Below are 288,358 nucleotides of genomic sequence, written 5' to 3'. Positions count from 1 at the left end.
GAAAAAGTCAGCTGGAGCCCACACACGATCGGATTTTCCGACAACACGATCCGATCGCACATTTTCCGCCGGAAAGTCCGACCGTGTGTACGGGGCATAATAGTTGTCCTGTGGACAGATTCTCCTACCTGAGCTGTAGATACTCTCCATTTTCAGATGATGGATTGAACAGTGCTCGGTGAGAGGTTCAAAGCTTGGGATATTTATTTATAACCTAACCCCACTTTAACCACTTGCTTACTGGGCACTTAAACCCCCCTCCTACCCAGACCAATTTTCAGCTTTCACCGCTGACGCACTTTGGATGACAATTGCGCGGTCATACAACACTGTACCCAAATGAAATTTTTATCATTTTTTTTCACACAAAATAGAGCTTTCTTTTGGTGGTATTTAATCACAGCTGGGATTTTTATTTTTTGCTAAACAAACAAAAAAAGATGGAAAATTTTGAAAAAAATAAAAATCATGTTTCATAGTTTGTTATAAAATTTTGCAAACAGGTAATTTTTCAACTTCATTGATATGCACTGATGAGGCGGCACTGGTGGGCACTGATAGGCTGCACTGGTGGACACAGTTAAGGCGGCACTGATGGGGACAGATAAGGCGCTACCGATGGCCACAGATAAGGCGGCACTTATGGCCACTGATAACATGGCACTGATGGGCCCTGATGGGTGGCACTGATAGGTGGTACTGTGGGCACTGATGGGCGGCGCTGGTGGGCCCTGGTAGGCGGCAAGGTTGTCTACTGTTAGGTGGCACAGGTGGGCACTGAGGAGCTGGCAGCAGCTCTCCATGATCGGGACTGATGTCCCTCTCACAGCCGCCGGTGATTGGCTTTTTTTTTCTCCTCACGCTATCAGCGTGAGGAGAAAAAATAGCCGATTACAGGCTCTGTTTACATTACATGATCAGCTGTCATTGGCTGACAGCTGATCACGTGGTAAGAGGTCGGGATCGACCAGACTCGCTGATCACAGAGCGCACCACGCGCGCCCTGCAGGAGGCGCGCAGGCCGCTCGGGCACGGGAGGACGTCAATAGACGTCCTCCCGGCAAAGCTGTAGCCATCATTCGGCTATAGCGCGGAGCTGAAGTAGTTAAAACTTCTCCGCAACTTGTCTCATGATGCTGTTTGTTCACTAAGGTTCTCTAACAAACCTCTGAGGGCTTCACAGAACCAGATGTATTTATATAAAGATTAGAATACACACAGGTGGATTGTATTTACTAATTAGGTGACTTCTGAAAGCAATTGGTTCCACTAGATTTTAGTTAGGGGTATCAGAGTAAAAGGGGGCTGAATACAAATGCACACCACACTTTTCAAATATTTGTAAAAAAAAAATTGAAAACCATTTTCCTTCCACTTCACAATTATGTGCCACTTTGTGTTGGTCTATCAAATAAAATCCCTATAAAATACATTTACGTTTTTGGTTGTAACATGATAAAATGTGGAAAATGTCAAGGGGTATGAATACTTATTTAAGGCACTCTATATGGAGCACTAGATAGCATTGCAGAAGCAAATCGGCTTGAGTTGTTTAGCATGTTTAGTCCTGAAATTAAATACATGTTCAAATTTGGTTTGCATGGATTGCGTTTGTTTGTTTGAAGGGCCAGTTCACTTATGCCCTGTACACACGGTCGGATATTGATCAGACATTCCGACAACAAAATCCATGGATTTTTTCCGACGGATGTTGGCTCAAACTTGTCTTGTATACACACGGTCGCACAAAGTTGTCGGAAAATCCGATCGTTCTGAACATGGTGACGTAAAACACGTACGTCGGGACTATAAACGGGGCAGTAGCCAATAGCTTTCATCTCTTAATTTATTCTGAGCATGAGTGGCACTTTGTGCGTCGGATTTGTGTACACACGATCGGAATTTCCGACAACGGATTTTGTTGTCGGAAAATTTTATAGCAAGCTCTCAAACTTTGTGTGTCGGAAATTCCTATGGAAAATGTGTGATGGAGCCCACACACGATCGGAATTTCCGACAACAAGGTCCTATCACACATTTTCTGTCGGAAAATCTGACCGTGTGTACGGGGCATTAGTGATATTTTGTTGTAGATAGACCAGGAGAATCAGCCCCGAGCTCTTTATATGTCTTACATACTCCAACAGTGAGATCTCCCTTTAATAATTCCCATCTCTGTTCCTGTCCACCTGGGAGTTTTGGGTGTTCCTACCCACCTTAGTGCGTTCCAGCTCCCCCTGTTACATTCTCCATAATATAAAATATTAGGTAAGAGCCCTTTATGATGGGCACAGCAGGTATGAAGACCTGAGAGTGCAGAAATCTCACCGATAGGGTCCCCGGGAGAGTGAAGAAGCTGAAAGTTAGTCATTTGTCAGTAGTTGTAATACAGAAGCCCAGAATGCAATATACAGAAACTGCAATGGATGCCAACTTCTTACTGGCAGAATCTAACAATCCAGCATTTATCAGGGTGGGTCACACTACTACTTGAATCTCTAATTAAGCCTTATGATCCTCAGGGTGGATAAAGTCTCATCAACTCTGTTGAAACCAAAGGGTACAATGGGCCATGACCTTTGGATGCTCAACACCTAAAAATCCAGAGTGGGTGGCAGCGGTGAGCAAAATCCTGTATTCACTTGGCAAACAATGATGTTTTTCTGATGCTTCATGGTATCCCAGGCAGTGTGACGCATTATTTACACTAACAGCTGTTGACAAGTTGCTTTACGTTATTGTTTTCAATGTCTAATGCCTCGTACACACGGTCGGATTTTCCAACTGAAAAAGTGCGATCGGATTGTGTTGTCGGAAATTCCGATCGTGTGTGGGCTCCATCGGACTTTTTCAGTCGGAATTTCCGACACACAAAGTTTGAGAGTAGGCTATAACATTTTCCGACAACAAAAGCCGATTGGTTAAATTCCGATCGTGTGTACACAAATCCGGCGCACAAAGTGCCATTCATGCTCATGTGAAAGGTAACAATGGGTATTACTGCTCTCTGTATCCCCAGAGGGGAGCTAAAACAGACTCCTGGTCCTAAAGTGGTTGTAAACCTTTTGTTTTTTTTTATTAAAAAAACAAACAAACAAGTCTATACTTACCTGCTCTGTGCAATTGTTTTGCACAGAGCAGTGCCCGATCCTCCTCTTCTGGGGTCCTCTGCTGGTGCTCCAGGCCCCTCCTCTTTGGAGGTTGCCCCCATGGAAAGGAGCTTGATCCTGAGTCCTACTGCTGTGTCTATTGACACGCCTCCCACTCCCGTGATCAAGCTGCCCAATAAGGAGAGACAGCAGTGGGAGCCGCTGCTGTCGTGCACATTGCGGGATTGGATCAGGCTCAGGTAAGAAAAAAGGGGGGGTTGGGGGAGGAGCTAAAGCACAGGTGATTTTTAACCTTAATGCATAGAATGCATTAAGGTGAAAAACCTTACAGTGTTACTAAACCCAAGACCCTGCATTCACTATATCTGGTCTCCTACAGTACACAGAACATGGAAATGCAATAGTTTTACTAAATATAAATTGCAAAATACCTTTTCTCATCAGCAGTTAGAACAGTCTTGTGATTTGTATCAGTGTCTGCTTTAAGGGGTTGTAAAGGCTCGTTTTTTTTGGTGTTTTTTTTAACAAACATGTTATACTTACCCCGGATTTGCACAGAGCGGCCCCGATCCTCCCCTTCTGGGGTCCCCTCACGGCACTCCTGGCTCTTCCTCTTCTCGAGTGCCCCCACGGAGAGCCACTTTCCATCCGGTTATGCTCCCGAGTCCTGCTGCTGCATCCATTGACACAGACAGCAGGACTTGGTCCCGCCCCCTGTGTCACTGGATTTGATTGACAGCAGCGGGAGCCAATGGCTCCTGCTGCTTTTAATCTATCCAATGAGGACCCGAGACAGCGGCTAGAGCTGCTGTGCTCCTCCCTGTCGCTGGAAAGATCGGGTTCAGGCTGTTGCACTACAAGGTTTTTTACCTTAATACATTAAGGTAAAAAACCTTGAGGGTATACAACCCCTTTAAATGTTGCTAGAGGAGTTTTCATTCTCCCCTGACCCTCTGTCTGGACAGTGCTGATTGGCCCTGTGCTGATCACATGCACTCTCCCAAGAAAAAAAAAAACCTAGCAATACACACCAAACTGAGCATGTGCAGCCTGTCCCTAATGCTCTGTTCTATCAGGAAATGGTCTGGAGTCAGTAGAAGAAGAAGAGGTGGATCAAAGAATACAGGATCACATTTACATAATGCAGAGGATTAACCCCTTAGGTTCCACAGTGAGTATAACAAGCATACTTTACTGCATATACAGACTTATTTTATTGTTGTGGGTTTTGTTATGGCGCGTGCACACGACCGGACTTTCCGTCAGAATAGACTCCGACGGTCTTTCAGACGGAGTTCCGCTGAAACGGACTTGCCTACACACGATCACACCAAAGTCCCATCATCCCATCATTTAGAACGCAATGACATATGACGGGACTAGAAAAAGGAAGTTCAATAGCCAGTAGCCAATAGCTGCCCTTGCGTCGTTTTTGGTCCATCTGAATAGCAAACAGATGAACGGTTTTCTCGATAGGAACTGATTCCATCGGAAAGACTTGAAACATGTTCTATTTCTAGGTCCATCAGAATTTTAGAAAGAAAAAGTCCAATGAAGCCCACACACGATCGGAATGTCCGACGGAATGATTTGCGCGCCCGTCGCTTACTCCATGACTGTGCCCGAGGGCTCGGTGTGCGCTGGGGGCCTGCGATCATGTCACGGAGCAGCAGAAAGGGAGATGCCTATGTAAACAATTCATTTCCCTGTTCTGCCTAGCAACATGACAGATCTAATGCTCCCTGTCATCAGGAGCAGTGATCTCTATTATGTTCTAGTGATGCATCCCCCCCCCCCAGTTAGAATCCCTCCCTAGGACACACTTAACCCCTTGATGTCATTGTGTCATTTACACAGTAATCAGTCCATTTTTATAGCACCGATCGCTGTATAAATGACAATGGTCCCAAAATAGTGTCAAAAGTGTCCGATGTGCCCGCCATAATGTCGCAGTCACGATAAAATTAAAAAAAATAATCACAGATCGCCGCCATTACTAATAAAAAAAAATAATAATAAAAATGCCATACATCCATCCCCTATTTTGTAGACGCCATAACTTTTGCGCAAACCAATCAAAATACGCTTATTGCGATTTTTTTTACCAAAAATATGTAGAACAATACATATCGGTCTAAACTGAGAAATACATTTTTTTATATATTTTTTGGGGATATTTATTATAGCAAAAAGTAAAAAATATTGCTATTTTTTTCACAATTGTCGCTCTTTACAGCACTACACTGTACAGCACCCTCCTCCTTGGCTCTGATATTTCATGTACACAGGCTTGGAGGGAGGAGTTGGAGATCGAAGCTAGAAGAGTGGTAGCCATTACTGGGAGAAGTGGTCTTCCGTATTCCCTTTGGTGTTGGACCATCAAGGCTTGGAATGTAGTTGCAAGGCTATTACCACAGTGCTTCCCCCTTTGTTGCTTAGGACTACTCACACCCCCTGCTCAAGGATGCTGGACCATGGGACATCTCCCCTTTAGGCACAGGTCTGTTCTTTTCATTTTTTTTTTGATTACTGCCATTGGCTATAGCTGGCAACAGTATTCATTGTATGATTATGGCGAAGAAAACTCCTGCTATCTGAATACAATAGCGCAGTGGGAGGGTTTCCCCCATCAACACTGAATGTGTTGATGGGGGGAATCAAGCGATTTTCTTTCCTTTAACCCACGGTTGCAAACATTTTCCATCATCAGTGGGAGTAGTAGTCATCATATATATAGTATCTCACAGAAGTGAGTACACCCCTCACATTTTTAAAAATATTTTATTATAGCTTTTCATGGGACAACACTGAAGAAATGACACTTTGCTACAAAGTAAAGTAGTGAGTGTACAGCTTGTATAACAGTGTAAATTTTCGGACCCCGCAAGATAACTCAACACTCAGCCATTAATGTCTAAACTGCTGGCAACAAAAGTGAGTACACCCCTAAGTGAAAATGTCCACATTGGGAGCAAAGTGTCAATATTTTGTGTGGCCACCATTATTTTCCAGCACTGCCTTACCCTCTTGGGCATGGAGTTCACCAGAGCTTCACAGGTTGTCACTGGAGTCCTCTTCCACTCCTCCATAAAGACATCACGGATCTCTTTTGCCGGCACTCAACTCCCTCCCCATCAGCAGAGCAGAGCAGGGAAGTGTCAGTGAGACACTATTGCATTCCAATTTCAGAATTCCCCACGCCGCACCTGCACTGAGGGGGAGGCACTGTGCCCTCACACATTGTAAAAGATGGAAAACATTGTTTGTTTCTCTAACTTTGCTGTAGCTGTGATCATCAGCTTTTGTGATGGGGAAGAGATTGGGTGCAGTTCTGCTGGGGGGGGCGGTCTCTGTTTCCAGGAGGAGGAGGAGGACTGTCATTAGCCACTGCTAAAACCAATCACAGTCCTGCTAGCCCCGTCCACCATCTGGAGGAAGATGACTTGCTTGGTTGCCACTACCAATCACAGAAAGAAGAGATTTCACTGTGATTGAGAAAACCACAATCAGGTGACAGTTTGTAAAATTACTGTTGAGCTTCTGGGAACTTTGTTGAAATGATTCCTGAACCTTTGCGTCACTTACTACTGAACCCCGGCACACCGTGTCCCTTTAAGCCACAGCCAGTATTCAACACAATGAAAATCACACCCAACTTTTCCTGTGGTGCAGAGCGCTGCACTTTTTCTCAGCTGCGGGGTCCCAACTTATGATCCTGCACACAGGCCCACTGCTTTCAGAAAATGCCCCTGACCTGAGCTCATGATTGCGCATCCATTCCATATGCTTGTATGTGACATCACATACATCACATACATCCCATACATCACATACATCCCATACATCCCATACATCACATACATCCCATACATCACATACAAGCAAGTGGGCTGAATGCGAGAGGTGGATCAGCAGGATGAGTGTGCCAGGACAGGTTGATGTGTCTCATCTCGGCTTCCTTTCACCACTCTGCATATCACACATATCAAAGATGAGAAGAGGGTACAGCAGTGGTGCAGATGAGCAGGAGGGTACAGCGGTGGGGAAAATGAGCAGGAGGGGTTCCGAGGTGGGACAGATGAGCAGGGAGGTACAGTGGTGGAAGAGATGTGAAGGGGATTCAGCAGTGGGACAGAAGAGCAGGGGGTTCAGTGGCGGGGCAGGAGAGCAGGGGGTACAGAGGTGGGACAGATGTGCAGGAGGTACATTTGTGGGGCAGATGAGAAAGCGGGTTACAGTGGTGGGGCAGATGAGCAGATGGGTTCAGTGTTAGGACAGATAAGGTGATTCAGTAGTGAGACAGAAGAGCATGGGGATACGGCAGTGGAGCAGATGTGCAGGGAGGTACAGTGGTCGGGCAGATGAGAAAAGGGGGTACATTGATGGGGCAGATGAGCAGGGGGGTTGCAGTGGTGGGACAGAAGAGCAAGGGGGTACAGTAGTGGGGCAGAGGAGCAGGGGGGTACAGAGGTGGGGCAGATGTGCAGAGAAAAAAAGGAGGCACATCAGTGGAACACATGAGCAGGGGGTTACAGTGGTGGGACAGATGGTCAGGAGGTACAGTGGTGGGGCAGATTAGAAAGGGGGTTACACTGGTGGGGCAGATGAGCAGATAAATTCAGTGTTAGGACAGATGAGAAGATGGTTCAGCGGTGAGACAGAAGAGCATGTGGGTATGGCGGTGAAGAAGATGTGCAGGGAGGTACAGTGGTGGGGCAGATCAGAAAGGGGAAACATTGGTGGGGCAGATATGCAGGGGGTTACAGTGGTGGGGCAGATGTGCATGGGGGTTACAGTGGTGGGGCAGATGTGCAGGGGGTTACAGTGGTGGGGTAGATGAAAAGGGGGGTACATTGGTGGGGCAGATGAGCAGGGTGCTACAGTGGTGGGGCAGATGTACAGGGGATTACAGTGGTGGGGCAGATGTGCAGGGGGTTACAGTGGGTGGGGCAGATGTAAAAGGGGGTACATAGGTGGGGCAGATGAGCAGGGTGGTACAGTGGTGGGGCAGATGTACAGGGGATTACAGTGGTGGGGCAGATGAGCAGGGTGGTACAGTGGTGGGGCAGATGTACAGGGGGTTACAGTGGTGGGGCAGATGAGCAGGGGGTTACAGTGGTGGGGCAGATGAGCAGGGGGTTACAGTGGTGGGGCAGATGAGCAGGGGGTTACAGTGGTGAAACAGGGGGACAGTGATCAGAGGTGTGAAGGTGCAGAAATTGGGGCTGATGTGAGGCGTGAGAGTGCAGGATGTTAATTTCTCACTACTAAAGTAGTTTACAGCATTTACTTTATAAAAAATCCTTTTTGTGATTGAGAGTGTGAAGTTAACATTTTTTTGTTATAAAATCAGCATGGTCAATTTCTTTGAAAACATTTTTTGGGCACACTGTGCTCAAAAGGTTGCTTACCCCTGGCCTAGGCAATCTTCATGTAGAGCAACAATTCTTTTTTTATAGATCCTCAGAGAGTTCTTTGCCATGAGGTGCCATGTTGAACTTCCAGTGACCAGTATGAGAGAGTGAGAGCGATAACACCATATTTAAACACACCTGGTCCTATTCACACCTGAGACCTTGTAACACTAACGAGTCACATGACACTGGGGAGAGAAAATGGCTAATTGGGCCCAATTTGGACATTTTCACTTAGGGGTGTACTCACTTTTGTGACATATACTGTAAGCTTACTTACACATTATCACAATATTTTAAGTTTGGACTAGGAAAACAGTGATCCTAATGGACAGTTGTTACTAAGGGTACAATAGGGTGCCGAAAATACAATCTTCAGCCTCATAAAAGGCCTCTTTCACACGGGCAGCCCTTTCCTCAACCTGCCACCTAAAAGATAGCATGGTGCTGCTCAGGGTTGTACACAAGTCATGGCAAAAATTCTATCCCCCCCCCCTCCACATTTGGTGGGCAGTACCTTCACCAAACAACCAATTCCAGTGAATCGAGCCGCAACCTCAAGCCAAGCAACAGAGGGCATATTTTTTTAAATCAAGAAGCAGCAAAATCACCTGCCTGGCAACTGCTGCTCTACCTTCCTCTGTGGATCACTTTGCAGAGGGGTTGTAAGGACTTCCGTCCTTGTAAATGGGACCTGAAATCTTGTACAAACCTATAAATTCCAGCGCTCTACAGAAACACGTCATGAAACTGGTGACTGACGGAAGCTTTGTGACAGACACAACAGCTACTACCAGAATTTGCATGCATTTGTATTGATAACAGACGCCAAAGTGACAATGTCAGTCAGCACTTTGGTTCATTCTCCTTTCACCGTATTAACTCGGTAAATGTTTGCTGATTTTCATCTGTTTACATCTTAGAGCTGTGCCTTCCTATAAAGTGCTAATGCCGCGTACACACGGTCGGACTTTTCGTCTACAAAAGTCCAACGGACGCTGACGGACTAAAGCTGGCTGGTAATCCGATCGTGTGTGGGCTTCTCCGGACTTTCAACGGACTTTTTTAGCCTCAAATCCGACGGACTTTAGATTTGAAGCATGCTTCAAATCTTTACGTCGTAACTACGACGGACCCCGAAGTCCGCTCGTCTGTTTTCTAGTCCGACGGACAAAAAAACGACGCATGCTCATAAGCAAAAACTAAACGGAAGCACTCGGTCTAGTAAAACTAGTGTTCGTATTGTAGGTAGCACATTCATCACGCTGCAAAATCTGTGATCGTTGAATGCAGCGCATTTTATTTCTTCTTTACGAAGGCTCTAAAGAACGAAGGTGTTTTGCTGTTCCTAATCAGAGTTCTCCCAAACTGATTTCTGGATTCTTTTTCTCTTTGATCTCATGAATGATATAGTATGCATTTTAAAAACAATGTTTCCATACTAATAATACTTTTTCCCCTTTTTTTTTTTTAGGTTTGTAAAGTTAACACAAAGAACCCATTATTATTTTTTTTTTTTATAGTGATTATTTTTTAGTTTTTAGATAAAGTTAACCCAAAGCACCGTTTTTGGTTACGTAAATTTTTGGATTTTCAAGACTTACCACTTGAACATTATTAACATTAGTAATGTATTTTTGGTGTGTTTTTTTTCAAACTCAATGAGATTGTTGTCCCTTGTTAATTTAACATTGTGTGTAAAATCAATGATTTCAAAGAAAAAACATAAAGTATTTTGCTAAACTCAAAAAATGATCCATTTATTCATGGTCAAAATAAAATAAAGAGGAAGTCAACGCTGGAAAAAGTCGGTGTACCAGAAAATTGGGATCTTGCGGAGTCCATATAAGAGGGAGCACAATCTGGTCCAAGAATCCCAGAGATCAACAGCACCAGCAGATGATCTAGATGTCCCCAGACTGTGGTCCTACAACAGCCTGCGTCTTCTGTCAGACCAGACTGAACCCAGGTCATCATTTTCTTCTCTTCCCTGCAGCCTTTCCTCCACGCTGCCCTGCAGCCTTCCCTGTAGCCTTCTTTTGAGGCTTTGGCTCTGGTGTTTCAGTTGTGGCAGGAGGAGGAGGAGGAGGAGGAGGAGGAGGAGGAGGGGGGCTGCCTCATGTAGTTGGGTGTTTTGTGTTAGCGTGCCCTGCAGCCCCTTATGGATTGTTTCCCCAAATAGGCGCTCACAAATGAGGCGCTGCTCCCTATTCATCTGAAGAAGCCTGCTGGCTAAGTAGCAGCCATAGGATTCTTCCGCTTCGGGGGGGCTCCTTAAAAAACGGGTGGCCTCTTGCATGAGGCGCAGGGATGCGTCCTGTGTGACCATCCACTTCCTGGCCCTTTTTTTGGGAAGGTGGAGGGGAGGCACTTGGGATTCGGTCAGGCTCCTACTGGGCCCAGCCACCTCACTTGGCCCAGCCACCTCACTTGGCCCAGCCACCTCACTGGGAGCAGCCACCTCACTGGGAGCAGCCACCTCCTGCCTGACACTGGGCCCAGCCTCCTCCAGGATGATGGTGAATCCGGCCTCCTCCAGGCTGTCCATGGGCCTGGTCTCCTCCTGCCTGCCACTTTCCCCACATTCCTCCTGGATGGACTCATCCTGTGTATAAAAAAAGGACAATAGTTTGAGTATATTTTTTGGGGTTCATCAATGACACACAGTTTGCTTCTCATGAATAGCAAATTCAATGTGAATACTTCTCTTTAATAAAAGAGTCTAATCAGACACCCTAATTATTTCAAGCAGGTGCCAAACATATTTAGCCACTACTGTCAATTGATATGTATACACAATTTTGAGTGCCAAATTATTTTACACAATTATAACATCCAGTTAACATCATTAATATTAGTACAGTAAATATTTGTTAAAATAATTTACCTGACTCCAGATGGTCATATCTGGTTCATCCAGGATGGAAGACCCAGCTTGCTCCTCATCAGCCTCTGCTGGGGTGGAGGGAAGGGTGGAGGGAAGGGTTGAAAGTGATGGCCTGGCTTCATTCTGGTCATCCAGAAAACGTAGTTGATTATAGTACCACAGCCTGGGTACATAAACATCATCTGCTGATGCTCCTGATCTCCTTGATTCCTGGATCTTCTTATGCTCCCTCTTATACATGTTCCTCAAGCCCCCAATTTTCTTGAGCAATGTCTCCATTGTTGCTTCCGGGATGGTCGCCTGGACAAAGGCCAGAAGTCTCTCCAGCGTTGACTTCCTCACATGCTTAGCATAATACTGAGGGTGTTTCACCTCCCACAAATTCCTCATCTCTCGATATTTGGAAATAAAAGATGTAAGGAACTCTGGATCCTTAAATAGGGGATTCATTATATCTGGAAAAGATGAAGTCACAAGACAAAAAACACTTTTATTATAGGTTTCGGCTAACCCCTCATCAATCTATCAAGCCATATAGGCCGCTTGCTACAAAGTCATGACCATAAAACCCAAAAAAAAATCTTTAAAATTACCTTCGTTTTGTAACGTCCTGGTCCACTATCACCTACGCACAGAACGTACGTACGACACGTGCGCAAGGGCCCTCTTCATACACTACGCATGTGTGAAACTCCGCCTGCGTCGCCCGCCCCTGACGTTCGAAATTAACTCATATTCTCCGCCCCCTAATTCGACGCACAGAACGTACGTACGACACGTGCGCAAGGGCCCTCTTTATACACTACGCATGTGTGAAACTCCGCCTGCGTCGCCCGCCCCTGACGTTCGAAATTAACTCATATTCTCCGCCCCCTAATTCGACGCACAGAACGTACGTACGACACGTGCGCAAGGCCCCTCTTTATACACTACGCATGTGTGAAACTCCGCCTGCGTCGCCCGCCCCTGACGTTCGATTTTAACTCATGTTCTCCGTCCATTTTTTGTTACGGCGCGTAGTGGAGTTAAAGAATGGCGGAGACACCTGAAATGTTGACGACCTCAGGTAGTGGAGACAGCCCGGAGGCTGGAACGTCAGCGAAATCTATGAGGCCTAGATTTAAGGCCTCTAATATGAGTTTTAAAGAGATGGTGGAGATGGTGGCCATTCTTCACAAAGACGACTATGATGGCAATTATGGGCCGTACGCACGGCCAAATTTGCGCAAGGCCAAAATAATGGCGAAGGTCGTGGACACTTTGCAGGCATCTTTTGGGGTCCAGCGCTCCAAAGATCAACTGCGAAAAAGATGGTCTGACCTGAAACTCAGGGAGCCGGATCAATACCGACGTATCCGGAAAGTTCTTAAAAAAAGTAAGTACTTGTCGTGTTTTTCTCTTGTGTTTATTACCTTGTATACTGATCCATGTGCTTTTCCTTCCTCTCCGATTTTTTTGTTCATCGTTTTAAACGATCTTTTAATAAACCTCGTTACATATCTATAGATATATCTCTCTATCTCTCTATCTCTCTATCTCTCTATCTCTCTATCTCTATATCTATATATATATATATATCTATATCTCTATATATATATATACACACATATATATATATATATATACATATATATATATATATATATATATATACATATATACATATATATTTTATACATATATATATACATATATACATATATATACATATATATACATATATATACATATATATAACTATAGAGAGAGAGAGAGATATATATATATATATATATATAGATATAGATATAGAGATATAGAGAGAGAGAGAGAGAGAGAGAGAGAGAGAAATATATAGAGAGAGAGAAATATAGAGATAGGTAGATAGATAGATATAGAAATGTAAAACATTCTTTTTGAAGATTTGAAGTTATCTTAATTTTTTGGCTTTACATTTAGTTAGATATTTAGAGATTTTGTTCCAGATATAGAGAGAGATCAAAAGATTATTAACTATATTTTGAGATATTGATATCTATCTATCCGATATGTCTTTCTAATTTTAAATATTGAGGTAAAATAGGAACTCTACACAAACCACTTCATTACAAATGTTGGAAAATTACTATGTACTAAAATATCTGTGTGCTAATTAGATTAATAATTTTTTGTTTCACATAGGGGAAAAATCACTCAGCCAACAACCAGAAGACAGTCCACCCCAAGCAAAACATGATTGGGAAATAAGCCCAAGTCCCATTGAGGATGTGGAGGAAGGAGAGGTGGGCGACATGGGCACCCCACCAGGTGAGTGTCTGACACACCAGCTTACGTTAATCTATGCATGGCTGCCTTTTGTTTAATGTAATTTGTCTACTCTATTTTAGGGGATCTGGTTGTGCTTCATTCAAGCAATAGTGCCACCCCCGAGGATGTGGAGGAATTAGGCTACATGGGCACCCCACCAGGTCAGTGTCTGAGACAACAGCTTGATTTATGGTAAGGTAAACTATGTATGTGTGCATATTTCTCAAGACATTTTTTGGTTTCATTCCACTTTAGGTACAAGAAGTGACTATTTCACCTCTGAAAGTGCCCAACGGCTAATTGGTCAAATAATGGCCTGGAATAAGGACATCGATGAAATGCGGAATCGGCTGGATCGTATGCAGCAGGAAATGAAGGACATGATTGATGTTTTGGGTCGAATCTAAATGCCCTTTTTTAAACCCCAAAACATCAATCATGTCCTTCATTTCCTGTTTTGCTGACCCCATTCTGGGCCTTCTCTTTTTTTTTTTTGGCAGAACATAAATGGCTGTTTAACCTAATGTAAAAAAGGAGGGCTGTTTCTCGTAAATACCTCAAAAATCCACAAAAAAATAAAACTTGATTTTCAAAAAAACACAAAAAAAAAAAAAAACTGGATTTTAAAAAACCAAAAAAATTAAAAAACTTGATTTTAAAAAACCAAAAAAATTAAAAAACTTGATTTTAAAAAACCAAAAAAATTAAAAAACTTGATTTTAAAAAACCAAAAAAATTAAAAAACTTGATTTTAAAAAACCAAAAAAATTAAAAAACTTGATTTTAAAAAACCAAAAAAATTAAAAAACTTGATTTTAAAAAACCAAAAAAATTAAAAAACTTGATTTTAAAAAAGCCAAAAAAATTAAAAAACTTGATTTTAAAAAAGCCAAAAAATTAAAAAAACTTGATTTTAAAAAAACAAAAAAATTAAAAAACTTGATTTTAAAAAACCAAAAAAATTAAAAAACTTGATGTTAAAAAAACAAAAAAAATAATATACAAACTTTATTAAAAAAAAATAATAAAAACAAAAATAACTTGATAAAAAAAAAAACATAAACAAAAAAATTGCTTTAAAAAAACAAAAAAACAAAACAAAACTTGATTTTCCCAAAACAAAAAAATAAGCCTGTTTGTGAAAATCAAAAAGCCAAAAATATTTTTTTGTGGATTAGGTATAAATATTTAGATATAATTATATTTTGCTACATTATTAAAAGATATCATTCTATTTTTGTCTATGAACATTTTATACTAAATGCAGAACTGAATGCATAACAACCATTAATAAAAACATCTCCTTATAGGAATTAAATAAATGTGTGGTTTGTTATTTCAAGGCTCAGTATCATTTTAGTTATAATTGTAAAAAAGTTGTTTACAGTGGCAATGGAGCTTATTTAGACATTTAAAATTACAATACAGTTGGCACTACAACTGCTCTACCATAACCTAGGAGACAGCCCAAAAGAAAGGCAAGCAATAAATATAATGCAAGATTTCATCAATAATTTTTTTATTGTCAAAAATTATATATCCTGGCCCATTGCAATGGCCCCCCTACCCATAAAATAATTAACATATTGCTGTCTAACTTGACGGGCACTTTGGGGGGCCAAGCCAGTACGGACAGTATCCAGGCCTGTAAGGTTGGCTTCTATTTGTCCGGCCTCAGGCCCAACTGTGCCTATATAATTTGGAGAATGCTTATTTAAAAAGTTGTGCAGAATGCAGCACGATAAAATGATAAAATTAAGTTTGTATTCCGCCAAATTAATGGCTGTTTGAAACAGGCGGAACCGGCTGGCCAGAATTCCAAACGCATTCTCAACCACTCTTCTAGCTCTGGCCAGCCGGTAATTAAAAACCCTCCTCTCCGGGGTGAGGGTTCTTTGGGGGAATGGCCTCATGAGGTGCTTGCTGAGAGCAAAGGCTTCATCGGCAATGAAGACAAAGGGGAGTCCTTCCACGTTATCCTCATCAGGTGGCAATCCCAGGCCACCACTCTGGAGACGCTGGCAGAACTCCGTCTGGGCAAATACTCCTCCATCCGACATCCGGCCATTCTTCCCCACGTCCACATATAAAAAATCATAGTGTGCCGACACCACCGCCATTAAAACAATACTGTGGAACCCCTTATAATTAAAATAATATGACCCCGAATGGGGTGGTGGCACAATGTGGACATGTTTGCCATCTATAGCCCCTCCACAATTGGGAAAGTCCCAACGGCTGGCAAAATGGGATGCCACAGTCTGCCATTCCTGTGGCGTTGAAGGAAACTGGGAAATCAAACAAGAAAACCAAAATCAATTAATTTGGAAGCTAACATTGCAAGAAAATTAGACAATTAAAAACATTATTCCCCAGCATCAGTATAACATTCAATAATTTAATTGTTCTGGAATAACTAATATGGAAAGGCACACTTATCAGATTGCTCACCCCCTCTGATGGAACATTGATTACATTTTAGGGGGTTGTGAAATCCCTAAAAAAGATTACTTTTAGGACACGCAGGAATTTAGGGACTAAAAAGGCTACAAGACTGCAGTTGTCGCACTCTGCAGGTGCAGTTGCTAACCAGCTTACAGTAAATGAGGTAATGTAAAAAGGCATTCATGTTGCAAGGAGTACACAATCACAGGCAAGGGCAATTAATGAAAACACTTTGAGGCTTGCATATGATTTGATGATGGAAATCAGCAGAGCTTCTGCTCATTTACTAAAGCACTGGAACAAATGCACTTGTAGAGTGCACATGCATTTTGCAAAGTGCAACATATATTTGCTTTAGACAAATCAACACCACAGAACATTCCAGCAAATTTTAACGAGGGTGGGGGTGGGGGGGTTGTGAAATCTAGATAATTGCTCATTAGCAGCACACTATTTGGAGTGAGTTTAGGTGGGGGGGGGGGGTGGGGGGGTTGGGAAATCTAGATAATTGCTCATTAGCAGCACACTATTTGGAGTGAGTTTAGGTGGGGGGTGGGGGGGTTGTGAAATCTAGATAATTGCTCATTAGCAGCACACTAAATACACTCAAACAAAATACATTCCAAATGAGTAGACTAGGTGGATATGTTCCCATCACTTCATGCTGGGAAGGTTATTGAAGGAAAATATACATGCATGACAAAAAATAACAGGAAAAAATTCCAGCATGTGTGAGGATAAAAAGGGGACATTCACACTATATTGCAATGATGGTAAGTAGTGTTTGAAGCAAGAAATACATCACATTATCAAAGATTACATAAAAGAACATGTGATGCTAATAAAAGAAAAATATCTTACCTTAATATAGTCCTTCTGCAGGACCTGTATGATGGCAGAACAGGTCTCTGGGATAATGCTCCCCAGAGCCTGGGGGGAGATGCCTGTCGAGAACTTAAGGTCCTGCAGGCTTCTCCCTGTGGCCAAATACCGCAAGGTAGCGACCAGCCTCTGCTCCGGAGTGATGGCTTGCCTCATGCAGGTATCCTGCCTGCTGATATAGGGGGTCAGCAAAGCCAACAAACGGTGAAATACGGGGTCCGTCATCCGGAGAAAGTTCCTGAAATCCTCAGGATTATTCTCACGGATCTCACGGAGCAAAGGCATGTGACAGAACTGGTCACGCTGAAGCAACCAATTCTTGGTCCATGAACTCCTCCTCGCCCTGTTCATGGACTGGACTTGGGCTGCAGAATAAACTACAGCACCAAGCACATACAATGCACGAGCTCTACGACGAGTACGTACAGGTAACATGGCTTCAAAACGGTCGGCTGGTCAGAACGCACTAAACAGAACGCACTGAAGAACAGCAAGGCCTGTGAAGAACGACCTGAAAATCAGGAACGAGCGGGCAATAAAACAAAGATTTCTCAATGCCAACTGACCAAACGCACTGAAAAGCAGATACAAACCTCACAAGCACAGACTGAACAACAGTTAAAACGAACTGAAAAATACGAGTCTCACAAGCGCGAATCGTCTCTCACCAAACTTCTACTAACACGAGATAAACACGAGATTAGCAGAAGGAGCCCAAAGGGTGTCGTACGGGCTATTGAACTTCCGTTTTATAGTCTCGTCGGACTTGGTGTACGTCACCGCGTACTAGGCTGTCGTACTTTTGTGTGGTCGTGTGTGTGTAAGTCCGTTCGTAAGAAAGTCTGCCGCAAGTCCGCTGAAGGTACGTCGGAAGTATGTCGGACAGGCTGTCGGACTTTTGTAGACGAAAAGTCCGACCGTGTGTACGCGGCATTAGAGTTCTTTAGAAACCAAATACAGCTTCCACTGACAAAAACACTTGCGTGCAACACTCCGGGACCGAATGCCTGTGGCCTTAAAGGAGTCTTCTGTTTTCTAGAGTATTAAAGGAGAACTAGAAAAGCTACAATTTCTGGGGAAATTGTGAAAAGTGTTTTTGCCTCGACAACTGGAGTGGGCGGAGTAACTGGGTGGAGTGGCTTGAGTAACTGTGAAAAGTGTTAAAAAGCTTAATATTTTAAAAAGTATAAATAGAAGTGAAACAGTTCAAGTCCCATCATTAGCTGAAAGAGCTGAACATTTTTTTCAAAAATGATTTTGTTTTTGTTTTCAAAAATGATTTTTTTTTTTCAAAAATTTTTTTTTTTTTTTCAAAAATGATTTTTTTTTTTTTTCAAAAATGATTTTTTTTTTTTTCAAAAATGATTTTTTTTTTCAAAAATGATTTTTTTTTTTTTCAAAAATGAATTTTTTTTTTCAAAAAATGATTTTTTTTTTTTCAAAAATGAAATTTTTTTTTCAAAATTGATTTTTTTTTTTTCAAAAATAATTTTTTTTTTCATGGGGCGGTCATAATGTTTTGGCTGATCATGGGGTGGTCATAATGTTTTGGCTGATCATGGGGTTGTCAGCTTTTGTCACCTCCCACTCTAGTTTTGAACATTTCACCATTCATTCCTATGGGACCAATTTTGCTGCAAAAACGATGATTTTTCGTGAACTATTTGGCGAAACGTTCCACAAAGTAATAGCACACCAATTAAATGACATTGAGGCCGGATTCACACTGGTATTTTTCAGCTTTTCACAAAGTTCCACAAGGTAATAGCACACCAATTAAATGACATTGAACATTTCGCCATTCATTCCTATGGGACTAATTTTGCCGCAAAAACAACGATATTTCATGAACCATTTGGTGAAACGTTCCACACACCAATCGGGAACAATCCGCACGTTTCGGTATATTACTTGTCTATATAGTGTAAAAACTGTGGGAGGAGTTAGGGTGGTAAATTTGGATATAATAATATATATGTGAGATAACAATAAGTGGTATTGCTATGCAAGAACACTTAATTAAAGTGGTTGTAAACCCGTACATATGCTCAGTGAAGTGACTGGCCTTAGGTGATACACAGAGATAAAACAAATCCTCCTACAAAAGTTGTATCATTTTATCAGCGGGCATCTCTACATCAAAAGTCCAGAACTGATAAAGCTTGTCTGAGCTGTCAGAAAAAAAGGGGGGGGAGAACTGAAATTACACACTGTAGAGCTCAGTGAGGAGAGCTGATTGGAGGGAAGGGCACACACCTTCCTTTACACAGCATACAGGAACAGAGCTGAGGCTCTCAGTCAGCTGGAGATTCCACCTGTCACCTTTTTTCTCTTGGTGTCAGGAAAAATTATCAGAAGTGATTCATGTGGATAGCAAAAGGAATGAAGCAGCAGACAAACACTTACTGCTCTTAATTGACACAAGTACATATTTCATGTCTGAGGTTTACAACCACTTTAAAGTCAATAAAAGTTACCAGTCATCCTAAAGAGAAACTAGAATTATTTTATGTCAGTTTATTTTATCTTTAAAGTGATTGTAAAGGATATTTTTTTGTTTTTTAAATAATATATCATACTTACCTCCACTGTGCAGTTCGTTTTGCACAGAGTGGCCCCGAACATCCTCCTCTGGGGTCCCCCGGCGGCTCTCGCGGCTCCTCCCCATATCAGATAACCCCCTGGGAGAAGTGCTCTCCCGAGGGGGTTACCTTGCGGACGCGATCCCGAGTCCAGCTATTGCGTCCACGGACACTAATGCCAGACTTGGCCCCGCCCCCCCGGCGCAGCACCCCAGTGTGAAAGCACTTGGGCTTTCACACTGGGACTGCAGATGAGGCATTTTTCAGGTGCTATTTTTAGCGCTAAAGCGCCTGAAAAACGCCTGTAGTGTGAAAGGGGTCTAAGTGTCTATACTGTTAAAAATCCAATAATTCACTGTCTCACCCTGCTCTGCACATGCTCAGTTGCTCTCTATTTTTAGGCACTGCTGAATTTATAGAGGCCGATCTGCTGACAGCCTTAAGCACTTCAGCCCCGGAAGATTTTACCCCCTTAATGACCAGAGCATTTTTTTGTGATTCAGCACTGCATCGCTTTAACTGATAATTGCACAGTTGTGCGACGTTGTACCCAAACAAAATTGACGTCCTTTTTTTCCCCACAAAGAGAGCGACAATTTTGAAAAAATAAAAATAAAAAACAATATTTTTTACTTTTTGCTATAATAAATATCCCCCAAAAATATATAAAAAAACCTAATTTCTTTTTCAGTTTACGCCGATATGTATTCTTCTACATTTTTTTTCTTTCCCACAAAAATATCACAATAAGTGTATATTGATTGGTTTGCGCAAAAGTTATCTACAAAATAGGGGATAGATTTATGGCATTTTTATTTATTTATTTATTTTATTAGTAATGGCAGTGATATTTTTATCGCGACTGCGACATTGCGGTGGACAGATCAGACACTATTTTGGGGCCACTGACATTTATACAGCGATCAGAGCTAAAAATAGCCACTGATTACTGTATAAATGACACTGGCAGGGAAGGGGTTAAACACTAGGGGGCGATCAAGGGGTTAAATGCGTTCCCTCGGTGTGTTCTAACTGTAGGGGGGGTGGGCTACCTAGGACATGACAGAGATCACTGCTCCCGATGACAAGGAGCAGTAGATCCCTGTCATATCACTAGGCAGAACAGTGAAATGCCTTGTTTACATAGGCATCTCCCCGTTCTGCCTCTCCTTGTCATAATCACGGGCCACTAGCCAGGGATTACAAAGGGACGTACATCGGCGCGCGGCAGTTGGGAAGCGGTTAAAGAGGAACTGCAGTCTGCTCACATAATTTGTAATAAAAAAACATCTTTGCCATTCTGAAGCTTCCCTCCAACCACTTTACATATTATTTTGTATATACTGCATACCTCCCAACTTTTGAACTTCAGAATGAGGGACACTTGAGGAAGGAAGTAACCTTGCAAAGCGCGCCACGGCAAATGTGGGCGTGGTCAAACTCTTGACAGTGGGAGGGGCTTAAGGGGCGTCATTAACCACTTAAGGACCGAGCCTCTTTTTTAGATGTGTTGTTTACAAGTTCAAAACAGTTTTTTTTGCTAGAAAATTACCTAAAACCCCCAAACATTATACTTTTTTTTTTCTAACACCCTAGAGAATAAAATGGCGGTCATTGCAATACTTTCTGTCACACCGTATTTGCGCATCGGTCTTACAAGCGCACTTTTTTTGGGAAAAATACACTTTTTTGAATTAAAAAATAAGACAACAGTAAAGTTAGCCCAATTTTTTTTTTTATTGTGAAAGATAAGGTTACGCCGAGTAAATTGATACCCAACATAACACGATTCAAAATTGCGCCAGCTCGTGGAATGGCGACACACTTTTACCCTTAAAAATCTCCATAGGCGACGTTTAAAAAAATTCTACAAGTTCGATGTTTTGAGTTACAGAGGAGGTCTAGAGCTAGAATTATTGCTCTCGCTCTCCCGATTGCAGCGATACCTCACATGTGTGGCTTGAACACCGTTTTCATATGCGTTCACTTCTGCACGCGAGCTCAGCGGGACGGGGCGCGTTTTAAAAAAAATGTTTTCCTATTTATTTTACCTTTTATTTTTTATTTTTACACTGTTTTAAAAAAAAAATGGTGTCACTTTTATTCCTATTACAAGCAATGTAAACATCCCTTGTAATAGAAAAAAAGCACGACAGGTCCTCTTAAATATGAGATCTGGGGTCAAAAAGACCTCAGATCTCATATTTAGACTAAAATGCAATAAAGAAAAAAAAAGTTGCCTTTAAAAAAAAATGTAAAAAGAAAATGGCCCTTTAAGAGCTATGGGCAGAAGTGACGTTTTGACGTCGCTTCAACCCTGCAATGGTATGGAGACGGGTGGGGGACATCTTACCCTCACTCATCTTCATGCCTAGCTAGTGAAAGCACCCGATCACCTCCTCCGCTGCCAACGGCTTCGGTAAGTGGCGAAGGGCACCGGAGTGCGGTGGGAGGGGGGGCCCTCTCCCGCCGCTGATAAAAGTGATCTCACGGCGAATCCGCCGCAGAGACCACTTTTATCTTCAAGCTGACCGCCGGCCAAACAAGAGGATACTGGGGTTATTGCAGCTAGCTGCTGCCATAACAACGATATCCTCCTTCAAAGTCAGGACGTATATCGGCGTGCGGCGGTCCGGAAGTGGTTAAACAAAACTCGGGCGTCCTTGTCCCTATAAAATATGCTTTTATTACTGTTCCACAAGCAGGAATCCCATGGATACATACAAACCCCAGCACATTCCTAAAAAAAAAAAAATAAATACATAAAAGGGTGCAGGGTTCTGAGGTGAGCTATATACAGGGTGCTGGTGTCAGTGCTCTCTATCTCAGTGCTGGTGTCAGTGAGGGAGAACACACAGAGAAGCCAATCAGCAGGCAGTGCCAGCGCAGGATGTGGAGCGCCTAGTCCACCATGGCTGAGGATCAGCACTGGACTGGGACCTCCCAACCCCGCAGTGGAGCCCTGTGTAAGGGTAAGGGCAGGGTGGAGGGCAGAGTCTGGGGCTGTCAATCACAGGTGGGGAAACTGGGGACACTGGCAGAGGACTGAGCTGTCCTAACAGTTTGTGGCACTGATAATCAGGAGGGAGTGGAGGGGATGGGATAGGGGGTGGATATAAAAGGCCAATGGCTGTGGCTGAGGGATGCTGGAGGAACAGGGATGGGGGGCCTGGCTTTCTCTCATGCTGGTGGTAGCTGGCTGCAGAAAGGGGGTTGTGGCATAGCAGCTGTGCCTCTCCATGCAGCTGGAGCCCCTGATTCCTCCGCCCTAATTGACAGTCCCAGAGAGGGGCCACCCGGACACCTCTTCTTTCCTACTTCCCCCTTCCATTGGCTCCTTTCAGCCCTGGTGAGGCCTCCCCCTGGCGGGACAATCCTCTTTCCCTCCTTGCCACTGCTTACCAGACGCCAGATGCCTCCTCCGGGTGTGCAGGGATCTGTCTGCGGAGCACTCCAGTGGGGGGGGGGGCGATCTGCAGCGGGAATAATTAATTGTATTACCATTTTACTCCGGCTGCTGGAATGAGTCTCCTCCCCTTCTCCTCCATCTCCCGGACAACACAGTACTGGTCCCGCCTCCTCCCCAAGACACAGCCACAGCCCCGTCCTCTCTCTCCACTGCCTGGCCATGGAGCTCGCAGGCAGCATTACCCTTCTGCAGGCCGGAGCGCAGCGCCATTGTTGTCAGCAGAGGCGGTTCTTCAATTAGGCAAATTAGGCGGTCGCGAGGCCCCTGTGAGTGCGAGGCCTTAGGCGACCGCCTAATTTGCCTAATTAGAGAGCCGCCTCTGATCCTGACATTCCAGGAATGTAACTGTTTTTTTAAACTGTTAAATCAATGGCTTTGGTTCCACTTTATTATTTTGTTTTACATTTTATTCAATAATTTGTAAAATTACATTCAGAAAGCCCATAATCTGGGACTCCCTGATCCCATATATCACAACAAGTAGAACAGGAATAAGACATTCCTTTCTTTCCTTGTCAAATTTGTTTATTGAATTTTAACAATTAGCATACATACTGTAAGCACATATGGTGGCAGCAAAAAAAAAGATCACATATATGGTAATATTGAGTTGTAGTTCCAAAATAAACTAGTTTAACTAAAACTATTTTAGCATCTAACTACAAAAAAGATTACATCATACATTGTATAAAAAAAGGATAAAACCAACTTAGACCAGGTTAATATATAATATATAAGATATTCCTTTCTAATATTTCTAAGAACTAAGAATCAATATGAGTACGTCTTACCACCTGTTAAACAAGAGCATCTATACTTAGGTAACCATTATTTCTCCTGGGCAAAAACCTACCCGAAAAAAAAAAAGAAATAAAAAAAAAATTTTGAAGCGGATATCTATCTCTTTCTCAGACAATCTGTCTGGGGAGCTCCTCACTGGCCAAAAAAAATATCTGTCCATGCCACCACTTTAAGTCAGAGCCAAACTGTAAAGTTATTTATAGGAAGGATCCCAGGGCTTTAGAGCCCAAAAACTCAATCCAAGGAGACCGCACAGTCATGTTCTTGGGATAACATTCTTGTATACTTGCCGTTAATTCCTCCGTTCTCCTTAAATGATTCAATTCAACTATCCACTTTTTAATAGTAGAAACAGCATTGATATTCCAGTGTCTAGATACAAGTATTCGCGCTGCGGAGAGGAGAAAACTAAGCAGTCCCTTTTTAGTCCCTCTTGGATAAACAGACAATACGGTTATTTCCAGAGATTTCTATTACCATATACCTAGTGGCCACAGGTGCCGCCGCCCCCCCCATACATGCATCCGGCCCCCTAATCTACATGCGGGGTGCCGGAAGCATGGATTCCAATGGGGTTTTTTTTTTTTTTTTTTAATAGGATTCAAAAAACAGGGTGGGTTCGGGGCACAGAGCACAGGTATATTTCTATGTCCTGCAGTTTGCTTACATGGCAGAAATAGTACAGTCCCCACTGTAGATGCAAGCGCTGTGGTTCTCATAGACCTCAGTGCTATGGTTGTGTTGCCACCCTCTCTCCATCCTCTTGTCTTTTTCTAAATGAAATTGTACAAGACAGGGAGGATGAGTTCGCTATAAAAGCGGAACTAAAGTTCCAGCTCAAATCCAAAAAGATCACTAATCACTTAATGGGGGCATCCCTAACAATGTTCTTACATTACCTGCACTGGGCGTTTCATCCATGATAAGATGAAGGGGTGCCAGGGGTGTCATGTTTTCCATTACAGCATTGCAACTGATCAAGTGGTTATAGTAGGTAGACCCTCCACAGAGCACACACACAGCAAGTGCACTGCAATCCCCTGCAGTTCAGGAGAAACTAAGAATATGCAATAAAGTTTACTTACAGTACAAGTTAAAGAGACTCTGACGCCAGGCCATTCATTTCACCCAAAATGTTACCATAAGATTATATGTGCATGTAATGTATCTGATGCATGTTATTTACCTGTAAAAAAGCCTCCCTTGTGTAGACATCCAAGAGCCAAGTGACTGCTGCTGGTCATGACCATCTTAGATGTGATGTCAGTAGTCAGAGCAGATTTAGAGCCATCACTCCCCCCTTTGCTCTTTCTCCTAAAGCTACATGAAAAGGACATGTAGCAAGGTCAGGGGCAGAGGAGCTGGGTCAGCACATACAGTAGTTAGACACTACCATAAAAGAAGAGTGTTATGACATACAAAGGGGGAGGAGGGGGGGAGCTGTGCTAGGGAATGGACTCTTCCTTGAGTAGTCAAATTTTCTAGCAAGTTCAAAGTAGGGCTGCCAACTTTTATTCGGGAAAAAAAAAAGGGACAATGGGTGGAGCAGGGGCAGGGTAGGGGGTGGGGTTAATAGGGGCACACCTAGAATGCAGCGCTGTAAGATATTTAATGGGCTGAAGGACACTGACATCTGCACTGGATGATGATCTCACACTCTTCGGTGTTGCAGGGGGAGCCCCCCTTTACAACAGAAAAAGTATAGGAATGCAAAATATAAATTCCCATCCTTTTTTTTTTAATAAATATACATTTTTGTGCTATGTATGTCTGTTGATACCTTTCAATAGACATGCAAAACAGGTACTAGGCATCAGTCCAGCACATACAGTGCTAGGTGTGTGTCATTCAGTGTGGGTCTTCTCCATTTACCCATGTTGCTGCTGTTTTCTCTGGTCTGTCCCAGTCCTGTAATTTCTGTGATTGCTCCTGAACTCCTTTCCCAATACTGCTCACCTCCAGTACTGCCAATCCCCTGAAGTGAAATTTACTGACAAGACGCCCAAAATTTACTAACAGCACCATTTTTTTATTGGGAAAAAACAGGAAATTTACTGACAGGGACACTTTTTTTTACTGACATTTCAAAATAGTACCGAAATTGTCCGTTTTAAGTGCAAAACAGTGTAAATATCAATATTTAAGCTACAAACATATCACTAGTGCAACTAGCAATTTGTTTAAGTTATAACAAAAGTCAAAAAACATATTACTTAATTTACATGAAGGTCAGATTAATATAACTCACCACCAGAGCCCACCTTACATTAGAGTCTACAGCGTTCCCCTTTACATGAGTTCCTACTTACATCAGGGTCCGCAGAATTACTCCTTGCACCGTATGGGGGAACCCTGCAGTCTATGACATAAAAGGGAACTCTGAGGACCCTGATTGAAGGGGGGACGCCAGGAACTTTGATGTGGGTGGGAAGCTGGTGACCACAGACCACCTTCCACAGAGTGAATACACTAAGGTAAGGGGGGTTACTGATATAACAAGGAACCTTTACATTGGTGCCCCCCCCCAACCCTTACCTTACTGTATTCACTCCTCCCTTACATCAGTGACTCCCCCCCTCCCTCAGACTGGCCTTGCGGCACTGTCACTAACCTCCTCTCAGGTAGACGGTGCAGGGCTCAGTCAGAAAGTCCTCTCCGGGTTCCAGCTTGGCGGCTCTGGTTTCCGTCTATAGTTTCCTCTCCACAGTCCACACACTCATTTTGTGACCCCAGTACTGGTGGCTGCAGACATGATACAAGACAAGAGATGGTTAGAGATTGTGGACATGACACAGGAGATGGTTAGAGGCTGCAAACATGATACAGTGGATAGTTAGAGGCGGCGAACAAGAGAGGGAGAATAGAGCCAGGTGGAGGCGGGGGACACAGCCAGGTGGATCAAGGAGAGTGGAGGACAGAGCCAGGTGGACAGAAGAGGGATGGAATGGAGCCGGGTTGAGGGGAGGGCATGGAGCCAGGTGGAGGGGAGGACGGAGCCAGGTGGACAGAAGAGGGGGCAATGGGATTGGAGCCAGGTGGAGAGGAGAATGGAGCCAGGTGGACGGAGGTGAGGGGGGTAACAGAGTCCTCAGCCTTACTCAACAGATGGATTCTAGACATGATCGTCCACTGAGATTTCCCCTATAGTACACAGCGTGGCACAGTAGTGCGCTCGTTCCTGTCCTGAGTCCATTTTTGGCTCCCCCGGCCCCTCTGTAACTTTTAAAATGGTGCCAAGCAGCGTCATTACGTCACTGCTGGAGGTGAATGGTTGACATGGAAGATAGAACACTTAATCAGTTGTGTCACCTGTCTGGCTGTGCAGTGCAGAACATGAAAGTTAATAACAAGACTGGCTGCAGAGAATTACAGATCCTTTGTATGTGTATTCCAGCTACATTTTTAAGTTTTTTTCCTGAAGTTCTGGTTCATAGACTGCTATAAGAAGGTTGAATTCTGGCCAACGTGTAGTCTTTACATCATCACCCCCTGTTGAAGCATTAGTCACATACAATTGCTGCAGTGCGTGATTTTGGGCAGGTAATTGCACAGGTTTATGAGAGGATCACAGATGGACCTCACAAGGTTGCTATAAAAAATCTGCTGGAAGTCTGTGACCAATTATATGTGGATTCAGATCATGAGGTTTGCATGGTGCAAATCATGCCAAAATTCACATGCACTTTCCATATGTAATGTTCACTTTGTTTCAGGTACAATGTAGGCATAAATTCAAATGAGTAATTTGGTTATTATACTGCTTTGACTTACATAATCAAATTTAAAGGAGATGATGATCTCTAAATGAATGTCATTGTCATAATTTATGACACCCAGCAGCCTGGTATAAATATCACCTGGAGTGTGGCACTAGAGGCAGGTCAGTGACACAAAGACAACACTTGTTACATTGCTGGAGAACAAATGATTTTTATAGATTCTTGCTCCCTGCGGTCTCCACCCGCCTTTTACTGATAGAGACCATTTTTGTTCCTTTACCACACCCTGCGGACCTCAGCATACAACTTATCTCCAGCCGCTGATAACATTCAGCCACCAGAGCTGGACTGACACTCAGCAGAAACCACAGCGCTGGCGTGTCCCACAAAATGACTTGTTTCTGGCAGTGACTGACCAATGTATGTGCGTATAAGAGGATCTGACCACACACCGGGGGCCAGAAGATCCTCAGGGAGCTGAAAGCAGGTGCGCTAATGTTTTGTAACTGGGATATGGAGCTTAAAGGGTCACTCCACGTAAATGTGATGTTTGGGTTACATGTGGAGTCTGCTGGACTGAGCCATCTTCTGAGTTCTTATATCTGTGGGTGACTGCAGCAAGGGAAGCTCGTCAGTACAGTTCCTGAGGGCAGAAACACACTTTTGGAATTCAGTTGCAACACACTTGCAGAAGCACACTACAGTGCCATTCATTTTTAATGGCACCCCAGTGCACAGAGGAACATACATTGCAGGGCACCACAACGCATATTAACACACTGCCATGTGTTGTAGTGTACTGCATCAGAAAAAAATGCTACATGTTCATTTTGGGATGTTTTTTGTACAATGCCAGCCCATTTAATCTGAATGGGCTACTAAAATGCAATGCACCTTAGCATGTGACCTTATGCACATTAATACAACACTCAAGAGCGCACTTACCTAAGGATCTTTCCACTCCTCCTGATTAAGAATGGGCTCGGGCGTGTTCGCACACTTCACGTGCAGAGCCCGCCAGGAAGTCGGAACGGCACTGCGCTAATCACAGGCAGTGAGACATTTTCCTGATGTGCGGCTGCAGAGATCAGGAAATGTCTCACTGCCTGTGATTAGCGCAGTGCCGCGCTGAATTTCTGGCGGGCTCTGCACGTGGAGTGTGCGAACACGCCGGAGCCCATCCTTACTCCTGATGCACTGTACACAATGCTGAGCAAGTTAGGACAGAAAGAGTGAGATTGCAATGGCTCGAGCGGTGCACAGACCTGGATAGTCAAGGGTACAGATCAAGGCAAATTAGGTGGTTTAAACAATGATGTACCAGGTTTGGGTGGAATGACCCTTTAGGGCTGAATTACAATTTACGATCAGGTGCATTGCGGTAATACATGTGTCCTGCACTGCGCATCAATGCATGCTGTGTGTTAGCACATTGTGGGCGCCATTCAAAATGGCACCCCAACGCAGGCAACACTGCTCCCACACACATTCGTTGCAGTGCACCAAGGTGCATGGTAATGTGATGTACTACAATACGTTGTGGTGTGCTGCTTTGGAAAATATGCCACATGTCCATTTTTTGGCCCATTCAAGTAGAATGGGCTGCCTTATTGCAATGACACAATGGAGCGTAAATGCAACCTACAGGAATGGACACGTGTGAATGGGCCCCCAAGGTTTTCTTTACACGGCCTTGGATGGAGGATGACATCTGGCACTGCAGTGCATTTTGCTGGTGTTCTTTGTGGCCTTCAAAGGCACTCAGATTAGGGAAGTTATATAGAGCGGTATGAGATATATATATATATATATATATATATATATATATATATATATATATATATATATATATATTCAAAAGCATCGATACAGCGGTAGCCATGTTGGAAGGGATTTCCTTTCTTGCATGCATGTTTCTCTAATCTATTCTTGATAAATGAAATCTATTGGTGCAGATGGAGTCTTCCTCCAGTGTTTCCATTGCTTCTAATTATTGTTGAGTGAAAGCCAAGGCTGTAGATAACAATAAAAAATATGTCCCCGCTATGTAACCTTATCCCCTTAAAGTTTCATCTGGTGAGCAATATATATATATATATGACTGAGTAGTAGATTTAGCAGTATTGTTTGAAAATGATGATATTTGCTTACATTTACCTTCACACTATAGGCGTGATTACCTAAACAGCTCCACCCGGCACTGTGGTTTGTGTATTACTGTTCACTGTGGATATGTGAGCATATTCCTGCAACGCAGTTCAGCCTGAATCCGGCCCTTGTATCGATTGATACTTTAGCAATGTAGTAAAGCATGCACCTTACCCTGAAATTCACACATATGTGTTTTTTTGGTGCAGAAAATGCACTGCAGTTCATTTAACATGGTCTCCTATGGGACACATTCACATCTATGCTTTTTTTCAGCCGCTGTGTTTTTGGAAAGGGGCAGGGACTTTTTTAAACAGTTCTTTTTTGATTTTATAGACTTCAATGGAGAAGCTGCACAAAAGCATTTAGTGCATTTTGCGCTTTTTAATCTGCCCAACAACAAATTGGCCAAAAAATAAAAAGCATACAAAATGCAAAACGCTGTAAAATTGCATACACAAAACACACAGCAAAAATGGATCAAAAGCAAACTGCATAGGTGTGAACCAAGCCTAAGGCATCCCATTTATTCTGAATGGATTACCAACACACCTTAATGTTTTAACTGGTTGCCGACCAGTCGCCGCAGTTTTACTGCAGCAGAATGGCAGGGCTGGGTGAAACAACGTTACCTTACGTCGCTTCGCCTTTTGGCCTCTAGGGGGGCGCGCGCGCCCACAGCGTGTGCCCGGCGGACGCGATGACCGCCGGGCACCCGCGATCGCTCGTGACAGAGTGAGAACCGGGATCTGTGTGTGTAAACACACAGATCCCGGTTCTCTCAGGAGAGAGAAGACAGATCGTGTGTTCAAACTATGTATGAACCCCAATCTCTCTCTCTCCTTCTAGTCCCATTGCCCCTACAGTTATAACAGCGAGGGAACACAGTTAACCTCTTCATCGCCCCCTAGTGTTAACCCCTTCACTGCCAGTGACATTTATATAGTAAGCAGTGCATTTTTTATAGCACTGTATGCTGTATAATTGTCAATGGTCCCAAAAATGTGTCAAAAGTGTCCAATTTGTCTGCCACAATATCGCAGTCCCGATTAAAAAATAGAAATAAAATATTTTGCAGATCGCCACCATTACTAGTAAAAAAAAATAAATAAAAATGCTATAAATCTATCCCCTATTTTTTTTAGACGCTATAACTTATGCGTAAACCAATCAATATACGCTTATTGGCAATTTTTTTTTACCAAAAATATGTAGAAGAATACATGTCGGCCTAAACTGAGGAAAAAAATCTTTTTTTTTTTTTTTTTAAAAATGTCGGATATTTATTATAGCAAAAAGTAAAAGATAGTGTTGTTTTCAAAATTGTCGCTCTTCTTTTGTTTATAGCGCAAAAAATAAAAACCGCAGATGTGATCAAATACCACCAAAAGAGAGCTCTATTTGAGGAAAAAAAAGGACGTAAATTTAGTTTTGGTACAGCGCCGCACGACCGCGCAATTGTCAGTTAACTGACACAGTGCCGTACCGCAAAAAATGGCCTGGTCATTGAGCAGCCAAATCTTCTGGGGTTGAAGTGGTTAAAAACCGCACATGCAGTGTACCACAATGTATGTGTATGACTAATATTGACTAAGACTGGGTTCACACTAGCTGTGGCCGCGGCTCACAGCAGGGGGGTCTGGTGCTGTCCTGTACACCATTTCAGGTGCGCATCACGTCCAAATTTTCAGGACAGCCACTATCGAGAGATAGTCTCCTCCTCCTCCTGTAGGAAACACTGCGCCAGCCCATAAAACTCTCACTTCCCCTGCCAGACCTCAGTTAATAGTGTTTCCTCCGGAGGGGAGACACTGTGCAGAGAACCAGGCTGATACAGTCAGGGAGATTGTGGCCTCTCTCAAAACATCCCCAGGGGAGCAGGGGCTTTCAGCATGGGATGGCGGTACATACCCGCAAACAGCAGCCACCCCTTCCTTGTCAAGCGTGGCATCAGGCTGTGGGGGCCCCCTATCGCGTCCACAGGGCCGCAGCAAGGAGGACACTCCGCTCTCCCTGTACGCTGTACAGGCCGCATTTTTTTTGTTTGGAACGAACGGGCCGGACGACTTCTGGGTCGCGGTGCTGATAGGGGGCCGGGCTCAAGCTGGAGTGAGTCGGTTTACACGTGCAGACAGTGTGAGACTCTACACAGGCAACCACCTGCAGTCATGTCTGAGGCAGATGCTGCAGCTCATACGGAGGTTATCTCCAGCCTTCCGAAGGTAAGAGTTCCCTGGGGAGGGGTCCTCTCTACCTAGGATTGTCCCCCCCATGTACGGTTCCTTACTTAGAGGGGGGACAGACCCCCTGGGTGGTCAGGGGGTGGGGGTGACTCGGATCCCTACATGTGGGTCGGGTACACCCCCAGGGTTGTTTCCGTTAAAAAAAATCGCTGAATGTAATATGTTTTCTGTATGTAATTTCAGAAATCCACAGAAAAGACAAAGTCCACTCATGTCTCTAAAAAGAAATGTGCCTCTTGTAGGGACAGTTTAAAGGGAAGCTTGGACCAAGGTTCTGTGTAAAGAATGCATAGACTCCTTGGTAAAGGAAAGGGACTCTGAACAGCAGTCCGGCTTGGCAGCCTCTGTAAAAGAGCTGTCATCCACTTTTTCATCCTTTAAAATGCTTTTTGAGAAATTTCAGCTTCCCCCTAATCCCATTCAACAGGACACAACCCCGCCTCATGCTCAGGGCTCTGCTCCTGCCAGATCCACTAATATGGCTACGGCAGAAGAGGTTTCAGGCCCTTCCGGGGTGGAGCTTAGGCAACCAGACAGTGGCACTTCTGACTCCCATGAAGAATCAGAGGGAGAGGAACAGGACGGGGAGTCCAGGAAAATCTCCAGGGATAAATTGTCCCTAGAGGAGGTGGAAGACCTCCTAGGAGCAATATATACGACCCTCGGTATACACGAGGATAAAAAACCCCTCTCACTCCATGACCTTATGTACAAGGGCTTAGGAGATCGAAAGAGAAAAGTTTTCCCAGTACACGAGGTTCTGGTGGAGACGATTAAAAAAGAGTGGCAGGATCCGGAAAGAAAGCCCTTTTTCTCTAGTTCCCTTAAGAGAAGATTTCCGTTTTCAGAGGATCCAGCGTCCATTTGGAATAAAAATCCCAAAGTGGATGCGGCCTTCTCCCAGGTCTCTAGGCACACAGACCTGGCATTTGAGGATATGGGGGCCTTATCAGACGTCATGGACAAAAGGATAGACGCACTACTAATAAAGACGTGGGACTCGACAGTCGGTAATTTAAAGCCAGAAATGGCTGTTACTGTGGTAGCTCGCAATTTAGAACACTGGCTTTTCCAGATTCAGGAGCATATTGAAGCTGGCACGGCTAAAGAGACTATCCTAGCGTCTTTCCCCACAATTCTGCGAGGAATTGCATACATAGCAGATGCCTCGGCAGAGTCAGTCTGTATGTCAGCCAGATCAGCGGCCCTGGCTAACTCGGCCAGGAGGGCCCTCTGGCTGAAAACGTGGCCGGGCGACGCCGCCTCTAAGGTCAAGTTATATGGGATACCCCTGACAGGTGACTTACTCTTTGGTCCTGGGTTAGATACAGTCTTAGACCGGAAAACAGACAAAAAGAAGTCCTTCCCACTCAAACGAAAGACCCCAACACAGAAAAAGAGGGGGTTTCGTCTGCAAAAGTGCAGGGAAGCCCCTAAAGGGGGAACAGAAGAAAACCTGGGGCCAAAGAGGCAAGGGCAGAGGAGGGACGATTTTTCGCCCTCCTGAAAAAGCCCAGAAAGATCAGTGACTCTCTAAAAACGGTGGGAGGAAGACTGGGGGCCTTCCTTCCACAGTGGGAGATCATCTCCCCCAATCGGTTCATCCTAGGGATCATAAGAAGGGGGTATCTCCTGGAATTCACAAGGCCCCCCTCACAAAGGTTCCTTGTCACGCAGCTTTCCAGCTGCACGACAAAAACCAAGGCCTTGTTAGACGCTCTGAAGGAGTTAGAACTACAAAATGTAGTTTGCAGAGTACCAAAGGGGGAGGAAGGAGAGGGGGTTTATTCCCATGTATTTATGGTAAAAAAAACCCTCAGGAAAATTCAGATTGATTCTGAATTTAAAGCCCTTGAACAGGTCAATTTGCTACAAAAGATTCCGCATGGAGTCAATTTTTACGGTCAGGGCTCTGTTACCGCAGAATTGTTTCATGGTGTCTCTGGACCTCAGAGACGCGTATTTGCACGTCCCTATTGCCGAAACCTCTCAGAGGTTTCTCCGTTTAGCAATAAACCTGGGCGATGCAATACTGCACCTACAATTCCAGGCCCTGCCTTTCGGGCTATCCTCCTCGCCCCGAATATTTACCAAAATCCTGGCAGAGGCCATGGCCTTCCTGCGACTGACAGGGTGTGTCAGTTATAGCCTGTCTGGACGACGTGCTCTTATTTGCAGTATCCCCAGAAAAATTGCTCAGGGATCTTGACCTGACAAAAAAGGTACTGACAGGATTAGGATGGCTCCTGAACTTAGACAAGTCCAGTCTCATTCCTTCACAGCGCATTATGTACTTAGGATACCTGCTAGACTCGACACTCTTGAAAGTTTTTCTTCCAAGAGAAAAAATTCTAAAACTGGACAGAGCAGTTTTATCTCTCCAGTGCAACCTTCGGGTGTCCAAAAGGTCCTTAATGTCAACGCTAGGTCTGCTGACCTCTACTCTCCCAGCAGTGCAGTGGGCAAGATTACACTTTCGTCCCCTGCAGTCATACGTACTAAGGGTATGGGACCACAGTCAGAAGGATCTAGAAACCTTAGTACAGGCTCCCCATCGATTAAAGAGATTTGGTGGTGGAGGAAGGAAGCGAACTTGTCGCAGGGACGTCTGTGGCTTATCCCAGTTTCACAGATAGTAACCACGGACGCAAGCGGCAAAGTCTGGGGGGCGCATCTGGGATCCCTTCTAGCGCAGGGCATATGGAGGGGAGACGAACTAAAAAGATCGTCCAATTGGAAGGAGCTGAGGGCGGTCGGCCTGGCCCTCAGGTTTTTCAAAAAAGAGCTTCAGGGCCACCATATACAGGTACGGCCAGACAACTCTTCTACCATAGCCTATATAAACAAACAGGGAGGCACCAGAAGCGGAACTCTCCTGGCCTTAGCAACAGACATCCTAAATTGGGCCAAGACCAACACTCTCTCACTCTCAGCGGTTTTTCTGAGAGGAGAAAGGAAAGTTATAGTGGACTTTCTCAGCCGGAGGAGGCTGTGAGAGGGAGATTGGGCCCTCAACCAGGAGGTTTTTAATCTCATATCCGAGAAATGGGGACCCCCCGGAAGTGGATCTTTTCGCTTCAAGAGACAATGCGAAAACCCCCTGTTTTTTCTCCCTAAACGCAGGAGAAGGGGCCCTGGGGGTGGACGCATTAACACAGAATTGGCATTTCAAGACATGCTATGCCTTCCCCCCTCCGGTGTTATTACCGGCAGTTCTGAGGAAGTTCCAACTAGAGAACACCTCCCTCATTCTAGTAGCTCCACATTGGCCGAAAAGGGCATGGTTTTCAATTCTCAGTCAGCTAGCAGTGGAACCGCCCCTATTCCTTCCACCTCAGGAGGATCTTCTCTCACAAGGTCCAATCCTCTGTCCACAGGTACACCAGTGGAAATTAGCGGCCTGGCTACTGAGGAGAGTATATTAAAATCTAAGGGATTTTCTCAGAAATTAATCTCCACCCTCCTCAACAGTAGAAAAAAGGAGACGCGTCAGATTTATAAAAAGGTCTGGCTCCTTTTCAACAAGTGGTGCACTGAAAACTCCTTCTCGGTGCAGAGCCCCATAGCTGTTTTGGAGTTCCTATAGTGTGGAGCAGACAAAGGGTTATCCGTATGTACCCTTAAAAGCCAGGTGTCAGCACTTAGTGCTTATTTGGAGAAATCTTTGGCCTCCAATCCATGGGTGGTCAGGTTCTTTAGGGCACTGTCCAGAGACCTATCCACCCTTTCCCGGGTGGGATCTATCTTTAGTGTTGCAGAGCCTAACGGGAATTCCCTTTGAGCCCTTGGACAAATGTTTGTTAAAAGAGTTAACCTTAAAAACAGCATTTTTAGTGGCAGTAACAACTGCCAGGAGAGTCAGTGAAATTGAGGCGTTATCAATTAGACCTCGTTTTTGCGTTATTTTGCCAGATAGGATAGTCCTTAAGACTGATCCAGCATTTTTGCCTAAAGTGGCGTCAGGCTTTCACAGAAGCCAGGGAATAGTCCTACCTTCATTTTGTCCCAACCCCTCAGGAGAAAGGGAACTGAAATTTCATTTTCTAGATGTAAGGAGGTATAGTATAGTATAGTATAGTATAGTATAGTATAGTATAGTATAGTATAGTATAGTATAGTAGGTGAGGTTGAAAAAAGACACAAGTCCATCAAGTCCAACCTATGTGTGTGATTATGTGTCAGTATTGCATTGTATATCCCTGTATGTTGTGGTCATTCAGGTGCTTATCTAATAGTTTCTTGAAGCTATCAATGCTCCCCGCTGAGACCACCGCCTGTGGAAGGGAATTCCACATCCTTGCCGCTCTTACAGTAAAGAACCCTCTACGTAGTTTAAGATTAAACCTCTTTTCTTCTAATTTTAATGAGTGGCCACGAGTCTTGGTAAACTCTCTTCTGCGAAAAAGTTTTATCCCTATTGAGGGGTCACCAGTCCAGTATTTGTAAATTGAAATCATATCCCCTCTCAAGCGTCTCTTCTCCAGAGAGAATAAGTTCAGTGCTCGCAACCTTTCCTCATAACTAAGATCCTCCAGACCCTTTATTAGCTTTGTTGCCCTTCTTTGAACTCGCTCCATTTCCAGTACATCCTTCCTGAGGACTGGTGCCCAGAACTGGACCGCATACTCTAGGTGCGGCCGGACCAGAGTCTTGTAGAGCGGGAGAATGATCGTTTTATCTCTGGAGTTGATCCCCCTTTTAATGCATGCCAATATTCTGTTTGCTTTGTTAGCAGCAGCTTGGCATTGCCTGCCATTGCTGAGCCTATCATCCACTAGGACCCCCAGGTCCTTTTCCATCCTAGATTCCCCCAGAGGTTCTCCCCCCAGCGTATAGAATGCATTCATATTTTTGCCACCCAAATGCATTATTTTACATTTTTCTACATTGAACCTCATTTGCCATGTAGTCGCCCACCCCATTAATTTGTTCAGGTCTTTTTGCAAGGTTTCCACGTCCTGCGGAGAAGTTATTGCCCTGCTTAGCTTAGTATCATCTGCAAATACAGAGATTGAACTGTTTATCCCATCCTCCAGATCGTTTATGAACAAATTAAATAGGATTGGTCCCAGCACAGAACCCTGGGGCACCCCACTACCCACCCCTGACCATTCTGAGTACTCCCCATTTATCACCACCCTCTGAACTCGCCCTTGTAGCCAGTTTTCAATCCATGTACTCACCCTATGGTCCATGCCAACAGACCTTATTTTGTACAGTAAACGTTTATGGGGAACTGTGTCAAATGCTTTTGCAAAATCCAGATACACCACGTCTACAGGCCTTCCTTTATCTAGATGGCAACTCACCTCCTCATAGAAGGTTAATAGATTGGTTTGGCAAGAACGATTCTTCATGAATCCATGCTGATTACTGCTAATGATATCGTACGTATTACTAAAATCCTGTATATAGTCCCTTATCATCCCCTCCAAGAGTTTACATACTATCGATGTTAGGCTAACTGGTCTGTAATTCCCAGGGATGTATTTTGGGCCCTTTTTAAATATAGGTGCTACATTGGCTTTTCTCCAATCAGCTGGTACCATTCCAGTCAGTAGACTATCTGTAAAAATTAGGAACAACGGTCTGGCAATCACTTGACTGAGTTCTCTAAGTACCCTCGGATGCAAGCCATCTGGTCCCGGTGATTTATTAATGTTAAGTTTCTCAAGTCTAATTTTAATTCCGTCCTCTGTTAACCATGTAGGTGCTTCCTGTGTTGTGTCATGAGGATAAACACTGCAGTTTTGGTTACTGAAGCCCCCCGATTCACTCGTGAAGACTGAGGAGAAGAATAAATTCAATACCTTCGCCATCTCCCCATCCTTTGTAACCAGATGTCCTTCCTCATTCTTTATGGGGCCAATATGGTCTGTCCTCCCTTTTTTACTGTTTACATACTTAAAGAATTTCTTGGGATTTTTTTTGCTCTCCTCCGCTATGTGTCTTTCATGTTCTATCTTAGCTGTCCTAATTGCACGCTTACATTTCTTATTGCATTCTTTATAAAGTCTGAATGCTGAGGATGATCCCTCAACCTTGTATTTTTTGAAGGCCTTCTCCTTTGCTTTTATATGCATTTTTACATTGGAGTTAAGCCATCCAGGACTTTTGTTCGCTCTTTTAAATTTATTACCCAATGGGATACATTGGCTAATGCCCTTATTTAATATGCTCTTAAAGCAAACCCATCTCTCCTCCGTATTCTTTGTTTCTAATATTTTATCCCAGTTTATGCCTTTTAGCAAGGTTTGTAGTTTAGGGAAGTTGGCTCTTTTGAAATTCAGTGTCTTTGTATTCCCTTTATGTTTCCTATTTGTGTGATTTATACTGAAACTAATTGACCTGTGATCACTGTTACCTAAATTGCCCCGCATTTCCACATCCGTGATCAGGTCTGTATTGTTGGTAATCAGTAGATCCAGTAATGTTTTATTTCTAGTTGGTGCGTCTACCATCTGACCCATAAAATTGTCCTGCAAGACATTAAGGAACTGGCGAGCCTTAAATGAATGTGCGGTTCCCTCCGCCCAGTCTATGTCTGGATAATTAAAATCCCCCATTATGATAATGATGATACAATACCTAGAGATGACTAAAACAATAAGAAAGTCTGATTCTCTATTTATTTTGTTTTCCGGGTCCAGAAAAGGACTCAGAGCGTCTCAACGCACAATTGCCAGATGGCTTAGATTAGCTATTGGGCAGGCATATTCTTTAGCAGGGAAAGAGATTCCTATGGGCATAAAGGCACACTCTACCAGAGCCGTGGCAACTTCCCAGGCAGAGAAGGCTGGAGCAACGCCAGAGCAAATATGCAAGGCAGCGACGTGGTCCAGCTACTCCACTTTCTTTAAACATTACAGAGTGGACCTGGTGGCGGCAGGTGAGCAGGCTTTTGGGCGAAAAGTTCTGCAAGCTGTAGTCCCACCCTAATTGGTAAGTGCTGGATTATCCTCTCAACAGTGGCTGTCCTGAATGACGTAAAGGGAAAATTAAAGTTACGTACCGGTAACGTCTTTTCCTGTAGTCTTTCAGGACAGCCCTAGTTACCCACCCTAGGCTTGGGGGGGTCTTATTAAAGACCAGAGCACAATATGATAATGATATTGAATGGTATATTATTAATGTGTTCTTGTGTCTCCCCAGCTGACCGGAGGTGATCTTGTAAAAACTGAGGTCTGGCAGGGGAAGTCAGAGTTTTATGGGCTGGCGCAGTGTTTCCTACAGGAAGAGGAGGAGACTATCTCTCAATAGTGGCTGTCCTAAAAGACTACAGGAAAAGACGTTACCGGTACGTAACTTTAATTTTTGACTGAATTCGCACCTAAAACGGAGCCAAAGACGCAGAGGCCCCTTTTCCAGTGCGCTCTGTGGCCGTCCCGGAGCTGTGTGAACCAAGCCGGTCACACTCTCCGGTCATGCGAATTGGATGCGGGGAAACATTGGAAATATGCACCACACGGGGTGACTAGGGTGTGCCCAGGCACACCTGGCACACCCTGTGCACACGCCTATGGTGTGAACCCAGCCTGAAGGCCACCCCACCACCCTCTAATACTTACCTGAGCCCCATCTCCCTCCAGCGATGTCCACGAGTTCCTCGGCTGTCCGGGACTCTCCTGATCGGCTGAGACACAGCAGTGGTGCCATTGGCTCCCGCTGCTGTCAATCAAAGTCAGTTAGCCAATCGAGAGAGAGGGTGCGGGGGTGAACCAGGGCTCCGTGTCTGAACTGACACAAGGAGCTGTGACTCAGCTTGGGTGCCCCCATAGCAAGCTGCTTGCTGTGGGGGCACTCGACAGGAAGGAGAGGCCAGGAGCACAGAAGAGGGACCCAATAAGAGGAGGATCTGGGCTGCTCTGTGCAAAACCATGTTTGTTATGTAGCAATAACTCACGGTGAAGCTGCTGATTTAAATCGGCTGTTTCCGTCACCTTTTTACCTGTAGATTCACCAATACCAGACTTAGAGTCCACGTTGAACTTATCATCTGACAATATAGGCACCAGTCACTTTAGTACTTTTCCAATGCTTTAATGGGAGATAACTGGAAGAAGTAGCAGGAAAGAGGAAGAAGAAGAGTTGCAGGGAAGTTCAAATACCTTTTCTCGGTGTAGCACTAAGGAATTGAAATCTCAGGGATGAATGTATCTTCAGTTCAGGATTAAATCTTTGCCCGCCTGGATAGGTCTCTCTCACTAACCTAGCAGCCGGTGCGCAGCACGAACAGAAAGTCTCTGCCACAGACTTGAGTAGAACAAAACTGTACGATCCTCTGCCACAGAATGTAGTAGTTTTCAATGAACAGCAACACAGTACCAGAACCTTTAAGCCGACGCGGCAGTACTATGTGGTATTTTAACTTAAGATGCGTCCTCCAATTCACCAGGCCCCTCTCCAGACCAGCGCTCCGCATGATCCTTCCAAGACGGGTCCTCCCCTGGATTCTTCTCAATTGTCCAGCTTCTTCCCGCAGGACAGACAGCACAGGACCATCTCCATTGTTTGCCGTTGACCATCACCGAGTGGAACTGCACCCAACACAACCAAGGTTGGAACAGAAGCTAATTTAGCCATAGATTAAATCTGAACTATGTACAGAAAAGATGACCCACTAAATTTACATATAAGCGGTAGATTAAAAATCTACCAGCGCTACAGTTATTTTTAGAGAAAAAAAAAAAAAGAAAAGAAGAAGACTTCACAATCACTTTAAGAGCAGAAAACTCAAGAATAATATCCGGCTGCTTTCAGGGGACTCCTCAAAACAAATAATCCCGAAAGCCGAGGTAACCACACAAAAATAACAAATTACGGTATGAATAATTAACACGTCAATAAATGACAAACTTCTATTTAGGCTTTGGCCCTATGGGTCCAGGCAGGAGAAGGTTAGAGGAATGACCCTTTGTCAGACCTCTCCCCTCCGTACCTCAACACCACAGCCTCAAAGAACCAATCAAACACAATATCTGATTCAGTGCGCTGAATTAACCCTTTGGTCGCTATATGAGCCGGTATAGGACTTGAGTCCTGGTTGTGGATAGCGCCCTTATGTCTTTAGTTAGCTTTGTGTTGGTGCACTTGATGTCCCTTTGGCAAAGTGAACAAGGTGTATTCAGGGATTTTTTTTACTGGTAGGCAGGGGTGATGCAAATTGTGTTGGCAGTATCCAGGTAAGCAAGCCAGATACTATTACTGCCTATCAGAGTGTAAGGGTATTACAGATTCTCCTAATTAGGTGAGGCAGAGAAACAACACCGGTGCCTGTATGCATTGTTCTGGTTTAGGGAAGATTGGGTAAGTCACCGACCTTGGAGCTGTGGCAGGAACACTCACACCGACTCAGGACTGCAGCACCCTTCCTCAGTGTCCAGTCTTCCCCTCACCTCTCTCCCTGCTCTCAGGCAGCCTCTAGGTGTAAGATTCCTCCTCTTGTCTCTGTGGGCTGCTGGGGTGTGTAGTTTTCCCCCTAGAGATTACTGTGGGGCCGCTTGTGCAGGGGACTACATGTACCAGAGTTCCTTGCTGATCCTACAGTACTGTCTCCTCATAGGTTCCCTCCCCCTGCCAATGGGGAAGCAGGGAAGAGAGCAGAGTGGGCGGCCAAGACTGTGAATGTCTCTCTTACAGCACAGTGAGAGGAGGAGAGGGAGGGGAAATTCCCCACAGCTGCAGACAGGCTGTGTCAGCCTGCCTGTGTCTGCACGTGCCTCGGGCGGCAGCCCACTACATATGGTATGTGTGCTGTTTTGTGCTGCAGTGGGTCATGTGCTGCATGCTACTGCACAATGAATAGCACATATAGCATATCATAGAATAGCATAGAACAGATGTTTTGCCATGCATTATGGAAATACATGTTAATGTGATATTAAACAGAGAAGTGTTTATTCACATGATTCATATATACTGTTTAATGCCACTGCATTTGAGATTGGGGCATAGGCATGCGCACAGGGTGTGCTGGGTGTGCCTGGGCACACCCTAACTAATCACCCCCTGCGTGTTAGTGTAGCTGCATGCTGGCTGTCTCCCGAAATCTGCTGTGAAATGCTGCAAAAGAGTGTATAGTGCGCTGCCTGCTAAACAGTATCACATTGAGCAGCAAGACTTGTAAGAGCTGCTCAGTGCGTGAAACTGTCATGTAATGTAACTGCTTGCAGAGACCAGCTGTCAAATCTTGACGGTGATGTCGGGGGTGGGCGGGACCGAACAGCTATCAAACACCGTGTGTGGCTCTGCCCCTTTCTTAAGCAGCCCAATCATTGGCTGGTGTTTGATAGCTGTTCGGTCCCGCCCACCCCCGACATCACCGCAGAGTTTTGACAGCTGGTTTCTGCAAGCAGTTACATTACATGACAGTTTCACGCACTTAGCGGCTCTTACAAGCCTTGCCGACTGCTCAATGTGAAGCTCCCCCTCTCTTCTATCAGTGCCAATCAATGCCATCCATCAGTGCTGCCAATTAGTGCTGTCACTCAGTGCCACTAAATACTGCCAATCAGTGCCCATCAGTGCTGCCAATCAGTGCTCATCAGTGCTGCCAATCAGTGCCACTAAATGCCGCCTATCAGTGCCATTAGTACTGCCTATCAGTGCTGCAAATTAGTGCCATCTATCAGTGGCAATCAGTGCCACCAAGCAGTGCCTATCAGTAGCCATCAGTGCTCATTAGTGCTGCCAATCAGGGCACTTATCAGTGCTGTCAATCAGTGCTGCCTATCAGTGCCCATCAGTGCACTGAGTGCAAGGATGGGGAGATTAACTCAGCAGACAGGCACATTGTCCACGGGGGGGGGGGGTCACAACTGAAATTCGTCCATGTTTATTAATGCCACATGCCCACCTTTAGTATAATGGGTAATCACCACACTACTATTTACAATAAACTACTGGAGGTAAAATAAAAAAGTGTCAGTAAGATGCTTGCCACAAAACACTGTTATGTGTTCCCACACCAGGAAAAATAAAAAATAAAAGTGTAGCGCTAACTTACGAATCAATAACTTAACGATAATAGTGGAACCCTCTAATGTATGGAAATCTCACTAAATTTCAATATTACCACAATACCGGTCTTTGTGATATGGAACGTCACATATAATACACATCAAACTGAAAAAAAGACATAAAAAATGAAAACTTAGCAGGGATGGTGGAAACCCCTCCTATAGATATTTGCCATGCAGATTAACTTCAAGTGCAATAATTCCAGCGATTTGTGATTTCACATGTAATACACATCAAAATGAGAATAAGACTTAGATTGTTTTAGATTGTTAGATCGTTTTAAAACTTAGCAGGGATGGTTGAAACTCCTCTACAGATAATTGCAATACAAATTAACTTCAAGTGCAACAACTTTTTAGTTTGGAGGTTCACACCATTATAGCGCTTTGGAATTTAAATGTTTTAAGATTGTTACACTTAATTATATATGTTTTAGTTACTATTATAATGTAAATTTTTGCACTTGAAGTTAATTTTCCACCACCCTGGCTAAGTCCATGTCTTTATGGACCTTGCTTTCTTCACTGGTGTGCAGTCATGTTGGAACAGGAAGAGGCTGTTCCCACAAAGTTGGGAGCATGAAATTGTCCGAAATGTCTTGGTATGCTGATGCCTTAAGAGTTCCCTTCACTGGAACTAAAGGGCCAAGCTCAACCCCTGAAAAACAACCCCACACCATAATCCCCCCTCCACCAAATGATTTGGACTAGTGCACAAAAGCAAGGTCCATAAAGACATGGATGAGCGAGTTTGGGGTGGAGGAACTTGACTGGTCTTCACATTAGAGTGGAGACTGTGAGTCAGGCCTTCTTGTCCAACATCAGTGTCTGACCTTACAAATGCGCTTGTGGAAGAATGGTCAAACATTACCATAGACACACTCCTAAACCTTGTGGACAGCCTTCCCAGAAGAGTTGAAGCTGTTATAGCTGCAAAGGGTGGGCCAACTCAATAGTGAACCCTATGGACTAAGACTGGGATGCCATTAAAGTTCATGTGTGTGTAAAGGCAGGTGTCCCAATACTTTTGGTAATATAGTGTATATATAAATATATACAGTATCTCACAAAAGTGAGTACACCCCTCACATTTTTTGTAAATATTTTACTATATCTTTTCATGTGACAACACTGAAGAAATGACACTTTGCTACAATGTAAAGTAGAGAGTGTACAGCTTGTATAACAGTGTAAATTTGCTGTCCCCTCAAAATAACTCAACACACAGCCATTAATGTCTAAACTGCTGGCAACAAAAGTGAGTACACCCCTAAGTGAAAATGTCCAAATTGGGCCCAATTAGCCATTTTCCCTCCACGGTGTTATGTGACTCGTTAACGTTACAAGGTCTCAGGTGTGAATTGTGAGCAGGTGTGTTAAATTTGGTGTTATCGCTCTCATTCTCTCATACTGGTCACTGGAAGTTCAACATGGCACCTCATGCCAAAGAACTCTCTTAGGATCTGAAAAAAAGAATTGTTGCTCTACATAAAGGTGGCCTAGGCCAGTGATGGCGAACCTTGGCACCCCAGATGTTTTGGAACTACATTTCCCATGATGCTCAAGTACACGGCAGAGTGCATGAGCATCATGGGAAATGTAGTTCCAAAACATCTGGGGTGCCAAGGTTTGCCATCACTGGCCTAGGCTATAAGAAGATTGCCAAGACCCATGGTCTGCATGGCTGTTGTCCCAGAAGGAAGTCTCTTCTAAAGATGATACACAAGAAAGCCCACAAACAGTTTGCTGAAGACAAGCAGAATAAGGACGTGGATTACTGGAACCATGTCCTGTGGTCTGATGAGACCAAGATAAACTTATTTGGTTCAGATGGTGTCAGGCAGGGGCGTTGCTAGGTCTACAAAAGATCTGGGGCTAAAGTCCATAGCAGTGAAATAAAGAAAGGGTGTGTGTGTATTATCATTACATCAGGGTCCCCAGAGAGCCCCCCTCATTACATCAGGGTCCCCAGAGCCTTCTTACTTACATCAGGGTCCCTGGAAAGCCTTCCCTTACATCAGGGTCCCCAGAGAGCCTCCCCTTACCTCAGGGTCCCCAGGGAGCCTCCCCTTACATCAGGGCCCCTAGGGAGCCCCCCCCCCCCGCCCTTATCTCAGAGTCCCCAGAGAGAGGACGGGCAGTGAGAGATGATGCAAACTCTCTACTGCCCGCAGCTGCATTGTGACGGCAGAACATCTGTGATGCAGGGCGGGCTGTGAGGGATGATGTTATCTCTCTGCTCTCTCGCCCACCTGCCGTTTAGCCAGCTCTCCCGTGCAGCCGAACGCTCTCTGCTCTCCTGTGCAGCCCATTCTGCCTGCCAGCTTTCCCGTTCTGTCTGCTGGCTCTGTCATGTGGCCCAGCTGCAGAGAGGTTGGGGACCCCTGCAGAGACTCGGGGCTATAAGCCCCAGATTCGGCGCTATAGCCCCAGTAGCCACCCCCTAGCAACGCCACTGGTGTCAAGCGTCTGGTGTCATCATGGAGGAGTGGAAGAGGACTCCAGTGGCAACCTGTGAAGTTCTGGTGAACTCCATGCCCAAGAGGGTTAAGGCAGTGCTGGAAAATAATGGTGGCCACACAAAATATTGACACTCACTTTGGGCCCAATTTGGACATTTTCACTTAGGGGTGTATTTACTTTTGTTGTCAGCGGTTTAGACATTAATGGCTGTGTGTTGAGTTATTTTGAGGGGCAAATTTACACTGTTATACAAGCTGTACACTCAAAATTTTACATTGTAGCAAAGTGTCATTACTTCATTGTTGTCACATGGAAAGATATAATAAAATATTTAGAAAAATGTGAGGGGTGTACTCACTTGTGTGAGATACTAATAAATGAGATATATATATATATATATATATATATATATATATATATATATATTATACATACATACACGCATGTGTGTTTGAGCTTTGGGGTGCACACCCTGATGCAATAGGCTGTGCACACCTATGGATTGGGGTGATTTAACTCAAGCAGTAGGTGCATTTGCAATGAGTTGCGCCAATCCAAAACTGTAATCTAGGGCAGTGACGGCGAACCTTGGCACCCCAGATGTTTTGGAACTACATTTCCCATGATGCTCATGCACTCTGCAGGGTAGTGGAGCATCATGGGAAATGTAGTTCCAAAACATCTGGGGTGCCAAGGTTCGCCATCACTGATCTAGGGTGTGGCAGCCCACGGAAAGTTCATACAGTATCTGTACATCAGTTGCCCATGCAGGGGTACACAATGTGCACAAACGAAAATACAAAGCCACCTGGCTCACTTGTTGGCAGCACTGCTGCCCTTCTTACCAGTCCATTTGTGTTGTCCAGTGCTCCTAGCCTTCAGTCACAGCATCCTATTGCATGTCCCACCTCTGGCCTACAGATTGGGGTTCTCCTGACACCCCCTGATAGGTGTCGAAAGCCAAAAGCACAGCTTTCTCCACTCAGAAATGGTAATTCTGAACCTCGCATTAACCCTAAATGCCAAACCTGTGTCACTTTTTCCTATATTCTTACAGTGACAGGGCCTCTTTTTGTCACAGTACCTTATTCTTGTTGCACACTGCTGTGTGGTCACATGATCTTCCCCTGTTCTTTGGCATCTGCAGGGAAAGATCCCTGGGTGGGCCTTCTATCTTTGCTGATGTATGCTCTCTACAGTGTGAGGCTGTGTCTGGCCAGCCTGATTGGTGCTGTGCTGGTCACATGACAAAAAAAAAAATGTTTCAGAACAGCAATTCAAATCAAGTTATAAAAATCAAATAACTGTTTCACAGCGCCCTATAAATCTTTATTGAACATCAGATGTGTACTTTTTGTATATTAATATGGTGTAGGTGGAGCCAGAGATGACTGACACTAGCTTTCGCTTTGTTCAGAGAGTATCTACATCCAAGGATCTTTTTTACATTACAGGTATTGGCAATTAAACTTGATATATTTAATACAGATTTATATTAAAACTAAGATTTTTGTGAGTTTCTTAGTGAATGTAGTTGATCAGCATACTATATCCCTCCCCCATAGTGTTTACCTCCTTCAGATCCGTGCTATAGCCGAATGGCTACACTGCGGACCTACTTTGCCGGGAGGCCGTCAATAGATGTCCTCCCGATTGCACGCTTCCTGCGCGCCGTCATCACTGAGTTAATGAGACTCGGCTGATCACAGATCGGAGTAAGGGGTCGATCCCGGCTCCTTATCACGTGATCAGCTGTCAGCCAATGACAACTGATCACATGATGTAAACAGAAGATCGGTAATCGTTTTTTTTCTCCTCACGCCGATCACCGGCTTCTGTGCAAGGGACATCGGTCCCGAAGAGGAATCGGCGAAGCCACCTCATCTGTGCCAACCAGTACTACCTGCCAGTGCCCACAGTGCCACAAATCATTGCCCACCAGTACCACCTATCAATGCCCACGAGTGCCACCTATCAATGCCCACCGGTGGTGCCAATCAGTGCCACCTAGCAGTGCTGCCCATCACTGCCTGCCATCAATGCCCTTCAGTGCCACCTCATCAGTGGTCATCATCACTAATCACTATTAGTGTCCATCAGTGCCCATCAATGCAGCCTATCGGTGCCCATCAGTGCAGCCTCATTAGCGTACATTAATGAAGGAGAAAAATTACCTGTTTGCAAAATTTATTAACAAAATATAAAACGGTTTTGTATTTTTTTTTTTTTTTAATTGGGTCTTTTTTAATTTTTTTAACAAAAAATAAAAAAAAAACAGATCTAATACCACAAAAAGAAAGCTCTATTTGTGGGGAAAAAATGATAAAAATTTCATTTGGGTACAGTGTTGTATGACCGCGCAATTGTCGTTCAAAGAGTGAAAGCGCTAAAAGTTGAAAATTGGTCTGGGCAGGAGGGGGGTTTAGGTGCCCAGTAAGCAAGTGGTTAACAATACAAAGACAGGAGGAGGGAGGGGAGTGTCATTTACCACTGTGTACTGTATATGCCCAAATGTATGACTCTATAGTCGCATGGGCTGCTCAGATAAGAAAAAGGAGGAAATTAAGAACTTAGATGGGAACTAAAATATGAGCATGCTCAGTAGAGGACACCAGCTGGCGTACACAACCTCAGCCTGCAGTGAGGACACAGAGAAGATGAGAGGGACAGCTGGAGGTAGGATAACCAGGTACACAAAACAAACACTTTAGTGCAGGGCTCAAAATTTCAAGTCCTGAGCCACTAGCCAGGCCTTAAGAGTTACTCGCCATTAATTGCCCCATCCACCTACTACCCTGACCTGCCCCTAATTCTAAACACGCTCTCCTAAATTATCCCATGAAATTACACTGTTAAATGTTTTATGCAGAATTAAGTTACAAAAATAAATATTAACAACAACTTTAACAATATAAACATAAATCATATAAGTACCAATCAGTGCAGCTTCATCAGTGCCGCCTCATAAGTGCCCATCAGTGCAGCATATCAGTGCTGCCTTATCAGTGCAGCCTCATCAGTGGCCATCAGTGCAGCTTACCAGTGGCCATCAGTGCGGCCTCATCAGTGGCCATCAGTGCTGTCTCATCAGTGCAGCTCCATCAGCACAGCTTATTAGTGCCGCCTCATCAATGGCCCTGAGTACGGCTTCATCAGTGCAGCCTATTAGTGCTCATCAGTGCAGCCTTATCAGTGCCCATCAATGCAGCAGGGAGGAATTGGGAGGAGAGCTGGCAAGATCACACAGAGTGGGGATCTCTCGCTGTGACACAGCTTGTATATGAAACATCAGCCGCTGTCAAACAAAGTCCCGCCTCCTGGACCGGCATTGGACCAGTGCACTGTCTATCATAGGAGCTGGTCAAGGAGGCAGGACATTGTTTGACAGCGGCTGGCGTTTCACCTCCAAGCTGTGTCACAGCAGGAGATCCCCGCTCTGTGTGAACAGGTCTTCAATTCTCCTGACAGTTTCCTGGCTGATCGCTTCTGGCAAAAGCAGTGCAGCCTTTTTTTTACAAGGCATCAGAGTGGCCCAGGGGGCAGGGGGACCCCCCTCTGGGCTGCTCTGTTGGCCACACTATTTCCATCAGAAGCGATCAGCCAGGAAACTGTCATCCCAGTCCGCCCCTGTTCCACACTCGCCCGCCACTAATTTCCACTTGCCAAGTGGGAGCAGGTGAGTGGAAATTTTGAGGGATGCTATAGTGGCTTTGTGAGTACAGGCAGTCCCCAAGTTACATACATTTGAATTACATATGACTCATACAAACGGAGGGAGACAACAGGAAGTGAAAGGAAATCTACCACTAGGAAGGGAATTTCACTCCTGTAAGAGCTATCATGGGAAAAAGGTGTCTCCACTGAAGCTTTATCACCAATCCTTGTTTCCACGACAACCCAAAATTTTCAAAATCCAATTGTCACAGGGACAGAAAGTGAAATCTTCTGAAGAGGGGCACAGACAGCAAAGCAAACATTACAGGGGTGCTAACCCTTCCCTATGCTATCCAAAAAAAATATATATATCATTTTTTGTCTGGAGTTACACTTAAAAAATGTACCTGTTCCAACTTACATACAAACTCAACTTAAAAGGGTTAGTTCACCTTTATAAAAAAATCTGCAGGTGAGGGATGTTTATAGATGAAAACAAACTGTGCAGCTCTGACTAAAGATGAATAATACCCTTGCTCTAGGTGTAGTAAGGGTACATACCTTATGAGGCCTGACTGGAATACTCCCAGGACGTTGCTAAGTGAGGCCTAGTAGTCACTGCTCACCTCCACCATCACAGAAGTGAGCGCTTTCCCTGATTCAAACCCCCTACATACTCTTTCCCCTGACGCTGTAGCTCTGAGCTCAGCATTTGAGAGCTCACTCCTGTGATGGTGGAGGTGAGCAGTGATGACTAGGCCTCACAGAGCAAAATCCTGGGAGTTTTCCAGTCAGGCTTCATAAGGGCTTCAAATGGCCTACACCTATAGCAAGGATATTCTTCATCTTTAGTCAGAGCTGCACAGTTTGTTTTAATCTACAAACATCCCTTATCTGCATAGGAAGTTTTTTTTGTAAAGGTGAACTATCCTTTTTAAGCTGAATTTGTATGTAAGTTGGAACAAGTGTACCTCCAGCCTACACCTACAGCAAGGGCATTATTCAACTTTAGTCAGAGATGCAGTTTGTTGTTTATCTACAGATGGCCCTTATATGCTTAGGCAGTTTTGTGCTAAAGGTGAACTATCCCTTTAACCTGTTGCTGGCTGCCCCACGTAAATTTACTGGGGGGGCGGCGGCTCTGCCCAGAATCACGTACAGGCACTTCTGGGTCTGGGGTGCGCACCGCCGGCGACCTGCTTCTGCTATGATTGGATGCAGCAGGAGCCAATCAGCGGGTCCAGCGGACGCGATGTCCGCCGGGACCCACCGATCGTTCGAGGCACAGGCAGAACGGCGATCTTCCTATGTAAAAAAGGGAGGGACAAGGGAGGGCAGTGATCTTGTGAAACACGTATCTCTGCCTCCTCACAGTACAAGCATCCCTACACAGTTAGAAAGCACTCCCTAGGAACATTTAACCCTTTGATTGCCCCTGATGTTAACGCCTTCCCTCCCATTGTCATTAGTACAGTGACTGCATATTTTTTAGCACTGATCACTGTATTAGTGTCACTGGTCCCCAAAAAGTGTCAGGTAGGGTTCCGATTTGTCTGCCGCAATATCGCAGTCCCGCTATAATTTGCTGATCACCGCCATTACTAGTAAAAAAAAAAAAAAATGAATAAAAATTCCATAAATCTATCCCATAGTTTGTAGACGCTATAACTTTTGCGCAATACAATCAATATACGCTTATTGGGATTTTTTTTTTTTCCAAAAACATGTAGCAGATTACATATTGGCCTAAACTAATAAAGAAATTCGATTTTTTACATTTTTTTATTGGATATGTTTTATAGCAGAAAGTAAAAAATATATAGTTTTTTTTTTTTTTTTTTTTAAATTGTCGGTTTTTTTGTTTATAGTGAAAAAAAAACGCAGAAGTGATCAAATACCACCAAAAGAAATCTCTATTTGTAGGAATAAAAGGACACACATTTTATTTGGGTACAGCATCGCATGACTGTGTAATTGACAGTCACAAAAAATGGCCTGGTCATGAAGGGGGGTAAACCTTTCGGAGCTGAAGTGGTTAAAAAAGAGCTCCAGGGTCCCCCCGCCAAAAAAAGTTAAAAGTCAGTATCTACAAATACTGTAGCTGTTGACTTTTAATATAAGGACACTTACCTGTCCAGGGATCCCGCAATTTCCTCACCTGAACTGATTCTTCAATCGGCTTCGGGTGCAGGTGCCAGAATAGCAATTAAGGGAAAGAGGAAGTGAAGCCTTGCGGCTTCACAGCTGGTTTCCTACTGCGCATGCGCGAGCTGCACTGTGCTTTGTGAATGGTCCTGTAGTCTGCTGGGACCTGTGATGTGTCCCCAGAGACTGTGGGGGATAGAGGGGGGCGCAAAGTTCTGGATCAGATCGCTGTGGTGATCTAAGACGGAAGTGGGAGCGGGTACCTGTCTAAATCAGGTGCCCACTCCACCCTCTGCCCCAAAAAGTACCAAACGTGGCAGTGGAGGGTGCAAACAACCACCTTTTTTTTACTAGTAATGGTGGTTAAGAACAAACGTACAGAACCCGAGGACTGCCTGTATGCACACACTCTGTTATATGGCATAGGCAGTCCCTGAGTTACGAATGGGTTAGGGACTGCCTGTTTGTTCTTAAGTCGGATTTGTTTCGTAAGTTGGAAGCGCATGCGCAGAACGGCAGAGACGTCGTTTTCCAATGTGCCCGCCGCCTCCCATTTGTAAGTAGGAGTCGTTCACAAGTCGGAGGTTCGTAACTCGGGGACCCCCTCTGAATAGAAATTTTCATAGTCTGGGTCTAATGACACTTAAAAGCGTATCTATGGTCAAAGTGTAAAATCGTATATTAATTTCCACATTATAGTTCAATCATTTTCAGCCTACTGCTATTAATCTGAACAATCCTAACGTTTTAAAAACTTACTTTGTGAAGATCCCCACACATTTACTTCCTTGAATTCTGTGACATGTAGTCACGATGTCCTGTGAGTAGCACTGCTGTGTCACACATTTCACAGAGCCTGCCTTCTGACCTACAGAGGTGCTGAGAGGAGGGGCTTCAGGAGGCGGAGTCAGTACAGGAAGTGCTGCTCGAAAGTAGACAGCAGAGGAGAAGCTGCAAAGGATGCAGGGAATGCAGGAAGTTGTGGAAAGAGATGACCAGCAGACAGGCAGAACTCATAACATGAAAGGGGATTGTTCAAGTAAGCTTATATTGGATTGTCAAATATAACTATTGTTTGTATTGATTATTGCTGATGTTATAAAATGAAAGTGTATGTTGTGATTAGAGAACTCTGTTAAATAAGATTGTTGTGTTTTTTTTTCTGGAGCTGGATTGACTTGGAGGTAGGCAGATGTAAAGAGGTGTTTACTTTACCATGTAACTATACACCTGTTAGTTTAACTTCTATAGTTGGGAAGATACTGGAGAGTTTAATAAAAGACCACATAGATGAGTTCTTGCTGGAAAAAATTATTTTAACCATTTAAGCCCCGGACCATTTGGCTGGCCAAAGACCAGAGCACTTTTTACGATTTGACACTGTGCCGCTTTAACTGACAATTGCGCGGTCGTGCGACGTGGCTCCCAAGCAAAATTGACATCCATTTTTTCCCACAAATAGAGCTTTCTTTTGGTGGTATTTGATCACCTCTCCAGTTTTTATTTTTTGCGCTATAAACAAAAAAAGAACGACAATTTTGAAAAAAACTCATTATTTTTTACTTTTTGCTATAATAAATATCCCCCAAAAAAATATAAAAAAACATTTTTTTTCCCTCAGTTTAGGCCTATACGCATTCTTCTACATATTTTTGGTAAACAAAAATCGCAATAAGCGTTTATTGATTGGTTTGCACAAAAGTTATAGCGTCTACAAAATAGGGTATAGTTTTATGGTATTTTTATTAATAATTTTTTTTTTTACTAGTAATGGCGGCAAGCTGCGATTTTTATTTATTATTTATTTTTTTATTTTTTCTTGCGACATTATGGCGGACACATAGGACAATTTTGACACATTTTTGGGACCATTGTCATTTTTACAGCGATCAGTGCTATAAAATTGCACTGATTACTGTAAAAATGACACTGGCAGTGAAGGGGTTAACCACTAGCTGGCTAGGAAGGGGATAAGTGTTTCCTAGGGAGTGATTCTAACTGTGGGGGGGGTTGTGTGGCTATGAGTGACACGTCACTGATCACCGCTCTCGATCACAGGGAGCTATGATCAGTGACAGTGTCACTAGGCAAAACGGGGAGATGCTTTTTTACATTAGGATCTTCCCGTTCTTCCTCTCCGTGAGACGACCGCAGGTATCCCCGCAGACATCGAGTCCGCGGCACCCGCGATCCTACTCACGGAGCCTGCGGCGGGCGCCACCACTGGCGCGCACACGATGGCACAGCGGCAAATTCAAAGGGACGTACAGGTACGCCCATTTGTGCAGCCGTGCCATTCTGTCGACGTAAATGTACAGGCGGCGGTCGGCAAGCTGTTAAGCAACAGACAGCATGGATTCAGGAAAGACAGAAGTTGTCAAACAAACCTGATTTATTTTTATGAGGAGGTAAGTAAAACCTTGGGCAGAGGAGTGGTGGTGGACGTGGTATACTTGGATTTTGCAAAAAACACAGTTCCCCACACACAACTAATGTGTAATGTAGAGTCTACAGGCTTGGAAAGATCAGTTTGTAAATGGATAGAAAACTGACTAAAAGACCAAATTCAGAGAGTAGTGGTTAATGATTCTTACTCTGCATGGTCTAAGGTTATCAGTGGTGTACCCCAAGGTCTCCAACTTACAAGCCGACCTCAATGCACTGTTTAACCACTTGCCGCCCGCCATATAGCAATATGACGTTGCCAAAGTACTTTCAGTATCCTGACCTGGCGTCATATGACGTCCAGCAGGATATCAAGCCGCTGCGTGCCCCTCGTTGTTGCGGTGTGTCAGTATGACACATCGCAACACTGATCTAGGTAAAGAGTCTCTGACGGAGACTCTTTACCATATGATCAGCTGTGTCCAATCACGGCTGATCACCGTGTAAACAGGAAGAGCCGTTGATCAGCTTTTCCTCACTCGCGTCTGTCAGACGCGAGTAGAGGAGAGCCGATTGGCTGCTCCTCTGACGGGGGGGTCTGTGCTGATCGATTATCAGCGCAGACCCCCCCAGGATGCCCACACTGGACCACCAGGGATGTCACCACCAGGTATGCCACCCTAGACCACCAGGGATGCCAATCAGTGCCCACAATTGATGCCAATCAGTGCCCACAATGGGCATCACTGATTGGTAGGCATTATTGTTTGGCAATGATTGGCATCCATCTGTACCATCAGTAAGTGTGCATCAGTGTCTCTATCAGTGCCCATCCATGCTGCCTATCAGTGCCCATCCGTGCCGCCTATCAGTGCCCATCTGTGTCGCCTATCAGTGCTGCATATCAGCGCCACCTATCAGTGCCGCATATTAGTGCCCATCAGTGCCCGTCAGTGCAGCCCCATCAGTGAAAGAGAAAACTTACTTATTTACAAAGTTCTGTAACAGAAACAAAAAAAAAACATTTTTTTTCAAAATTTTCAGTCTTTTTTTTTATTTGTTTAGCAGAAAATAAAAATCCCAGAGGTGATCAAATACCACCAAAAGAAAGCTCTATTTGTGGGAACAAAATGATAAAAATGTAGTTTGGGTACAGTGTTGGATGACCACGCAATTGTCATTCAAAAAGCGACAGCGCTGAAAGCTGAAAATTGGTCTGGGTAGGAAAGTAATAAAATAAATAAAATAAGTGCCCTGTATTGAAGTGGTTAATTGGGCGACTATGTGGCAAATGAGGTTTATAGTTGATAAATGTAAAGTTATGCACTTGGGGGCTAGGAATATGCATGCGTCATACATACTAGGGGGAGTACAACTGGGGGAATGCATAGTGGAGAAGGATCTGGGGGTTTTGGTAGATCATACGCTTAATAATAACGTGCAATGCCAAGCAATAGTTTCCAAAGCGAGCAAAGTCCTTTCTTGTATTAAGAGAGGTATGGACTCCAGAGGGAGATATATTATTTTGCCCCTGTTCAAATCATTAGTAAGACCTTCCCTGGAATATGCAGTTTAGTTTTGGGCACCAGGTCATAAAAAGGATATCGAGGAACTGGAGAAAGTGCAGAGAAGGGCAACCAAACTGATAAGAGGCATGGAGGAGCTCAGCTATGAGGGAAGATTAGAGGAACTGAATTTACTCTCTTTTGAGAAGAGGAGATAAAGGGGGGGTTTGAGCAACATGTATAAATACATAAGTTGCCCATATAGTGAACTTGGTGTTGAGTTATTCACTTTAAGGTCATCACAGAGGACAAGGGGGCACTCTTTACGTCTAGAGGAAAAAAGATTTCATCTCCAAATATTGAAAGGTTTCTTCACAGTAAGAGCTGTGAAAATGTGGAATAGACTCCCTCCAGAGGTGGTTCTGGCTAGCTCAGTAGATTGCTTCTTTTCTAAATGTACATAATATAACTGTTTACTAACATTTATAGATAAAGTTGATCCAGGGAAACTCTGATTGCCTCTCGAGGGATCAGGAAGGAATTTTTTCCCCTGCTGAAGCAAATTGGATCATGGCAAAATTGGGTAGGGAATCCGCACAACGGAAATAGATAAAAAGCAAAAATGTTGGACTGCTGCCCTCACACATGCAATCTCCACCGGAGTGGAGTGAGCGAAAGAGTAAGTATCAAATAGGGAGTGAGTGTGGCGCCGTCCTAAATTACTGTTATCAAAGAAAGAAAAACCTCCTATGTGATTAACTGTGAACCGAAGAAAATATTAAAGTGACGTGCTGTATTTCATAAAAATAAAAATATAAATAGAATAAACAAGATTAAATATATAACACGTGACATGAAGCTGTGTTGATCATTACATAAAAATTATTGTCTTATAATCACACATAAATAATATACTGAGTGGTAATTAAACAGTCTTTTTCAACGGTGTGATTTGTGATCACTCATTAGTAATATGCTGGTTAAACCAGACGTGATGTGTGCTCAGTGCACCATAGGTGAAGATCAAACAGTCTCTATAAATTTCCCTGGTATTTCCCTTTAAACCAAGGCAGGCATATTCCACTTGTGTCTGCTATTGTATTATGGTGACCGAGTGCTTTGTGTCTCGCGCTGTGATCGTGCAGACACTCACCAGCTTTTTTAGCCCCTGCAGGGGTAACATGCAGTCATAGTGTATGCCACTGTGTGGCAATTCTTGGCAGGATCAGGATCGGGATACCGTTTGAACATGAAGGAGAGAGGAGAATTCCATAGTGTAAAACCATTAACACTTTTATTTATGTTAGATGACAAGCGGTACTCACATTTTAATGGTTTCAAACAAGCAGTAAAATGTCCGAGAAACGTCAGATACGAGGAGATGGTGCAAGGCGTCAGATTAGGCCACGGATCATGCTTTGCTGGGGTTTTTCCCACATGGCCCTTCTATCAGGTACACCTGCAAAACTGACAATAGGACCTGATTGGTAAGCCCATATGAGAGGGGCCTAAGCGCTATCCAACTAGTTCTATAGTCATATGTAGCGCCAGCATTTTTGCCTGCTAATATAATGCAACGTTAATCTATGAGCAGTATTATAATTTAGTATTTGACACCATCTAGTGGACAAAATGTGGAATGGACTTAATTTTTATTTTTCTATTTCAAGAATGTGAGAAATGTTACAGGAAGTGACTGTTTGTTTACATTTTACAATGACCTACCTACCCAGAATGCTGGGTGACCTACCCATGAACACTTAGCACTGAAATGCATCCTGGGTAGGCTATAAAAAGGCCCCGCGTGGCTATCTTAGGTCTCTTCTGGACACGTGACCTGCCTGTGAGGACCTGTGCGGAGGTGTTCCACAGAGCACGGCTTACACCTACTGCGGAGCGGCACGACCAGTGACTTCGCTTTGTACCAGTGGGCTGGAAGGATGGTGTAGCAGCACTGGGAAGGATCCAGAGATACCCGTCGGAGCCACCGGAAGGTCCCGGTAAATCTTGCCGAGCAGAGCGGTATAACAGCGCCGGATGGGAAGGAGCAAGACTGAGTGCGCCGGAGCTGTTCTAATACACAGACCTGGTTTGGTGAGAGGGCTGCTGCCCAAAGTTTTCGTAACGCACTTTTATACACCTGAATCTGTAACACAGTGTGCTGGGACCTGTAGTACCACACAGGAGATCTTAAGGAACTAAAGACTGAGTTCAGGCAGGCCTCAAGCCTACCCTTTTCCATACTACTAGCACTGTGTTACATAAAGTTAATCACATCGGAGACAGTTGTAGGTTACTATACTACAAGGATAATTCTCAACCTCCACTTTACCTAACCCTGGTTTATTTCGCCGTTGGATTACAATTTATACTTCATAAATAGCTAGCACAAGACAGAAGAAGGAAAAGACTTCATCTCTCATTGCAAGGCCTTGCACTCTCCAGTTTATCAAAGGGACTGTATTATAAAGCAGGGGGAGCTCCCTGGGAATTGCATTTGTGCTTTATTTACTAACATTATTATATTATTATTATTATACAGTATTTATATAGCGCCAGAAGATCTTATCTATTGTATAAGTATAACCCGTCGTGTTACCACCGAGAACAGACACACATGTATGTCAAACAGTTTTGTTCCGTTCTCTCTTTATTGTGGAAGCTGCCTTGTATATATGTAGAGCTATAGAGGAAGTTCATTTTTACTTACCTTAGCTTCCCTAAAAGGAAATATTCAACACACACACACACACACTCTTCTATAGAGATGGGCCAAAAACCCCCTGGGTCAATTCCCGCCAGAACTCTTGAACATCGCAAAAGTTCGGACCCGAACCACGAACCCCATTTAAGTCTATGGGATCCGAACTTGAAAAATCAAAAGTCCCCATTTTAAAGGCTTATATTCAAGTTATTGGCCATAGAAAAGGGTATGGGGGTCTGGTCTGGGTACTGCCCTCGGTGACGTGTACCAATGCAAAAAAAACTTTTAAAAAATATAATTTTTAAAGGAGCAATGATTTTAATGATGCTTAAAGTGAAACAATAAAAAATGAAAAGTTCTTTTAAACATAGTGCCCTTAGTCTGCCTGTAAAGTGCCGCATCTGTATCATGTATAGAACCTGCTGCAGCAAAACTGACATTTATAAAGAAAGAAAAATACATTTAAATTGATTTTCCCTGCAAGCTTTATTTAATAAACAATGGCTTGGGGAGCCAGTCTGTATGATGAGGCCACATTTTAGTGCACTCGGAACAAGATTAGAGATTTTTTGGATAAGTTTTGGTGTCTCTTTGGCAGACTTTGGATGGAAATAACAAAATTTTGCACCACAGTGAGGAAGCCTCATGTAAAGAAGCCAAATTATAGTACACTGAGGCCAAGAGTAACATTTTTATTTTAGATAAAGTCTGGTGTCTCTTTGGCAGACTTTGGATAGAAGTAACAAGCACAGAAAAATTGAGCTTTGGGTGTTGGTGGTGCCTTCACACTGTAACCCTATAGAGCAGTGGTTCTCAACTCTTGTCCTCAGGACCCCCTAACAGGCCTGGTTTGCAAGATAACTGAAATATATCACAGGTGATATATAATTTGCTGCTCAGTGATTGCAGTAGTCTAGTCTGCATCTCCCCAAGGTAATACTTAAAATCTGGTCTGTTAGTGGGTCCTGAAGACTGGAGTTGAGAACCACTGCTATAGAGGTACACTTGATGAAAGCAAAAATTGGCCTTGCTGTAAAAAACTGCGGCTGGGGGAACATAACTGCCAATTTGTTGTTTATCAGCATTCTCCCCTCTCTGTAGGCTCATGTTGCTCCCTTCCTATACCTCAGAACCAACATCAGAATCAAGTAATGTCTGTGCATCCTCAAGAAGCAAGTGGCTGACGCTGTGTTCAAATAACTAAGCTGATTCCTCCATGCATGATGCTGGGGCTAGAATAGCTGTGGACAAGGAGGCACACAAGCCACTCTGGCAGCTGTGGTGGACTGTGCACTAGTGTCAGCTTGGTTCATAGAGGATGAGGATAGTTTAGTAAGCCAGTCCACCACCTCCTTTGCATGCTGTGGCTGGATAGCACAGGCAACATCACTAAACAGAGACAAATGTGCCCTGCCTGAGGACCACATCCAGCTTTGCCTGTGGACACAGATGCTGCTGGCCCCCTCATAGTGGCATAAGAACGTCTGCGTCTCCTTGTTGGCCTCCCAGACATGATGGGGGGCTTATTACCCAAATTTAATAGAAACTGGGAAATGTGTGATTGGATGCACTTTATTAAATGAAAAGTGGTGTTTGGTGCTCTTTAAATTGAGGACCGATGCTGACAGAAATGTAAAATCTCTAAAAAATAAAATAAAAAAGGGAACGCCAGCATCACAGTCACCAAAAAAAAAAAAAAAATGTTATGTAATGCTGTGTTAAACACTGCACTGACACACTACACTATAATTACACACTATACTCACACTATACTAACACTCTACACTCAGAGTCACAATAAGTGAACACACTAACTTGCTAGTAGCATACTGAGCCCTGCTCTCCATTCCAACATCACTGCAAAAGGTTCCTATGGGAAGGAACCTTTATAATATGGGGTGGGACCAGTGGCAGCTGGTGCTTTATTTTTTTTGGGGGGGGAGGGGTCGGAAAACAAGACATGACCCCCCCTCTCATTCAGTTAGTCGGTCGAACAAACCCCCATCCCCCTGTCGCTTGATCGGCGGACAAACCCCCCCCTCCCGTTGCTCGCCCATCTCAGCCCACCAGCCCCGCACTTACCCCATCCAGGTTGTGGGCAGCTTCCCCCTGCGTCTCCTCCTCAGCGCCTCTCCCCACTGCTTCTGCTCCTAGCCAATATGGTCGCTTCTCCTCTCTGCCAATCAGGTCTCAGGACACGCTTCCTGATTGGCCAGGAGGGGAGGCAGGAAAACAATAGCGATTATTAATTTGCTTTTGTCACACAAGTGGCTGTGCGCCCCGAGCCCACCCTTTTTGAAGCCAATTAGAGCCTCAAGCTCTAATCACGTGCTTCAAAAAAAAAAAAGCCCTATTGAAATCCATCCATACGGGGCCCTGCATGTAGATTAGGGGTGGTGCCCCTGCACCCCTAATGGAATGGCCACCACTGGGTGGGACTATGAGCAATGAGCCCTGATTGACAAAGTCATCATCACTTTGTCCAAAAGTCTCTGACAGTGTTCTCTGCCCTAAATGGCAAAGCCTTGCACCTGACCAGCGGGCCCTTGAATACATTGTGAATCGCACAGTGTTGTGGGACGCTCAATAAAAAGCCTTCAACCTTTACACCTTTACAATGGCTTTAAACAAACATTATATAAGAAAGATGCTGATATGGGGCTAAAGAAAAACAAAAAGAAAAAAAATCAAAAGTACAAGAAACACTGGTAGTAAGGCTTTGTTGAATCAGGCACTGACACTTGTCCTGCGGGCAGGCTCCATTTGGTATTGCACCTGCATCTGCTCTGAGCGGTGTTTGGGCAGCCTATACGGGTGAAAAATATTATCATATAAAGGGCGACAACCATAAAAATTTATTTAGCAGCCATCCCTTTAAGTGTGTAAAACCACTAAATAAATTTAAAAATATAAAGTTAGGCGCTACTATTATACTTGTGCTTACAAACTTAAAAAATGTGAAAAATGACTTTTTGTGATATTTAGGCCTCTTTCACACGAGCCGTTCCGATCAAGTCTGCCTGTCAGTTTTTCAAGCAGACCTGATTGGACCTTGCAGTCTTCCCTATGAAGTGGCGGATGTCGGCGGACACGTGTCTGCTGACATCCGCTGCTATCCCATCCAATCCTGCCTGCAAAATCCAGACAGAGGTTTGTCCTATTTTCCATCTGGCGGATCAGGACCTGTCATCCGCCTGCTCAGCGGGGATCAGCAAAGAGATCCTCCCCTCCCCCGCTGGGCAAGTGGAATCTGTTCCACGGAGGCACCCGTGTGAGAGGGGCCTATGATTATTCTGTGCCAAAAGCAGCACCAGCACAAACAGCCTGTGTTATCAGCGTTCTGCCCCGCCATTCTCCAAAGGGATCCGCCATGCGTTCCATCTATTCCGGACGTGACCTCACTGACAGCCCGGAAGTAACAGCAGCAACCCGACCTCAATGCATTTCACCAATAGGCGTAATCAGGAAGCCCCCACATTTTTTAAGTTTGTAAGCACAAGTATAATAGTAGTAGTTATATTTTTAAGCTTATACAGGTAGATGCAAACGCAGCGACTGCACGGACACAGCCACATGTAACTGCAACAACCCCACACCATAATCTCCCCTCCACCAAATGATTTGGACCAGTGCACAAAGCAAGGTCCATAAAGACATGGATGAGCAAGTTTGGAGTGGAGGAACTTAACTGGCCTGCACAGAGTCCTGACCTCAACCTTATAGTGCCTGACCTCACCAATGCGCTTCTTGAAGAATGGTCAAACATTCCCATAGACACACTCCTAAACCTTGTTAACAGCCTTCCCAGAAGAGTCGAAGCTGTTTTAGCTGCTGTCAAGATGATGTATATATACAGTATCTCACAAAAGTGAGTACACCCCTAAGTGAAAATGTTCAAATTGGGCCCAAAGTGTCAATATTTTGTGTGGCCGCCATTATTTTCCAGCACTGCCTTAACCACTTGTTGCCCGCCAGCCGTCATATGACGGCGGGACGGTGCAGCTGTTGTTCTGGGCCGCCGTCATATGACGGCGCAGCCTTCCAGGCAGCCCAGGGGGCGCCGCATCGTTAGGGTCCCGGTGCGCGTGCCCGGCGGGCGCTATGTCCGCCGGGCACCCGCGATTGCCCGGTAACCGAGCAGGACCGTGGATCTGTGTGTGTAAACACACAGATCCACGTCCTGTCAGATGGGAGGAGACCGATGGGGTGTTCCTTGTACAGAGGAACACCGATCGGTCTCCTCCCCTTGAGAATCCCCTCCCCCCACAGTTAGAATCACTCCCTAGCAACACATTAACCCCTACAGCGCCCCCTCCTGGTTAACCCCTTAATTGCCAGTCACATTTATACAGTAATTAATGCATTTTTAAAGCACGGATCGCTGTATAAATGTGAATGGTCCCAAAAATGTGTCAAAATTGTCCGATGTGTCCGTCGCAATATCGCAGTCATGATAAAAATCGCAGATCGCCGCCATTACTAGTAAAAAAAAATAATAAAAATGCTATAAATCTATCCCCTTATTTTGTAGACGCTATAACTTTTGCGCAAAACCAATAAATATATGCTTAATGCGATATTTTTTACCAAAAATATGTAGAAGAATACATATCGGCCTAAACTGAGGAAAAAATTTGTTTAAAAAAAAAAAATTGGATACTTATTATAGCAAAAAGTAAAAAATATTGTGTTTTTTTCAAACTTGCCACTCTTGTTTTGTTTATAGCACAAATAAAAACCGCAGGGGTGATCAAATACCACCAAAAGAAAGCTCTATTAGTGGGGAAAAAATGATAACAATTTCATTTGGGTACAGTGTTGTATGACCGCGCAATTGTTATTCAAAGTGCGACAGCGCTGAAAGCTGAAAATTGGCTTGGGCAGGAAGGGGGTGAAAATGCCCGGTATGGAAGTGGTTAAAGTAGCACAGTGCTGAATATAAAAAAAATCTCCCTGTCATGGAGGGGCTAAAAAAACTGACATTTTATGTAATCTTATTGCAAGGTTTCAAGGCTCAAATCATAAGGTCTTAAGGTTTTTTGTTTTTGTTTTTTTTAAGTGTACTTGCATAGCAAGACTACTTACTGTTATCTCATATATACCGTATATTATTATTATTATTATAGCCAAATTTACCACCCTAACTCCTCCCACAGCTTTTACACTATATGGACCGTAATATACCAAAACGTGCGGATTGTTCCTGATTGGTGTGCTATTACTTTGTGGAAAGTTTTGCTGAATGGTTCACGAAATATCGTCGTTTTTGCGGCGAAATTGGTCCCATAGGAATGAATGGCGAAATGTTTAAAACTAGAGTGGGAGGTGACAAAAGCTGCCAAAACATTATGACCACCCCATGAAAAAAATATATATATATATATTTTTTTTTTTTTAAATCATTTTTGAAAAAATAAATAATTTTTGGAAAAAAAATAAAAATAAAAATAAAAAATAAATAAATTATTTTTGAAAAAATAAACATTTTTGAAAAAAAATAAAATTATTTTTGAAAAAAAAATCATTTTTGAAAAAAAAAAAAAATCATTTTTGAAAAAAAAAATCATTTTTGAAAAAAATGTTCAGCTCTTTCAGCTAATGATGGGACTTCAACTGTTTTACTACTATTTATACTTAAAATATTAAGCTTTTTAACACTTGAAAAAAAAAATAATTTTTGAAAAAAAAAAATAATTTTTGCAAAAATAAATAATTTTTGAAAAAAAAATAATTTTTGAAATAAAAAAAAAATAATTTTTGAAAAAATAAAATAATTTTTGAAAAAAAAAACATTTTTGAAAAAAAATAAAATTATTTTTGAAAAAAAAATAATTTTTGAAAAAAAAAATAATTTTTGAAAAAAAAATAATTTTTGAAAAAAAAATAATTTTTGAAAAAAATGTTCAGCTCTTTCAGCTAATGATGGGACTTCAACTGTTTTACTACTATTTATATTTAAAATATTAAGCTTTTTAACACTTGAAAAAAAAATAATTTTTGAAAAAAAAAAGATTTTTGAAAAAAAAAAGATTTAAAAAAAAAAAAAAAGATTTTTGAAAAAAAAAAAATTTTTGGAAAAAAATCATTTTTGAAAAAAAGAATCATTTTTGAAAAAAAAAAAAATCTTTTGAAAAAAAAATCATTTTTGAAAAAATGTTCAGCTCTTTCAACTAATGATGGGACTTCAACTGTTTTACTACTATTTATACTTTTTAAAATATTAAGCTTTTTAACACTTTTCACAGTTACTCCAGCCACTCCAACCACACAACAGTTACTCAAGCCACACTCCAGTTGCAGAGGCAAGAACACTTCACATTTTCCCCAGAAATTGTAGCTTTTCTAGTTTTTTTTTGTTGTGTGACTTCAAATGTTTTTGATAATAGTCACATGTTCAGCCATGTGACTTCCAATGTTTTTGAAATTAGTCACATGTTTAGCCATGTGACTTCAGATGTTTTTGAAAAAAAAATAACTGTCACTTTGATCATGTGACTTCAATCCTCAAATCTCATTGGACACTGGAACAGTGACCCTATGACATCAGAGCTCAGAGGCTAAAAATAACGGCTGCTCAGTGTGTGGAGCTCACTCAAGCTGTGACAGTTGTAGAGGAAGCATTGCTTTTTTCTGCTCCTTGTTTTGCTTGAGTTTCTGAGATTTTCCACAATGGGAAATTGCTTCACGCATTACCTGCGCGAAAATAATGATGATGACTTTTACCATCAGTCATCTCCAAAATCATCAGGGTGTCATAGCCCTGCCAGTCCCACCTTGGCTAAGGCTGGGACTAATAACAGCAGCACCTCCAACCTGATGGAGGTTTCTGCAATATCTTCAGGGCATTCAAGCCCTGCACATCCAGCTGAGACTGGAACCAATGACACCGATATGAACATCAGTGTCATTTCAGGGTCTGGTAGCCCTTCCTGCCTCACCTCGGCTGAGGTGACTGCAGCCACCAATTCTATGTCTGGAGATGAGGATCACTACCAGTCATCTCTAGAACCCTCAGGGTGTCATAGCCCTGCCAGTCCCACCTTGGCTAAGGCTGGGACTAATAACATCAGCACCTCCAACCTGATGGAGGTTTCTGCAATACCTTCAGGGCATTCAAGCCCTGCACATCCAGCTAAGACTGGAACCAATGACACCAATATGAACATCAGTGTCGTTTCAGGGTCTGGTAGCCCTTCCTGCCCCACCTCGGCTGAGGTGACTGCAGCCACCAATTCCATGTCTGGAGATGAGGATCACTACCAGTCATCTCTAGAACCCTCAGGGTGTCATAGCCCTGCCAGTTCCACCTTGGCTAAGGTTGGGACCCACATCAGCACCTCCAACATCATGGAGGTCGATTCGCAACATTCAGCACATTGCAGCACTGCATGTCCAGATGAAGATGGAACTCCCAACAACCTGGGCACAGAGTGTGTCATTTCAGGGCCTTGCAGCCCTTCCCATCCTGCCTCGGCTGAGGCTGGAACACATGACACTGCCCTAAGCATGGTGAGTGTCTTTCCAGGACCTTCAGGATGTTTCAACTCAGAGACTGAAACCACCGGATATGACTCCATCGCACCAATCGAAGACATGACAATAACTCTGTCAAGCTTCACATTGCACCATGTGCTCGGAGAAGGAGGCTTTGGAAGGGTAAGTGCTCATTTACTCCCATTACTTAAATTACTAGCCCCACCCACAAAACACCCTTTCAACACCGAGGACCCCACTAATTGTTATCTTCTCTCTCATTCAGGTTGTTCTGGCTACCCACCGAAAGAGCCAGCAGAAGGTGGCCATCAAGTCAGTCATTAAGACTAGAAATACCTACGACCTCGATATAGAACGCTACGTCATGGAGAAGTCAGAAGGGTGCCCCTTTCTAATTCAGCTATATGCCGCCTTCCAAACACCCTTCACCGCCTGTTTTGTGATGGAATATGTCTGCGGAGGAAATTTAAGTGGCTTCATCAGGTACTTTGCCCCAGGCGACAGTGAGGACATCCAGTACGTTTCATTACTAAGTTTGAAATAGAAAAGAAAGCAAGCCTTATAAGATATTTAAGTCCAATTAAATCCTTTGTATTTATTACTGTAATGCAGTCAGGTTGTATATAGAGTAATATATATATATACGCTCTTCTTTCTATTTTATTTTTACATTCTCAGTGCTGCAGCAATGGTTTAAATACCTTATGCTGGCAGCACCCTGGAAAGCCTGACCACTGCTCTCACACACAGCTTTTCCTATAGCGGGCAATGATTGCACATGTGAAAGGAGATGGAGACAGAACATAGTTGCCTAGTAATAAGTCGCATTGTACATGTTCATTGAGACACAAGCATAGGGGCAGTGTTGGAGGTGCCTATTCTTTAAAATGGGGCAGATTGGATCCTATAGGCGGGATCGCCCAGTAGGCTTTTTTGGGATCTTGGTAAAAACTGCACCAGGAATTGCACCTGTCTCAGGTGGCACTGTTAATCACACTGGACCAGCCCCTTCCTGCCCCTGCCTCCCTCTGCCCATGGGTTCTGCTTCTATCTGAATTGAATTTCTTTTAAATGTAATTTTATTTCAATCTAACTTTGTTTTTCTCTTTTACAGATTCATTGTAGCGGAAATAGCTTGTGGACTGGAGTTCCTTCACAGTAATGGCATCCTCCATAGGTAACTAATTCTATTCAATTGTAGACCATATACCTGTGTTAAATGTGTGCAGAGGTGAGATTGAGGAGAGGCACATATATACACGGGTACCTAATGTCTTCCCACTTTTCCAACCAACTGATATAAGAAGCTAATGGAAAACTTCTGCCACTAGCAGCCACCTATAATTGAAATATCAGTTGGCGGTAAAGTGATCCTCAAAATCTGTTTTAGATGACCCGTGCCAGAAAATGACACTTACAGTCTTTCTCTTTGCAGGGACCTCAAGCCTGATAATATTCTAATGGATGAAGAAGGACATGTCCGCGTTGCCGATTACGGACTGGCAGTGGGCGGTCTGTGGGACGATAAAAGGACAACCGGTGTGGCTGGAACCAGAGGATTCATGGCTCCAGAGGTTTGTATATTTCTCCATACTCATAACTTATCCATTCAGTATATCAGAATTCATCAAATACCACTCTGATATTTCTTTACACCCATTCCTTTTATTATTGTTCAAAGTCCTGAGAAGCCAGCGGAGTGCCATATACCTTTGTAACACACTCCACTCTGCTTTATAAAGATTTATGTTTGTAAAGCAGCAGTATGGCCATTTAAAGGACACACCACAGCTTTATAAATACGTCTCTTAGAATAGGTGTTTGATGAATATACATTATAAAAGATATTATATATAAAAGACTAAGTTGGGGGGAAGGGGGCTTGTGCTTCCTATAAGATAATGGGGTCAGCCTATTCGGCCCCTTTAAAAATTAACTCAGCTTTGTGGGCTTCTTTGATATATTCTGGTTTTCTGTACTGTCCAATGTACTTATTGATGTTCTTTCTTTGGATTGGCAGGTTGTCAACAATGACTTTTACCAGTTTGAACCTGACTGGTTTTCACTAGGAGTCATTACCTACATCTTGGCCACAAACCATATGCCATTTAGGAGAACGACCTTTGATGAATACAGGAGGGAGGTGAACTTCAGCTATCCCTATTACCCCCCTGACATGGACCCGGACCTGGCGGACTTCATAGAAGGAGTAAGTAGGAGAAGACCTTTTTTAACTCTAAATAGCAACAGAAACGGATTCCGGCTACTACTGCTACTGCTCTAGGAGTATAGTGTAGGTTTGCTGACAAGTCTGGTCATTGACTGTTGGGTAGTTTGGCTTCTTTGTCCCCCAGTAAAGATTCAGTTATACAATCATGGAAACACTTTATCATGGGACTGAGGGGGCAGAAGATGCCACATGGGGTAAATCACTGATATGCACATTTCATAATTCTATCCAATCAGAAACACATTTATTTTTGCATCCAGCACCTGCACTAGCCTATATGTGTGTGTCTTCACACGTTAAGATGCTCTATTGGGTTGAAAATAACCACCCAGCAGGAGACGCACAGTAGTCAGAGTTCTAATCTATACAGAGCCAAGTGATGTAACTTTTATTACTCATGTATACAAGTCCTCATTGATAACTGTTCATTATTTTATAGCTGCTCTGCAAATATCCGGAGGAGAGACTGGGGATCAGTGAAGACATCCGATCCCACATCTTCATGGAATCCATCGACTGGGAAGAACTAGAGGAAGGGAAAGCATCGCCCCCTTTCAATGTGGAATGGGTAAGTACCCAAATCCTAATGGGACGATATTACTATATATCTGATAGATTGGAGCAATGCTGTGTCCTTACAGATAATGTAGGGAACACAAACGTAATCCAGCCTGCAGGAAAACCTTACAGACTAACCAGTCAATTGTTCCATTTTCCATGAGAGGAGAAGATAAGAACATAACTTTCTATGCACCAGACACAATGGTGCACAGTTGGGAGTGAGTGGAAGTGAGATGGTACAACGGTACATGATACAATCTCTATGAGGTCTATGAGATGTGACGTCGCCCATCACCATGTGGAGGAAGTGATGGCCATAGACACATAGGGGTTAATTTACTAAAACTGGAGGAGTGCAAAATCTGGTGCAGCTCTGCATAAAAACGAATCATCTTCCAGGTTTTATTGTCAAAGCTTAATTGAACAAGCTAAAGTTAGTAGCTGATTGGCTACCATGCACAACTGCACCAGATTTTAAATCAACCCCATAGTCTGCTTCTAGATTTATGTCCTATCTGTTCTCTCACTACATGGAACTGAGGAAGAAGAGATCTGCTCTAGTCTGTATTGGGAGAGCTGATAATTATTAAACAATAAGTCCAGAGATCATTAAACATTGAATATGACGCATTGTGTTTTCTTTTTACAGCCCATGAACATGAAAACGGACGACCAACTTTCTCCATCAGCTATAATGCCAAAACTATCAAAGAATCCAGAAGAAGAGATATACTTACCCAAGTTCACATACATCAACAGCATGTGGGCACGCATGTAAATCTGCATTAGACAATGACATCGTCCTGCGAAGATTCAGAAAGAACAATTCTACGCATTTTTGACAAGTTCTAGCCTGCTGCTTCCTTCTCCTGTAGTCTACCGTGAGCATGAGCTGTGACCCTAGGGGCCGCGACCTGGAGCCAGACTGCAGCGCACACCATCCTCACCACTAGAGGCTCTGGTGAACACCTGCTGGCTCTTAGACTCCGCGCCCTGGGGAATCTATGCTCTAGCTCCCACTGGAATCTATGTTAGTGATCCAGTAGACTCCCTGAACCTCCCTGGGTACTATCCGCAGCACTCAGTCCTAGGGTCCACTATCTTAGCGGTGCACTTCCGACTCCTATGAAGTGCATCTGTCACCTGGTCTCAGGTGACCTGACACACAGACCTTTTACCACCATTGTTTACACTAAAGATGTTTGATCCAGGGAGCAATCCGATCGCCTTCGGGGGGTCAGGAAGGAATTTTTTCCCTGTTGGAGCAAATTATATCATGCTTCATAAGGGTTTTTCGCCTTCCTCTGGATCAACAGGTGAGTTCCATACTGTACATTCAGCTGTACTCACCTCCCAGTCTGATGAACTGTTAGTGCCCACGAAGCCTGTGTAGTGGTCCGGGGATTTGAAATCCTTGCTCTTCTCCGTCTATCTGCAGCACTCGATGTTCTGTGCTGGCGATGACCAGTCAGAATGTCACTGATCTATCCTGCAAGTGCCATAGAGAGTAGAAGAGCGGGGATTTCAAAGCTACTACACAGGCCATGTGCCCATTGACAAAATCGCCTTTGGGGGTCAGGAAGGAATTTATTTCCCTGTTGGAGCAAATTATATCATGCTTCATAAGAGTTTTTCGCCTTCCTCTGGATCAACAGGTGAGTTCCATACTGTACCATCAGCTGTACTCACCTCCCAGGGTGATGAACTGTTAGTGCCCACGAAGCCTGTGTAGTGGTCCGGGGATTTGAAATCCTTGCTCTTCTCCGTCTTCTATCTGCAGCACTCGATGTTCTGTGCTGGCGATGACCAGTCAGAATGTCATTGATCTATCCTGCAAGTGCTGTAGAGAGTAGAAGAGTGGGGATTTCAAAGCTGCTACACAGGCCATGTGCCCACTGACAGCTCACCACAGAATAAACCGATTTGGGGGTCAGGAAGGATTTAGTTTGCCCCATTGGAACAAATTACACCATGCTGCACAAGAGTTTTTTTTGGAAGAGGCGGCTCTCTAATTAGGTAAACTAGCCAGCTGTGCGAGGCCCCTGTGACTGCGAGGCCTGAGGCTACCACCTATTTCGCCTAATTAGAGAGCCGCCTCTGCCGCTAAGCTTTGCTCTGTGTGTATAGGAAACAAAAAAAAAACAAAACTGGCCAGAGAGGGATTACTTTGACGCAGTTGGCCAGCTTAAACATGTATTGCGATATATGTGAACCAAAAATCCCTTTTTATGCAACATTTATTTGAAATGGAAAGGGTGTATAGCAATGTGCAGAACACTGATTTATAGATTTTCTCCCAACACAGCACACCACAACGCAAAGTTGCTTGTTTTGGTGCACTGCACATTCTGTTGTGCAGATTTGGAAAAAATTCTGGAACAAGATGGATCAAGCAGAAGAGGGAAGAAGGTGATCTTTATTTATATTGGTCACATTGTTTACTAGGAGCAATGCCATTTTATTCAGATTTAATGTGAGCCTCTCATTAAAAATATATCCTTTAGCCCCCGTTCACACTGAGGGCGGGTTAGATATTGTGCGAGTTCAGCTGAACTTGCACGATTTCAAACCCGTATTTCAGTTCGAGTTCGGGGGCGATTTGAAAGACATCTTTGGGGGTTCATGCATGGATGTCTATTGAAACAGCCCCCGAAGTTGACAAAAGTAGTGCAGGAACTACTGTTAGGAATCGGTGTGGCGCTGCAAAGTCAGCGTCGCAATAGGCTCCGATTTGGCATGCGATTTGATATATCAAATCAGCCCAGTGTGAACAGGGGCTTAGTACAGTTTCAAGCAATTGAAGATAATTAACAACTTCAATACAGGGCACTCCCCCCCCCCTTCCTGCCCAGGACAATTTTCAGCTTTCAGCCCTGTTACATTTTAAATGACAATTGCGTTATCATGCAACACTGTACCCAAAAAAAAAAAAAAAGAAAATTGGTATCATTTTTTTTCCCCATAAATAGAGCTTTCTTTTGGTGGTATTTGATCACCACTGGGGTGTTTATTTTTTGCTAAACAAATAAAAAAAAGACCGGAAAAAAAAAATGTTTTCTTTGTTTCTTTTTTATTACATAGTTACATAGTAGGTGAGGTTGAAAAAAGACACAAGTCCATCAAGTCCAACCTATGTGTATGATTATATGTCAGTATTACATTGTATAGCCCTGTATGTTGTGGTCATTCAGGTGCTTATCTAATAGTTTTCTAAATATCGATGCCCCGCACTGAAACCACCGCCTGTGGAAGGGAATTCAACATCCTGGCCACTCTTACAGTAAAGAACCCTCTAACAAGTTTAAGGTTAAACCTCTTTTCTTCTAATGTTAGTGAATGGCCGCACGTCATTTTAAGTTCCGTTGCGCTGAAAAGTTTTATTCCTATTGTGAGGTCACCAGTGCGGTATTTGTACATTAAAATCATATCCCCTTCTCAAGTGTCTCTTCTCCAGAGAGAATAAGTTCAGTGTTCATAATCATTCCTCATAACTAAAACAAAATATGTGAACCTCTGCGCTACTAAAAAAATGTGTGCTGTGTGTAGTGCTGCAAAATCTAGTGGTGTACACAAATCAACCAATGAAAAAGAGACAGTAAAGTGATTTCGCGCACAATGAAGATAGAAATCCAAGTGATATTAAATTGTCAAAAAGATCATTAAATATATGAAGTGAGCAATGATAAACATCAAAAATATTAATAAATATCCAAAAAAGGTTGTAGTGAATCACCAGGTACTAAATAAGGTCAATCAGTAACTTAGTCCAATAGCATAGGGCTGGATATTCATGAATCTTCTCAAAGAATACAGTAGGTGATGAAGACAGCAATAGGTGACGTCTGTGTGGTAATGTGCTCACCGTGCCCTTACCTCTATAGGCATAGGTAAATGCCTTATTGCTCCAACTGGTGGACGGTGATGGGGACCAATGAGTCCTCAGGTGAGTAGATGTCAATCATAAGGCTGGGTCAGGCTCATCTCCGGATCCAGATGAATATATGCAAAGAAAAGAAAAAGGACAGCCTCCAATGGTGTAGTAAAATAAATCCCGTTTTTAATAGTAAAACCGCTGTACAGGGCATGGGATGCAGACAGTACAGCACAAAGCGGCGCTCCGCCGCTACCTATTACAAAGCTTCCGGTCCGCAACAACAACAACCAGGTCAGAGTAAGAACTTCCGGTTGCATAAGCTAGCGTGGGGTCCTACGCGTTACGTCACGACCCCTCGTGACTTCCTCAGGGAATTCCTCAGGGAGACTGTCTCCAGTCCCAGTACATCCTTCCCGAGTACTGGTGCCCAGAACTGGACAGCATACTCTTGTAGAGTGGGAGAATTATCGCTTTATCCCTGGAGTTTATCCCCTTCTTAATGCATGCCAATATTCTATTTGTTTTGTTAGCAGAAGCTTGGCATTGCTGAGCCTATCATCTACTAGGACCCCTGGGTACTTTTCCACCCTCGTGGGCGCACCCTAGTGGCTTATCCTGCTGGACGTCATATGACGTCCAGTCAGGAAAATGAAACAACTTTGCAGCCGTCATATTGCTATATGGCGGGCAGGAAGTGGTTAAGAGGGACACCTCAAAGGGCTTGAGAAAAAAAATGAGGTGTGCGAAGTGTGCTGTCAAGAGGGCATGGAGGTACATCATTGATGTCAGTGAGAATAAAATAAACCCCATTATTCGTGTCCGTGGGATAAACTAACTCCTGTCACTGGTGTTAGTATAAGAAAATAAGTCCTATCATTGGTGTCAATGAGAATAAAATAGGTGACATTGGTGTCAGTGATATTAAAATATATTCAATAATTGATGTCAGTGGGATAAAGTACATTCCATCATTGCAGAATTATAAATACCACCATTAGGGTCAGTTGAAAAAAATGAGTACCACCATTGGTGTCAGTGGGATAAGTCCCATTGTTGTGTCACTGGGAATAAAACAAGTCCCATCATTGGAGAGAGAGCAGAGGGGGGACAAGAGTGGAAAGTGATAAACAGAGGGGGAAGAGAACTGAAGAGATTGGGGGGAGGGGAGAGGAGGCCCCCAGAAGAAGACAAACTATGACTGGGGTAGGAATGGAAAGATGAGCCCACACCTAACCTCTAATGCCATGACTTTTGGGGTGGGGCCCGCTGATCCAACTGGTCATCCAACTGGTCAAAGACAAAATCCCTGTGCACTAGTCATAGATACATTCCTTTGCTGGTGTCAGGCTCTCCTCTTCCTACATGATATGGATATAGAGCTGTGGTGGGTAACTGGGTCTCTTGGCTTTTCTCCTAGGCTAACTTTTTATCCAATGTGACAGCTCGGGAAGAGGAAGGAGGCGGAGCAGCTGCAGTAGCACCTCCTCTGTGCTTGAACATGGGCAAGAAAACCAGGCAGATGCCCAATGGATGTAGGTGCTTAACCACTTAAGGACCGCCTCGTTTTGGATTTTAGGTGTTTACATGTTTAAAACAGGTTTTTCTGCTAGAAAATTACTTAGAACCCCCAAACATTATATATGGTTTTTCTTCTAACACCCTAGAGAATAAAATGGCGGTCATTGCAATACTTTTTTTTGCACCGTATTTGCGCAGTGGTCTTAAAAGCGCACTTTTTTTGGAAAAAATTTACTTTTTTGAATAAAAAAATAAGATAACAGTAAAGTTATCCCAATTTTTTTTTATATTGTGAAATATAATGTTACACCAAGTAAATTGATACCCAACATGTCATGCTTGAAAATTGCGCCCACTCGTGGAATGGCGTCAAACTTTTACCCTCAAAAATCTCAATAGGCGACGTTTAAAAAATTCTACAGGTTGCATATTTTGCGGTACAGAGGAGGTCTAGGGCTAGAATTATTGCTCTCGCTCTACCGGTCACGGCGATACCTCACATGTGTGGTTTGACCACCGTTTTCATATGCGGGCGCTACTCGCGTATGCGTTCATTTCTGCGCGCAAGCTCGTCGGGACAGGGGGGTTTTAAAATTTTTTTTTTAATTTTTATTATTTATTTTACAATATTTTATTTATTTTTACACTGTTTTTAAAAAAAAAAATGGTGTCACTTTTATTCCTATTACAAGGGATGTAAACATCCCTTGTAATAGAAAAAAGCATGGCAGGACCTCTTAAATATGAGATCTGGGGTCAAAAAGACCTCAGATCTCATATTTACACTAAAATGCAATTAAAAAAAAAAAAAAAAAAAAGTCATTTAGAAAAATGACATTTGAAAAAATGTGCCTTTAAGAGGCGTGGACGGAAGTGACGTTTTGACGTCGCTTCCGCCCAGCAGTGTCATGGAGACGAGTGAGCGCCATCTTAGCCTCACTCGTCTCCAGACACACCACAGGATAGGACGCGATCGCCTCCGCCGCTACCGACGGCTCCGGTAAGCGGCGGAGGGCACTGGATCACGGCGGGAGGGGGGGCCCCTCTCCCGCCACCAATAAAAGTGATCTCGCGGCGAATCCGCCGCAGGGACCACTTTTATCTGAAAGCCGGCTGCTGCCATAACAACCATATCCCCGTTCAAAGTTTGGACGTACATCGTCGTGCGGCAGTCTTGAAGTGGTTTTTAAAGTGGTTGTGAAGGCAGAAGGTTTTTTATCTTAATGCATTAAGAAAAAAGCCTTCTGTGTGCAGCAGCCCCACTAATACTTACCTGAGGTCCCTCTCTGTTCAGTGTCCGAGACTCTCTCTCCTGATTGTCTGAGGCACAGCAGTGGCGCCATTGGCTGCTGCTGCTGCTGTCAGTCAAACTCAGCTAGCCAATCAGGGAAGAGAGGGGATGGGGCCGGGTCAGGGCTCTGTCTGAAGGGACACGGGGAGCTGTGACTCAACTCGGGTGCCCCCACAACAAGCAGCTCAACAGAAGGGAGGGGCCAGGAGCAGCAACGAGGAGGGACCCAAAAAGAGGGGGGATCCGGGATGCTCTGTGCAAAGTAAAAAACACACACAAGACTAGTGTGAAACTCAGCGCTAGAACCCAAGAACTGCAAAGTGGTGAATAATAAAGCCTATGAATGGGCTTTTTATTTGTCCTTCAAGCGCACCGCTCCAGTGTGAAAGCCCTCGGGGCTTTCACATTGGAGTGAATTGAGCGGCTCTTTCAGGGCGCTTTTTTTTAGCACTTTAGCACCTGCAAAGCACCTCAGTGTGAGCGTAGCCTAATGGTAAATAAGTTATAAAGAGTGAGTAACGCTCAGAAAGTTTGTGTAATGTTGGCTGCTGGCGATGGCGAGGCTACTTCAGGTGCGGGCTGGGGACCCGGTAACTGTGAAAAGAAGAGGGCTGGAAAGGAATAGGAGAGAAGCGCCAAGCCAATCTTAGTTTAGCATAATTTTATTGAATGGTTAAAAAAAGATAACAGTGTGAAGTGGGGTATAAATTGCACTCACATAGTGCTCTGTAGGTGAAGGCTTGCCAGGTGCAGCGGTGGAAAAAGCCGCCGGTGGATCCTGTGTTTAGCCACGAGCGTCGGGTGTCAGCTGTGTCTGCAGCCTCGAGTGGACTCGGGAAGACGCCGGCTTCATCTCTCGGCATGGAGGGTTTCCAAAGCTGTCAACCATGAAGCCGCCCACTGTAGTCTTTCCCCAATCAGAACTTGTTTCGAAGGCAAGGCTTTCCTCTGAAACGCATTGTTTGGCCAAAGACTGCAGTGGGCGGCACCAAGGTTGACAGCTCTGGAAAACCTCCATGCTGAGTTGAAGCCGGCGTCTTGCCGAGTCCTCTCGAGGCTGCAGACACAGCTGACACCCGACGCTCGTGGCTAAACACAGGTTCCACCGGAGGCTTCTTACACTGCTGCACCTAGCAAGCCTTCACCTACAGAGCACTATGTGAGTGCAATTTATACCCCACTTCACACTGTTATCTTTTTTTTAACCATTCATTAAAATGATGCTGCACTAAGATCAGCTTGGCGCTTCTCTCCCATTCCTTTCCAGCCCTCTGCTCTGTGCAAATCCACTGCAACAGAGCACGAGAGTATAACATGTTTATTATATTTACAAGAAAAAAAACGAGACTTTACAATCACTTTAACCACTTGCCGACCAGCCATCGCAGTTATACTGTGGCAGGGCGGCTCTATTGCGCAAATCGCCATACCGGTATGGTTTGTCAAAAAATAGATACAGCGGGCACGTGCAGCGCCGGAGCCGATGCGCGTGGTCGGCGGCCGTGATGTCCGCTGGCCACCCGCGATCGCTCCACAGAGAGTCAGAACAGGGATCTGTCAACTTAAACAAGGTAGATCCCTGTTCTGTCAGGGGAGTACAGTGTGATTGTCTGTTCCTAGTGATTAGGAACAGTGATCTCTCTGTACTCCCAGTCAGTCCACTCCCCCCACTAGGACATACTTAACCCTTTGACCGCCTCCCTGTGTTAACCCCTTCCCTGCCAGTGTCATTTATACAGTAATCAGCATTTTGATATCACTGATCGCTGTATAAATGTCACTGGTCCCATAAAATGTCAAAAGTGTCCGGTCTGTTCACCGCAATATCGCAGTACTAAAAATTACATATTGGCCTAAACTGATGAAGAATTTTTTTTTTACATTTTTTTTTTTTATTTATTATAGCATTTTTTCAAAAATTGTTACTCTTTTTTTGTTTATAGGGCAAAAAATAAAAACCGCAGAGGTGATCAAATACCACCAAAAGAAAGCTCTATTTGTGGGAAAAAAAGGACATTGATTTTGTTTGGGTACAACATCGAATGACCACGCAATTGTCAGTTAAAGCGACGCAGTGCCGTATCACAAAAAATGGCCTGGTCATTAAGGGGGTAAATCCTTCCGGGGGCTGAAGTGGTTACACAAATTTTGAAGATGGTATAGGACACCCAAGCCCCACCCCCCTGAATGGAACACAAGTGTGGGACATCACTGCACTCGTAGTCCATTGATCACTTCCTCCAGCCCTTTAATTTAATGTACATAAATCTGTATAGATCTGCAGCTGGAGGAATAGTCTGTAGGAGCCTGAGCATTGCACCCGCCATCCACTGATCGTGGTTACAATGCTTTTCAGGCTCAAATGCAAAAATAAATGACACCATAAAGCAAAAGAGAGTGCGCACTAGGCGAGTGCATTACCCTTAAAAGATAACTTTATTACTTATAGAGGTGATAAGTATTATAGTCACAAAATGACAAATTCGTTAACAGCTCATCATATCAAAAAATAGCAAAATCCAGTCCCTGATTAATCATATAACATGGCAGGACAGTTTGACATCCAACAGGCTAATGCGTTTCGAGTACATGCCTCTTCCACAGAGCCAACAAAACAGTTTCCTCCGTCTTCCCCTTAAATAGTGCGGTGACATGGCTGCTTGTCAGATATGGGAGTCCATTATCCACCCCGAGGGTAGAGACTGGCCGCCAAACATGTATCTACACCCAACTATCTTCAGAACCCATATGCATTACGGATGTTCTTAGTCATTGGAAACTCATTTTAATCACTTGTCGTCCGCCTACCGTCAAATGACGGCGGGTCAGTGCGTCTCTCGTTCTGGGTGGACATCATATGACCGCGCCCAGAACGGCCGCCCTCACGCTCGTGGGGGCACGCATCGCGGAGATCAGTGGTGCGGTGTGTCAGTCTGACACACCGCTACACCGATCTCGGTAAAGAGCCTCCCTCTGACGGAGGCTCTTTACCAAATGATCAGCCGTGTCCAATCACGGCTGATCACAGTGTAAACAGGAAGAGCCGTTACTCGGCTTTTCCTCACTCGCGTCTGACAGACACGAGTAGAGGAGAGCCGATCGGCTGCTCTCCTGATAGGGCATCTGTGCTGATTGTTTATCAGCGCAGTCCCCCCTCCGATGCCCACCCAGGACCACCAGGATGCTGCAAGGACCACCAGGGATTGCCACCACACTGGACCACCAGGTATACCACCCTAGACCACCAGGTATACCACCCTAGACCACCAGCGAAATGCCAATCAGTGCCCAGGCAGCTGCCAATCAGTGAACATCCCCAATGCCTGCCAGTGCCATTAGTGATGCCTATCAATGCCATCTATCAGTGCTGCATATCAGTGCCACGTATCAGTGCCCATCAGTGCCGCCTAACAGTGCCCAGCAGCGCCCCCTCATCGGTGCCACCTTATCAGTGCCCCATCAGTAAAGGAGAAAACTTACAAAATTTCATAACAGAAACAAAAGAAAAACTTTTCTTTTTTTTTTTTTCCAAATTTTAGGTCTTTTTTTATTTGTTTAGCAAAAAATACAGAGGTGATCAAATACCACCAAAAGAAAGCTCTATTTGTGGGAACAAAATGTTAAAAATTCTGTTTGGGTACAGTGTAGCATGACCGCGCAATTGTCATTTAAACAGCGACAGCGCTGAAAGCTGAAAATTGGCCTGGGCAGGAAGGGGGTGTAAGTGCCCGGTATTAAAGTAGTTAATGGTTTTATGAATTTTTTTAAAATGGTTCTGAGAGTGTACACAGTGGTTGCGCTATCATCTTCTGTGGTGTGCGCCGAGTCAGATACATACCAGTGGGAGACTACGCACAACTTATACGCACTTCTTTACTTTAACTTGTTTTAATATTCCATCATCCTCTCTATTGTGAGTTATTTCCCAAAGTTTCAGTGCAACTCCCTGTCTCACCACTGGGGGCGCACACTTGCAACCTAAATGAGTCCACATCCCTGCTGTGTATGCAGCATTATTATAGGCTCAGCTATGACAGTTGTAATCCTCGGCTACTTGAGGCTCCTGTCCTCGCACTGCGCTGTTCTGTTCAAAGTGCCGCTGTCTGCCCCACGCTGTCTGCCCCACGCTGGAGCGCGTCACGTGACCACCGGAGCTGTAGTGGATGTAGTCGGTGGTGCTGTTTCCACCTCCGGCCACTGGAGGCTCCAGCTCGGGTTGTGCGGCTCTACATGTCGCTGTGCGTTCCACGCCGGAGCGCATCACATGACCACTGTGGACGGACAGCTGCAGTCAGGTATCCGGAGGTTTTTGGCGTTAGCTGGAACGCACAGTGCGGTCGTACTTCTGGCATGGCGGCGCTGGTGTGCGTTCCATTTGGTAATATCTGTACCACAGAGTGATCACAAATGTGACTAGAGGCCAAATCATTGTACGTTACACCTACCTCCCGACTTTACATCTTCATAATGAGGGACACCTGAGAGAGGACGTGTCCCTACGTGCGCAAAAATGGGTGTGGCCAAATGCTCTGGTGTAACTCTGTTGCACCACTTGTACCTATAGGTAAGACTATAATAAGACTGACCTGTAGGTACTGCGAATATCTCCTAAACTGGTCTGGCTTACAGTGCAGGACCTTCAGAGCGTGTGACGTAAACAGCGGCTACAACGCGCACGTGCCGGAGTGACGTCATCACGCCCCGGCCACTCGTGTAGCTGGAGGCCGCGAACCCAGAAGGAAGACCAAGGGAAGAAGTCAGCCGCGACATCGGTGACCGCGCGGCGCTGGAGGCTTCTTTCTATAGGAAGTTTCTCATAATGTGCTAGTATGCGATGCATACTAGCACATCATGACATTGCCTTGTAGGGACACTTTTTTTTTAACCACCTGGGATTTACTACCGCTTTAAGAGTGGGAGGGGCTTTAGTTAAACAAAACCCGGGCTTTATTGTACCTATAAATAGTTCTATGATTTCTGTCACAGGCTGGATTCTCACAGACACAATCCCAACACAATCATTTATAAATAAGAATAAAAAGCTTCTATTACAAATGGTTTTACACAAAGTGTGGAAGGATTCAGGGGTGCGTTACATACAGTGTCACTCAGGACATGCTGGGGGTTGTAGTCCTCTGTCAGTATGGTCATGCTGGGGGTTGTAGTCCTCTGTCAGTATGGTCATGCTGGAGGTTGTAGTCCTCTGTCAGTAGGGTCATGCTGGGGGTTGTAGTCACTCACCCTCTCCCCGATTTTGGTGATAATGCCCCCTCACAGATTAATCCTCCTGTCCTTGGTGTTCATAGACTGCAGGGTAAGGACCCGGCTCCGCCACACTACTCCTCGTCCTCAGGGTACTCCACTCTCCTCAGAGGTGGACCAACGACTTTACCGGACTCTCCATGTCATACGGAGACAATCGCTCCATGGGTCAAGAGGAGGGGCAGGGCTCCGCTCTGTGGTGGGCAGGGTCAGCAGGAGGGCGAGGAACCCCCGGCATGCAATGCGCCTGACAGGAATTGGCGGGAAGAGCTGGGGGGGTGTGGCCATGCTAGCACTATGTGTGAGGAGAACTCTGAGGTACAGAATTGTATAATAAGAAGAACTACCAGGGAACTAATAAAGGTTTAAATCAGAGTCCATCTGACCAGACAGTCTGCACTGTATTCTCCATGTGATGAGGACATTTATTTTTATAGACTGCCTAATACAGATCACTGTACTGTGGTGTGAACGGTCCATTGACAGTCATCACCAGAACAGATATCCCCTGCGGAAGGATTTTCTCTTAATTCCTGTTTAGGTGACAACTGTAACTTTTGGATTCCCGTCACTTGCTGTCCGGGAACAATGCTCACCGAGATAAGAGGAGGGAATTCATCAAAGCCGGAGCAATTCTACCTGGTAACCAATCAGATTCTACCTTCAGCTTGTATAGATAAACTTTATAAATGAAAGATAAAAGCTGATTGGTTGCCATGAACATTGTAACTGACCATTGAGGCATTAGGAGGAGATATATTGTTGGAATTCAATCTATACCCAGAGCTGAAACTAGGGGGGGACACGTGGGGGACCCCGGGGGGGGGGCGAACTGATTCTTTGCCCCAGGTGAAAGAATGTCTAGCTTAGCTGCCGTGTATACCCATACATAGCGATTTTACCCCCTTCCTGCCCAGGCCAAATTTACCTTTCAGCGATGTTGCACTTTGAATGACAATTGCGCGGTCACGCATGCACAGTAAGGAATCGGCTGGGAAGGTTTCCCTTAGTGGAGTGAAGGTTTCCCTTAGTGGAGATGGTGGCAGCACCTGGGAGCCTATCCAAAAATCAGCTGGGGTGCGGACATTGCATTGTCCTTCGTAAATTTAAGGTGAAAGGAGCAGCGGGTTTAGACCCGGATTTATGGAGTGAAATAAAAAGGGACAGACAAGGAGAGATGTTAGAGAAGCAATGGATGAGTCAGGTTCAATGCTTAATTAAGGTCTCAAATAGAGCGAAAGAAGAGGGGTGGAAATATAATCCAGATTGTGATGGTTGGGATAAGTGAAAGAAGAAAAAAAAAAAAAAAAAAAGTTGAAATTTTAAATAATCTTAGTTCAACCATCCCACCCCCATATACTGACATAGAACGTAAACTACACAAGATATATCCTGTAATTGAGGGTAGAGGATGGGTTTGTCAAGTTTTGTAGAGCCCAAAAATCTCATTCAGAAACTGTAGCCCCCGTACGCACTGATATACGCATTATAGAAAAGCCAGCTGCTTTCTGTAGATTTGTGACACAGTTAATGAATACACATGAAGCAACCTGGCAGGATGGGGAGGATTTATGCAGACATAAAATGACTCTGACTCTGTTTAACCAGTTTATGACCGACCTGCAGACTGAGCTGAGGGGGATGGCAATTTAGAGGCAGGACGTCAGACACATAGACTCAAGGGCCCCTTTTATTGCTAGATTAGAAGCTTTCTGTCAGGCAAAACAACAGGAGAGGGGGTCAATATCACCCATGAAACAAATGCCAGGACAGACTGTATCGGAATTTTACTTATCTATGGAAAGTATGATGGCAGATGAGGGATTGGATTTGGCTCTGCCAGTCACGATCTGAGCCTTCAATAGACAGTTTATGGAAGGGTTAATTCCACAGATAAGTGAAAGACCGAAAGCCTGCATACCACCCTTAATTTGTTGCGATTTTTGGCAGAAAAAGGTTGCAAGGTTAATAAGAAAAAGTTGCAAGTGTGTCAGGAAAAAGTTATCTTTTTGGGACATTGTATATCACAGGGTACAAGACATCTCACTGAGGAGAGGGTTCAAGTGATAAAGGGAATGTTACCCCCACGGAATTTCAAACAATTGCGTATGTTTTTAGGTATTGTGTCATATTGTAGACAATGGATACCACATGCTAGCGCTTTGATGCAGCCATTATACGATTGTTTGAAAATTGTACCGTATATGCTTACAGAAGTAGCTTATGAGTCGTTTGTCACTTTGAAAAGGTTGTTGATTTCTGCCCCGGCTATCGATGTTACAGACTACACCAAGACATTTTATTTGTACATTGCTGAGATCACTGGACACGCCACAGGTGTTTTGACACAGGCACATGTAAAACAAAGACCCGTTGCTTACTTTTCAGCAGCATTAGATCCAGTGTCCAGAGGTTCACCGTCCTGTGTATGGGCGGTAGCAGCGGTGTCGATAATCTTAGATAAGTCATCAGAAATTGTTCTAGACAATCCAGTTGTAGTGCACACTACACATGATATACATGCAATCTTGTCTCAAGCTCAGCCCAAACACATTTCAATGGCTAGGCAATTAAGGTTACAGTGTACTTTACTTTTACCTCCAAATGTCACTTTTCAGCGCTGTACAACTTTAAATTTGGCCACCTTTTTGCCTCTTCAGTCACCAGATTTGGCAAGGGGGAATAATAGTGCTAATAAGGAAGGAGAAGAGGAAGAAAAAAAATTCTCGAGAACCTCTGATAAGAGAGGACATTCTAAAAACAATGGACTTTTTAGTTTTTTTGACTACTGATGAAATAATTTATCCATCAGATATGTTGCAGTTTTTATATATCATTGGTATGACAGGACATGTTTATTATATCAAGATGAGATATTTTTTACACATCATTTTTTACACATCATTGGTAAGCTGCAATATATGTTTGCAGATGTGAATGTACCTGTAGCACCCTTTAGTGTGCTGGAAGAATAGTACAGGTTTTTTTTTTAGAAAAGGTAAATTTCCAGGCTTGGCTGGCAACCAAGCCTGAGTGTGTTTTGGTGATTTGGGTTGGGATTGGCTTAGAGCAGTGCTGGGTGACTCACAGGTGGTGTCATCAGGACCTCCCACTTCTTTCCAGAATCCTCTGGTAATTTCTGGAAAATGAGGTGGAGAGGGGAGGTGGAGCCACCTGGAGTGTTCTGAGGAGCCCTGACCAATCCCCAATCTGGATTGGCAGGGGGCAGGCCTCCTTAAATACCCAGGGTCAGCCCAGCTGGGGAGGAGTTGTACCGGGTAGAAGATGGAGATGGAGTGTTAGGCTGTTGGGCCTTTGAGGGAGCTCCCCAGTCTGGGGGGGGTGTGACCTTGTGCCTGGGCTCGTGTGTGGATGGGACCCTCTTACAACCCACAGAGGTGTCCTGACCAGGAGGCACAGGGGGAGTAAGAGAGGACAGGGGGAGAACACCGGGCAAGTCTCCAGGAGTTCCACAGAGGCAGCCAAGAGGGCTGGTGAGTGTACACACCATTGAGAGAACTGTGATGCAGCAGTCTAGGATAGGTGCAGAGCCAGTCTGGAGGATTGTGGTGGCACAGGCAGTGGAAAGGTGCAGCTGCGGCCAGGAGAGCTGTTAGTGCCTGAAGAGGTGGATCTGGGAGATAATAAACAAGGAAAAAAGGTGTACTATAGCGGTAAACCTAGGTCGGACTTTAGAGGCATAGGAAACAACGAAGAAGTATGAGAATAAATACTATTTGTTGAAAAATACACAACATGAATAGAACAATACAGAAAAATTTAAAATCATGTATACTGATACATAATGTGCAGTGAGCCCTTGTGTATCTACGCGTTTCACCGTTAGGCTTCTTCAGGATACAGTCAAGGTTCTACAGATAGCAAATAAAGAGGACCTCACTGTCTGAAAATAGAACATATAGGTTTTAAAATGGTGATATACCACTGTACATTTAAAAATGTCTGGGAGCTGTAGCCACAAGGACACCATAGGGGCTTGCGGTCCCAGCATGTAAAGGGCATCTGCTTCAGGCTTGACTGAGCCAGTGTCAGGCCTACAGTGCTAGCTAGGCCAGAGAGCACAAGGAAGTTATGTGCAGGAGGAGTGAGGTGTGATACTCTGCAGTTTGTATATACTAAGGTGTATATAGCTGGTCCCTACATTGACATTTAATTACCTGGGCATCTCATAAGTTCTCTGTCCCCATCCAAAATTAATCCCCCTCAATAAAACATTAAAAACAAGTGCAAGGACTGCTTTCATGTCTCTGAGCGAGTAAAAAGTGTGTGCCTGACTGGGCAGGGTGACGGGGTACTGCTGCATACCTAAAGCCTAGTACACATGGGACAAATGGCTTCGGCCTGCTTCTATCGAAGGCTCATAACCGAGAAAGGTCTGCTGGCTGGCTCCCGATCAACCATTGGCTGAGAGCGCTGACTGGAGTGTTCTGGCGTGGGGGCCGTCCCCTTGTCAGAACACAATAGCAGAGCAGTGGAGATCGCTGTCCTAAATCGCACCAATTTTTTAAAACCCTCACATACTAGCACATTATGCCTTTACCTTGCAGGGTTTAAAAAAAAAAACTGGTGCGATTTAGTACCGCTTTTATGACATTCTTGTTTTCAGCATAGTACAAACATTCAGGAGAAATTGGACAATCATTCATCTGATTTTCTAATAATGTGTACTAGAAAGTGATTTGTAAAGTCTCTTTTTTTAAATTTAAAAATAACAAACATGTCACACTTACCTGCTCAGTGCAGCCCAGATCCTCATCTTCTCAGATCCCTATTTAGCGCTCCTGGCCCCTCCCTCCTGACAAGTGCCCCCACAGCAAGCAGCTTGCTATGGGGGCATCCGAGCCAAGCCACAGCTCCCTGTGTCCATTCAGACATGGAGCCTCGGCTTGCCCCAGCCCCCTTTCTCTCCTCATTGGCTGACTGATTTAGAATGACAGCAGTGGAAGCCAATTGGCAACATCCCTGGATCTGGTTGGACCTCAGGTAAGCATTAGGGGGGCTGCTGCATGACTAGTGTAGTCCAGATGAACCCATCTTGTCCCATACTGTTAGCCACCCATACTCCACCCTCTTACCAACTTAAATAATGAGACCACACCTTTCTTCTGGAGTATTAATGGCCACAACAGCCTTTTATTAAACAACTGTATAAATACCTCCAATCAACTTAAATATATAAATAACATATAACTTCAGAATAAAACAACATGTTTTAACCCAATCTGTTGGTCAATGATGGAGCTACCCCTTTTCACCACATATCCAAACAGTACACTGCAGGAACATATTTCCAAACTGATAAGGCCTCCAGCTGTGCCGCTCGGAGACAACCCCCTCCTGCAGTGCAACAATACCGGTATTCCTTTCAGGAATACACAGGAGGGGCCATACTATTGATGACCCCCCACCCCTTTTACCACATTTTATTTACCGCTACCGTCACCGACCAACAGCAACAAACCAGCCACAGCCCGAAAGGATGAAACCTTATCCTTAAGGGCCCCTCCACACCCTCAAAGCCCGTTGTATGCCTTCCTGCAACCCCATAGTCCATAAATCCGTTCCCACATCCATGAGATGAACACCATCCCTTCGCAAATATAGGCCTACATTTATCTCCAACTCCCTGTGGCGGATAACCATGCCCCCTTGCTGAACCAAAAACTTCCCCACCACCCTATTGACTCGTATACGAGCCTTGTTGATTCGCACCACCGACCTTGCATTGCGCCACGAAGTTCGTGCCACAATATCGGACCATAGCAACAATGTGTTCGGAAAAATAGTATGTAAGTGCAACAGATCAACTTTTACCTTTGCTATCAGTTCCCTGACCGTACGCACCCCCAAATCGTTACCTCCAGCGTGTATGACCAATATATCCGGAGGCCTATCTAGCCATGCATATCGTTCCACCTCTGAAACCACTCTACCCCACATCATTCCTGGTCTCCCCAACCACCTGATAAAAGCCTCCCTCCGTGATATGCCTAACTGACGCCCGTCCGGCCTCGCATCACCTCTCCTTGCCCCCCAACACACGTAGGAGTGTCCCAGTATCCAGACGAGGCGTGGAGACACTCCATCTGAAACGAAAAGACAACAAGGCGGGTGATGTCACTAAAACAACGCAACCAAAAAACCCCCACTACATGCGTGAAAACAACCAAAATTAGTGACTATATATATATATATATATATATATATATATATATATATATATATTTTTTTTTATTATTCCAGTACTAATTGCGGGCGAATGTATGTACGGAATCTCTCTGATTCCCATCTACCAATCCTCCTTACAGCTGCCTCATCCAACCCGCATCTGGCAGCTTCTGTAGCCGCCCCAATGCGAAAGGAGTGTGAGGCGTAAGCCTTCCCGTCTAAACCAATCCCCGATAAGCATTTCCAAAACACAGCCACAAATTGAAACCTGGATAGGTACGACCCATCCTCATGACATAAAAATGGTCCCTCACCTACCGGTCTCATCTTCCCAAAATCACCCACCGTCCTCACCGGACACACTGGTGATCCCGGCAAGGCATGCAGCCATACATCTATACCTTTTCCCAACTGATCTGTTTTCGACCTCCGTAGCCGTAAACACACCTTATCCGTGTAAGACCGCACATCCTGTACTAAAATACCCCCCGCGTCCTTCCTGGACGGGCTAACTAACTCTCCCACCCGAAAAAGCCCCAAAAAACGCCAGCGAAAAAGCCGCTGTAAACAGTAAACACTCATAACTTGAGTTGCACACCGACCCCAGTTGGTCACAAATTGCTGCAAGGTTTGCAAAAGTGACCGGCCGTCGGTTATCCTTTTTCTTGCTTCCCTTCCTGTACCCTTTTAATGCCTGCCTCACCCAAAAATCCTTCGTCCAATCCTCTTTTCCTTGTAACTTAAACAGGAATGACAATGCGCTCCAGCTTCCCGGACCAGTCCCAACCATTCTTTCCATACCTTCCCATATACCACCCATGTGGACTCACTCACAGACCGTTGTATCCATCCTGCGACGACTCCAAGGCCAGCTCCCAAATCCAACCTGGGCAAGGAATTCCTTCCTTCTCTGCAGCCGGAGCTAATTCCCTGAACTTGTCCCACTGAAAGCGAGACAGCGAATCAGCCAATGTGTTGTCAATCCCCGGTATATGTACAGCGTAAATGAAGATATTCAACTGCAAACACCGTAATACCAACTGTCGCAGTAACCTTATGACAGGTTGGGAAGACGCTGACATGCGATTGACTACCTGCACCACCCCCATATTGTCGCAGTTCAATCTCAACTTTAAATTCCGGCAAGACCTTCCCCACAATTCCAGAGCCAGCACTACTGGAAACAATTCCAGTAGTACCAGGTTACGCAGAAAGCCAGCTTCCACCCAAGATTTTGGCCATGGTTCCGCGCTCCATTGCCCCTGAAAAAACGCCCCATAACCAGTAGATCCCGCCGCGTCTGTAACCAACTCCACATCAAAATTACTTACCGGACCCGACATCCACACCGACTTCCCGTTGTATTCCATCAGAAATTGATACCATACCTTTAGGTCCTCCCGATGTTCTTTTGTAAGCCTAATGTAGTGGGCCGGTGCTTTAACCCCCACTGTAGCCGCCGACAGCCGTCGGCAAAAAACCCTACCCATTGGTATGATCCTGCAGGCAAAGTTCAACTTACCAAGCAAGGATTGGAGGTCCCGCAATTGTATTTTCTTCCTCCCGTGTATCCTCCGAATTTCCGTCTGCAAATCCACTAACTTGTCTTGCGGCAACCTACATTCCATCGCCCGTGAATCAATAACAATGCCCAAAAAACTAAGTTCTGTTGTGGGACCCTCCGTTTTTTCAGCTGCCAGGGGCACACCAAACCGTTCTGCAATGTGCTGCAATGTTGACAATAAAATCGCACACACACTTGAAGAAGGGGGGCCTATGCACAGGAAATCATCCAGATAGTGTATCATAGATTCGAGCCCCGACACCTCCCTAACAACCCATTCCAGAAAAGAACTGAAAACTTCAAACATAGCGCACGAAATGGAGCAACCCATGGGCAAACATTTGTCCACATAAAATTGTTCCTGCCAGTGGCACCCCAACAGCCAAAAGCTATCCGGGTGTACTGGCAGTAGCCTAAATGCCGCCTCTATATCAGCTTTTGCCATTAGCGCCCCCTCTCCGTATCGCCTGACCCATCGCACCGCCGCATCAAACGAAGTGTATGACACGGTGCATGCTTCAGGGTCAATGAAATCATTAACCGATCCCCCTTTTGGGAATGATAAGTGGTGGATTAACCGAAATTTATTCGGCTCTTTCTTTGGCACTACACCCAGTGGCGACACCACCAGATCTTTTAATGGTTTTGACCCGAAGGGGCCACCCATCCGTCCCAAAGCCACTTCCTTTGCCAATTTTTTCCCCACCACCCCTGGATGTTCCATTGCAGATTTTAAATTCCGCGCTACTGGAGGAACTATCTCCAATGAACACGGTATTTTGAACCCCTCCCTGAACCCCTCGGTTATCAGTAACGCCGCTTTCCTGTCCGGATACTTACTTAGGAAAGGCTGCATCCTTTCCACCTTCACCGGCGTCATCCCTCTTGAAAGTAGACTCCCCGGCACGCTTTCCTTTTTTGAAACACCGAGACAGGGTGTGTGCTCCCCCACACCCTGAACATTCGTGCTTGAATTTGCACGATCCCCCGAATTTACAGGATCCCTCATTAAACTGCCAGCACACCCCCCATTTTTTGCCGGCCGGTAGTCTTGAGGAGTGGGTACCCCCGGCCCCCCCCTGAAATAACTGAGGCGGGGCCCTAGCTGACGACATCAGTCTCATCCATAGGCTAATATCCTTATGGTCCCAACGCAGATCCGGACGGACCGCTCTGCGTTGACGAAACTGTTCGTCATAGCGTAGTCAAGCAGTACCCCCATGAACCCTGTGTGCCTCCCCTATAGCATCCATGTAACAAAACAACCCTGAACAGTGTTCCGGGTTCTTTTCGCCAATGACGCTGGCCATGATAGCGAACGCCTGTAACCAATTTACAAATGTCCGCGGTATCAATCTATATCTCCTCTTCTCTTCATCCTCCTTCTTGGAATCGTCGGGCCTAACCCTATCCAGGTTGAACTTTTCCAAAGGCAATAAGGAGAAGATCTCCACATACTCACCTTTGTAAATTTTTTCCCGCACCTCCTGTTTTAAATGGGCTCCCAGTGGGCCTTCAAAACACACATATATCTCACATCTTGCAGCGTCAGCCAGCCTAACCACATCAGACCTGCCCTTCCCTTCTGCGGCCTTCTCACCTGACGCCTCCTTCGCCGGCATCGGCTCCATCGTCTTGTCAGTCGATACTACTGTAGCCAGAGAAACCTCAGGCCCCCCCCCCCAGAGTTCACCCCCCCGCCATCTTTTTCCACCCTCTGGGCGTCCCCTTGCGTATCCGTCCGCTGAACCTGCCCTTGTGCATTGCCAAAACGACCCACCAACACCCGCAGCCCTTCCAATAGCTCCTGGAGCTGCCCCCCGGACCCCGAACTGGCAGATGCGGTACCCGCCAGTTGTTGGTCCGGAGCCTGTCCTGACGACTGCGGCAAAGGTGACACCATCCCTCCTGCACCCGGCGCCACCGCCCCCAACAAACCCTGTAACGCATTAGTAAATGATAAATTGTCACTTGACTTACCGGGCTGACCAGGAGTCCTCCCGACAGCCGCTGTGTCGCTCTCCTGGCGCCTGCTGCCTTGGCTCCTCCTCCTCTTCCGACATTCCATCCTCCGACTGTTCCACATGCGCCGAGACTGATGACACAGGCAGCCCCCCAGGTGAATTCCCCCTGGAGGCCGTAACACCACTCTGTCTTGTAGCCTGTACATTGGTCCGCGCTGATGACGATCCCTGCTGCCCTGACGTCCCTGCAACCGGGCCAGCCTGCGTCCTGCTCCGTCCACCATCTTGTGCATCCCCCCTCCTGCCAGGTGAGCTCCGCCCACCCACAGCGTTGTCCGATTTGCTTCTCCATGCCTCCCTTGCTCCAGCCTCAGATCTCCCCCTTCTGTCCACCCTCCCCCGCTCGTTGAGAGCTACGAGGGGGCAAGTCTGGTCTCCATATCCTGGCCCAGCGTTCCGGGAAGCGGCGCCATTGCGGCCCGTGGCCCCGCCCACTGAGCCCTGACCACGGCGTGTAACCCGCCCAGGCCCCGCTACCATCGCCTTGTGACTCCTCTTCGCCGGCGGAACTGATCGCTCCCCCCTAGGGCTCCTCTCCACCCGGCCTTGCCTGTCTTCGGGTCCCGGCGAGTAACGCGCCGGAGGCCGCGATCTCCGCGCACGCGCCGACGGCCCATCCTCCCTCACAGCCGCGCTGGTCTCCCCGCCTAGTAGCTCCGTGACCTGGCTGTGGAGCCAGTCTGGTCCTCTCACCTCTGCAGCCTGCCTCAAGCGCTCCAGGATCGCCTCCACTCCCGCCATTGTTGCTGAGGAGCAGTGAAATTCTGCCTCCTCGTGTCTCCTTCCAAGCACACTGCTCCGTTCTTGCTCCGCCCCCCTTTTATATGGCCACTCCTTCCTACTTTCTTGATCTCTCCTCCCACCTCTCCATGAAACTTTTAATCCCATGTGTCACTAGACACACTGTCATGCCCAGCCCTCCACTATTCCACTTCCTTTCATTATTCCGGGCCTCACTCACAGAAGGTTTTTCATCTTAATCTATAGAATGCATTAAGATAAAAAAGAAAACCTTCTGCCTTTACAACCACTTTAGGGGTATTCTCAACAAGCAGGGATGCAAATCACATTCCCGTACATGACCACAGGGGGAGCATTTACATTTGTACCCAAAATAGAATACTCAAAATATGAAACAGCAGGCATGTAAAAAAGGGAACGGCACAGTAAAAAAAAAATACTTTCTGTAAATGTTACAATGGAAACTAAAATATGCATTGTTTTCCTTTTTTCAGCCCAAAGTGTTTAAACATATTTAGGAAATCTAATTGTGCTACTGTTTGTGGGCATTGCGCAAACCACACTTGTTGTGTCAGCTATTTGTACACATTGTGAAACTGGGAGAAGTTTGAGCATTGGATTACAAAGACCTCAATAATCCCAAGAGATCTGGCAGATAACTTTAATTCCTTTTTTTAGTCTCTTAGTAGTCACTGCTGCACATCTGTAAAAATCCGACTCTCCACTATATAGTTCTAATAGTTCCAATAGTGCTGCCTTCCCTCTCTGGGATTATTGACGTTTTTAATATCTCTGTTTTTCTCTCCCTGTCAGAGCAGGGGTCGGTGTCAAGCTGTAAAGCAAACCATACATTAGTGTTCTTTCCTTCAACCACAGGTTAAAGAAAAGAAAATTGCTTGGTTCCCCCATCAACACACTCAATATTGATGGAGGAATCCCTCTCGCTGTCCTATTAACCCCTTCCCGCCGACCGTACGCAGATATGCGTACTCGGCTTTCTGGGGTTATACCAGGATGATGCCCGCAGCTGCAGGCATCATCCCGGTACCGTTGTTCACAGCGGGCGATCGGCTACCCGAGTATAACAACCGATGCGGCTAAAAGCCGCTCGGCTGTTATACCGGAGGAGCGGGAGGGGACGTCCCCCCCCCGCCGCCTCCCACCACTCTTACCAGGCCTCCCGTGTGATCGGGAGGCCCGGTGTCCAATCGTGTGCCTTTGGCGGCTGGGGGCGGGCTGGAACGAAGCTGTGGGCGGCTTCATTCCAGCCTTCTCGTTGTAAACGCGGAAGCGACGTCATGACGTCACTTCCCGTTTACTCGGCTGTCAATGGCGCCGAATTAAAAAAAAAATACAGTATTCAGAATCGCCGTTTATGGCGATCTGAATACTTTGAAGTGCAAAGGAGGGATGGGGGGTCTTTTAGACCCCCCATCCCTCCATAAAGAGTACCTGTCACGACCTATTACTGTCACAAGGGATGTTTACATTCCTTGTGACAGCAATAAAAGTAAAAAAAAAAAAAAAAATTTTTTTAAACACAATTTATAAATTATAAATAAATAAATAAAATTAAAAAAAAAATTTTTAAAGCGACCCCGTCCCCACGAGCTCGCGCAACAAAGAAAACGCATACGGAAGTCGCGCCCGCATATGTAAACGGTGTTCAAATCACACATGTGAGGTATCGCCACGATCGTCAGAGCGAGAGCAATAATTCTAGCCCTAGACCTCCTCTGTAACTCTAACCTGGTAACCGTAAAAAAAAATGTAAAGTGTCGCCTATGGAAATTCATAGGTACCGTAGTTTGTCACCATTCCACAAGTGCGTGCAATTATAAAGGGTGACATGTTTGGCATCTATTTACTCGGCGTAACATCATCTTTCACATTATACAAAAAAATTGGGGTAACTTTACTGTTTGGATTTTTTAAAATTCATGAAAGTGTCCCTTTTCCAAAAATTTGCGTTTAAAACACCGCTGCACAAATACCGTGTGATATAAACTATTGCAACAATCTCCATTTTATTCTCTAGATTCTCTGCTAAAAAAATATATATAATGTTTGGGAACTCTAAGTAATTTTCTAGCAAAAAATACGGATTTTAACTTGTAAACACCAAATTTCAAAAATAGGCTTATGCCGCGTACACACGAGCGGACTTTACGGCGGACTTTGCCCGGCAGACTGGATTTCGTCGGACAATTCGATGTGTGTGGGCTCCAGCGGACTTTGTTTTCTCAAAAGTTGGACGGACTTAGATTTTAAACTTGTTTAAAATTTATCCGTTGAAATCGAGTCCGGTCGAAAAGTCCGCTCGTCTGTATGCTAGTTCGACGGACAAAAAGGCACGCTAGGGCAGCTATTGGCTACTGGCTATGAACTTCCTTGTTTTAGTCCGGTCGTACGTCATCACGTACGAATTCGACGGACTTTGGTGGATTGTGTGTAGGCAAGTCCGTTCATTCACAAAGTCCGTCGGAAAGTACGTCGAAAAATCCGCCGGGCAAAGTCCGCCGTAAAGTCCGACCGTGTGTACGCGGCATTAGTCATGAAAAGGTTAAATTCTCACAGTGGGAGGTTTCTCAGCCATTAGAGCACAATGATCACTGATAGCAGTTATAGCCGCCGGCAGCGATCGCACGAAAAAAAAAACATCAGGCTGTCAGCAGTCGATGGATCGACTTCAGTACAACCAGCCTGCCCATAGACAGATGTTAATTTGGTCTGTTAGTGCTGAACCGGCTAAATTTCAACCCGTTTATGCCCCACCTAAGTTTTTCATGAAGGCTGTGATATCTCCTGCCTGGCAGTTATGATGTCCGGTAAGAGACAGGTTAGCCTCCATGGGGACCTTAAAGCAGAACTATAGGCACATTTTTTTTCTTCATTTTGAATAGAGAAAAGATTTTAAACTCCTGCCTTTTTTGCCATCTGTTTCTCATTGGGGAGATTTTCCTTCTACTCCTTTCCCATAGTTAAAACAGGAAGTGAGAGGAAATCCCTCCAAAGTTAGAGAATCCCTGGTTTTCACCAGAACTAGTGTCCCCATCGGAGGCTTTCCCAACTCCTGTTCTGGTGACAACCCAACATTTGGAATTTTCTTTCATTTTCACTCTCAGTGATAACAGTAAACAGGGTAAGTAGAGAGGATGAATCTCCCAAATGGGGGCACAGACAGCAATAAAAACCTGACAAGTGTTCTAATCCCTCTCCACTCTATCCAAAACTAAAAAAAAAAAAAAGTTATGCCTTTAGTGTTACTTTAAAATGTAAAGAAAGAGATGATTGGCACTCAGGATGACATAAAAAAAATTGTAATCTTTTATTGAAAAGACACATGTGAAAACAACTTACGCGTTTTGGACGTTAGTCATAGTCATGGCCATGACTATGGACTAACGTCCGAAACACATAGGTTGCTTTTTCAACATTGTACATGTCTTTTCAATAAATAATATTTTTTGGAGGTCATCCTGAGTGTTGACCATCCCTTTCCTTATTCCAGTACGTTGGAGACACCTCCAACAGCCTCCTCAATCAAAGTCAGTTAGCCAATCAGGAGAGAGAGGGGCGGGGCCGAACGGCAGCTCCGTGTCTGAATTGACACAAGGAGCTGTGACTCGGCTCGGATGCCCCCATACCAAGCTGCTTGCTGTGGGGCACTTGACAGGAACGGCAGCCTCGAGGTCTGAGCACCGGGTGGATCTGTTATGTGAGAAGGTTGTAGCGCCTATACACCTGTTTATACTTTAAAGTGTATCTATACCCAAAACCAAAAATGTCATATATATTGCAGCTTCCCATTCCTGAGGTGCCTGCATTCAATTTATATTTTCAAATCTTTTTCCTTTATATTCAGCTGGTGATTCTGCCTGTAACACACTTCCTGTCCTCAGAGGACAACGTTCATTCACACTTCTACTTTATTTCAGGTCAACAGAAACAACTCTCCTGTACTCCAAAACATTAAAGTGATTGTGAAGTCTTTTTTTTTTTTTTTTAATAACAAACATGTCATACTCACCTGCCCTGTGCAGTTGGTTTTGCACTGGGCAGCCCAGATCCTCCTCTTCCCGGGTCCCTCTTTGCAGCTCCTGGCTCCTCCTTCCTGTCGAGTGCCCCCACAGCAAGCAACTTGCTATGGGGGCATCCGAGCCGAGTCACAGCTCCTTGTGTCAATTCAGACACGGAGCTGCCATTCGGCCCCGCCCCTCTTTCTCCTGATTGGCTAACTGACTTTGATTGACAGCCGTGGGAACCAAAGGAGCCGCTCCTGTGTCTCAGACAATCAGGAGGAGAGTCCCGGATGGCCGAGGGACTTGTGGACATCGCTGGATAGAGATGGGGCTCAGGTAAGTATTAGGGGGTGCTGGGGAGGCTTTTTATCTTAATGCATAGAATGCTTTAAGATAAAAAAACTTCTGCCTTTACAACTCCTTTAGGGGGTTCGAGGTTCTGTAGCTGAGAACAAAGATAACTGATATCAGTCAGCACAGGGATTATTCAACTGACCATAGATGGATTGAAATTACTCCCGCTGAAATTTTGATCCACATATGGGCAGGCTGGTTGTATTGAAGTCCATCGCTCCCTGTGTTTTTTTCTTCATTCGATCGATGCCAGCAGCTATAGCTGCCGGCATTGATTATCGTATTTTGATGGTGGGGAAACCTCCTGCTGTCACTGTTATGCCCCGTACACACGATCGGACATTCCGACAACAAAATCCATGTTGGCTCAAACTTGTCTTGCATACACACGGTCACACAAATCTTGTCGGAAATTCCGAATGTCAAGAACGCGGTGACGTACAACACGTACGACGAACCGAGAAAAATGAAGTTCAATAGCCAGTGTGGCTCTTCTGCTTGATTCCGAGCATGCGTGGAACTTTGTGCGTCAGAATTGTGTACACACGATCGAAATTTCCGACAACGGATTTTGTTGTCGGAAAATTTGAGAACCAGCTCTCAAATTTTGTGTGATGGAAATTCCGATGGAAAATATATGATGGAGCCTATACACGGTCGGAATTTCCGACAACAAGGTCCTATCACACATTTTCCGTCAGAAAATCCTATCCTGTGTACAGGGCATTAGGATACAAAAGCTCCATGGGAGGGAATCCCCCATCAACACTGACTGTGTTGATGGGGGAATAAAGCAATTTTCTTTTCTTCCACCCATGGTTGCCGGAAAGAAAATTGCTTAGTGTATGACCTGCTTTAGTTTACAACATTTTTTTTCAAGATCGACTGGTTGTTTTTTTTTTTTTTAGTACCTTATCAACTAGATATAACAAAAAGTTTTCAATGGTATATTAACCTCTTTGCGCCAGCGCCTCCTGGCCCTTCTAGGGGTTTAGGATGCTGGGTGGCAGGGTTTAAGATCGCGTGCCCGCTGTGATTGGCTGTCACAGCAGTCACCATCATGTGATCTGAAAACGCAAATATGCGACCTCTCTGCACCAAGGACCAGGTGCCGAGAGGCTGCATATTTGGGTTAAATAGACCAAAAAGGACCACATAAGAGAAGTTCATTGTTTGGGTGTACATATACTTTAACCACTTCAGCTCCAGAAGATTTTACCCCCTTAATGACCAGGCCATTTTTTTTCAGCACTACCCCGGACCATTTGACTGGCCAAAGACCAGAGCACTTTTTGTGATTCTGCACTGCGTCGCTTTAACTGACAATTGCACGGTTGTGCAACATGGCTCCCAAACAAAATTGACGTCCTTTTTTCCTACAAATAGAGCTTTCTTTTGGTGGTATTTGATCACCTCTGTGGTTTTTATTTTTTACAAAAAGACCTCAGATCTCATATTTACACTAAAATGCAATAATAAAAAAAAAGTAATTTAAAAAAATTACATTGAAAAAAATGTGCCTTTAAGATGTATGGGCGGAAGTGACGTTTTGACGTCGCTTCTGCCCTGCAGTGTCATGGAGACGAGTGGGCGCCATCTCCACCTCACTTGTCTCCAGGCAGAACAAGGGCACAGACGCGATCGCCTCCGCCGCTACCGACGGCTCCGGTAAGCGGCGGAGGGCACCGGATCGCGGCGGAAGGGGGGGGCCCTCTCCCGCCACCGATAAAAGTGATCTCGCGGCCAATCCACCGCAGAGACCACTTTTATCTGAAAGCCGGCTGCCGCACGAAAACGGGGATACCGGGGTTATGACAGCTAGCTGCTGCCATAACAACGATATCCACCGCCAAACTTTGGACGTACATCGGCGTGCGGCGGTCGGCAAATGGTTAACTCAATGAGACTAAAGCCTCGTACACACGATCAGATTTTCAGACGAACGTTCGTCCGTTTTTTGTTGCATGCTGGTCTCATGTCAAAAGTGAAGGGGTTACTCACCATACGAAAATTCTCGTACAACAGAATTAAATGATTGAATAGTTTTGTATTTATTCTTTCATTTCTGAGCATGTGTAGTCTTGCTTTTACGATTTTTTTCGTACGAAAACCGTACTAATTAAACGAAAATCAGACACATCCGACAAAAATTTTATAGTCTGCACATCCAGCTTTTGTCGTACGAAAGATCGGAATCTAAAGCACCGTACTAACAATCTGAAAATCAGCAGATTTACCAAATTTTACTTCCGATTTTCATATTGTATGTACGGGGCTTAACACAAGCCATTGATTATGCCATTTTCTTTCCTTTAACCATGGGTTGAAAGAAAGAAAAATCGCTTGATTCCCCCATGAACAGTCAGTTCAGCAGGGACCGCATAAATTTCGATCCATCTATGGACTATCTTGTCTGATCTAATGATTGACTCCTGAACAGAACTGCTGGAAAATGTATGTTCGATTAGAGTATGCAGCCAATCAGCTGCAGCGCTGATCAGTGTATTTTGTCAGTAGAGAAGGAGGATTTCCCCGTACACCTCGAATGTGTGATTGGGCAATCTTTGCAGTTTTTTTGATCAGCCCACTAGCTGAAAAAAAAAAGAAAGGTGTATGGCGAATTTAAAACAACCAGTATAGGCACATTGCAATGCATGGGGGGCATTTGTTAAAAATTGATTGATGCAATTATTACTTGTGTTTCCTGCAGGTAGCAATGTAAAGCAATCATTCTAATCAGGAGTTACAGGCTTTTCTAGCTGGGACTTGGTTGTCACTTGCTAGTCAGCTACAAACCTTTTGATTGTGTATAATGGGAGGGACTGTGTAGGTGTGATAAGCTCGGATACACATATATAGTAGCTGCAGGGCGAGTGACTAAACTTCCTGCATCTCCTGAGTGTCAGAGAGCTCTGTGTGTACTTATTGAGTGATAGAGAGAGCGTACACCTCCAGCCGTCACCTAGTACCAGGAGCCTTTGTGGGACAATCGCAGGTAAGACGATGTGACTTATGGCATTTTCAAGGGACATACTATCATTATTTATCAATATGTATGTAATCATATCCACACCTCTACAGAAAATGAAATATTTTAATAAATGACATGGCATTGATCTCCATATTAGGCTCAAAAGAGACAGAAGAGGGACAGTGACCATTATCTGCCATTAGGGTTATGGAGCAGGATGTCAGCTGACATTGGAGTATACTGATCCCCGCTATACTAGCCGCAGTTTAATATATCTTGAGGCTGGGTTCACACTGGTGCGTTCACCGCATTCTATTTGCAATAGCTCTATGGAGCCGGTTCACATATCTCCGGTGCGATTTGCACAGGAACGCTGTGCGTCTTCTGGTCCGTTTCAGGTCCGAATTCAGCCAAAGATTCGGGCTATAATCAGACCTGAAACGGTGAATGAGGACGCATCGGACGCCTGCTGTGAGCCGCTACGTGCTCATATGTGAACCCAGCCTTAAAAAGATCTTTTTTTTTTTAATATGATTTCATGATTATAGGAGTGTATAACTACATTCTACTATCAAAGTAGATTTAAATGGACAGAGTATTTTAATATAGTTTTAATAAGATCTTTTTTTATATGTATTCATGTATTTAGGATTGTATATCTGCATTCTACTATTAGGGAACTTTCACACCGGTAAACTTCGAAACTGCCATGTAAAATGTTAATGGGGCATTTTTTGCTGCCCTTTTCTTCAACCCCGAAAGGATTTACCCACTTCCTGAACAAGCCATTTTTGGCGATATGGCACTGCGTTACATTAACTGACAATTGCGCGGTCGTGCAACACTGTACCCAAACAAAATTGACATCCTTTCTTTCCCACAAATAGAGCTTTCTTTTGGTGGTATTTGATCACCTCTGCTATTTTTAATTTTTGCGCTATAAACAAAGAAAAACCGTCAATTTTGAAAAAAAAACAAAACAATATTTTCTACTTTCTGCTATAATACATATCCAAAAAAAAATAATTTATTCATGAGTTTAGGCCAATATGTATTCTGCTACATATTTTTGATAAAAAAAAACAAAAAACGCAATAAGCGTATATTGAGTGGTTTGAGCAAAAGTCGTCTACAAAATAGGGGAAAGATTTAGGGACTTTTTAATTTTTTAAATTATTTTAACTGGTAATGGCGGCAATGTGCGATTTTTAGCAGGATTGCGACATTGCTGGCGGACAAATCTGACCCTAAGTGACACTTTTTGGTGACCGGTGACACCAATACAGTGATCAGTGCTATAAAAATGCACTGATCACTGTATAAATGGCACTGGCAGGGAAGGGGTTAACACTACTGGTGATCAAAGGGTTAAATGTTCCCTAGGGAGGTGCTTTCTAACTGTCAGGGGGATGGGCTCACTGGGAGTAGAGAGAGATCGCTGTTCATGATCACTAGGAACAGATGATCTCTCTCTCCTCCCCTGTCAGAATGAGGGATCCGCCTTGTTTACAAAGGTAGATCCCCGTTTTGCCTCTCTTTCCCACAACTGCAGGTGGCCAGGGGACATCGAGTCCGCCGGACCCGCAGGCGAGCTGCACAGTGGGCAGGCGCCCGCAAAAACCAGTGCATGAACCGACGTTCGCGCAGCCGAGCCAACTTGCCCTAGTATAACTGCGGCGGCTGGTTGGCAACTGGTTAAAGGATGTGTTTGGGCTGAAATCAGACCTGAAACGGTGAACGGGGACACGCCGGACCGCTGCTGTGAGCCGCTTCAGCATGCAGTGTGAACCCCTAAAGTAGATTTAAATTGACACATACAGTAACGTTGACCTACAGAAACTAATCATAAATAATCCTTTAGAATTTTATAATGATAGACTAATGTAAAGGATTAAAGCGGTAGCAAACCACTACAAAAAAAAAATCTTTCCCCTGTAAGATAAATGCATACCAGCACATTATGCAAGACTTACCTTAAAATGAAGCCCTCCAGCGCGTGCTGTCACCGCTGACAGGGCTTCCCTCTTCCCCTGACGTCACAGAGCCCCCGTTTACGACACAGGCTCTAAAAGTCTAGCAACGTATGGCGGACCTTCAGATCGCATGCGCCAGTGACATCACCGGCTGCATGGAGTGTGAATTTCACCTAAGCAGTGCACGTTTATTCACTGTACCTACAGGTAAGCCTTATTATAGGCTTTCCTGTAGCTACAAGTCAAAAAATTCTAGGCACAAAAACCTCTCATTTAAATATATTCCTCAATAGCCACAAAAGATATCAATCTTATCTGCATGCTTCAAACGCCCTTAAAAAAACTTAATATTACCCTGTAAAAGTAGTAGTTATGTCACTGTCTCTCATATAATCTTTAGTGCTTTCAATAGTGAATATTCATTCCACTTATTCACCTGTAAAAACACCCTTCGCCAGTTGTGCTCTCACATTATATTTATGACCCATGCCTGTAATGTAAGGTCATAAAATAGCTTGTGTCCCTTTAAATGGGATATTTTATCATCCTTTATTCCTTTTCCACTGCAGGAGGTATCTGGTCCTTTTAATCGCAATCCTCTCACCCCAGTAGGCATTCTTACTTCGCCATTCCTCCAGGATATTGAGGGATTACCACAAAAACTCCATAGTGCTTTACCTTCTGAAACCATGTATCCATGCCCTCTTTACATACATTACACTCACATTCCATTGAGTATAGGCTTGTTACCGGCCTCACAATGTTATAGTGTGACCCGGAAAAGAGAGAATAGACAGAGGGTCAGCATGACTAAGGGAGGAACAGGTCAGAGAAGGGTTAAGAACTTTGCAATTTAGTGTGGTAGGAGCGTGGTAGGAGATACCATGGACCCATTTAGCTATCTATAAGGAGGTAATTCTTCCCAATGACCTGATTGGAGGCTGGGGTCAGATGGACAGGGTGGAGCCACAAGGGTGGTCCAGTGCAAGGGTTGATGTGTAGTCATTTCGGAAAGTTCAGTAGACGAGAAGACTTTCCCTCCCTCCCGCCCTGTAATTGTGGTTTATGCTATACTCTGGGTTGGGGGCAGTTTTTGTGTTACACATTTTTGTTTAAAAAAATAAAAAATTTTGAGCATTTGCCACTTTTTTCACAGCAGCTTCAGGTCAGGAGGTTTTTGGGGGGTCAGTGATTAACCATATTGTTAAAGAATTGAGGATCCATCTAGGGCAGTGGTTCTCAACCCTGTCCTCAAGTACCCCCAACAGGCCATGTTTTGGGAATTTCTCTTAGATAAAATAGCTGTCCAAAATACCAAGCCATTGACTGATTTAAAACCTGCAAACATGGTCTGTTGGGGGTACTTGAGGACAGGGTTGAGAACCACTGATCTAGGGTATGGCGCTTCCACCTGGTAGGTTGTTGGTGGTTCTCTCAGGAGCTAGGTCCCCTGGGACAAAGTCTAAAATGTGTAAGTCACAACGACTTTGAGCCAAATGGGGCGTGGCTAAGGACATGGCTGATTATAGTCATAAAGTGAGCCTTGAGGACACCCAAAGACCCTCTCCTGTTTGCATTGTTGAATCTGCATTGTTGAAATTTTTCTATTTCTGTTATTTATTCATTTGTTAAAAAAATGGCTGCTGTAGCTGTTTAAAGCCACGTCACCCAGTTTTGTGTCTTTATTATAAGTTTGAGGACCAAAGGTTGACGGATCCTCTAGTCATGCCTGTATTCGGCTAATTCCAGACACCGCACATCTGGGTTCCGTAGAACGCGCTTACATAATCCATAATCTCCTACCCGACATGCCTCATCACCAGGACACGTGAATTCCTCAGGGGACGAGGCACGTTGGGTGGAGCTATTGGGTGACATCAGCACGTTGTACAGAACCCAGAAGTATGGTATCTGGAACTAGCCAAATACCGGCAATAATGTTGTGAGGCTGATAACAAGCAGTGCACTTACGTACATTGGATTGTGAGAGTAATGTATGTAAAGAGGGCGTGAATAAATGGTTTTGAGAAAGTAAAATCCTATGGAGTTCTCTTGTTTTGTGATAATCCCTTAATATCCTGGAGGAATGGAGAAGTAAGAATGCCTGCTGGGGGAAAGAGGATTGCATTTAAAAGGACCAGATATATCCTACAGTGGAAAAGGAAAAAGGAGTTGGAGGATAAAGGATCTAATTTAAAGGGTCACAAGCTATTTTATGACTTACATTACATGTGTAAGTCATAAATATAGGGTGAGATTACAACTGGTGGAGGGTGTAGTACATCACTGCTTTGTTAGAAATTACCATGATTTTTTTTTTTTTTTTTTTACTGCAGTAAAGTTCAACTTTACATACAGGGTTTCTCAACTAGGGTTCCTTAAGCGGTTACTTGGGGTTGCTTGAGCAATTACCAATCTCTCAGATAAGTTCCCACTGATACCATGGACCCATTTAGCTATCTATAAGGAGGTAATTCTTCCCAATGACCACAAGTGTAAGGAGCATTCTTCCCACTCATTATCATACTAATGTATCATAGGTTGTAGATATTGAAAATTTTATCTGGGCTTCCCTGAGACCGGAAAGTGATTTCAAGGGTTCCTCTGTGTTGAGAAGGTTGAGAAAGACAGACCTAATAGTTATAGGAAGCATGCACCAAGACATATACAGGGGATTCCATTGCTGACCTTCCTCTGACAATGCTAGTTGCCTGGCTGTTTTTTACTTTACGAGTCCCTGACCTAAAAAAGCATGTAGATCATGAAAAGGTCAGAACTCCAGATGTAGAGACCTATTCCAAATTACTAGATCAGAATGACAATCAGGGAACTAGTATTGTTTTATCAGCTATAGTGAGCTCTACACTTCCTCAGTACAGCTTTCCTTTCATTTTTGGATAGAGTGGGGAAGGGCTAGACTCTGTCAGGTATTTATTGGTGTCTGTGTCCTCATTGGGGGGGGATTCACCGCTGATATTTTTACTGGCCATGGCCATCTGTAGAGAAAGTGAGGGCAAATCCTAAATTTTAGAGCTGTCCCCAGAACAAGGAGGGAGGAACTTTTTCAATGGGGACACAAGGTCCAGGGAGAAGGGGGGAGAGGAGAATTCTCCTTATTTTGGGACAGGGAGTGAGGGGAAATTTCCTCAATAGTACGTAGACCAAAAAAAGTAATCTGTAGACATGTGCACTGCGGAAAAATTTGTTCATTTTCATTTCAATTCATTTGTTCTTTTTCAGAAATTTGAAAAGTCTAAAAATTAGTAAATTTGTAAATTCGAAAATTCTGAATTCGAAATTTTGTAAATTCAAAAATTCAGAATTTGTAAATTTGAAAATTCTACAATAGGAAAAGGAAAATCAGAAAATTAGAAAGAACGAAAATCCAAAAATTCAAAATGATAACTAACTAATAATAACTATTAAATTATAGGTATTGGAATTTCCTTTCAAATTCGGCTGTTAGTGAATGTAGCGAATACAAATTTATCCGAAGTTATGAATTATCCGTAATAACGAATGACGTATCTAAATACCGTATTTATCGGAGTATAACACGCACAGGCGTATAACACACACCCCAATTTTAGGAGGGAAGTTTAAGGAAAAAAGACTTACATTTTAAATAAAGAACTTTGAAGCAAAATTAGGGTCACAGCTCATCAATGCACCCTGCTCAGTGCCCATCTGCAGCCTCTAAATTCACCAACAAGGCAGCCTGTTCAGTGCCCATCTGCAGCTTATAAATTCACCAACAATGCAGGCTGTTCAGTGCCCATCTGCAGCCTCACCTTTCTCATTATTGCAGCCTTGCCAGTGTTGGATTATCCCTGCTGTCTCCGAGGGAAGAGGAGGAGCGAGCACCACTGAATTTCACAGAGCCGATATCTCCTGTGTACCCGGCGCTCCGTCACTCACAGCCACGCCTCCTGGCCCTGCGCATATGATAGACAGAACAGTGGCGCAATGAGAAGCCAGGAGGCGTGGCTGTGCGTGACGGAGCACTGGGTACACAGGAGATCGCGGCTCTATGTAATTCAGCAGCGCTCGATCCTCCTACCTCGGAGACAGGAGGGATTGGCGTATAACACGCACCCACGATTTCCCCCTGATTTTAAGGGGAAAAAAATGCATGTTATACGCCGATAAATACGGTAATAATAATACGGTTTTATTATTATTTATTATTATTAATTAATTTGTTACATTTCACTCATTTAGATACGTCATTCGTTATTACGGATAATTCATAACTTCGGATAAATTTGTATTCTCTACATTCACTAACAGCCAAATTTGAAAGGAAATTCCAATACCTATAATTTAATAGTTAGTAATAGTTACGTTATTATTAGTTATTATTTCAGATTTTTGAATTTTCGGGTTTTTGAATTTTCGAATTTCTGTAAAAATTTAGAAATTTGAATATTTCTGAATTAACTAATTTGTCTAAATTCGTTAAAAAACGAATTTGGAACTAAACGAATTGCACATGTCTAGTAATCTGGCAGAGGTTTTAACCTTTCTCAATTCTATACAAAACTAAAAGCAAAGGTTTGGCTTTATATATACTATATAATTAACTCTAAATAAAATCCTTTACCTGTTTTTTTCAGCAAAAGACCGATGTGAGCTTTTAGTCTGAAAATGCGACCGTGTGTATGCTCCATCGGACTTTTGCTGGCGGAATTCCAGCCAGCAAAAGATTGAGAGCAGGTTCTCAATTTTTCGGTCGGGAAAAGTTCCTATCCGAAAATGCGATCGTCTGTACAAATTCCGACGCGCAAAATTCCTACGCATGCTCGGGAACAATTCAACGCATGCTCGGAAGCATTGAACTTCATTTTCTCGGCTCGTCGTAGTGTTGTACGTCACCGCGTTCTTGACAGCCGAAAGTTCAGAGAACTTTTGTGTGACCCTGTGTATGCAAGGCAAGCTTGAGTGGAATTCCGTCGGAAAAACCATCCAAGTTTTTTCCGACGGAAAATCCGCTCGTGTGTACAGGGCATTATGCATGAAAAGACTCTAAAGGATTCTGAAAAATAGTTCTAATGTTACCTGCATTGGTATAGAGAAACTATAGACACCAAACTCTGTACCTATACAAGCATTGCATAGACACCTGTTAATAACTTTAGTCTGCCATGCTTATTCTTTACCCAACCACCTTGTGGTTTATTACTTGCTCCAAAATAAACAAATAAAATATGGTAATAAAAACTGCAAAATGTTAGGCTTTGTTTACACTTGCAGTTGCTGGGCAGTAAAATTGAGCTGCGTTTTTAGCGCGCCCGACTGCCAACCCTTTAAGCTGCAAGGGCAAAAATGAAATGAATGGGACCTGCAATAGGCACATTGCGGTGCTTGGCTGTGCCACCCACTCACAGTACATCTACTGGCAAGGGGTTAAAGTGCCAATGAGCACTCCCATTAGAATCCATGTTCAATATTTGCAAACTGGAACTGAATAGTACTTGTTTGCTCTGCAACTGCTTTGTCAAACCTTGCTCTTATGCAAGCTGAAGTCCATGTGAAACAGGCCTAATATGATGACAGCCGACACCGGCAGCTGTCACAATACTCAAACAGTGCCAGCATTTGATTGGATGCAGGTGCAATTTGGGTGAGAAATTTACTTTTTTTTTTTTAACCGCATAGTGCCGACAGGTTTACCCATATAAAAAATTTAATCCGCTTTTGCAAAATTCAGTCTTAGCTAGCTTTAAGCCTGGTTCACACCCATGCGTTTTTTCGTTCATTTTACGTTTTGCAGAAACGCACTACAGTCCATTTAACATGGTTCCTATGGGACACGTTCACATCTATGTGTTTTCAGCCGCTGTGTTTTTAGAAAGGGCCAGGGACTTTTTCCCCACAGCAGAGTGCGTTTTTGGTGAAATAGACTTCAATGGAACTGCACCAAAAAACGCAAGTGTTGTGGTTTTATGCTTTTGTTTGTGTTTTTGGCCAGTATGAAAGTATTGAGTGCAACTTTGATGTGACTTTACACTCTCTGGCACTCAAGTCGCATCAAAGTAGTGCAGGAACCTTTTCAAAGTCCGACTTTGAGTGCCATAGAGTATAAAGTCGCATTCAATACTTTCCTGTTGGAAAAAAACCTGCAAAAGTTATGTTCAATAAAGCAAAAACTCAATCGCAACAAGCATAGGTGGGAACCAGAGGTTGGTCCACACTAAAATACAAGTTCTCACCAATCAGAGTTCCTCTGACTGGTGCAGGAGGTTTACTATTGTTACTACCCAGATCAGTACAAAGCCATGGGCAGAAAGAAAATGAAAACCTGGATATTTTATTTAGCTGCCTGGCACATCTCGATCCACGTTTTATGGGTGCAGAGGGTAGGAGGGTGCGTATATTCTGTTCTAATGCTAGGTTTACACCTTAGCAATTCGGCATGCCTGCGTTTCTGCAAAAAAAGGTGCATGCACCTTTTTAAAAATGCGGCCTGCAGGGAAATCACTTGATCTTTTTGACCATGCGATTTCCTTGCGGTTCCCACACATGCACTGCAAGTTTACACGCATGGGGGTGCCTTTCAGAATGAACGGCAGCCCCGAGCAATTCCGCAGAGCTGTGCATTTTCACTGCGGGTGTTGGAATCGCTGCGATTCTCACAGCCACACGCACAGATGTGAACCGAGGGTTAAGGTGTGCTGTGAACTTTACTGGCTCCACATACCTGACTTGTATGGATTACTGAATACGGCTGGAGAAGTCTTGTTTGTGGCTGAGTTTTGTGTTCTCTCACTGATCCGTAAAGTCTCAAGGGGGGGGGCATCTATGCAGATCCGCCAGCGGCTGAAGTCAGATTGGTTGTTCCAGCCAGCTGTCATTGGTGCACCTGCACAGACCACACGCTTGATTACTTTTCCATACAGTCACATTGCATGTTCTGGCCAGAAAAATGACCACAATCCACACACAACTCTTCTGAGCGAGAATAATAACATTGAATTATTGTACAGGGCTTGTCTAGGAGCTAGAGTGACATGTAATGGGACACTGTAGTGATTCTGGGCCAAATTATTTTATTTATTTAAAGCCACACTCCTGCAATTTTTTTTCTGTTTTGGATCACATTGATAATTCTATCAATCTTTTATTGTTCTCTTCAACATTATTGGGGGGGGGGGGGGTTTCTTCTCACTTCCTGACCCAGTGACACCAGGGTAATAAATAAAAGGGTTCAGGTGTCACTGGGATAGCAAAACACAGAGACAAATAAACAGGATCGAACCCTTCCCCACTCTAATAAACATACATGCTTTGGTGCTGTCTTAGCCACTAGTAGAAAGCTATCCCATTACTTGCTTATTTGTGACACCCACCGGCAGGGGCGTTACTAGGTCTACAAAAGATCTGGGGCTATAGCCCATAGCAGCGTAGTAAAGAAAGTCATATGCTTGGGTAGGCATACACATGTATATACAGTAGTATACATGTGTGTGTAAAACACAGAGAAGAGTAACCTAGCGCCAGTGGTAGGTCACCCAGAGAATGTAACAAACATATAAAATAGATGTATAGCCTGTACCATCCATTCAAAAATTATTAATGCATATACAGGGATGAAACAGGAAACTAGAAACTACAATAAACATAATAGTAATATCCCGTGCTGCTAGACAAACTGTAATTGGTGAAAACAGATCATACCAGGAAGCAACATATAAAATGTCCAGCGCTCAGGCTATTGTTGGAAAACAAAATACAACAAGTATAAAAGGTATCAAAGTTTATGGTTTTTAATGAACCAATAATGAGCCAGTGGTTAGCAATAGTCCAAAGTAACAATATTTACTGCAAAAGAACCAGGTTCAGAGGCTCTGTTTAAAAACAAAAAAGCACACGATAAAAACTATTCAAAAATTACAGACTCTTGGTGATGTTGTAAGTGATCAAATAGACATCAAAAAGGTGACAGAGGCATCAAACAGCAGGAGGTTACCACCGGAGATCCATCTAATGAAAGTATACGGAGACTGCTGTGTAAAGTGTGAAAGCAAACATATGGGCTCAAAGCAGGTGAATGGAGGCAAGGTGGTGGAGATATGTCAAAGTACTCACAGGCAGGTAAGAGGGCTCAGAGCTGCCTCATATGGTGAAGACCTTGGCGCCATGAGGAATAACCGGGCTGAAATAGAAGTGAAGTGGCCGCCGTGTGGAGATGTGTAGCTCCGCCGTGCGGAGAACAGCCTGGCCGGAGCTGTGTGTCGATGGAGGATGACGTCAGCACAGGGGAGCCGCTGTAGCGTCTGAGAAGTAAAACGGAACCGCTGCTAGGCTGGGACGTGTCTCCACAGAGGTGAAGTCTCATCAGTGAGACCTGGTGACACTGCGCTGAGGTCGGAACTGACACTGAGAGGCCCTCTGACGGGGGAATTGGTGGCGGCAGGCTGATGGAGCTCACATCAGCCTGACCTGCCTGGGGAGATGGCCAACAGTCATATGAAAAAATGGATATTGCAAAAAAAGATGGGGTAGTGAAGATGGTGGATTTGCAGGAAATGCTTGCTGGTGAAAAAAGCGGCTTCACAAACAAAAAAAAAAAATGTGAATGGATGAAAAATCGCAGTGAAGAACTCAAGCTGGGGCCTCTGCCATGTAGGGGGGGGGAGAGAGGTTGCCTTGACGACGCGTTTCGCGCATGAGCGCTCATGCGCGAAACGCGTCGTCAAGGCAACCTCTCCCCCCCCCCTACATGGCAGAGGCCCCAGCTTGAGTTCTTCACTGCGATTTTTCATCCATTCACATTTTTTTTTTTTTTTTTTTTGTTTGTGAAGCCACTTTTTTCACCAGCAAGCATTTCCTGCAAATCCACCATCTTCACTACCCCATCTTTTTTTTACCCATTGCAATATCCATTTTTTCATATGACTGTTGGCCATCTCCCCAGGCAGGTCAGGCTGATGTGAGCTCCATCAGCCTGCCGCCACCAATTCCCCCGTCAGAGGGCCTCTCAGTGTCAGTTCCGACCTCAGCGCAGTGTCACCAGGTCTCACTGATGAGACTTCACCTCTGTGGAGACACGTCCCAGCCTAGCAGCGGTTCCGTTTTACTTCTCAGACGCTACAGCGGCTCCCCTGTGCTGACGTCATCCTCCATCGACACACAGCTCCGGCCAGGCTGTTCTCCGCACGGCGGAGCTACACATCTCCACACGGCGGCCACTTCACTTCTATTTCAGCCCGGTTATTCCTCATGGCGCCAAGGTCTTCACCATATGAGGCAGCTCTGAGCCCTCTTACCTGCCTGTGAGTACTTTGACATATCTCCACCACCTTGCCTCCATTCACCTGCTTTGAGCCCATATGTTTGCTTTCACACTTTACACAGCAGTCTCCGTATACTTTCATTAGATGGATCTCCGGTGGTAACCTCCTGCTGTTTGATGCCTCTGTCACCTTTTTGATGTCTATTTGATCACTTACAACATCACCAAGAGTCTGTAATTTTTGAATAGTTTTTATCGTGTGCTTTTTTGTTTTTAAACAGAGCCTCTGAACCTGGTTCTTTTGCAGTAAATATTGTTACTTTGGACTATTGCTAACCACTGGCTCATTATTGGTTCATTAAAAACCATAAACTTTGATACCTTTTATACTTGTTGTATTTTGTTTTCCAACAATAGCCTGAGCGCTGGACATTTTATATGTTGCTTCCTTACATGTGTGTGTATATGTCCCCAGAGAGCCCCCCACTTACATCAGGGTCCCCAGAGAGCCCCCCACTTACATCAGGGTCCCCAGAGAGACCCCCTTGCATCAGGGTCCCCAGAGAGCCCCCCTTATGTCAGGGTCTCCAGAGAGCCCCTCCTTACATCAGAGTCCCCAGAGAGCCTCTGCCTCGCCTCAGGGTCCCCAGAGAGCCCCCCACTTACATTAGGGTCCCCAGAGAGCCCCCCACTTACATTGGGGACCCCAGAGAGCCTCCCCCTTAAATCAGGGTCCCCAGAGAGCCTCCCTTTTGCATCAGGGTCCCCAGAGAGCCTTCACCCTGCATCAGGGTCCCCAGAGAGCCCCCCACTTACATCAGGGTCCCCAAAAAGCCTCCCCTCCCCTTGGGGACCCCTGCAGAGACTCAGGGCTATGGGCCCCAGATTCGGGGCTATAGCTCCAAAAGCCACCCCCTAGCGACGCCACTGCCCACCGGGCACCGGGGCAGGAAGTGAGAATAAGGCTAGGTGCACACAGGTGTTTTTTTGCTAGCTCTACTAAAAATTACCAGTGATTAAAAACTGGAGATCACTATGCATTGTGCTGATTATTAACAATTTGGTGCTTCATCATGCCACAATCTATTTTTTTTCCATGCTTGATGATCGCCAGCAATCAATCGTGGCTGATGAATGATGTACCCATAATTTCCGTATGCGTCTAGTCTAAATCTCCCAATGGGGAGACACAGGCAAAAAAAAAAAACTGGCAGAGGATCTTACACATTGTTTCCCAACCAGGGCCCTGTGGCACCCAGGAGTGCCATCTGGGTTCCCCCCGGGGTGCCACAAGCATGGGACCCATCAAGAGTTGGCATGGTATGGGTGGGCTTGTTGCCCGCACCATAACAACCAATGACACTCTAGGGCAGTGATGGCGAACCTTGGCACCCCAGATGTTTTGGAACTACATTTACCATGAAGCTCATGCACTCTGCAGTGTAGTTGAGCATCGTGGGAAATGTAGTTCCAAAACATCTGGGGTGCCAAGGTTCTTCATCACTGCTCTAGGGCCAGGATGCATGGCATCCTTCATTGCTACGGTGACTGTGGCCAACTCATCCGCACTTTTGCAAGGCATGACTCTGATCCAGGGCAGGTGGCATGCAGGCATATATACCCAATGTGCGGCGCTGTATAAACCTTGTGAGCTGCCAAAACTAAAAACTCAAAAAACAAAAAAATCCAAAAACCTGCAAAAAATAATAAAAAATACTATGAAATAGCTGCCAACGCTCACCACTTACTCAAAATGTGACAATGTAAACATATATACCCAATGTGCGCCGCTAAGAATTATGCAATATACTAAAACTCTAAAAATGATCATATAAAATAAATAAACAGATGATAGGATAATTAAGTAAAATACCCCCAATTCTAGTGCAAGTGCTCATTAGCAGATGAAAAAAAGTGCAAGTTCTCAGTGTGTATATGCACAGTCCTTAATATTGATAAGCAAGAAAAAGTCCATAAACGTATCAAAGAAAAAAGGTGAATCAAATGGTGCCTTCATGCAATGTGCACTCTCCCCCTTCAGGTATGCCCTCACCTTAAGGGCTTTAAAAACAAGCCTGTAGTCCTCCTGGTAGGAACGCTGATCAATAAAGCCACAACTTTCGTCTGGTATTTTCAAAGATCACCTCATATACATATAGGAAAAGAATGCCTCAATCAATAAATGAAGATAGAGGCTGGTACCATCATCCTTATATTAACAGTGATGAAGTATGGGGGAGGTTTGTCAGGGGCTACTCCAAAAAATGCCCCATGACAAAGAAATTTTATGGACTATCTCGGTACCCAGAGATTGCACAAATGAATATAAAAATTATATTTTATTGTAGAAAAACAACTTATTACACATTAATACGAATCACATATAAAAACATAATTGCATACAGAGACAGGATAATGCAAACTTTAAACAGCGAGAACCCCACAAATTGGTGGCACTCCGAAGATGTAGGTCTAAAATGTAATCCTCCACCAGTGGAGGCTGGTGCTCAAAATTTTTGGGGGGGCGCAAACAAACTGAAAAATACTGAAACCCCCCCCCCATTAATTGCAGCCTCACTGTGCCCATCAAATGCAGCCATTGTGCCCATCAAATGCAGCCACTTGTGCCCATCATATGCAGCCAGTTGCCCATCAAATTCAGCCACTTGTGCCCATCAAATTCCGCCACTTGTGCCCACCAAATGCAGCCACCTGTGCCCATCAAATGCAGCCACTGTGTCCACCGATTCCCCACCCCCACTTGCGGGGTTTGCGGCTCCGGCTGCATCCCCTCCCCCGCGTGCTGATTGTGGCAATGGCAGGGGGTGTGCCAGAGCTGCGATCTGCGCAGGGGATGGGGGGCAATGCAGCCAAGGGGACTTACCTCTCAGAGCGTTGGCAACCTCCGCTCCAGCTCGAGTCTCCTTGCTACTCTTCCTAAGCGCCAGGCATCCAATAGCGAAAATTAATTTGGTATGGTCACACAATTGGGTGGGATCAGGGACACTCTCTGCACCCCGAGCCCACCCTATTTTGAAGCCTAATGGAGCCTTTGATTCTAATCAGGTGCTTCAAAAAATGCCACCCCCTCCCACCCCCGCCATAGGAATCCATGGGTCCGGCTTCCTGAAAGGGGCCGGGCGCATGGATGGGGGGGGCGGCTCCCACAGTGCACGGGCCGCCACTGTTCTCTACATGTTTCGCGAAAAATTTTGCTTCTTCAGGAGGGATTGACCTTATACATCTAAGGGAAGATACAGTCTTCTAGTTAATTTAATCACAAGGTATTTCAAGGGGGAGTGAAAAAAAGGGGAAATACACAATTATACATTAAATGACAACAATACTTGGAGTAAATTTATGTAGGCGAGCTTGGCTTACTGATAAAAACCCAATCAGGGTTACAGGCGGCAATGTGTGAGGCACCCAAAATAGGGTAATCCCCCCGCGGCAAACACGGGAGGCACTGGAAAGGTGCAATAGCTGAAAAATATTTGTATTGATGTTATATAGCATGGCTAGGATTAGTGAGTCCATTGACACACAGGTGAGGGCGAGGGGAGTGGTGAAACCCTTCACTGCCAGTGTCATTTACACAGTAATCAGTGCATTTTTATAGCACTGATTGCTGTATAAATAACAATGGTCCCAATGGTTATTATAGCAAAAAGTAAAAAATAATGCGTTTTTTTTTCCAAATTGTCGCTATTTTTGTTTATAGCGCAAAAAAATAAAAACCGCAGAGGTGATCAAATACCACCAAAAGAAAGCTCTATTTGTGGGAAAAAAAGGACGTCAATTTTGTTTGGGTGCAACGTCGCACCATTGCACAATTATCAGTTAAAGCGACGCAGTACCGAATCACAAAAAGTGCTCTGGTCAGGACGGGGGTAAAATCTTCCGGGGCTGAAGCAGTTAAAGCCCTTAAGGTGAGGGCATACCTGAAGGGGGAGAGTGCACATTGCATGAAGACACCATTTGATTCACCTTTTTTCTTTGATACGTTTATGGACTTTTTCTTGCTTCTCAATATTGGGGACTGTGCATACACACTGAGCACTTGCACTTTTTTCATCTGCTAATGAGCACTTGCACTAGAATTGGGGGTATTTTACTTATTTCTCACTGAAACGGTGCGCTGGCAGGACAGTAAAAAAAGTCCTGCTAGCAGCATCTTTGCAGTGGTGAAGGAGCGGTCCTTCACCGCTCCTGCCCATTGAAATCAATGGGGCAGCGCAGCTATACCGCCGGCATAGCGCTGCTGCAGCAGCGCTTTGCGGTGGTTTTAACCCTTTCTCGGGCACTAGTGGGGGGGTAAAGGCGCCCCGCTAGCGGCCGAATAGCGCAGCGAAATTGACGGTAAAGCGCCGCTAAAAATAGCGGTGCTTTACCGTTGACGCACCCACCTCCCCAGTGTGAAAAGGGCCTTCGTGAACAAACAGCATTATAAAGGCCAAAGAACACACCAGACAGGTCAGGGATAAAGTTGTGGAGAAATTTAAAGCAGGGTTAGGTTATAAAAAAATAGCCCAAGCTTTGAACATCTCACAGAGCACTGTTCAATCCATCATCCGAAAATGGAAAGAGTATGGCACAACTGCAAACTTACCAAGACATGGCCATCCACCTAAACTGACAGGCCGGGCAAGGAGAGCATTAGGCTCTGTTTCCACTACTGCAAGTTGTTGTGCGACTTGACACATGTGAAGTCGCATGACAAGTCAAAACCCATGTATTCCATGGACTCCAAAAAAGGTTTTTGCACTAATTTGTTCCAACATCGGTGCGACTTGTTCTCACATGGTTTTCACCGGTCGCATGACGTCGCATCACAAACCACATAGCAAAGTCGCAGTGTAAATCGTGCGACTTTGGGGACGCAATAGTGGAAAGATAGCTTTAATCAGAGAAGCAGCCAAGAGGCCCATGGTAACTCTGGAGGAGCTGCAGAGATCCACAGCTCAGGTGGGAGAATCTGTCCACAGGACAACTATTAGTCGTGCACTCCACAAATCTGGTCTTTATGGAAGAGAGGCAAGAAGAAAGACATTGTTGAAAGAAAGCCAGAAGAAGTCCTGTTTGCAGACTGCGAGAAGCTATGTGGGGGACACAGCAAACATGTGGAAGAAGGTGCTCTGGTCAGATAAGACCAAAATGTAACTTTTTGGCCTAAAAGCAAAACACTATGTGGGCTTCAAAACTTACACTGCACATCACCCTGAACATACCATCCCCACCGTGAAACCTGGTGGTGGCAGCATCATGTTGTGGGGATGCTTTTCTTCAGCAGGGACAGGGAAGCTGGTCAGAGTTAATGGGAAGATGGATGGAACCAAATACAGGGCAATCTTAGAAGAAAACCTGTTGGAGTCTGCAAAAGACTTGAGACTGGTTCACCTTCCAGCAGGACAACGACCCTAAACATACAGCCAGAACTGCAATGGAATGAAAGCATATGGAAATCAAAGCATATTCATGTGGTATGCTGCATACACACGGTTGGATTTTCCAACGGGAAATGTTGGATGTGAGCTTGTTGGCTGAAAGTCCAACCGTGTGTATGCTCCATCGAACATTTGTTGTCGGACTTTCCGCCAACAAATGTAGGCTAGCAGGTTCTCAAATTTTCCGCCAACAAAACTTTGTTGTCGGACTTTCCGATCGTGTGTACACAAGTCCGTCACACAAAAGTTCACGCATGCTCGGAATCAAGTACGAGCCGAAAGCGCTCGGTCTTGTAAAACTAGTGTTCGTAATGGAGATATCACATGACTATTGAACTTCCTCTTTATTGGCTCATCGTACGTCTTGTACGTCACCACGTTCCCACGTTCGTAATTGTTGGCCAACATTTGTGTGACCGTGTGTATGAAAGACAAGTTGGAGCCAACAACCTTTGAACAAAAAATCCACGGTTTTGTTGTCGGAAAGCCTGATCACGTGTACGCGGCATTATGCCCTGTACACACGGTCGGACTTTGTTCGAACATTCCGACAACAAAATACATGGATTTTTTCCGACGGATGTTGGCTCAAACTTGTCTTGCATACACACGGTCACACAAAGTTGTCAGAAAATCCGATCGTTCTAAACGCGGTGACGTAAAACACGTACGTCGGGACTATAAACGGGGCAGTGGCCAATAGCTTTCATCTCTTTATTTATTCTGAGCATGCGTGGCACTTTGTCCGTCGGATTTGTGTACACACGATCGGAATTTCCGACAACGGATTTTGTTGTCGGAAAATTTTACATCCTGCTCTCAAACTTTGTGTGATGGAAAATCCGATGGAAAATGTCCGATGGAGCCCACACACGGTCGGAATTTCCGACAAAACGCTCCGATCGGACATTTTCCATCGGAAAATCCGACCGTGTGTACGGGGCATAAGAATGACCCAGTCAAAATCCAGACCTAAATCTCATTGAGTATCTGTGGCTAGACTTGAAAATTGCTCTTCACAGACGCTCTCCATCCAATCTGACAGAGCTTGAGCTATTTTGCGAAGAAGAATGGGCAAAAATGTCACTCTCTAGATGTGCAAAACTGGTAGAGACATCCCCAAAAAGACTTGCAGCTGTAATTGTAGAGAAAGTATTGACTCAGGGGGGCTGAATACAAATGCACGCCACACTTTTCACATTTTTATTTGTAAAAAATTTGGAAAATTATTTATAATTTTGCTTCCACAATTATGTGCCACTTTGTGTTGGTCTATCGCATAAAACCCCAATAAAATACATTTACGTTTTTGATTGTAACATGACAAAATGTGGAAAAATGCAAGGGGTGTGAATACTTTTTCAAGTCACCGTATAGGTGGTATCTCATGTATAGAGGTTACTCTGATGTGATGGACATCTCTCATGTACAGGGGAGACTCTGATCTGATGGGAGGACTCTTATGTGAAGGGGGGCTCTGATGTGATGGGGGAACCTATGATGTGATGTGGGGGACTCTGATGTGATGGAGAGAATCTGAAGTGATGGGGGAACTCATGTATAGGAGATCTCTGATGTATAGGGATAACTCTAATGGGAGGACTCTGAAGTTATGGGGGAACCTCTGATGTTATGGGGGGACTCTGATGCAATGGAGAGGCTCTGAAGTGATGGGGGAACTCATGTATAGGGGGCTTCTGATGTGATTGGAGACCTTTGATGTGAAGGGATGACTCTGATGTGAAGAGGGAACTCTTTTTTGAATGGGGGCTTTGATGTGATAAGAAAACCTCAGATGTGTTGGGGGGAATCTAATGTGATGGAGAGGCTTTGAAGTGATGGGGGAACTCAAGTATAGGGGGCCTCTGATGTTTAGGGGTGACTCTGATGTGATGGGGTATTTCATTTACAAGGGGGACTCTGACAAGAAGAGGGGACTCTGACATGTCGGGGGACCTCTGAAGGTACAGGGCCTTTGATGTAAAGAGTGAATTCTTATGTGCAAGGGAGGACTCTGATGTGATAAGGGAACAGCTCATGTGAAGGGGGGCATCTGATAAAGTTAAAGAGGAGGTCCACTCTGTACAAATAATGAAAAGTCAGCAGCTACAAATCCTGTAGCTGCTGACTTTTAATAAAAGGACACTTACCTGTCCAGGGATTGATCCGGCGTGGTCCTCACCTGGGATTGTTCTTCACAAGCCTTTGGATTCCCAGCGCTGGCATCATAACTGTGGGCAGATGGCTATGCGGCTTACGGCTTCACAAACGGCTGCCCATTGCGCATGCACGAGCCGCACTGTACTTTGTGAATGGTCCCGCAGTCTTTTGAGACCTGTGACGTGTCCCAGAAGACTGCAGGGAGACAGGGGAAGAGGAAAACTGTCAAAACTAGGTAAAAAAATAAATGACATGCAGAGGAGGAGGACGTAAAGCAGAACTTTGCCTTTTGGGTGGAGTTCCACTTTAATTTTATGAAGGTAGTTGTGTACATTGTCCCAGGCTCAGGTTTCCCATTGATAAGTAGCATTTATGTTTGTTAACTGGGGTGCCTCGAGATTTTGCATACTTTTAAAGGGTGCCACTGCTTAAAAAAAAAAAAAAAAAAAAAAACACTGGCTTAGCCCTTCCCTCTTTTTGTGACAACAGAGAAATTTAATTTTTTTTATGATCAGATGTGCATTTGGGACCACTATATTATTATTATTATTATTATTATTATTATTATTATTATTATACAGGATTTATATAGCGCCATTTTAACAAAATGAAGGCAGACATTACAGTTACATTACAATTTGGTACAAGAGGAATCAGAGGACCCTGCTGTGTAGAGCTTACAATCTAATGCCCTGTACACACAATCGCACATTCCGATAACAAAATCCATGTTTTTTTCGGATGTTGGCTCAAACTTGTCTTGCATACACACGGTCAGACAAATCTTGTCGGAAATTCCGATCGCCAAGAACACGGTGACGTACAACACGTACGACGAGCCGAGACAAATGAAGTTCAATAGCCAGTGCGGCTCTTCTGCTTGATTCCGAGCATGCGTGGCACTTTGTGTGTCGGAATTGAGTACACACGATCGGAATTTACGACAACGGATTTTATTGTCGGGAAAATTTGAGATCCAGATTTCTGTTTTGTCGGAAATTCCGACGGAAAATGTCCGATGGAGCCTACACAGGGTCGGAATTTCCGACAACAAGCTCCCATCGAACATTTTCTGTCGGAAAATCCAACCATGTGCACGGGGCATTAGAGATGGATAAGTGCCACAATTTTCATTCATAAAATGGGCTTTAAGGAAATATAATGAAATATGAACATACACAGCTTGGCTTAGAAAGTAGAGATTAGAAATATGTGCAATGCTCCTGACAGTTAAAGTAGGGCATGTAGATAAGCAATCAATGTTCTTAATAAATAATTGGTAGCAATAAAACCAGTGCGGTATGGTGGATGGGTCCCTGAGCACAGGATGTGGGTGGAGAAGTCCCCTTAGATTTCCTGTTGACAGGTTGCTCGATGCTCCCCTGCAGCTGGAACAAAGCCACAAACTGCTGTTGTCATTCTTATGCTTTCGAGTTTAATAACCAGCACTAATATTAGCAGACACTTCTGTGCTTTACTAAACCTGTACCAGAAACAACTGAACTGCCATGAGTCCTGAAATCCTAGGGACAGCCCCAATTTTTAAAGACATGTTCTTGCAAGTATTCGTCCTTGGTCCTGATTCCCGGCACCCAAACACAATTGTGCTATAAATTTCCTCTTTTACCAGTATTATGTATACTGTTTTTTTATCGGGTAATGTGGCCAGTAACAGCCTTCATGCCTTAGGGTGTCTGTACTCTGGATGGAGGAGAAATGGAGACACCCTTGGACAGCAGCATTGTCAGTCTGTAGAGAGGGTCGTATTAGATGTATTCACAGATCTATATAGTCTTCAATAAGCGTGTATTGATTGGTTTGCGCAAAAGTTATAGTTATAGTTATATGGTATATACTGGAATTTAAAAAAAAAATGTTATATTAGTAATGGCGGCAATCAACGACTTATAGCAGGACTGCGATATTGGGGCAGACAATCAGACACTAAATGACACGTTTGACACTTTGTGGGGACCAGTGACACTAATACAGTGATCAGTGCTAAAAATATGCACTATCACTGTACTGGGAATATAATGACACTGGCTGGGAAGGGGTTAAACCTCTAAGTTGATCAAAGGGTTAAACGTGTGCCTAACCAGTGTTTTTGTGTACTATGTGTGCTGTTTTTACTTAGAGATCTGCTGGATTTTCTTTCTCTGCCTTGCAGGGAAAGAAAATCCATCAGATCCCTGCTGACAGAACAGAGCTCTGTTTGTATAGGCAAAGCTCTGTTCTATGTCTCTCCTCGCTGATCAGCAGGTGCCGGTGGACATCCATTGGCCGGCACCCGCTGATCGACTTGTGCTGTGTCTAATCACAGCAGAGCCACAGTGTCGGTGGCACACGTCCCCTACCCGGAAGTGCTGGATCACGTACTAGGTACGTGATCCAGCGCAGGAGAGCCGCCTTGCCACCGTACTTCTAAGTGATGTGGTTGCCAAGCAGTTAAAGCCGCTTACCTTCCTTTCCGCATATGTACAGTAGGATACGCAAGTGCAGCTCATTGCACAAATTCCACAATGCCGAATCTGACGAAACTCCTGTGCATGATGCCTTGTAGGCTTGGCCAATCACAGTGGCCAGCAATCGAAAACCGGGAAGATGGCCACCCAAAGATGTCAGCAGCCAGCGGTGAGTTCTGGGGACAGTGCATCGCTGGATCTAAGGTGAGAATAATTCCGCTTTAAAGGAAGTAGAAAAACAACAGACCAACAGGCCTAAAAGAATAAAACTAATGCACCCACCACATCTAAGACTTTCTAAGCTGTAATATAATAAATGTTTGTTTTTTGGGTTTGTTTTTAGGTACTTTTCATCCATCTTTTCATGTTTAGATCATGATGGATCATAAGCATGGTATGCAAGATGTCAGAATTGCTAGCGGTTTTTGGGGGTGAGGTGAAATTTTCATGTCTACAGGTATATCAAATCACTGGAAAACGGGTATGAATACATTAATTTTGGGAAAGGATCACAACAACATCTCCGCTAATTTATCTTCCTCTAGGATAGCCGAGACTACAACTCAATATACAACTAATATGTAATATTTCATTACTCTTTGCTGATAGATGACTTGAGGTAACCCAACATCCTCCTAGGTCAGCCTTTCTTGACCTGTTTTACCACAGAGGAACCTATATGATCATTTTAGATCTTGAGGAAACCCTTATGCCGTGTACACACGAGCGGAATGTCCGACAGAAAAAGTCTGATGGGAGCTTTTCATCGTGTGTATGCCCCATCGGACTTTTCACGTTGAAAATTCTGACGGACCTAGAAAGAGAACATGTTCTAAATTTTTCCGACAGAACCAATTCCTATCGGGAAAACCGATCGTCTGTCAGCTGTTCCGACGTATCAAAAACGACGCATGCTCTGAAGCAAGCACAAGACGGAAGCTATTGGCTACTGGCTATTGAACTTCCGTTTTCTAGCCCCGTTGTACGTGTTGTACATCACTGCATTCTGGACGGTCGGAATTTGGTGTGACTGTGTGTATGCAAGACAGCTTGAGTGGAATTCAGTCGAAACTCCATCGGAAAAACCTTCAGAGTTGATTCTGATGGGAAAACCAGTTGTGTGTACGAGGCATTACTTAAACCAATTTGTTGGGGGTCATTGGGAAAACTGTCTCTTAGATTGGTGGTCAGTAAGAAAAGTGCAACCCTACAGTGGTGATAAGAATTCCACCCTTATGAACAGTTAAAATCAGAATTGCTGTCATGCTGCTGGCTTTGCCAAGTTGCAATGACCCTGGAACTGTGGATACACCATCAAATGGGAGGTCAATCAGCCACACCTCTAGCAACCTCTGGAGGAACCCTGGTTGAGTATGGCTGCCCTACGGTAGGTAGTAATGTGAAATGAACCCAACAATTGTTGGATGCCGGGATAGCCATGCTTGCAGGACCCATTTCCAATCCTTTGTGTATGACCATAGAATTTGACTCTATTTTTACTTTCCTAGCAATTTGACGCAGTTGCCAGAACTATGAATATGTTTGATTTCCCAGTTAGCCAGCATAAATCATTACATTAAGAGTCTCTGAACTATGGCCCATGGGCCACATCTGACCTGCTATAAGACTTTATCTGGCTCACAGCTAGGGTCCGTAATGTGTACAGAATGAGGTCTCAGGCCAGTAAAAGCCAGTCCATGATCTCTGTTCTCCCCACCCAACTCCTGCCCCAGAATTTACAAGATGGCAGCTCTTTTTCCATCCAGACCTGCTAGGCTCTGGGCTCTCACTTTGCTGATGAAAGGGAGACCCTTATGGGGACCCTGATGTAGGGGAAAACTCTGATGTAGGGGAAAACCCTGATGTAGGGGAAAACTCTGATGTAAGGGAAAACTCTGATGTAAGGGAAAACTCTGATGTAAGGGAAAACTCTGATGTAAGGGAGGACTCTGATGGGAACCTTAAAGTGGAAGTAATCCCTTAAATATACCCAGTGAAGTGACTGGCCTCAGTTGATACACAGAGATGAAGTAAATCCTCCTACATACATTGTACCTGTTCATCTATAGTCTTCTCTTCTCTTCTCTACGGCCATTCAAAGTCCAGAATGTATATAGCTTGTCTGATAGTTAAAAAAAAAAGGGAGGACAGAGAGTTGAAATTACACTCTGCAGAGCTCAGTGAGGAGAGCTCTGAGAGCTGATTGGAGGGAAGGGACACCTCTACACAGCACACAGGAACAGAGCTGAGGCTGTCAATCTGCTGGAGCTCCTTCCCCTGTCACCTTTTTTCTCTTGGTGTCAGGAAAACATGTCAGAAGTGATTCATGCTTATAGAGGAGGAACGAAGCAGCAGACAGAAATGACACTTAGTGCTCTTATTTGAGACAAGTACACACTATAGAGGGATGTGCTTTGTTCATATTTCATGTCTGAGGTTTACAACTACATTAATGTAAGGATGGGGGGGGGGGGCTGGGGGACTCTGATGGGAACCCTGATGTAAAGAGGGGGCACTATTGCTAAAGTTCCTTTGTTCTGAATCACATCATGCTAATTATGAAAAAGATCCAAGTAAAATGTATTCATTTAAATGCTATTTCAGCCTGCAAATATTTGTAAAACATACGATTTATACAATATATATACAAATATATGATGATACTGAAAAGCTTGGAGAGCCCTGCTTTACATCATTAACTGCTTACTGTATAACATAGATATATATGGCGGCAAGGCTGCGCCCGATTCCATACTAGGTATGTGATCCGACACTTCCAGGTAGGGGAGTGTTGAGAATAGATGAGAAAATCCGGACAGCCGCACTCCAGGAAGATATAATTCAAAGACCATTTATTGTAAATCTTAAAAGCATATGGCATACAAAACACTGTGGCAGAGGGTACAGGCAATCAACTAACGCGTTTCGCACTTATGCTAAGTGCTTACTCATGAGTAAGCACTTAGCATAAGTGCGAAACGCGTTAGCTGATTGCCTGTACCCTCTGCCACAGTGTTTTGTATGCCATATGCTTTTAACATTTACAATAAATGGTCTTTGAATTATATCTTCCTGGAGTGCGGCTGTCCATATTTTCTCATCTACTCTCAACATGACTCAGCATTAGCCAGCACCTGGGGCTCTCTATTTTCGGAGACATCTAAGTTTACACCTGGTGTGGATCTATACCAGTGCGGTGAGAATCTTTTTACTTCCAGGTAGGGGGTAAGGATTAAACACAACAGATGTCGATCAGCTGGTGCCAGCCGATAGGTTAGCGCAGCACCCACCGATCATCATGCATTTACACAGGACAGAGTCCTGCCTAGGTAAATAAGGCAGAGCCCTGTCTTGTCAGCAGGGAAGTAATAGATGTTCCTTCCTCACAAAGCAGGGAATAAAATCCATTACTTGCCTTAGTAAAAGCAGCACACACTGTACACCAAAACACTGGCTAGGCACACAGTTAACCCTTTGATCACCCCTGATGTTTAACCCCTTACCCAGCCAGTTTCATTAATACAGTGACAGTGCATATTTTTACTTTATTAGTGTCACTGGCTTCCAAAAAGTGTCAGTTAGGAGTTTATTTACCAAAGCTAGAGAGGACAAAGTTAGTCACAATTCTGAAGATAAACCAATCAGCTTCCAGGTGTTAATTGCTAAAGCTTAATTAAACAAGCTGAGGTTAGAAGCTGATTGACCCATACCACCCAACTGTCCCTGATTTGGAGGGACTGTCCCTGATTTGTCGCAATGTCCCTCATTCCTCCTCATTTGTCCCTCATTTTGGTATGATCTATGTAGTTGTATATAAAATGCACTTTTTATCTTTTCAAATAGTGTTTCCCAGCGCTAAACCTTTCATCTGATTTCTAAATTGCTGCATTTGTAAATTCCAAAAGCCAATATAAAGGAATAGTGCATGGTAAAAAAAGCACTTGTGGCTTTAACCAATCTTGTTTTTTTTGTACAATTCTCCTTTAATGGGGCGTGGCAAGGGGTGTGTCCTATGCCTGCATACTTTTGCTGATAGGTGTCCCTCATTCCCATCTCAAAATGTTGGGAGGTATGTTGACCAATTGCAGAATTGTGACTAATTTTGCCCTCTCTAGCTTTAGTAAATAAACCCCTTAGCGTCCGAATGTCCGCAATATCACAATCCCGCTATAAGTCTCTGATCGCCGCGATTACCAGTAAAAATAAAAATAGTAAATATTAATAAAAATAGTAAAATAAAAATTCCAGTATATATCCCGTAGTTTGTAGACACTATGTGGTTGATTTACTAAAGGCAAATAGACTGTGCACTTTGCAAAGTGCAGTTGCTCCAGAGCTTATTAACCGCTTGCCGACCGGCTCACACCGATATACGTCGGCAGAAGGGCACGTACAGGCAGATTAACATACCTGTACGTTGCCCTTTAAGAAGCGGTTTGCGAGCGCGCGCCCGCCCGCCGCGACCTCCGTGAGTGTGATCGCGGGTCCCGCGGACTCTATGTCCGCAGGGATACCCGCGATCGTCTCACGGAGAGGAAGAATGGGGAAATGCTGATGTAAACAAGCATTTCCCCATTCTGCCTAGTGACAGGACACTGATCACAGCTCCCTGTAATCGGGAGCGGTGATCAGTGTCGTGTCACACGTAGCCCCTCCCCCCCCACAGTTAGAATCACTCCCTAGGACACACTTAACCCCTACACTGCCCCCTAGTGGTTAACCCCTTCACTTCCAATCACATTTACACAGTAATCAATGCATTTTTAATTGCACTGATCACTGTATAAATGTGAATGGTCCCAAAATAGCGCCAAAAGTGTCCGATCTGTCCGCCATAATGTCACAGTCACGATAAAAAATGCTGATCGCCGCCATTACTAGTAAAAAAAAAAAAATTAATAAAAATGCCATAAAACTATTCCCTACTTTGTAGACACTATAACTTTTACGCAAACCAATCAATAAACGCTTATTGCGATTTTTTTTTTTTACCAAAAATAAGTAGAAGAATACGTATCGACCTAAACTGAGGAAAAAAATGTTTTTTTATATATTTTTTGGGGATATTTATTATAGCAAAAACTAAAAAAATAATGCGTTTTTTTCAAAATTATCGCCATTTTTTTGTTTATAGTGCAAAAAATAGAAACCACAGAGGTAATCAAATACCACCAAAAGAAAGCTCTATTTGTGGGGAAAAAAAGGACGTCAATTTTGTTTGGGAGCCACGTCGCACAACCGCGCAATTGTCAGTTACCGAATCGCAAAAAGTGCTCTGGTCAGGACGGGGGTAAAATCTTGCGGGGCTGAAGCGGTTAAAGCCCTTAAGGTGAGGGCATACCTGAAGGGGGAGAGTGCACATTGCATGAAGACACCATTTGTTTCACCTTTTTTCTTTGATAAGTTTATGGACTTTTTCTTGCTTCTCAATATTGGGCAGCCAAACTGGTCCGTGGCTTAAGTGGTTAAAAGAGCAGAAGCTCTGCTGACTTCCATCATCCAATCATGTGCAAGCTAAAGCATTTTTTTTAAATTGTCCTTACACGTGATTGGGTATTCTTTGCAAAGTGAAGCTTCACTTCATTTAGTAAGCTCTGGAGCAACTGCACCTTGTAAAGTGTACAGTCTACTTTCCTTTAGTAAATCAACCCTTATATCTTAACTGATTTTTTTTTAACCAAAAACATGTAGCAGAATACATATTGGCCTAAATTTATCAAGAAATTTGTTTTTTGTTTTAGAGCAGAAAGTAAAAAATATTGTTTTTTTTTTTTCAAAATTGTCGATCGTTTTTTTTTTTTTGTTTATATTGCAAAAAATAAAACCCGCGGAGGTGATCAAATACCACCAAAACATCTATTGGTGGGAAAAAAAGGACATCAATTTTATTTGGGTGCAGTGCCTAATGACCGCGCAATTCTCAGTTAAAATAACGCAGTGCCGCATCGCAAAAAAATGGCCTGGTCATGAAGGGGGATAAAAATTCCAAGTGGTCAAGTGGTTAAACGCGGGTGCTTTGAAACCTTTTTTTTTTTTTTTCTCCGGAGGCCCGCTGGTGCTTATGCAGTCATAGTGACACAGGCTATTAGAACCATAATTCCATCAAAGGGTGCTCGGCGATATTACAAGACACCAGGAAGCTTTATTTAATGTCGTTTGCTGCAGAAGACAGTTGTGCAAGCTCCTTCCTGATGTTAGTCATTCACAGGCAGCATGCAAGGTTGTCTTCCGCCTGGTTCGGTCAGTGCCTGTGCAGAGCAATGAGCTGACATCAGCATCTGCCTCTACAGCAGGAGACACACACAGCCTGACGGGAGCCCGGCCAGCATCCTCTCTCCAGGCAACCATCCTCCCCGCTGCATCGCTACCCACACAGCAAGGTCAGCCTGCAATGCTTCATAATTCATCTAGAAATAGCAGCACATTACAATTTTGGCTTGCAATCCTCTAATCAATCCATCTAGAGAGTAATAGGCCTGCAAAGCGAGCATAATCCTGCAGACTGCTAATTGCCTGCGATGGTTGTACCCAGCTAATGCATCCTGCGTACCTGTAAAAAAACAACACCTACAGCTGATAGAAGGGTATAGGAAAACATTTAAGGGGGCAGTACAAGAACAACTGATTTCATGGTTATGGCTGATGGGCAGAATCATCGACTGGATTCTTTAAGAGTACCTGTATTGCAGCAAGAAATGGAATGTCTTTATTGGAGATAGGCAAGACACTTTGCTCTTTCAGGGACAAAAGTTTTAGTGCATTTTGCATGCTACTAACCTGTATTCCGGGCAGACCTAGCAATGTATCAGGTATGCAGAAAGCAATGTCAATCTGGCCATACACTAGTAGGAGTCTGCTCAAAAAAAGAACATTCTCTTCGATTTTACAGTGGTTAGTAGGGTCAAATCGATGTTCGTTTCCAACCGCAGTGATGAGAAAATTCAAAGGAGCGGGACGGAAACATTTTCTCAAACAAATTTCTAACCGTGTATGTGGTTTTCATCTGGGAAATTACATTAAAGCAGTAGTAAACCGCGGCATTGGAATAAAGAAAAAAAAATGTTTCCAGCACGGCAATTATATAATGCGCTAGTATGAATTGTGTACTAGCGCATTATGAATTACTTAAAGCGGGGTTCCACTCAAATTTTTAACTTAATCTTACCCCCTTCAGTTAATTGCATAGATGTTCAAATGCCACATGAAATTTTTTTTTATCGCTGTAATTACCTTTTATATTGTACTTTATTCTGGCACTTCCTGTCTCTCCTCCCATGGGAGTAGGCGTGTTTATTGCCTTTCCCCGGCGCCGCACTGTCTCCTGGGAGCTTAGTGTCAGGCTTCCCAAGATTCAGTGCGGAAACAATGATCATGCGTGTGAACAAGCTGTGAATTAACAGCATTCGCCGCATCCCAGAAATCAATGCTTGTGGGCTTCACATGCCCACAAGCAAGATGGAAACAGCCAGCATCAAATTTTTTAAGTTATCCTTCAGTACGAAAACAGACAGAGGCGGAAATATTACACCCAAACTGTGAGTATTATTTTGGGATTAGCAAAGTGTCTCAATGACCTAAAAAAAAAAAAAAAAAGATTGGTCGCCGGACTCCCGCTTTAAACTGGCCATACACCATACAATTTTCTTATTCAATTTTTTTCTAGAGCTAAATTCAACTATGTAGTACAAGGGCCTGCCTGATTGTATCCAAATTGAAAGTGTTTAGGTGTGACCTCATATTATATGGTTTTGGTAAATCTAAAGGAAAGTTGTACAAGAAAATTGTATAATGTATGGCCAGCCTTACCGTAGAAAGAAGCTCTCCAGCAGTGCGCTGTCACTGCTGAGAGCGCTTCCACCTCTACCCCGTCTTTCTTCCAGGTTCGCGGGCTCCGGCAGCTTGAATGGTCGAGCGGGAGTTACAGCTTGAATGGCCAAGCGGGTATGCCGTTCCTTCAGAGCGCATGCGCCAGTGACGTCACCAGCTGCCAAAAGGGCAAATATCTCCTATGCGGTGCATGTTTAGAAGACATTCATTTTACCTACAAGTAAGCTTTATTATAAGCTTACCTGTAGGTAAAAATCACAAAGCGGACTTTACTACCGCTTTCATTTCAAAACTGTTAAAATAAACAAAATTTTGAAGTACTTTCGAACAAAGCCAATCGAATGTATTGAGGATCAAGGCCAACTTTAAGCCTGCTATGGCCTTCTCAATACTGCCTGCTGCCTTAGAGCCCTTTCACACTGGGGCGGTTTGCAGGCGTTATTGTGCTAAAAATACCGCCTGCAAACCGACCCAAAACAGCCTCTACTGTTTGTTCAGTGTGAAAGCCCGAGGGCTTTTACACTGAAGCGGTGCGCTGGCAGGAGAAGAAAAAAACTCCTGCAAGCCTCATCTTAGGAGCGGTGAAGGAGCGGTGTATTCATCGCTCCTAAACCGCTCCTGCCCATTGAAATCAATGGGGCAGTGCGGCTATACCACGGCGATACCGCTGCTATAGCCGCGCTATGCGAGCGGTTTTAACCCTTTTCCGGCCGCCAGCGGGGGTTAAAACCGCACTGCTAGCGGCCGAATACCGCTGCAAAAACGACGGTAAAGCAGCGCTAAAAATAACGCTGTTTTACCGCTGACGCCCCCACCGCCCCAGTGTGAAAGGGGCCTTAAAGCGGTAATAAACTGCTGTGTGTGTGTTTTTTGGGGTTTTTTTTGCAACCTGCAGGGTAAAGTTATAATGTGCTAGTATACACCGCAACTTACCTGAAAACGATGCCCTCCATCACCACGCTGTCACTGCTGAGAGGGCTTCTATCGTCAGCTGGTTTTCGCGGACTCCGGTTGTGTGAGTGGCCAGAGCCGTAAAGACGTCACTCCTGTGCAGGAGCCGCTGTTTATGGCACAGGACCCTGAAGGAATGGCACGGGTGGCATCACCGGCTGCATGTACAGTATATATCTCCTAAACGGCACAGATATTTACAGTACCTATAGGTAAGGCTTATTATAGGCTTACCTATTGGTAAAAGGCAGAAATAGGAGTTTACTCCAACCACAAGAAAATCATTTACAAGGAAAGATCAGTTAAGCTGGTACCTGCCGTATATTGGCTATTTTATTCTGCTGGGTTTGCTTTTACTCAAGTTTCCTTGTGTGCCCTTGTGTCCCTTCATGCTTTTACCATGGCAGTTTGGATGTTAGGTTGTGGGGGAGCTAGATGTAACAGCCCCAGCTGGTATTAAAGCGGAACTAAACCACCCAAATATTTTTTAGGTGCCCATGGGTGGTTTCCTTAATATACCGCACCACACACCTAGAAAAACGATGCCACCCTCCCAGCACTGTGATGAGAGGGCTCCCCTCCACTACCGGTGCTTTGCCCAGTCCTCTACTTGGTTTGAAGACTTCGGCCTCCTTAGTGGCTGGGCCAGGATTATGTAACTCCTGCACATGCACACAGGAGTTACTTCATCTTGGCACAGAACCGTGCCAAGACTGTAAACTGAGCTTCACGTTTGCTGACAGGCAGAAGTATTTATGACAGGCGAGACATCAAAAGTTTAACTGTCAGTATGTTGTTTTAAAAACGAGTTTACTTCCACATTAAAGTGACATTAAAGATTTTTTTTTAAATAACAAACATGTCATACAATGGTTTTGCACAGAGCAGTCCCGATCCTCCAGGCCCCTCCCTCCTACCTAGTGTCCCCATAGCAAGCAGCTTGCTATGAGGGCACCTGAGCAGGCTCACTCCTGAGCCACTGCTCTGTGTGTCCATTCACACACAGAGTGTGCCCTGCCCCACCCCTGCTCTCCCATCATTGGCTCACTGGCAGTGATTGACAATAACGGAAGCCAATGGCTACCACTGCTGTCTCAGCCAATGAGGAGTGAGAGACCCAGGCTCTCGTGCACATCACTGGATCGAGATGGGGCTCACCTAATAATTAGGGGGTGCTAGCAGGACTGCTGCACACAGAAGGTTTTTTTACCTTCATGCATAAGAATGCATGAAGGTAAAAAACCTTGAGCCTTTGCAATCACGTTAAGAATTTCAATACATCAGCAAATGCTTCGACAACTGAATTTCCTTTAAGCTGCCTGCAGTGCACAGTGAGGCTGGACTCATTATTTACGTGTTGACACATTTTAAAAATGCACTTGCATTGATTTCATTGTCTTGCAATTTTTTAATGTATTCCGTTGTAGTCCTTAATGCATGCTACAACACGCTGTGACATATTGCAGTGTCTTGCATTAGGTTGCACTGCGTTTTAATGCATGTTCCATTTTCACGCAATATACATCAGTGCAGCGTATTGGTGTGAATCAGTTCTGTGGAATACAATAGATTTCAGCTTATCACTGTGCTGGACCTGCATTTAGCAACTCAACGGACGCAGTGTGAATGGGCTCTGGCAGAATGTTTTGGTGATTGCACTTCAGAGGCCAGTGTGAAGGTTCAGAGAGTCTGGCAGAAGGCAGCTTCTGATTTTTTCATTTTTTTTTGTTTGAATCAAAACTTTTTTTATTGACAAGAATAATGGGTAACTGAGTTACAATAAGGGGGTAAACAAATCCCTCCACAGCTGAATTGTACACAGATTCAAAATGTATGTACATATGATGCAGTTACCTAGTAAAAGGCACAAATACACTTGTTTTTAGTGGAACTTAGAACAAAAAAAAAATACAATAAGAATAAGAAAAAAGAAAGGGCTCCTTCCTCCAGGCTTTACCACATGAGTTATCATCTACACAGCATATGCATTGTAGGAGAGGCCTCAAGCTCAGGAGGAAACCCTATCAACAGTATAAGGGTCTATAACCGTAGCAGTCTATCCATTATTAGCTGGGGGGGGAGCAAGGTTGGGGTTATCCAACCAATTCTGCCATATAAGGTTGATTTTTTTGGATGCATTTCGGTGTCGGTATGCCAACTGTTCCCGAAGGAGGAGAGAATTGACATATGCAATCCACTGGGCCTTGTAGGCACATTGGACGCCAGCCTGTAGAGTGCTACGAGTTTTCTGGTCAGATATAATAATCTAGTTACCGTTATATAGACGCCTTTTGGATACATTTCAGCGTCAACTGATCCCAGGAGGCACACCAGTGGCCTACATGGTATGGGTGTTTGTGCCACAGCAGAAACAGTTTGTATGACCTCCGTCCAATATCTGGTAAGCTTCGGGCAGTGCCATATCATGTGTATAACGTCTCCCCTGTGGATGGCACATTTAGGGCATAGGGGAGAGTCTCTTCTACCCCATTCATATAATTGTATAGGTGTACGATGGGACCTATGTAGTATGAATAATTGTGAGAGTTTATGAGATGCAGAGACTGACACCACCAGAATTGATTCCAAGGCCATATCTCATTGGTCCCCGTCTATGCCTCCCACTTCCGTGGACCAGTGCGTTCTACATTTAAGTAGGGCAGAATTCTGGATTGTAGATATTATTGTAGAGTAAGCTCGTGATATCATACTCTTGCTGTTATTTGCCTGTAGGACCTCCTGTATCAGGAAAGATTTTATGATATTTAAACTAACAGTCCATGTCTGGGTTTGTAACGCATGCATGAGTTGGAGGTATTGGTAGAGTTTTTTCCGTGTTAGAGAAAATTCCCTGCATAAATTTTCAAATGATTTAAGTACATTACCATCATATAATTGTGTGAAGAACCATATCACTATTCTTGACCAAAGAGAGAAACCTTGTAGTTTAGATAGCTCAGGGTAGTTGGGATTGTTCCAGATAGGAGTAAACTCCATCGGACCATCTATGGTTAGTGCTCTTTTAACTGCCTTCCAAACCTTCTGGAGTAGTATTGTTGTCGGGGAGGACGAAGGTATACCCGGCAGACCCATCTCCAAGTGAGAGCCAGCTGTTAATATGGGATTGGTGTGGGACACCAATTGCATAATAGGGTCATCCGAATCATGAAGATCCCAACCTGCAAGCTGTTGCAGCTGCGATGCTAAAAAGTACATCTTAGAAGTCGGTACCGCCAGGCCCCCCGTCCTTGCCAAATTGTAGGCTGATACGGCTCTACCTTTTTTCCAGATAAGATCGCAAAATTGAGAGTCAATCTTCTTGAACCATTTTTTGGGAATCCACATAGGAGAATTGTGGATAATATATAAGAGCTGTGGTGCCCAAATCATTTTAATCAGGTTTACCCTACCACTGATAGCGGAAGTTTACACCATCCCTGACATTTAACACATTGTTTGTCCAATAAGGGGGCTAGCTTATGTTTCAAGTATTCAGTAGGGTCCGGTGATATCATTACTCCCAGATATTTAAAAGTGTTAACAATGGCAATTTGGGACGCCTCTGTAGTAGAGGTGATACTAGTGGATCAAGGGGCATAAGTACGGATTTGGACCAATTAATAGTAAATCCGGAGAATTCACCAAATGTAATAATGGTTGCCATCAGGGTCCTCAGCGAGCCACCGGAGTCCGCCAGATATAGTAGGGCATCGTCAGCGTAGAGGGACAACTTGTCCTCCAGCTGGCCCCTGTGGAATCCCATAATGTCCCTATTATTAACATGGCAAGTGGCTCCACTGCTTGTGCAAAAAAAGGGGAGATAACGGGCAGCCCTGACGAGTACCCCAGTGTAACTTGAAGGGCAAGGAGAGGGTATTATTGACTCGGACCCTGGTCCGAGGTTCTGAGTAAAGTACTTTCACCCAGTTGATAAAGGCATTCCTCGGGCCAAAGCCAGCCAGGATCTCTCAGAGATAGGGCCACTCAACGCTGTCAAAAGTCTTGGCAGCATCCAAGGACAGAATGGCCCTACCCCCGGTGTTATCTACTGGAGTTTGAATATTAAGGAAGAGGAGCCGGATGTTGTCCGCCGTGGACCGTGTCAGAATGAATCCGGATTGATCATGGTGTACCAGCCACCCAACAACTCCCGAGAGCCTGTTAACAAGGACCCTAGCTAGCAGCTTGACGTCAATATTAAGCAGTGATATAGGGCGGTATGAATCCGGTATCTGTCTATTCTTACCTGGCTTGGGGAGGACCACAATAATGGCCTCCTTTATCGAGTCAGGTAGGTGACCCGTTTTAGCTGCCTCTTGTAAGGCCCGCTGAAGCGGAGGTAGGAGGATCGACCCATACCTGGTGTATACCTTGACAGGCAGTCCATCCGAGATTTATGGTTCAGTGCATCTGCCAACGCCTCAATCAGTTCTTCTATTGTGATCAGGGAGTCTAGCGCTTCTTTTTCAGCCGCGGAGACCTGGGGAAAGGTACAGTCCCTTTAAAACAGAGCCAAGTCGGAGGGAGTAGTCTTAGTCTTAGAGGTGTATAAGTCTGCATAGAACCGCTGAAATGTATCCAAAATGTCAGTAGTATAGGTGCTAACTTCACCATTAAATTTCTTAATCTCAGTAATGGAGGTGGATTCTTGTTGTGCCCTAGCGACCATAGCCAATAAATGACCCGTATTCTCTCCTTCCTCAAAATAGTTTTGTTGTAGGAAGTATCTCTTTTTTTCAGCTGTTGACAATACCACCCTGTTATATAAGGATTGAGCCTCAGTCCAGCGTGGGGTAGGATCCGCTACCAGAGCCATCTCTCTACATTGTAACTCAAGGCGGACCGTTTCCTCCCATTCTCTAGACCTTTTCTTTATACCAGATATCTCCCGTATGAGGAGGCCCCGAACAATGCGTTGGCAGCCACCATGGAGTGAGTATATTTAACATCCCTCTGCAATGGTTGCCATTCATCCTCCAGTGTGCTAATTTGCCCTTCCACTGCAGAGGTGCGGTCACGCAGCTTCTGCATATCCTGCCGCACAAATGATATTTCCATTTTCATACCTTTCACCTCCCGTGCAAGATTAGTAATAGAGGAGTTGCAGACAGTGGCCGTCGCCAGTATATCTCTGAGGGTTGGCTCAGGATCATTATTATCATTATTGTCCTGCATGCTGGGCACCGCCATATTGAATGGCTGTGTGGGGCCTTGAGACATAGGGGACAGAGCGGGTGGATTAGCCAGGATCAGAGGAGTATCATCCAGATCCCTGGTATCCTCCTTCGGATCGTGTCCGCCAGGCCCTGGGGTAGGTGGTGTATCTTTTCCCCATTTAGAGAAGAGGCGCTGGGCCGCTTCCTTAGCCGAAAGGGGCGGGAGGCCACCATCTTGGATCGGGGCGTCTAGCGGGACTCGGGGGCCTTGTCCGCGTCTAGATATGTTGGGGAACAAAAATGTTACTAGCCTTTTATAAAGCAGGTTCCTCGGTGCTCAGCAGTGTCGGTCCCGAGGCTGTAGATTGCAGGATGGCGGTGCAATAGCTTGGATCCTGCAGGATGATCGGCGGAGCAAGCGGCTGCACGTCCTCTTACATGCCTCGCTTGGCCATGCCCCCTGATTTTTTCTTTTAAAAAAAAGCAGAGCTCTGTTACTCTTTTGTCTTGGGTGCATAGCATACTATATTTTTGTTTCTAAAATAAAGATTCAGACGCATCAGTCTAACATTTTTTTTTAAATTAAAAGATAAATAATGTAGTGCCCTCCTAGTTTAGAGTAGGCTGCTAGGCAAATTTAGTTTAGCTCCACTGTAAATAGTAGAGCAGGGGTGGATTGCTTAGGCCTTAGGGCTGCTCAGTGTTTCACAGGCTGCTGCTCTGTTACTTTCCCCTGTCTTCTAGAGATATCCAGAATATAGTGGGATGACAGAGTCTGCAGCCTGAATATTTATGGAACTCCAGCTAGTCCCTGGGGAGGTGTGCCCAGGAGGTAGAGGAAGAGCTCATAAATAATCTGAGGCCTGAGCAGCAAGGGAGAGAGAGTTCCTGGATCCAGTTCTGCAGGAGGAGAGCCCTGTTGAGGGGCTCTGCTTCTTTGGGCAGGAGCCTGGAACAAAGCAGCCTAAAGACACCAGGGTCCCAGCTAGGTTTAGCCGGGGGGCCTATTCGCAAATCCAGCCCAAGGATCCAGCTGGATCAGGAGAGAGCTCATAGGGTAGAGCCGGGAGAAAGCTGTGGGAGAGAGCCCAGAGGTGGTGTGAGTCTACATCTCCCTCACTGGGAATAGCCTGGTGGATATCATCAGGAGGGCAGAGGCAACTGATGATCATGTGGCTGAGTACAAGACCTCAGTGCTGCAAGGGTGACAGAGTGCTGCTTTGAAACTCTGGGAGGAGTAGAGGTCTTAGACAGCTTAGAGATAGAGACATTACTTTGTGGAATTGCAGTCAGAATTTGCGCAGTACAGCCATCAGTTGTGCAATATAGCCGGGAGTTGTACAGTGCAGCCAGAAGTTGTGCAAAACCACCAGGAGTTGTGCAACACAGCCAGAAGTTAAGCGGTCCTCCAGTTGTACAGTTCCAAGTTGTACAGTTCCAGGGTAGTTTCCCTTTCCCTATCCAAGTTCATTGTTCCCCAATAAAAAAAAAATATATATACCATTAGGATGATTTTTGATCCAGAGGAAGAATGTTGAAAATGCTGTATGCTTGGCTGTGTGTGCTCTAATGGGGGAAATGGGACTCAATCTACCAGTGGCTGTTTAGGGGGTGCACTACAATAAACTGACCCAAAGCACAATAACATCCCACTTCCTAACCTATCCCGCGAACACAATGGGATTGCACTGATAGTATTCACTTATTTAGTGCAGAGTGTTGGCTAAGAATAACTGCACACAATAGGAAGGAAGCCAAGCTACACAATAGGTATTACATAGATTGCAGCCGCCCCCAGCCTTAGTGATCACAATACAGCTCTAGTGGATTTCAACCTTTGCATACAATTACAACATGTATCTGTGTGGAAGTGAAAATTCTGGTTTTCATGGCCTTGTTAGATGTGCTACGGACTCCGATGAGGACTGAGAGATGCTGAAAACTTTAAACAAGTAAGTTGAGGGAAGCTTGCTTAGATGGCAATTCAATTATATCTATAGGCAAAACTTTTCTTTTTTAGGTGTTGAATAAATGGGAAAGGGTAGGAACCTCTGTTTGGTTTCTCTTGCTGTCTGTGTCCCCATTGGGAAGATTCACTCAATCTATCTTCTATCAAAAAGCGATGGGAAATTCAAAATTTTACAAGTGTCACCAAATCAAATATTGAAGCTAGAGGGTCAACATGACAGCTCATCTAGAATGAGATGATTGCAATGATTCCATAGTTGTAATTAAGTTTTGGTTGTCCGTGGGAGTGCAGCACAAATAAGTGAAAACTTAATTAACTTAGCCTAATTAACACAAACTATAATACTGTATAGCCAAATATTTCACTTTTTATTTCATCAGCCCAGGGTAACTGCTGCCATTTTTCTGCACCCCAGTTTCTATGTTTTTGTGTATAGTTGAGTCTCTTAGCCTTATTTCCACATCAGAGGTATGGCTTTTTGGCCACAATTCTTCCATGAAGACCACTTCTGGACAGACTTCTGCAGACAGTAGATATAGATGTACCTGGGTCCCACGTGTTTCCACCAGTTCTGTGCTGATGGCACTGCTAGACATCTTCTGATGTTGAAGGGAAGTAAGCATGATGGGGTAGATTTACTAAAACTGAAGCACTCGGAATCTGGCACAGCTGTGCATAGTAGCCAATCAGCATCTAAGGTCAACTTGTCCAATTAAGCTTTGGAAATAAAATCTGAAAGCTTTCTATGAAAGGTTTCTATGCAGAGCTGCACCAGAATTTGCACTCTCCAGTTTTAGTAAATAAACTCCAATGCGTCTTTCACCTGCTGCATTAGGTTTCCTTTGCCGACCACTGCATCTACAGTCCTCAACGTTGCCCTTGTCTTTGTGCTTCTTCAAAAGAGCTTGGACAGCACATCTGCAAACCCCAGTCTGCTTTGATCTCTTTGCCTGGGAGAGACCTTACTGATGCCGTATAGCTACCTTGTGTCTTGTTATTGTGCTCAGACTTGTCATGATGTATGACCTGTGACATGAAACTGTCTTCCACCTTAGTAGCAGAGTTTGGCTGTTCCTCACCCAGTTTTAAACCTCCTACACAGCTGTTTCTGTTTCAGTTAATGACTGTGTTTCAACCTACATGTAAGAATTGATGCTCATTAGCACCTGCTTGGTATAATTGGTTAATCATACACCTGACTCTTATCTTACAAAATCCCTGACTTTCTGCAAGTGTACAAAGGGTGCAAGTGTAAGAACTGATGCTGGTTTTAAGCCAAAGGGTAGTCACACCAAATGTTGAATTGATTTAGATTTTTCTTCTGTTCACTCACTTTGCATTTTGTAAATTGATAAAAATAAACAATTAAAATATATATTTTTGAAAGCATTCTTACTTTACAGCATTTCCTCATAATTGCCTAAAACATGTACACATTTACACAGTACTGTATATACTGTACATATGTGTGCTTTTGTAGTGTCATAGTACATGCATAGGGGTAGGTTTGGGGGCAGGTGTTTGTACAGAAAAAAAAAATCAGAATTCATATATTTCAATATTTTAGGTGATTTTTTATTACAAAATCAATTAATCGGATGAAGACCAACCTAACACTAATAGGTCCTATGAACTGTTCTGTTTTGGCAATTAGGTTTCACTCCCGATAGAGAGACAGAGGAAGACAATGTGAATATTCTTCCATTCTGTAGGTAGCAGCATTGTTTGGTCTTCCTGACACAGGTAATTCCACAGAAGCTGCAAGCTTTGTTGATCTTATTGACATCTGATTAGGAGTGAAGCAGGGAGCTGGCTGTTTGCTTACATTGTAATCAGCTGTCTTAAACAAGCAAAGGCCTGCTGCACTGCCCACACCTCGCCCACTGAGCCAGCCCTGAAGAATGAGGACCCAGCCCCTGTTTGCCTTTTATGCCTGGCATGGCTGGGTCACATATTTAGTATTAACGTGGAATTAAAGTGGTATTTATAATCCTGTTCAGCCAGTCTTTTGTCAAAATACCTCTTTCAAAGCGATCGTACAATAATATGATCGTTAGTGCACAGCTTTTGAGAGCTGATCACGACAGTTCATCTGAAATTATCCAAAGGGACAAACACAAAAATAATTTTTGGATGATACCAGATTGTACAATTTTCATTTAATCAGTACAGTATACATCCGATAAAAATCAAAAGAGCAAGACCACGCATGCTCGGAAACTAAAGAATACATTAAAATGCAATACAACACATTACATAATTTCCGAAGTTGTATTCTGTCATAGGAGAATTTTCATATGTTTAGTAACCTCTTCATTTTCAATATGAGACTAGCACGCAAAAACAAAAAAAAAACGGGCAATCAAGCTTAAGTATGATTGCCAAGTCTCAAGGGGATTCCTTTGCTTGGCCTCCCTATTGCTGACTGGTGAAATGACATCAGCTTCCCAGTACAAGTCACACTGTGGACAAGAGGAAAGAGCCAGCATGACGGTGGAAGGAGGAATGGATTATGCTTTCTACCTCTCCAGCACCTTGCTCTGACCACTGGAAATCTATGTGGGTTTATGTGACTTATTGCCCTTGTATTAACACCGTGGCCCACTTGCTGCCTGAGATTTGGCACAACTGCTATTTTTGCCATCACTGCATGTATTGCCATCATTGCTAATGTGTTGGCCACCTTTTGTCATGATAGCTTATTTGTTGCTTGCGTATAGTCACAATTTCCCATTAATTGCCCATTCACTATTGTCTGTTTGTTGCCCATGTGTTATCACCATTTCCCATTTGTTGTCTGTGTATTGTCTCCATTATTGCCTCTCTTTTATGGATCAGGTATTTTCACCATTACTCATTTGTTGCCCCTGTACTGTCACCATTTCTCATTTGTTTCCAAGTATTGTCATCATTTACAGTCTGCTTCCATATACTGGCATCGTTTCCTGTTTGTTGCACAAATATTTTCACAATTTCCCATTTCTTGCCCATGTACTGTCACCATTTCTCATTTCTTGCCTGTGTACTGTCACCATTTCCCATTTGTTGCTCCTGTACTGTCACCATTGACTATTTGTTGCCCATGTATAGTCACTGTTTCTTGTTTGCTGTCGATATATTGTCACCATTGCCCATATGTTGCCCAGTTTTGACTGTCTATTTGTTACAAAGGTATTTTCACCATTGTTCATATGTTGCCCCTGTACTATCACTATTTTCAGTATTGTCATCATTGCCTGTATGTTGCATGCATTGCCAGTGCCACCATTGCCCATATGTTGCCCATGTGTTTGTCACAATTACCAATGTGTTGCTTACATTTATTGTGGCAATTGCCAGTGTGATACCCCTTTATTGCCATGACTGCCAGCATGTTGGCTGTACAGTATATTTTCACATATGCCCCTGTATTTGTAGAATTTAGGGCTATGGTGCCATCTACATGAGAGTGTGACCAAGTTAGCACTGTTTTTTGAGGCCACACCACTAATTCGGCACTAGCCCCTCTTTCCAATAGAATCTCAGGCACACGAGTTTAAACTTATACTGAGAGAAATATGGGGGCTGCCATTGCTGTCCTTTTTCTGAAAAGCCTTTGGATCAGCAACCAGCATTTTAAACAGCAGAGACCAGCAATGGCACGCAGCATATATTTCTGTTAGTACAGATTACCTTAAAAGAGAAGTTCAGCCTTTTTTTTTCAAGAATCATACTTACCTGGGTGGATGCAGCATCAGTCCAATGCTGCATCTGTCCCCTGCCGGGTCTCTAAGACTGAGAATCGAGCGATCAAAGACCACCGATTGCTCGGTTCTCAGTGCTCTGTGAGCAGAGAGCTGCTGACTGTTAGTCACCGGCTCTCTGCTCTGCCCCCCCCCCCCCACACACACACACACACATGCTCACTGGAGCGCTGGGCTGTGGAGGGGCGGGAGAGGCTGGCTCAGGCTCTCAGTGGCTTGCTGAGAGGCTGAGCCAGGTACCAGTCCAGGGTGGTGGGCAGATCCCCACCATATTGTCACAATCTGTGAGATCATCTGCTGAAAACGGGTCACAGGAGTGGAGAACGAACTGCACGCCTGTGATCCACAGGAGAAGAAGTACAGCCAAACGAGCTTTGGCTGTACTTTTCCTTTAAGAATAAAAGGGGATATTGCCAAGCTTTTGTGCATTTAATTAAGAGGCCCTGTAGTCTGTGGATAAAGGGAGCTCTGTAGTCATGGGGGGGATGGGGTCACATAAGGCAACTACTCCCTATAAAACCCAGCACCTACTGCTTAACCTTGTTCATTTTTGGCTGTAAAGTCTTCACCTTTAACCAGTTTCTGACTCATGCTGTGGTTAGGAGAGGCAGAAATGAAAACCGCAGAACATCACTATGAAGACATCAACACTATAAACAATAAAAAACATCTCTTAACCACTTCAGCCCCGGAAGATTTTACCCCCTTCCTGACCAGAGCACTTTTTGCAATTCGGCACTGCATCACTTTAACTGATAATTGCGCGGTTGTGCGATGTTGCACCCCAAAATTGAGGCCTTTTTTTCCCTCACAAATAGAGCTTTCTTTTGGTGGTATTTGATCACCTCTATTTTTTACTTTTTGCTATAATAAATATCCCTAAAAAATATATAAAAAAAAATTTTTTTCCTCAGTTTATACCGATATGTATTCTTCTACATATTTTTGGTAAAAAAAAATCGTAATAAGCGTATATTGATTGGTTTACACAAAAGTTATAGCGTCTACAAAATAGGGGATAGTTTTATGGCATTTTTATTATCAATTTTTTTTTATTAGTAATGGCAGCGATCTGCGATTTTTATCGGGACTGCGACATTATGGCGGACAGATCGGACACTTTTGACACTATTTTGGGACCATTGTCATTTATACAGCGATGCTATAAAAATGCATGGATTACTGTATAAATGACACTGGCAGTGAAGGAGTTAACCACTAGGGGGCGATGAAGGGGTTAAGTGTGTCCTAGTCAGTGATTCTAACTGTGAGGGGGCTGGGCTTGAACACACAGGACAGTGATCGCTGCTCTCGATGACAGAGAGCAGTGATCTCTGTTCTGTCACTAGGCAGAACGGGGGAATGCTTTGTTTACAAAAGCATCTGCCCGTTCTACCTCTCCGTGTCACGATCGGCGGGAGGCCGGCGGACATCGAGTCCGTGGGACCCCCTCACTTTCTGCCTCCCAGCCCCCCCCCCAGCTTCTACCCAGCAGCAGCATAAGGTAAGGGGGTGCACTATGATGTATGGAAGGGTGGGGGACTCTTGACTTTTGATGGTGGGGGAATTTTGATGGTGGGGGACTCTTGACTTTTGATGGTGGGGGGCTCTTGACTTTTGATGGTGGGGGACTCAACTTTTGATGGTGGGGGATTCTTGACTTTTGATGGTGGGGGACTCTTGACTTTTGAGGGTGGGGGACTCAACTTTTGATGGTGGAGGACTCTTGACTTTTGATGGTGGGGGACTCTTGACTTTTGATGGTGGGGGACTCTTGACTTTTGATGGTGGGGGACTCTTGACTTTTGATGGTGGGGGACTCTTGACTTTTGATGGTGGGGGACTCTTGACTTTTGATGGTGGGGGACTCTTGACTTTTGATGGTGGGGGGCTCTTGACTTTTGATGGTGGGGGGCTCTTGACATCTGATGTAAGGGGGAGCGGGGTGCTGTGGACATCTAGTCTTACACATACAACCAAACCTTTGAGGGCAACCATAATGCTAATGTGGCCCACGATTAAATTGAGTTTGACACCCCTGTCCTATAGGGTGACAACATCCTGTCTGTCTCTCTCAGCTGTGCTCTTGCATTATCACCCTGTTACATGAACTTCCGATGGAGATTACAAATCCTGCCTGAGGGATGCAATGCAGCCATCGCCAGAGTGCGTGTTGACAGGAAGTGGCTCCAAAGAGGCTATGAAAGATCAGCAGCACCGAGATGCAACAAAGGATGAACTAAGGAAAAACAAAAATTTCTTCTGATGCACAGTGGTGTAGCAAACTAAATGTAATGCAGTCAGAGTTTATATGTTAGTCGTTTCAAAAGTTTCTGGTTCTAAAACAATATTCTATCTTTACAGTGTAAAGTGATCAGACAGCAAAAGGTCATCATGGCATTCAATCAGAGGTTCGCTGGACTGCGCCTGCAAGAACAAGGTATGAGGAATCCTCAAATAGGTGTTTTTTTTAAAGGAATGTATGGTATTTTAAATGTGTGTTTACTGTATTATATGAACGTAGGGGGTGTACAGTGCTTCATAGTGATTGTGCTTTACTGCTCCTTCCCACATTGCAAGTGCATGAATCAGCTAGACGTATAATTATATAGACAGATAAATAAGCAGATACAAAAGGCACTCAAACCTGTTATGCCCTGTACACACGATCGGACATTGATCGGACATTCCGACAACAAAATCCTAGGAATTTTTCTACGTATGTTGGCTCAAACTTGTCTTGCATACACACGGTCACACAAAGTTGTTGGAAAATCCGATCGTTCTGAACGCGGTGACGTAAAACACGTACGTCAGGACTATAAACGGGGCAGTGGCCAATAGCTTTCATCTCTTAATTTATTCTGAGCATGCGTGGCACTTTGTGCGTCGGATTTGTGTACACACGATCGGAAATTCCGACAACGGATTTTGTTGTCGGAAAATTTTATAGCCTGCTCTCAAACTTTGTGTGTCGGAAAATCCGATGGAAAATGTGTGATGGAGCCTACACACGGTCGGAATTTCCCACAACAAGGTCCTATCACACATTTTCCGTCGGAAAATCCGACCGTGTGTACAGGGCATTGGAAGAAACATAGGGGTTTATTTACTAAAGCTGGAGAGTGCAAAACTAGGCTCACTTCTGCAGAGAAACCAATCAGCTTCCAGGTTATATTGCCAAAGCTTCATTGAACAAACTGAGGTTAGAAGCTGATTGGCTACCATGCACAGCTGCACCAGATTGTGAGCGCTCCAGTTTTAGTAAATCTCCCCCATAGGGCTTTATTTACTAAAGGCCAATCCAATTTGCACTGCAAGTGCACTTGGAAGTGCAATCTCTGTAGATCTGAGGGGGACATGCAAGGGAAATAAAAAACAGCATTTTTGCTTGCACATGATTGGATGATAAAATCAGCAGAGCTTCCCCTCATTTCAGATCTTCCCCTCAGATCCACAGCGACTGCTCTTGCAGTGCACTTCTAGTGCAAAGTGGATTTGCCTTTAGTAAATCAACCCCAATGCTATTAGGCAAACAATTTCTAGCACAGATAAATTGCGGAAATGAAGCCTTTTTTTTTTTAACCACATTATTAAAGTATATTCGCAGCTTTGCAGGCAAATTTGAGACCCCCCTCTACATATTTGTTATGTGTTCCCATTCTCACAGCACGCCTCAAAATAATTACAAATATATACTATATTACCAAAAGTATTGGGACGCCTGCCTTTACAGGCACAGAACTTTAACCACTTGCCTACCAGGCACGAATACCCCCTTCCTGCCCAGGCCAATTTCCAGCTTTCAGCGCTGTCACACTTTGAATGACAATTGCGCGGTCATACTACACTGTACCCAAACACATTTTTTATCATTTTCTTCACACAAATAGAGCTTTCTTTTGCTGGTATGTTACAAAAAAAAAAAAAGACCAAAAATTTTGAAAAAAAATAGTTTGTTTACTTTTTTTCTGTCAGTAAATTTTGTAACCAAGTAATTTTTCGACTTCACTGATATGCGCTGATGAGGCGGCACTGATAGGCTGAATTGGTGGGAACTGATGAGGCGGCACTTATGGGCACTGATGAGGTGGAACTGAAGAGGAGGCACTAATATGTCACACTTATGGGCACTGATAGGTGGCACTGATATGTGACATTGATGAGCACTGATAGGCGGCAATGAGGGGCACTGTTAGGTGGCACTGATGGGCACTAATAGGCGGCACTGGTGGGCACTGATAGTCAGCAGTGGCGGGCACTGAGAGGCGGCACTGGTGGGCACGGATGGGCGGCATGGATAGGCGGTACAGATGGGCACTGATGGGCATTGATGGGTGGCACTGATGGGCAATGATGGACAGCAGTGATGGGCAATGATGGGCAGCATTGATAGGCGGCACTAATTGCCAGCACTGACTGGCATGGCTAATGGACACCGATTTGTGGCACTTGTGGGCACTGATTGCTGCCACTAGTGGACTCTGATCACTGGCATTGGTGGGCACTGTATGCTGGCATTGGTGGGCATGTTTTTTTCTTTATTTGTGGCACTTTATTTATATCTTGTAATCAGGGCACTGATGATCAGTGCCCTGATTACTTCCCTAGCTGACCCCCTGTGAGGAAATGCCGCTAATCGGCTCTCCTCTCCTCTGTCAGTGTGAGGCGAAGAGAGACGATTACCAGCATCTCTGTGTTTACATGTGACTGGGTGTGATTGGACACAGCCGATCACATGGTTAAAGAGCTGCGGACGTGTGTCGCACCGTAACACGGTGCGGCCACGATCGCCACGGTGCGCGCCCCCGCAGGAGCGGCCGTTCTGTGCCGCCGGCAACTGGTTATTGACATCCCAGTCTTAGTCCGTAGGGTTCTATATTGAGTTGGCCCACCCTTTGCAGCTATAACAGCTTCAACTCTTCTTGGAAGGCTGTCCACAAGGTTTAGGAGTGTGTCTATGGGAATGTTTGACCATTCTTCCAGAAGTGTATTTGTGAGCTCAGGCACTGATGTTGGATGAGAAGGCCTGGCTCTCAGTCTTCGCTCTATTTCATCCCAAAGGTGTTCTATCGGGTTGAGGTCAGGACTCTGTGCAGGCCAGTCAAGTTCCTCCACCCCAAACTCGCTCATCCTTGTCTTTATAGACCTTGCTTTGTGCAATTTTTGCTTGCACATGATTGGATGATGGAAGTCAGCTGAGCTTCTGCTCATTTACTAGGCTCTGGAGTAACTGCACTTACAGAGTGCAACTGCACTTTGCAAAGTGCACAGTCTATTTGCCTTTAGTAAATCAACCCCTATGTGTCCAGGGCTAATCATTTGCATGTGATCGCTGCATGAGCAATTTCATGCGACTGCCTACGATTAGCTGGGTGACCCGGCAGACTCCCATTGCTTTCAGTGAGGCTGCTTACTTGCAGCTAATTGCGGGTACCCCCGTTGGGGTTCTCCTATGTAATCACAGGCAGGGTGCATTCTAAAGTGAGAATGCACCCTTAAAGGAGTTGTAAAGGTTTGCACTTTTCACCTTAATGCATCCTATGCATTAAGGTGAAAAAACATCCGACAATACTGCCCCCCCAGCCCCCCCATTTTACTTACCTAAGCCCCTAAACCTGCTGCGCTCGCCCTCGATGTCCTCTTTGCCGCTCAGCCTGGCCGTTGATTGGCTAGAGTGGATGGATTGAAAGCAGTCCCCCCTTGCGCCTCATTCCTTGGTGACCCTAGGCTCCCCTCGGCCTTTGAAGATCCTGATGCTTTTGGGTGGTGGACAGACCAGGGCCTGACAACACTGGAGGATTTCCTGCAGGATGAGAAGTTTGTCTCTTTCTCCCAGCTGCAGGCCCAAAAAATTATCCCAGCAGGTGAATTTTATAGATACTTGCAAATCCATCACTTTTTTCGGACACACTACTCTATGGTCCCTTCTGAGTCCCACACCTCTTTTCAGTCCCTATGCCAGACTGCCCCTAGACATAAAGGCCTAATCTCTGGGCTGTATAAGTCTATGGAGCTGGTAAGAGATTGTCCCAAACTAAAACATATGACCCAGTGGGAACTCAAATTAAACTTGGAATATGAATACAAAAACTGGGAAGCTAACTGGCAGAATATGCGTAAATGCACCAAATCCCTTATTATTTGGGAAAAAGCGATTAAATTATTTACCTGCTGGTACTATTTTGGGAAAGATCCACCCGCAGACATCCTCATCTTGTTTTCGAGGATCTGCTTTTCCAGGTTCTTTTTTGCACATGTTCTGGGAATGTGAAGCTCTGCAACCTACTTGGAAGGCGACTCTGGAGCTAATGGATAAGCTGGCGGGGAGGCACATGGCTCTGACACATACTCACTATCTACTATTTGAAAAAATCCCTGACATCCCCGAAACCCCTAATGAAACTTTTACACACTATTTGTATTACGCTACATTGGGCAATCGCCCTTAAATGGAAGTCAAACACAGTCCCATTCTCGCAAGTTATCTCTCGAGTTGATCAAATAATGTTATCTGAAAAAATATTTCACACACTGCATGACATCCCTATCTACAACACTAAATGGAACCCTTGCTTCACTTTTCGTCTACAAGAATGACCTGAGTGATTGTTTCCTTTTTTGTTGTGTTTGACCTTCTGGTTGCAGTCTTGTTTGACATGCCATGTAGCGGATAAGAACATATAGCATTGAGATTGTCATGTTTAACCTCGAATACTTATCTATTTGGATGACCATTGTCTAACTCTGTAGCCCAAATGATTTTGCGATAAGTAGTAGTTTTATATCTAATGTCATTTTGTACTGAAAACTTCTTTTTCTCAATAAAAAACGTTTAGTATAAAAGAAAATAAACAGATTCTTCTTGTCTATTAGGAATTGACTCAAAGCAGTTTGAAGAAGATTTCCTGTCAGCCCACAACAAATATCGGAAGCTGCATGGATCACCACCTCTCCTGCTGAACCGGGACCTCTGCAAGTCAGCTCAGAAGTGGGCTGACCACCTACTGTCCATCAAAGGCCTTCAGCACAGCAACACGGACCTGGGAGAAAACTTATACTACAAGAGCTCCTCCAACCCTCGAGATCTGCCAGGTACGCCATCAGTGATACACAGCCTTCCATCGGACCGCAGTGGCAATGCCAATGTGGGAAATGCACTACATACAACCCATCGCCACAGGATGACACAGGTTGGAGCATCACATGCCATGATTACTGGGCAGTATTGGGATTAGAGAATCCCTACAAAAAGGCAAGCCCTGGGTGGAAGGAAAGAAAATCACTTGATTCCCCCATCAACAGAGTCAGGGGAATGCCTGTGTTCTGGCGTGGGTGGCCTCCCTGGCTGGCAGAATACAATGAATATAAAAACAGAAGTAAAAAATCTCTGACAGGCTGTTTGTACCCAAGTTGATCAATGGATTGACTTGGGTACAATCAGCCTGCCCATACATGGATCGAAATTCAGCTGGTCCCTGCATGAGTTGTCATTAATTACCTCATTGTCAAAATGCTGTTTTCCTGAATATTATTTTACCCAGAGACCTGGAAGAAGCATGCAGATTAGAAAGTCAGAGTGGCACCAGAACCTCTAAACTAGTTTTAGGTCATTGGGGTTGATTTACTAAAGGCAAATAAACTGTGCACTTTGCAAGGGGATTTGTTCCAGAGTTTAGTAAATGAGGGGAAGCTCTATTGACTTCCATCATCAAATCATGTGCCAGCAAAAATGCTATTTTTTTATTTTCTTTGCATGTGATCGAGTAATCTTTTCAAGTGAAGATTCACCTCATTTACAAAGTCCTGGAGCAAATTCCTTTGCAGAATGCAACTGTACGTACAAAGTGCACAGTCTGTTTGCTTTTTGCAAATCAACCCCAATGACTCAGAAAGTGGTGAAGCCAGTGGATGAGAATGACAGACAGGAAACTAGTATTTTCACAAGATAACATCAGCAGTGGCAGCTTCTATACTTCTTCATTACGAGTTCCCTTTATTCAGAATAAGGATGATTGAAACTATCTTTATCTCTCACAGATTCAGGAGATACATAGTATGATAGTTCTGCTTAATAAGGAGAAATGTTCTACAAAATTCTGTCCCCTGTGCAATCCAGAAACCAAAAGTCATCGCAAATAAAGAAGTCCCACTTAGCAGAGAAGTCATCTCCATCCACGTCTGTTCCACTCTTTAGCATTAACACAAGTTAAAAGGGAACACCAGACACATTTTTCGATAGAATAGGTAAGGTTTAGAGCAGTTGTCAGGCTTCAAATGCTTGCAGCATACAATACTCTTAATAGCTAAAAAGAAATAAAGTATATGCTGCATCTCAATAGTTATTTGTAACCAGTTTATGACACTTTAGTACATCCATATATCTAAGAAACAAATGCATACAAAGGGGCAAAATGACAAAATGAAACTAAAAACCCTATTTACCCTAAAAAAAAAAAGGTTAAAGATAATAAGCAGGGCCCTAGCACTTTCATAGATAGAAAATATGAAAAAAATGCCTCTATTTTGCTGTCACTGAAAGCTTTGACTTCTGAGTATTGCACATTTTATTCATTTCAGCTCATTGTCTGGTTGGCCCATAATGTATATCCAGTCAACAAAGTAGAACCTTTCAAAGTGCCGGGTAACTTTTGTATCCTAATGCCCCGTATACACGATCGCACATTAATCAGACATTCCGACAACAAAATACATGGATTTCTTCCGACGGATGTTGGCTCAAACTTGTCTTGCATACACACGGTCACACAAAGATGTCGGAATTTCCGAACGTCAAGAACGCGGTGACGTACAACATGTACGACGAGCCGAGAAAAATTAAATTCAATAGCCAGTGCGGCTCTTCTGCTTGATTCCGAGCATGCGTGGCACTTTGTACGTCGGAATTGTGTACACACGATCGGAATTTGCGTGAACGGATTTTGTTGTCGGAAAATTTGAGAACCAGCTCTCAAATTTTGTGCAACGGAAATTCTGATGGAAACTGTCTGATGGAGCCTACACACGGTCGGAATTTCTGTCAACAAGCTCCGATCGCACATTTTACGTCGGAAAGTCCTACCGTGTGTACGGGGCATAAGTGTAAATGTGAGCTGACTTTCAATGAAATACGGTATTCCATATGGAGCTTCCTATTTATAAACAGGATTTTTTTATGTGAAGGATATCTCCATATGTTCATTTGAAAAAGCTAACAAATATATTAATAAGAAACATGGACTTCAAGTGAATAGTTTATAACACACATTGGTTAAAATAGCTACTGAGGTGTGCAGGGGCGTTGCTAGGTCTACAAAAGATTTGGGGCTAGAGCCCACAGCAGCGTAGTAAAGAAAGTCATACGCTTGGGCGGGCATACACGTGTATATACAGTAATATACGTGTGTGTGTGTGTATATATCCCCAGAGCCCCCCACTTACATCAGGGTCCCCAGAGAGTCCCCCACCTACATCAGGGTCCCCAGAGAGCCTCCCCTCAGGGACCACTGCAGAGACTCTGGGCTATGGGCCCCAGATTCTGGGCTATAGCCCCAAAAGCCACCCCCTAGAGACGCCACTGGAGGTGTGTAATAAATATACTGTACATAAAGCAACAGCAGGACCATAGATATTTTTTCTTTTCCCCTAATAAAAAGGTTTTTAATGCTGTCTGTGTCACCATACAGCTGATGTGTAGGTGTGATAGCACTGGACTAATAGGAGTGAGGTATTCATACAACCAAATATATCATAGAATTAAGGCCTGATTCACACATTTTTAGTGCTTTTTGCATTTTGCAGATTTGCACTACAGTCCATTTAACATGGAACATATTCTGTAGTGCAAATCTGCAAAATGCAAAAAGCACAAAAAATGCAAAAGGTGTGAATCAGGCGTGTGAATTAGGCCTCAGTCCTCCTTCACAGGGGCTGATGTGCAGTGAAGGTGCCATGTAGATGGACCTTTTTCTGGCCCTGAGCTGCTGCCCCTCTGATGTTCTCGAAGAGAACACTCCGTGGATAGCAAAATTCTGGGGTGGGTGCTGAGGAGCATCCAGTACAAAAGTTCATGAAAAAAAAAAAAAGGTCAAATCGAATTGTTTATTGAACAAAGATATTAGATGAAGCCAACGCGTTTCAGGGGTAATGCCTCTCCCTTCTTTTGGGCTAGAGTACAGAAAAGCAGAATATGACATAAATAATGCATAAAAAATATATATATTAAATACACCTCATAAGAAATATACATGAATACAGAAAAGCAGTATATTTCATAATAACTCATAAAAAAATATATATGATATATATACACACATCATAAGAAATATACATGAATAAAGAAAAGCAGAATATGATCTAAATAACTCATGAAAAATATATATAATACATATAACTCCTTATAAATATACATGAATACAGAAAAGTGGATATCAACATAATAATTCATAAAAAAAAATGTATATACAGTATATATCATATATGAATCATAAAAAATATACATGAATACAGAAGAGACATAAATAACTCATTAAAAAATATATAATATATATAACTCCTAAGAAATATACATGAATACAGAAAATCAGATATCGACATAATAACACATATATAGATATAGTAATTATGTCAATATCTGCTTTTCTGTATTCATTTATATTTCTTATGATTTATATATATTTTTATAAATCATAAGAAATGTACACAAATACAGAAAAGTAGAATGTGACATTAAAAACTCATTAGAAAAATGTAACTTATAAGAAATATACATCAATGCATATATAACTATCTGTTGAGACACCGTTATAAAATGTAGAAATAATTACAGTAATAGTAGTAAATACATAAAATCTTAAATGTAGAAACAGTCATAAAAATAGTAGCACATAATCAAAAAAATCACAATAAATATATCAGATAGTCGGGATGGATCGATACACCCTACAGGAATGTTTCCACTTGCGCCCATCTCAGAGACAGCAAACTTGTTCTACTGGGTCACAAACAAGAAGAAAAACACCTTATAGCAGAGCAGGGTAAGGTCGGAAGCCTCATTAGATTATTACTGCTGTCCACCCTTCTGATGGGGACATTCCCCTCAGTTTCTATGTAGTCACCAAAACAGGAAGTGAGAGAAAATCCCCCTTTGAGACACAGACAGAAACAAAAAGCTGACATACATTCTAACCATTCCACTCCCATCTAAATCAAGAAAAAAGGTAAGTTCTGTTTTTACATCCTGGAAGGTTGAAGCAGGTTTTGCGAGAGAAAGATGTCATACTACTCATAATTCTCTATTGTCTTTCATTATATTCAGGTAATGAACCAGTGGACAGCTGGTACAAAGAGATTGAGAACTATAACTTCAGCAGACCTGGCTTTTCCAGTAACACAGGTAAGAAGAATTCAGAGCATGATTGTTTGTATGTGCATTAAAGAGGAAGGTAGTGGGGATGGAAGGAGAGAAGAGATGAGGAGGGAGAGAGGAAGAGAAGTAAGGGAGAAAGGAATAGATAGAGGAAAGAGAAGAAGGGAGGGAGGGAGAAAGAAACGCATGAAGGAATTGTTGTGTTTACAATTTGTACAGCATAGGGTCTGATCGTGCTGCATCTGCGTGAGGGCCCATTGATATTTGTGCTTTACTGCAGTGCGTGGTGAAACACGCACATTCCTGCAACACACCTGCTTTATGGTGCCATTTTTGGTAATGGTAACCCAACACACTGTACAGTAAGTAGAGTGCAAGGCGCCATGGAACGCACAACATTGTGCCTTTATGGTGTGCTGTTTTGCTAAAAGAAAGGTAATGTGTGTTTTTTCATCTGTTGTGGTGGCAGGCAGTCCATTCATAATGAATAAGCTGCCCTAACACAACACATGTTAACACACAAAGTAATGTGTGTTAATGCACTGCAATGGTTCACTAAAGTGTGAATCAGCTCTCAATAAATTCTCCCATTGCACAGAAGGCAAATAGTTCATGTACAATAGCAACATCTAGTGGTCCAAAATCAAACTGTTTATAAATTAAAACCTTAAAGTGTCAGTTCACTTTTTCAGAAAAACTGAAAAAGTGAACTAACACTGTACATACTCCCCACCTCCCCCAGCCCCACTGTACTTACCTCTGTGGATGCTAAGCTGTCAGTGCCCATGTATTGGTCTGGGGATTTGAAATGCTCTTTTCCCTCTTCTCTGTGCAGTGCTTCTGGGATGAATCAGAGAGATTCTGATTGGTCAGCATCGGCACAGAGCATCGCTCTGATCTGTCCCAGAAGCCCTGGATGGAGAAGAGGGAGACAAGCAGGGATTTCAAATCCGCAGACATGGGCACTGACAGCTCAGCATCCACAGAGGTAAGTACAGTGGGGATGGGGGAGGTGGGGAGGATGTCGATGTGTGTTCACCTTTTTCATTTTTTCTGAATAAGTGAACTAACATTTTAATGTTTTAATTTAAAAACAGTTTGGTCTTGGACCACTAGATGTCACTATTGTACGCTATTTGCAATTTAATGCTATGGGAGAATTTATTGAGAGCCGATTCACACTTTAGTGAACCATTGCAGTGCACTACCATACGTTACTTTGTGTGTTAACATGTGTTGTGTTAGGGCAGCTTTTCATTATGAATGGAGGTGGGAAGGATGTACAGTCTTAGTTTACCTTTTCATTTTTCCTGAAAAGATGAACACTTTAATGTGTCAATTTCAAATCCCAGACCGCACTGACAGCTCAGCACCCACAGAAATAAGTACAGCGGGGACCAGTGGGTGGTGAGGGTGTGTGGTGTCAGTTCACCTTTTCTGAAAAGGTAAACCACAATTTAAACCACTGGGAGGATACATTTGGGGGCCTATGTACAAAATATTCACTGTGCGGATTTGACAAATATCCGCATAATCAGAGTGAAAATTGCCATAATTTCTCTAATACATAGAAACATAGAAGAATGACGACAGAAAAAAAGACAGGGTGGTCCATTGAGTCAGAACTTTTAGACTCTGCAGAAGTTTCTGCAGAAGTTTGGATGGAGCTTAACACTCCAGAAGTCACCGCTGAAACTGACCCACTGCTTGGAATATCTGGGCCTGATTCTGGACACAGGTCTTTCTTCCCTCCAGACAAGCTCCTGCTTCCATGTACCCATCTGCTTTTGCATGAGGGTCTTGGGCCTGAAGATAGCCTAGTATCATGCTCCCAGTTTCACCCCAGACCACTGCAATCCACAATTTAGTTTTTTGTCTCTGAATTGTCCCATTCGCCTGACCAGCTAAACTAAGCTTGCCCTAATGTGATGAGTTTCCTGTCTGGCACTGGAATTGGGGAGGTACTTTCTCCCACCGCCTCAGACGACGTCCTATGACGAAACGCGTAAGTGGAGTTGGGTACGCACTCGCGTCACTTCCGGTTTGCGAATCTGCAGTCCGTGGAACGCACGCCAGCTCCGAGCTCACTTTCAGCAACCAGAATATGCTAGCTGTTATACTTGACTGAGTCAAGTTTTATCTGTAAACTTTTTAACTATTTTTAATAAAACGGACCATTCAGGTCTTCATTATGAGTGCCCGTCTTTTTCATCCATGAGGACACCCTATAGGGAGCCGCAGAGGTGTTTCATTGCAACATATATACTCGTGGTGGAGAGACCATGGAGGAGCTAAGGTGTCCAAATACCCCAGCATCTATTGAGCTAAGGAGGAGGTGATCATTCCGTGAACTGCCTAGACACTCAATACATGCTTTCTGCCCCTGCAGGGGTGCAGGGTTCTGGTGAGTGGGGAACTGAAGGGGAGCACGGAAGTCACTTGTTTTATGGTACACTCGTGGCTAAAACCAGGCACGGACCACACTGGTTAAAGCACAAAAGTCACTGGAAATTCTGACACTACATGCAATATTTTCAAAATAGAAATATTAATTTAACCTCCCTGGCGGTATGATTATTTCGGATTTTAGGTGCTGAAAGCGGTACAATTATTTTGCATGGAAATTTGGCGTTTTATATTGTAGGTCTGTAAATCTTAACAATAACACACTTAAATCTGTCCAAACCAGAGTCTAGTAGATATCCCGGGTATGATAAAGTTTGAAACACAAAAACATAAATTATAATATAATAAATAAAAATTAATAATTAAAAAAAATAAAAAAAAATAGTAATAAAATAAATTTCCCCACAGTTCACTATCGCTCAATTCTGCAAGTGTTCTAATTTACTATCGCTGTTTTCTAGCTGGTCTAAAGCCACTTTTGACGTAAAGGGACACTTTTTGGTTGCTATGGACAATCTCCAGTTTCCAGGCAGAAAGAACAGGATATATAATATAAAACTGCATGCAGGGCATGGGCCAGAGCACTGGGGACAAAAGGGATGTGAAATCATTTCATACAGTACTGTAATCTGTAAGATTACAGTACTGTATGTGTTATGATTTTGACATTTTTTTGAATTTGCCGCCAGGCTCCGCCCCCGTGCGTCGCGACGCTCGCAGGGAACGGAGCCTGGCACGGAGAGGCTTCGGAGGAGGACGGAGCCCTCGGACACTGCGGGGGACATCGCAGGATCCCGGGGACAAGGTAAGTAACGCCGCCCCAGGATCCTGCAATGCGATCCCGAGTGTGGCTCGGGTTTACCGCTAATGGTACTGAATTTTAACCCCGAGCCACACTCGGGAAAACCGCCAGGGAGGCTACGTGTACCAGATTCTGTTGTTTTTTTTAGAAATTTTTCACTGGACTTTTATTATGTCTTTTTCAGTTTCTAAAGATTGCATTTATATCGTTTACAAGGAACTATTAGTCACGCATGATCAGGGTCTTCATGTGGTAGATTTCCAATCTAATTGGAAGGCACATGCAGACCTGATAAGAAATATATTATAATCTTGCACATGCGTTTGTACTTTCAACTCTATAGCGCAAGGTAATCACAGGGATAAAAATATCATTGAAATAGGAGCACAAATAGGTATACAAATACCCTCTGTTAAAGATAACACGGATAATACTCTAGTCTTTACCCCACTATCCACCTGGGATAAGCAACCCAAATAGTGGTTCACTTTTCAGGTAACGGAAGTGAAAAAACACCCTCCCTGCTTGCACATTCACCCGGAAAGAGTGACTCACTGTGGAGGATCACTCTCTGGGTGACAGGCAGCGCCACCAAACCTATACCTATCTACAAATTCTTTTTAAGGGGGTTCCAGTTGGGACTACCTCAAGGGAGGTAGCAGCCCATACCTAAGCGCGGAGTACAACCAAATATATACTTTTTCCCATCTTCTTGAAAGTTGCTCACAATTGACCCCAACCTGTCGGGCTGGGCTGGAGTGCTGGAGACCCTCACAATACAGGGGACTTGACTGCCAGTGGAAGCCATGCTCCCAATGATCAACATCCTGGAACTCAGGGCAATTTGGGTGTCCCTCCAACACTGAATTCTATTACATGCAAAACGCTGCATTTAGCATGGAAAAAAAGTCCCCCACCCTTTCCAAAAATGCAGAGGCACAAAATGCATTGATGTGAACATGTTCCATAGGAACCCATGTTAAAAAATTCCCATGCATTTCTGCCTTAGACAAATCTTAGTGGTTAGAAAGAGTCAGCACAAAAAGGGCCTGTAGGTAGTTCGATTGGCAGAGGCGCCAGATGAGGTTGTTCAAAGGATAGGTATGAGTCGCCTGCTTTAGTAAAACATCCAATTGATTTATTTCACCAAATAAAATGTGTTTCATGGCATTAAATTGTCACTTCCTCAGTTCAAGGTGATAAAATTGGTGTCTAATATCAGCTGATAGTGAGATCCATTTGGGGAATCTTCTTTATTGGCCACTTGGTGGAATGCAGAGCTTGTGGCAATGATGTGACATGTGATTCACCTAGATCACAGCCTCAACAGTTGTAAGTTCATTTTGACCTCTTTTCAATTTATTGTGGAAGCACTGCATTCTTGTTTTTGAAAGACCCTACTACACTATAACGGCTTTCCCGTCTCCCTGTCTTTTCTTTTTTGGTAGAAAATCTGAGATTTACCAGAAACCTCTGGCTAGCTCGTGAGGATCCTTTGGTCCATGATCTACCACCACAACCCAGGCCTTATAAGACAAATCTTGTCTTTTCTCCAGTCTGGTCTGGGCCAGTGTTTGGTCTTAAGTACCATAAATGGTCAGATTTTGGTCCTAGGCTTGCCTTTCGGCCTTAGCCACTTGCCTCTCACTCATTGGTGAAAGTCTTTGTGCGGGATATCGCTCCCATTGTTCCCCCTGTATGCTCCCTAGTGACTCAGTGGGTACCTCAACCTCATTTTGTTGGTTCTTCAGAATTGCTTCCTGCTGCACTATTGTATTCTGACAGTAGGGAAAATACACAGATCAGCACTGCAGCCTATTGCCTGCCGCATTAATTGAGCAGATTTTATCCGACAGGGCGGTTGAACAGAACTCGATCATTAGATTGACTTCTGTTCAATTACAGTGACCACACATGGATCAAAATTCGGCCAGTCGTTGCTGACCTGGCCGAATTTCGTTCAATGTATGGCCAGCTTAGGAGCCTGTGTCTTGTAACTTACGTTAGGAAAGGGATTTTACAGGGAAGTCAAAATTCCTATTTTTCTAGACTGTAGACTATAGAGCAAAGTGAATCCCATAAAAGTTAGAAGTGAGCTTCTGTGCAATGGTCTAAACATACAACCTGTTCATTCTGAGTTTAGCATTCCTCCAGGGCAGCTGAAGTAAATGAATTGTAATTTTTGTTGGAAAAAAGTTACAAAAGCTATTTCTGCTGTACACTTGCTATTCATTCATGACACTCTTGTGATTATACTTATGTGTTAGATGTTGCAATTTAAGTTTGTGTACTCAGCCACTCAACATTTTTCAATGCAAAATAATAGTTATTATTTTTTTCTGATAATAAAATAAATGTGTCTTCCTTAAGGGCACTTCACCCAGGTTGTGTGGAAAGACTCAAAGGAGGTTGGCTATGGCGTGGCCACAGATGGCAAGCGGGTCTACTTTTTGGTGGCCCAGTACAGCCCAGCGGGGAACATCACCAATCCAGGCTATTTTGAGAAAAACGTTCAGCCTGCTGGAACAGCAACACCTGCAAACAGCAACTCAACTGACTCACGCTGGAAACCAGCAGGCAACAAGGAACCTGCAACAGAGAAGAACTACAACAACCAGAATCCTATTTCAGACAGCAGTACAGGTGAGAGGCTGGAGGATCTAAACTATGGATCAACAAACCTACCAGTTTTGTGTTTAGTGTGCTGTATCAGTGCTGTTTTAATGGTTTTGGGTTTATTAGGTGGACATGGCTGAAACCTATTAAGTAATAGCTAACCTTTTAATTGAAGATGATGGCGTGTTCACATAGTAAGTATTTTTTAGACAATGTCCCAAGGATGGTAATTGTTGTCTTCACTTTTAAGAACTTTGCTCTTATTAAAAGTCAGGATATTTAGAACATCTCTTCACTTCTAGTGAGAGCAGTTAAAAAGCATTCCAGGAACTGAATGCCTAAAAAAATGCAAGTACAGAATCTGTGTTGATGTTTAACATCCAATTGTATTTTTGAATTTTTTGTTAAGGAAAATGCGACTTTCTGCATTTAGGGCAAAGAGACAGGTTCTCTTAAAGTGGCATTTAACTCTCCCAATCAACTCTGATTATGTTTAATCCTCATGCTGCTATCATTGGTAAATAGATAGGAAAGTACCGTGTTTAATTGTTTTAATTTTTTTTACATTTCTTCAGTTGCTTCCTGGTTTCATGCCTAGGCATTTCACTGTTCCCTGATACTCAAGATCTAAGCTGTAGTGGGGCTGGGAATGGTATGAACCAGAGGTACTAATTGGCTGTCTTCCCCTGGGCAACCAGTCAGCACCTCTACTTATCACAGATATCACCCCAAGCCACAGCTTAGAGTTGTGGCAAATGGCTGGTACATGAAGGAAGCATGGTCCTGCCAACAGAGAAATATTCAGGGGCCTTAGTGGTACCTAGCATTGGGATCAGCAAGGAAGTGGGGTGTCAAAGTAATATTATATTGTGGGTTTACGTATGCTTTAAACACCTCTATATATGACTTCCCCTTCATAGTTCAATTAAAATGCAGGTGACCCAAGAGACTCCAGTGGACAATAGTGGTGTAACCATGAGAAATGTGTGAATTGTGCCAGGGACAGAAGGAAATTACAAGTACTTTGCCGGCTAAAGCAATTCACATATACTGTATGCATTGTGTAGCGCTGGTAGATTTGCGATCTACCATCTGATAGGAAAATTTAGTAAATTGCTCGTTAGGGGAAGTTAGATTTGCCTCTGTTCCAGCTTGGCTGACGTTGCGTGTGTTTCCATACTGGGCCAATGGGTGTCGTTGTTACTATTGGCTAGTGTTGGAAAGGCAACGTGTTAAAGCGTATGGATGCTCTTCTGTCCCGGAGACAACTCAGTGGAGGTGGTCCTCCGAGTTTCATTCTGGGAGAGGGTATTTATGGGACAGACGCCATGTTTTAGGGTCGTTTTACAGCCACCTGCTGGCCCTCCTGGCCGACAGGTATGCGTTAGAGTGCTACCTCGTGGTCCTCCTTTCCGGAGGCCCATGCCGCTGTGGCGCATGGGTGGGCCCAGAAGCTTGTCTGGGGCCTTCCACAGCAGCCGAGGAATGGTCCTGAGCTGTCTATCCAGAGTGAAGAAGCTGGACAACCGAGGAGATCCCAGGGGAGGACCTGTCATGGAAGGATCATGCAGAGTGCTGGTCTGGAGAGGGGCCTGGTGACTCGGTTGGAGGACGTATCCTAAAGTAACTTTACAGCATAGTGTTGCCGGGTTTGGCTTAAAGGTTCAGGCACTGTGACTGACATTTACCACAAAACCAATACATCCTGTGGCAGAGGATCGTACGGGTTTATCTCAAGCAAGTCTGTGGCAGAGACTTTTGTTCGTGCTACGTACTGGCTGCTAGGCAAGTGAGAGAGGCCTATCCAGGCGAGCAAAGATTGTGTCCCACGAGGGGAGCGCATTCTATTGTAATATTCAACCCTAAAGGACATTCGTCAAGAATCCTACAGAAAGGTATTTGAGCTTTCCCTGAAGTTTTCCCTTCTGCCTCTTTCCTGCTACTTCCTTCGTTAATTGTTCAATAAAGCATTGAAAACATACTCAAGTGTTGGTGCTTGTATCGTCCGGAGGTAAACTCAACGGAACCCTAGACCCGGTGCCGGTGAAACAGAGAGAAGGAGAGTGAAGGTAACAAGCCCGCTTTAAACCAGCAGCTCCACCGAGAGTTATTGCTACAATTGTATAGCTCTGTGTAGGTTGAATTCCACTTTACTGTGAAACATCAGTCCAGAAAGACTAAGTGGAACTAAACCCCTCTATCGTTTTCAGCCGAAGAAGCTGCCATCTTGGCCTCTGTTTGATCTTCAACTGCCATGATGTTGCCCATGTGGTCAGTTATGACACCAGCCATCGGATGGTTTGACAGTTTGATTGAGAGCACAGCCAATGTGACATGTGCCACGAATGTAGCTGTTTTTTGGAACTGTTAAATGGATGGGTTTAGTCCTGCTTTAAGCGATACCACTGGAAGCCATTGGCAAAGGCAGGTGGCAGAGGCACAGTTGCCATGAAATTTTTTTTTTTTTTTTGGTGGAAGAAAGATTTAAAAGTTTGGAGTTAACATGCATTCTTCAGCCACTCTTACAAGAAAGATTCCGTCTCCTATTTGTCTCCCCAAACGCCTCTAAATATAACATTGAGAGCACATAATTCACACAATCCTCTGATCTTCTCAGTTTTTGTGAATTTATTTCCATGTTCTTTCTGAGGGTGAAAGGACTGATGTATCACAGCTTACCGGTAATTCAGTGTCTGGTGAATGAAGCAAGCGCACAAGTTATATAATAGGAGCAATCTTTTCCAGGTTTAGGGGCAGCTTTCGGCACGGTGGGCACTTGGTCGCCTCTAAATATGTTTTCTTACCGGCCATTATTTTGGCAAAAAAGGAGAGTATAACAGCACACCCAGTTCTCTGTACTAGATAAAGATTCTTGTGCTGTCAATTCCCTTATTGTCCTTTCAGCCCAATGGTAAATCTTTCTTGGCACTAAGTAGTAGTAAAAGGTCACATAGTAAATAGTTATTTAGGTTTAAAGGAGGCCAGCGTTTGTCAAGCTCATTTTTTTTTTTTTTGTTCGCCTTTTCTGCACAATCATTTCTTATGAGGGGTAATAGATAAAGCGAGAGCTTTAAAGAGCTAGCATAACATCGGTTAAAGCTTTCAATTAATTTGAGCAGTTTTACTACAATTTTACTATTTCTGTATTAGGCCCCTGATATCAAAGGGGACATGAATTCTAGCGCCATAACCATCTGTGGCCTTTGAAGCTGGATTCTTATTGGATCTCACTCGGTGGCCAAAGATCACAGAGGGACAGAAGTGTTTTTTGACTTTGATAGCAGCCTTTATCTTTGGCCAGCCCATGGCACACTATGCATATAATGAACAAGGGTGCTGGTATGTAGAACCTCTATTTACCCGCTAGCTATCATTGGCCAAGGAGTGAATTATAGTCCACTTTGCTAACGCTTTGGATTTTCCATTATTCTCTTATTATTTTTGTAAAAAATTTAAAGCAAGCAAGTACTTTTCAGTCAACAATGTCATTTGGTCATAGTAATGTGTGCTCATTTATTCTAGTGAAGTATGGTGACCCTGTCCTTTTAACATAGCTCCTAACTGTCCCTCATTTTAAGGGACTGTCCCCCTTTTGGAACCAGTTCCCTGTTCTTTTTTCCTTCTCAGTTGTCCTTTTTGGTATAATGCAGGTGTCTCCGAACTTTCTAAACAAAGGGCCAGTTTACTGTCCGTCAGACTTTATGGGGGTCAGACTGTGGCCATTGCGAGTAGAAGTTGCCCTGGCATTAGTGGGAGTAAGTAATGCAAACAATTTCTACATGTAGGAATAGTGACCCATCATTGGTGTCAGTGGGAGGAATAGTGCCCCATCATTGGTGTCAGCAGGAGGAATAGTGACCTATCATTAGTGTCAGCAAGAGGGATAGTGCCCTGTCATTAGTGTCAGCAGGAGGAATAGTGACCCACCGTTGCTGTCAGCAGGAGGAATAGTGCCCCATCGTTGGTGTCAGCAGGAGGAATAGTGCCCCATCGTTGGTGTCAGCAGGAGGAATAGTGACCCATCGTTGGTGTCAGCAGGAGGAATAGTGACCCATCGTTGGTGTCAGCAGGAGGAATAGAGACCCATCGTTGGTGTCAGCAGGAGGAATAGTGACCCATCGTTGGTGTCAGCAGGAGGAATAGTGCCCCATCGTTGGTGTCAGCAGGAGGAATAGTGCCCCGTCCTTGCTATCAGTGGGAGGAATAGTGCCCTGTCATTGGTGTCAGTGGAAGGAATAATGCCCCATCATTGGTTTCCGTTGGAAGATATATCCCCCCCATTGCTGGTGTCAGTGGGAAGAATAGTGCCCCATTGTTTATGTCATTAGCAGGAATTATGCCCCTCTGTTGCTGTCAGTGGGAGGAAAAGTGACCCATCGGTGGTATCAGTGGGAGGAATATTGCCCCATTGTTTGTGTCAATGCCAGATATAGTGCCCCATTGTTGGTGTCAGTTGGAGAGATAGTGGGGTTGATTTACTGAAGGCAAATCCACTGTGCACTTGGAAGTGCAGTCTCTGCAGATTTGAGGGGGACATGCAAGGAAAATAAAAAAAATGCATTTTTGCTTGCACAGGATTAGATGATAGAAATCAGCAGAGCTTCCCTTCATTTCAAATCTCCCCTTCAGATCTACAACGACTGCACTTCCAAGTGCACTTGTAGTGCACAGTATATTTGCCTTTTATTAAATCAACCTCCCTGTCTCGTATCAGTGGGAGAAAATGTGCCCCAAGGGCTGAATAAAAATGTACTACTTAAAGTAGATGGCAAGTATAGCAACGTAAACATCTCAATGCATGTGATCACAGTAGCCCTTTGCTGCTAGAGATCTCTTTGTTAACAAATCAAATTTAAAAAATATTTTTATAGCACTTTTTAAGCAGTCTTGCGAGCCCTGGAACCTATTGTGTCTCTCCCTGGTAGTGGGTGGATCTAGCAACTTACCTTTGGGGAGCCTGGGAAATGGGGATTCAACAATAACTCCAAGCCTAACAATACCTGGATGGTGAAGGACACCAGCGTGATGACGTCACTTCTCACAGGGATAAGGAAGTTAGACAGCAGGTGAAGGAATTCAGCAGCACTGGCTGATTGTTGATAGCCCTCCATAGAAAGTATACTATTTCCAATATCACTAGCAGGATCAATAGGTAAATACTATGTTGAAAATCACTTGAGTAATAACAGTTGGATGTATATGTGGATCGATTTTTTTAAATTGGGTGGAGATCCACTCCAGCTGTCAAAATTGAGAATACCGTAAATTGAACAAGTCTTTTAATTACTGCATTAAAAAGCTAATGTAAAGGAAAAGTAGCTGGGGGGGGGGGGGGGGGTGGAGCACATGTGGGTCTAACCAATTATTTTCTGGAGGAGTGATTAGAAATTACAGGGGCATGTCCTTTTCCCATGTACCTTGTGCTAAATAGTGTACCCGTAAGTGTGTGCAGCCTATTGCATTAGGGTGTGCAACCCAAAGCTCAAACACAATTGCCTTTCTCTGCAGCTTCAGTTGCACGGGACAGTGATAGAATCGGAAGGGCTTCCTGTTCATTTACAAACTGAAGCATAATAAACACAGTTCACTATGCTTCAATTATGAATGAACGCAGTTTATGTATTCACTTTGTTCATTTAGAAAAGGAAGGAACAAGTTAAAGAGGTTGTAAATTCCTTTAAAAAAAACACATTTTAAAAAAAGGAAAAAAAAACCTGGAAGACAAAGGCATAATGAGCTAGTATGCATCCCATACTAGCTCGTTATGAAATACTTACTTTAGAACGAAGCCCTCCAGCAGCGCCCGCACACCGCTGAGACGGCTGACATCTTTCCCTGTTTCTGCTGGGTTTGCGAGCTCCGGCGCTGTCAGTAGCCCGATGACGTCACTCCCGCGTATGCGTGCGGGAGCCGCTTTTTGCAGCACAGGGCTCAGAAGGAAAAGCACCCGTGGCCGTTCCTTCAGAGTGCATGCGCCAGTGATGTCACTGGCTGCATGTAATGTAAATATCTCCTAAATGGTGCAGGTTTAGGAGATATTTACACTACCTATAGGTAAATGTCTGCAGAGGAAATGTACTTCCTGTTTAAAGACATATTTACTAGCCCCTTCCCCTGTTCTCATTTCTAAAACATCCCCCGCAGCAGATGGGGGGGGAAAGGAGGGAAGCCAGCAGCACATCACCCTAATCATCATAGTGATTAGGGTGTTCCCTGGCACACCCCCTGCGCACGCCTATGAATTTACTTTATCATGTAAATAAAAGTTGAGAGGTATTCCTGTAGTAATCCTAGCAACAGGTTTATTACATAAGGCCAAAGTCCATAAGGAAAATGTATTTGCTAATGATAATGCAAAACAGTAAGTTTACAGGGAAAACAATGACAGATTGATTGGTTATATTGAGCTTTGATGTCTTATATGCAGGAGTAAAAAATTGTAAAAATCAAAAGACAAATATGCAGCAGTGTACTCTTTATACATAGATCCCTTTGCCAGGTTCTTCTTGCATGTAGTTTTCACACTGTGCAGCAGGGGTCACCCTTGAGAGAGCTATCACCTCCAGCTATGCAAATAGTGCTAATGTGCTATGACCCATAACAATTAAAGTGTTACTTAGTAACACTTTAATTGTTATGGGTCGTAACAGTAATATGAAAATAGTTAATCTGTCCACAGCTTATAAATCTTCTTTATACATTAAAATATTGCCACTATATACCTTTTTGGATGATCTGTATACCACGGTCAGTGATAAACTGCACAGTTTCTCCAATTGTGAGAGTTCAGGTAGGAGGAGCTTTCCACTTTGGCCTGTATACACGCCCACATGTGTGATGCCAATGTCATGTGACCTGGCTATCTGAGAACAAGTAATTATTCTCTTCAGCATAAAAGACACAACTGAGCATGTGCAGGTTGGCTACTCTGCCTGTGTTAGCTGGCTTTCCCAAGCTACATAGTTACATAGTAGGTGAGGTTGAAAAAAGACACAAGTCCATCAAGTCCAACCTATGTGTGTGATTATGTGTCAGTATTACATTGTATATCCCTGTATGTTGCGGTCATTCAGGTGCTTATCTAATAGTTTCTTGAAGCTATCAATGCTCCCCGCTGAGACCACCGCCTGTGGAAGGGAATTCCACATCCTTGCCGCTCTTACAGTAAAGAACCCTCTACGTAGTTTAAGGTTAAACCTCTTTTCTTCTAATTTTAATGAGTGGCCACGAGTCTTGTTAAACTCTCTTCTGCGAAAAAGTTTTAACCCTATTATGGGGTCACCAGTCCGGTATTTGTAAATTGAAATCATATCCCCTCTCAAGCGTCTCTTCTCCAGAGAGAATAAGTTCAGTGCTCGCAACCTTTCCTCATAACTAAGATCCTCCAGACCCTTTATTAGCTTTGTTGCCCTTCTTTGTACTCGCTCCATTTCCAGTACATCCTTCCTGAGGACTGGTGCCCAGAACTGGACAGCATACTCCAGGTGCGGCCGGACCAGAGTCTTGTAGAGCGGGAGAATTATCGTTTTATCTCTGGAGTTGATCCCCCTTTTAATGCATGCCAATATTCTGTTTGCTTTGTTAGCAGCAGCTTGGCATTGCATGCCATTGCTGAGCCTGTCATCTACTAGGACCCCCAGGTCCTTTTCCATCCTAGATTCCCCCAGAGGTTCTCCCCCCAGTGTATAGATTGCATTCATATTTTTGCCACCCAAATGCATTATTTTACATTTTTCTACATTGAACCTCATTTGCCATGTAGTCGCCCACCCCATTAATTTGTTCAGGTCTTTTTGCAAGGTTTCCACGTCCTGCGGAGAAGTTATTGCCCTGCTTAGTTTAGTATCGTCTGCAAATACAGAGATTGAACTGTTTATCCCATCCTCTAGATCGTTTATGAACAAATTAAATAGGATTGGTCCCAGCACAGAACCCTGGGGAACCCCACTACCCACCCCTGACCATTCCGAGTACTCCCCATTTATCACCACCCTCTGAACTCGCCCTTGTAGCCAGTTTTCAATCCATGTACTCACCCTATGGTCCATGCCAATGGACCTTATCTTGTACAGTAAACGTTTATGGGGAACTGTGTCAAATGCTTTTGCAAAATCCAGATACACCATGTCTACGGGCCTTCCTTTATCTAGATGGCAACTCACCTCCTCATAGAAGGTTAATAGATTGGTTTGGCAAGAACGATTCTTCATGAATCCATGCTGATTACTGCTAATGATACCGTTCTTATTATTAAAATCTTGTATATAGTCCCTTATCATCCCCTCCAAGAGTTTACATACTATTGATGTTAGGCTAACTGGTCTGTAATTCCCAGGGATGTATTTTGGGCCCTTTTTAAATATTGGTGCTACATTGGCTTTTCTCCAATCAGCTGGTACCATTCCAGTCAGTAGACTATCTGTAAAAATTAGGAACAACGGTCTGGCAATCACTTGACTGAGTTCCCTAAGTACCCTTGGATGCAAGCCATCTGGTACCGGTGATTTATTAATGTTAAGTTTCTCAAGTCTAATTTTAATTCCGTCCTCTGTTAACCATGGAGGTGCTTCCTGTGTTGTGTCATGAGGATAAACACTGCAGTTTTGGTTACTGAAGCCCCCTGATTCACTCGTGAAGACTGAGGAGAAGAATAAATTCAATACCTTTGCCATCTCCCCATCCTTTGTAACCAGATGTCCTTCCTTATTCTTTATGGGGCCAATATGGTCTGTCCTCCCTTTTTTTACTGTTTACATACTTAAAGAATTTCTTGGGATTTTTTTTGCTCTCCTCCGCTATGTGTCTTTCATGTTCTATCTTAGCCGTCCTAATTGCACCCTTACATTTCCTGTTGCATTCTTTATAAAGTCTGAATGGTGAGGATGATCCCTCAACCTTGTATTTTTTGAAGGCCTTCTGCTTTGCTTTTATATGCATTTTTACATTGGAGTTAAGCCATCCAGGACTTTTGTTCGCTCTTTTAAATTTATTACCCAATGGGATACATTGGCTAATGCCCTTATTTAATATGCTCTTAAAGCAAACCCATCTCTCTGTATTCTTTGTTCCTAATATTTTATCCCAGTTTATGCCTTTTAGCAAGGTTTGTAGTTTAGGGAAGTTGGCTCTTTTGAAATTCAGTGTCTTTGTATTCCCTTTATGTTTCCTATTTGTGTGATTTATACTGAAACTAATTGACCTGTGATCGCTGTTACCTAAATTGCCCCGTATTTTCACATCCGTGATCAGGTCTGTATTGTTGGTAATCAGTAGATCCAGTAATGTTTTATTTCTAGTTGGTGCGTCTACCATCTGACCACCCATAAAATTGTCCTGCAAGACATTAAGGAATTGGCGAGCCTTAAATGAATGCGCAGTTCCCTCCACCCAGTCTATGTCTGGATAATTAAAATCCCCCATTATGATAACACTTCCCATCCTTGCTGCTAATCCAATTTGTGATAGGAGATCCGTCTCCACTTCCTCCCTCAGGTTAGGGGGCCCATAGCATACTCCCAGTATTATTTTCCCCTTAGCTTCATCCCTTTGGAGCTCTACCCATAAGGATTCCACCTCCTCCCTAGCTCCCTTAGTGATGTCATCTCTCACATTCACTTGTACATTATATTATAGCTAGACATTGCAGGAGGGAAGGATCTGTGCATACAGGATAAAACAGCCTTTTCACACAATGCAGAGGATTAACCCCTTAAAGGGGTTGTAAAGGTTCATGTTTTTTCACCTTAATGCATCCTATGTATTAAGGTGAAAAAAAATCCGACAATACCGGCCCCCCCAGCCCCCCCCTCCATTTTACTTACCTGAGCCCGTTCACCTGATGCGCCGCTTTGCCGCTCAGCCTGGTCGTTGATTGGCTAGAATGGATTGATTGAAAGCAGCGCAGCCATTGGCTCGTGCTGCTATCAATCACATCCAATGACGCGGCGTGCCTGGGGGCGGGGTCGAGTGATACAGTCAGCGGCTATAGCCACTGGCTGTATCACGGGAGCGTGCCCGCAAGAAATAGACACCATGTGAGGGAGCTCGCATGAAGGTGTTTAGTTCTTGCAGGAAGGAGCTGAGACAGCCGCCGAGGGACCCCAGAAGACCAGGTTCGGGGCCACTCTGTGCAAAACAAGCTGCACAGTGGAGGTAAGTATAACGTGTTTGTTATTTTTTTTTTTTTTAATTACCTTTACAACCCCTTTAAGTTCCATAGTGAGTATAACAAGCATGCTATGCTACATATACAGACAGGTTTTACTGTTGTGGGTTTGGTAACACCTTAGGTGTTGGAAATAGATTACAGTGGATATAGTTTAGCACACTTTGAACAATGACAGCCATGGGATATGATGCGGTCTGCACAGGGGACACGTGGTAAAACTGGAGTTTAATCTGCTTATATTTTTTCTTCCCTATTCCTCCCTCATCATGCTAAGGAAATGTTTAAATAAAACCTTTCCGATTTCGTTACATTCCTTATTTCAAACCCAGTGATGTCATTACTGAGTCTCTGTGCTTCTCTCTGCAATGCAGGCAGATCATGGCTGGTCAGAGGGTCTAACATGGTGCTGTACATGAATTCCTGAATACATCACAGCACACTGCCTCACTACTCCTTTCAAGTGCCCTCCACCCTGATACAAGCAGTGGGCTGGCTCTTAGGAGGAGTTATGCAAACATCAAAATACCTTGATGGGCGATGTCAGTCTGGAGGTGTACAGTTGCATACTATGGGAGTGCAGGGGGTGCTGTCTTTACCCGATGCCAACACACAGGGCACAGGGCTGCTGTTAGAAACAGCAGCCCCATACAGCCTGACAGGACATAGATTTATCAGTCCCTTTCTCTGTAGCCTCAGCTGCACAGATAAATGAATAGGAAGCGCTACAAGACTTTTTCCTCATTTACACACTGAAGCATAGAAAACTGATGAATGGACACAGGAGTGATTGATACCGATCGCTCACTGTCTTCATTCAGGAAAGGAAGGGGCCGGTAAATGACATATTTACCGGCCCGTTCCCCCGCTCCCCATCTTGAAACATCCCCCTGTGTGCCCGCAGCATCTGTCGGCAGGAGAGGAGGGAATCTGGCAGCACTGTGGGGGGGGGGGGTGGAGGAGCACACAGGGGGGCTTGAACAGCAAATGGAAGGGGCGCATGTGCTAGAACCAACCCTCCCTACAGTGCTGCCGGAGGGGGAAAGAAGAGAAGAAACTGTCAGAGCTGCAGGGGGAGGCAAAGGAGGATCGGTGTTTGCAATAAGACAGTACAGCCGGACCTTCTGCTTAACAGATGCCCGGGCCCCCCTTTTGAACTGATGAGGCCCAGTACAAGAGGGCTGCCTGTACTGCTTTATCAGCAGACCTGCATGGGGGCGTTGCGACAGCCCAACTTTTTTTTATATGCAGTGCCTAATGTGCACTATAACCCACGTTTTCCCCGTCGGACAGCCACTGTTCCAAGGACTTTCCTATGACATGACACAAGTGAAGGGAGGAACTCCCTTCACTCCGAAATACTGATGCATTACATTGAATGAACTATGGGGAAGGGGAGGTGGGGTGTATTCCCTACTGCATAGAGTAGGAAAGGGTTAGAACCTCTCTTAGGGTTTTATTTATGTCTGTGTTCCCCGTTGGGGAGTCACCATGTTTGTCTTGTTAGCCTTAGTTACAGAGTAGATTTCCTTTGACTTCCTGTTGTATAGGTGAAGAGAAATCTCCCCAGTTGAACCCCCCCCCCCCCCCCCAAAGAAAAAAAACAATATGAGTTTTTATTATTCCCAATGCTAGCAAACATACCTTTAAATACCATATTTATCGGCGTATAACACACGCCGGGGTATAACACGCACCCCAAGTTTAGGAGGGAATTTTAAGGAAAAAAACTTTTTAAGGAAAAAAACTTACATTTAAATGCCCATCAATGCAGCCTTATCAGTGTTTATCTGAATGCTTGTCCAGTGTAATTTGCAGCCTTGTTGTCAGTGTCCATTTGCAGCCTTGTTGTCAGTGTCCGTTTGCAGCCTTGCCCAGCCTGCAGTTAAACTGCAGTGACTTGTCAGTGTTACTGCAGTTTGAAAATGGCGCCGCCGAGATACACAGAGCTGATCCTCGGCTTCTCTCGTAGTCCCGCCCTATGATGGACATAACACAGGTCCAATGGCGGGACTGGGCGTGACTGTGAGTGGAGCCGAGCGCCGCCCATATACATACATAGCCGAGTGTACTCGGCTAGGTTCAGCTAGCTCCGCTCACAGTCATGCCCAGTCCCTGTGTTATGTCGATCATAGGGCGGGACTGGGCGTGACTGTGAGTGGTACTAGCTGAGCCTAGCCGAGTACACTCGGCTATGTATGTATATCGGCGGCCGGCGCTCGCTCCGCTAACAATCAGCGGGGGGGATCGGTGTATAACACACACCCATGATTTATCCCAGATTTTAAAGCGGGATTCCGGCCAGGAAAATTTTTTTTATAAGGCAGCAGCTACAAACACTAAGTACACTTACCTGTCCTGGGTGCCCGCGATGTTGGCTGCCCGAGGCCGACCCGTCCCTTGGCTCTCGGGTCCCGGCACAGCCATCCTAACTAAGGGAAACAGGCAGTGGAGCCTTGCGGCTTCACTGCCAGTTTCCTACTGCGCACGCGCGAGCGGCGCTCTGTGAACACACACAGTTCCCAGAAGGCAACGGGGCCGCTCACCGAGGAGCAGGACACGCCGCGGAATCAGAAGAGGCAGATTAGGAAGACTGCTTAGCAACAAGGGTTCAGGTAAGTTTAAAAAATTTTTTTTTTTTTTTCAAATGTTTTTTTTAATTTTTTTACCATTTTTCATGCTATTTTTTTATTTTAGGGTGGCCCTCCACTTTAAGGGGAAAAAAGTGTGTGTTATACACAGATAAATACTACATTTTTAACAGGTTGCATGTGCCGATTACAATCATGTGAAGTGACCAACACAAATACAAGACAGTAAAACCTTGAATTACGAGCATAATTTGTTACAGAAATGTGCTTGTAATCCAAAGCACTTGTATATCAAAGCAAATTTCCCCATAAGAAATAATGGAAACGCAAATGATTTGTTCCACAACCATTTATTCATATAAAAATGATTACGGCAATACAAAATACAGTATAAAGTGTACTGTAAAAATAAAACAAACCTGCACTTTGCCTTTGTTGTGTACAGTAAAGCCACTGGGGGGCGCTTCCTGGAGACACTCGGGAATTGTTGACAACACTTCCTAGTGCTCCAAACGTGTGTTACGCCCGCCCCACCCAGCTGGGAGTGTCTCCAAGTTCTCCAGGAAGTGCTGGGAGCCACCAGCACCCCCAGACCTCTGGCCACAGTATAGTACTGTATACACCAGCGGCTTTACTGTACACAACAGTGGGTTTACATGGATGAGCACCAGACTCCTTAACATTGTTAGTGTAATTCTTTTTTTTTATACATTAAAACTGTGATCCTTTTAAGACTCGCGCTCGCATATCAAGTTAGAATAAAAAATAAAAACAAATATTGCTCGTCTAGCAAAACGCTCCTATACCGCGTTGCTCGCAAACCAAGGTTTTACTGTAATATCTTTGTGCCAATACAAGTTACGGGGGCTGTAGTACCAGGAGCCCAACCTCACGAGGGTCCGGGACTGAGAGTGGTGAACATGGATCTGTCTGTGAAGGGGAGAATCTGGATACGGTCGGTTCCTGGACCTTCATATCTAGCCTGGCCTTGCGGAATTGGCCTGACCGTTCTGCTGGACGGCGTTGGGTAGGAGCCGTCGGCAGGAAAACATACAAACTGCTTTTTGTTTCTTGTTTATAGTAGAGAGGGAGGGTGTGTGAATAATCAGGCTGAATTAGGATGCAGGAGCCCGACTGTGAATTCTCACACTGCGGCACAAAGACATCCCCATCCCCTTTCTGCAGACCCCATTCATAGGCGCACACAGGGGGCTTACTGGCAGCAAGATAGGGAGGGGAGAATTAACCCTTTTTAAACAGTTCAGTAATCTATGAAAGTTGTATAGTTGCTGCTAAGTAATTACAGAGCATGTACATCCTGGGGCTTGTTCATATCTGTATTCCTGGATGTTCGATTGTCAGTGCTGGGGCCATGGTGCTTCTAGCATGCAGCCATACAAATACTGTAGCTGCTGACTTAGAAACACACACACCAGTTGTCTTCCACACAGCCGATTCTTCTCAGGGCTTGGGATCTTTAGCATCGCCATGTTGGCTTCAGTTGTTGGATGTCACTTTCTGACGACTCACAGCCGGCTCCACACTGTACATGCGTGAAATTGAGGGCTGCAGGAAGCATAGCTCCCAACTGTCCCTGATTTCGAGGGACTGTCCCTGATTTCAAGCAATGTCCCTCTGTCCCTCATTCCTCCTCATTTGTCCCTCATTTTGGTCTGATCCATATAGATGTATATAAAATGCACCAATTATCTATCAAAAAGTATTTCCCAGCGCTAAACCTTTCATCTTATTTCTAAATTGCTGAATTTGTAAATTCCAAAAGCCAATATAAAAGAATAGTAGTGGTAAAAAAAAGCACTTGTGTGCTTAACCAATCTTGTTTTTTTGTACAATTCTCCTTTAAGGGGGCGTGGCAAGGGGTGTGTCCTATGCCTGCATACTTTTGCTGATAGGTGTCCCTCATTCCCATCTCAAAAAGTTGGGAGGTATGAGGAAGACCAGTCCTGTAACCTCCTGGGATGTGTGATGGTATCCCAGGAGGCTGTGGCCAAAGGCAATGTCATCCTGCCCAGGCCAAAGACTGCCCAAAGGCAATGTCATCCTGCCCATGTCCCCATCTATAGTTGCAACTTCATTAGAGGCTAGGGGAGGAAGAGAATTAGGGTGGCTAGTTTTCAGGGGAAGATCAGTTTCAAAGTGGCTGTAAACCTCAGACGTGAAATATGAACAAAGCATATCTTTCTATAGTGTGTACTTGTCTCAGATAAGAGCACTAAGTGTCATTCTGTCTGCTGCTTCATTCATCTGCTATCAGAAATAGTGCTGAATCACTTCTAACATGTTTTCCTGACACCAAGAGAAAAAAGGTGACAGGGGAGGGAGCTCCAGCTGATTGACAGTCTCAGCTCTGTAGCCTCAGCTCTGTTTCTGTGTGCTGTGTGAAGGTGGGTGCCCGGTGCCCCTTCTCTCCAATCAGCTCTCAGAGCTCTCCTCACTCAGCTCTGCAGAGTGTAACTTCAGCTTTCCGTCCCCCTTTTTTTTCCAAACGCTCAGACAAACCTTATAGCTTTTGCATTTTTCACAAATGTAGAGAAGACTGCAGATACAAAAGGTACAACTTATGTAGGAGATTTTATTTCATCTCTGTGTATCACCTGAGGCCAGTCACATCACTGGTTACATGAGAGGGTTTACAACCACTTTAACAACATGCTGTGGCCATTAATGTTCTTCAGTTGAAACCTTGCAAGAAAAACCATGCAATGCAATAAATTTACAGGATTTTTCCTTTTTACAAATACATAAAGAAAAATGAATGGGGTTTAGAAGTGTTGCAGTGCAATCTGTCAATGCAGCTCATCAATTTATAGGCAGCAAAATAAGCAGTTGTGTACTATAAGTTAATGAAAGAGTTTTCCTATTGCTTGTTCTGCCAAGAACTTATTACATCCTGCTTGTAACTGTAAAAGAACAATAAAAGGTAGAGGTCTCTGCTGTATGTACTTGTGCCAAGACCAGTCATATACTGCTATCAAGACACTTCTGGAAAGTCTAGTCCTACTCTAATCTATGGGAGTACCAGCACTGGGGTATGTAATGCATACCACTGATTTATAGTGCATGTAAACCCAAGAATTAACATGTAGGATTTTGGAGTTTACCAATCCCTAAATGTGGTGGTTGCTTTAGTTTTTCTTGCTTTTTTTCCTTTATTTTCACCTGGTTATCCTGCAAGTAACATGCTTCCTGTCCTTGGGTGACAACACTCACTTACTGTATTGTATCCAATTGTCAATGACACCACATCCAAGCAATCATATTACCAAAATGCGCTTATTGATTAAGTATTGAATGAGAGAAATGTGTCCCTCTAGGTTCTCTGAGTAGCCTCCCCCCTTGCCATCAAAACAGTCTCTTTTACTGCCAAAACAGCTCTAACCCGTTGAGTTGTAGACACCACAAGACCTCTCAAGGTATCTTTGGTATCTGGCACCAAGCCGTCAGTAGCAGATTCTTTAAGTCCTGTATGTTGTAAGGTGGAGCCTCCATAGATCATACTGTTTTTCCAGCACATCCCACAGATACTGGATTGGATTGAGATCTGGAGAACTTGGAGGCCAAATCAACACCTCAGACCCCTTGTTATGTTCCTCAAATCCTTCTTGAACCATTTTTGCGGCGTGGCAGGACGCATTATACTGCTGTAAGAGGCCACTGCTGTTAAGAAATACTGTTTCCATGAAGGGATGTACTTAGGGTTGCCACCTCATCCCTTTAAACCTGAACACATATGAATTACACAGGTTTTGAGGCTAATTTAATGCAGATAAGGCACCAAGTGAGTTTAATTACCACCTTTATCAGCCACGGAACCTGTGTAATTAATATGTGTTTGGTTTTAAAGGGATGAGGTGGCAACCCTAGGTGTACTTGGCCAGCAACAATGTTTAGGTTGATGGTACGTATCAAAGTAACATCCAAATAAATGGCAGGACCCAAGGTTTCCCAGTAGAACATTGCCCATAGCATCACACTGCCTCCGCCAGCTTGCCTTCTTCCCATACTGCATCCTGGTGCCATGTCAACGCAATCGCACCCCGCCATCCACATTATGTAAAAGTAAACATGATTCATCAGACCAGGCCACCTTCTTCCATTGCTCTGTGGTCCAGTTCTGATGAAGGTCTCTTGAGCCCCCCCAGAAAGAGAGCCTTGACTCATAGGGGCATAGCTAGGTGCCGGACAAGGGAAATGATTGGTAGAAACATATGGGATGGGCCTGAGCTCTGGGAATGTGGGCCCCCAGGGAATTCTGGGTCTTTCGGAAGAATCTTGTGCCCACCCTCCCGCCCCTTTTTTCCTCTGTCATGGTATATTACAGCTTGCTGCGGTTTCTTGACCTTACCAGCATTTAAAGTTGCTGTAATGGGCTATGCCCTTGATGAAAAATTGGAAGTAGGCTGTCTGTCCAGCACTTATGGTAAGGACAGGCACCACTTCCCCCCTTTTGGAATTGAGTGCTCAGGGTACGAATGTGACTGGCACTGGTTTATTGTGTTCACATGTTATGTGTTAGAATTTAATAAAGCCGTGGCCTTGCCCTTTCCAACCTAATGGTTGCGTTTTATTTAATGGGGTAAAAGGGCAAGGGTGGTATGGGATTTGATCCCATCGGTGACATTAATTTGGACCTGGGCCCATTGCGCCTCAGCAGTCATGCTCACATGTCCATTGTAGGTGATTCTGGCTGTGGGCACGGGTCAGCATGGGCACCTTGACCAGTCTGCGGCTACGCAGCCCCATACACAACAAACGGCGATGCCCATTTTTTCTGCTTTTAACACATCAAGCTCAAGGAACAACATGTTCACTTGCTGCCTAATACATCCCACCGACATTCAGGCGCCATTGTAACGAGATAATCAATTTTATTCACTTAACCTGTTGGTGGCCGTAAAGTTATGGCTAAACCGGTGTATAGCCGTAATAAACAGCAGGATCTTGTATTTTGGGTTTTTGGCTCCAAATGTCATTTCCTAATTCACAAGCACATTCCTTATGCGGTGCGTTCAGGCCAAATACATATCAATATGATAAACATTTCCTATATTTCCTAATATGATAAACATTTCCTATAAACAAGATGTTGCCTAATCCTTAGAAAGGAGAACTGTTGCCGTGACTCACCCAGACGTGGTGCCTAACACTTGCCAACAGTCCCTGACTGCCAGGGACATTCCCAGGTTTTGAGGAGCTGGACCCAGAATGCATTGCGTCTTAGAGAGCGTTGAACTCTTATCTCTTATCCCCTGTCCCCAACCTTGCTGACAATCTAATATCCCCGTCACAGCCGCACATACCAGGATCAATGTGGGAGGAAGCCAAGCAACTTATCACTGTGTCTCTGGATTGTGGAAGACAAAAAAAACTGAAACGCTGGTGTACATGTAAAATCCTTGTAAGTGCATTTGGTGAAAGTTAAACCCAGGACTCCAGCGCTGCAAGGCGAGAATACTGACCTGCTTTGTTATCTGTTAAAGCAAACATCTACGATAAAAACAACTTCAGTGCCGTTTAGGAACTAAAAGTTTGTGCCTTGTTGTTGTGGGTGACACAGACAGTTTTACTTTCAGGCACTAGAGGCAAGCTTACTGTCATTTCCTGGCAGGCCACTTTTACTTTCACTTTGTGGAAACTCCCTGTGTATTCTATTACCAGGATAAATAGCCTCAGGGTGCAGGCTTGTTGCAGCAAGATCTGGACACTTATTCCCCATCCCAGGTTTATTTTTAGAATCTGTACAAATTGAATTCCTTATGGGGGGACAGACTGGAAGTTAGTTTAGTGAACACAGAGGCTGGGTTCACACTGATGCGTTTTTACTGCATTTTTTACCTTGCTAAAAACACAGCAAAAATACAATCCCTTTTAAATCCTATGGGGCTCTTCACACCATTGTGTTTTGAAAAGTACTGCATGCTGTATCTTTGCTGCAGTTTTCAAAACCAAAAACGCAGCTGCCTATTGAAATGAGTGGAGAACGTGGAAAAATGCATAAAAAACGGTGCGTTTTTTTTAGTCACATGTCCATATTTCATTTCATTCATTTCTGGGCCCCAGATGACGTTAATTTTAACAACGCGTCGGGTGGAGTCCATGTTTGTGAGGTACCATGCACGCCAACCCTGTATACTGGTCAATGGACTTCTAGGATAACTTGGATCTATTAATGCTCGTGTATACCGGGTTTCTGCAAGTGTTTAGCACTGATCTCGTTGAGCCTAGGTTCACACTGAATGCAGGTTAGAAATCGTGCCAGTTCGACGGAACGGTAACTACTTTTGGAAATCGGTGCGGCGCTGCAAACTCGGCGTTGCACCAATTCGGACAGTGCCATTGCCAGCAATAGCCGCCGATTTGACATGTCAAATTGGCGCGATGTGAACGTGGGCTTAATAAACTATCAAGCAGTTTTACACTATGTGGCTGTTTTATCTTTCCTTCATAGGCCCTACTATGGAGTAAACTTTACCATCAGCTATGACAGTACCAAAACCTACAATATAATAAAGGAAGCCGATTGGATCTTCTATACTTCTATATCAGGCCTGTCTAGACTCTTATAATTTGGAGTCTAGACCTCTGGTAAGGCGGCATTTTATATCAATATCAGTGGATATTCACTTGGATGATCAAAACGCACATCAATTATTCTCACTTTTACTGGATGTTCATCAAGAAATTCACCTACATTGTTCAGAACAGCACCCGTTGTGCACACTTTATGGACACTTGTTTATCCTGTTGCCGACCAGCTGCCGTCGTTTTACGGTGACAGGTTGGCACGGCTGCGCAAACCACCGTAGATGTACGTCTGCCAGTTTAAGAGCTATGGGAGGTGCGTGGCCGTGGTGTGACGCCGGAGCTGGTGCGTGTGGCCGGCCACCCGCAATCGCTTCACAAAGAGCCAGAACGGGGATCTGTCAATGTAAACAGATAGATCCCCGTTCTGACAGGGGAGGAGAGAGATCTGCCGTTCCTAGTGACCAGGAACAGCAATCTCTCTCCTCCTCCAGTCAGTCCCACCCCCCCACCCCCCCAGTTATAAACACCTTTAACCCCTTGACCACCCCCTAGTGTTAACCCCTTTCCTGCCAGTGACATTTACACAGTAATCAGTGCATTTTTATAGCACTGATCGGTGTATAAATGTCAATGGTCCCAAAAAGTGTCAGAAGTGTCTGTCCACCGCAATGTCGCAGTCCCGCTTAAAATCGCTGATCGCCGCCATTACTAGTAAAAAAAAAAAAAAAATTATAATAAAAATGCCATAAAATATATCCCAATGTTCTAGACGCTATAACTTTTATGCAAACCAACCAATATACGCTTATTGCGATTTTTTTTTACTAAAAATATGTAGAAGAATACATATTGGCTTAAACTGTTGAAGATTTTTTTTTTTTCCCAAAATTGTCGCTCTTTTTTTGTTTATAGCACAAAAAATAAAAACCGCAGAGCTGATCAAATACCACCAAAAGAAATCTGTATTTGGGTATAGCGTCGCATGACCACACAATTTTCAGTTAAAGCGACGCAGTGCCGTATCGCAAAAAAATGGCCCGGTCAGGAAGTGGGTAAAGCCTTCCAGAGATGAATAAGTTATTCATTATCTATGTTTAGCGCGGCAACATTTTTTTTGTATCACGTTTATCAGGATTGGTCCTGTTGTGTTGTTGCCAGCAGCTTGCACTTTTATATTTAGTCTGTATACCTGCTCAATAATTCTTTTGTTCATAGATGCAAACTGGGAGCCAGGCACCCAGAAAACGCACTGGAAACGCATCAAAAACGGATATGCGTTCTTACTGTGATTTTTTTTTTTTTTTATATACAAAGCAGTGTGAAATCAGCCTAATGATAGTAAAGCTTGCCAATGAAAAAATTCACCAGCACACTGGAAAGTCATCGTATACACTTGTTATCGATGGTCAGAAATCTAACCAATACTTACTACTGTTCAAAGCATTAAAGTGACACTAAAAGCTAGTTAAAAAGAAATACATTCAAGTATGTATTCTTAACTCGAAAAAGTCCCCTTTGCCAATTTCCTTTTTTTTTTTATGCTGCAGTGATCTGACTTCCTGTTAGAGGTTGGCTACGTTCATTCTCCATTGTATCACTGTGTGTAGCCACCTTGTCTCGCTCACTCCTCAGAAGGGCTATGGACTATAAATTGTGGACCATGAGATTTGTAGAGTGCACACAGCAGTACTCATGACTGCAACTAATGTGTCCTGCCCGTTCCAAACAAACATAAGTGAGGGGGAATGGAGAGGTTCAGGAGATCACAAAGGCAGAAAAACACAAGAAACTATTTCTTGAAAAATAGATTACAGAGCCATTAAGTGGTGGATATGTATTGAATTTATTTTGGAGGATAAGGATATAATTTATTGCCACTTTATCAATTGGATATAATGACCGATTTACCCAAAAATCACAAATCACATAAGACAACAAATAAGTTATTAATGTTTGTTCAGTTTTTGCCGTTCCAATAATGTTGCGATTTTTTTCTCACTTTGCTCCCGTGTGTTCAGTACTTTCCAAGTCACTGATCCAGAAGAAGCAGGCAGACAGGGACTTCTAATTTTGCCTGTTGCATGCGTGTTCCAGGATACCGACAGCCAGGCGACTAGCATTTTCAGTAGGAGGTCAACTATGGTGGTTTACATACACTATATTACCAAAAGTATTGGGGCACCTGCCTTTACACGCACATGAACTTTAATTGCATCCCAGTCTTAGTCCGTAGGGTTCAGTATTGAGTTGGCCCACCCTTTGCAGCTATAACAGCTTCAATTCTTCTGGGAAGGCTGTCCACAAGGTTTAGGAGTGTGTCTATGGGAATGTTTGACCATTCTTCCAGAAGAGCATTTGTGAGGTCAGGCACTGATGTGGATGAGAAGGCCTGGCTCGCAGTCTCCGCTCTTATTCATCCCAAAGGTGTTCTATCGGGTTGAAGTCAGGACTCTGTGCAGGCCAGTCAAGTTCCTCCACCCCAAAATCTTCCAAAACAACATTGGTTGAAAACGCACAAATGTAAACGTGACCCATAGGAAGTCATGTTAAACGGACTGTAGTGATGGGCATGCACCAGAGTCCTTGACACTTATCGGGCTTAGAGTTGCCACCTCATCCCTTTCAACCCGAACACATATGAATGACACAGGTTCTGAGGCTAATTAAATGCAGATAAGGCACCAAGTGAGTTTAATTACCACCTTAATCAGCCACAGAACCTGTGTCATTCATATGTGTTCGGGTTTAAAGGGATGAGGTGGCAATCATAATCGGGCTACCTCTGCCAATAGGGCTTAAAGAGGAGCTCCAGGCTCTCTGACCCCCCCCCCCCCCCCCCCCAAATGATGATTTTGAATATAAGGACACTTACCCATCCAGGGATCCTGCGCTGTCCTCACCCTACTGCGCATGCACGAGCTATACTGCTCTTTGTGAATGGTCCTGTAGTGTCCCAGAAGGCGGGGCCGAACTACCGAATAGATCGCCGCGCCGATCTGACCAGAAGTGGGTATCTGTGAAAACCAGGTACCCCCCCCCTAAAAAAAAAAGCCAAATGTGGCAGTGGAGGGGGAGGATGCAAACAAGCAGAACTTGCCCTTTTGTGTGAAGTTTTCAATGTGGCAGCAGACTGTGGTGTGTGATCTCAGCACACAGATGGGGGGGTTGAAGAGGGTGGCATGGAGGAGTTTTAGGGCATCTGTGCACTTTTGCAGCGCTAAAACGCATGTTCCCAGCACGTCAAAAGTGCATGTAAAAATAGCCCCCTTTAAATCCTAGGTAGCTGTTCAGATCAGCGCGCCGCGTTTTCTTACAGTGCGTTGCGATTTTAAAAAGCCCTGCTTGCTGCATCTTCAACGCGCCTTGTGAAAAACACACCAAAAACGCACCTTTCATTATCGTCAATGAAATCGCACCAACAACATACTGTGCTTTAAGTGCATTTTTTAAGCCACATTTCGAATTTTTTTTTTTTTTCCCCAGGCGACCAGGGAAAAAAAAAAAACGCATGATGCTTTGCGTTTACGCAATGCATTAAACAACGCACAGATGCAAACAGGCATTTAGTCCATAGGCGCAGACGATGGCGGCAGGCTGCTGTTTTAGTCCTTGGCACACAAACGGTTAGCCCAGGCAGATGTGGTGTCCTGCAGCTGTTGGGAATCCAGTTTCAGAGTCTCAGCCTGCTGGAGAGAGTCCCTTCCCCTCCTCCTGAGAGTGTCTGAGCATCACCAAACAAGAGCAGCACTCAGTCTGTACATCCCACCGCCAAGCTATGTGACTCAGCCCTTATTGTAGTGAGCTGCTGGAGGAGGAGGCCAGCCCAGGGTGAAGTCTGCTCCGTCTAGGAAGTAGGAGAGATGGGAGGCTGCTTCTCTCGCCGCAGATCCAGAGGTAAGTACCGGGAGGGGGGCACTAGAAAGCTGGGTGTCCTCTGACAGTCACTCTTCATACTCTGTATTCGCTGACTTCCTCTTCCTTCCTCTCTTCTCTGCTGAATGAACTTCGATCACTAATAACTTCTTTAAAGCCAAGGTAAAGTAACATCTGCGTTTATATTTAAAGGGAAACCATCATGCGTTTTCATCAAATGCACCATTTGCATAGCTTAAAATTGTATCAAATACTTACCATAATTTTCCTTTCCTGACGCCAATCCATGGCCATAAAGTTAGGGAAAAAAACAAAAAGGGATAGCACATATGTATGCTGCCATGTTGGCGTCAGGAAAGTCATTTTTTTTGATGATAGGGTAATATTGTTACATAGTCATGTTTCTGATGAAGGTTGGAAGAGTCCTAGCTCTCTGTACAACCATCTGTGTATCAGGAGGTGTGGTCAGACTGCTGAAATAAAATCAATTAGTCACACAGGCAGCCTGTTGTTTTTTTCAGTTACACTCGGTTTACACAGGGGCGACTCGTCAGGCGACTTAGCCGCCTGACAAGTCGCGTCCCGTTCTGTACTATGGAACCGTCCTAATAGGAGCGACTCAAGTCGCACCGACTTAGAAAAAGGTTCCTGTACTAATTTTGGGGCGACTTCAGGTGACTTGCATGGACTTCTATACAGAAGTCGTGTGCAGGTCGCCTCACAGAGTCGGCCTGCAAGTCGTGTTGCCCCTGTGTAAACAGAGCCTTAAGCTGGCCATAGACTTATAGTTTGAATTTGTCAGGTCAATCAGCCTGGACTTCGATTCATGGGTGACCCTGTCGATCTCGTCCCATTGAAAAATGAGTAAATTGTCGGCTGAGCAGCGGCTGCATCTGCTCTCTTAGTAGAGTATCCACTATTAGTGTATGGCCAACTTTAAGCTAAACAGATTAACAGACGAGGGCTGGAAACAAGGAGAGAGAAATGAACAGTAAAGCCCAGGCACCGTTTAGCATAGCACACATTACAGTCTGATTGTCCAGTTACCTTTGGATCGACCAGCTTGATTGGATACAAATTATTTGGATAAATTGGGTAAGTCCTCATGTTACATCATTGTGGTAAATCTAAAATTGATTACACAGTTGTATGTTTAGATTGTAATGAGTATGGTGACCTTAAAGCAGCCCATAGATTATGCAGTTTTCCAGGTGGAAAGTCATTGTTGATGGGGTAATCCCTCCTGCAGCGCTATTGTCTTCTGCCGATGGGGAGCCAGAACACAATGGTCACTGTTGGAGGCTTTAGCAGCTGGAAGTGATCAAGTAAAAAAAAAAAAGAAAAAAAAAACAAGTTTATTGTACTAAAGTCGATCAATGGATAGACTTCAGTACAAGCAGCCTGCCCATAGATGGATCGAATCTTGGCTGAACCAGCTGAGATTCAGTCCATCTATGGCCAGTTTAAGACACCTAGCTGTCTGCGCTTACCATCGACCATTACAATATGACTGTACAATCTCTGTAAAAATAACTTTAGATTTAGCCCTCATTCACACTGAACACGGGTTTGAAATTTCAAAGTTCGGGGGCGATTTGAAAGACATCTGTGCGGGTTCCTGCACAGATGTCTATTGAAATCGCCCCCGAAGTCGCCAAAAGTAGTGCAGTAACTACTTTTGAAAATCGATTTGGATGGTGCCGTTGCCGACAATAGGCTGCGATTTGGCATGCGATTTGACATGTCAAATTGTGCCAATGTAAACGGGTCCTCACCCAAACTGCGTACTGTGAGTGCTTATCTGAACTATGCAACCAATCTGTATCTAATCAGGCAGGCCCTCGCACTACATAGCTGTTGGTAGATTTAAAGTGGTTCTAAAGATTCAAGGTTTTTTTTACCTTCAGGCATTATAGATAAAAAACCTTCTGTGTGCAGCAGCTCCCCCAGTACTTACCTGAGCCCCATCTCAATCCAGTGATGTACACAAGAAGCCTCAGCTCTCTGGGGACTCTCCCTCTTCTTTGGCTGAGACAGCAATGGGAGGCAATGCCAAACACAGCCAGTGAGCCAATGAGGAGAGAGAGGGGGTGGGGCCAAGCTGTGGCTCTGTGTGTGTTGCTCAGGAGCCTCCATAGCAAGCTGCTTGCTCTGGGGGCACTTGGCAGAAAGGAGGGGCCAGAAGCACCGACAGGGGACCCGAGAAGAGGAGGATTTGGGCTGCTCCGCACAGAGCAGGTAAGTATAACATGCTATTAAAAAACAAAAAACAAGCCTTATGGCCTCTTTCACAACCTGAAAGTCGCGTGACTTTGGCGCAGCTTGAAGCAATGCCTGTGTAATCTTGAGGTCTATGGACCTCAAGTGGCATCAAAGTTGAAACAAAGTAGTGCAGGAACTACTCTTGAAGTCACACAGATATGAACGGTACGACTTGTCATGCGACTTTGCATTTCCAAGTCGCAGGACAAGTCACACAAGTGGGAAAGGGGCCCTAAAGGGGTTGTAAACTTGCTTTCCATGGGGGCTCCCGAGTCCCGCTGCTGCATCCATTGACACAGACAGCAGGACTCGACCCCACCCCCTGCTACCGTATCACTGGATTTGATAGACTAAAGCGGGAGCCAATCACTCCCACTACTATCAATCTGTCCAATGAGGAGACAGTGGCTGGAGCCACTGCGCTTGCGCACATCGCTGGATCAGATCAGGTAAGAAAAAAGAGGGGGTGGGGGGTGGGGGGCAGCTGCAGCACAGACGGATTTTAACCCTAATGCATAGAATGCAAAAAGGTGAAAAACCTTGAGGCTTTACAACCACTTCAAAGAAGATTGTACAGTCCGATTGTAATGAGTGTAGTGAGATTGAGCCAGCTCATTAAATAAGTCCATTTTTTTTTTTTAGTTCAACTAACGACTTGAACGAAAAAAAAATCTGACCCAATTCCCCTATCCACACATTTGAGTTGGATGGCGGAATCCTCCCCGGTGAGTCATTGTATCTTGACAACGGGTAGACTTCCCCCGATCTGAATAAACTGATCAGAGCTCAGACTATAGCCTGCAACGCTGATCGAGTGGCTAAAATCCGACAGTGCGGTTGTACAGAAGTCAATTGGTTGACCACAGTGGCAATACATAGGTCGATATTCATCTGCTCCCTGCTGAACCAGCCGCATTTCGATCAATGTATGGCCAACTTAGCAGTCAGCTCTTAGGCTGGATTCACACCTATGCAGTTTTAGTGCTTTTTGCATTTTGCAGATTTGCACTACAGTCCATTTAACATGGTTTCCTATGGAACACGTTCTGTAGTGCAAACCTGCAAAATGCAAAAAGCACTAAAAATGCATAGATGTGAATCCAGCCTTATCTATGAATCTTTTACTGGGTCTACTAAATTGCCTTTAATTGCAAAAAATAATCTAAAAAATATTTTGATGGGGCCTGTGTGGTCATCTTACTGGATATAGCATGTGATGATGTAAGGCTACAGAAAAATGGCGACTGTGGAGACACAAGTGAGGACAAACGGCATTACCTGTCCTGTCCCTGTATGTCTGTGCAGGCTCTAGTAGTGACACATAATCAGTTGTTGTAAACATTTTATGGATTGATGCCACATATACTTGGGAGTCTGTATTAGCAGCGTAAACCACCAACTAGATAATCCATTTAGTAATTGAATGTGGTCGCCTGATTGGTTACTATGGGTTCCTGCACATCCTGATATAAAACATATGTGTGCGGTTCCTCACCACACTGCATAATAGGTTCATCTTTACTGCCCTGAACCTTGTGCAGCCCAGGAGTATAGTGGCTTCCAGCAAACACTTCTCAGTAAGGTATTGTCGGTAAACCCAGTTTCCTCTGCACACAAAGGGTTAAATGTAATTTGCGCAAAGTCTAATGAATTTAGATGGTCTTTATCCCTTTAAATTCCACTTAAAAAAGGTTATCACCTTTGGAGGACATTATTCTTTTGCTCTGTTCATCCCCTCCAGCAACTATTACCAAATGAATGCTTTTCTTCTCAGCTTCCTGGGGGGTTGTTTGGGCCTGGCCTCAAGCAGAGTTTTTCCCCCTTCCCCATCATAAGATAAACTGCTCTCTAAATACAACCATGTTTTTTTCCAAAAGTTAAGTTGTGGTGCGTGCCTGTTCATGAGCATTAAGGCCTGGTTCCCACAGATGCATTTTTTAGTGCGTTTTCAGTTTTGCAGAAATACACCACAGTCCATTTAACATGGTTTCCTATGGCCGGGGACTTAGTGTGAAAAAATACAGTAGACGGTTTTTGACAAGTCTTTTTATTAAAAATCTCTTCTTCCCCGCTGCTTCCTCCGGTCTTCCTCCATCTTCTCCCGCATCTTCCTCCTCAGGGCTTCTCCTTCTCCCACTTCTTTCTCCTGTCTTCTTTGTCCTGGTGTTCTTCTTCCTCTGCCGCTGACCCTCCTCTGATGCTGCGTCCCGCTGATCTGTCGAGCATGTCTTTAGATAATGATGGGGGCGTGGCCATCAGATGATGTCTTCCAGAGGCCCCGCCCCCCTTGTGACATCACCGACCGGGGCATGATGGGTTTGGGACATCACAAGGGGGTGGTGCCACAGAATGATGCCTGACATCGAGAGTTGTCAGGAAGAGGCCCTTGTCCCCATCAACATGGGGGTGGGGGGGGCCCCCTCGCCATAAAGCACCCACTCCCCCTATGTTGAGGGCATGTGCCTGGTATCGTTCAGAGGGGGGGGGCACTTCTTTTTTTACATTCAGCGGGGAAGCTTGCTGACAGCTGATGACTCATCGGTTGTTAAGGACACGGCGGCCAGCTTTCCGGCCCCCTCCTTAGCAACCAGTTATATACAGTGAATGTACAAAAAAAAAAAAAATTGCAGTAAAAACGCGGTACTTGCGTTTTTGGATGCGGGTCCATTGAAGTCTATTACATGGAAAATGCTGCATTTTTGCAGGAAAAAAAAGTCCCTGACCCTTTTCAAAAACACAGAGGCACAAAAATGCATTGATGTGAACGTGTTTCATAAGAACTCATGTTAAAAAAATTCCCTGCATTTCTGCAAAATGCATCAAAAAAAACACAGGCTCGAGTCACACCTATGCATTTTTAGTGCTTTTTGCATTTCGCAGATTTGCACTACAGTCCATTTAGCATGGTTTCCTATGGAACATGTTCTGTAGTGCAAAATGCAAAAAGCATTAAAAATGCATAGGTGTGAATCCAGCCTCAGGCTCCATTCACACTAGCGTGTTTTTTGATGCATTTTGCAGAAATGCATGGGAATTTTTTAACATGGGTTCCTATGGAACATGTTCACATCAATGCCTTTTTGTACCTCTGCATTTTTGGAAAGGGTCAGGGACTTTTTTTCATGCAAAATGCAGCGTTTTGCATGTAATAGAATTCAATGGACCAGCATCAAAAACGCAAGTGCAGCGTTTTTGCAGCGTTTTTGATGCGTTTTTTTTTTTTTTTTAAGTTAAAAAAAAAAAACTGTAAAAAAAAGCAAAACGCCGCAAAAACGCTACAAAAACGCTGCTCAAAAACGTGGCAAGCATGACAAAAAAAACTCCAAAAATGCTCAAAAGCAACATGCATAGGTGTGAATCGAGCCTCAGTCCTCATGCACACATGGCGTTGGAAAAAACGAGCTGCAAAGCCACTACCAACACCAGGAAAACGTGTTTTTAGTAGCTTTTTGCATTGGCTTTAATTCTCGTTTAGCCACGGTAGCTTTTAGCAGCGTTTCTCTGCCACTATTCAAAATCAATGGTTCCCTATGAGAGCCAACTTAACTGATCCGGCTTTCAGCCCATTGATCTAAATAGAAGTCGCATCCAAGTCAGATCATCATAATCCGACTTGTGGTGCAACTTGTGCTCTGAGGATCTTGAAGGGGAACTCCACACCAACATTAAAAAAAAAAAACAGTGTACCCCCCCAAGATCCTAACCAGGCCCTTTGAGTCTAGTATGAATCTTGAAAGGGAACCCCATGCCAAAATGGGAAAAAAAAAAACCGCATGGGGTCCCCCCAAGACCATACCAGACCCTTCAGTTTGGTATGAATTTTAAGGGAAAACCCAACACCAAAAAAAATAAAAATAACGGCATGTGTCCCCTTATCCAAGCATGCAGCTCGGCATGTCAGGAAAGGGGGGGACAGCGAGTGCCCCCCACCCCTGGACCATACCAGGCCACACCATCAACATGGAGGGTGTGGATGCTTTGGGGCAGGGGGGCTCTGTGCCCCCCCCCCACAGCACCTTGTTCCCATGTTGACGGGGACAAGGGCCTCTTCCCGACAACCCTAGGCGGTGGTTGTGGGGCTCTGCGGGCAGGGGGCCCCCAGATCCCGGCATTCCCCTATGTGAATAGGTAGGGGGTCAATGTACCCCATTCTCATTCACCCCAAAAAAAGGCAGTGTAGTGTAAATAAAAACAAGAGATGGTTTCTCCTAGTCTTCTTCCTTTTGGTCTTCTTCCTCTGATCTTCTCCGCCGCTGCTGTCTTCTCCGCCACCGACCCGGTCCTCCTCCGACTCAGTCTCCCGTCGTTGTGCTGGTATGTTTTCTGTGCTGAAAGAAGACCTCTTGTTGTTGAAATGTCTGCTATCAGGGAAGGTATTTCGGTGGGCTCAGGATGTGTGTCACCTTTGTAGAGATGGTCACTAGTGGCCTAATCCAGTGGCCCTCAACCCTATCCTCAGGGCCCACTAACAGGCCAGGTTTGCAAGATAACTGAAATACATCACAGGTGATATTTGCTGCTCAGTGATTGCAGTATTCTAGTCTGCATCTCCCCAAGGTAATACATAAAACCTGGCCTGTTAGTGGACCCTGAGGACAGGGTTGATGACCACTGGCCTAATCGATGGGCAGTGGGTGGGGCAGTGGCACATGGTCTGCAGAACTACAGTCTGTAAACCGTGATCTCACTCTTCTTCTCATAGCAGGGATGGGTGGATCAGTAGAACATGTGGATTGCTTTACAAACTTTTGAACAGGTGCAGCGACTCCGACATCCCTGCTTCCATTTTTTTTTCTGCCTGGGGCTGGCATCAAAGTCTGCTGAGAATATTTTGAAACAATAATCCTATAATATTGACAGACAAATAGAAAAAAAAAATGGCAGCAGGGTCCTTTTAAGGCTGATAAGGAAACCTCACATCCAGATGCTTCCCCGTCCATCGTCACCTCGGATGTGATGTCACGATGTTTCATATGAGAAGATTCCAATGACTGTTATTGGCAGAGAAAGTGTTTAAACCTTTCAGCACAAACAGTTTACATGAACTGTTAATGCATTGGGCTGACCGGGTTCATTATTAACAGAGCTGCATTTGTGGAATGGGAAACCGCAGCCTGATTTTCCAGTTTGTCGCTTAACAGAACCACAAACTCCGCTCATTCGGGGAAGGGAGGGGGGGATAAATTAAGACAAAATTCAGCAGCTGGCAGAAGCTTTTATAGACTCTGCATACAGACTTCAGCTAACTAAATAGTTAAAACCTGGAATTTTTTTATCCTTGTTGACTATCTGGCTTCTGGAATTTGTTAAATGTCTTACAAGAAAATAGTAAAAACCCATCTAAAAGACATATGTTTTTTGTTTTACCCACCAAGGGATTAGTAATTCTGTACAGGCAGTTTAGTGATTTATACACATTTTCCATACCGCCCAGCTACACATCAGACACGTATAGTTTTTGATCATGCAATCCATCATCTCCTTGGTGTGGCAGTTCAGCTTCCTGTGTCACCTGTGCTAAGTGGACATTAAATCAGCATCATCGCCTCTGTCCAATGAGCAGAGAGCAAAGAGAGAAAGCAATATCGCTAAAAGTAAGTACACCCCTCAAATTATTGTAAATATTTTATTATATCTTTTCATGTGACAACACTGAAGAAATGACACTTTGCTACAATGTAAAGTAGTGAGTGTACAGCTTGTATAACAGTGTAAATTTGCTGTCCCCTCAAAATAACTCAACACACAGCCATTAATGTCTAAACCGCTGGCAACAAAAGTGAGTACACCCCTAAGTGAAAATGTCCAATTTGGGCCCAAAGTGTCAATATTTTGTGTGGCCACCATTATTTTCCAGCACTGGGCATGAAGTTCACCAGAGCTTCACAGGTTGCCACTGCAGTCCTCTTGCACTCCTCCATGACGACATCATGGAGCTGGTAGATGTTAGAGACCTTGAGCTCCTCCACCTTCCGTTTGAGGATGCCCATCAGATGCTCAATAGGGTTTAGGTCTGGCGACATGCTTGGCCAGTCCATCACCTTTACCCTCAGCTTCTTGTGGTCGTCTTGGAGGTATGTTTGGGGTCGTTATCATGTTGGAATACTGCCCTGCGGCCCAGTCTCTGAAGGGAGGGGATCATGCTCTGCTTCAGTATGTCACAGTACATGTTGGCATTCATGGTTCCCTCAATGAACTGTAGCTCACCAGTGCCGGCAGCACTCATGCAGCCCCAGACCATGACACTCCCAGCACCATGGTTGATTATAGGCAAGACACACTTGTCTTTGTACTCCTCACCTGGTTGCCACCACACATGCTTGACACCATCTGAACCAAATAAGCTTATCTTGATCTCATCAGACCACAAGACATGGTTTCAGTAATCCATGTCCTTAGTCTGCTTGTCTTCAGCAAACTGTTTGCGGGCTTTCTTGTGCAACATTTTTAGAAGAGGCTTCCTTCTGGGACGACAGCCGTGCAGACCAATTTGATGCAGTGTGCGGCGTATGGTCTGAGCACTGACAGGCTGACCCCCACCCCTTCAACCTCTGCAGCAATGCTGGCAGCACTCATATGTCTATTTCACAAAGACAACCTCTGGATATGACGCTGAGCATGTGCACTCAACTTCTTTGGTTCGACTGTGGCGAGGCCTGTTCTGAGTGGAACCTGTCCTGTTAAACTGCTGTATGGTCTTGGCCACCGTGCTGCAGCTCAGTTTCTGGGTCTTGGCAATCTTCTTATAGCCTAGGCCATCTTTATGTAGAGCAACAATTCTTTTTTTTCAGATCCTCAGAGAGTTCTTTGCCATGAGGTACCATATTGAATTTCCAGTGACCAGTATGAGAGAGTGAGAGCGATAACACCAAATTTAACACACCTGCTCCCCATTCACACCTGAGACCTTGTAACACTAATGAGTCACATGACTACGGGGAGGGAAAATAGCTAATTGGGCCCAATTTGTACATTTTCACTTTCGTTGCCAGTGGTTTAGACATTAACCACTTAAGGACCGGGCCTCTTTTTTAGATGTGTTGTTTACAAGTTAAAAACACTTTTTTTTGCTAGAAAATTACTTGGAACCCCCAAACATTATACATTTTTTTCCTAACACCCTAGAGAATAAAATTGCGGTCGTTGCAATACTTTCTGTCACACCGTATTTGCGCAGCAGTCTTACAAGCACACTATTTTTTTAATTAAAAAATAAGACAACAGTAAAGTTAGCCCAATTTTTTTATATTGTGAAAGATAATGTTACCCCGTGTAAATTGATACCCAACATGTTACGCTTCAAAATTGCGCCCGCTCGTTGAATGGTGACAAACTTTTACCCTTAAAAACCTCAATAGGCGACATTTAAAAAATTCTACAGGTTGCATGTTTTGCATTACAGAGGAGGTCTAGGACTAGAATTATTGCTCTCGCTCTACCGATCGCGGCGATACTTCATATGTGTGGTTTGAACACCGTTTTCATATGCGGGCGCTAGAGCTGCACGATTAATTGCCAAGATTCGTTATCATGATCTTGACTAAAGTGTTTCCCGATTCTTTCTATGCAAAGAATTCTCTCTGCTCTTCTGAAGCCACAGCCATCAAAAGAAAGGAAGGAAAAAAACGGGCAGTCTGCCAAGAATCAAAACATTCTTTATCAGTTGGACTTAAGTGTAAACATTGTAACAATTTGTCAATGGAATAGACTTTAGTGGATCGGACCGGGTCGGATGTCAGCGGATATGGCTCCGCTGACATCTGTCGCTCCATAGGCTAACATGGAGCGCCCGTTCAGGTCCGCCGTCAAAACTGACAGGCGGACCTGAACGGTCAGATCGTGTGAAAGGGGCCTTAAACACTAAACCTTTTTCTGACATTTGTTGGTTTCAAGTTAAAATCATTTTTTTTTTGCTAGAAAATTACTTAGAACCCCCAAAAATTATATATATATATTTTTTAGTAGACACCCTAGAGAATAAATTGGTGGTTGTTGCAATATTTTATGTCCTACTGTATTTGCGCAGCGGTCTTTCAAATACAATTTTTTAGGAAAAAAGTACTTTAATGAATTAAAAAAATAAAAAAAAATAACCAGTAAAGTTAGCCCATTTTTTTTGTATAATGTGAAAGAATTTATGTCTCGAGAATCGTGATCTTTTTATTTTAAGCAAAAAAATCATGATTCTCATTTTGGCCAGAATCGTGCAGCTCTAGCAGGCTCTACTCACGTATGCGTTCGCTTCTGCACGCGAGCTTGGCGGGACGGGGCGCATTTTAAATTTTTTTTTTTCTTATTTATATTACCTTTTATTTTTGCACCGTTTTAAAAAAAAAAAGGTGTCACTTTTATTCCTATTACAAGGAATGTAAACATCCCTTGTAATAGAAAAAAGCATGACAGGACCTCTTAAATATGAGATCTGGGGTCAAAAAGAAAAAAAAAAAAGGCCCTTTAAGACCTATGGGCAGAAGTGACGTTTTGACGTCGCTTCCGCCCTGCAGTTTCATGGAGATGGGAGGGGGCCATCTGTCCCTCACTCGTCTCCATGCACAGCCACGGGAAGGATCCGATTGCCTCCACCACTGCTGACGGCTCCGGTAAGCAGCGGAGGGCACCAGATCACGGTGGGAAGGGGGCCCCTCTCCCACCGCCGCAGAGACCACTTTTATCTTGTACCGGACCGCCGTCCGAACACGGCGATATCTAGCTGCTGCTGCCTCCTCAAAGTGAGGACGTACATCGGCGTGCGGCGGTCCGAAAGTGGTCAATGGCTGTGTGTTGAGTTATTTTGAGGGGACAGCAAATTTACACTGTTATACAAGCTGTACACTCAATATTTTACATTGTAGCAAAGTGTCATTTCTTCAGTGTTGTCACATAAAAAGATTAGGGGTGTTGAATATAATCGTAGCATCGATGCATCGCGATTCAGCTGTCCACTCTATTTACTCTAGAGGGACACTCTGTACATATTTTTTAAAAAGCATGTACAGTTGGGCACTTAATGTACTATAAAACAGGATTCAATAAGACACAGTTAGTTTAACACTTGTAAATTGAGTGAAAAGTGTGGCATGTATTTGTATTCAGCCCCCCGAGTCAATACTTTGTAGAACCACCTTTCGCTGCAAGTCTTTTTGGGGATGTCTCTACCAGCATCTAGAGAGTGACATTTTTGCCCATTCTTCACAAAAGTCTTGCCACAGATTCTCAATTGGATTCAGGTCTAGACTTTGACTGGGCCATTCTAACACATGAATATGCTCTGATCTAAAGCATTCCATTGTAGCTCTGGCTGTATGTTTACAGTCGTCCTGCTGGAAGGTGAACCTCCACCCCAGTCTCAAGTCTTTTGCAGACTCTAACAGGTTTTCTTCTAAGATTGCCCTGTATTTGGTTCCATCCATCTTCCCATCAACTCTGACCAGCTTCCCTGTCCCTCCTAAAGAAAAGCATTCCCACAACATGATGCTGCCACCACCATATTCATGGTGGGGATGGTATGTTCAGGGTGATGTTCAGTGTTAGTTTTCTGCCACACATAGGGAGTTATTCACAAAAGGAAAATCCACTTTGCACTACAAGTGCAAACTACAAGTGCAAAGTGCACTTGAAATTGCACTGAAAGTGCACTTGGAAATGCAGTCGCTGTAGATCAGAGGGGGACATGCAAGGAAAATAAAAAACAGCATTTTAGCTTGCACATAATTGGATGATAAAATCAGCAGAGCTTCCCCTCATTTCAGATCTACCCCTCAGATTTACAGCGACTGCACTTCCAAGTGCAATTTTAAGTGTACTTTGCACTTGTAGTGCAAAGTGGATTTGCCTTTCGTAAATAACCACCATAGTGTTTTGCTTTTAGGCCAAAAAGTTCAATTTTGGTCTCAACTGATCAGTGCACCTGCTTCCACAAGTTTGCTGTGTCCCCCACATGGCTTCTTGCAAACAGGACTTCTTATGGCTTTCTTTCAACAATGGATTTCTTCTTGCCGCTCTTCCATAAAGGCCAGATTTGTGGAGTGCATGATTAATAGTTGTCCTGTGAACAGATTCTCCCATCTGAGCTGTGGATCTCTGCAGCTCCTCTAGAGTTAGCATGGGCCTCTTGGCTGCTTCTCTCATTAATGCTCTCCTTGTCCGACCCGTTAGGTGGATGGCCATGTCTTGGTAGGTTTGCAGTTGTGCCATACTCTTTACATTTTCGGGTGATGGATTGGTGCCCTGTGAGATGTTCAAAGCTTAGTATATTTTTTTTATAACCTAACCCTGCTTTAAACGTCATCAGAACTTTGTCCCTGACCTGTCTGGTGTGTTCCTTGGCCTTCATGATGCTGTTTGTTCAAACCTCTGAGGGCTTCACAGAACAGCTGTATTTATACTGAGATTAAATTACTCATAGGTGGACACCATTTACCAATTAGGTGACTTCTGAAGGCAATTGATTCCACTAGATTTTAGTTATGGGTATAAGAGTAAAAGGGGCTACAGTGCCTTGCAAAAGTATTCACCCCCCTTGGCATTTTTCGTGTTTTGTTGCCTCACAACTTGAAATTAACATGGATTGTATGAGGATTTGCAGCATTTAATTTACAGAACATGCCCACAACTTTGAAGATGTGTGTTTTTTGTTTTTTTTTTTATTGTGAAGCAAACAACAAATAGGACAAAATACAAAAGTCAATGTGCATAACTTTTTACCCACATAAAGTGAATACTTTATAGAGCCACCTTTTGCTGCTATCACAGCTTCAAGTCGCTTTGAATAAGTCTCTATGAGCTTGCCACATCTTACCACTGGGATTTTTGCATATTCCTCCTTGCAAAACTGCTCCAGCTCCTACAAGTTGGATGTTTGCGGTTCTGAACAACAATCTTTAAGTCTGATCAGAGATTTTCTATTGGATTGAGGTCTGGGCTTTGACTAGGTCATTCCAACACATTTACATGTTTCCCCTTAAACCACTCAAGTGTTGCTTTAGCAGTGTGTTTGTTCTTATGGAAGGTGAACCTCCGTCCTAGCCTCAAATCACACACAGAGTGGTACAGGTTTTGATCAAGAATATCCCTGTATTTAGCACCATCCATCTTTCCCTCAACTCCGACCAGTTTCCCAGTCCTGACTGCTGAAAAACATCCCTACAGCATGATGCTTCCACCACCATGTTTCACTGTGGGTATGGTGTTCTTTGGGTGATGTGATGTGTTGGGTTTGCGCCAGACATAGCGTTTTCTTTGATGGCCAAAAAGTTCAATTTTAGTCTCATCAGACCAGAGCACCTTCCTCCATACATTTTGTGAGTCTCCCACCATTTTTTTATAACCTAACCCTGACTTGTACTTCTCAACAACATTGTCCCTTACTTGTTTGGAGAGTTCCTTGGTCTTCATGGCAGTGTTTGGATTGTGGTGCCTCTTGCTTAGGTGTTGCAGCCTCTGGGGCCTTTAAAAAAGGTGTGTATATGTAATGACAGATCATGTGACACTTAGATTGCACACAGGTGGACATCATTTCACTAATTATGTGACTTCTGAAGGTAATTGGTTGCCCCAGAGCTTTTTATGGGCTTCATAACAAAGGGGGTGAATACATACGCACATGCCAATTATCAGTTTTTTATTTCTGAAAAATAGTTTTATGTATATATTTTTCTAATTTTACTTCACCAACTTAGACTATTGTGTTCTGATCCATCACATATAATTCAGATTAAAAAAACATTGAACTTAAGCATGTAATGTAACAAAATAGGTAAAAAGCCAAGGGGGGTGAATACTTTTGCAAGGCAGTGTAAATACAAATGTACGCCACACTTTTCACTTATTTATTTGTAAAAAAAAATTAAAACCATTTATCATTTTCCTTCCACTTCACCATTATGTGCCACTTTGTGTTGGTCTATCACAGAAAATCCCAATAAAATACATTTACATTTTTGGCTGTAACATGATAAAATATGGAAATATGCAAGGGGTATGAATACTTTTTCAAGGCACTGTACATATGAAAAGAAATGGCTGCACACTGAAGTGCCAAAAGTCCATTTATTGCATCATCCCAAAAAAGTGCATGACAAACCCCACAGGACAGTATAAAATAAGATGTTGACGCATTCCACACAGTTACTTTGTGCTTACTTATAACCAATGATCTTGATGTTGGACAAGAAGGCCTGGTTGGCAGTCTCAGCTCTAATTCATCCCAAAGGTGTTGTATCGGGTTGAGGTCAGGACTCTGTGCAGGCCAGTGAAGTTCCTCCACCCCAAACTCGCTCATCCACACTATATTGCCAAAAGTATTGGGCCATCCCTCCAAATCATTTGGTGAATAGGGGATTATGGTGTGGGGATGTTTTTCAGGGATTGGGTTTGGCCCCTTAGTTCCACTGAAGGGAACTATTAAGGCGTCATCATACCAAGACATTTTGGACAATTTCATGCTCCCAACTTTGTGGGAACAGTTTGGTGATGGCCCCTTCCTGTTCCAACATGACTGCACACCAGTGCACAAAGCACATAAAGACATGGATGAGCGAGTTTGAGGTGGAGGAACTTGACTGGCCTGCACAGAGTCCTGACCTCAACCCGATAGAACACCTTTGGGATAAATTAGAGTGGAGACTGCGAGCCAGGCCTTCTCATCCAACATCCATGCCTGACCTCACAAATACACTTCTGGAAGAATGGTCAAACATTCCCATAGACACACTCCTAAACCTTGTGGACAGCCTTCCCAGGAGAGTTGAAGCTGTTATAGCTGCAAAGGGTGAGCAAAGTCAATATTGAACCCTACGGACTAAGACTGGGATGATATAAAGTTTGTGTGTGTGTAAAGGCATGTGTCCTAATACTTTTGGTAATATAGTGTACAGTATATACAAAACCATTAAACATTCCCTTGAAGACCTTATGAGGTACATTACTCCAGCCCTGCATACATATCTTGGCTTGCTCAAGTCTGTGAAATCATAAGTACATTTCTCAGTCCTTAGATCCCCTTGGGACTGTCTGTACAGTGCTTGGCCTGTCTGGCTATTTCAGTTTGGAAAACTAGAGATGATATGCTGTAAAATAGATAATACAGCCCCATCCTATCTTGGCTGTGACACAGCAGTCTGGCGTGTATTACTCCGTGATATAGGGAACGCTATACAGTTACTCTAAATATAGCAATGTTCAGGAATGCATTTTGCAGTGTATACTGTAGAGACGACTGGTTATGTGGAGGTCAATTTAACTTGTGTAAACGGTAATAAAACAATGGTTTCTGCATATTTATCCACGTCAGGGTTGCTTAGGGCTACAGTTGCTAAGGGAGTAGCCAGGGTCATGGGTAAGGGGGTACCACCGGTTATCCTGTAGAGTGCCTGGGCCAGCAGGGGGGCCCAGGCAGCAGGGTGAATCATATGTGGACAGGGAGGGTAATCGGGGTGCACGGAGGGGGGGGGTTCAAAAACTGGAATAGATCCCTTGTATTGCTCTCTGTATCAGCTGAAAGCTGGCTTCCTCTCCTCTCTCTCCTGCCATCTTTCAGCTGCTGCAGAGAAAACCTTACAGGGGATGGGTTCCAGTAATTGCCCTCCCACAGCATTGATCACCCTCCCTGTGTACCATATGTTTCCCCCTCCCACCCCCACAGTGCTTCCGGCTTCCCTCCTCTCCTTTCTGCCGGAAGCTGCAAGCACACAATAGGATCCTTCAGGATGGGGAGTGGAGGAAGGGTCTGGTATTGCATCATATTTACCAACCCCTTCTTTCCTGAATGAACACAGTGAGTGATCGGTACCAATCACTCACTATTTTCATTCATAAATGAAGCATAGTAAACTGTGTTTCAGGTCCATGAATGAATGAGCCTCTGTACAGAGCGCTTACTGTACATTCACTGTAGAGAAAGAGACTCATGAATTTTTACCCTCAGTCCCTTTCTCTGTCTGTTTAGATCCCTGATATTTCACCAAACCCCTCCCCCAACATTGCTGTAAAAAAGAAATAAAAAAAATTGAAAAAATTTCTTTAAAAAATAATAAAAAAATCAAGGGCTCATTCACACGGGTTCTCTAGTCCATACAGTATGAATGAGCTGTTTGTTTGTGTTGCTGGAGCCATCTGTTACTCTGAGGATGCAGTTGCTGTCTGAACAGACCCATAGGTCCTAGTATGCACACACATGTCTGTCAAATTAGGGGCTGTGTGTGTACAGTTGGTGCTTATAGCGTAACATAGGCTGTACAAAGCTCCAGGCACATTAAAAAATGCTGATTCACACTGTACAGGACACAGCGCCCATGTGAAGGAGCCCCAAAACCTCATTCACACAGAGATTTATTTATGAACTCAATACAGTTTTATCTTTTAGATCTGGCAGGAATTTTGTAAGTTACGTTGTATTTGTATCTGCTAATGATTTTACTGTATTTTTAGCAAAAATATTGCTTTGACATTTGGGGTGGGGGGGCTGTCAGGATGGCTGTATGGGGCCCCGTCGTGGTTTCTAACAGCAGTCCTGGCAGTAGCTGTAGACCACATACAGAACCCACCTTGGCCTGCCTAAAGGAACCCAAACAAATGTCAAAATGAAGACCAGTCAAGTCAATTCCCTGACTTATGAGGTCAGCTTGTCAATGTCCGATGAGGTCTATGAAGCACGTGTCAGTTCTCAAACAGCCACTGCTATGTCTACTGCAGCTTATGGAAATGAACTGCAGGTGTAGAATACACAGATTTGCCCATCTCTAACAGGTTGAAGACATTCAAGGTCCTATGTGAAGAGATGATGGCCCAGCTGCAGCTATAAAAAGGAATCTTACAAAACTGTTCCTGCCAAATCTATACATGGAGGAGGAACAGAACAAATTTTGGAGTCCATAAATGCGGCAGTTTATCTGCCATGAAATAATGGTGATCTGTAGTCACCTGAAGTACTTTCTTAGGTCACACCATGCAATCCCAGGTTCCTATGGATTTTATATAGTACTTGTTGTAACTCTACTGACTTTGGCAGTGCTGCTAATTGTCAGATTCTGAGGGGAAGGATTTGCCAAGAATGGTCATGGTCTATTAACAGTCGTTTACAGAACTGTAGTAGATTCAGAATTCTGTGCGAAACTAGGTCTCTTGGCTCTATTGTTGTAAAAGCCCTCCTACTTTTACCACACCCCCTGTGATATATCTCATATACATAAGCAAGAGCAAAGGTTGTCTACAGGGCCACCATTAGAAATTGTAGGGCTGCCAGACAGGGCTCCCCAAATATAGCCTGCCTGCCGGACAGGGCCAGATTCACCTGACACAGAGAAGGGACCTTAAATACCTTATTTTGTAATTCCACCAGCCATTAGACAAACAATTAGAAAAAAAAACATTTCCCAGGTTTCATCAGTTCAGCAGCAGGGGCCAGGGATAGAGAGGAGACAATTTACTTTTTTTTGTTTTTTTGGGATCAGGCAGAGTAGTCCTCTGACAAATAAACCAATTCTCTGGTCCAGCCCCAGTAGGTTGCTAAAGAAGAAGAGGCCAAAATTTTAATTGTCGAGAGCTGCGGCATGGAGGGATAGTCCAGCTAATCCCGAATAGTAAATGGTCCCCTCTCTATCATTGCTCCTTGCTGCTTACTGATGGGGCCTGGAAACTTGTATTGTAATCACTGGGAGCCACGACTCATGGGAATTCTGTGTATGCAGCCAGGTATTAAAAAGGCCCCCAATATCAAAAAACCCTTGTTTGTCTACACTGAAAGTACAGACTTGACTGAGTTAGACATCTATTAGAGTACTAGTACTAAAAAGTGCCCCAGGCCTACCATATTAGTGGGTTACCAATGGCTCCAACAGCAGAAACAAAGTAACAGTAGGAACCTGGACTCCAGATAAGATGGTCATGACAGCTGCGGTGATTACACATGTCAAAAATGTCTTAAACCGTATAAAAAAATGTTCTATGGCTGGACTTTTACTTTTCCTTGCACATTTTCATGCATTATTAACAGTCATGTATTTTCATGTACTGCTATTTCTATCAATAAGACCCTGTGCCCAGATGCAACCAAAACCTTATATGAACACATCACACAGATGTAAACTAGCACTATTTAAAACAATGACTAACCTGTGTTCATAGGTGTGAATGGGCCTTTGAGCTGACTTTTTAAACTGCATTCTTCACCAGAATGCACCAGTAATACACTGTCTAACCCTACTCTGCACATGCTCAGTTGCTCTCTATTTTTAGGCACTGTGGAGTTTGTAGGGACCGATCTGCATCTCCAAGGAAGCTGCTTCTGTTTGATGTGCAACTGCCCTGGTGCTGCACATGTGATCAGTTATGACACCAGCCGTTTGATAGTTTGGTTGAGGACTCAAGCAAATGAGACAGTTAGCAATCTCAGCATTCTGGAATATAACTGTTATTGGAACTGTTAAATTGATGGGTTTAGTTCGGCTTTATGATTTACTGATGTTCAGGGGCTATGGGCTTCAGCAAAATGACAGCCTCTAGCAAGATGAAACGGGAGCAATGCTGGAGACAATTTACAGCAAACGCTCATTTTGATAACATAATTATTGATGTGAAATGTATGTTCCTTGCTAAAGAACATTGAGGCTGATTTACTAAAACGAGAGAGTGCAGAATCTGGTCCAGCTGTTCATGGTAGCCAATCAGCTTCTAACTTCAGCTTGTTCAATTAAGCTTTGGCAAAAAAAACTGGAAGCTAATTGGTTTCTATACATTGAATTATTTTATATTCAGAGCCAATCAACCCCATTATTTTTTATCCAGTTGTTGTGGGTAAAGTTTCGTTTTAGTAGATCAAGCCAACCCACCACCAACAGTTTCAATCACTTTAGTTGGCATTTGGTTGCATTGATCTGCTCAGTTGTTTTTGAAATAGTTAAAAGTAAGTAACTTAATTTCCATGTGTATGGTAAACATCTGAAGTCCTATAGATTAGTGGGTGACTTGAGTTGATGGGTGAGTGGCTTTAAATTAAAATCAGTTAGGCCAGGTGTGGGACATGCTTATACTGGCTTAAGCATAGTACACACTAACCGACTTTCGTGCAATATCGGGCGGTTCAATAAAAAACGGCTGACATTCAGCCCGTGTGTATGACAGCCGGTCCGACAGAAGTCGGCCGTTCAGCTGGCTTCTGTGAAAGGGTCATGACCAAAAACGGTCTGATGACCGGCTCCCGATCAGCACTCTCGGCCAATGGCATTTGGGATGCTCCACGTAGATCCGCATCCACTGGGAGATTAGGGCAGCACTTAAATTGGTAGAAAAGCCTAGTTCCATTCCCATGTGGCCAGTGCATTTATTCTTCACGTAGACTGATTTCCTGGATACAAGACTGGAAAGTTCTCCAGAAGTTAGAATTAGTCAGACAGTGAAATCACTTGTTCTGTAAGTCCCCTCTTCCTGACTCCAATGCTTGGAATTTTGTCTGTATCAGACCTATATTTTATAATAAATATACAGTAGGAGATGGCTAAGACCTTCCTGCATTACATTTTCTGTACTCGGAGTACCTGTGAAATCAGTATAACACTTTCAAATACTGTCTCTTGAGATGCAAACCAAACTTCACAATGACTTCACAGAATAGAGTCATGCAAGATATTTGTTTGCTGTGGAATGAAATTGTTATTTTAAAGGTTCAGTCCACTAAATCATGACATTTGAATGCTGGAGAGTAAACCTGCCAGTGTGCCATCTCTTAGGGACCCAGTTGGTGAGATTTCTGCATCTCTGAGTTGCCAGATCTGAACATTTGCTGTGACCATTAGGCTGGCTTTACACTAAACACAGATGCGGCTGACAGCACGGGTCCAGCGCGTCCCTGTTCTCCTTTCAAGGACAAATCGGGCTCAAATTTTTGCCTGAATTTGGACCTGAAATCTGCTCCGCAGCTGCTTTGGAGCTGTGTGAACCGGCTCCATTTGAGAGCCAGTCGCAGTCTCCTGTTATGCAAATTGGATGTGGGTTTCTCTCCATCCAATTCACACTAGTGTGAACCCAGCCTCTTGTGAGGTTCCAACTCTCCCTGCTGGATTTTTTTACATTTGTATTATATTCTAGGGATTGTAACAGGGGGACATTGAACACAGGAAAATGGGTAGAAATACCCCAAAGTCCCAGGTGGACAAGAACAGAGTCAGAAATTATGGCAATGAGATTTTACTGTTGGATTACTCAATACATATAAGAAGCCAGGGCATTGCTAAATAGCCCAAATAAGAATAGTACAACTGTGTTCCTGCAATCGTACACTGAATAGGTATAGGAACTAAATGAATGTTTTTACTAAGTTTTTTGCCTTCTCTTGGACGCTAAAAAGTTGCTACGGGCAACAATTTTTGGTGGCCTGTGTCTGATGAGAGACACTTATGCCCCGTACACACGGTCGGACATTGATCGGACATTCCGACAACAAAATCCTAGGATTTTTTCCGACGGATGTTGGCTCAAACTTGTCTTGCATACACACGGTCACACAAAGTTGTCAGAAAATCCAATCATTATGAACGCGGTGACGTAAAACACGTACGTCGGGACTATAAACGGGGCAGTCACCAATAGCTTTCATCTCTTTATTTATTCTGAGCATGCGTGGCACTTTGTGCGTCAGATTTGTGTACACACGATCGGAAATTCCGACAACAGAGTTTGTTGTCGGAAAATTTTATATCCTGCTCTCAAACTTTGTGTGTCGGAAAATCCGATGGAAAATGTGTGATGGAGCCTACACACAGTCGGAATTTCCGACAACAAGGTCCTATCACACATTTTCCGTCAGAAAATCCGACCGTGTGTACGGGGCATAAGTCCCATGATGGAAATAAGTGTAAGTCAATGTGCATGAGGGAAGAAGTTAAGTGACCTCTTCATGTTAAGCTCTGTATCCTTCCAGCAGTCATAGGATTCCATGCAGTACAATGTGGTGATTCATGGGCTGCCAGGGTCTCGGGGGATCGGAATGAAGTGGGGGAAGCCCATATCTGGATCATGGAGTCACAAAGAAATTTGCAGGGTGTTACTGATGTTACTTTAGTATAGGCTTTGAGAGCCAAGATCACATCTGCAAAGGTTATTGCAAAAGATACCCAGGCACATGTATAACAGTAGAACAGATCACAGAACATTTTATGTTTTAAAGTACAACAAACCATGGCACATTCCCATGTAAATAACAAGAACAAGACACAGCAAATTTCCATATGTCAAAGTATACAAAATCACAGAACATGTCCATATGTATAAATAAAATATATAACTTTGTTTAATGTGTAAAAGTATAAAGAATCATGTACATATCCATGTATAAAAGTAGAATTAATCTTCTACAAAATATAAACCAACCCAGGCACATTCTATGTAAAAAAAAACAGGAGAAATCTCATAAAATTAAGACAGCATTAGATCAGATCTACTGTAGGTACCTTTCCATAACACTCGGACACATCCTGTATAAAACTAGGAAAACGGATCAAAGCTTATTTCCATGTATGACACCAGGATGGATCCTGTTTGAAACTTGGACAGATCTAGGCTTATTTCTATGTATGACACTAGGATGGATCTTGTATAAAAAATGGACAGATCTAAACATATTTTCACGTATTTCACTAAGATGGATCCTGTGTAAAACTAAGACAGATCTAGACTTTTTTCTATGTATGACACTAGAATGGATCCTGTATAAAATTAGGACTCATTGTATCACGGCCTATTTCCATGTTTGACACTAATATAGATCCTGTATAAAACTAGGACAGGTCTAGGCTTATTTCACTGTATGGCATCAGGATAAATCCTGTATAAAACTAGGACAATGAAGGCTTATTTCCATGTATGATGCTAAAATGAACCCCGTATAAACATAGGATGGAGGCTTATTTCAATTTATGACACTAAGTGGGATCCTGTGTAAAACTAGCATGGGTCTAGGATTATTTCCATGTATGCCCCCAAGATATGGATCCTTTATAAAACTAGGACAGATCTAGGCTTATTTCCATTTAAGACAATAGGATGGATCCTGTATAAAACTAGGACAGATCTTTGCTTTTTTCTATGTATGACACCAGGTTGGATTCTGTATAAAATTAAGTTTTACTGTATCTTGGTCTATTTCCATGTGTGGCACTAGAATGGATCCTGTATAAAACTAGAATGGATATAGGCTTATTTCTATGTATGACACTAGGATGGATCTAGCCTTATTTCCATGTATGACACTAGGATGAATCCTTTTACACAACTAGAACAGATCTAGTTCCATGTATGACACCCATATGGATCCTTTATAAAACCAAGATGGATCTAGGCTTATTTCCATGTATGACACTAGGATGGATCCTTTAAAAAACTAGGACAAATCTAGGCTTATTTTTATGTTTAATACCAGGATGGATCCTTTATAAAACTAGGACGGATCTAGGCTCATTTCCATGCATGACACCAGGATGGATCCTTTGTAAAACTAGGACGGATCTAGGCTTATTTCCATGTATGACACTAGGACGGATCTAGGCTTATTTTAATGTATGACACTAGGATGAATCCTTTATAAAACTAGGCCTGATCTAGGCTTATTTCCATGTATGACACTAGGAAGAATCCTTTATAAAACTAGGATGGATCTAAGCTCATTTCCATGTAAGCCTCAGGATGGATCCTTTATAAAACTAGGATGAATCTAGGCTTATTTCCATGTATGACACCAGGATGAATCCTGTATCAAACGAGGACAGATCTTGGCCTATTTCCATGTGTGACACTAGGATGGCTTCTGTAAAAAACTCGGACATATCTAGGCTTATTTCCATGTATCTAACATTCATCATCCTGTCCAGCACTACCACCCACAGTAAATATAGTAGGGTGCACGGCCAACTGGCGCACTGCACAGATCCAAATAAAGACATAGCCAACACTTCTTACACTATATAATAAAAGCAGAGGTGTTATTAGCATATATTTGCAATCTATGTGGAAGCCACACTGCCTTATCAAAGCCCCATCGCATAGCATGGCCCCTAGCTGTAAACTAGCTAAAAACCCATTCTGACATACACACAGCAAAACTAGTTATTGCTAATAGCGACTACACATACCTTCATGTTATAGAATAATAAGTACATGCTATTGGAAAAAAATCCAATATTGTGTTTGCTTTCTTTTCTCCTGTGTATTACTGTACATTTATTATGATTGTTTTTAGTATTGTTATTATTCAGACTCTCATAAAAATGCTCGTTTCCTGGCTGTCCTGGGTTGAATTCTTTTGAGTCACAGACCTTCAACAGATATAGCATGAGAAAATTTGAATTCTTTATCACTATACAAATCTTGGATCAGTGACTCAGAAAACATTAGCATGACAGCCAGGCAACCAGCATTTTCAGGAAACATCAGCAATGGCCACTTTCCTGTTTTTCTCCTGTAAGGATTTCTTTATGACTCTGGATTTGTGTTTTTCAGGTGCTGAAGGAAGCCAGTTTGAGAGGGATTTTGTGTCTGCCCACAACTCTTACAGGAAGAAGCATGGCGCGCCCCCTCTTCAGCTGAGTCGCGAGCTCTGTCGATCCGCTCAGCAATGGGCAGACCACCTGCTGTCCATACGGACACTGAAGCACAGCGGCTCGGATCATGGAGAGAACCTGTATTACAAATACAGCTCCAGCACCAGAGAGCTGCCAGGTAATGCCAGCTAACCTTCTCCCATCTCTGCCGCCAAAACTGATATAGGCTGCATTTACTTCACTGTGGTGAAGGTCAAACGCTGATCAGAAGTGGCAATATCAACATTAAAGCAGAGCTCCAGGCTCCTTCACAAAAAAAAAGTCAGCAGCTACAAATACTGTAGCTGCTGACTTTTAATATTAGGACACTGATAGTCCAGCGATGTCGGCACCGCAGCCAACATTTCCATCAGCTGTCGGGTGCTACTGCTGCCATTGCCGGTAAGGGAACCCGTTCGTGAAACCTTACGGCTTCACGGCCGGGTCCCTACTGCGCATGTGCGAAGTGCGCCGCACTCTCCTACTGGCTCAACAGCAGGGGAGGGAGGAGGAGGGGCTGGACTTCTGACGTACCTTACCGCTGCAAGGTCTGACTGAAATGGGGAAAGGGTACCTGTCAAAAACAGGTACCCGCTCCCCCCTCCCCTTAGAAAGGTGCAGGGGGGGGAGACAGATAAGCGAAAATTCTACTTTTGGGTGGAACTCTGTTTTAATATTGGGACACTTACTTGTCCATGAATCCAACGGTGTCTTCACCCGAGCTGAATTTTCACCATCTCGGGTAAGGGAATCCGGCAGCGAAGCCTTATGGCTTCACAGCTGGTTCCCTACTGTGTGAAGCGCGCTGTGCTTTGTGAATGGCCCAGTGGCGGGGGGAAGGAGAAGGGGGGCCAAACATCCGGGTTGAGTTTGTCATGGCAGTCACCAGCTCTCTGAAGACTAAATACCGAGAACGGAGCAATCAGCAGTCTTTGTTAACTCATTTATTGGTATAGAGGGGGTAGGGAACAGCTACAGTTGGGATCGGTGCTGCAGCCATCTAGGTAAAGTATGTATGTTTGCTTTTTTTATATTCCCAAACCTCTCTTTCGATAACAGTTCCTGCTGCTATGCATACTCGCCTTCCCTATATTCCTCTGCCGCTCTGTTTGCCTGGGAAAGTGAAAAGACATACCTTGTATGGGGGAGCACGTGCCTCACTCCCTCACAAGCCTTGTGTAAGCTCCAAGTTCCAACATGAAGCTTACAGATAGCTAGCTCCCTTTGCTTCTGAAGGCTGAACAGAGACTGACGGGGGGAGCAAATGGGATGCAGGCATAAGCTGCTGGTAAGGTTGCCATTAAAGAGAACCTGTTGCTTTGCCATGCGTGGATACAGGTTTGCATCTGGGCGCTGTGGCACTTACACTTACATCTCTGAACTGTCTCAGCTTCTTCCAACTACTGTGAGGAAAGTCTCACTATACCTGCTGCTATTTGTGAGAACTCATGACAAGGAAAAGGGGGACTCATACTTGGCTTACTGTGTGATATTACCCAAAACAAAGAAAAGCCAGAGGGAAAGTCAGCCTACAAGTGGTCATCTATACCTAAAATATCACTTTTGAATGGGAATTTCATTTAGGTCAGGGATATGCAATTAGCGGACCTCCAGCTGTTGCAGAACTACAAGTCCCATTAAGGCATAGCAAGACTATGACAGCCACAAGCATGACACCAAGAGGCAGAGGCATGATGGGACTTGTTTTGCAACAGCTGGAGGTCCGCTAATTGCATATCCTTGATTTAGGTTATAACTGCTGTAGACCTAATATTGCAACAAGGCAGGACAGTCAGAATATCTGAAAATGGAACGTGTAAATCCTGTTATATCTAAGCTTCTGTGTGTCCTAAATACCTCAACACTAATCCTGTATGAGCCCCACCCTCTTTTTGTGTGCTTGTTACTATGGCAACATAACCATTAAATGTGCCAGGCACTAGATATAAGAGACTATTGGGTGATTAACCCTCCAACATCTGCTAAGAACTAAAATAACAGTTTTGGGTGAAGCTCCAGTGTTTGGTGGATACATTAGCTGACAGTTTCTTCTATTTCTTTGGGCAACCCTATTGGTGAGATCTAGGGTCTAACATCCCAAGTCTGCATATCTGCAGTGACCATTATGAGGGGCTCCCACCATCCCACCACTTTTATTTATTTTATATTATGGCGGATGCAACAGAAAGAGCTGGAACACCCAATGGGCTTGATTTACTAAGAGTGCAAAATCTGGTGCAGCTCTGCATAGAAACCAATCAGCTTCCAGATTTTATTGTCAAGCAGAAGCTGATTGGCTACCGTGCACAGTTTGCACTCTCCAGTTTTAGTAGACTTTTTCCCCAAAATTTGGGCAGGGTCACCCAAAACTCCCAGGAAGACAGGAACAGAGTTGGGAATTATGGCAAGGAGATGTCAATGTCAGAGTGTGCCTGGCATAGAAGAATACAGGGGGCCGGTGCAACCTCCCATGCTTCACCTTTTGCTAACATATCACTTTTGGATGGACTGACCCTTTAAACCTGCATGTGATGTAGTTTTGCTCTTGTTTGTAAGATTGTCTGTGCTGTGTACAGGTTAGAGCATACTGATTGTTATCATTGTGCAGTGCTGACTGAACATATTTCACATAAGCTTCTGGGCAGTGATACCTGCAAGATTAATATTTGAACTAAACTCGCTTTTGATAGATGTGCAGTTTATTGTAAAACACAGATTAGCCTTCATCAAAAGGTGGATTATTAGCTGGATAGAAGCCATTTTGTTTTCAAAATTGCAGTGTCTAAGTATTCATCCAAGGTCATGGAAGCAAAACAGAACTCAGGTCAACCTTTAATAATCCCTGAGTTCATAGAAGTGTTGCATAACATACTATAAAAGTAATTTACTAATTCAAAATATTGTTGGCCAACAAAACCGTGGACTTTTGTCCGAAGGGCGTTGGCCCAAACTTGTCTTGCATACAAACGGCACACAATTCTTGGCCAACAATCATGAATGTAGTGACGAACTACATACTTTTTTCAGCTCTTTAGCACCACCCTTTGGGCTCCTTCTGCTAATTTCATGTTAGTAGAAGTTTGGTGAGTGTTGATTTGCGCTTTTCTTTTCGCACTTTTCATTTAGTGCTTTTCAGTTTGCGCTTTTCATTTCATGCTCTTCAAAGTTTGTTGCCATTCCAGGAGCAGGTGCAATTTCGAAGTGGCTATGTGTTATACTTCAAATGACATTTTGGGAGTAGGCAGTTACATTTAAAAAAATACAACTATGTTTTAAAAAAACATAGTTATATCTTTGATCTTAAAAACTACGGAATAATGGTGTTGTGGTAACTTGCCCCAAAAAAAAAAAAAAAAAACGCATAATAATGTTATTCTTGATATCACTAGAAAAAAAAAGCCTTTGAAAATTAGTTTGAAAAAACTCCATCAGTATCAACAGAAAAGCAGCTTCATTATTATCCCATTAAAGAAGAAGAGAATTGTGCGCTGCATTTCGAGATTTCATAATTCTCCATTACGAACGCTAGTTTACAAGACTGACCGCTTCTGGCTCATCCTTGCTTCCGAGCACACGTGTTTGTACTTTGGACTTTTGTCCGACGGACTTGTGTACACACGCTCGGAAAATCCGACAACAGACATTTGTCCGTGGAAAATTTTAAATCCTGCTATCCAACATTTGTCCTTGGAAAATCCGACAACAATTGTCCGATGGAGCATACACACGGTCGGATTTTCTGCCAACAGCCTTTCATCACACATTTCCCATTGGAAAGTCTGATTGTGTGTACGGGGCTTTAGAGTTGGTATAGCAGACAAATGGTAATCACCGAATTTTGCTACAGATGTGGACTTTAACACTGACAAATAACCTGGCCTTTTATCCTCAGAGAACAGTTATCTGTCAGCTTAAAAATTCCAATTATAAAAGGAACTGTTTCTGTCCAGTGGGGGGGGGGGGGGGGTACTGTTTTTTTAGTACCCTTCTGGCCCCATTTTTTCCATAGAAGGAAAACTATTGGCTGCTGTTTTGTTGCCTCCTTTTGCCTATGTAGAACCGTTTTTTTACTTTTATGTACCAGCTTTCTCTTTGGACATTATACATACATAAGTGTGTTATTACAGGCGTAGTAGAAAACAAATTACCAGATGCATGAACAACCGCCCAAGTGGAAAATGTAATGTTAAACTTTTGCCGCTTCTACACCCAAACTCATGGACCAATGAGACAAAGAGAAAAAAAAAGGGTGGGGGGAATGCGCTGTGCCAAAAAAAATCATAATAAACATGACTTTAAAAAAATAAATAGTTTATTTGATAGGAAATGAAACATTTAAGTTTCGAGAAGTGGCCAATATTGCAGGAACCAGTCTAACCTGGAAAGCGGTATACCTGAGTCTGGTGCCAAATGGATGACAAGGAACTCGTGTGTAGGTTAGAAAGTCAGCTGGACCAGGGGCAGGTGGAGAAAGAAAGCCACGGTCCCAGAGGGGTGACTTATGTGCTTGACTCTCGAAATATTCAGATGGTTTCCCTATATTCAACCCATATTTATACAAATTTTTATCTTCCATTTAACTCATTACATTTTCCTTTTTTAGTCTTGGTTCATCTAATATTTTTTTTTTGCATTATAAGTATGACCATAGATTTATGTACAGTATATTTGTGTATTTTGACAATGGTTGATGCCATTTATTGAGTATACAAATACAATTATATACAATTATTTTTTAAAGTCACGTTTATTATGATTTTTTTGGCACAGCGTTTTCCCCCACCCTTTTTTTTTTTTTTTTTATTATAGAGTTAGCAGCCACTTATGATGCCCTCTGATCCTCTCCACCACGTTAGACTGCACTTGTCAGTTTTGCTGAGCACAGTATACAGGAAGTTAGAGGGAAATGCTCCTATTGAGATGATTCACTTTTACTTGATAAAACAGCCAAGTTTGAGTGCACACAGCAGGGGCACTACTCATTGGGTTCAGTGAGTTCTATAAGTAGTGGGAGGGTGACCTGGCTTTGACCCAAGCAGGGCTCTGATAGCCTCTTAATCATCTGCCTGCTGTCTGCTCCTGCCCTTAACTGTTTTGTTCATAGCAGTCCTATAAAGAGAAGCCCACTGAAAATATTACAGTATATAGCTGGATGCTGGGGTGGTGCATCGCCAATTGACTTCTTTTATTTCTCAGTTACTTAGTTGCCCAAGTTTTCCCATACCAGCTACCTATTAAATGTTCTTGAATTCCAGTACCTACAACAGTTGGGTAAAGCTGAAAAATCATGTGCAGGGATCTCCAGATGAGCCATTAGGACTCCAGACAAAACTTTTTGTCGTTCATTATAGTGGATACAAACTTCTGACACATTTTTGTTTTGTCCTTGGGAAATTTCCAATGACCTAAGGAGAAGTAATGAGTACAGGTCTCCACAGAAAAACAAAGAGAGCAATAAAAAACTAACCAATGTTTGAATCCTTCACCACTCTACTAAATAAATGTGTTTTGTTGCTATCTCTTGTGACAACCTGTCATCTGGACAGGAAGTAAGATTAAGCACCGACAGCAATAAAAACATGAAAAGGGTTCTAATTCATCCCCTCTCCACCCAAAGCTAAAAAAATGTTTTGCCTGGAACTTATTCGAGAAGTACTTATATTGCACATATGTTGGTAAATCTACTGTAACATTAATCCTATAAGTTTGTACTGTGTGGCTAATGGATGTACTAAACTGACTTGCTTTGTGTCTACAGGTCAAGAACCCGTAGATTCGTGGTATGATGAAATAAAGAACTATGATTTTGGAAGGCCAGGGTTCCGCAGTAACACAGGTAATAGTCAAGGTCTGAGTTATAGCCCTGTTAATCTAATTAATGTTGGCATATTCCTGCTATGTCATTAAACTTTCTTGCCATTTTTCTTAACTTTTTTAAGGACACTTCACCCAAGTTGTCTGGAAGGACTCCAAGGAAGTTGGCGTTGGGTTGGCCACTGATGGCAATGGACTTTACTTTGTGGTGGGGCAGTATAATCCAGCAGGAAACATCACCAATCCTGGATACTTTGAAAAGAATGTACTGCCATCAGGGTCAGCGGTATCACCAGATAGTGACCAGTCTGGTTCACGGTGGAAATCAAGTGGAAATAAGTCACCTGAAGTAGAGAAGGCAAGCGATCGGAAACCAACAGTCAGCATTGGCCAGACAGGTAAGAAAAGGTGTGAATTTCCAGGCATTATGATCATCCCAACAAAATGTTTGGCCTATGTGTCTATTGTTGCTGATCTACAGGAGGAATATTTCAAAGAGGTGACAAACCCTCCCAAGGTCTTATATTTACTATATAAAGAGGAAACTTTGGGTTTTATGTGGATCCAGTTGCTGAAAGTTCTTCTTGATAAGATTTTTTTCATGAACATAAACGCTTGGTTTAGCAGACTGTGCATGTTTATACCTCTGGAGCTGGGAGTGGAGAAGGTTCAGAAACACATTCTAAATTGGAGTTTTGTTGCCCTGTTGCTTATCCATCACCTTCACCAACATAAGCTCTTTTTGGATTACAAGGCTTCTTCAGTGGATAGTTGAATGGCCAAAAGATATGTCAAAGTTGATCTCCAGAAAGTTGAGACCCATAAAGTTGACACCCATGAAACTGAGACCCATGTAAGGCAAATATATTGGCTGAGAATGCCTGGTACTTGTAGACTCTTTGTGGTACCCACTATTAATTAATAAAGGGTTGACTGTCTCTGCCCTCTTCATATAAAGGTAATAATAATGTTAGTTCAGGAAAGTTCTGTATAAATGACAGGTTACTGACTCTAAACTGCAACTAGGCAATGTATATGAAAAAAAACCTAAACTCATATTAAAACTCTGCTATATAAAATAACTGTTAAATGTGATATTAAATTGTCTTAGACTTTATATTAAAACCCTATCATCACCTGCATATCAGCTGATTTTACAGATCAGGTGGATGGTAGGACTTCCTGCAGTGAGTCAACAGTAGAAAGGGCAGAACAGAGATGATTGACAGTAATTCATTTCTGAGTTCATTTACAGGTTAATATGTTTCAGTAGGCAGATTTAAGACTCTGTATATAATTTTTTCAGCTTTAAGAAAAGCAATTATCATATTTACAGCAGTACTGTATCTATTGAAAGCAATAATTTTGATTGAAGTGTCTCTTAACTGTGCCCTAGTAAAATCGAGCACCTTTGAGCAGGAAGCATTGGACACTCACAACAAGTATCGACGTCTACACGGTGCACCTCCATTACAGCTGAGTCGGGAGTTGAGTGAGTCCAGTCAGAAGTGGGCCAATCATCTTCTCTCTATCAATGCTCTCCAACACAGCAACACCAACAATGGCGAGAACCTGTGGTATAAATGGAACTCAAGTGTCAGGGACGCGTCTGGTAAGCTCTCTGGAAACAAGGGAAGCTCTTTAAAAAAATTCTGCTTATACTCCTGTTTAGGCATATTATTATTTTTATTATTAGATTCTGGTCTGATCCCCTTACCTTTTCTTCTAATAAATGTGTCAGACCATCCAGAACTATTCAAAAGAATGCATTGCTTCAATATTAGCAACTGTCAATTGTCAATGACAGGTAAAGGCTAAGTTCACCTTTTTCAGTTAATAGCCTATGTAATCAAGGGGTCCCAGTAGATAATAAAAAGCTGCAGCTTTGTAAAATTATCAGTCATTCTATTGTCATACCTGTATTTGGCCTTGTCGCTGGGACATGAAAACCATTGGACACTCATTCCCAGCATTACAGGAGTGGATAACGATTTTCACATCCTAGCAACAAAGCAAGATGTAGTGATTTCCAACCTTGGCAAGTTTTGTCTGGCTTAGGGGGGGCCAAATGTCCTACAGGTATGACAGTAAAATCATCAAACACAGCTACACAGCTACTGGGGCCCCTTGACTGCCTAGGCGGTTTTCTGGAAAAGCTGATCTTAGCCTTTAAAAGGTTGGCCAATGTTCATAGACTTCGGTGAAAAATCTGATTAAAAAAATTAAAGGGGTTGTAAACCCTCGTGTTTAAAAAAAAAAAAAAAAATATCAAACATGCCTATACTTACCTGCTCTGTGCAATAGCACTTCAGTCTAGCAGCACTAGGGTTGCCAGTCCAAATCCCAACCATGGCACTACTGGCTGGAGTTTGCATGTTTTCCCTGTGCCTGTGTTGGTTTACTCCCACCCTCCAAAGACATGCTGGTAGGTTCATTGGCTCCTGTCTAAATTGGCCTTAGTACGGTATATGTATGAATGTGAGCTAGGGACCGTAGATTGTAAGCTCCTTGAGGGCAGGGACTGATGTGCTTGTACAATATCCACTGTGGGGGTTATTTACTAACCGAAAATCCACTTTGCACTAAGTGCACTTGGAAGTAAAGTTGCTGTAGATCCGAGGGGGATATGCAAAGAAAATAAAAAACAGCATTTTAGCTTGCACATGATTGGATGATAAAATCAGCAGAGCTTCCCCTCATTTCAGATCTACCCCTTAGATTTAGAGCGACTGCACTTCCAAGTGCACTTTGTGGATTTGCCTTTCGTAAATAACCCCCTGTGTGTGTAAAGTGCTGTGTAAATTGACCACACTATATAAGAACCTGTAATGAATACTAAATAAACTCTACCCTTCCCACAGTGTATAAACACTGCTGTGAAATAGGTTGTCACGCTATTACAGGAAGTAGAAAAATAATGTATCTAATGGGTTTTAAAACACTTTTCTTTTAAAACTGCACAGTTGGCTTATCGTTTGACCTGTTTTCTAACATGAGACACATTCAGCAAGGATGGTGACTGCAGTGGCATACAGTTAAGCTGGTAATATACTAGTAGAACTTTGAAAGGTTTTTGTTTTAAGAACATTCATTTGGCTTTCTAATCATTTGTGGAGTCATATCAACATCTGATTTCGACAACAGTGACAAGAAAATTCGAAGGAGCGGGCTGTATATTTTTTCTCAAACTAATTTACAACAATATATGTTTTGTTTTTTTTTTGTTTTTTTTTAAGAAATCATTCATTCCAAAATTGGATGTTAAAAGCAAATGAAATTTTGAAGTACTTTCAAATGACATTCATCCAGTCATCAAATGTACCAAGAATTTTCTTTGATGGGCCTGTGCCCAACAGCTACATGTTTGACTTACTACACTACTTTTGGCCCTATCCTATTGTCCATAACTTCTGAACTTCTGGTCAGAGGTCGAAACATTTATCTCCTCAGCTTTGTGTCTTTGTAATATATTACACCCTAAGAATTGCCTACTAGGCATCTTTGGGGACATAAGTGCGTCTAGATATGCTAAATGCTTATTGCGTGTCCTTTACTTCTACACTAGAAAAATGATTCTGCTATCACGGAAAGGACCCTCTCCTCCAAAAACCGTCACCTGTTAGAAATTGATCCTTTATCTTACTGACTTGTTGCTTGATGTAATCTACTGTACCCATTGTAGAACTTGTAATATCACTGTTACTGAGTACTGTTTTGTTTTTAATACTTTACTGTAAATTCAAAAACCATGTATTTGAAAAAAAAAAAATTCTTTAAATGTTCATACGAATATTCGTATGAATGTTTGTTGGAAAATCTACCAGTGTATAGGCAGCTTTAGCTAGTTGAAGACGTATGTACAGATCTGATATGATAATGAAAATCTGGTACAGTGCTAAAAAATATATATAAAATAATTACATAAACAATATTTTAGTCTAACCACAAAAATCACATGTCACTGTAAATTTGTAGTAAAGTTTCTTTTTAATGTTACATAATTCTTTTGATCTGCCAGCTGCCTTTTTTTATTAGAATAAAGTAGCTGTGCCTGCCTTTGGCGACAGCTTCAAATTATACACTGCAATAAAAGCCAACTCCCTTTATCAACTTCTACCAATTTACCCAGCACAAAAATCTCCTGAGGACATCTTTTTTTGTCTTTGAGGTTTTTAAGGTGTGTGTTTAAAGAAAAAAAATGTTAATATATTTTTCAATGCTTTTAAGAAATATATATGTGTGACAGGGATCAGTTTGATTTAAATAATTTTTAGAAGTATGTGTTGTTAATTACTTTTTCTATATTTAATAAACTAAGAAAAATATGGAAAAGTAAGCATGTAAAGGGGTGAAAAATCACACAAAAAGCTACTTTATGGAAAACACTGCCAAAATAACTCAAGTATGCTTACTCACTTGTTATATTCCAGGGTCAGAAGTTGTGGATACCTGGTACAATGAGATAAAAGACTATAATTTTAGCAAGCCCGGCTTTCAGTCCAACACAGGTGAGGTCTCTTTTGTTTTGCCTTGTTTTCTTTAAAGATTGTATTGGTCAGTTGTGTTGTATTACTTTTAGAAGCCTACGTTTACCTAAAAAAAAAAAAAAAACAAAAACAAAAAATATAAATTAGCACAAGGGACATTACTTACCTGCATTTTGATTTGTCCCTTGTGCATCTGTTTTCTACTTCAGTAGTAATCTTTCTCCTGTGATGCCCACCCCTGCTACCATAAACTTCTGATATGGTGAGGAGCTGTCACAGGGACCCATCAAGAATGCAGACTATGCCTGCCCTTTCTGCCCAGCTCCTCAATTTCTAGAAGCCATAGTACAGCTTCTATGGATGAAACAAAACCTGTGAATACCTTTCAGTCTGCCTGTCCTCCACATAACACTGAAGATAAGTAATCCCTTGTTTTAGGCAAACTTAGGTTTTGATGCTTACAAATTTTCAAACACAGCAACTAAACAGTCTCCTAATTCAGTAACCAGGCTTTGAATGTCTTTCTCAAAATTAAAAGCTTTTTAACCCTGGTTGGGGTGTTGGGTGAGCCTTGGCATACTCCACATTAAGTGCAAAACGTGAGAGAAGACACTCTGGCTATCACTAGATTCTTCAGGGTGAACCCCATTTAGTGCAGGTGTACACAGAGTGCAGGAAACTCCAGTTATAGAGGCAGTCCTAAACCAGCAACTGTGGAACACTCTCTCCAAGGGCTAAAGAACAGCAGTTACTAGGATCTCTCTCTCTCTCTCTGTGTCCTCTACTCACTGTGTCTCTGTGTACTTTGATGCCTTCCTGCAGTATCAGCTGTGAGCCTCCAGGCAGATCCTCAGTGGACTTCCTCCAAACTATTCTCAGCAACTTTAGAGATAGGCTCCCTAACTCTCCCTGAGGTGGGACCTCGATGAACTCATGCAAACTTCAGCTAAGTAACCAAGAGGACCACAACCCCCCAGGCTTAGCCTTCTCCTCCAGGAAGAGGACTCTGCTGTTCTAAGCCCCAATTGATTTATACATGCCTCAGCCCCTTATTGGTCATTCTATTCCCCAATAATTGGCTGACAGTGTATGAATATGCAAGTCCAGGGTCTGAAGTATTTGAGCCTGCAACCAACAGAACCCAGAACAGCCAAAAGCAATCAAACTTTACCCCACTGGATACAGTGGAACCAAAAGCTAAATTTGTCGCAATAATACTAGGAACCTAACTAGGAGTAAATAAGATTCCATATTTACCAGTGTGAAAATAAATGCATAACTAAATTCCTATTTAAAGGTTTACTAGTAATAATAATAAGTAAAGCATAAAGGAGGCTGATGAAAAGTTGTGGTGCAGTCACACAACAACTTCATTGTGGTCCCCTGGCATCAGAGAGTTTTTCTTTCTATACAGCTTTAGATTAGACTCAAACATTCAGACTTTTATCTTTAAAGGTGGTTTTGAATTTGATGAATTGCTTATGAAATAAATAACAGCTGTTTGTAATGCATTAATAATGGTGGTGGAATGTGAACAGTTGTATTGGGAAAGAAAATACATACTAATATAGAAAAGATGAAAGAAGCAGGAACATTTTGTAACTCTCCCATTGTTCAACCTCAAAGTGGACACATTATTATACCTTCATTTTAACTTTTAGCTAACATAAAACATTAGTGCCCCAAAGCATATATTTTTCATAAAGATATAACTAATGGTGAACATTAGTCAAACAGTTTATCAAATTAGTATTGGAGCTTGGAGATTCTAATAAACGCACCACCTCCTTTTAAATATGACAGAAAAGTATATACCCAGAGAGCAAAAAATTCAGTTTTAAGGTGCAAGAAAATCAATCAAAATCAAATTTACAAAAAATATTGAATTTTTTATTACATAGATAATATAAAACTGTTTATAAAATCGGGTCAAAACAACCCAATGGTCAAAGTACAAAAGAGTAATTACCTCTATATGTTTCACCACAAACGTGGCTTCTTCTGGAGCTTTTATAGAACCTTGTTATTAATACATTACCAACTTTCAAAGTGATCATGGTTCCAAATGATCCCCAAGACCCACCACGAGCTTCAATGAGGAATGTCTGTGCCACAGAAAAAATGAGGGAAGAACGATTGCCCTATAGTCACACCTATTGTCTCGAGAAGTTTTGCGAATTGATCGATCGATATTCATATCCTTTCCCAATTGCAAACTTTCTCTGGTGCCGGCAAATTTCAAGGTACTTGTGCCATCTGAGCACTCCCCTCTTTCAATTTGCCACTGTTCCTTAGTCCAGTGTCAATATAACACCTTTTTTAACCGGGGAAGATCAAAAAAACTTTTTAGTCAATCTATCCCAAGGGATTGACCCTTTTAGACAGGTTATGGAGCCTCACTGGTAACAGGGTGAATGGCCACAGACGTTCCCCATTGAACCTCTTGGTGGGTCTTGGGGATCATTTGGAACCGTGATCACTTTGAAAGATGTTAATGTATTAATAACAAGGTCCTACAAAAGCTCCAGAAGAAGCCACGTTTGTGGTGAAACATGTAGAGGCAATCGCACTTTTGGACTTTGACCATTGGGTTGTTTTGGCCCAAATTTTATAAATAGTTTTATATTATCTATGTAATAAAACATTCTATATTTTTTGTAAATTTGATTTTGATTGATTTTCTTGCACCTTAAAACTCATTTTTTTGCTCTCTAAGTATATACTTATTAGTCACACAGTCTTTGCCAACATGGTGGAACTTAGTGGACTAACATCAGATAATGCATTGACTGGCCTGTTTCCTATGAATATCAGTCCTCCAAGATTCTCTGGTGGAGAATCATGTGCAGGTCTTGTCCTTGGGCAGCAGAAGGATTTACCCTTGCAGTACAGTTCTAGGGCAATTTAAACCAATCTGTTGTGTCTGTAGCAGCCAATGTAATCCTTCCTTTCCCTCCGATGTACTGCATTAGGTTACCTGGGCCAGACCGGGTGACTGAGATAGTCCTTCCCTCTCACACATATTGATACACATTGCTCCAGGTTTTTAGCTTCTTCCCATGATTCTGTATCTTGTCTCTAGGTCATTTTACCCAAGTGGTCTGGAAAGACTCCAGGGAAGTTGGCATTGCCAAGGCTGTAGATGGTAAAGGAATGGTGATCGCGGTAGCCCAGTACAGTCCTGCAGGCAACATCACCAACCCCGGCTACTTCCAGAAAAACGTGCTGCCCAAGGGCACCCCAGTAACTGAGAGCACAGGAGGACCCAGCGATCGGGGGGCAGGAGCCACCTTTTATCCTTCTGGACGTGGAGGCGACTCTGGATCATCCTCTACTGGTAACTAAGATATTTCGAGGAATGTTAGGGCAAATCTGTTATATGGGATTTTGACAACAAATTGTGGGGTTGATGTAACATTTAGACTAATTTAGACTGTATTTAGCACAGTTCCAGTATACCCTATGTTACCAGTTCTCTAATATTATGTGTTAACCAGAGTTGTTCTTTACCCTCTAGGTTACTTGAATGTTGCAAGGAAAGTTCAATCAACAGATATTGATGATGGGCAGTGTTTTATGGCGGGCTGGGAAAACCTTGTGCGTGAAAAAGCAGTAGAAGTACATATACAAAATGCCAAAATATGGGGCTTTTTATTGACCTCATAAACAATATTTTTTTTTAAAGTAAGAATTTTATTGTTCACACATTTTCATTAAAAAAGAGCATAAAACATCAAGGCCAACATACTGTATTGTTTTAATAATCACCCATTGCCTATTCCCCACATTCCCACATCACAATGAAATAATCACATTTACATTCACATATAGTATTTATCACTGTGAAACTGATCCAACGCGTTTAGAAAAAAACTCTATGTCAAGTGTTTGGGATGAGCTAGATTTTAGTGAACCTCGGTACCTATCATCTGAGAACAAACAATAAATATAGTCTCAGTAAGGAAGCCCACATATTTGCCCGGGTGGTCGTACGAGAGGGAGCAAAAGAACCCCAAAAGTGCCCATTACAGGGTGAATCACTTATAGAGGAGACTATGTAGTATGGCTGCCCCACACAGTGTGCCCATTCCTCCCCTTCATTTTGAAATTTTGTATATTGTACTTACTGTAAGGGATGTTGCCATTTTTTGTACACCTATCACTTCATATACAATTTAAGAAGTGCTATAGATGGTTGGGGGCACTCATTCCCTAGAGTGGCATTAGTAGTGTTGTATATTGGGGAGGGAATCTAGCTATTTCTGACCAGCCTACATTTTCCAGCTGCTGTATCAGCAGTTATCAAATTAGGAAATGTTCTGCTGTCAGGCTGGTAAGCAGTTTTTTTTTCTTTGTCTAGTAGACACAAGAACATTTGCACAGGAGTTCTTGAAGGCAAATAACAATTACCGGGCCATGCATGGAGCAAAACCCTTGCAGCTGAATTCCAGAATTAGTCAGGAGGCCCAGAAGTGGGCAGAGCACCTTCTGACACTGAAAACCCTGAAGCACAGTGACACTTCCTATGGGGAGAACATCTGGGCTAAAACAGGAAGCCCATCCATTACAGTGGCAGGTAAGTGATAAAAACGACTGGAAAACAATCAATGATAAATATAACACATCCATGCTTTAAGGGGCACTGTACAAAAAAGTTTTTAATAATAACAATTTATGGCCATGTAGAGTTTTCAGAACTTTCTTAGTTGAGAAGATATTTGAAGGAGGTGTAAACCCTAACTGGAGGACACAGTTTGCTAAAGCACAGTATAACGTAAATAATTTACACTTTTATAAATATAGAAAATTCTTGTTTTCACCCCCTAGTGCTTTTGATCTTCTGCAGCTTCTGTGCCACCACTTCATATCTACTGAACATGCAGTGCAGCAGCATCTGCACACCATTGCTCAGGGCAAGCGTCCAGATGGTGACAACCAAGGACCATGTCTGGCCAATGAGCAATCTGTACTCCTATTGTAGTCTCCAGTGAAAAACAGGGTGACAACGTAGGAGAGAATTTGAGAGACAGGGACACCTGAGTGTTGTCACCCCATAAAAGGTAGTGCCTGTACAAGACTTTCATGGCAGGATAACCAGGTATTATTTTAATGAAATCTGTAGATTTTAGAAGATTATTTAAAAAAGTTATTTTTCAATTGTTAAAGATTATATATATTTCTGTGATTGGGTTTACCTCCACTTTAAAATTGAGAAAGGAGCAGTGTCCTCACATATAAACTCAGAATTATTTTAACATTTTTATCTGCAGTATGTAAGGACTTTTTTTATAAGAGTTGAAAAAAAGGAATCTTATAAGGACCTTAATTTAGCATAAAAGCTTTGGCCTCCACCTGTTCACCTGAAGGTCACAAAAAAGATAAAAAGAAGAGGGCGCACCAGCCTTTTGCATTATCCCAAGATAATTTATTGATAAAAAACAGTAAAATACTACTCACAAACATGTGATGAATAAAAGCCTGTAGAAGCCACCAAAATTTGGCAATCCAGTCCTGGAACCGACCATCTCCACAGAGCAAAGGGGAAGACATTAGAACCACTGCTGGCTGACACGTTTCAAAGGAGTACTTTCTTGCTCAGAGCCTTTTCACCTGAGGGCCCTATTTTGTTTTTACCAAAAGATCTTTCATTTGCCTCCTTAGGCTTCATTCAAGCAGTTGTACAGCATTCAGAGCCTGCATAATGCCTCCCCCTGGACCTGCTGCCACCACGAACAGCTGCCCATTGAGATGAATGGGAAGAGGTGGATGTATGCGTGTGGGTGCTTTACGCAAACCCCAGTGCTCAAGCATGCAGCCGCCTCTTCCTTTTCATCTCCATGGGTGGCTGTACGCGACGGCAGCAGATCCCTGGAGATACATTACACAGGTGATGCACGCTGTACAGCTGTGTGCATGAAGACTTAAAAAATATTTCTTTCTATCATGTAAATGGATTTCTAAAAGAGCCATGACCTGATTTATAACTATAATTCCCTTTTTTTATTTTACACTAACCTCTCCTTACCTTTTTATGAATAGAGCACCCATATGAATTATTTTTGCAGCTAAACTCACATGTCTGATAGGCATGTAATTGGCACAGATGCTACACAATTAGCTAGCGAATTCCTTTTTGCTTCCATTTTCTTTACTCGTGTTTAAATGAATCACAGAACTGATATAAAAATGGCGGGGTGGGCAGCAATGCTAGTCCAGCTTTTACTAGATACAGATGATTGACCTGCTGCACTTTCTCTTAGCATATCCTACCCTCCTTGCCACTGTAATCAATCTCTGCGCCTCAATGGCCCACGCAGCTGCCTAATTACATTTCCACACTCCTTCTTTTCCTGCACTGCCTGTTGTTTAATCTGTAAACCTGAAAGTGGAATTAAACCCAAAAACAAATATCTAATATATTAGTAAGCTTAACAATGTGGTGGCTGCATTAGTTTGATATTTTTTTAATCCTTTTTTCCACATGGGGGGTCTGGCCAATAACACACTTCCCATCTTGGGGTGTCTCCACTCTGGGTGGAGGAGCAACAGACACCCTTGGGCATCAGCATTGTCAGTCTTTGAAGAGGGTAGTGTTAAATGTATTAGCAGATTTACTCTACTATTAAATAAAAGCTCAACTCCAGCTAACACTGTTTATACGGTTACTGCAACATTTTTTTTTTCCTTTTGGGATAAATTCATATTTCTGACTGTTGTAAGCACACCTGTCAGTGTTAAATTATTTGTCTCAACCCTCTAACTGTCATTTTTGCTGGACAGCTTGGTCTTTTAGGAAGTTGAAAAATAATAGAAGGGTCTGAGCTGTTAGGCTACTTTCATACCGGGGCAGGGGGGGCGTTAGCGGTAAAGCGGCCCTAATTTTAGGGCGCTTTACCGCTGTAATAGCGTTGCTTTTCGGCCGCCAGCAGGACGCTTTTAACCCCCCGCTAGCGGCCGAATAAAGGGTTAATAGCGCATGCAAAGCGCCACTGCCGAAGCACATTGCAGACACCTCGGCCCATTGAGTATAAGGAGGAGTTGTGTATACACTGCTCCCTCACCGCCCGAAAGATGCTACTTGCAGGACTTTTTCTAACTTCCTGCAAGTGCACCGCTCAGTTTGAAAGCACTCAGGCTTTCACACTGGGGCAGCAGGGGAGGCATTTATTAAAGCGCTTTAAAGGCCCTTATTTTAGCCCTTTAGCACCTGAAAAACGCCTCAGTGTGAAAGGGGTCTAAGACTTTTTTCTCTATGTTACATTATTGCGAATCCAGCTGGAGGATTAGGAAGAAGTGTCAGGGACAGCTCAAATATAACAAGCTATTTAACGCACATGTCTCCACCTATCAAAGCAGTTGTTGCAGTTAAAAGCATGCAAAATTTTGAGGCACCCCAGTCTAAAATGTAAAAAATAATAAATAATACTTATCAACGGGAAAACAGAGTCTGGGACAATGCACACAACCACCTTGATGAAATTAAATTTATATCAGGGTCCCCCTTTCACCTCAGAGGTCCCCCATCACATCTGAGATCCCTCATCATGTCAGAGGGTCCCCTATCACATCAGAGTTATCTCTATACATCAGATGCCCTCTATATATGAGTGTCACAGTCACATAAGAGTCCCCCCTTTTACAGAGCCCCCCTATCACACAGTCTCTTCTTCACATCAGACCCTTACCTTTAGGCTCCAGCAGGGCTATAGAGGGTGGGAGGTGGAGGAAGCCTGGGGTAGGCAGACTTCTGTCTTCTCCTGAATACGGCGGGCAGCCCTGCTTGCCATCTGCCCTAGATCAGTCATTTGTTGCCATCATTATAGCAACAGATGAGGTTGTGTCTCCTGGCTGTAGAGCGTCATTGGTTGTTATGGTGCTGGTGGTTGGCCTGCTTCCACCATGGCAACTCATGATGCTGATCCAGGGCAAATTGGGTTCTTGCTCCTGGCACTCCAGGGAACCCAAACGGCAGCCTGGTAGAGAAACACTGAGATACACAAATACATATCTGGCTTTATGCAACAAATGTGGCTGACTTTATGAGTGCTGTATTATGGAGTATCCCTCTTTTGCTGCGAGGGACGCTTGTTGGTGCTAGGGGGTCTCTTGTGACGCTACAAGGGTTGCCTCTCTTCCATCTCAGAAAGTTGGAAGGTATTGGCAAAGGGGGGTCATATTTTATATAACAAACTTTTTTATTGTGTCTTTACAGGTCAAGAAGTGGCTGATAGCTGGTACAAAGAAGAAAAGAACTACAACTTCTCCAAACCGGGACATCAGCCAGATACCGGTAAGTTGTAGAACCAGATCAGAAAAGGCAAATATAAATACTAATTCCAGTTATTGTCTTTAGCTTTCACAGTGATATAGAATACAGTATATGACCAGGTAGTCAATGCCATGGAGTGCCTCACTTCCCACCAAAGTTCACAAAAAAAATAAAATAATGGTATGTGTTAACTAAAAAAAAGCCTTGGTTCCTGCAGCAACTTGTTTTACTAAATGGAGCTATATCCCCATCTTGTGGACAAAGGTAGCATTGTAATTCACCAGTACGATAGGTGAAGGCGCAATACAATTGCAGAGTGCACACAGTGTATTTTATGGCACAATATTTTGAACTTCACTGCTGACAGTACAAAGTTAAAGCTTTTAAAGTGGATATAGAGTCAAAACTTTATTTTTTGTTGTACCCAGAGCAGATGTCTCCACGGGAAGATTGCCCCTTGCCCCTTTTTGGATTTCTGTCGCTTTCTTTCTTGGTGTCAATAGACACCAGTACAAATATAGGGTGAGACTCGGACACCAAACCAATAAAAACTTGACAGAGGACCTAACCCTCCCCCACTCTATCCAGTACAAAAAATTGCCTAGAGATAGATACACTTTAAGTTAAGCATTCAGAGTCAGTCTTGTCCATGTCTCCGCTTCATTCCTGCTATGTGTGTGCATGAAAGCTGAAGCTTAATCTGTTTGTATTTTACTTTCCCTGGTCCCCCCCCCCCCCCCTTCATCAACATGCTAATATAATGTTTGAATAAAAGTTTTCTATTTTTATTACATACCTTATATTAGACTCAATGACATCTTTACTGGGTATCTGTGCAATGCAGGCCGAGAGACAGGCAGGTGCTGTACATAGCTTCCTGAAAATATGTCAGTACCCTGATTCCGTACTCCTCTCAAGAGCCCACAAGCAGCGGTCTGGCTCCAGGGAGAAGTAATGCAAATATTAAAATGCCTAGGTAATGTCCACATGTGGTGCTGAGCCTCCATGATTGAAAGAACTGAAGTGCTGGTTCAAATCCCGACCATGACACTACCTGTCTGGACTTTGCATGTTTTCCCTGTGCCTGTGTGGGTTTCCTCCGGGTACTCCGGTTTCCTCCCATGTACCAAAGACCTGCTGGTAGGTTCATTGGTTCCTGTCTAAATTGGCCCTAGTATGTGGTGAATGTATGTAGGAATGTGAGTTAGGGACCTTAGATTGTAAGCTCCTTGAGGGCAGAGACTGATGTGAATGTACAACATATAGCTAAAGCACTCTGTAAATTGATGGCGCTATATAAGTACCTGAAATAAATACAAATAAAATAAATAAGTGCAATACATTTAAAAGGGGCAGGCCAAGAACAGTAATGTGGTGAAAAATGTGCAATATGATACTGGACGTCCTCCAGCCAGGAAATGAATCGGAAGTCTATTTGTGTAATGAAGCAGGCCTGCTTTATTACACAAATAGGAAACTTCTCCTTTAACCAAAAATCCCCAAAATCCCATCTTATATTTTGGTAAATTCTTAGTAAATGACACCTTTTCATCATTCTTGTTGCAGGTCATTTTACGCAGATGGTATGGAAAACTTCCAAGGAGGTTGGCGTTGGTGTAGCTTCCAGTGGGAAGGGAATGTTCATTGTGGTGGCCCAGTACAACCCATGTGGCAACATCACCAACCCTGGATTCTATGCCCGCAACGTTCTACAGCGGGGATCAAAGGTGACCGACGACGATGATGATGAAGATGGCTTTGTGAAGGACTCTGCTGTCAATGGCATTGTTGCAATTCCAGGTATGGACCAGAACACTAATGATACCCAAACGTCTGACATTATTATTATTTTTTTAAAGCCGCCATTCAGTACCACTCAAGTGGCATGTGTTACACGCCACTTCTTTCTATCGACCACTTATCCACTGAACCCTGACACTGTCATATATGTTCCCTTAGTGGACCCTTGATCCCATGGGATCCAAGTTTAATCAACATTCTGTATTGCATTTTACTGACCTGATAACTCTTCTATGGTGGCGACATAACTTCTTTGGTTTTATCTAACTGAGATTTATATATGGACTCTGATCATTGTACCGTTTGGCCTTTCAACATATGCCTATTGAGTTCATTTGATGTTCTAGCACATTTGAGTTATAAGCTCTGTAAAGATTACAAGGTGGATCCTGAAGAAGCCCTCTTTCTGGGCAAAACATGTTGATCCATACACCTCGTACCGTCCAGACAAGCACAGAAGCTTGTAAGACATTTGTCTAGTATTTGGTATCTCTGCACGGAGATTACACTCCTGCCATTTCTATTAATCATTTTGTATAAATAAAATATGTGATTTTATGCTTTTTTTTTTTCTTATTACATTGACTCCGGCACTCAAAAATCCCCATTTCCCATAGTCTTCCCCTTGGGAGAGGCAGGGGTTATCTCTTTTTCCATATTCACCTTATATAGGGGATTGTGCCAGAATTTTTAAACAAGCTCCCCCATCCAGTACTCATTCTATATTTTAGTTGATTAAAAACATTTATTTCAGTTTTGGTTAGAAAAATAATTTCATTCAAAGTTGTATAGGACAAGTATAAGTAATGCAATGTTTCTTAATATTAGCCTCCCTTAATTCCCTTGCATGGCAGTATAATACTGGGTGAGGACGAGGCTGAACTCTTGCTTTATCTGTGACCATGATGGTAGGAGCAGAGTGATAACCTCATCAGTATACTCCTGCTCTCTTACTAGTCACAAGCTGAGCCCGGTCCTACAACAGGCTGTATCGATTAAATGCAGTGTGGTGTGCAGTGATTGCAAGACCTGGCTGTACTGTCTGGAAGGGATGCCTGGATCACAAAACTGGCTGATATTGCAGTTTCTGTACATTACTATATATTTAAAAATGACAAACTATGATTTTTCCAGAAAAAGATCTAAAAACATTCCGCAAAGACCTACTGAATGAGCACAACAAGTACCGTCGCCTTCATGGCTCAGGAGCACTGCAGCTCAGCACGTCCTTGATGCAGGAAGCACAGAAGTGGGCTGACCATTTGGTTGGGATGCGTGCTCTTCAGAACAGTGACTCAGAACACGGAGAGAACCTCTGGTACCGCTGGGGCACAGACACTAGTCTGCCAACAGGTAAGTGCTCAAAATCCAACTGGTGAGTCCATTTGACAAAGTACTAATTTGCCCCTTGAGTATGTCAGTACAGGTGTGTATGGTCATTGTATAGAGCTGTGGTATAATTGTCGCATATTAAAGCAGATCTGCACCTGAGCTCTTTTTATCCAATAAAAAGATTAAAAAAATTAAATTTCTTTACATAACATTTTGGCCAAAATATATTCTGCTACATGTCTTTGGTAAGGAAAAATCACAATAATGCCCCGTACACATGATCGGTCATTCCGACAACAAAATCCATGGATTTTTTCCGACGGATGTTGGCTCAAACTTGTCTTGCATACACACGGTCACACAAATCTTGACGGAAATTCCGAACGTCAAGAAGGGCATGTACGACGAGCCGAGGAAAATGAAGTCCAATAGCCAGTGCGGCTCTTCTGCTTGATTCCGAGATTCCGTGGAACTTTGTGCATCGGAATTTTGTACACACGATCGGAATTTACGACAACAGATTTTGTTGTTGGAAAATTTGAGATCCAGATCTCAGATTTTGTGTGACGGAATTCCGATGGAAAATGTCCGATGGAGCCTACACACGGTCGGAATTTCCGCCAACAAGCTCCCATCGAACATTTCCCATCGGAAAATCCGACCGTGTGTACGGGGCATTAGCGTATATTGATTGGTTTGTGTGAAAGTTATAGCGTCTACAAACTATGGGATATATACTGGAATTTTTTTTTTTTTTTATACTACTAATAGCTGTGATCAGTGACTTAGGCTGGCCATACACCATACTATTTTTCCTTTAGATTTACCAATACCATATAATATGAGGTCAAACCTAAACCCTTTTAATTTGTATGCAATCAGGCAGGCCCTTGCACTACATAGTTGAAGGTAAATCTACAGGAAATTGAATAAGAAAATTGTATAATATATGGCCAGCCTTATAATGGAACTGCGATAGTGGGGCGGGCAATCTGACACTAACTGATGCTGGGGGGGGGGTGAACTGATTAACTGGTACTGACATCAATCGTGACACTAATATAATGATCAGTGCTAATATGCACTGTCACTGTACTAATGACAATGGCTGGGAAGGGGTTAACATCTAGGGTGATCAAAGGGTAAAATGTGTGCTTAACTGTGTTTACTATGTGGTGTTTTACTAAGCAATGTACCGTTTTTTACCCAGGGAGAAAAAAAATGGCACATAGCTGCTGACAGTAGAGAGCCCTTGTTTACTTAACCAGGGCTCTCTTCTGTCATTCGCTCAGCCAATCGGTGGGTTCCAGCCATAAATCATTGGTCGGGACCTGCTGATCGGCTTGTGCTGCGTCGAATGTACCTAAGCATTTGGCAATCGGTTAAAGCTCCAGTTGTACCTTCAGTTTTGCATAGTTGTATGGTTTCCTCTCCTGTACTGAAAACGGCTTACTCTGATTTAAAGCCGTATTAAACCCCAAAGGAAACAATTATACTATTGTAACTTACCAAGAGTTACAGTAGGTGTGATGGCTGCATTCGTTTTCTTTTTTATCTTTCTTTCTTTGATTTTTACCTAGTGATCCTGCCAGTAAGTCTGTTGTTTTTCAACAGAACAAGCTTTCCTGTTGGTGTAGCAGCTAGGAGGTTGAGACAAACTATTTTACAACTGCCAGAGGGTGCTTACAATGGTCATCATTTATTTATGTATACATGTAAAACCTTTATCCCAAACTGTAAAGTATTAAACCCAAAAGTAAACATTTATTATATTTCAGGTTACCAATTCTTAGATGTGATGGCTGCATTTGTTTTTTTAGGCTTTCTTTCATTTTGAACTGGCGATCTGGCCAGTATGTCTGTTGTTTTTCAACAGAACAAGCTCTCCTGCGAATGTAGTAATTTGAGAATAACCATTTAACACTGTCAGGGGTGCTTACAGTGATCAGCTTTTATTTATTTATGTAAAACCTTTATCCCAGATGGAAAACTCTGTGAACCACTAATTATAATGCAGGAGACATGTTCCTAAGCACTCCCGCTGTGGCCTTCTCATTGTCTTTCACATACTAAATACCAGAAGCATAGATGTGCATGGGGGTGCCAGGCGTAAATATGTCATTTCCTGGCCCATTTTCTAAATGAACACACTCACTTACTGTGTCCATTCATAACTGAAGCATAATAAACACAGTTTACTATGCTTCAGTTTGTGAATGAACAGGAAGCCACAGAGCACTTCCCCATTCCTTCATTGTCCAGTGCAGCTGAGGCTGCAGAGGAAGACGTGTGTTTGAGATTTGGGGTGCACACCCTAATGCAATAGGCCACACACACCTATGACCAGATGCATTTTATATGCATTCAAATTGGCCATTTAAAGTAGTTCTTAAGTCTTAATGTTTTTAATCTCGATACATTCTAAAATATGGTCCAATACTAGTTTCCCCGCTCCCTGTCCCTAATCATATACCTGGGTCATCTCTCGATCCTACGCTGTCCTGTGTGCAACTCGGCTCTAATTTACAGGACACACTGAGAGCAGCAGGAGCCATTGGCTACTTCTGCCATCAGCCAAATCCTGTGAGAAGGGAACAAGGGGGCAGAGCAGAGCTATGTTGTGTGTGCCTCTGGACGCACACAGCCCGACTCAGGAGCACACCCACATGAGTGCCCCCACAGTTCACAGCTTGCTATGGGGACACTCATAAAAAAAAGGGGTGGGGGACTCCAGAAGAGGAGGTAAGGTAATACAATTGCACAGAGCAGGTAAAATAACATCTTTTTTATTTTTAAAGAAAAAATATGACTTTAAGGTAAGAGGGTCAATGAATTTGATGTGTTTCTGTATTTCAGGGAAGGAAGTGGCTGAGTCTTGGTACAATGAGATCACAAAGTATAATTTCAGCACTCCCGGATTCCAGAGCGGGTCAGGTAAGTGATGAAAGTCTTTAAAAAATGACATCAGGGTTCCCATCATAGTCCTCTTTACATCAGCATTCCCCCTTATATCAGAGTCCTCATTATAGTCCCCCTATAGGTGTGTGCAGCCTATTGGATTAGAGTGTGCCCCCTAAAGCTCAAACACGTGTGTGTATGTGTGTATGTCTACATATAGATGACCCCATCACATTGATCTCCCTCCCGGCACAGTGAAAGATAAATGTGTAAGCACTTCTCATATGGCAGAGCCGGTAAGAGGGAGATATTTCCCATCTTCCTGCCAGCACACAGAGCAATAATGCTAATAGGCATGGAGTGATCATGGTGTGCCCAGGCACATCTGGCACACCCTGTGCACATGCCTATAATCCCCCCTGATTTCAGAGTCCCTATTATATTTCCTTGTACAAAAGGGTCCCCATCAGAGTCTCCTTTACATCAGGGTCCTCTTTAGTGTCCCCCTGACATCAGAGTCTCCATCAGAGCTCCCCCTCACATCAGAGTTCCCATTATCGCTCCCCTGATGTCAGGGTCCCCATTGGATTCTCTTTTAAATCCGGGTCTCCATCAGAGTCCTGCTTACGTCATAGTACCCCCTTAGATCCAGGTGCAGTATGGAGAGGGGTTGAAGCAGGGTCCATAGGCAGCCTCTCCTGACCTTGATCCTCAATCTGGCACATTGAAGATATGCTGCTGACCATAGCTGAAGGCCAGATAAAGTCTTGTACCTAGCCGGACATAGCTTGGAGACCCTTGATTTAAGTTAAAATAGATTCATGTGTGTCAATTTCAACCCTTTCCTGATCTGCTTGTACAGCTTGGTTACTATGACAACTCTCTAAAAATGACTATCCCTTTCTGTCATCTCACCGATCTCTTCTGTCCCCAGGTAACTTCACCCAGATGATCTGGAAGAGTTCCAATCAAGTAGGCTTTGGCCTGAGCACAGACAACAAAGGGATGTACATTGCCGTTGGCTTCTACGACCCCGCCGGCAACATTGCCAATAAAGGATACTTTGACGATAACGTCTTGCCCAAGAAGAAGTGATCGAGGATCAGGAAATCTTTATCTCTTTTTATTATGCCAAACACCGTCCAGAATCCAAACTAAGTGGGGGCTTCATCTTGTTGGCAAGAGAGTGAGCCCTCTCCTGGATTCAGATGAATGTAATTCTTACCTTCCCTGGAACGAGATAATATAATATGGTGCCCATGCCATACAGGGACAGGGATTTTATATGGTAAAAAATATCAGTCTTAATGAAGTTTTCTAAGCACCACTACGCTTAAAGAAGGATGCTAATGTTGTTTTACTTTTTTTTTCTAATACGGCTACTGAACATAACCCTATTACAAATTTGGGAAAACTACGACCTTACTATTTATGATCTGCCCATGGTACATTAATTTGCAGTTCTGTTGCTGTGTATGCCCATACCTTTTCCTTAAAAGTGTGTCATAGCTGATTAGGTCTGAGTCACTAAAAAAAAAAAAAAAAGACAGCAAAAAGGGTGCCTCTTGTACCCCTGGTAGTTACGGTACACCATATCTCCTAATTGTTCATCATTTCAAAGCAACTTTATATCAGACCAACAGATGTGTGGACCAATAGGACAGCCGTTCACAAGAAGCTGAAGGATGCTGAGCCTGACTCATGAGTTGAAGACCTCTGAATCTGGTTTATGGAAGTCTACATCATTAAGCTTCCCTCACCCCAACTTGGAGATTTTGTGGCCAGAGTTTATCTTTCAGAACTGTATAGTATATAATTTTTAACTCCGATTCACCAAATTAATCTTAATTCCCTGCTACCATTATTATCCTGAAGTCATTAAAGACAAGTAATACCTCCAATTTCATGTAAATTCGGACTTCTATCCCAAAATACGAGTTGCCTGGCTATAAGGATAATCCAATCTGCTTTTTGAGTCTCTGACCCAGAATGGTTATAAGGGTCAGGTCTTCTGTCTTTATGCTACAGCGAGCCTGTAGAATATTACAGAAGGCACTAGCTGTGTTTCTCCCAGTACAGGTTTCCTTTAACTTGTATTTTACAAAGATGATGAGGACAGAGTAGAGCGGTAGCTCTCTTGAGCCCACTTATGTCTTCATGCAGCCCTGTAACATACAGGACATGGAAAAACTGCCATCATAGATAGTTCACCCTTTAAGGTGCCTTTGTGTTTGATAAGCCATGCTTTTCTATATGCCTCCCATAAAACATATACACAGCCAATCATGTGCAATTAGGCCATGGTGATCAGCCAACGCAGGTGATTGGTCAACATAACGTGAATTTCACATCTGCATGAGCTCATATGTGAATGCTAAGGCATCATTGAATGGTACCCATAGCTAAGTGCACTTTACCAATTCATCCAACACAAACACGTGACCCTATGTGAAAGAACTGCCTAATAACATTCAAGTAGAAAAAAAAAACCTACCCTAAAAGAAAAATCTGATGTAAGTTTTTGTGCAGTCTATGTTAGCTGCCATTTCAGGTTGAAATGGCAGTTGGCAGTATTCTCTGATGGGGTTACTAGACAGGAAGTCACCTTTGTCTTGGAAAATATTACTACTACATTTTTTTTTTTTAGTTACATTTAGGTTTTTTTTTATGTTAAATGAGCGCCGGAAGGTTTTATCCACAAAACTATTTTACTTATGCTGGCCAGCCATAGTCAACCTTTAACTGACTTCTCCATTGGTCACATCCCTGACGTTGGTTACATTGCACTTATAATCTGTTACAGAAGGATATTGATTTACAAATGCATTTTTTTAATGTGTTAAAGATTGTGTTTGTTTTTATTGACATAAATGTGACCAATTCTTAAACTAAACCTTGACTTTTGTTGGGTTTAATGGCTCTTTGAGTAAGAATTTGTTAATATAAAAAATATGTACCTCTTGATTTGAGTTGGGGGCTATTTTAGACTACACTCAGTTTTGTCACACCCTTCTATGCTCTTACATGTTGTGATTTCAAAGGCAGAGGTGTTGTCACTTGTTGCCTTGGGATATGTCTCCAGGCAAGGGTACCTGTGTACTTCCAAACCATCAAAGTACAAATCACAGAAACTGCCTTGTTTGCTACAATAGAGGTGTGGAGCAACACAACAAGGAATAACATTTTCAGCAGTATATTCAATGAAGGTTATGGAAGGAAGTGTGGAAGATGTCAAAAGGTGAACAGTCCCTTTAAGCATACTAAAAAGCACATATTGAGTTCTAAAATAATAATGATTTCTATTGAATCAGTAAAATGTTTTCTTTTACCCAGTGTATCTGCTGACTTCATGGCCTGCTGCATATTCCCCTTTTTAGCTAGTCCAAAAAGAATAGGGTTGGTAATTGTAATGGTAACACTGTTCCTGTACCCCAACCTAGACAGTCTATATAAAGCTTCAAAAGTAAACCTTTATGGACCGGCAAGGCCGTCTTTAATGCGGGGCAAAAGGGGCAGCTGCCCTGGGCCCAGTCATTGTTGTGGGGGCCAAAGCAGCTGCCCCTTGAGCCCGCGCTGCCTACAAATATTTTTCCAGGTGTAGCAGGTGCAGCCAATCCCCCCCACTTGCTCTCCAGGCTGGTTAAGTAGGTGGCCACATTGTGACGGGGAAAGGAACAGCCATGGGCTGTATGTACTATGTACTCATTCTACGGTGGCAGGTCGGCTCTTATGTGCGAGTCGCCGTAGTTGTACGTCGGCCCTTTAAACAGCTATAGCGGCAGGGAACCCAATGCGCGTGGCCGGCGGGCATGATGTCCGCCGGCCACGCGTGATCGCGGGCACGAGAGCTAGAACAGGGATGTGTGTGTGTGTGTAAACACACAAATACCCATTCTGTCAGTAGAGGAGAGACAGATTGTATGTTCCTACTAGCTAGGAGCATCGATCTGGCTCCTCCTCTAGTCAATCACATCCCCCTACAGTTAGAAACACTCACGGGGAAACACATTTAACCCCTTGATCGCCCCCATTTTTTTTTTTTAGCACTGATCGCTATATAAATGTCAATGGTCCAAAAATGTGTCAAAAGTGTCTGATCTGTCCACCGCAGTCCCGCTAAAAATCACAGATCACTGCCATCACTAGTAAAAAAAAATAATAATAAAAATGCCATAAATCTATTCCCTATATTGTAGACGCTATAACTTTTGTGCAAACCAATCAATATATGCTTATTGCGATTTTTTTTACCAAAAATAAGTAGAATACATATCGGCCTAAACTGATGATGGGCCTTCCTTTATCTAGATGGCAACTCAATTCCTCATAGAGGGTTAATAGATTGGTTTGGCAAGAACGATTTTTCATTAATCCATGCTGATTACTGCTAATGATACCGTTTTCATTACTAAAATCTTGTATATAGTCCCTTATCATCCCCTCCAAGAGCTTGCATACTATTGATGTTATGCTAACTGGTCTGTAATTCCCAGGGATGTATTTTGGGCCCTTTTTAAATATTGGTGCTACATTGGCTTTTCTCCAATCTGCTGGTACCATTCCAGTCAGTAGACTGTCAGTAAAAATTTGGAACAATGGTCTGACAATTACTTGACTGGGTTCCCTAAGTACCCTCGGGTGCAAGCCATCCGGTAGGGAAGGGGATCACCGCTCCAGGTGGAAATGTGGATATAGAACTCTCCTGGAAACTGGAAAACCAGGTGTTGGCTAAGCATATAGCAACATGAGGCAAAAGGGATTTTATTTCAAGTACAAAAAATTATTGCGCTATCCTGTAGAAGAAAGCAGCTACATACGAATGTGACAAAAATTCATAAATGGAAATAGGTGAAAACGTAGCGCTGGTGAAAAACAGTACTAAGAAGCTGTGAAATGCATGAATAAACATATACATAAGTGATACAATCAAAATGTGAATGAGTCCCAATTGTGCAACAATGGAAAACAAATAATAAATCCCAAATGAGTCACTCCCAAAAGATGGCAGGTACACCACGAATGAAGGATTGTTCATATAAGGAGCCAAGGGGCCACACACGAAGGTTTCTTCACATAAGGAGCCAGGGACACCAGGGTTAGTATCAGTAACAGATGACGACAATAAAAAATGACAGTGGGTCACTCTTACCAGAACCAATGGACCCGGATGTCAGCGACACCAGGTCAGACTGGCATGGGTAACGGAAACCTCGATATGGCAGGAACAATTCAGAGGATCCTGAAGTATCCAACAAAGGGACAGGAGCAGTCAGGGATATCCTCGAAGTTCTGGTGTTCTCCCAATAGAATCACAATGATGGAGCCGGACACTGGGCCATGAATGGCTGGATGGAAGGGTCAGGCAGGTTTGTAATGCAAAGAATATGCAAAAAAGAAAGAAGCTTCCAATGGTGCAGATCAAAAAAATTGGGTGTTTTATTGTCATAAAAACTGACATACAAATAAAATGTGATCACAGATAAAAAAAAGCAATTTGAGGAGCGGTAAAACCAAGCCCTATGCGTTTCGTCCTACTAGGACTTCTACTTGGGCATCTGATTTTTTTGATCTGCACCATTGGAAGCTTTTTTCTTTTTTTCATATTCTTTGCATTATGAATCTGCCCGACACTTCCATCCGGCCATTCATGGCCCAGTGGCCGGCTCCATCATTGTGATTCGATTATGAGAACACCAGACCCTCGAGGATATCACTGACTGCTCCTGTCCCTTTGTTGGATACTTCAGGATCCTCTGAATTGTTCCTGCCATATCGAGGTTTCTGTTACCCATGCCTGTCTGACCTGGTGTCGCTGACATCCGGGTCCATTGGTTCTGGTAAGAGTACCCACTGTCATTTTTTATTGTCGTCATCTGTTACTGATACTAACCCTGGCTCCTTATGTGAAGAAACCTTCGTGTGTGGCCCCCTTAGCTCCTTACATGAACAATCCTTCGTTCGTGGTGTACCTTCCATCTTTTGGGAGTGACTCACTTGGGATTTATTATTTGTTTTCCATTGCTTCACAATTGGGACTCATTCACGTCTTGATTGTATCACCTATGTATATGTTTATTCATGCATTTCACAGCTTCTTAGTACTGTTTTTCACCAGTGCTACATTTTCACCTATTTCCTTTTATATTTATTACCCAATGAGATGCACTGGCTAATGTCCTTATTTAATATGCTCTTAAAAGCGAACCCATCTCTCCTCCGTGTTCTTTGTTTTTAAGATTTTATCCCAATTTATGCCTTCTAGCAAGGTTCGTAGTTTAGGGAAGTTGGCTCTTTTGAAACGCAGTGTCTTTGTATTCCCCTTATGTTTCCTATATGTATGATTTATACTGAAGCCAATTGAACTGTGATCGCTGTTTCCTAAATTGCCCCATATTTCCACATCCGTGATCAGGTCTGTATTTTTGGTAATCAGTAGATCTAGTAAAGCTTTATTTCTAGTTGGTGCATCTATCATCTGACCCATGAAATTGTCCTGCCTCCTCCCTCAGGTTAGGGGGCCTATAGCATACTTCCAGTATTATTTCCCCCTTAGCTTCTCCATTTTGAGCTCTACCCATAAGGATTCCTCCTCCTCCCTAGCTCCCTTAGTGATGTCATCTCTCACATTCACTTATACATTATTCTTGATATATAGACATACCCCCCCCCCATGTTTTACCCTCTCTATCCCTGCAATAAAGGGAATACCCTAGAATGGTTGCCAGCCAATCATGAGAGCTGTTAAACCAGGTCTCTGAAATTCCCACAAAATCCAAATCCTTCTTGTACATCAGTATCTCTAGTTCACCCATCTTGCCCGCCAGGCTCCTGGCATTGGTGAACATGCCACGTAGTTTAGACCGGTTGCATACTATCCTCTTATTGGGTTTTCCCGAGATTGCAATTAGGACTTGTTACTATATAGTTTAGCACCGGGAAACACTTTTTAATAGATAAATAGTGCATTTTATATACAACTATATAGATCAGACCAAAATGAGGAGGAAAGAGGGACAGGGGTTCCAAATCAGGGACAGTTGCGATCTATGGCTATGGCCAAGGCAATGGTAAATACCTTATATCTAATTAAAAAACTTGCACTGGAGAGTTAACTCGTTAAATAGTGAAATATGAATAAACAAAAATTAATGAAGATTAATAGGAAGACCGCAGCTGTTGCACAAAGGTGCTACAACCTTAAAACAATGGAAAGCTGAGGATCCAATAATTTTGATGAGTGGGGACGCCAAAGGGGGAGCTGCTTCACTGATTCAAAAGTTTTGGAGCACCGTTGCACTTTCACTGAAACACCTGAACACTTTTAAATTTTATGTTTTTGTTTTCTCTTAACAATGATACATTAGGCACTGTGTATTAGGATCTACAGTATCTCACAAAAAATTAGTACACCCCTCACATTTTTGTAAATATTGTATTCTATCTTTTCATGTGACAACACTGAATAAATGCCACTTTGCTACAATGTAGAGTAGTGAGTGTACAGCTTGTATAACAGTGTAAATTTGCTGTCACCTCAAAATAACTCTACACACAGCCATTAATGTCTAAACCGCTGGCAACAAAAGTGAGTACACCCCTAAGTGAAAAGGTCCAAATTGGGCCCAAAGTGTCAATATTTTGTGTGGCTATTATTATTTTCCAGCACTGCCTTAACCCTCTTGGTCATGGAGTTCATCAGAGCTTCACAGGTTGCCACTGGAGTCCTCTTCCATTTTTCCATGATGACATCATGGAGCTGGTGGATGTTAGAGACCTTGCGCTCCTTCACCTTCCGCTTGAGGATGCCCCACAGATGCTCAATAGGGTTTAGGTCTGGAGACATGCTTGGCCAGTCCATCACCTTTACCCTCAGCTTCTCTAGCAAGGCAGTGGTCGTCTTAGAGGTGTGTTTGGGGACGTTATCATGTTGGAATACTGCCCTGCAGCCTAGTCTCCGAAGGGAGGGGATCATGCTCTGCTTCAATATATCACAGTACATGTTGGCATTCATGGTTCCCTCAATGAACTGTAGCTCCCCAGTGCCGCCAGCACTCATGTAGCCCCAGACCAAGACACTCCCACCACCATGCTTGACTGTAGGCAAGACACGCTTGTCTTTGTACTCCTCACCTGGTTGCCACCACACACACTTGACACCATCTGAACCAAATAAGTTTATCTTGGTCTCATCAGACCACAGGACATGGTTTCAGTAATCCATGTCCTTAGTCTGCTTGTCTTCAGCAAACTGTTTGCGGGCTTTCTTGTGCATCATCTTGAAAAGAGGCTTCCTTCTGGGACGACAGCCATGCAGACCAATTTGATGCAGTGTGAGGCGTATCATCTGAGCACTGACAGGATGACCCCCCCCCACTCCTTCAACCTTTGCAGCAATGCTGGCAGCACTTTTACGCCTATTTCCCAAAGAAAACCTCTGAATATGATGCTGAGCACGTGTACTCAACTTCTTTGGTCGACCATAGCAAGGTCTGTTCTGAGTGGAACCTGTTCTATTAAACCACTGTATGGTCTTGGCCATCGTGCTGCAGTTCAGTTTCAGGGTCTTGGCAATCTTCTTATAGCCTAGGCCATCTTTATGTAGAGCAACAATTCTTTTTTTAGATCCTCAGAGAGTTCTTTGACATGAGGTGTCATGTTGAACTTCCAGTAGACCAGTAAGACCCCTTTCACACTGGGGCGGTTTGCAGGCGGTATTGCGCTAAAAATACCGCCTGCAAACCGCCCCTAAACAGCCTCCGCTGTTTGTTCAGTGTGAAAGCCCGAGGGCTTTCACACTGAAGCGGTGTGCTGGCAGGACAGTGAAAAAAGTCCTGCAAACCGCTTCTTTGGAGCGGTGAAGGAGCGGTGTATTCACCGCTCCTAAACCGCTCCTGCCCATTGAAATCAATGGGACAGCGCGGCTATACCGCGGCAATACCGCGGCTATAGCCGCGCTGTACGAGTGATTTTAACCCTTTTTCGGCCGCCAGCGGGGGTTAAAACCGCACCGCTAGCGGCCGAATACAGCTACAAGAACGACGGTACAGCAGCGCTAAAAATAGCGCTGTTGTACCGCCGACGCCCCCACCGCCCCAGTGTGAAAGGGGCCTAAGAGAGAGTGAGAGCGATAACACCAAATTTAACACACCTGCTTCTCATTCACACCTGAGACCTTGTAACACTGAGTCACATGACACCGGGGAGGGAAAATGGCTAATTGGGCCCAGTTTGGACATTTTCACTTGGGGGTGTACTCACCTTTGTTGCTAGCGGTTTAGACATTAATGGCTGTGTGTTGAGTTATTTTGAGGGGACAGCAAATTTACACTGTTATACAAGCTGTACACTCACTACTTTACATTGTAGCAAAGTGTATAATTTCTTCAGTGTTGTCACATGAAAAGATATAATAAAATATTTACAAAAATGTGAGGGTTGTAATCACTTTTGTGAAATACTGTATATTGCTTGATATAGGCTGCTAGCACTGTTTTATATATTTTCCAATGGTAAATACCTGATTTTTAAAAGTCAGCAGCTGCAGTGTTATAGAATAGATATAACAAAAAAACTTTCAATTTTCAAGGCCAAAAGTAGCATATAATATACAGTATCTCACAAAAAAGAGTACACTCCTTAAATTTTTATAAATATTTTATTATATCTTTTCATGTAACAACACTGAAGAAATGACACTTTGCTACAATGTAAAGTAGTGAGTGTACAGTTTGTATAATGCCCCGTACACACGGTCGGATTTTCCGATGGAAAATGTCCGATCGGAGCATGTTGTCGGAAATTCCGACCGTGTGTGCGCTCCATCGGACATTTTCCATCGGATTTTCGGACACACAAAGTTGGAGAGCAGGAGATAAAATTTTCCGACAACAAAATCCATTGTCGGAAATTCCGATCGTGTGTACACAAACCCGACGGACAAAGTGCCACGCATGCTCAGAATAAATAAAGAGATGAAAGCTATTGGCCACTGCCCCGTTTATAGTCCCGACGTACGTGTTTTACGTCACCGCGTTTAGAAGGATTGGATTTTCCGACAACTTTGTGTGACCATGTGTATGCAAGACAAGTTTGAGCCAACATCCGTCTGAAAAAATCCTAGGATTTTGTTGTCGGAATGTCCGAACAAAGTCCGACCGTGTGTACAGGGCATTACAGTGTAAATTTGCTGTCCCCTCAAAATAACTCAACACACAGTCATTAATGTCTAAACCGCTGGCAACAAAAGTGAGTACACCCCTAAGTAAAAATGTCCAAATTGGGCCCAAAGTGTCAGTATTTTGTGTGGCCACCATTATTTTCCAGCACTGCCTTAACCCTCTTGGGCATGGAGTTCACCAGAGCTTAACAAGCTGAATTGCAGACAAACACACAAGTCTTTTCCCTTAGTTGAATCCTCTAGGCAACAGGACAAGCAAAGTCCCCCCTTTTCGGGCGTGGCCTGAAGCTGCATGGCGTGAGAAGTGCAGAGTGAGAGCTCCGGCTGCAAATCATCCTAAATCCTGATCCTTTGGGACCTATTTACCCTCAAAGCGGTACAGATTGCCAGCATCGCCCAGAGCAGCTGCTGTGCTAATGTCGCCGCCAAAGAAAGCACAGGGAGCGATTGTCAAACTAGGCAAGTACCGTAACGACGGACAGGACACGGTGGGGGAAGATGGCGCCGCTTCCAGCTCAGGGGAGGAGGTCCCGCCTTCTGGTAATACCGCTCGTATATTCGATGCTGTCTCCCTCTGCCAATCGACCCTCACCTCCAGGATTGAGGTGGTTAAAGTCGACATTTCCCTTATCAGTCAAGTCATGCACAAATTAAGGGAGAGGGTTACTGAGACGGAGCGCAGGATCGGACAAGTGGAGGACGACATCCCCCCCTTGCAGATCACCACGGAACGGCTCCAACACCAGCTCAATATGGTCCTGAGTAAGCAGGACGAAATGGAAAACCGCCTCCGCCGCTGCAATCTCAGGTTTGTTGGTTTGCCGGAGGGATCAGAAGGAACCGATCCCCCCTCATTCCTGGAGAAACTGCTGATCACCAACTTTGGCAGGGAGGCCTTTTCTTCTACTTTCGTGGTGGAGCGCGCGCACAGCCTGGCTTCCAGGCCTCCACCATCCGGAGCTCCCCCGCGCACTTTTATCGCAAAGATGCTTAATTACCGGGACCGAGATGCCGTCTTGTGCCTTACACGGGAGAAGGGCAACATCCCATTCCGTAACTCACACATTGCGGTGTTTCCGGATTTTTCCGCCAAGGTCCAGAATAAAAAGAGCGCAATTCTCTGAAGCTAAGCTCCAGCTCCGCAACCACCATCTGGCCTATGCTATGCTATTCCCGTAACGCCTTCGTGTTGTCCGCAATGGCAATTCGCATTTCTTTAAAGATCCCTCTGCAGTTGTCCCATGGCTGGAGAGGGGAGTTGAGGCTGCCCCTGCACCATCATAATATACTGCGCGCACTTGCCCACGGATGTCCCTTGCTGATTTGAGACTCAGAACCACCGATGCTCCCATCATAGACAGTGAGTAACCTAAGGCTGATTTCCCCCTTCTCTCCCCCTCCCGCGTATGCGGCAACCCCGGAGGTACTCGCACTTTACCCCTACTTCTCTACCTTAGTCTGCAGCAATGGTACTGTACAGTTGCTCTCGTTGCTTCATTTAAAACTTACTGTCCCTCATATCAGCACGCAGTTTCAGCCACTCTCGGACATTGTATCTGCAACCCCCCCCCCCGCAATTAGATGCTAGACTGTCCAAGACTGCTATGCACTTCTGTTTACGTTTGTTCGCCCCCCTTAATGGCTTAGAGTGCACCTGGTCCCCCATCCCCATTACAGCCTATTGTTTTTTTCCTCCTCCTTGTTTGGAGACAACGGTGCATCTCGCTTCCTTTTCAAGATTTGTTTCCCTGGCCAGCCTCAGTCCCCACGGCCATGGAGGGCTGTTACAAGTTTACTTTGCCATGCTGATCCAGAGTTGGCAAGATTTCTATAACAAGACATTTGCAGGGTTTTTTTTTTTCTTCTTTTTGTTTATTTTTTCTTTTTTTCTCCCTTTTCTCATATGTACAGTGTCTGACGTGTGTTAAATCGCAATGTATATGCCAATGTATACCATGAATGTCACTCGATTGCCAGGCTGTCTGTGTGTTCCCCTGCTGGCATGTCAACCATGCTTCATTATCTCCTCCGACATGTGTGCAGGGTCCCATTATGGTATGGAAAGTGATGTTGTTGCTCCCACGGGTATGTGTTATTATGTTCTTGCACTATTTATAGATGTGGATTTGTTTCACCACCTGATGATCCAATGGCATGGTCAAATTGTATGGTCAATGAGATGGCAACTCTTAAACTAATCAGATGGAATGTGAGAGGATTGAGGGCTAAGCCCAAAAGACTTGCCGTCCTGTCCTACTTGAACCAAAAAGAGCAGATATCTCTGTAGAGACCAACATTATGGGCAACATGCAGATGGCACTTAAAAAGCCCTGGGTGGGTTGGGTTTACCAGGCCCCATATACTAATAATTCCAGAGGAATTGCCATCTTCGTTGCCAAGACGGTACAGTTTCGGCTCCATAGCCTGCGGTCGGATCTACAGGGCAGGTTTCTCTTCCTCCATGCTTTAGTGGGAGGTCTTGAGGTTCTCCTCCTGGCCTTCTACATACCCCCACCCTTCTAGTTTACAGCTCTTAAAGAGGGAGTAGATTTCATAACTCAGCACCCCACAGTACCAGCCATTTGGCTGGGGGATTTCAACATGGTTATAGACCCCTGCCTTGACAGACTTCACTCACCCACCACTCCACCTGCCCAACCTACATTGACCAGATTTGGCAGATTCCTCTCGGAATTTGCTATGACTGACTCTTGGAGACTCAAACATCCCACAACACTTGCTTATTCCTGCTACACCCCGTCTCAGGCCGCTATGTCCCGCATAGATATGATTGTACTATCCTCCACACTAGTCCCGGACCTCCTCGCGGTGGGCTTTTGAGCTAGAGTTTTATCGGACCATTCGCCCTATTGGGCTACTATCTGTTTACCCTCCGCCCCTCCGACCTGCGTGTGGAGATTGAACCCATTCTGGCTAACGGTCCTCCCTGATTTAGAAACTATTCAGCTTGAGTGGGTTCACTATTTCAGCACAAATGCGGACTCGGCCTCAACTGGGCTGGTGTGGGAGGCGTTTAAGCTACATGCTTGTATGATTCTTTCAGCACGTACAAATAGGCACAAGGCTTCTTCCAAACAGTGTTCCTTGCTTCAAACTCCGCTCAACTATGTTTACAATCCCGACTTACAGACCGTCTATATTTTGACAAGGCTAAAAAGGGCATTTTTTTTAGCAAGCAAAAAACCTACGAGTTAGGGGAGCGGGCAGGAAAACTCCTTGCTTACATGGCCCACTTGGACCACAGTCCCCCTGTAGTGGTCCAGCTCCTTACTGAAGCTGGGACCACCCTCTCAGACTCAGAACAGATAGCTCAGGAATTAGGGCGCTTCTATTCCGACCTCTACGCCTCAAGGGCTAATTACTCCCCTAGCGAACTACACTCACTCCTACAAAACATAGAGTTTCCCTCCCTCACGGAAACCCAAATGGAGCTTCTGGAGGCACCCATAACAGAGGAGTGTTTTGCAGAAGCAATAGCATGCCTACCACCATCCAAAGCACCTGGCTCTGACGGCCTTCCATTAGAATTTTACTCCCAGTTCCAAGAGGTTCTTCTCCCAAAGCTACAGGCACTCTATTCTCATATTTCTGACTCCGATATGCTCCCGCGTACCATGGGTGAGGCCCTGATAGTTCTTATCCCAAAGCCAGGAAAGGACCCTCTCTATCCCGAATCCTATCGCCCTATCTCCCTATTACAATTAGATGTTAAAATATTAGCCAACATTCTTGCCCTTATGCCAGACCAGAGTGTGCCGGACAATCCGCCCGTGTGTGGGCGGCGGCGGACTTTTCCGGCGGACTTCTTCCCAAAAGCCCGCCGGACCTAGATTTGAAACAAGTTTTAAATCTTTCCGTAGGACTCAGTTTCGGGCGGAAAGTCCGCTCGTGTGTGTGCTGGTCCGACGGAAAGCCCGCTCGTGTGTAGGCTGGTCCGACGGACCAGATACGACGCGAGGGCAGGGTATTGCATCTCGCGCTCTCTGCAATAGGAAAAACAAATTTTCCTATTGCGGTGAGCGCGGTGCATGCCAGGCCCTTAGGTCTGGTATGGATTATAAAGGGAACCCCCTACGCCGAAAAAACGGCGTGGGGTCCCCCCTAAAATCCATACCAGACCCCGATCCGAGCACGCAGCCTGGCCGGTCAGGAAAGGGGGTGGGGACGAGCGAGCGCCCCCCCCCCTCCTGAACCGTACCAGGCCGCATGCCCTCAACATGGGGGGTGGGTGCTTTGGGGGAGGGGGCGCCCTGCGGGGCCCCCCCACCCCAAAGCACCTTGTCCCCATGTTGATGAGGACAAGGGCCTCTTCCCGACAACCCTGGCCGTTGGTTGTCGGGGTCTGCGGGCGGGGGCTTATCGGAATCTGGGAGCCCCCTTTAATAAGGGGGCCCCCAGATCCCGGCCCCCCACCCTATGTGAATGAGTATGGGGTACATGGTACCCCTACCCATTCACCTAGGGAAAAAGTGTAAGTAATAAAACACACTACACAGGTTTTTAAAATATTTTATTAAACAGCTCGGGGGGGGGGGGGGATCTTCCTCCGGCTTCGGGGGTCTTCTTCCGGCTTCGGGGGTCCCTCCGCTTCATCTTCTCCCGGCGTCCGGTTGGTTCTTCTCCGCTCTCTTCTCCCGGTGTTCCTGTTCTTCGGCCGGCTCCTCTGCTGTCTTCAAGTAGCTCTCTTGCCAGCAGAGGTCCGGACTTCTGGGCTTCTCTTCCCCAGATGTTGACACGACGCTCTCTCCTGCTGGACTGCTCTCCGAGGGCTGCGTTGTGACTTATATAGGTGGAGACCCCGCCCCCTTTTGATGTCACAGTCCCTGGGCATGCTGGGACTGTGACGTTTTAGGGGGCGTGGTCAACATCACCCAGTGACGGACCTCTGCTGGCAAGAGAGCTACTTGAAGACAGCAGAGGAGCCGGCCGAAGAACAGGAACACCGGGAGAAGAGAGCGGAGAAGAACCAACCGGACGCCGGGAGAAGATGAAGCGGAGGGACCCCCGAAGCTGGAAGAAGACCCCCGAAGCCGGAGGAAGATCCCCCCCCCCCCGGAGCTGTTTAATAAAATATTTTAAAAACCTGTGTAGTGTGTTTTATTACTTACACTTTTTCCCTAGGTGAATGGGTAGGGGTACCATGTACCCCATACTCATTCACATAGGGTGGGGGGCCGGGATCTGGGGGCCCCCTTATTAAAGGGGGCTCCCAGATTCCGATAAGCCCCCGCCCGCAGACCCCGACAACCAACGGCCAGGGTTGTCGGGAAGAGGCCCTTGTCCTCATCAACATGGGGACAAGGTGCTTTGGGGGGGGGGCCCCGCAGGGCGCCCCCCTCCCCCAAAGCACCCACCCCCCATGTTGAGGGCATGCGGCCTGGTACGGTTCAGGAGGGGGGGGGGCGCTCGCTCGTCCCCACCCCCTTTCCTGACCGGCCAGGCTGCGTGCTCGGATCGGGGTCTGGTATGGATTTTAGGGGGGACCCCACGCCGTTTTTTCGGCGTAGGGGGTTCCCTTTATAATCCATACCAGACCTAAGGGCCTGGTATGACCCGCGACGGGGCTCGCAAGGTGTCAATCTCGCCGATAAAAGCGGCAAGATTGACATCCTTTGCTAGTCCCGTCGCACCTGAGTCACGTTCAAAATGAACGGACTTGTCCGTGTGTGGGCAAGTCCGTTCATTCTGAAAGTCCGCCGGAACTCCGGCGAAAGTCCGTCGGAAAGACGGGCGGACTTAGCCCGCCGGAAAGTCCGGTCGTGTGTGGGCAAGTCCGTCCGTTTTAAAGTCCGGCGCACCTGGCGGACAAAGTCCGTCGGAAAGTGTGCCGGACCAAGTAGGATAGAAAGTCCGACCGTGTGTACGCGGCATTAGACTCAATAAAGTAATACTTAGCCTCATTCATGCCGATCAGACAGGATTCATGCCCAACAAAAACACAGCATTTAATCTTAGAAGATTGTTCATGAATCTCCAAGCTACACATGATAATGTTGGATCAAGGGTGGTGGTTAGTCTTGACGCCGCTAAGGCATTTGATTCAGTGGAATGGGGGTATTTGTGGGAATGCCTTCGTAGATTTGGCTTTGTTTCTAGATTCATCAAGTGGCTCCAGCTCCTCTATCAGGCTCCCACTGCCCGGATCCAAGTAAATGTAAAGATATCTACCCCTTTCTCTCTGTCCCGAGGAACCCGCCAAGGCTGCCCTATCTCCCCCATGTTATATGCACTGGCGGTGGAACCATTGGCCATCGCCATTAGAGCGTACTCGGATATACGGGGTCTCCGCATGGGACAGGTTACTGAAGTTCTAAGTCTTTATGCGAATGACATGCTCCTTTATCTGGAAGATGCGGGCCCTTCATTATCTACAGCCCTGCACCTAATTCAGCACTTTGGCGCTTTCTCGGGATTGCAGATTAATTGGTCCAAATCCCAAATTCTTCCTATAGACATCACTGCCCCTACTGCCGCCCAAGAGGCCATTAGTGCGGACTGACCAATTCAAATATTTGGGCGTGCAATGCTCCCGCTCTCTAGCAGATTACACACGGCTAAATCTGGAATCCCTGTATGACCTCCTTAAAAGCAAAACCCAAGTCTGGTCCAGACTCCCCCTTGGAGTCATGGGCCGTATCAATTTGGTAAAAATGATTCTCCTCCCTAAATTACTCTACCTTTTCTGGCATGCTGCACTATACATCCCAGCACATGTATTCAGAAATATGGAATCTATCCTTAACACGTTTGTTTGGGGCTCCTCCAGGCAAAAGTTGTCATGGCAGACCCTGAAACGCCCAGTCACCCTGGGGGGTACCGCTCTCCCTGACCTGGCCCTTTATTATATAGCCTCCCAGCTATCTCATTTATATTACCTTAACGACCATGACAAAGTCACTACTCTACACTAGTGTGCTTGGCGGCTACGGATGTAGTGGCTCACCCTTTTCAGATACTTCTCTGCAGACACCGGGGCCTGTCCCGCTTAGGCGACAGGAGACACATGCTATCGCACCACAGCAAAATCTGGCAGTTAGCGCAAACCATTATCAGGGCCCCCCTTTTACATGCACACACGCCACTTTGGGATAATCTCTGCCTTCCGGAGTTAATGACCATTCCCGACCACAGGTTGTGGATAGCCCAGAGAATTATCTATTTGTCTCAGTTTATCAAGGACGGCGCCATTAAGCCTTTCCAAGCCCTTAAAGTGGAGTTTGACCTCCCTAACCGTATGCTCTTCCGATATATACAGGTTAGACATGCCCTCCAATCCCAATTTTGTACCTCCATCCCTCAGTTGGAGTCAACGAACTTGGCAGGAGTGATCTTGGGTGCAGATCCTAAGAAATTAATATCTGCTTTGTACAATCTCCTTCTTGCACGCAGGGCCACCACTCATGCATACCAGCTGAAATCTAGGTGGGAGGATGCTGTGGGAGAGATAGAGGATGAGCAGTGAGGGGAAATATTAGCTGTGTCAAAACAAGTTTCACCTAAACTGTCTGACCGCCTCACTCACCTCCATATTCTCCACATGTCTTATATTACTCCCTCCCGACTGTCCAGGTACAAACCGGGCACCGACCCGACATGCCCCAGATGTGGCGACACAGACAGTAATTTCTACCATCTCATTTGGTCCTGGCCACCCATCCAGCAATATTGGACGCAGATTATTACATTTCTTCATGACCGCAAGGGCTCTTCCCTAACACTGTGCCCACGTCAGTGTCTTCTTGGGCTCATTCCTGTATCCAAGAATGAAAAGTATCTGACTATATTCCTGCAAGAAACCCTGTTTACTGCTAGAATGCAAATTGCTCAACTTTGGCTCAGACCTGTCTCCCCTACATTTCAGCAGTGGAAGAGGGCCATAAATCTCACACTCCCATACAAGAGGGTCCTCTACTCTCACCGTGGATGCCCTGGTAAATTTAATAAAATTTGGAACAGATGGGTGAATGACTCCTCCACCTGCACCGATTAATGTCAATGTTTTTTTTAATTTTAATACTCTGGTGATAAAGCCGCCTGATGGGCACTCTTATTTTTTGTACTGGCTCAGACCACATAACTTCATGACATGAATATGCAAAAATGTATTTTATTTTTTTTTGGTACCTTTCCCAGTTGATAGTGTGATTGTCAGACAACTGTATGTATCCCACTGTACTCTTGTGGTGCCTGTTGCACCCTATACCCTATATCTTGTATGTAATATCCTGTATGGATTTTTTTTCCATGCTCAATAAACTTTATTTTGATTAAAAAAAAAAAGTCCCCATTTTTCTGCATTGCCAGGGGCGACGGCCAGCAGGTTAACCGTGACGGTGGATTTTGGTGGGACCTCCAAAATGTAGCGGTGCCCCCGTGGGGTCGCTGCGTGTAGTAGTTCCACACATCACCCTGCTTGGCCAGACATTCACTTCAGACACACTTTACCAGTTAATGAACAGTCCTTTAACTTTCTTTTGTTGTTTTTATTTAGGGGATTAAACTTGGAAGGGGAAAAGGGACATGGGATGTCCAAATAATGAATCTTGCTTGGTTGAAATAAAGATGGTTGAATCTATATGGACAGTCTCTAAAGCTCCACACTCTCCTCCAGCACACTACTTGAGATCACTTTGCTTTCTCTACTGCGCCATCCTAGATTCCTGTCACCGTCAGCACATGGTTAGGCCTCATTCTGAATAAGTCTCAACAGTTCACTAATAGTCATTTGCTGGCAGGGGTCTGCAGTCCCGTATGGTGTAGCAACCAATAGCAATGAAAAAGGACATATGTGCTGACTGAAACTTGGTGGACTACTGATCCCAGAAAGTCCAGTGCAAATCCTGCCAACCCTCCTGGCTGCACCAACTTGACTTCATTAACACCACAGTCTCTCCCTCTGACTTCACATCCAATCCTGGCATGTCCCTCCCAGAGCTTCTCACTGTGCTTCTCACTCACCCCCAGCATGGATCCCTCCTGAATGACTTTCCCAGCAGTGCCCCCCACTGTCCTCCTGCTCCTGTTCCAGAACACCTCTCAATGACCGCGTAGAGAGAGGCTCCCTCCTAGCTCCCGAGCTCCAGACCCGAGTTCACCCACCCAAAAAGGGGGTTCCCTCAAGGGCCAGGACAGTCTAACACTCCATCATTCAGTTCTTCCACCCAACAACTCCTCCCACAACAGGCTGACTATGAGTATATATAGAAGGCCTGCCCTGTGCCAATCCTAGTTGGGGATTGGTCAGGGCTCCCAAATACACTCCATGTCACTCCAGCCCTCTGCCCTGCCTCTTTTTCAGAACCCTCTGGAAACAAAGGAGGCACCAGAGAGATGAAGCACATGTCAGTCACCTGCTGCTACACTAAACCACACCCCAGACCCAGATCAAAAACAAACAGGCCTAGCTCACAGCTAGGCCTACCTAAATTTACCTGAACTGGCAGTATAAACAAAAACACTACACTAGCAACTTACCTGCCTAAGGTAGAGGGTACTACACCATCTGAACCAAATAAGTTTATTTTGGTCTCACCAGACCACAGGACATGGTTCCAGTAATCCATGTTTTTAGTCTGCTTGGTTTTCAGCAAACTGTTTGCGGGCTTTCTTGTGCATCATCTTTAGAAGAGGTTTCCTTCTGGGACAACAGCCATGCAGACCAATTTGATGCAGTGTGTATGGTCTGACCCCCACCCCTTCAACCTCTGCTGCAATGCTGGCAGCACTCATACATCTATTTCCCAAAGACAACCTCTGGATATGATGCTGAACATGTGCACTCAACTCCTTTGGTTGACCATGGTGAGGCCTGTTCTGAGTGGAACCTGTCCTGTTAAACTGCTGTATGGTCTTGACCACCATGCTGCAGCTCAGTTTCAGGGTCTTGGCAATCTTCTTATAGCCTAGTCTATCTTTATCTAGAGCAACAATTCTTTTTCTTTCAATTATTTTTATTTTTCACATAAAAACATTCCATATCATTTCATTTCAAAACCTTATATATAAACTAACATACATATATATATAAAACATATATATAAAACAAAACACAAAATCACCACAATCAACATAGTTCATGGATCAATCTCATAGTACTTTCCAAAAAAAATGTAAAGTGTTTTCCCTGGTCTCCCCCCTCCCATCCCCTGAGGAGAAGAGGAAAAAAAAATCCAAACTTAATAGTAAAGTGTAGCCCTTTACCCTTTCCCTTTACTTTAGTGACCCGCCCTCCCTTATTACTTATTCCCGATCATAGTTATCCTTTATCCCATCCTATGTCCTTAACCCTAATATTCTTTCTCAAACCTATTATGTTTATTTTGAAGAGGAGAGAGTTGCAACTTTCTACCAACATTGTATTTTTCCTTAGTGAGAGGAAAAAAATAAAAAAATAATGTGACAACCTTCCAAACTTTATAGTGTAATGTACCCCATGTCCTTTCCCTTAATTTTAGTGACCCTCTTTCCCTACTTAACGTACTTATTCCCAATCATAGTTATCCTTAATCCCCTACTATATCCCTAATATATATATACAGTACCTGACCGCAAGAATGTGTCTCCAGTGCGATCCCATTGCGCTGGTTCTCGGCGACAGGGTACTATGCATCTTGCGCTGGCTCGCTCATCAGGAAAGTGAAAACTTTTTTTTTCTTTTCGCGATGAGCGACAGGCAGTGCTGACAGCTGTCTGGTATGAATCATGAGGGGGAACGCCGCTCCAAATTTTAAATAAAAAACCGGCATGGGTTCCCCCTAGGGGCATACCAGGCCCTTAGGTCTGGTATGGATTTTAAGGGGAAGCCCCTACACCGAAAAAACGGCAGGGGGGCCCCCCCAAAATCCATACCAGACCCTTATCTGAGCACGCAGCCCGACCGGTCAGGAAAGGGGGTGGGGATGAGCGGGCACCCCCCCCCTGAACCGTACCAGGCCGCATGCCCTCAATATGGGGGGTGGGCGCTTTGGGGCAGGGGGCGCCCTGCGGCCCCCCCACCCCAAAGCACCTTGTCCCCATGTTGATGAGGACAAGGGCCTCTTCCCGACAACCCTTTCCTGACCGGCCGGGCTGCGTGCTCGGATAAGGGTCTGGTATGGATTTTGGGGGGGACCCCACGCCGTTTTTTCGGCGTAGGGGCTTCCCCTTAAAATCCATACCAGGAGTATGCCCCTGGGGGGGAACCCATTTAAAATTTGGCGCGGCGTTTCCCCTCATGATTCATACCAGACAGCTGTCAGCACTGCCTGTCGCTCATCGTGAAAAGAAAAAAACTAATTTCTTTCCCGATGAGCGAGCCAGCTCGGCGCTGGCCCCCGCGACAGGGCTCGCAGGTGTCAAATCTCACCGATAACAGCGGCGAGATTGACACAATATCGCGGTCACCTACTGTATGTGATACTATATCTTTCCCAAACCTCTGATGTGTATTTCAAAGAGGAGAACATCCTCTTGGAAAAAAAAAAGAGGGGAATGAAAAAGAAAAATAAGGGGAGGAAGGGGGAAGAGACAAAGAAAAACAAAATTCCTAATTACCACCCATAAAGTTCACATAAACCTGATTTTGCTTAAATTCTAGCCAACTCTTCCAGGTGTTGGCATATTTTATTTCAGAATTATTTTGTATATGTATTACTTCTTCCATACACCTAATTTTATCTATCTCCCTAAACCAATCCTTCTGGATATTTTTTAACTTCCAGTATTTCGGGGTTAATACCTTTGCTGCGTTCAGCAAGAATGGTGTAATTGCTTCTCGGTATTTCTTCCTTGGTATCGCAGTTACATGAAACAGGCACTGCCAGGGATCAAATTCAGTTTCCCTCCCACTAATCTTCTTAATCCACTCTACTACTTCCCTCCAATATGGTTGAATTAGGGGACATTGCCACCCTATATGTGCATGAATTCCCTCCTCCCCACAGTCCCTCCAACAAAGAGAAGATAGGTCAGGATTAATTAATTTTATGTAGTTTTAATGGGACATAATACCACTTCATTAATGATTTATAATTCATTTCTTTCATCCTTGTGTCTACTGAAGACGAGTGAACATAATCATAACCTTTACTTCTCATTATTTCAGGCAGTGAGTGATTTAGTTCTAGTTCCCAACTTTCTAATAGACACCAGGAGTCCACATCTGGGGGAGTCATCAACAGCCTGTATATGTTGGAGATCCCTTGTCTATTTTTTCCCCCTTGGTTGACTAATCTTTCCCATGGATCCAGCCCCCTTACTGAACGAAGAGGTTTTGGGAGAGAATCTACAAAATGCTGAAGTTGTCTATATCTCCATGCATCCCAAGGAGTTCCGCCATATTTTTCTCGTAATTCTGATAAGGAACAGAGGATATTTCCTTTTAGCACATCCTTTAATCTCAAATGATCAAAAGAGGTCCATTTTAAATATAATTTATTATCCTTACCTGGAGGGAAATAGTTATTACCTGTGAGGGACATCAGAGGGCTATTATATTGTCAGGATCTACTTTTGGAGAGCTTATCCCACATTCTAATGCCGCGTACACACGGTCGGACTTTTCGTCTACAAAAGTCCGACAGCCTGTCCGACAGACTTCCGGCGGACTTTCGGCGGACTTGCAGCAGACTTTCTAACGAACGGACTTGCCTACACACGACCACACAAAAGTCCGACGGATTCGTACGTGATGACGTACACCGGACTAAAATAAGGAAGTTCATAGCCAGTAGCCAATAGCTGCCCTAGCATGGGTTTTTGTCCGTCGGACTAGCACACAGACGAGCGGATTTCGGGGTCCGTCGTAGTTACGACGTAAAGATTTGAAGCATGTTTCAAATCTAAAGTCCGTCGGATTTGAGGCTGAAAAAGTCTGCTGAAAGTCCGGAGAAACCCACACACGATCGGATTACCAGCCAGCTTTAGTCCGTCGGCGTCCGTTGGACTTTTGTAGACGAAAAGTCCGACCGTGTGTACGCGGCATAAGTGTCTCTGCAGTGATTGGTGCCACATCCCTAGGGAGACCTCTGTATTGGCTTGGTATCCAAATAATCTGACTCAGTGCTGAATTACTCAGCTCTGACTCAAGTGTTACCGATTTTTTATTCGGAGATCCATAGAGATAGTCCCCCCCCCTCTCCTTTGATCTACTCAAAACTATATAAGCAATATAATTCCCCCTGTTGTTCCATACACATTTTTGTAATATCAATCTAAGAGTTTTAAAGTAAGCCACCGGAATCTTTATCGGAAGACAGTTAAAGATATACAGAGCTTTCGGGAGAGTCATCATTTTAATCACGCTTATCCTGCCAAACCATGACAGTCTATGGGCCTGTTAACCTTTCAAGTATTGTTTGATTTTATTCAATAAGGGCAGGTAGTTATCCTGATATAAATCCATTGTTAATGTTGACAAAAACACTCCCAGGTATTTTAGTCCTCTCTTCCTCCACTTAAAGGGTTATAGGGTTCTAAGAACCCTACCTTTATCTGAGGGGACCGAGATATCTAATATCTCAGTCTTCTCCATATTTATTAAGATTTGAGATATCCCCATAATTCTTTTTTTCAGATCCTCAGAGAGTTCTTTGCCATAAGGTGCCAAGTTGAACTTCCAGTGACCAGTATGAGAGAGTGAGAACGTTAAACCAAATTTAACATACCTGCTCCCCATTCACACCTGAGACCTTGTAACACTAACGAGTCACATGGCACCGGGGAGGAAAAATGGCTAATTGGGCCAATTTGGACATTTTCACTTAGGGGTGTACTCACTTTCCTTGCCAGCGGTTTAGACATTAATGGCTGTGTGTTGAGTTATTTTGAGGGGACAGCAAATTTACACAGTTATACAAGCTGTACACTCACTACTTTACATTGTAGCAAAGTGTCATTTCTTCAGTGTTGTCACATGAAAAGATGTAATAAAATAATTTAAAAAAATGAGGGTTGTACTCACTTTTGCGGGATACTGTATGTTCCTTGTTAGGAATACATATACTTCCTGAACAGCTAACTGATTTTCTTTATGAAGATCTTTATGACATCAGCCTCTGGTAATATTCACAGTGTCCTGTAGAGGGCAGCATCTGCATGTTGTTATGACTGCAGTGTATTAAACCCCATTCAACTGTGTTGGATAGCATCACTGCCAACATTAAAAAAATCATTTCCAGGGGCATTTTGCCATCCAGCCCAGAGCATATAAGTTTGTTGCGCTTAGTATTGTAATGGAAGATCAAAGCACGCCATAGATTGTGTATTTAAATGATAATAATGATATATTTTCTATGGATTTTTTAAAAAAACAAGAGGATCCTTAAAACATAATTTTACATTCAGAGAATTCTGTTGAATTCTTCTAAAGCTCACCATATGGAATACAATCTGACTATAAAATAAAATGTGTATGGGCCCACGAAAAAGAGATGACATGGTTGTATCCCTCCACAGTGAGCGATCAGTAGCAATCGCTCCTGTGCGCATTCATCACTGAAGCATAGTAAACAGTGTTCATACATCACTGTGTTTACTATGCTTCCGTTTGTGAATGAGCAGGGAGCCTCAGAGCGCTTCCTATTCATTCATCTGTGTTGCTGAAGTTGCAGAGAAAGGGACTGATAAATCTATGTCCTCAGTCACTTTCAGCCAGGGAGGGCCCTGTCAGGTAGGCTGTATGGGGTCCTGTGATTTCTAACAGCAACTGCACTTGTTAAAGTGAGGGAGAAACTACTTGCCAAAATGCGAAGTAATAAGGTACCATGCGTTTTGGTGCGGTACAACTTGAAAAAAAAAAGGTATGTACTTTACGCATGGTAACGTGCATAAAAATGCACAGCAACGCACGAGTGCTGATGCATCGCACACATTTGAACCCAAAGCATGGCATGTATCAGTATCTAGAGTTCTCTCTGTACAGATAAATGTGCTACCCAGACGGAGCCTGTCCTGAAGTAAATCACGCGCTCCTCCATGTGTCCGTCTGTGGGGGGATTTTCCACTCATCCCCCCCTTAACATTTCCTCCCGGGTGGTCAGGGTCTCCCCACACGGCCGCTGTTTGTTATGGAAAACTCCAAGGCGGAACCGAATAAAAAAATAATCGACAAATTCCTGGACGGTTTTAACTTTCAAAAGGAAATAAATAAAGATGGTGGATGGCAAAAATAGATTTTCTGTGCGGGAAACTCTACCAACTGTCTTATCTGTCATTCAATGATCTACCCATCTCATTATCTCTCTATCTATCTATCTATCTATCTCTCATTAGCTCTCTCTCATTAGCTCTCTCTCTCTCTCATTAGCTCTCTCTCTCTCTCTCGCTCTCTCGCTCTCTTTCTATCTATCTCTATTGGCAAAAATGATTTTCTGTGCAGGATATTATAAAAGCTGTTATATTTGACCTTTAGTGATCTATCCCCCTTTGTTTATTTATCCAACGCTGACAATTTGCACAGCACTTGTACCTTCACTTCAGTCCCTGCCCCCAAGGAGCTTACAATCTAAGGCCCCTATCTCACATGCGTAAAGCTAATTTGCCCACCAGCATGTCTTTGGTATGTGGGAGGAAAGCCACATAAATTCCACCGTATGCTTCATGGTTGGGATTTGAACCACTGACCCTAGTGCTGCAAGGCTGAAAAGCTGAAGCGCTAACCACTAACTTTTTTTTACATGTAACAATCAGTATTTTTTGCTAGAAAATATATATATATATATTATCACTTTTATTGCTGTCACAAGGAATGTAAACATTCTTGTGATAACAATAGGCACAGGTACTCTATAAGATCCCAAATCCCTCCTCTGCCCTTAAAAACATTCAAAACACCAAGATCAGTGTTTTTGAATGCTTTTGGTTTTTTACAAATGGTGCCGTTGACATCCGGGTAAGCCATAAGTGATGTCAGGTCATCACTTCCAGGTTACCAGGTCGCTCGGGCCTCCCGATGGGAGTGGGAGGGATCACTTGCCAATTCAAATAAAAGCTGTTACAGCGATGTTCCCAGCTCTGTGATGATCCGGCCGGCAATCCTCTTCCTCTCCTCTCTCTTCTACTGCACAGGTGAGCCTGCATTGTTGGGCACAGGTGAGGCTGCATTGATGGACACAGTTAAAGCTGCATTGTTGGGCACAGGTGAAGCGGCATTATTGGGCACAGGTGAGGCTGCATTGATGGACACAGCTGAGACTGCATTGTTGGGCACAGATCACACTGCATTGTTGGGCACAGGTGAGGCTGCATTGATGGACACAGGTGAGACTGCATTGTTGGGCACAGGTCACACTGCATTGTTGGGCACAGGTGAGACTGCATTGATGGGCACAGGTGAGGCTGCATTGTTGGGCACAGGTCACGCTGCATTGATGGGATCAGGTGAGACTGCATTGTTGGGTACAGGTCATGCTGCATTGTTGAGCACAGGAGAGGCTGCATTGATGGCACAGGTGAGACTGCATTGTTGGGCACAGGTCATGCTGCATTGTTGGGCACAGGTGAGGCTGCATTGTTGGGCACAGGTGAGGCTGCATTGTTGGGCACAGGCGAGGCTGCATTGATAGGCACAGGTGAGGCTGCATTGATGGGCACAGGTGAGGCTGCATTGATGGGCACAGGTGAGGCTGCATTGTTGGGCACAGGTGAGACTGCATTGATGGGCACAGGTGAGACTATATTGTTGGGCACAGGTCACTCTGCATTGTTAGGCACAGGTGAGGCTGCACTGATGAGCACAGGCGAGGCTGCATTGATGGGCACAGGTGAGGCTGCATTGATGGGCACAGGTGAGGCTGCATTGTTGGGCATACGTGAGGCTGCAGTGTTGGGCACAGGTGGGACTGCATTGATGGGCACAGGTGAGGCTGCATTGTTGGGCATACGTGAGGCTGCATTAATGGGCACAGGTGAGGCTGCATTGTTGGGCATACGTGAGGCTGCAGTGTTGGGCACAGGTGAGGCTGCATTAATGGGCACAGGTGAGACTGCATTGTTGGGCACAGGTGAGGCTGCATTGTTGGGCACAGGTGAGGCTGCATTGTTGGGCACAGGTGAGGCTGAATTGTTGGGCACAGGCGAGGCTGCATTGATAGGCACAGGTGAGGCTGCATTGATGGGCACATGTGAGGCTGCATTGATGGGCACAGGTGAGGCTACATTGTTGGGCACAGGTGAGACTGCATTGATGGGCACAGGTGAGACTATATTGTTGGGCACAGGTCACTCTGCATTGTTAGGCACAGGTGAGGCTGCACTGATGAGCACAGGCGAGGCTGCATTGATGGGCACAGGTGAAGCTGCATTGTTGGGCACTGGTGAGGCTGCATTGTTGGGCACTGGTGAGGCTGCATTATTGGGCATAGGTGAGGCTACATTGATGGGCACAGGTGAGGCTGCATTGTTGTGCACAGGTGAGACTGCATTGATGGGCACAGATGAGGTTGCATTGTTGGGTACAAGTCCCACTGCAATGTTGGGTACAGGTATGGCTGCATTGATGGGCACAGGTATGGATGCATAGTTGGGCACAGGTGAGGCTGCATTGTTGGGCACTGGTGAGGCTGCATTGTTGGCACAGGTGAAGCTGCATTGATGGGCACAGGTGAGGCTACATTGTTGGGCACAGGTGAGGCTGCATTCATGGGCACAGGTGAGGTTGCATTGTTGGGCACAGGTCCCACTGCATTGTTGGGCACTGGTGAGGCTGCATTATTGGGCAAAGGTGAGGCTGCATTGATGGGCACAGGTGAGGCTACCTTGTTGGGCATAGGTAAAGCTGCATTGATGGGCACAGGTGAGACTGCATTGTTGGGCACAGTTGAGGCTGAATTGGTGGGCACAGGTGAGGCTGCATTGATGGGCACAGGTGAGGCTGCATTGATGGGCACAAGTGAGGCTGCATTGTTGGGCACAGGCCATGCTGCATTATTGGGCACAGGTGAATCTACATTGATGGGCACAGGTGAGGCTGCATTGTTGGGCACTGGTGAGGCTGCATTATTGGGCATAGGTGAGGCTACATTGAAGGGCACAGGGGAGGCTACATTGATGGGCACAGGTGAGGCTGCATTGATGGGCACAGGCGAGGCTGCATTGATGAGCACAAGTATGGATGCATTGTTGGGCACAGGTGAGGCTGCATTGTTGGGCACAGGTGAAGCTGCATTGTTGGGCACAGGTGAAGCTGCATTGTTTGGCCCAGATGAGGCTGCCTTGATGGGCTCAGGTGATGCTGCATTGATGGGCACAGGTGAGACTGCACTGTTGGGCACGGATCACTCTGCATAGTTAGGCACGGGTGAGGCTGCATTGATGGGCACAGGTGAGGCTGCATTGTTGGGCACTGGTGGGACTGCATTGTTGGGCACTGGTGAGGCTGCATTATTGGGTACAGGTGAGGCTGCATTGATGGGCACAGGTGAGGCTGCACTGATGGGCACAGATAAAGTTGTTGGTAATATTTATTTTTGTAATTTAATTCTCCATAAAACATTTAAGTGTCATTGCATGAAATAATTTATGAGGGCATGTTTAGGGGCAGGATTAGGGGCGGAGCAGGGTAGGGGTTGGGTGGGGCACCTGGTGGCAAGTAACCCTTAAGGCCTGGCTAGTAGCTCAGGACTTGAAATTTTGAGCCCTGCCTTTATACTAGTAATCTCTATCTTTATAAGTTTGGCAGGTATAAGGAGGTTAGGGAAAAAAAGACTTTTATGACACATTCTGTGATGTCTGCCACAACCTAACCTCCTAGTACTGCTATAGTAACTGCAAACAGCACCAGAGCAGGTGTTAAACACAAAAATAACCTTCAACCAACTACAAAGTCTCTCCTCCATAGCAGGGTTATGTTTATTATTACAGTACAGGTTCTCTTTAAATTAGGCTGCCCGGGCCTGCCAAATATCTATATCGGTCTCCCTGTCACTAAGGAAGGATTTAAATTTCCATTCTAATTAATAGCCCTGTTGAAACACGCAGGGACCAGAATATCTGCACTGAGGTGACCTGTCATTTACTCATTACACAGTAAACACATACAATCCAACTGTCCCACTCACCCATGTACTTCCTAGACCTCCATAGTTCCAATAGGGATCCTGTCTCTGCCAATGATTGTGACCTGACTGTTTAGGATAATAAAGGTCTGTATGGAGCATTTCATCTTTAAAAACATGTGATTGGCTGCTATGGACAAAGCATTTCCTGTCTCCCTTTTGTAGACCAACAGTTCTTAAAGCTAAAATCCATCTAAAATTATTTATTTTGTAGTAGATAGTGTGAAAAGTGGTTATACAGCCCCTGTCAGGTTTTTTAGAAAAGCTCTCCAATGGGGACCATCCATTTCCTGTATAGGTGTTGTAGGGACAGGAAGTGTGAGAATTTATCCGCAATAGTATCACAGACAGAAATAAAATCCTGACAGAAATTTTCATTCTCTCCAAATTTCTGCTGGAATTAAGCTTTAACATTTATTTTTATAACCCCAATTATCTACAATTTCTTTTTCAGTTGCTAACTGAACAGTTTATACCACTTAAACATGTCCTTCTTCCATCCATTTTGGATTATGATGCTTTAAATGATGCTCATCATAGTTTACTATGCTTCAGTTAAGAATGAACACAGGAGTGATCACTCACTGTGTTCATTCAGAAAAGAAAGGGGGCGGTAAATAAATTATTTCCTGAATGATTATTTGAAACATCCCAGGAGAGAAGCTGGCAGCACTGCTGGGGGGACAGGAGGTGCCAGGAAGCAGGGGAAAAAAAACGGCACTGCACAGGGTGATTAGGGTGTGCTCAGGCACAAAAAATGGTGCACACAGTCCAGAGGCGGATGTAATGTATAGTAAGATAGTACTAGAGATAAGATAGTACTAGAGAGTATAGTTTTATCTCTGGAGTTAATTCCCTTTTTAATGCATGACAATTTTCTTTTGGCTTTGCTTGCAGCAGCATGCCATTGTTGAGCCTGTCATCTACTAGGACCTCCAGGTCCTTTTCCATCCTAGATTCTCCCCGAGGTTCTCCCCCTAGTGAGTAGATTGCATTCATGTTTTTTCACCTAAATGCATTATTTTACATTTTTCTACATTGAACCTCATTTGCCATGTAGTTGCCCACCCCAATAATTTGTTCAGATCTTCTTGCAAGGTTTCCACATCCTGCGGAGAAGTTATTGCCCTGCTTAGCTTAGTATCATCCACAAATACTGAGATTAAGCTGTTTATCCCATCCTCCAGATCAAATAGGATTGGTCCCAGGACAGAACCCTGGGGGACCACACTTTCCACTCCGGACCCTTCCGAGTACTCCCCATTTATCACCACCCTCTGAACTCTCCCTTGTAGCCAGTTTTCAGTCCATGTACTCACCCTATGGTCCATGCCGACAGACCTTAGTTTGTACAGTAAATGTCTGTGGGGAACTGTATCAAATGCCTACATCTACGGGCTTTCCTTCATCTAGATGGCAGCTTGCCTCCTCATAGAAGGTTAATAGATTTGTTTGGCAAGAATGATTTTTCATGAATCCATGCTGATTACTGCTAATGATACCGTTTTCATTACTAAAATCTTGTATATAGTCCCTTATCATCCTTTCCAAGAGTTTGCATACTATTGATGTTAGGCTAACTGTTCTGTAGTTCCCAGGGATATATCTTAGTCCTTTTTTAAAGATTGGTGCTACATTGGCTTTTCTCCAATCAGCCGGTACCATTCCAGTCAGTAGACTGTTCATAAAAATTAGGAACAATGGTCTGGCAATTACTTGATTGAGTTCCTTAACCACTTCCCTACCCGCCTATAGTAATATGACGTCCACAGATGGGATCTACCATCCTGGGTGGACGTCATATGACGGCCTCGGGTTCCCGGCCGCCTAGGGGGCGCGCGCGTGCCCGCCACGTTGCTCGGGACCCGGTGTGTGTGCCCGGCAGCTGCGATGTCCGCCGGGCACCCGCGATTGCCCGTTAATCGGGCCGGACCGTGGATTTGTGTGTAATCACACAGATCCACGTCCTGTCAGCTCAAAGGAGAGCGATCTGTGTTCCCAGAACGGAGGAACACTGATCGGTCTCCTCCCTAGTGGTTAACCCCTTCACTGCCTGTCACATTTACACAGTAATCAATGCAATTTTATAGCATTGATCGCTGTATAAATGTGAATGGTCCCAAAAATGTGTCAAAAGTGTCCGATGTGTCCGCCATAATGTCGCAGTCATGAAAAAAAATTGCGATCGCCACTATTACTAGTAAAAAAAAATAAATAAATATTTTTTTCTTTAAAAATGCCATAAATCTATCCCATATTTTATAGACGCTATAACTTTTGCGCAAACCAATCAATTTACGCTTATTGCGATTTTTTTTACCAAAAATATGTAGAAGAATACGTATCGGCCGAAACTGAGGAAAACATTTTTTATTTTTTTTTTAAATTGGGATATTTATTATAGCAAAAAGTAAAAAATATTGTGTTTTTTTCAAAATTGTCGCTCTTCTTTTCTTTATAGCGCAAAAAATAAAAACCGCAGAGGTGATCAAATACCACCAAAAGAAAGCTCTATTTGTGGAGGAAAAAAGGACGTCAATTTTGTTTGGGTGCAACGTCGCACGACCGCGTAATTGTGGTTTAAAGTTCAACAGCGCTGAAAACTAAAAATTGGTCTGGGAAGGAAGGGGGTGAAAATGCCCGGTATTGAACCGGTTAAGGACCCTCAGGTATAAGCCATCTGGTCTGGACTTATTTATGTTAAGTTTTTCAAGTCTGCTTCTAATTTTATCCTCTGTTAACCATGAGGGTGCTTCCTGTGTCGTGTCATGAGGATAAACCTTGCAGTTTTGGTTACTGAAGCCCCCTGTTTCCCTCGTGAAGACTGAGAAGAAGAATACATTCAAAACCTGCCACCTGCCGCCATTCACCCTCCTGAACCACCACTAAGATGGGGTAAGTGCCGGGCAGACAGTGGGCTGGGGGAGTTGCTGGATGAGTGATTGCCGATAGCCGCGAGTGGGAGGACATTAGGCTCCTCCTGGATAAGTCTGTTCCGCTGACCGGGGGGTGGCTGTGTGAGTGGGAGTATCATTGGATGAGTCCGCTGGCAGGAAGGGGGGTTGGTTGCCCCCAAAAAAAAAAAAAAAACACGAGCCGCCACTGCCATACACTATGCAATCTCTGTGTAATTTAATTTATATTGAACAGAACTATGAAATATGAGGACACACCTGAACAATCCATTTCATCTGTATCAAATCAGACAGGCCCACTACAGTATCTCACAAAAGTGAGTACACCCCTCACATTTTTGTAAATATTTTATATCTTTTCATGTGACAACACTGAAGAAATAATACTTTGCTACATTGTAAAGTAGTGAGTGTACAGCTTGTATAACAAAATAACTCAACACACAGCCATTAATGTCTAAACCGCTGGCAACAAAAATGAGTACACCCCTAAGTGAAAGTCTCCAAATTGGGCCCAAAGTATCAATATTTTGTGTGGCCACCATTATTTTCCAGTACTGCCTTAACCCTCTTGGGCATGGAGTTCACCAGAGCTTCACATGTTGCCACTGGAGTCCTCTTCCACTCCTCCATGAGGACATCACGGAGCTGGTGGATGTTAGAGACCTTGCGCTCCTTCTCCTTCAGTTTGAGGATGCCTCACAGATGCTCAATAGGGTTTAGGTCTGGGGACATGCTTGGCCAGTCCATCACCTTTACCCTCAGCTTCTTTAACAAGGCAGTGGTCATCTTGGAGGTGTGTTTGGGGTCGTTATCATGTTGGAAAACCTACCTGCGGACCAGTCTCCGAAGGGAGGGGATCATACTCTGCTTCAGTATGTCACAGTACATGTTGGCATTCATGGTTCCCTCAATGAACTGGAGCTCCCCAGTGTCGGCAGCACTCATGCAGCCCCAGACCATGACACTCCTGCCACCATGCTTGACTGTAGGCAAGACACACTTGTCTTTGTACTCCTCACCTGGTTGCCGCCACATACGCTTGACACCATCTGAACCAAATAAGTTTATCTTGGTCTCATCAGACCACAGGACATGGTTCCAGTAACCTATGTGCTTAGTCTGTTTGTTTTCAGCAAACTGTTTGCGGGCTTTCTTGTACATCATCTTTAGAAGAGGCTTCCATCTGGGATGACAGCCATGCAGACCAATTTGATGCAGTGTGCAGCGTATGGTCTGAGCACTGACAGGCTGACCCCCCACTCCTTCAACCTCTGCAGCAATGCTGACAGCACTCATGCGTCTATTTCCTAAAGACAACCTCTGGATATGACGCTGAGCACGTGCACTCAACTTCTTTTGTCGACCATGGTGAGGCCTGTTCTGAGTGGAACCTGTCCTGTTAAACCACTGTATGGTCTTGGCCAACGTGCTGCAGCTCAGTTTCAGGGTCTTGGCAATCTTCTTATAGCCTAGACCATCTTTATGTAGATCAACAATTCTTTTTTTTCAGATCCTCAGAGAGTTCTTTGCCATGAGGTGCCACGTTGAACTTACAGTGACCAGTATGAGAGATTGAGAGCGATAACACCAAATTTAACACACCTGCTCCCCATTCACACATGATAACACCACATTTAACACACCTGCTCCCCATTTACACCTGAGACCTTGTAACTCTAATGAGTCACATGACATGAAGAAAAATGGCTAATTGGGCCCAATTTGGACATTTTCACTTAGGGGTGTAATCACTTTTGTTGCCAGCGGTTTAGACATTAATGGCTGTGTGTTGAGTTATTTTGAGGGGACAGCAAATTGACACAGTTATACAAGCTGTACACTCACTACTTTACATTGTAGCAAAGTGTAATTTCTTCAGTGTTGTCACATGACAAGATATAATAAAATATTTACAAAAATGTGAGGGGTGTACTCACTTTTGTGAAATATTGTATATCTAAATGAGATTGGTGGGTGGAAAGTATTAGCAGGTTATTTCATCATGCGCTTGGAAGCTTGTTGGGACTATAACCTGTTAGCAGGTGAAGCAGGTGAACCATGCACTTGGAAGCTTGTATGCAGAGAATACTGTACTGTCATGGAGATTAGCAATGCATGTCTTACAGAAAGGAGAAGCATGACACAGGAAACAGGAATATACAAGTAAATGCACTTACATAGACAGAACATTCTGTTATTACTCTACCATAGAATAACACACTATTATTCTACAGCGCCACCTGCTGGCTAGATAAGCATATTGCATATACACAGTCACAGTATTAAGCAGATTACTGTTGTTCTTCCAACACCCCTTCTCAACAGCATGTGCTTTGTCAAATTATATTGAGCTTCTTCTGGAAATAACTATGACATTCCCTCAATAAAGGCTTGGTGAGTGCATCAGCAGTCATCTCCTCTGACAGGCAGTATTGAATGTCAATAACACCTTGCTCTTGAATGATCCTCAGTAGGTGATTCTTGACGTTGATGTGTTTGGTGTAGTTATCTGGTATACTATTCCTTGTCTCTTCAGACATGATGCCACTTCTTTGCTTATGTATTCTCCCCCATAGTCGGTGCATATTATTCGCGGTTTGCGTTGGAATTTGTTACTAGACATGGCAACAAACTCTTGACGTTTTTCTGATGTTTCATAAGATAAGTAGTTGTGTACTTGGAATAGTCATCAATGAAAGTCAGTAGATATCTGTTCCCGCCTGACGTGGGAGTTTTTATTGGAACGCATACGTCACCATGTATGAGATGTAGGGGGTGGGTCGTTTTTCTTTGAGATGCCTGTGGAAGGGGAGCATGTGTGGCTTTTGCTTCTATACAGCACTTGCATTTCATGAGCACTCTGCAAGGCACTATTGTCAAATCTTCTGATAAACCTCTTTTTATATTGCCCTGTATAGCTTCTGGACTTCTGTGTCCCAGCCCCCTGTGCCATAAGTGAATACATTTGCTGTGTAGGTCATTAGAGACAATATTGGCTTGCTGGTCTGTGGTGATGAGCCTGTATAGGTGATCATCCAGTTTTCCTTTTGCAAGGAATTGCTTATTATTGTGAATTGTGCATTCATCCTCCTGGAACTTAACTGTGAGACTCTTGTTTGCAAGACTTTTCACTCATAGAAGGCTGCCTTCTAGTTCTGGAACATACAGCACTTTCTTTACAAGGATACTCTGCTTGCCTTGTGGTGTAATGCAGTTTAGCTAGCCCTGGCCTCTACCTTCTGATGTGATGCTTTTCCCGTTTGCTAGGAAAACTTTGTCTTTTGCACTGTAATCAATGTTTGTGATGAAGGTCTCGTCGCTAGTCATGTGGCTTGTCGCACCTGAGTCTATTCACCAGCCGAGTGGCTTGCCGCTTTCTGTTACTTTAAAGGAGCCACTCCATGATGTGTCTGCAGTTTCCTTTGTGATTTCATGAAACTCTTTCTTTTGTGGATAGCTCTAGCTTTCGTTGCTTGGCTTTCCAGATAGAACAGTCCTTTTCTAAGTGACCGGTCTTCTTACAGCGAAAACAGGCTCTGCTTTCTTTGTTGTGCTTTGTGCCTTTGTACATCTTAAGAGCTTTGTTAGCATGGTGTGTATTTTCTTTCCTTTTGTCATATTCATCGATTAATTTGCCTTTGATATATTCTAGTGTCAGTTCTTCTAAAGTGCCAAGAGCAGCATTTTTCTCTGGAAGGCTGCAGAGGAGCAGAACAACATTATGCTGACAATTGTTTGAAATTTTCTTTTTTCATTTTTTTTTTCTTGCTCGTGCATATAGGATGATCATGTATAGTATTCCACTGTGCTTTTAAATCTTTTGAAACATGTCAGGTGATGTATATCTTTTGTCTCGGTCCTTTTCCTGCATTTTGGCATCTTGATATTAAACTCTTAATTGCGAAGTTAATTGCTTCCATTTACCATGCAAATAGATTTTTGGGGTGGAGCTTATATGAATATAAATGTATTGCCATTTCTATGTTTAACATGCTACGACTAAGGCTGTTGCCGAAACGCGTCAGCTGTTTTGCTTGTCACTTCTTCTAACCAACCATTAAAATCTCTATATGGACTACAGAGTTGCCGGCTCAATCGTTTTACTTGTTTCAACATAAAGGTTATCTTTGATGCCCTCTCCGATGGCATGTAGCTGCTGATGATATCTAGCATAGCTTTCTTGTGGTTACACATATGCTGGCTTTCTTCTAATCTCATCTTATACAACGTTTGTAGCAAAAACTGTTTGCTGTTTAGACTTGAACGCTCATGCAGCTTTTGTAATGAAGTCCACGTACCTTTGGCCGTTTTAATCTGTCCTTAGGTGGATAAGCTGGTCATCTTCCACTAGCAATATAATCACATTTGCATGTCGATCATTCCTATCCTATTCCTCCATCTCTCCGTTTGTGGGTCTGTCTGTATTCAGCACTTGCCACAAGTTATCCTTGGTGAGAAACACTTCCAGTTTAAACTTCCACAGCTGATAATTGGCATTGTTCAGCTTTGCAATTGCAAACTTCACATCTGAACCACTTGCCATCTTTTAGTAGCTTGCATAAAGTACTCACTGATTCCCTGTACAATTCTTTCCAGCGTCTGGGCTTGTAGTGTCCTCTCCAATGCCTCTGGGTGCCTGGGACCCATAACCTATTAGCAGGTAAAGCAGGTGAACCATGCACTTGGAAGCTTTTTGTATGCAGACAATACTTTGCTTTCATGGAGGATTAGCAATGCATGTCTTACAGAATGGAGAAACATGACACAGGAAACAGGAATATACAAGTACATGCATTTACATAGACAGAACATCCCGTTATTGCTTTACCATAGAATAATACACTATTACACTACAGCGCCATCTGCTGGATAGATAGTTTTAATGCATATACACAGTCACAGTATGTAAGCAGATTGCTGTTGTTCTTCCAACAGAAAGTAGTATTGTAATTAGGGAGGTGTGGTCCAGAGTAGTAAACTATCACACCCTCATCTGTGATGCAACAAGGAAGTGAAGGCTTCTAGGCGATGACCTACAGGAAGTGAATGCTGATACAAGCTACAGGAACTGATGGAATCTGAAAATCTGTTCAAAAATACAAATAAACTAACAAGATTCGAAATATCCTGTGGATGAGGTAAGTGAGAGAAAAGCACATTGGGATGGCTGGGCCAGAAACGGTATTGGAAAATGCTTCAATTTATTGTGAAAAGTGAAATTCTGCCCGAAAAGGTGAATTTATCCTTTAAAGTAGTCTGTTGAAGACAAGAGTCCATAAAAGCAAATACTCCACAGAGGTAGTAAATGTCCTTAGAGTCCACGTAAAGGCAGTAAGTCTGTAGCTGGTAACTGAAAGTCCATAAGAGTCCTCAGTTTCCCAGCCTCTCAGGGAACCCCGACTGCCCCCCACCCTCCTCCCAACTGGGGCACAGTCAAGCAGCATAAGTTTATATTGAGATTTTGGACACTTTTCTTATATCAATTGAAAGGATGTTTGGTGATGATGACATAATTTTTCAGGATGTAATCTGATGCAGACGTTTGTTTTAGAACTGCAAAGTATGTGGTAATTTTATAATATTTTCCTCAGAATTGAGTGATTCCATATTTTTTTCCTCTGCTTGATCCGCAAAAACAGTTGCAACAGACTACAGTTTCTTTCTTTTTTATTTTTTTTTAACTGTTTCTTAAAGCCAGAAGATTAAAATGTAAAACAAAAATAGTTTTGAGGCATGTCTATGATAACATTTCTACACCATTAAACAATTGAATGAACATTTTCCAAGAGTGGTGATTGAAAATTTTTTGCCAGGGATTGTAGTCACTCATCAGCTTAGCAACAACCCATTACAGGCTAGAAACTCCTTTTAGAAAGTTCCTTGTAGAAGGTGCTTTGTGCAACACCTTCTGCTTCCCTATAGACACTGGTCCAACCTCTACTTCCTACAGAAATGTTAGCCCACCTGGCTGCTTCTTCTTCCCAGTCTGCCCAACCAGTGGCGGCTCATGTCTGGCTCTAATCAGGTGCTTCAAAAAATACCACCACCTCCCACCACTGCCATAGGAGTCCATGCATCCGGTGTCCTGAAAGGGGCCGGGCACATGGATGGGGGGGCGGCGCCCACGTGCCCGGCCCCTTTCAGGACACCGGATGCATGGACTCCTATGGCGGTGGTGGGAGGTGGTGGTATTTTTTGAAGCACCTGATTAGAGCCAGAGTCTCTAATAGGCTTCAAAATAGGGTGGGCCCGGGGTGCAGAGAGTGAGCCCTGATCCCACCCAATTGTGTGACCATAGCGAATTAATTTTCGCTATTTTCACACTAACCTTAATCCCCGCCAATCAGGAGGCAGGACATCAGACCTGCTTCGTGATTGGCCAAAGTGCCAGGCCACCCTATTGGATGCCTGGCGCTTAGAAAAAGTCCTGCAATCAGCATCTTTTGGACGGTGTATACACTGCTCCTCCACTGCTCCTGCCCATTGAAATCAATGGGCGTCGCTCAGCGGTGCTTTGCGGGTGCTTTTAACCTCGGCTGCTAGCGGGGGTTAAAAGCGCCGCTATTACAGCGGTAAAGCCCCGCTAATATTAGTGGCGCTTTACCACTAACTCCCCCCCGCCCCAGTGTGAAAGTGCCCTTAAAGTGTAACTCCCCTTTTGTTCAGAAAAAACATTCCCCTCTGGGTGATCTATGTACATTACAAGGATTTTAACAAACTGTGTTGCAGATTCCTACCTTTTGTTATTCTGAAGAAATCACTGTTTGTTCTTCTGTGCCCCTGTGCTAAGTGAGTCTAATGGGAGTGGTTTCATAATTATCAACCAGCTGCTGCAACTGTAGGGCTCTAATGAGGAAAACTTATGGGCCTGCATCCCTTTAGATCAGTGGTTCTCAACTCCAGTCCTCAGGACCCACCAACAGGCCAGATTTTAAGTATTACCTTGGGGAGTTGCAGACTAGAATACTGCAATCACTAATTTCCAATTGGGAGTATCTCACCAAAAATGACATTTTTGTTGCAGGTGATGCCAAAAATCTGTCTTGTATCTTAGTGCAGACTTCTGGGAAAACTAGTGAGCCAATCACACAAGCAGGAAATTATGTTTCTGGGGGGCCTTCTGTACACAGGAAGCCATATTGCATTGCAATTTACAGAAAATTTCAGAGCTGCAGATTAAAAAGGAAAGGTCATTTTTAATAACATTCAATTACAATATTACTTGTGTTGCTATTGTATATGCTATATAAAAATTTAAAATTTTTTCCCCCATGACACAGAAGGTTTTACCCCCTTAATGACCAGGCCATTTTTTGTGATATGGCCCTGTGTTACTTTAACTGACAATTGCGCGGTCATGCGATGCTGTAATAATAAAATTGATGTCCTTTTTTTCCCACAAATAGAGCTTTCTTTTGGTGGTATTTGATCACCTCTGTGTTTTTTTATTTTTTGTGCTACAAACAAAAAAATAGGGACAATTTTGAAAAAAAAAAAACTATATGTTTTACTTTCTGCTATAAAACACATCCAATAAAAAAAATTAAAAATCTAATTTCTTCATCAGTTTAGGCCAATATGTATTCTTCTTCAAATTTTTGATTAAAAAAATCCCAATAAACATATATTGATTGGTTTGCGCAAAAGTTATCGCGTCCACAAACTATAGGATATTTTTATGGCATTTTTATTTATTTATTATTTTTACTAGTAATGGCGGCGATTAGCAATTTTTAGCAGGACTGCGACATTGCGGTGGACAAATCGGACACCCAACTGACACTTTTGACACTTTTTTGGGAAAAATATGCACTGTTACTGAACTAATGACACTGGCAGGGAAGGGGGGATCAAAGGGTTAACTGTGTGCCTATCTGGTGCTTGCTAACTGTGTGGGGTTTGCTCTGAGTGGGTGAAGACAGAGATTGGTGTTCCTGCTTAGCATATCTCCATCTTCTCCACTGTGAGAACGGCAATCTGCCTTGTTTACATTGGCAGACCGCTGTTCTGCCTCTCTCAGGAACGATCACGGGTGGCCGGGGGACATTGGGTCCAGCGGACTTACCGATTGGCTCCCCCTCTGTCCAGTCCATGCACACACGCCCCCCAGTGTCTATTGCACAAAATTAAGTACATGTATGTAATTTAGCGCAATAGAGACAACCTGCCGCAGTACATGTACATTAGGCAGTCGTCAAGTGGTTAAGCACACCGCTGTCTTCAAGAGAGATCTGCTACAGCTGGCAATCTCTCCCCTTGTCTGTCCTTGCACCATGTTGATCTACTCACTGTCTCTCTTTGCTCCTGCTGTCTCTCCGAAAAGCTTTCCTCCAACTGCCTCCTGTGGTAGGATCCTTTCAGCCCAGCCTCCGGCTCGAGGTAAAACCTCTCCCAGCAGTGGTCCCTCAAGATTCACCGACAGACTCCCTAAGCATTCTTTCTCCATCTTCCACCTGACTCTCCTGCTCTCATGGCTCATGTCTATTTAAGGGCTCCTTAGTTCCCTTCCAGGCCCATTCCTGAGAATTAGCTAAGGGCCCCTAAATATGCAAGGCAACACTCCTAGCTTCTGCCCACTAATTTCTAGAATATTCTCCAACATTCTAGAACCAGGGGGGGAGTCATCCAGACCTAACCTCTAATAACCCTGACCTAGATTCCATGACTTTACTGCCAGACTATAATTTGCCTGCACTACCGCTATTAGCACACTAGAGGGTGCTACACATGTATGGGAATGCATCCATGTGTATCTATAGCCAAACTCCAGCCTTATCGCCTTATCTTCAGTCTTGCACAGTTGTACAAGCTGTTGTTGTTTTGTTGTATCTGTCCTATTGGGGAGATTTGTTATTGTTTCCTGTCCTGTAGACACAAGAGGAAGGTCCATGAAGACATGGATGAGTGAGTTTGGCTGGCCTGCACAGAGTCCTGACCTCAACCCGATAGAACACCATTTGGATGCATTAGTGCGGAGACTGCGAGCCAGGCCTTCTCGTCCACATCAGTGCCTGACCTCACAAATGCGCTTCTGGAAGAATGGTCAAACATACCCATAGACACACTCCTAAAAATGTGGACAGCTTCCCAGAAGAGTTGAAGTTGTTATAGCTGGAAAGGGTGGGCCAACTCAACATAGAACCCTACACAAAGTTCATGTGCGTGTAAAGGCAGGCGTCCCAATACTTTTGATAATATAGTGTATTTCAGCAATACAAACCTTACAGAGTTCTTAAATTTAATCTATTGCAGGGGTCTCCAAACTTTCTAAACAAAGAGCCAGTTTATTGTCCTCCAGACTTTACGGGGGCTGGACTGTGGTCATTAGAAATAGAACATACCCTGGCGTCAGTGGGAGTAAACTATGCATCTTTCATATTAGGGGAATAGTACCCTATTGCTAGTGTCACTGGGAGGAATAGTGCCCCATCATTGCTATCAGTGGGAGGAAGAGTGCCCCATCATTGGTGTCAGTGGGAGGAATAGTGCCTGTCATTGCTATCAATGGGAGGAAGAGTGCCCCATCATTGCTATCAATGGGAGGAAGCGTGCCCCATCATTGCTATTAGTGGGAGGAAGAGTGCCCCATCATTGGTGTCAGTGGGAGGAATAGTGCCCAATTGTTGGTGTCAGTGGGAGGAATAGTGCCCAATTATTGGTGTCAGTGGGAGGAAGAGTGCCCAATTGTTGGTGTCAGTGGGAGGAATAGTGCCCCATCATTGCTATCAATGGGAGGAAGAGTGCCCCATCATTGCTATCAGTGGGAGGAAGAGTGCCCCATCATTGGTGTCAGTGGGAGGAAGAGTGCCCCATCATTGTTGTCAGTGGGAGGAATAGTGCCCCATCATTGCTATCAATGGGAGGAAGAGTGCCCCATCATTGCTATCAGTGGGAGGAAGAGTGCCCCATCATTGGTGTCAGTGGGAGGAATAGTGCCCTGTCATTGCTATCAATGGGAGGAAGAGTGCCCCATCATTGCTATTAGTGGGAGGAAGAGTGCCCCATCATTGGTGTCAGTGGGAGGAATAGTGCCCCATCATTGGTGTCAGTGGGAGGAAGAGTGCCCCATCATTGGTGTCAGTGGGAGGAATAGTGCCCAATTGTTGGTGTCAGTGGGAGGAAGACTGCCCAATTGTTGGTGTCAGTGGGAGGAAGAGTGCCCCATCATTGGTGTCAGTGGGAGGAATAGTGTCCAATTGTTGGTGTCAGTGGGAGGAATAGTGTCTTTTATCAGTGGAAGGAAATGTGCCCCAATGGCCGGATAAAGGCAAGCAAAGGGCCGCATCCGGCCCCCGGGCCGAAGTTTGGAGATCCCTGGTCTATTGTATCCAAAACAAAAAATAAAAGTTTAAATTCACTTTCCCTTTTTAAATGAAGAACTGATTACAATTTCAGTCCCAACATGGAGGTTTTTTATATTTGACACCGTGAGCTTTATTAATAGACGCTTAATATAAACCAGCCTGTGTACAAGCGTTACGTGTCCTTTAGTTTTCACTAGAATGAGCGCACATTAGGAGATAGGCTCATTCATTTCTGTGTAAACCTGTGAGGTCATCAAGAAAGTGGTTGCCAGCATTTGATTGGTGAGATCAGACCAGATGGGCAATAAATGTAAGCAACGGTGAAGCTGGCGGCACTAGCAGGATACACAAAACAACAAAAGACAAGAGCGTTGCCCACTCGGCCATGGCAACCTCTCCTATGTTTGGTGCTTTGCTTCCCAAGATAGGATTGTAATGTGTACCCCCCGAGGTCATAAAACGCTGAGAGCCCACCCAAAATAAACACACCTCTGACTTTCCAGGAACCGAGGGGGATTTTTATTTTAGATCTGTTGATGCAATAGCGGTTTTATTAAATAGTTTATAGGAAACCTGTGCTGAGAAAATATGGATATGGCCATAGTGGAATAAGGCTATAGTGGAATATGGCTATAGTGGAATATGGCTATAGTGGAATATGGCTAGTATAGCTGAACTCTGCCTGGCTGTCTGATAGGTACATTTTCAGTCATTTTTGAGGAAGGTCTCTTTTACACAGGTGTACAGGGAGCGGTAAAAACAAGGGGCTAAGCCACCTAAGGGGTAAAGTACAGCCAGAGGAGGCTGTTCACATGCGTTGTTACATTCAGATTTAATGTGGCATGAACCGCCTGTCAAACTCAACCATTCGAGTCAATGGGGCTATCTTGCAACCAATTGTGGTGCATTAGACTCATTTTAAACTGCCATTCAAAAAAAGAAAAACAAAGAAAAAACAGGCATTCAGGGTCTCCTCCTGAATGATTGACAACACCACCATGGACCACTTTTCAAAGCACAGGCTAGTGTGAACCCAGCCTTACTGAACCAGAAACAGTCCTTGTAAATCAACCTATTTAGTTTAAAATAGAAATGAAAGGCAAAACATTTGTGTATAGATATAAAAAAACCATTATAAATACCTTTTTTTTCCCCTTTTTATATGTGATCACATTCCCTCTGTTCTCAGCTGCATAAGAGCTGGGGAGGAGAAGCAGCAGAACACTGAGCTTCCCAGTGAATAGCTGTGCAGTAGGGGTGTGTCAGGACAAGTGTGATCATTGGAGGAGAGCACTCTGAGTTCCCAGCATAGCTAGAGAACTGACCACGATGGGCTCTCCTGCTTAGTGTGGTCAGTTGTTAATAGTAAGCAATGGGGCTGGCAGGAACACCAGGAATTTCACATAAAGGAAAAAAAACACTAAAGTTTTGTATAATGTGAAAGATGATGTTAAACCGAGTTAATAGATACCTAACATGTCACGCTTTAAAATTCGTGGAATGGCGCCAAACTTCAGTATTTAAAGGGGAACTGCAGTCTGCTCACATAATTTGTGATAAAAACACCTTTGCCATTCTGAAGTTTCCCTCCAACCACTTTGCATACTATTTTATATATACTGTGATTCTGTACTTGCCAAATATGTTGCAGAAATCTCCCTCCATCGAGTCTGGCTGCAGCCATTTTAACTGTGGGCAGCTGAAGCTGCTGCCTGTTCACTTCCTGGATTTACACAGACAAACAGAGGCACGCCTCCAGCTCTACAGCTCTCATTGGCCCTCTTATGTCTCTTCCTCCCTCCCTTCCTGGCAAACTCACAAGCAAGCGTAAGAGAGAGAGCTGTGTATGATGTCATAAGCCTAGGCTAATGACCAAACAAGAAACAGGAAGTGGGCTGTATAAGGTATTTATTTACTTTCAGAAAAAAATGGTTTACTATCCAAAGTTAAAGCAACAATGGCAGAAGATTTAATAGATGAAAAGATGAAAAAAACGACGAAGAGCCACTTTAAACATGCCTTGTAATAGGAATAGGACATGGCAGGTCCTCTTTGCAGAGAGATGTAGGGTCTATAGCCTAGAGAAAAAACGATCTCAGCCTTTCCAGCTGAATACACGGAAGTGTTTACAACTGCCGGGACCTGACATGATGTCATAATGTCGCGCCCGGCCTCCGGAGGTCAAAGAGACTTCCGGGGACAATCTGGTCTGCGGTATTCTCTATGGCGAACTTCCATTGCTGGTGGATTCCTTCTCCAGCTCGCGAGCCGGTAGAAGCACCAGAGGGCGGCTGGAGGGGGAGGGACGTCTTCTCCCGCCGCCTGTAAAAACAATTAAGCAGCTGAATAGCCGCTACAATTGTTTTTACGGTACAGGGAATCGCCAGCGGAAAGGAATGATATCTGAATGATGCCTGCAGCTTCAGGTAGGATTACCACCTGTCCGGGATTCACCCAGACAGTCCGGGTTTTGAATCATGTGTCTGGGTTTTAGTCCGCCTGAAACCCAGACACATTATTCAGACAGGAATGTGAACTAGACTTGACAGGAGGGTGAGGGAGCACTATGTGCGCCACATTACTATTCTCTTTGGAGTGCCCCAAGGTGTCCCAGGTCTGTTAAAATCCTATAGTGTATAAACAAAAACATTTACTGCGCTGCTGAAGTGTTCGGGTTTGGCATGAAGAAAAAATGGCAATCCTAGCTGTAGGCATCATTCAGATATCCCCACTCAAAGCCCAGCAGGACATCATATGAGGTACTGTGGGTGGGAAGTGATTAAAAACCGACTATTCACAGATGGTCAGACCCCTTTACACTAATGTACCTAAACATTGTTTACACACTGCTAAACGCTAAATATTAGCGTTTTTTAATCCACCGTTTTGTTTTTAGCAGTTTTTAGCTTCTAGTGGGCATGGAGCCTCAAACTCAACATTTGTTTAATAAATTTTCGGATGGCCCCAGGGCTTTTCAGTACTAGTGAATTAATAGCCTGCATTGACAGTTCTATTCCAATCTCTGTCCATAGCAAGCAATCATTCTCCTCCAGTGGAACTGTAACAGCTAAATTGTTGCTACGTGTCTTCTGTCCTTTCATCTGTGTTTTGTTATTTAGCCGCTAATAGTGGAAGGGTCACCAACCTCTCTTCAGTTGCACAATAAATGGATGAAGTCCTGTTTCCTACATAGTATGCCAGCTAAATGTTTGCCCCAATCTGACATTTGTTTTAATAAGATGTGATGCTGTCAAGGTGTTGTAAAAACATAACAGAGGTCCGGAAAGATGTATCCACGCACAGCCCACTTCACGTTGTATCAATCATTCTCCATCTTCAGATTTACAAATCTGGCGTCTACCAGTTGTACGTGGAGAAGGGAAGTGCTCTCTTAACCTTCTTGTGCCCAGAGAGGTGGCGGGAGTCGAAGCGCATTCTGTACGCAGAGCAAATGGGAGTGTCCCTTTAAGGCCAGTGTAAACACACTGCTTGGGGATGTTGCTAGTACATGGCAGTATAAATAATTTGCTTAAGATGCTGAAAATATTCCCTGGAGCGATTGCAGGAATCTGGTCCCTGGAAACATCCCTTTTTGTTGACATATACACTCCTTTTAGAGAACTTGTTACTAAGCATTACTAGAGCGGGAGCGTTTATAGTGCAGTAACTGATGCTTCCCTATGACAAGGCTAAGACCGTGGCGTGCCAGTCTTAATATAAACAGCCCAATCATAGGCAGGAGATGAGATGTTTGCAAATTCTAGTGAGCGTGTGCCATGGCTGAATGCTTAAGCCTAGGCACACACTTTACTACAAATAGGGATTCCAAATCTAGGTCTCCAACAGGTCTAAACAGACTTAAGAACATGCTGTGTGTTTATGTATCCACCTAATATAGTGATTGTATCCAGCTAAAAATGTCTACAGTATCTATCTGTCTACAGTGGGTATAGAAACGAATCACCCCCCTCCCATATAAATGAATCACATTTTGTTGCTTTGCAGCCTGAAATAAAGACAGACACCATTCTTGTTTTATCCAGCTGCATTTACTAGTGCAACTTATAACATCCAAGTAAAAGATATAACATCAACATGTCAGCAAAGAATTAAAAAAAAATTCAAAAAAAGAATTACTGAGTTGGAAAAATAATCACCCCCTTATGTCAGTATTTTGTTGAAACACCTTTTGCTTTAAATTACAGCCTTGTTGGGATATGTCTCTACTAACTTTGCACATCTAGACTTTGCAATTTTTGCCCACTTTTCTTTGCAGAAATGCTAGAGTTCAGTTAAATTTGATGGTGACCGTTTGTTGACTGTAGTCTTCAAGTCATTCCACATATTTTCAATGGGGTTTAAGTCTGGTCTCTGACTATGCCATGCAAGGACATTCACCTTTTTTCTCCTTTAACCACTGTGGTCATTTTTGCTGTGTGTTTTGTGTCATTGTCATGTTGGAAGGTAATCCTTCTTCCCATTGACAACTTTCTGGCAGAGGGCAGCAGATTTTCCTCAAGAATTTGATATTTTACCCCATTCATTTTGCCTTCTATCTTGACAAGTACTCCAGTTCCTGCTGCAGAGAAACACCCCCATAACAGGATATTACCACCTCCATGCTTTACTGTAGGAACGGTGTTATTTGGATGGTGAGCTGTATTGGATTTCCGCCAGACATATTGTTTGGTGTTGAGGCCAAATAATTCAATTTTAGTCTCATCTGACCATAACCCTTTTTTACATGTGGCCTTTCTTGAGGAGTGGCTTTTTTCTTGTAACCCGTAGAAGCCACATTTGTGGAGAATTTGTAATATTGTTGTCACATGCATAGACATCCCAACCTAAAAAAAACTAATTTCAGGGAGGTGGCAAACTAATTTCAGGGTGACCCCCCCCACACACACACACACACACACACACACACACACACACACACACACACTAATTTAACACAACTAGAGGATGATCAAATGAAATGGATACAAAAAAGGTCACTGCCCCCACCTATAACTGGTCTTCACGGCAAGGAGCACTGGAAGGGCAAACGCATGTCAAATAAAACCAAAGAATTTCCAAGCTCAACTTGCCAACCAGCCTGTGACCAACCAAATTAACCTGTCTAACAGTATGCGTTAAAAACAGGGGTTTCATTGCACACATTTGCAAATACATGCATAAGCTGCACGCCACGGCAAGGCACCCTGTATCCTGCAGACCCTAACTCTAACTTTGGTTGGTCACAGGCTGGTTGGTAAGTTGAGCTTGGAAATTCTTTGGTTTTATTTGACATGCGTTTGCCCTTCCAGTGCGCTTGCCGTGAAGACCAGTTATAGGTGGGAGCAGTGACCTTTCTTTGTATTGTTGACACGCACTGACACCTTTGCTGCCATTGTGGGAGAGGGGGCAATTGACAGAGAGATGGGGGGCTGAGAGAGAGAGGCTCAGAGAGAGGGTGGTTAACAGAGAGGGGGGCTGAGAGAGAGGGTGGTTTAGGGAGAGGGAGGGGGGCTGAGAGAGAGAGGGGAGGCTGAGAGAGGGTGGTTTAGAGAGAGGGAGGGGGGCTGAGAGAGAGGGAGGCTGAGAGAAGGTGGTTGAGAGAGAGGGACTGAGAGAGAGGGGGCTCAGAGAGAGGGACTGAGACAGAAGGGGGGCTGAGAGAGAGGGGGGCTGACAGAGCGGGGGGTGCTGAGAGCGAGGGGGGCCTGACAGAGCTGATGGCTAAAAATAGGCAGCCGCTAGTAAACAAGAGCTGGGCTGCATGGCGGGATTTGATTTGACAGCTTCCCAGCTCTGCCACTCTGAGGGAGAAGCACTTGTGGGTCAGCAAGGCAGCGACCTGATCACGTTCTACCTGTCACCTGACCATGGTCAACAGGTAAATTGCAATTAACAGGTTGCTGACCCCGGGTTTAGGGGTTGTCTTTTTAGAATTTATTGCTGAGTAACTTGAAACGGGAGAGGGTTCAGGATGCTCCAAAACAATCAAAAGGAGGACTGTAAGAAAGGGTGTGCCAATAGACAAGATGGCTCCTCTGAATGTATTCTGCTAATACATGTTTCCGGATCGGGCTCGGAGAAAGTGAGCACTTGCTAATACAAATGCGCATACCTGTGCACGCACATGCACTTGTGACAGATGTTGGTGCCAAATGGGCTATTTAAACTGGCCAGTGCTCAGGATCAGTCCTGCTTTGTCTTCAGCCTCTTCTGTATCCGGTGTTCCTGTTATTCTGTATCCTGATTCCAGTTGTTGACCCAGCTTGTCTTAAACACTCTCTGAACTTCGCCTGCACTGACCTCAGCTTGTCCCCTGACCTCGGCTTTTGTCTGCTCCATTGGCTCCTGCTTTTCTGATCGATTCCAAACCCGGCTTGTTTTCTGACCACGCTCCTGCCTGTGTCCTGATCCATCCTGTCTGTGTATGACTCGGCCTGCTTGACCCTGCTACTCTGCATGCTGTCATCCGTACCCGCCTACTACACTGCTGTTCCGGCTGACCTACTAACTGCTACCAGCAACTGTCTCGGCTGCCCGCTGTCACCCATGCCAGCCTGCCTCAGTCTGCTGCCTACCAGCTCACTTGCTTACTGAAGCCTTCTGACTAATTTAGCTGCCCAGCCTGGACACCTGCCCTGCTGCTTGCAAGACTTACACACACTGATGTCACTCTGTACTCCTGCACCTCCTGTCTACACTATCAGGGGCCCCGAGGTGTAAGAGAGGCCTTACATATCAGGCTCTGCTACCAGGTACGTGATAAGGACAAACATCCAGCACAAATCCTTATAGCTGCAGGCACATATGAAAGTCCCAAACACAGGTCTTACTCACAATGTCCAAGGAGCTGCCTGTCACCCGCCGTCCACAGGTAGATCCTCAGTAAGGGAAACAAAAGATCCTTTACTTTGGTCCAGGACTTCAGCAGAGTGTCCTCCAGCAAAAATCTTCTCTTCTACTACTAGGTGGCCAGGTGCTTGGTGGTACTAGATATGAGAAGGGCAACCCAATGTCAGGTTATGAGTATATGGGGTATCTCAGCCAATGGGCAGGGGTTTTCTTGAATCCCTTGGCCTGCTGGGAGCACCTATATATTTGGGTGGAGTCAGGTGATCTGTGTTCTGTGCCACCTGGACGGCTGTCTGGGTGGACGTGTGTCGTACACCCTGAGCTGCTAGGCCGGAGATTGGGCCTATCCCCGGGGCATCTGGCTGCTAGGCTGTGCGAGGGCCTATCCAGAGGTGAGAGAGCAGGGAAGCGTGGGTGACGCTTGAGGGGATACCACCGCAATCATTAACACAATCAAACATTGACACTTGCAAACTCACTGTTTTGGAGATTGAGCATGCCTGATGGCCACTTTCGTTGTAAAGATCAACTTATATAAAATCTGTCCGGCTGTTTTCATCTTGCTTGTGGGCATGTGAAGCCCACAGGCATTTACTTCCTTGTTCCTTTGATGCTGAGCTACCAGCATTCTTTGCTCCGCATTCTTTGTCTCCGCAATGACTCCTGGGAACAATGACACAAGCTCCCAGGAGCAAGTGAGGCTGAAAGGAAATGACAAAATACCCACCCATATCCGCAGAATAGACAGACAGGAAGCAGAGAGAAACATCTGCAAAACACAGGTACTGTTGAAAAAAAAAAAAAATTACATTATTGCAATCTGAATGAGCTAATGTTATAAAATAGGGTGGAGCTCCGCTTTAAAGACTGTTACCATAGAAGACAGCATTCCTGTATGTGCAGATGTGGTGCCTTGCTGGGGCCTTTCCCTGCACGTCTTCCTATTGAAGTCTCAGAGTCTGCCAATTAAATCTGCAACTGTTTAAGGGTTTCCTGGCCCTAACCCTCTTTCCCCCAAAAATACAAAATGGACTGTCAAAAGAAATAATACCTCTTTTCCATCCAAGAAGTGTCTGGCGCCCAATGACTTTCACCATCTTTGCACCCACTATGCCTCACAACCCACTCCATATTGAAGGACGTCAGCTATCTTTGGCCTTAGAGGAACTCATTAGACTGGACAAGGCCAGAGACCTTGCTACATATCTATCATTTATTTACCTATTCTATATCACCTAAACCATCCTCCTCCCATGCACACCTCCAGGACTTCTTGAGAGGCTCTACCATCCTCTGGAACCCCAGCCTGTCCAGCTATCTCCTATTCTGTCCACCTTTGGGTGATCTCTGAAAACTCTGTGCTTCAGGGAAGCCTATCCCGCCTCTGCCTAACAACTAAACTTTTTTTCTTCATCAACTCATTCTTTGCAGTTGCTACATTTTGTACCACTTGCTCTCTCAATATGATTGTAAGCTCTCATGAGCAGAGCCCTCCAAAACCTCTTGTCTTGAATTGTATTATACGTAAACTGTACAGTCTCCCTTTATAGTGTAAAGCTCTGCATAAACTGTTGGCGCTATATAATTACTGTATAATAATAATAATATTAATAAAAATAATAATAATTCTATCTGTCGCTTTATATTTTATCTTTCTTTCTGTCTATCTAGTATTGTAAGAAAGAAGTGAAGGGTTAAGGTGACGCAGGTGCCCTGTAGTCTCATGCTGGTGTGAGGACTCCGGGTCATGTCTTGGCGTAGCATTAACACAGCTGATTACGTCGAAGCCAGAGTGACACAGCGGTGTGAGCGCCAACTTTCCTGTTTGTAAAGGGTGATTGGCAGCGCTCTAGATGACGGATCCCTCTTCAGGAAGAAGTGAGATATACTTGCAGCTAACAAAGGAGCAGTGTCAGTGCCGGGAGAGGTGCTTTTGGTGCAGGAAACTCACACAGTGGCCACCTTGGCTAAATGACAGGTCAAAGATTGAACGGTATTTGAATTTGCGCTGTTGAAGTATATTGCTGTCATCGTTTAATTAAAAGGAACTAATGAAAATTCATCATTCGGAAGAAAATATAATGTTCCTTAAAAGTTTTAGCTCTCTAACAGCAAAATAACAGATCACAAGCAATGATCACAAGCAGAGCAATTCATTCTCAAATCTGCACCACATAACCCTCCATGTCCCCTAATCCGCTTTACTTTTTTACAATATATCCTACCTCAATCAACTCTCTCATCTCCAAGAATGCACAGAAAGATATCCACGGGGACCACACTACAATACTTTCCTCATAATTATTTATTTTTTAATTTATTTCAAGTACTTGTATAGCGCCGTCAATTTACGCAGCGCTTTACATATACATTGTTCATTCACATCAGTCCCTACCCTCAAGGAGCTTACAATCTAAGGTCCCTGTATCTGTATCTGTGCCAGCCACAAAAGCATAAACGCTTTGGTAACATCTTCTTGTGATATTATACTCTCCAATTCCTTTTCCCACTCAGCTAAATAATATGGCACTGTAGGGGTTATGGAAGACAACGACATAGCATAAATGGTTGAAATTGGACGGATAGGGGCAAGTGTCCCTAAGCATATGTAGCACTACCCCCGTAGGAGCTGCTTTCTTGAGTATACGAAGTAGAAATTTAATAACTGTGCAATGTGCTCTCAGGTTTGCTACACAAGTTGTGTAAGTTACACAACTGATTTTTACTACCACTGATTTTTACTACTACTGAGACTTTAGCAGGACAGGTTTGCTGCTAAAATCTTCAAAAGTAGCAGCTGATCAGTGCCAGATTGAAACGTCCCGATGGCTCCCTATGGAGTGAACTACACTAAATCAAAAGTAGCTGTACGGGAGTATAAACATTGCATTTCTGCATCGCAAAAAATACCTCCATGTTGCATTTGACAGGTAGTACCACAATCACCCTGTAACTGGGTGCAGGCATACGGTGTTTAGGTTAGACATGAGTTTGGTATACACCCAAGCCTATAGCTTACTAAAGACTAGGAATGAAGTTGTATTTGCTTGGATGTGTGTTCGGTTCCGAACTCAGAAGCCAGCTGTCATTCTGGGTCCAATGAGCTGAGGGCAGAGAAGTCTCCACCCTGCAACTGACATTACAAAGGGGCCATATGATGGTTATATGGTCATATGGCCATATTAAGACAATGTCATTGACCTAATATGGCCATATAGCCATATTTGGTCAATGATGTCACAAGCATCCCTGCCCCTTTGTGTACATGCAGGTGTGGTGGGGAATCCCCTAGCTGCAGTTTTTTGGGTGGCAGTGGGCAGGATTAAGAGCTTCCTATCAGGTTTGGTCTAAACCCAAGTTCAAACCAAACACGAGTTCAGAACTTAGAGTAGGTAGTTTGCTGTTCAAGAGTGTAGTGTTGTATTAAGTTCAAACCAAACTTGAGTTCAGAACTTGGAGTAGGTAGTTTGCTGTTCAGTAGTGTAGTGTTGTATTATGGGAGAAAGTCATGAGCTCAACTATGGGAAATATTACATATTTGCCTCGATAGGCAGCCATCTCCCAGCTGTCCATGTAAATACTTTCACCTGCAAGCTGCTCACTCCAGCAGTCCCTCGCAGATAAGTCAGGATTTGTCAATCTTCTCATGCTGCCATCAGCTCTCCTGGCAGCGAAAGAGTGGCTCGGCTGTCCTGCTTTCACGATCCCCACTTTGTCCTTGTAGATTGTCCTCCCCAGTCTCCATTCCTGGCGAATGTTCTGAAATCGGGCCCAGGTCTCCTCACAATCTGGCACCCGCAGAGGCTTAGGGATGTGCATGTATTCCCACACCAGGTCATCCTCCAACTCTCCCCGGGGGACTCCAAGACCCCACTCCAGAGCTGTCTTGCGCTGCACTTGGAAACTCTCTCTGGAAACTGGAAAACCTGGGCAGTTCTCTTGGCTTCCCTTTTCCAGAAAGGACAAAATTATTGGAGAATCTTTTGACCCACTCTTGGCGTCCCTTTTCCAGAAAGGACACAATAATTGGAGAATCTTTTGACCCACTGCTTGAATTCGGCTGCTCTGGTCTGGGTGGTGGATCTGGCACTATCAACACCTCGGACTGGACTTCTTCCTTTTTCTGAGAGTATCCCCACTTCCATTCCTCCGCTGAGCTACTGTGTGATGACCAATCCGCTAGCTCATCATCCAAGGGCCCCACTTATGCCTGGAGTCTGGGTGACCCCCAGTCCACGGCCTTGTCACTGCCTTCCCCTACTGGATCACCTGAAGGCACATCTCCCTCTTGCACTGGCTCCTTCCAGCTGGGGTCAGCAGAGCACATCATCACAGCTGGCATTTCAGGGACAGTCTCTGGATCCTGCTGAGCAGTACTCACAGTTACCAGGTTCCCGACTGGGCTACAGCTCATGGCAGATCTCCATTCTTCTACCCCAATGTCACTGTTCTTCACAGGGGAGTCACCAGGCTCAGACTCTACCCCGCCTTGTTGGGATGATCCCAGGTCCCCACCGTCCTTCCAGAATTTCTGCGGCTTCAATGTGCAAAGTCCTGACTGCAGGTCCACTTGGTAGTACTGTGGCCCCTGCTCGTTGGGTGTCACCCGGAGGAGCGGCTCTTCACAGTGCCCGAACTCGATCCAAGCACTGACCAACACAGTTGGCACTTTACAAATGGGACACAGCAGGCACAGTTGCTCAGTCCCCTCGATCATCCTGAAGGTGAATCCCCTGCGATGCTCCAACCGGACACCAGTGTCCAACAGTGTCCGCTCCTACAGATCAGGTAACCATGTCAGCGCTGGGTACACATGTGCACTTTCCGCCATCTTGCTCCTGTCTCGCTGCTAGCAGGGAACGCTGGGTATCCTCTGGGGCGTGGCTCCACCTCCGCAGCTCTGATAAGCAGGCCTTTTCCCGCGCGTGTTGCTGTGACGATTTGTTAGCTGTACTTAAAGTGGGGTTCCACCCAAAAAACAAAAATACTTGGAAAAATTCTAAAACAAAAAACAAAAAAAATTTGGATATTTTTTTTTTTTCACTTACCTCTAAATGCCTGTTGCTAGGTGGTCCCTCGTAGTCTGCCTGTTCCTTTGCCTGGGCTGGTGACATCACTTCCCCCTCGGCACAGGAAGGGCTCCGCTCTGCTCCCTCCCTCCTGTCAATCATCTGGGACCCATTACAGGTCCCAGGTGATTGAGCGGCCAATCACGGCACGCGGCGCCGCTCGCGCATGCGCAGTGGGTGCCAGGCTGTGAAGCCACAGCCCGGCGCCCACAGTCGAAATGCCGGCGCCGACGAGCGGAGGGGGGGACGAGCGGGGCTTCGATCCCCCGCATCGCTGGACCCAGGGACAGGTAAGTGTCCAATTAAAAGTCAGCAGCTGCAGTATTTGTAGCTGCTGACTTTTAATTTTTTTTTTTTTTTTGACGGCCCCCCTGGGTGGAACTCCTCTTTAAGATTGCAGGCACATTGATACTTGCAGAACTTGTCCGAACATGTCCCTTGACACCGACTGTGCCCGAGCAACTAGGAGCATGAGGCAGCTGACTTGTACTGTGGTTGCCTTAGATAACAATAAAGTCTATGGCACATATCTCACTGTAATTAGCAGGATTGGAACAGTCCCTTCTGCAGGACCCTGCTGACTTACCCTGATCACCATGGGCAACATTAGACATCTCCAGGCACACTTTACTGTAGGTAGCAGGAATTTAAATTTAAAGTCACTTGGTCCAGCATTGGCAGATTGCTGGACGTATTTGTAACCCATGGTCGCGATCATGGTTGCCACAGGTGACAGCACGTGTTAAAGTTCACTGAAAGAGCAGATTTGTATTCCAGGTGTCCGTCCCGCAGGGCAGCAATAACTTGAAAGGCAGCTCCCTCTGGTTGCTTTGGATAACGGCGCTTGGTTTTTAAAGCAACGGTCACAAACAGGCAGAGCACATAAGTCCTTCCCTGATTCAACCCCTCTGGTGGTCTTTGGAACAAGGCACAGTTTCCTGGCTCGATGAGAAACTCTGGTTGCTAGGAGCAATGGCAGGCAGGTTACTGGTGGGCAGATATGCTGGACGAGCCCCCAAATGTAGCGCTACCCACATAGGAGCCGCTGGTGAATATGGGTAACTCCCACCCTGCACAGCCAGGCAAATTAATTTCCCACACGCGCTGGAGTCAGGAATCAGTCCTTGCAGCTTTGTTTTTTTGTATTTAATTAGGGGAGTTGAACTTGGATAAGGAATAGGGTTATTATGGGATGCCCACTTAATAACACAGAAAGTATTCTTCAGGGACACAACTATATACAGTATGTACAGTTCTCCTCTTCTACCTCCAGCACAATCTTGCTTGTAGAACTACATCTCCCAGGACCAACTAGCACTGAAAAGATGATCCAACCTAGATCCAGTTAGATCTGTAGTAAATGCCCTTTGTAGGCAGTGACCGCAGGCCCCTTTGGTAGTGTAGCAGAAATGAGGTCCCAGTGCTTAGCTGTCCAATTTCTGTGGCTACTGATCTCGTACCACCTCTTCAGGCACTGCATGCCCACCTGGCTGTAGCTGCCCCTTTCACTAGCCCTCCTGGCTAAGACTCCACAGTCCTCCCAGACTGACTCTGCATCCATCCCAGACTGCTTTCACCCAGTTCCTTCAGGCATGCCTCTCAGTCTTCTGACTGTAACACTCACCAGCCCTCCTGGCTGTCTTTCTCCCTGGAGATTTGCCCGGCAATGTCCTCCTGCTGTCCTCTCCTTGCTCCCGTGCCTTCTGGTCAGGATCCCTGTGTGTATTGAAGAGGGGCCCCTTCTGCACCCGAGCCCAGGCCTGAGTCCCCCATCCCCAGACTAGGGGGCTACTCTCAAAGGCCTCCAACAGCCTAACACTCCATCTCCATCTTCCATCCGAACTCCACACTGCCCCACCTGGGCTGACCCATCTGTTGGGGATTGATCAGGGCCCTCAGAATACTCGAGGCAGCTCCTCCTCCAATTCCATCCTTCTGGAATCTTCTGCTAGTTTCCAGAAGTAGGGGGAGCTAGCAGAGATGCTGCCTGTGAGTCATACCAGCCTCCCATACCAGAGTCACTCAACCCTGACCCATAAAAACACACAGGCTTGGCTGCCAGCCAAGTCTGAACAATTTACCTACTCTGTACAAAAACAAACTCTAGCAATGCTAAGGGATGCTACACACAAGGTTGATGTATGGAACCTTCTTTAACCAGTTAACAACTGCGACATAGCCGAATGACAGCTACAGCGCGGTTCAATAACTTTGGGAGGGTGTAACTTTGGGAGGGACAAGAATCTTGCTCCCGCGTGCCCCCTGGGGCCAGCACCCAGGAATATCCGTGACCGCTGGGTCTGGATCACAGCAAATCGCCGATGACTGCGGCCCTTTACCACGTAATCGCTCCGTCAAATGTTGTAAACAAGCCAGGACATCCCAGGCTTAACCTTCCCCTCTCCGTACCGATCGGTACAGTGCGAGGGGAGAGATCGGGTGCACTATGAGCTGGATCTGTAGTGCCCACAGCGCTGATCTGTGCCAATTCCTACACTCATCCATCCATCCATACTCAGCCATGCCATTCATACTCAGCCATCCCATTCATACTCAGCCATTCCCATCCATACTCAGCCATCCCCATCCATACTCAGCCATCCCCATTCATACTCGGCCATCCCCATTCATACTCGGCCATCCATACTCAGCCATCCCCATCCTCACTCAGCCTTCCCCATCCTTACTCAGCCATCCCCATCCACGGCTCAGCTATCCCCATCCACGGCTCATCCATCCACATCCATTCTCAGCCATCCACGGCTCATCCATTCCCATCCATGGCTCATCCATCCCCATTCATGGTTCATTTATGCCTCATTCACGCTCATCCATGCCTCATCCATGCCACATCAGTTCTCATCCATGCCGCATCAGTTCTCAACCATGCCACTACAGTGACCATTAGTACCACTACAGTGGCCATTAGTGCCACTACAGTGCCAATCAGTGCCACTACAGTGCATCACAAAAGTGTAATAGGTAGTCAAATTAGATTTGAAATGTATGCCCCTGGAACGCCTGATGGTGCTCCCTGCATGTTGGGCCTCTGTATATGACCTTGCTGTGTAAAAGTCTCACATATGTGGTAGCGCCATACTTGGGAAGAGTAGCAGAATGTATTTTGGGGTGTAATTTTTGCTATGTACATGTTAGAAATATTGTATAAATGGACAACTTTGTGTAAAAAAAATGCCATTTCATTTTCTCTCCACATTTTCCAAAAACTTTTGGAAAAAAATGACATGTTCAAAAGACTCATTATACCTCATAGAATATACAATGGGGTGTTTGCTTTCCAAAATGGGGTCATTTTTTGGGCGTTTCCATTGTCCTGGTGCTCCAGGGCTTTCAAAAGTGGAAGAGGTAGTCAAGAAATTATATGTGTCATTTATGTCCCTAGAACGCCTGAAGGTGCTTCCTGCATGTTGGGTCTCGGTGTGTGGCCATGCTGTGTAAAAGTCCCACACATATGGTATCACCATACTCAGGAGGAGTAACATAATGTGCTTTGGGGTGTAATTTGTTGTATGCATATGCCATGTGTGAGAAATAAATCTTCATTTTGCAAAGAATTGTGGGGAAAAATGACAACTTCAAAAAACTCACCATGCCTCTTACTAAATACTTTGGAATGTCTACTTTCCAAAAATGAGTAATTTGGGGGGTATTTGTACTTTCCTGGCTTGTAAGGCCCCTTTCACACATGTGGACCGTATGTCCGTATTTCATCCATCCGTTTTCGGATGAAATACGGACATACATGCATCCCTATGGGATAGCGGGTGTCAGCGGATGTACATCCGCTGACACCCGATGTTGTCCGGCTCCGCTCTCGTCCGATTCTGCGGACGGAAGAAAATCCTATTTTTCTATCCGTCTGCAGAGCGGATCGGATGAACACGGACAGACGGTCCGTGTTCCTCCGATCCCCCATAGGGGAGAGCGGAGATCTGACAGGGCGGTCCCTGCACGGTGTGCGGGTCCCGCCCTGTCATCTGCCGGCTCAGCTGGGGAAAGCGGAGCGATCCCCGCTGAGCAGCGGATAAACACGGGGCGGATCAACACGGATCCGTCCCGTGTGAAAGGGGCCTTAGTGTCTGAAGAAATTAGAAATTAGGCTGTCAGTACATCAGGTGTGATCAATTTTCAATGATAGGCACCATAGCTTGTAGACTCTATAACTTTCAGAAAGACCAAATAATATACACCGATTTGGGTTATTTTTTACCAAAGATATGTAGCAGTATAAATTTTGGCCAAAATATATGAAGAAAAATTACTAATCTGCAAAAAAATAAAAAATACATTTTTTACAGAATTTTTGGTCTTTTTTCTTTTATAGCGCAAAAAATAAAAAAAAAGCAGTGATTAAATACCACCAAAAGAAAGCTCTATTTGTGTGTAAAATTTCATATAGGTACAGTGTTGCATGATTGAGTTTGAATGTTTTCAGGGACTGGCATATTGGTAAGGTCTGAAATTCATACAAAATTCTTGGAAGGATATCCATTTTAAACAGTGTTGTTTTTTTTATCTTATTCAGAAAACCATCAAGATTTTTTTCTGTCATTCTTTATTGTATCAGCAGCGCTATCGGCTGGCATGTGTGCACGCTGGCTTCCTAGCACAGTGCTCTGGAAGCTTTTACTGATGTGGGCTTGTCTATGTAATTAATAGTTTAGGGAGCTGTCAACTACAACCAACCCACCCGCTTCACACACACACACTGCCGGCCCTGCCCTCTCGCTATGTACCGCATACTCCATCTATTTGACTGCACACCCAAGTTTTATGCCGCAAGTTGAGGCCTAGTACGCACAATCAGAAAATCAGCTGAAAATGATCGCTTTCAAAGCGATCATATGAGAATCTGATCGCTAGTACACAGCTTTTGAGAGCTGATCACGACAGTTCATCTGAAATTAATCGAAGGGACAAACATGAACATTTTTCTCATAAGATGTTTGTTAAGTACAGTTTTCGTCCGAAAGTACAATACATAACATCACTGAAGTTGTATTCTGTCGTGCGAGAATTTTCTTAAGTTCTGTAACCTCTTCATTGTCGATATGAGACTAGGATGCAAAAAATTATTTGTCCAATATTCTTATTGTGTGTACAGTGCTTTAGGATGTGTTACATTTAGGCATAAGGATGAACTGTAACAACCCCTAATACAAAAATTGCATATGCTATATTAGCCTAAACTGATTGGATTGAGCCTGGTTTCACACATGTGCGGTGCGAATTGAAGCTCAGGTTTCACTGGGGAGATAAAAATCTCCTGTTCAAAGGAATCACTGTGTTTTAGCTCAGGATCAGTAAGCAGGGAGAGAGGGAGGGAGAGGGGGGGGAGAGGGGGAGGTGTAGTGAGGAGAAGTAGAAAATCCATGTTCAGAACGCAATGCATCTGCGAAGCAGATGCGTTCCCATAGAAGATAAGGGGCTCGTAATTCGCACCGCAATGCCCAGAAAACGCACACTTTTTTTTGTGCAATGCGCAGTGCGAATGCAACACACATATGTGAACCAGATGCATTCATATGAATGTATTTTAAAATGTCCTGCGAATTAGATGCGGTGTAAGCCGCATCTAATTTGCATAGGTGTGAACCCGGGCTAATAGTATGTTCAGTTATTCTACTCTCATTTTATGACACACACACATAATCATCCGCTTTGAATAATCCACAATAACCTTTATTGGAGCTTTGCATTGCTACCAATAGAAATTGGAAATAGGAAAAGCTTCAAAAATAGCCATTTCCTATCTCCCCAAAGCCATGTTCAGTCTCTACCAGGCACTTAAAGGGGTTGTAAACCCTTGTGTTGTTTCACCTTAATGCAGCCTATGCATTAAGGTGAAAAAACACCTGGCAGTGACTGGCCCCCTAGCCCCCCCCCCCCCCCCAATTTTACCATACTTGAGCCCCGTATTTCCCTCGGCGAGGACGAGCTGTCCCTCTCTCCACAGGGTCCCGGCTCTTGATTGGATAGATTGATAGCAGCGCAGCCATTGGCTCCTACTGCTGTCAATCAAATCCAATGACGCAAGTGACGGGGGCGGGGCCGAGTCAGGCATTTGTGTCTATGGACACAAACCGCAAGGTAACCCCCCGGCAGAGCGCTTCTCCTAGGGAGTTATCTGATGCGAGGAGGAGCCATGAGAGCCACTGGGGGACCCCAGAAGTGGATGATCAGGGCCACTCTGTGCAAAACGAGCTGCACGGTGGAGGTAAGTATGATATGTTTGTTATTTAAAAAAAAAAAAAAAACTAACCTTTACAATCACTTTAAGAAGAATTCTTTCCAG

General features: G+C 44.0%; 1 protein-coding gene across 4 annotated transcripts; it reads left to right on the top strand.

Moving 5' to 3' along the window:
* The first annotated feature begins 97,829 nt into the window (after positions 1-97,829).
* LOC141108439 (uncharacterized) lies at positions 97,830-230,566 on the top strand. Of its 4 annotated transcripts, none has more exons than XM_073600045.1 (17): positions 97,830-97,979; positions 141,243-141,318; positions 145,755-145,973; positions 150,196-150,273; positions 155,825-156,097; positions 202,994-203,212; positions 208,832-208,909; positions 209,013-209,285; positions 210,284-210,499; positions 213,318-213,395; positions 216,457-216,711; positions 217,738-217,950; positions 221,587-221,664; positions 223,210-223,443; positions 224,578-224,796; positions 227,632-227,709; positions 228,608-230,566. In XM_073600045.1, the coding sequence occupies exons 2-17, from the start codon at positions 141,273-141,275 to the stop codon at positions 228,766-228,768; spliced, it is 2,718 nt and encodes a 905-aa protein (XP_073456146.1). In that variant the 5' UTR covers positions 97,830-97,979; positions 141,243-141,272; the 3' UTR covers positions 228,769-230,566. The 4 variants fall into 4 exon arrangements, with proteins under 4 accessions (XP_073456146.1, XP_073456143.1, XP_073456144.1 ...); XM_073600042.1 differs by having other exon boundaries at positions 217,735-217,950; XM_073600043.1 differs by lacking the exon at positions 97,830-97,979 and adding an exon at positions 125,412-125,612 and having other exon boundaries at positions 217,735-217,950.
* The last annotated feature ends 57,792 nt before the right edge of the window (positions 230,567-288,358 follow it).

Source organism: Aquarana catesbeiana, linkage group LG09 (assembly GCF_042186555.1).
Source record: "Aquarana catesbeiana isolate 2022-GZ linkage group LG09, ASM4218655v1, whole genome shotgun sequence".
Taxonomy (NCBI): domain Eukaryota; kingdom Metazoa; phylum Chordata; class Amphibia; order Anura; family Ranidae; genus Aquarana; species Aquarana catesbeiana.
Note: the sequence above shows the minus strand (reverse complement) of the source record. Positions and strands in the feature narration are given on the sequence as shown.

Coding starts and splice junctions, on each gene's coding strand:
- LOC141108439 (XM_073600042.1), top strand. CDS start 141,273: ATGGCATTCAATCAGAGGTTCGCTGGACTGCGCCTGCAAGAACAAG. Junction 145,974..150,195: donor CAACCCTCGAGATCTGCCAG/GTACGCCATCAG, acceptor CATTATATTCAG/GTAATGAACCAGTGGACAGC. Junction 216,712..217,734: donor CTCTGGATCATCCTCTACTG/GTAACTAAGATA, acceptor TTCTTTGTCTAG/TAGACACAAGAACATTTGCA.